The following is a 213,553-nucleotide window of genomic DNA, read 5'->3' as shown; positions in this document are numbered from 1 at the left end:
TGTGAATGTTTCCAGCAAATTAAGAATGACCAGCCTGGCCTACATTTTTGGGGAGGGCAATGTGTGCCCATATTGCAGGAGGAAAAGCTCTTGCGAGGTGGACCAAATAACAAGGCGGTTTTGTAGGGTGTATGGGAGAGAAATTGTTTGATTGGCATTGGAACGTGAACGCCTTCAAAAATCACACCTCCACATTTTGAAATGAACTTCTCCAACCAAAGAATGTACACAAATTAGGCATATATTAGGGGCCAGTGTACACAAAAATGCAAATACTTGTGAAAACAACATGGAAAAAATGCATTGTATTAGGGGAAATGACTTGCAACTAAATGTCTATTAGGCAAAATCGCGTAAACAAACATGCAGATGCAGAGAAATGTGCAGTAAAATGACAACAACTTTTTGGGAGGAGAAACTTTTTGGTCTCGTCGACTCAATCTGCCGGAGTCTGTCTCGCATGCAGGGGGAAGTCCCTAACTCACTGAGGGTTTGAAACCCATCGACCACCCTCACCTGGTTTAGCCGGCCGGTCAAAGCCGTTCTCAGCCACAGGTGAGAACTGAAAGCAGAGTGCGGACCATAGGTGGACAAACTCCCCCAGGAGCATGACGTGTCCCCTCATCAGAGAGAGAGTACCCGTCCCCTAACACACCATAGACTCCAAAAGGGACAGGACAATCCTCAGGCTCCCTTCCAACTATACAATTCTATCATAGTACCATTGGGACTGTGTTGCTAAAAGATGATGTGTTTAGCATCAGGCAGCAGAACCCACATTATATTTAGAATAGGCAGCATTTCATAGCAGAAAAAAAGATAATATGGAGCATGGAGGATGGATGGCGGTTAACAGATTGAGGTTGAATCCTGACAAGACAGAAGTACTGTTTTGGGGGGACAGAAGGTGGGCAGGTGTGGAGGACTCCCTGGTCTTGAATGGGGTAACTGTGCCCCTGAAGGACCAGGTGCGCAGCCTGGGAGTCATTTTGGACTCACAGCTGTCCATGGAGGCGCAGGTTAATTCTGTATCCAGGTACGCAGGCTGAGACGCTACCTGCCCGCAGACTGTCTCGCCAGAGTGGTGCATGCTCTGGTTATCTCCCGCTTGGACTACTGCAATGCGCTCTACGTGGGGCTACCTTTGAAGGTGACCCGGAAACTGCAATTAATCCAGAATGTGGCAGCTAGACTGGTGACTGGGAGTGGCCGCCGGGACCACATAACACCAGTCCTGAGAGATCTACATTGGCTCCCAGTACGTGTCCGAGCACAATTCAAAGTGTTGGTGCTGACCTTTAAAGCCCTAAACGGCCTCAGCCCTGTATACCTGAAGGAGCGTCTCCACCCCAATCGTTCAGCCCAGACACTGAGATCCAACGCCGAGGGCCTTCTGGCGGTTCCCTCACTGCGAGAAGCAAAGCTACAGGGAACCAGGCAGAGGGCCTTCTCGGTAGTGGCGCCCGCCCTGTGGAACGCCCTCCCATCAGAGGTCAAAGAGATAAGCAACTACTTGACATTCAGAAAATACCTGAAGGCAGCCCTGTTTAGGGATGTTTTTAATCTGTGACATTTTAATGTATTTTAATATTTGTTGGAAGGTGCACAGAGTGGCTTGGGGGACCTAGCCCGATGGGCGGGGTACAAATAAAATAATAATAATAATAATAATAATAATAATAATAATAATAATAATAATAATAATATATTCTAAAAAGTAAACATAATAAAACAAGCATCTGTAACCATATATGTTGCTGGCCAGCCATGACCTAACTAATTTTTTTTTAAAGGAAAAGTAAGAAGAAAGTACTGTATGTTGCAGCAACTGGCACCTGCCCTATGGGGCCCCACCTTGCCTACACTGACCCAGGTGCTGCTATGGGATCTGCTCACCACTCTCTTTCGCTCTCAGGCTATCCACAGAGCCCTGCAAGGATCTTTGTATTAGATCCGCAGGCCCCGATCTCTTGACAATTGGTCACTGCCTGTTATTGTGAGCTGAAATGTGTCCCTATCTGTGTGATCAAGTTAATTTCTACGCCAGAATAAATGTAACACATTTAATCTGATGCTAATAAATTGGTTATTGGATTTTCCATCTCTGAACCTCATGCGCAGAAAGCCATCAGAAACTGATCTGGAGAAGGTTAGAAAGGAATATCTTTAACAGGACTATAGCTACATTTTTTGGAAGATGCATAATAATGTTGGTGCAAACAAATATATAAACACAAGAATTCTTGGATGCCAAGATCCAAATCTGGGCCAAGTACACTTTGGTGTGAAAGAACCCCAGCGAAGATTTATAATCGGAAAATATGGAACTAAGTAAAGTGTGGAAATATAGGCTGTACAACCTTAAAATGTGCCCTTTAAAGTGAATTTCAAAATGTCCCCTTAAAAAAGGTTTCTTTCCAAAGTTTCCCACTTCACCCAGTGTAGGAAAAGACCACATGTTTGGTAAGTTAAAAATGGATTACTTACAAACTCTTCAAATGTCAGATTCATGTGATTCAGAAACGTTTACACGGGCAGTAAACACATCGCTTACTTACAAAGTGGTGATAGTTCCTAAATTATTGGTATAGCAACTCAAGAGTGGCCTGCAGTTGAGCTGACCCAACCAGCTCAAACCTCTTCACATGCTGAGCTTCTCAGGTAGACTGGAGGAGAACAAAGACTTGATTGCCTCCCAAGGTGAGGGGAAGTGGACATAGCTAAGCCTGGCAGGGCAGCTTATTCTATGGTATTAACCCCTTCGTGTATTAATAAGACTTGTGTGTGTTGGTTATATGGGACTGGTTGTCCCACACGTTGAAACCCAGGGTAGCAAAACAGTAGGTTCTTTATTGGTTTGAGATATACAGTGACCTGTGGAAACCGCTGAAGTACTATGCCCCTTGATACAGGAATGGGGAGACCCTTATTTAAAACTCCAGTCATGGAGGCTGCAATCCTTTAAATGCTCTCCTAGGAGTAAGCCCCATGGAATTTACTGGGTCTTCTGTGTAAGAAGCCATATATAGGGCTGCACTGTAAGTGACCTGGAACATTGACTGTCCATCAGCCTTATCTATCTGACAGCTTATGCTATAGTAAAATCTGTCAGTCTTTAAGGTGGCATATTTTTTTTTGTTGGTTTTGCTGCAACAAACTAAAACAGCTGCTGCTCTGGAAACTACCTGACAAGGTTGCTGTGAGGACCATGTATGCCACCTTGAACTTATTAGCAGTAGAGTGGGATATAAATGCACTAAATACATAAATATCTATGAATTGGGATGGAAATAAGGAGCAGAAATTTACCGCTTCAGGCAGGGCTGGGGAATGTCTTTAGGCTTGAGGTTTGCATTCCCTTGTGAGCATCTTTCTAGGGCCCACCTGCTAGTGGTGCTGGTGGAACCAGAGGGAAAGGTGAGCCGAGAAATGGACGGGACTCCGACCTTGGTATAGTTGGCTACCATAGCTGTCAACCTTTCCCCCCTTTTAAGGGAAATTCCCTTATTCCAAATAGGATTCCTCACAAGAAAAGGGAAAAGTTGACAGCTATGTTGGCTACATTCCAGCCACAGAAGTTTTTACACAGGCATCTCCAGGCAAGATGCATTATAATGGTTAGGGGTACATGTTCCAGCCATGTGAAAGCTGGAAGGATGTTCAGTGAATGATGTGTCCTGAAAATGGGTATATCCTAGGCAGAGTCCGGGGGCCCAGAGAGAAAGACCTGGAGGGCCGCATTCAGCAGTCGGGCCTGAAGTTCCACATCCCTGACTTAGGATCAGGACAATAAGAAGAGCAATGAATTGCTCGGGGGGGGGGGAGGGGGAGAGTCTTTTGGCCCCCTAAAAGACTAACAAATTTTGTATGATGTAAGCTTTTAATAGACTAGTGTTACTCATACATTTGATGAAGTGGACTCCAGCCCACAAAATCTTATGCCACGGTAAAATGTGTTGCTTTTCGAGGTGCTAAAGGACTCATTGTTCTTTTTATCCCTCTGGAAATAATTTCTCCAGAGAGTTTGCAACCCCAATAAAGACATCAAGGGCTTAGCTGCTTCAAGAAGAGTTAAAAAAAAAGCCACAACACTGAGGAGACTCCAAAACCTCCCCTTCTCTCCCAGTGGCAGCATTTGTTAGCTGCTTCAGCAGAATTCCAGCACTGCCTTGTCACTTTTCCCAGGCTCTCCCCTGATGGGAAGGAGTGGGGTGAAGGGCTCAAGTAGTTAACTGCAGCAGTGGGTGGAGTAGGAAAATGCTTTTCCTCTTTGTGGCTATCAGATTGAGCTAACTTTAGCATGTGTTTACGATCCTCCAATGGTGCCTGGGGTTTTAGATGGGAGGAGGGGGCTTGGGGTCTGCGAGTCCCCCCCCCTTTCCCAATAAATAACACTTTTGAGCCTGAGAGCCCAGGCTGGCACTGGGGGAAGACAGGAATGGAATGGGGCCCTGCAGTGAAAAGAACAAGTGTGTTTGGCGTAACCAGACCGCAAGAGGAGTGGAATCTCAACAAGGGGGATGACTTGCCAACCATCGAGTTTGCCCTTGTCTTCTGTAATTTTCCAAAAGGACCTTCACTGAAAGAACGCCATGGTACTGCTTTCTTTTTAAAGCACCCCTATTTTCATTTTCCCCTGCCTTCTGTTTCTTTAGGAAACCTCTCACAGTCAGTGCAGCATAATGGGTTCAGGTGCAGACATCAGGTGATTAAGGAATCAGATTGGGAACAGTAGAGGTCAAGTGATGACTCTAGGGGTGGGAACCTTTTTCAGGCTGAGGCAGGGGCATGCAGTGGGAGAGGGCATCTTCTCAAAGCCAGGGAAGCTCGCCTGGCTTTGGGATGGAAAGGTATTTATAATTGTCTGTGAGAGCACCTCATGGCCTGTGCTTGCCAGATCTCCACAATGAAGCGACTCCACAAAACGGGTGCCAAAAAAGGCTCCTCCTTTGAACAGCAAGCAACTTAACTTCAGTAGGTTGCAGTATAGTCAGGAGAGTTCCACCTTTAGATTGTAGTTACCGGTAACTAATACACATTAGTAGGGTACAGTCAGAGAAGTGAACAACCGGGATTTCAGGTCAGAATTTCATACTATATGCCATCAATCAGAATTTTCCTGATGCTGAACATGATACAGGGTAACCTATAGGCTAAAACAGTTTGCTTTATATCCCCCCAGACTGAGTAACCTGCCACTGAGAGGAGCCATAGGCTGTCTCTGCTTCCAGACTAGACTGCTTCCAGGCACAGATTGATCTGCATAAACTTATACACTTAATAAAACTTAAAGCTTATTTTGGCAACGAGTCTCCCCACATTGTGAGTCATTTTCGACCGAAGTTACATTTTATACCACCTTAACTGGATCCTGCCATTCAGACTTTCCAAAACACAGTGTTACAGGAGATTTCTTGAGTAGAGGACCAATCAGTCAGAATTTTCAACAATATGTCAAGGGCACAGAGAACAGCCTTAAGGAATTTATCACAGGATGAGTCAATTGTTACCAAACCAGCCAATAAAGGAGGAGCTGTTGTGATTTTAATTACCACAGACTACAATTCTTAAAGAAATGGGAGTGCCTAATCACCTCATCTGTCTCCTGAGAAATCTCTATGTGGGACAAGAAGCTACAGTTATAACTGGATATGGAACAACTGATTGGCTCAAAATTGGGAAAGGAGTACGACAAGGCTGTATATCGTCTCCCTGCTTATTTAACTTATATGCAAAAGGATCATCATGCAAAAGGCTGGACTGGATGAATCCCAAACTGGAATTAAGATTGCTGGAAGATATGCTGATGACACAACCTTGATGGCAGAAAGTGAGGAGAAATTAAAGAACCTTTTAATGAGGATGAAAGAGGAGAGCGCAAAATATGGTCTGAAGCTCAACATCAAAAAAAACTAAGATCATGGCCACTGGTCCCATCACTTCCTGGCAAATAGAAGAAGAAATGCAGGCAGTGAGAGATTTTACTTTCTTGGGCTCCATGATCACTGCAGATGGTGACAGCAGTCATGAAATTAAAAGATACCTGCTTCTTGGGGAAAAACAAATGACAAACCTAGATAGCATCTTAAAAAGCAGAGACATCACCTTGCCGACAAAGGTCCATATAGTTAAAGCTATGGTTTTCCCAGTAGTGATGTATGGAAGTGAGAGCTGGGCCATAAAGAAGGCTGATCACCGAAGAATTGATGCTTTTGAATTATGGTGCTGGAGGAGACTCTTGAGAGTCCCATGGACTGCAAGAAGATCAAACCTATCCATTCTTAAGGAAATCAGCCCTGAGTGCTCACTGGAAGCTAAGGCTCCAATACTTTGGCCACCTCATGAGAAGATAAGACTCCCTGGAAAAGACCCTGATGTTGGGAAAGATGGAGGGCACAAGGAGAAGGGGACAACAGTGGACGAGATGGTTGGACAGTGTTCTCGAAGCTACCAACATGAGTCTGTCCAAACTGCGGGAGGCAGTGGAAGACAGGAGTGCCTGGCGTGACCATGGGGTCACGAAGAGTCGAACACGACTAAATGACTAAACAACAACAAAAACGATTTTGAAATACAATGAAAACTTTCTGATACCACATATTACACCCCCATTACATGTGATCCTACTAACAGGATCACCAGACTTCTTAAACAGGTTGTACAGGAAGGTTTGGCTTTGAATTACATTACATCCTCACGCAGGATGGTTATTTGATTAACCAATCTCCTAGAATACCTTGTTTCTACATTTCACCTAATATTCATAAGGCGGAATTTTCCCCCACCTGGAAGACCTTTCGTCTCCAGTAGCAATTCCATTCTGGAATCTTTGGCTAAATTTTTAGATTTGTTTCTGTCACCACTCATACCTAAGATTCCATCATACATTAGGGACTCCATGGATTTGGTTCAACAAATTGAATCGGTGGTAATTCCTTCTGATTCTCTCCTCGTGACTCTGGATGTGAAATCTTTATATACCTCTATACCTCATGAGGAAGCCTGCACCTGTGTATCTGACTCTCTAGGACAACATACCTTTTCCAATCCTCCAGAACATTTTCTTATGGACCCATTAGACATAGCTTTAGAGAACAATTTCTTTAGATCTAGAGGTACCTTCTATTGTCAAGTGAAAGGTATTGCCATGGGTAGTCCCATGGCTCCTTCCATAGCCAATTTATTTATGGCTGATTTTGAGCAGCGCTTTATGTACGATCCTAATAATCCTTTTGCTTCAGATCTGGTTTTCTATAAAGGTTCATTGATGATATCTTTCTGATTTTTAAAAATGCCAATAGATTTCCTGACATTTTATTTTGGATTAATCAACTATCCCCCTCGTTTGTGTTTTCTGCCAATACTAGTTATTCATCAGTACCATTTTTGGATACTTTACACGGACCATTGGGAATTTTTTATCTGTTCCCCTATATAAAAAGGATACAGACCATGACACTTTGCTACATTTTAAATTGCATCACCCATACAATCTTAAACATAACCTACCTTTGGGCCCATTTTTGTGTAGGAAAATGAATTCCTCTACTTTGGACACATACCAACAAGCAGCAGGTGAGCTAGAAATTGCCCTGGTAAATAGAGAATATCCCTGGCATATGTTTCATAAAGCCCAGGTGAAAGCAGGTGCATGTGACAGGCAGGACCTTCTTGTACCAAGAAGTAAAATACCACAAAAATGTATTACCTGTTCTTTTGAGTTTACCCCAACGACAATGGAGGTAAGACAAATCATAAACAGATACTGGGGCACTGTATCTCACATTGCGGATTGTGATCTCCCTCCCTTGATAGGGACAGAACCTGCAATTGAAAAGATTTTCTGGTTCACAGTGATTTTAAAAGACCACGGAAAATTTATCATCTATCAGTGGGACACTAAGTGTGGAGGCTGTTTAGCCTGCAACCAGGCTATTGAAACTGCCTCTTATCATGTCCCTAACATATCCATGATTCTGAAATCAAATGGGTTCACTAACTGTGCCACCAGAAATGTGATTTATTTAATTGAATGCACTTGTCTGTTGATATACATTGGTGCCACCACCCGCCCTGTTAAGACTCGTATTTTAGAACATGGATCCCGCATTACAGGCAAAATCAGAGAGGCTCCACTGGTTGAACACTTAATTGAACAAAACCACACTTGTGATGACTTCTGCTTTTTTGTTGTAAAGAACATATCTTCAACTCACTTCACTGGTGTTAATGTGTCCAGATTACTTTCCCAGATGAAGTCCAAGTATATTTATAAGCTCAATACACTAGTTCCACTTGGATTTTAAATTCAACATTATGGATTCATGTAATTACATGCAGCTGTGCTTGTGGACTTTCTGCCACCATGTCTTTAAATTTGTGAGCCCTACCCATGTTTCCTAAGGAGGTTTAACAAACTGAAGGACATTGTCCTCTTTCTATGCTCCTCCTGATGGAAACATGCCGGTGGGGACAGGTAAGTTTCTATAGAGATTTTTTATCAGTGGAACTGGGGCATTAACTACTGTATGTATGTGCGAATAGACTAGTTATTGTCTCACCTTTATTCTTGTAGATATACCCCTGCTTTAAGTCATTTGCATACTGTCTTCTCTTGTATATTATTTACTACAACGGTATATCTTAATTATGCATTCTGAATGTATTTTTAATTTTAATTTTCCTTATTCTACTTGTTAATTCAGTGCATTTCTGTAACAATTGATTTTTGACAGCTCGATGTCTAAGCTCTCTAGCGACGAAACATCTAATTACCGGAACCATGTCTGAGCACTGAACCACTGGTATATCACAAGTGGACTCTTTATTTACTGCGTTTGCAATTGTTTAAGATAAAACCTATTTGGGAAAGAAACTACTTTTGCCATTTTTATGGGTGTTTATTGTTTGTTTACAGTTAGTTGCCTTGGTGATATTATCTTGTGCCGATTGCTTCCAGACTAGACTGCTTTCCTAATAGTTGTTCCCGTCCATACCTACACCCGAGTTATAATTATCATGAAAAACAAACAAATAGGTAATATTTGCCATTCCACCCATATAGGTCTCCAAAGCAGCTCTCATCCAATGAAGGCTCCTCCAAGCTGGCTCTCATCTGGTATCCTACTCAATCCCACACAGTGCCACATCCAGGAAACCTGTCAGCAGGTGGCAATTAAAGGGATATAATTTCTCCTCCTTGGGCCATGGATCCAAGCCTCACACATGGTTGCTCTCTCAGCCCATTCTCAAGCATAGGGGTGGGTGGACAAGCTGTGGCCCTCCAGGTGTTGTCAGACTCCAACTTCCATCAGCCTCAGCCACCACAGCCCACATTTCCACATCAGTTTGCATTTAATAAGAAAATCCTCATGAAATTTTGTCAGTGTTGTAGTGCCCGATATACAAAACTTTGCAAAACAATTTCACCTAATGCAATGCATTTTTGTATGTCCTTTTGATTGTATGTAATGTTCACTAATATATGAATTTTCATGCACACTTTACACTAAGGTATGCATTTTTGTGCACATTCCTTAGCTGGAGAACAGCACTGCAACACTTGGAGCAGTTCAAATTTCAAAGGTTGTGTTCCAGTTTCCATATTGTCTTTGACAGTGTGAATTTGCAAACTGAATCAAATCTCTCCTCCATCCCCAGTCCTTAGCCTGGGGATTCCAGGTGTTTCTGCGGGTCCTTAAAGCTGTGACAGGCCCAGTATAAATAGCCCATACCTGAAAATGGCCACCAATAAAATTTGACAGCATCTGACAGTTTACAGAAGTGAAAAAAGCATCCTTTTCTCATTACCTACTTGCAGCTTTGCTGTTGGCAGCAATAATCTCTCATTGCTCAGTATCGAATGCCTAACATTCAGCCTGAAATCCCTACTTCGGGCTGCATCAGTGAAAATGGAGTTTTAAGAGCATTTTGGAAGCTGCTGAGGACCTCTGTCCTGCACCCAAAACCTCTTCAGCTGTTGTGGTACAAGCAGGGGCTTCTACTACTGCAGTCAAAGCCCTAATAGGATCAGACTGACCATTTCACAAGAACAAAGAGCACCTGCATCATCACTAGTGTTTAATTTATATAACATTTTTCCACAGCAGCAGCAACAAAATACCTGAAGTGGTTTACAGCACATAAATACTGAACAACAGCAAACAGCAGCACCTAGCAGATATGCTATGCACGTTTCAACCCATTAACTTTTAATTTCAGTAATTCTTTCATGTGTCCATTTCCAGAAGGGGACAGCTATCTTGATTCATGCTTTGATGGCTCATACATGGCCAAATAACACAGGTGTTAAGGGACACAGCATCATTTTTATTATCCTTTCCTTCCATGACTCACCTCCTTTAGCTGTTCAGCTGGAGCATCTATCAAAGGAGCACCATGTGTCACATACTGGTGACATGGTAGGACTTCCACCAAATACTGTAGTCACACACCCCTCTCACTAGACCACACTCCCTCTGCTTCGCCCCCTCCTTGGGTGCTTTTGCCTGGTTGTTACTGTGAAAAAGGTGTTAGACAATGCAGGCATTACCTTGTAGCTTGCCTGAATGGAGATTGGCGTGTGTCTGCTTGTGCAGGGTATAGATGCCCAGCTTTTGCATCAAAGCTAAGAGTTGCACCCATTGCTGCACCCACTTTTGCCTCTGACCCCACCCACCATTTACATGGGCGGAGTCAAGGTTATGCACCAGGGAATGCTACCCTCTGGCCAAAAAGGGTTTCCTGTCTCTGCAATAGTTCCTCAGATGGTGTAATTTGAGTATGGGATTACTCTGATAATGTGCTTAATTGAATAGCCTTACATAACCATCAAGTATTAGTTTAGTGAAATGTGTTTGACGTCTCTTTGTTTGACAGTTTCTGGCTGATGGAACAGCTTTAAAGATAAGCAAGGAGCTCACCCAGAGTTTACAGGGCACTTTCTCACTTGTATTTTTAGTTCCTGCCTAATGTGATTGTATTTATATTTTCTTTGCAGGCCTATAATCAGTTTCTATCCATAACTGCAAGTCAAGAGATTACGAGCTGCCAGAGAAAGAAAGGAATTGTTCCTCTCCCCATAACTGAGCTAAAAACAGATTTGTATTTGTTTTTGTATTTGTAGGTGTGGGGTTGGGTTTGTGTTATATTACGAAAATGCTAATAAAATTTGTTTAAAAAAAACAACAACAACAGATTGTGATGCTAGCCTGTCCCTGTCTCTTTTTGCACATGCGAACTCTAAATCTAAAATGTTTCAAACAATTAAAAGTTGGTTTTGCCCACATGTGCTTAAATGTTTCGTATTTAAAACATTAAATCAAAATGCTTCACTTTTAAAACCCTAGCAAGTTCAAGGAGCTCTAATTTTGTTTTTGGATCAGAAGGCTTTTCCCCCTGAAGAGTGAGTGCAGTTAGATATGTTTCTATTTCAAATGTTGCTTCCGCACTATAGGGCTTATTTTCTGCTGACATGTACTTCTGCTATCCACTAGTAATGGGGATTAATACTGTGGTTCCACAAAGCAGTATATTTTCTGCAAAAATTCAGCAATGTCCACACCCCCGCCCAGCATCCTACAATAGGTTTACTCAGAACCAAGTCTCATTTATCAAAGTTCCTCTTTCTGCCTACACACACACATACACACACAAAGTGAAAATGCACTTAATTCTAAATCTTACAGTCACGTGTTAATATTAAGTAGGAAAATGAATACATTTTCTAGTGAGCTGTGGCTGATAAGAAATAACCACCTGAAGCTCAGCACAGGCAGCGACCGTTTTAAGCGTGGCCCATTGATCACCAATGCGTGGGTCCTTTTGGACCCAGAAGACAGTGGAACGGGGGCAGGATGGAGTGGGGCAGAATGGGGGAGGGCACACTTATGCACATTCCAGCGATGCATTAAAAAACTAAGGAGAAAGCAAAGCAGGAAGTGTTCTACCTGCAATACCTTTGTACACAGAAAGCAACTAAAGAACAAGAATATGACTATACTATTGTTGAAACTAGCACTGAGGGAGCCTTGCCGGTTAGCTCAGCTTGTGATTGGTGCTGTTAATGCCAAGGTCACAGGTTTGATCCCCCGTATGAATGCATATTCCTGCATTGCTGAAGGTTGGATTATAATTCAGCCTTTCTCAACCTTCTCATCCCTGACCACTGGTCCGGCTACCTAGGGATGATGGGAGTTGTAGGCCAAAAACATCTGGGGACCCAAGGTTGAGAAAGGCTGGATTAGATGACCCATGGAGATTCTTTCAACTCTATGAATGTGGTGGTGCTACTCCAAGACAGAAATTTCACAAATTGGAGATAGTTATAGAAAACATACAGGGGGGGGGGGAGGATGTCAAGAAAAGAATACTGAAAACTCTGCCAAAGATGATGATGGTATTGTGCCTGCCTTGAATTACTGTGACCTTGCTAACTGGCTCAACTATTGCCATGATAATTTGTGACAGCTTACCATACAACATAGACCACAGCGGGTTGTATCACATTATTTTCCCAAAGACTCAAAACACAGAAGATTTCCTCTTATGCACTACAAGAAAAGGCTAGAAAATGGTGAAAATTGTGCTGTCAATGGTTGATACATGCAACCTGAAAAGATGGGGGGGGGTGTTTGTTGGCACATCAACCCTACAAGAAACAGGTTCAAAAGACTGGGAAAACATTGGAGCAATTCTGTCTTCACATGAGAGGAATACTGACCATTTAGAAAACTATCAGACCTGAAGAGAATTGATAATAACCAGCAGAAAATTAGGCAAGGATGACAATACTGGCAACAAATCTTGGAACACTTGATTGCTTTCGTCAGAGTTCTTGGCATGCAAAACTTGACATTCTGTGTTACAACTGAAAAGTTGTACAGTGTTAGCAATGGATTTTTTTATTTTTTGAAGTTTATAGAGTATCTAGTCCTTTTTGATCCTATCATGAATGAACATTTGAGCTACAGCTCAAGAAACAATGTTTTACTACCTAGGGAAAGATATCCAAAATGAGCTTATACAGCTTCTAGCATGTGCTATAAAGCAGAACATTTTGGCACATTCAAACCCAGCCAAATACAACTCAGTTATTCTGTAATGCACACCTGATGCTAGTCATATTGAACAAATGACAATGATTGCATGTTATGTTGATGTAATCAAATAATCAGATAATGAGTCGTCATGAGAGAACATTTCTTGGGATTCGTTCCACTAAAGGATACTACAGGTGTCTTTATGCAGAATCTCTTATTGGACAGCTTGACCAAATGGTCAAAGTTATGATAATGAAAGTAGCATCAAAGGCAAATAAAATGAGATATGAGAGTGTCCTGGACATAAACCCACACACTCTTTGTGCCCGGCAATGCGCTCTAAACTTTGTAGTCAATGATGCTGCTAAGTGTTGTATGGAAGCCATCGGTTTCTTCAGTTTGGTTCAACAGATCTATAATTATTTATCTGCAATGATTCAGTGTTGGAAATTCTAACAAGCCATATATCAGACTTAGGCATAACTGTTAATCCATTGAGTGAAACAAAATGGGAGTGTCAGACTGATGCTTTGAAAGCACTGAGATACCATTTTTGTAGTATATAAGATGCTTTAATATAGATCTTTGAAGATGCAAGCCTAAAAGGTTTATCTGGAAATGCTTTCAGAAATGAAGTTAAGGCGCTTGCTGATACCATTTATTGGTTCAAGTTTGTGGTATCCCGTTTTACATCATGGTACAATATCCTTTTCGGAGTCAAACTCGTGAGCAAGCTACTACGAAATAAGGAAGCCAATTTAAATTCAGCTACAAACCAATCACAAGTCACCAAGAATTACCTTGCATCACAAGATCCAAAGCAGAAATTCAAAGGAGGTTTCTTCCATGCTGTTTTACACATGGCCATGCAATCTATTGGAGAAAGATTCCAACAGCTACAACGACACAATTCCCTTCTGGCTTCTTGTATGATATATACAGTATCAACAAAAAGTCTACTGAAGATGTACTTAAGGCCTGCAGAAATTTGGGGGGGGGGAAACTGATGCGCAATATAAACACAACCATTGATGCTGAAGATCTGTGCTGTAAACTTACAGCAATAGCTCGAAGTCTTCCAAAGTCTATGCCGCCACAAGGGGTACTTCTCTTCATACTACAACAAAAACTCCTGGATAATGTGCCTAATGTTTCTGTTGCTCTGGATCCTTCTCACACTTTGTCAGTGACAAGTGGTGAATGCAGTTTCTCAAAACTCAAACTTGTAAAACTTACATATGCTCGACAATGTTGCAAAAGACACTACGTAGTTGGCTTGGCAAGTATTTCAACTGAACATGTCCAAACATCAGCACTTGACCTGAAGGAATCAATGACAAAATTTGCAAAGGAAAAGGCACACAAATTGCGATTTGGTGCGCTAGAACATTTTTTTTTTGTATTTGAGAAAGGTATCAAAAATTGTTGTATTACATATTCTTGCAATTTAAAAATAAACTTTAGCAGTTTCAAGTTTTGTGCTTTTCATTTTCTTTCTACATCTATTTTTGAAAATCGAAGTTAGCAATTTTGGGGTTTGTATTCGGGGGTGCAAGTAGTTAGCCTTGCCTAGGGTGCAAAAAGGCCTGACATCAGGAAAGACAGTGTCAAAATGATTCTTCAACATCAACTTCGTTGGATTGGTCATGTGGTTCGGATGCCTGATTATCATCTTCCAAAGCAACTACTCTATTCCTAACTGAAGAATGGAAAGCAAAATACAGGTGAACAACAAGAGGTTTAAAGACTGTCCCAAAGCAAATATTTAAAAATGCAGTATAAGCATGGAAACCTGGGAAACACTGGCCTGTGAGCGCTTTAATTGGAGAATAGCCTTTACCAAAGGCGTCATGGACTCTGAAGAAACGAACTGAAGACGAAAGGGAAAAATGAGCCAAGAGGAAGACACGTTTGGCAAAGCCTCACCTTGATCAACTCCTGCCTGGAAACCTGTGTCCCCACTGTGGAATGACGTGTGGATACAGAATTGACCTCCACAGTCACTTATGGACACACCATTAAGACCATGTTTGTGGAAGACAATCTTGCTCCAATATGAGTGATTGCCAAAAAAGAAGAAGTGTTGTTCAGTCGTTCAGTCGTGTCCGACTCTTCGTGACCCCATGGACCAGAGCACGCCAGGCACGCCTATCCTTCACTGCCTCTCGCAGTTTGGCCAAACTCATGTTAGTAGCTTCGAGAACACTGTCCAACCATCTTATCCTCTGTCGTCCCCTTCTCCTTGTGCCCTCCATCTTTCCCAACATCAGGGTCTTTTCTAGGGAGTCTTCTCATGAGGTGGCCAAAGTACTGGAGCCTCAACTTCAGGATCTGTCCTTCTAGTGAGCACTCAGGGCTGATTTCTTTGAGAATGGATAGGTTTGATCTTCTTGCAGTCCATGGGACTCTCAAGAGTCTCCTCCAGCACCATAATTCAAAAGCATCAATTCTTCGGCGATCAGCCTTCTTTATGGTCCAGCTCTCACTTCCGTACATTACTACTGGGAAAACCATAGCTCCAATATGAGTGATTGCCAAAAAAGAAGAAGTGTAGTGTTTACTTATACAGTGCTATCAGTATGCAGGCTGCTTCCTACTCAGCAGTGGCTGGTAGGGTAGAAGGTAAAGAGGCCATCAATAGGTGGAGCCAGATTCAACAATGAGCACTGCTAAGTTATGCAAAAACAATGCTGGCTATATCAGTAGGAAAGCAGGCAGAGGCTGGTGGCAACTCAACAAACTAGCCACTTGCGCAACTCTAAAAAAAGAGGGCAAAAGACACCACAGATTGGCATAATATGTGTGTGCTAATTAATATGTATTAATGCAGATTTAGAACTAATTACTACCATTTAATAGGACTGCATCTTACCATATGGGAGGAAAAGACTTACCAGGTGACTTGCTGTGTACCTGCCTGCTCAGTCTTCTCTGCTGCTGATGTGAACACCTTCAATGGCCCTGCTGTCCCTTCTTGTCGGTTTTTTTTTCTTTTTAACCTTTACATGGGTCTTGGACTGAACAATCCTTCAATAGCATCCAGATTTGGACTGGACAGCCCCACTGTAATGTAGGACTCATGCTGACCTTCCTGCTTATCACACAGGAAAGTTTCTTCTTCACACCCTGCTGACACTCTCTTCTCCATCCTGTTGGCGCACATGGCAGTGTGTTCCCTAAAGCTGCATTTACCATCATTTGGCCAATGGTTAAAAATTAGACCCGGCAGATTGTGAAGCTTTCCCATTTAATGTATGTTGTGTGTCTGGACTCAAAACGCATAGTACAGCTAGTTTCTGGTCAGCTAAAAGCTTTATAGATCTGAGCTGACTTAATTAGGCCACAATGCATGAACTTGAGTCATTACAGCTTGCTTTGCTTTGACACAAACATACATAAGGCCTTTCCATAGGACAGGGGAGCACAGAATTTGCGTGCCCACCTTTGACAACAAAGCACTGTTTGAAGTAAGGGCCTGTTGCCAAGCAGAGAGACATAAAACAAATGGACACAACCATATAACCTTTTCCTCTCTCTGCCCCTCCCGGTAGTCTCATTACTGTAAATAATGCTGCTCCTTATTGGAAAAGGCAGTTAAATGTGGGGTGAATTCTGATAGGCGGCCATGCAGTTCTGCTGCCAAAATGAGGCAAATTACCTTGAGCTAGTGCGGCTCCCTTTCTTTCTTCTTTCTTTGCCTTCAATAACAGCCTCCAAGAAATCACTCCGGTGGCTTCTACGAAGGAAAAGTAGAGCACGACGTGATACTCTCATCATGGAATCTTAATCAGCCTCCGTCAGGGATGGTTGTGTTTCATGCTCCCCACTTCTCCAGCCATAGGGTGTTCCAGAGGCAGCTTGACAAGGAAAAATTCGATGAGGAGGAGAAAGTACTGGGGAACAGCTAGCGTGCTTTTTGTAATAAACTGCACAGATTGAGCAGGTGGGAAGCCGACAGACAGTATGGGCAGGTAGCGCTACCCACCTTGGTGCCTCCCCTCCTTGCAAAGAACAGCAGCAGCTTTCAGATTCTTGAGGGTAAATTCTAGCCAGGTACAGCTCTGAAACATTGAGGTCGTTTTCTTTCGGGCAAGATTCACACAGGGCAAAACTCTCTCCTTTACCACTGCTTGCAGCCATAGTTCCATGGCAGACACTGAATTTGCCACCACAAGATATAGTGATGGCCACAAAAGAGGGTAAGACTATCTGTGGCTAGCCAAGACTGCTACATTTTACCTCCAGTACCAGAGGCGGCATGCCTCTGAATACCAGTCGCTTGCAATCTCAAGTGAGGAGAAGGCTATCGCACTCAAGTCCTGCTTCCCAGATGCCTGTCTTGAACCCCTGGCCTACCTGGCAGCAAGTCAGTATATCAAGTCCAAACCCACACGAGCAAAGCCCAAAGGTCAGGAAACACAGTCCAGGATCAATCCAAGTAGTCAGGTCTGAAAGTCCAGAGTCTGGATACAGTCCAAAGTCAAACCCAAAGCACAGTCCCATAGAGGCCCAGGAGCATCCACGTTAAGGTCCTTCAACATGGGCAGCTGAACAGACACAGCACCTCTGCTCTGCTTCCCTTTTGTACTGTGCATGCTGGTTGCAGCACCTGGGCTTGATGAGGCATGTGACCCTCACCTGTTCTGAGCCTACTCCAGCTGAGGAATCACACATCTCCTCCCAGAGTTGGGAGCCCCACCTGGCCAGCTAGGGAGCTAGGCTGTGGGCCCTTGCCTGCCTCAGCCTCCTAGAGCGTCCCTCACGGTGCTCCCTATGCCTCACAGCCTGCCATGTTTGTGGGAACAGGGGCCCCTCTGGCTCTGGTGAAGGGTCCTGTTGCTCTGGTTTCTGTGCACTGACCTCCATCCCCTCGCCATCCTCTGCCACCCTAAGAATACTTCCTTCCCCATCCCCTGCTTGCCCCAGTGTGTCCCAGTCCCGACTATACCCCTAACCAGGTTCCTCTTCTTCTTCTTCCTCCTCCTCCTCCTCCTCCTCCTCCTCCTCCCTATCATCCTACCAGTTCATGACAAGGCCTTCTGTTGGCCATTGTGAGAACAGAATGCTGACTAGGAGGGCCTTTGGTCGCATCCAACAAACGTCTTCTTAGGTTCTTAATTCAAAGAGCTGATAATGCCCATTAAAGGCCTTTATGGTATGGAAAAGTTATATAACTGAAATATTACCTTCCACCACATGAACCTGCCTATTTGTTAAAAATATTGTTGGTGTCCCTTTTATATTGATCTGTTCAGCTAGGACTAGGAAGAAGGCTTTATTTCATAGCCCCAGTGAGGTGCTGGGTCTCTTTCTTGAGACAGCTTGACCTTGACCCCTTTATGATGAACTTCTGCCATATGCCGAGGTCATTTCTCCCTTATTGGCAAAGCCTTTGAACAATGTGTTTGTCAGTCCTGTTTTAAGCTGCCGTGCCAATGATCTTTTAAAGCCGATGCCTTTTGCTGTGTTTTTATTGAGAACGGTGCTGCATGGCACACACAGCTCCATCTTCCAGCAGAGGAAAATGGCCAGGGGCTAAGGTGCAACATCCAGCACCTGCCACTTGAGGCAGTCACCTCACTCTCTCTGCCTAATGGTAGGGGTGGCTCTGAGCTAGATAGACCAATGGTTTGACTCGGTATAGGACAGCTTCCGATGTATATGTGTATATGTCTGTGCATCTGTGTGTCTCTCTAAGCATGCAGTGCATACATATACAGTGGCACCTCTGGTTGCGAACGGGATCCGTTCCGGAGCCCTGTTCGCAACCTGAAGCGCCGTATCTGTGCATGTGCGCAGTGCAATTTGGCGCTTTTGCACATGCACAAAGCGTGATTTAGTCCCAGATTTACAGAAGCCATCTGCATTTCTGATTTGATCCCAGAATGTCCTGCTTTTCCTTAAAGGTAAAGGTACCCCTGACCGTTAGGTCCAGTCGCGGACGACTCGGGTTACGGCACTCATCTCGCTTTATTGGCTGAGGGAGCTGGCGTACAACTTCCAGGTCATATGGCCAGCATGACCAAGCCGCTTCTGGCGAACCAGAGCAGCGCACGGAAACACCATTTACCTTCCCGCCAGAGTGGTACCTATTTATCTACTTGCACTTTGACGTGCTTTCAAACTGCTAGGTTGGCAGGAGCAGGGACCGAATTACGGGAGCTCACCCCGTCACGGGGATTCAAACCGCCAACCTTCTGATTGGCAAGCCCTAGGCTCTGTGGTTTAGACCACAACGCCACCTGCGTCGCTGCTTTTCCTTAGGACATCCATATTTTCATCTAATAAATGTTGGAGCGTATGGTAGTTTGTCCCTATTTTCATTGGTGAAATGTTGGAGGGCTATGGAGTTATGCGACCTCCAAGCCAAGGAGATAAGTAACTATACAAACTTTAGAGAACATCTGAAGGCAGCCCTGCATAGGGAAGTTTTTTTAATGTTTAATGTTTTATTATGTTTTTATTTATGTTGGAAACCGTCCAGAGTGGGTGGGGAAACCCAGTCAGATGAGTGGGCTATTATTACAGTGTTGTTGTTGTTGTTGTTGATATTATTATTGCCTAGGGCTTGCCGATCAGAAGGTCGTGGTTCGAATCCCCACAACGGGGTGAGCTCCCGTTGCTTGGTCCCTGCTCCTGCCAACCTAGCAGTTTGAAAGCACGTCAAGTGCAAGTAGATAAATAGGTGGGATGGTAAATGGCGGGAAGGTAAACAGCGTTTCTGTGTGCTGCTCTGGTTCGCCAGAAGCAGCTTAGTCATGCTTGCCACATGACTCGGAAGCTGTCTGCGGACAAACACTGGCTCCCTTGGCCAGTAAAGCGAGATGAGTGCCGCAACCCCAGAGTCATCTGCGACTGGACCTAACGGTCAGGGGTCCCTTTACCTTTACCTTTATTTTCATTGGAGAAATATTGGAGGGTATGCATTTGCTCACAAGTGGAATGGCTATGGCTTAAAATGAATAAGCAAACGCATTGGACCATGTGAGTGCAAATCAGTAACAAATGTACATCCTTGTGCAAAAACTGACTGATCAGAAAGGCTGTAAGAGTTAGCCCACCCTTTCGTCCTGTTTTATTTACGAGGACCTTTTTGCTAAGCTCTGAAAAATGTAAATCACTCCCTTTGTTCTTGGATATAGAACAAACTCCTTTATACCATCTTCTCTTATGAAATTATCTTCAAAGAATTCCTCTTACTTTCTTCCTCCTCTGACACTTGGCCCCTGTTATTGTTTGAAGGCAGATTGGAATCACACGATTAAAATTGCACAGTTCTGACATCATTTTATTTTTTCATTTCCTCAGTGGAAATGTCAAGGGAAAAAAATACTCTATAATTATACTTCAGACAAGTCTATAATTACTTTCAATTAAATTTTGGCCCTTAATGTTTGAATGATTTGACCACAGTTTGAATTCCATAATCTGATAAGCTTTCCCCCCCACATTTCAAAGTTTGCTTGTACTAGAAAGTGCATGTGTGTGAAGAACTCAAAGCCTCAATACTGTTAAATGAAGTAACTGCTAAAATTAAGGGACAGGCAAATTACTTTAGCTTTCTCTGAAAGGCCTCCTCCTCCTCCTCCTCCTCCTCCTCATTATTATTATTAGTGGTAGTTGTTGTTGTTGTTGTTGCTATTGTTAAGGAACAACAGTCCATAATACTGTGCTTGTTTATTTTGTCCCACTGAGTTCTATAGGGCTTATTCCCTAGTAAGTATATATGAGTTTGTCCTAATAGAATGATCCTATCCACAAATTATGCCAATTTAGCAGGATAAGATCACTTCTGAGTTCCCATTTGCTGGCAAAGTACAGCATTAAATCAAGCAGAAAAAATAAACCCGTAGGAATATTCTTGGGCCCATGGGACACTAGTGGTAGTGTTAAATCTACAGCTGTGAAGCATAACCACAAAGGGGAAAAGTAGATTAGATGCAAGTAGATGCACTTACTTGCATCACCAAGAAGACAACAGAGAATACACATTTGCATAAAATGTTCATGTGCAAGTTGCTATGTATAGATGCAAATTTTTAAATAATTACTATAATTTAAATAGAAATATAATACGTCACACTCAATACAATACACTCAAGAAGGATCGCCCATGCCTGGTACCTATAACCACTTGAGTCATCTGGATTATAATATGTTATGAAACAGTTCTTTCATTTTTAATGCATATGGTCAGCTGCAGATGTTGAAGCTCGTGGGAGAAAATGGTCAATATTATTGTGTCTTCGGATATACATCACTTTGCAGTTTCCATGCTTGTTTACCTGGAAAGCTTATAGGATTTATAAAAGCACACAAAAGTTTTTAATGCTTGAAGTTCAGTTGTGTTTTTATATTATGTTGGAAGCTGCCCAGAATGGCTGGGGCAACCCAGTCAGATAGACAGGGTTAAATAGATAAATAAATAAAATGGACAGAGAGCAGGACCAAGCAATGCTGTAGTGATATCAGAAAAGAGGAAGGGTGGATGATACAATATTCAGGTTGTGGCTGTCTATGAGGATTGTGTATTCTAGTAGACCACTATTACAATTTCCATATTGCTCATCAGACACATCTGTTAAAGCTTTTCCACTAAGCGAAGTGTTTTTCTTTAAAAGAAAAAAAAAAAAGAGTATTTGAGTATTACAGAAAATCACCTTCAAAGGTGCAGGAAGACCTATGGTATGTGGGCAGCAGCAGGAATTTTCCCAGAGCTACATAAATACTTCCAAAAACTAAACAAGCATTCTTAACTAGCATCAGAGAACACCTTGATATCTGAATTGTTTCCTATGAGGCAGCCATCACTCCTCCCTCAGAAAAGTCTGGCAGAAAAAGCTTAAAAACAAACCCTGAAGCTAGATCATGGGTGTTTCACCCTAACTTTCTATACCTAATTGACTACTAGATCTGCTTTCTTAAACGCCAATCACTGCCATGGCTTCACTCATTGGCTAAAAACTCTGAAGGGTGGGAGCAGGCTAGCTTCTTAGCATATTGGGTTCTTCTACAAATACTAGGAGGGGGGGAGACTTTCTCTTTGTATTTTAAAATGGAGCTAGGAATCTGGGAATCATACTTCATTTCTCCCTTTCCCTGCCCTGTGGATGCCTAAGCAATGGCGCTCCTGGTGAGAGCGATCAGCTTGTTAGCAGTGACTTGAATAATGCAGATGGAGTCCAGAGAGAAAAGAAACTGATAATACTTAACCTGATAAACTGAACATAAACAGTACATGATATGAGGAGAAATAAAAAGAGAGATGGTAGAGATGGCAAAATTAACAGTGAATATTAGAGGTCGCTCTAATCAAGAAATAATAAAGGAATGGGAAAGAGTAAAAGAATACATGACCATATCTTGTTCCGGAATTGATATTCTGGCTAATTTGGAGTAAATCGTACAGGGGAAATAAAGAGAGATTTGGAAAAGATGGAATAAGGATATTGGTTGTAGCAACACGATTATAGAAGATAATGTTAGGTATTGAATAAATAAAATCACGCATGAGTGAGGGGGAGTGGAGGGGGTGGGATAAGGGGATTTAATAATTCCATTGTTTTTATTGTATGGCTGTATGTTGGTATGTGTGCTTCTGCTTTTTGTTTGTAAAGATTTGAATTCAAATAAATGTTATTTTAAAAATAGAGGTTTTGTCTTACTTAATAGGCCTTGTTCAGAGCAGAGTTAGATATTCAACAACTACTCACAGGGAAAGACTCCCTCAGAAACACAAAGCCAACCAGAACTTGTGTTACCTCAGCAAGGCTCATGTCAGGCTGACCAGGCAACACCATCCTTGGCTGGCTGACTAACAATTAACAACATTAACCATTAGGATACTAACTGAATGGTCCTTGCTACTGCAGTTCCAGCACAGCCTAACTGATCTGGTTGTTATAGATAAACCCAACCAGTTCTGCCAACCAGTTCATCTCCTTCCTTCCTCCCAAATCCATATCTGAACTCAGGTGGATACCTTGGTCTGTTTCTGTACTCCATGGAAGGCATTTAGGCTGTAGTAACCAGTCCCCTTGTTCCTTGCTATTTATTTATGCCATTTGTAGAGGGTTTGTGCTGGCTATCAGTCCACAACAGCTGGCTATGCAGGCACTTGCAAGCCAAAATGCACAGCAGTCTTCACTCTCTGCCTGGAAAAATCACAATCAATGCATTCAGTACAACAGTAACTATTTTGTGTGCTGATTGCGTTATGAAGACAGAAACCGAAATGGCAGATGAATCATTGTTTAAAAATATGATGCAAATAAAATAGGCTCCCTTGACACTTGTGTAATAACTCCAATTTCATTAAATGATCCAGACTCTAACTGCAGGGATTATTTAAATAAAAAGATTGTGTATATTTAGTAGGAAAGATCTCCTTATGAGTTTGCAAACAGGTTTTAGAGGTTTTTATTGTTTGGGATTTAAAGTGTGTGTGTGTGTGTGTGTGTGTGTGTGTGTGTGTGTGTGTTTACACAATGGCCACTTTATGCTCATCTTAATGAAGCAGTGGACAAATTGTTCCATCTTACGCTGTGTCCACACTGACACCCTCCTGCCCCAGTTAATTCCTTAATAATGTGTTCCTTTTTCTTTATTTCCTTTGTTCTCTTTCTTTCCTGTGCCTACCTAAGGGCATCTCCACAAGCTGCAGTTGCTGCTGGAAAAGACTGGCATTAAGCACCGGCGTTTCCAGCAAGCACATCAAGTACAGAACTAGAGGCACACCTATCTCGTCTCTTTTTCAGTTGAGCATGTGAAGTGCACACATCATACACGGAGGAAGGACTGCAGCTCAGTGTTAGAACATCTGCTTTGCATGCAGAAGGTCCCAGCTTCAGTCCCCCACATTTCCAGGTAGGAAGGGGGGGGGTGTCCCCTGCCTGAAACCCTGGAGGAATGCTGCCAGTCAGTGTAGGCAATACTGAGCTAGATGGGCCAATGGCCTGACTCATTATAAGGCAGCGTCCTGTGTCCCATGTGCAGATGAATTTTTAACCAGCTATCTACACAGGATGAGGAATCCTGGCCCAAGCAGGTTTCCCAGAAATAATAACAGCAATATATGCTTCCATTTCCATGCCCATATGGGAGGCATTGTTTTATAAAGTACTGTATACACACACAGCACACACAACACACACATGCATACTTCCACAAACCAAGATTTGCAGTGCATAATATAGGTAAAGGGACCCCTGACCATTAGGTCCAGTCGCGGACGACTCTGGGGTTGCGGCGCTCATCTCGCTTTACTGGCCGAGGGAGCCGGCGTACAGCTTCTGGGTCATGTGGCCAGCATGACTAAGCTGCTTCTGGCGAACCATAGCAGCGCATGGAAATGCCTTTTACCTTCCTGCAGGAGCGGTACCTATTTATCTACTTGCACTGCATGCTTTCAAACTGCTAGGTTGGCAGGAGTAGGGGCGGAGCAACGGGAGCTCACCCCATTGCGGGGATTCGAACCGCTGACCTTCTGATCGGCAAGCCCTAGGCTCTGTGGTTTAACCCACAGCGCCACCCACGTCCCTGCAGTGCATAATATAGTATAGCATTTATTACAATTCACTGGCAAGGGGTGGTGTAGTTGTTAGTAATGTATACAGTCGTACCTTGGAAGTCGAACAGAATCCGTTCCGGAAGTCCGTCCAACTTCCAAAACGTTCAAAAACCAAATTGCGGCTACTGATTGGCGTCAGGAAGCTCCTGCAGCCAATCAGAAGCCCCGTCAGATGTTCGGGTTCTAGAAGAACATTTGCGAACTGGAATAATCACTTCCGGGTTTGCGGCGTTCGGGAGCTAAAATGTCCAATCTCCAGGGCATTTGGGATCCAAAGTACGACTGTACTAAACTTTGGTTAGTGAGACCTGGATTCCTTTTGGAAATGCAAACGATCTTGCAATGAAATGTTACAATTTAAGCTGCTAGCATGAAGCTGAGACCCCATCAAAGAAAAGGAGAGAAGTATCCAGACTCTGCTTGATAACCTTCCATATACTCTGCCTTATGTGCCACAGATAATGGTGAAACTTGAAAGTCTTGTTATAACTTTATTCATTGGTCAGAAAAAGGAGAGTCAGTCAATTATCCTGGCATTTTGGGAGATGATATCATCCCGATCTGAAAAAAAAAGCCTTACAGAGCTGTTCTCCCAGTTCCATCCCCCTTCTACTATACCACTTGGTGAAGTAATTACTGTATTTTTAGTGTCACCTTTTCATTGACTTAAAACTCTTATGGGCTGTACCAGGATTAGTACTACAATAGTAATAAGGAGACACCCACTGATATCACTCCATAGAAATAGCAAACCAAAGAGAGCTTCAGTTTGGTTCTTACTGTTCCCAACGACATTCCAGGACACATTAATTCTCATTGTGATAGCATGAATAGCTTCTCTCTCCCTTATTTTTCCAGATGTTAAATATGTACACAGGAAGCTGCCTTAAGACTACTGGTCCATCTCACTCAGTGTTGTCTACACTGACTGGCAGCAGCTCTCCATGATTTCAGACATGGTGCCTCTCCCAGCCCTATTTTCTGGAGATGCCAGGGTTTGAACCAGATGCTCTATCACTGCTGCTTAGCATTGGTTATGTTCATGTATTATGCACTACTATGCTATTATCTATCACCCTGTATTGCTTATTATTATAAATTGTTTTAAATTTTCATGTTGTACAGATTATGGATACATATGTGTATTACGTTCAATGTTGTAAACCGCCCTGTGGTCTTTTGACGAAGGATGGTGTATGTGTATATATATATATATATATATATATATATATATATATATATATATATATAATAAATTGATACAGTATATTGATGTTGCTCTAGACAGGTTGCAAGAACCAGAAAGTGTCTGAAGTAAGAGCTAAATATAAAATATTGGCTACCTGGGCGAACAATTGACTGCCCGTTATTAGCAAAGCAGAGAGTTATGGGATTAATAAAATGCTTGGAAGTGGAAGTCAGGAAATCATCATGATCTCAGTGTGTAGTCATAGAGCAGGTCACGGTGATCAGAGAGACATGCAGCTTCCATTTAGGACTCGTGCATGAAACAATAATCCCTCTCCCCCACTGCCCTTGGCTAATATTTCAATGTGTTTTATAATTGCTATATATATATATATATAGAGAGAGAGAGAGAGAGAGAGAGAGAGAGATGGCATTTTGGCTGCTTTAAAAATATTGTTGCACATCACTCCAAGTGCCTCTTGAGGGACAGAGCAGGTAGGTTGTCAATTAATAAATTGTTAAGAAAAAGGCTATAAAGGCCTCAGGGTTCCAGCTCCCCTTTTATCGTATTGTATTAGGCACTAGGCAGGTTGAATTCAGCCAGCTGAACAGAGCAGCAGCCATACCTTTGAAGAGAAGGGGCATGGCAGATACCATCTTCCAGAGGCCTGAGAAAATGCAAAGTGTTAATGGCCCCCTGCTCCAGATGACGACCAGCCACATATCTGCATTGCAGAACATGTTCCTCAAGTCTCTTACAGCAATACTGTTTGGGGGGAAATGTGATTTATTTCCAGAGCAGGTTAGGTCCAATGCAGTTTGGATAGTTATCCCAAATGTAGTTGCTTTAATAACATGGACATCTTCTGAGTGGCTCTTGCGATGTCAATGGCGAGGAGAAATTTATTATGATTAATTAATTAAATTTATATAGCACCTGTCATCTAGGGCTGCCCTATGTCCAGAATTCCCCATAGTCCGGATATATGGTAAACCATGTTGGAAGTGCAGATTCTGGCGAATTCCTTTAAAAATAGCTCAAAAACTTCTTTTTCTTCAGATTTTGCAAAAGCTCAACAACTTTGGCCCCAAAACACAACTTTTGTGTCTGGATTTTCACTTTTTTTGAAATATGGCACCCCTACCTTCATCCAAAGATCTCAGGGTCGTTTACAACATAAAAACACATCTGAAAGTAGCCCTGTATAGGGAAGTTTTTAATGTTGGATGTTGCACTGCATTTGATGTTTTAATTTGCCACCCAGAGTGGTTGGGGCAACCCAGTCAGATGGGTGGCAAATAAATAAATAAACAAGTAAGTAAGTAAGTAAAAAAAACCCCCACTACTGCATGGTACTGGAGCAATGCTGGATTCACATGGAATGGGCAAAATAAATTTTAAAACACCTTTCCCTCAAAATTCCTGACAGCCATTTGTCAGGAATGCTTTGATGGTGTTTCCTGCTTGGCAGGGGGTTGGACTGGATGACCCTTGTGGTCTCTTCTAACTCTATGATTCTATGAAAATGTTGCCTCCAATTAATCAGGCAGTAGATTTTTTATTTTATTTTTAATGCACATGCTTATATATATAAAAAAACCTCAGGCGGCAGTTACCATCTTAGATGACTTCTCTGTTCTCCCACAACAATAGGAAAAGCATGCATGTTCTAAACACTAAGAAAGCATGCTTCTTGCTTCTGAAATATTGTTTATAGACAAATTTAATTGACGGATAAATTGACCAAAATTCATGATTAACTGATTAAATCTTATTTAATTGTATTTCATAACAACAGCAGCAGCAGGAGCAGGATGTGTCAGGTGGAGTTAATAGCTAGCTTCTTTGATTTACTCACTTAAAAGGGTAGGCAGCGAATATATATATATACAGTCAGTGGCATATTGCTATGCAAATAGGGTCTGATTGGATAGAGTGATTTTATGCTTGTAAGATCACCCAACAAAGCCCTGCCTGAGGTCAATCTGGGGCCAGTTTGTGTGAAAAAAGTAGTTGCACTGTACTTGGGAGACCTCTATAATATCAAAGTTCTTTAGAGAGCAAGAGGAACAGAAGGGCTTTTGCCAACAGCCCCAGGAGAATGTCCTGAAGACAACTTACAAGAAGAGAGTTGGCAGTGCCAGGGCAGAAAAGGAGCGAAAAGGATGGATCACTTAAAACGAACACAGGAGGGGGCTCCCTTCCTGTCATTCTCAATACATAAACACTCTTTTGATGCGGCTCCTTTCAAAGGGGGAAGAAAAAAGAGCCATGGAAGCAACAGTGTATGTTTATCTCAAAAATGCATCCCATAAAGATATTGTTTACAGCAAACCACATTTTTGAAATAGCAAAGAAACAACAACCTAACTCGTTTTGTCAGTGAAACAAGGCTGTAAAATGCAAAAGACACTTATTTGAAAACGAAAGAGGCATGGGCAAACCCAAACACCCTGTGTTGCAAAAAAAACAACAACAACACAACAACCCACTGTATTGTCTCCACGCCTTGTAAACCGCATTGAAATACAAGAGGCGGCCAAGCGCCATATAAATATTTCAAATGAATAAATAAATGCTGCTGCTGCTGCTGCCATATCCACAGCCCATGAAAATCACGTTTAAATTCTATGGTATGCCTGGCGGCGCTTTGCAAAATGCGCACAAGGGGGTCTCTGCCCCGGGCAGCTTACGTTGCCAGCAGCTTTCCTTCCGACTGGAAACGCCGCACCTGCCTTTGCAAATCTACCGGGCATCCTGAACTTAAGGAGAGGCAAGAGCCCGCTTCTCCAACTTCTATTCTCTTTCCCCCTTTCCCTCTCTCTCCCTCCCGCTCCCCCCTCGCAACTCCTCCTCCTCTTGATTGAAATGTGTTGTTAAACAAGATCCCACATAATCTCAGCAGAGGGTGTGTGTTTTTTCCCTTCTCTCTCTCCCCCCCCCCCCATGCTTCTCTCTCTCTCTCTCCCTCCTTCTGGGAAACTGCGATCCGTGCCATCGGCACTTGATTATTGTGCAAACTCCCTGTGCTGTTGCTCGCTCGCCTCTCCTCCCCCTTCCCTCCCTCCCTCTCTGTCTCCGGCTCTCTCAGTCTCCCTCTCCCTCTCCCTCTCTAATGCAACTTTTGCAGAAACCCCCCCTCCTCACACACGCCCCACCACCGACTGGCGGACAGACATGCTGAGCTGAGAGCTTAGGGGGATCCCTCGAGTCCCCCCTCCCCACCCCCCTGAAAAAAAATCCCCAAGTCCGGGGGGGAAAAAAACCTCCAGCCGCCCCCTCCCCCTCCCCACTTGACCTGTTCACTGTGCATCGAACCCCCCACCCATCCACCCCATTTCTCCCTTCCCTTCCCATTCCAACCCCCCCACCAAACCCCACATCTTCTGTTTTCGGCTTGCTGCCGGTGCGGCGTTTCTGTTTTTCTTTCTTTTTTTTAATGGGGGGGCTCGGTGGGTCTTCCGCCCCCCTCGACGGATTGAAAGCGGCAGATATGCAGGAGGCTGCTGGCCGCCTCGGCTGCTCGGAGAGACACAGGCTCAAGATGGCAGATTTCTATTGAGTTTAAAGGGGGGGGGGCTGAAATCCTGCTTCATTTATCTTTCGTTGCCATGAATAACAGACATCCTTGCACCGATGGCCCCGATGTACGAAGGTAAGGGCAGACTTCCTGGGTCTTTTTATTCCTCTTCCTGCTTAAACATCTCTCTCAGACCCAGGCTCCTATTTGTGGGGTGGGGGGGGGAGTGGGGGTTGTTGAAAGAAAAAAAGAGAAGGGGAAATCAAGCTAAAAGAAGGGGGGAGAGAGAGAAAAAAAAAATGATGACCACCGATTTGGCACCAGTAATTATTATATAGGAGTGCAATTGCTTGGAAAGGAGAGGTGTCACATAGCTCCCCTTTGTGTGGTGCGCGTGAAGTATATATCTATATCTGTATGTACGCATATATACTATTAAGACCAAATTGCCTGGGGTTTTTAAAGCGCTGCTTGCTGTCCCTTCTCCCCGCCCCCTTTTGCGATGGTCTCTTTGGTATTTCTCTTCCTCCGATGGCCGAGGGGGCTGCAAATGCAAAATGACCCCTTTCCCCAGCCGGTCGTGCTTTGCAAAAAAAAAAAAAAAGTCTTATTTCAGTGCCGGCTTGGAACAATGCAACTGACAAGGCTTTGCCGTGGAGTCGCCGGTGGTGTGTAGAATTTATATATATAAATATAATGCGTATAATAATATAATATAATGCGTGCCCACCCTCAAACAGAAATGTACTTTGATTTCCGAACTCTTCATCTTGAAGTCTTTTTATATATATATATATAAAAATACCCTAAAGGTGCCGCGGTGTGTATGGGTTTTTGTGTGTGCTTTTCTGCTGTTGTGCAAGGCTTTGCCAGGGACGCACCGTGCTTGCATAGTTTTTGAAAAAGCAGAACGAAACGGGAAAAGGATCCAGACAGGTATATTATCGAAATTACGTATCGGTGGATTTGCCCGTGTGTCGAGAGAGGCTTAAAAAGAAAAGAAAAAAAAGAACAGCAACAACGTATTTTCTTCCCCAAAGACGGCTGCGTAGTTCTTTCAGTTTCAAGCTAAAACAAACCGGGGTGAATGGGTGGGACTGAGGTTACGGAGAAGTGCATGAAGTTGGCTTGCCAGGCGCTTTCATTGGAATCGAAACAGAGGAAGGGTTGGTGGTTTCTCCACCCCCCCCCCCCGGTTTGGTGTTTTATTTTGCTTTCCCCCCCCCAACCAAAAAGTGGAATAAATAAATCAGTCCGGCTTCATCTGAATCACCTTGCGCTTTTTATAATTCAGCCCTTTCGCTTCGCCTTGGGGGTTGGCATTGATTAAAAAGCGTGACATAAATGGGGGGGGGGCAAAAAGGGATCCAGTTTGCTTATATTATTATTACTACTATTATCTATATTCAATAATGGCCTCGCCCGATCCTGTTCATTAGCAAAGAGCTGGGTTTCGCTGCAAAGCCCCGGCGAGTCTCGCTTGTCTCTCTCTGTTTTGTGCGTGAAGCAGTACTTTTTATTTTTATGATCATTATTATTCGTACGCGGAAAGAGGGCGATAAAAAAAAACTTACGGGAAACCAGCGTAATTGGGAGAGCCGGGTTTCCTCCGCACCCCTAACAGCCGGTTTCCTCGATGTTGCAAAGTTGCCGATCTGGAAGGCTTGATGGCATCCGGGGTGGCTAGTAGCAAAAATAAATAAAAGGGTGGGAGCCTGGATTGGAATAGTGCGACGTTTCCGTGCGTTTTGGGTTGCTGCTAATGAATTAATGTATTTATTGTTGCGTTCGCAGAATATATATGTATATACGCACATGGATAGATTTCTTTTGAAAGCAAAAACTGTATGATTGCACACACACACCCAAATTCCAGATGGCGAACATTTCAGGTCAAAAGGTAACCACTGGAGGGGGGGGAGAGAAAAAGAAAGCAGAGAAAAAATAATAATAAAGTATTCAGCTCGCTTGTCTCCATAAAGGGGGAGGCTGGGGGGGGGAGCTGCTGTTGCTGGAAGAGTCCGCCAGTCGAAAGTGGCATTTATATGATTAAAAACTGTGTGGGGGGACGCGGGGGGGGGCATAGTCTGCAGCAACTAGAACAGCCTGGCGTGTTAAAAAAAAAAAAAAAGAGGAAAAGGTTTCTCTTTAAATACCTCCCTAAAGCGCCCTCTGCTGGACCATTGGGTGGCAGCGGTCTACTCTAGGAAAGTTAGTTGCACGTGAATGGAAAAGACTGCTAGCTAGACTGTTTTGAATGGGCAGGGATGGGAGCAGGATATTTTAGATCGGCATTTTAAAAATTATTGCATATTTCGCTTTTACTCCTCCCTTTCTCCCAACAACTCAGAGTGACACACTTGAATCTCCCTCTCCCCATTTCCACCCGTTTTTGCAAAGTAAGGCTAGGCTGAGATAGAACAAGAGAGAGAGAGAGAGAGACCGAAAGTGGCCCAAGGTCACCCAGTGAGCTTCATGGCTGAGAGGTGATTTGAACCTGGGTCTCCCCTGTCCTAGTCTGACTCTCAGCTTTTATGTCACACTGGCTTTTGGATACCCTTGGTGGTGGCTCTCCGTCTGAATTACAGTGCCTTCCGTTTTTTGTCAGCTTCATAGCTATTATTTTGAGAAAGCTACAGAGAAGGACATGATTTGGCTGAATTTGGGAGGGGGGCTTGTGTGTGTGTGTGTGTGAGAGAGAGAGAGAGAGAGAGAGAGAGAGAACCTTCCTGATCTCCCTACCCTTCTCACACCAAGAATTCCAGCATTATGCATTGGATGTGGCACGGCTGGCCCTACAATTGAGCAGCTGCCTTATAAAGTACTGTAGATGCTGGTGAGCTGCATGTGGTGGCAAAATGTTGAAGTGTTGTGCCCCTTCCCTGGGGCCACTAAGCTATCTTACGGTATCATCCTAAGGTATCGTGAAGGACACTGCTTCATCGCCCATGTTAAAGCAAGAGTCAGTGCCCATCCAGGTGGCTTCTGTAGACGGAATTGAGGAGGACTTCCTGCTATCCCTCTCTTGGGTGGGCCCTGACTTTGACCCCAATCCAGAGATAGTTGAGCCCAGATCACATATGCCATGACAGTGGGTGCTTGCATGTGTGAATTGGGCATCACCACAGACAGAATATTCCTTATCTCCTCCTCCGACAACAGCACAGTCACTTGACACCCTGGTTCCTTGATGCATGCAGATCACTTGTGTTTCCTACCCATGGGGGGTGCCAGGAAAAAAGCGCCTGTGTTTTAGATGATGCAAGGAGATACAGAAGCGGCCTCTGCCATGGTCAATTCTGACATACAAGCCATCACTTGATGATGTACATGCATGTGTGAACTGGGCCCAACCAGTACAGAGAGAAAAAACCGGATGCTCGTGTATATATGAACCAGCCCTTGGTCACTCTTGAGTCACGATGAAATCTAAGGGAAGGCTAGATAATTAAGATTAGCCAAGCTTGTTTCATTGATTTCAATGAGTTTCATTCAAGAGACATTGGAAGCCTTACAACTCTAATAGACAGCAGGTTCTCCAGGTCCTTGGGCAGAGGTCTTCCCATCACCTGCTAACTAATCCCATGGAAGCTGTCACTTTGCATACGCAAATCATGTGCTTACCACTGAGCCAAAGCCCCTGCACATATTTGTCGTTGGATGTGGGCCCTTTTATCCAAATCCTGCTCTGCCATTTCCTTGCTACTCTGTTCTGGAACTGCCTGTGTTCCTTCCACAATGCTTATGGTGTGCTTGTGCTAGGACTGCTAAAAAGAGAGACTGACAATTGATGCTGGATCAGTTCACTTCTTCTACAGAAAGCATACAGAAACAAGTCCACTGGGATGAATCAGCCAGGGCCATGTCCTCAGCAAAAGTGGGCTGCAATTTAAATTTAGGAGCGGAAAATCTCCAGAAATTAGGCATGTAAATTAAGGCTGCTTTCTGCACCATGAACAAGAATTTAACCTTCAGTGTGATTCTTAAATGCTGCTCAGGAATATGCCTCTCATCTGAATATTCTTTTCAGGAAATCACATGACTAATGGGAAATACTAGACCCAGACTTGCTTTGGTTTTTAGTCTTAATTTGTGAATATTCCACATGTTAACTTAACGTAGCAGCGAACGTGGGCGTGCTACCAAATATACACCTACAGCTAACCGCATTCTGGGTGATTTTCCTCTTTTAATACATTTGTTTTCAAAAACTAAATTTGGCACATTCACACATTACATTTTCTTGGTATAAGCCTTTCAGTTTATACTAAAAAATGTTACGTGTGAAGAGACCCTTGGGAATCACAGTGTAAACCTGGGACAGGCAACCTGTGGCCCTCCGGATGTTGTTGAAATACAGTTCCCATCGTCCTTGACTAATGCCATTATGGGCTGAGGCTGAGGCTGCTTGGAGTCAACAAAATCTAGAGGTTCCCTATCCCTGGCATAGACTGTTACTGCCTTTAGAGGTTGCAGTACTAGGTCTTCACCTGAACTTCTCCAGATCATTGAGAACAAAACAAAACCTTCTGTTTGGGGCCCCCATATAAACAGTCTTAACATTAGGAAAAGGGCTTGAAAGAGAAACCCTACAGGTAGATTGTACCCAACAATTAGTATAAGAAGTACAAAACCCTCAACACTGCAGTGCTTAGTTTCCCTGAGCATAGGAGCACATAGGAGTCTTTGGATAGTTACGAAGCATTGCAATATTTTTAACGGTGATCACCTACTGGTAAATGAACCATTTCTTCTCCCTTTGCAGATTAGCTAAAAATTCATGTACTATGTGCTTTGGCCATTCTTACAGCAGCACTGTAAGGTAGGCTGGAATTATAAACTGTATGTTTGAGATGTGAGGACTGAGGTGGACAGATTGTGATCTAAGGGTGCCCAATGTGTTCATGGTTGAACTGAGCTTCGAACGGGGCATTTTCAGCTCACTCCTGTTAACCACTGTGCTTGAGGCCCTGCCAAACAACCCTCTTGGCTTAAGCCTGATCAGAAAGTCCTATAGCCCCCAGTGAAGAAACATTGCTTACTTGAAAAGGCCGGACTCTTAGGATGACACATGCCAGTCTCCCAGGTTGATATGATAACATGTTCATGTTCCCATTGTTCCCTACACTGAGAACGAAGCAGTAGAAATATTGCCCAGATTCTACCTCATCCTGCCCCCAGCTCCTCATCCTGTTCTCACATTGGCCAACTGGATGCCTGTGGCAAGCCTGCAAGCAGGACCTGAGTGCAAGTTGTGATTCTCAGGAACTGGCGTCGAACAGAGGAGGTAGAACATAGATGGCTAGTTGCCATTGATAGCTTTATCTAGCATGAATTTGTCTAGCCATGAAGTTTGTTGGCCATTACTACCCCTTGTGGGAGCATCTTTGTCCAGAGTGCTAAAATCAATGCAAAATATTAAGGTTCTTAATCTGCCTTGCATTAAAGAGGCTGGTCAATTGGACTTTGATCGCAGTGAAGGATTTATTTCCACCATCTCCTCCTCCTCCCTGTATTGCAGATCATCACATCCTTTGGAGCTGGAGCAGGAAGAGCTGTATTTTCTCATTACAGACAATGTTCTAATTACAGCGAGACTCATTGCTTCTCAGCTTACTTTCAATAACAAAAGTTTTTCAGTTCTAGCTCCTCCAAGAATCAGATGCTGCTAGGTTACTGATGTGTTGGATCAATGCTATTCTCGGCTTTTGTACATAGCAGAACTCCTAGAAGGCTGGTATCGTCACTGCAGGATGCCAGTGCTGTTAATTGGACACGTTAATGACACTGCTATTGATAAAAGGTGGATGAAATCTGGGAGAAGCCACCTTTCCCCAGCAATCTTCCGTTTACGCACGAAAGGGGCTGAGTCGCTGTTATTTTATGGGCCCATTATGCCAAACTTTTTTCTTTTTTTCTTTTTTTAAAAACAAAGTAATAATAATAAATAAATAAAAATAAAAAGGTGTCCCCCGCCCCCGAGACCATTACATTATAACTATCCAACTTCCCAAAATTTCAATACCTCTTGCAATGGTTTAACTCCTTTCCGTTTTAACAGTACAAATTATACAAATACTTTCCATATCTCCTCAAAATCATTTTTCCTGAATATTCCTCATCTTGCCTTATTAGCACATGTTAATTTATCATTAATGGCTATATCCCACACCTCTTTATACCATTCTTCCATTTTATATTCACCTTGCCCCTTGTGCTTCCTAGCTATTAATAAATTTGTGAGCAAGTCCTTCTTAGCCTGAGAAGCTTCCACCCCATCGTAAATCAATAGCAGTGCTACCTCTGGACTTTTGGTCAGCTTTAACCCAGTGATTTCTGTTATCTCCTTAAACACCCTTTGCCAAAAAAATTGTACATATTTACACCCCCACCACATGTGAACATAAGTCCTGGTTTCCTGGCATCCTCTCCAACATTACACTGAATATTCCTTGTTTATTTAATTTAATCTTACTGGTGTTAAATACCATCTCCATACTAATTTATAGTAATTTTCTTTTATCCTTATAGACAACATTTTCAAAGTTCCCATCCCCCCCAGCTTTTGACTGTTTGTCCTGTTGTCTCCCCCCCACCTCTTTTAATTGATCTAGTTGATCCTCAATTTCTACTATTTTTAAAATTCCACTGGTTTCCCATTTTATAACTATCTTTTCTTCTTTATCTCCCCCTTTTATAATCCTTTAATTGTATATTCTTTGCAGTTCTTGTTTCCCCTTAACCACTTCTTTGTCCATTGCTCCAGTTGTATAAAGTTAAACCAAGTTATTTTACTTCCTGTTGGAGCTTTTCTAATTTGTTCTTTGCTTCTCATTTTCTCCACCCATTCATTTATTTTATGTATTTTCTTCTCTTTTGAATCTTTTTCAGTTTCCTTTTTTAAAATTTACTGGGAAGTCTTCTATCATCACCACCGGAGTTTTGGGGAATTTACTGGTATCAGTTTTCCTTTATATTTCGCCCCTATCTCAATGATGTTTCTTAATAAGGGATTTTCAATATTCTGCCACCATTGCCTATTTGGTTTGATAAAAACTATATTCTCTAACTTCTCCTTCATTTCCTGTGTGTCACTCTCTAACCATTCTAACTCTTCTTCTGTTATCCCGTCTATGATATATCTTAACTGATTTGCTATATAATATAACTCTATGTTGGGGAGACCCAGGCCACCTGTATTCTGGGGTTTATGCCATCTTCTTTTATTAATTCTAGATTTCTTATCCCCATTACAAATCATACCTTGCCAACCCTTTATCTTACGTCTCCAATATCTTAATTGGTAACATTCTAAATAAAAAAATTATTCTAGGCAAAATTTTCATTTTAATTATCGCTATTCTTCCAAACCATGAAAGCTTAATTTTCTTATACCCCTCCAGCTTTTCCTTAATTTCCCTCTTTAATTTGTTAAGGTTCTCTTGTTCTAAATTTTCTAAACTGACTGTGCAGAAAGGCCTTGAAATCCCAGATAACTGCTTCCCATCATCTCTGTCTTTTGGCTATGCTGGCTGGTGCTGATGGGAACATCTGGAGAGCAAGCAGGTTGGGGAATGCAGACTTGAACTCTGCAGCTCTCCAGGGTCTCGGACAGAGCTCTCGCACCTAAACAGAGGAAACTAGTACAATATACTGAGTCACACAGTTGGTCCGTCCAGCTCAGAACTGTCTCATCTTCAGGAGCTGGTAGCAACTCCCCAGAGTCAGTGTCCCCCCCCCCAGCCCTTGCTGGAGATTCCTGTGATTGAACTTGCGACCTTTAGCATGCAAAGGAAGTGCTGTACCGCTAAGGTATGGTCCCTGCCAACAGTCTCCTGTGCAGTGACTACATAATTGCATGAGCACTGTTCCAGAGTATTTTTCATTTTCATGTATATTATATCTATTCGGAAAAAAAGATTGGTTAATGAAGAAATTACATATCTTTCTACTAACGAGTGTTGAACTAATTCGCTGATGAAGAATTCAGCGAAACAGGAGTTGTTATCCGGAAGCACTGTTCAGAGTTGGACACCAGTATTGGACGTTTGCTGATTATACAAAGCTTCACAGCTTGTTCTCCGCCAGGTAAAGTCTGGCATTGTGTTTCATTTAAGGACTTTCAGAGACTTCAGTTTTTCAGTTTTGATGTTTTGAATCATTCTATAAAGTTTTTCATATTGTATTTGTTTCTGGTCATCGTGTTGCTTTTGATATTGCTGACTTACATTTTGCAACACGGGGGTTTCTTCGATAAAAGCTTAGCCTTGCAGCCTTCTGCTGCGTGAGATGCAGTCACTTTGGTGCCATTGAACGCAATTTCATTTTTCTCCAGTTTTGGACAGGAATTGGCAACTGTCTATGGATATAGGTGGCTATACATTTGAACTGTGGAAATATGAATGAATGAGAGAAATGAGGCTGTTTTAAGAGAGGAAGATCTATACTGCAGCTTTTGGAAACAAAGGAGGATTCCTAAGTTTGCTCCATAATTGAACTTTGTACATTTCAGCTGCTAAGGAAGACTTGCCACCAGAATGTGTTCAGCTGATGTGGGGCCTGATTTTATAATCTAATAATTTGGTATTATTAGATTATACAGTTATAATTTTATAGTTTAGATTTTTTCCCTTAGTTTATGGAAATTGTATGTTGCAGTTGTTACTACTTTTGCAATAATGAAAGCTTAAATCAATTGTTATTGTAATGGGATTTGTTATTGATCCCCGCGCTGAATTTCTTTGGGTACACACCTTGCAGTAGCCAACAGTTGCAGAGGGGAAATCAGACTGGCTAAAGCTCAGAAAGAGTTCAGGTTTGCAAGAGAGGTTAAAATTATTATTTTTTTAAAATGTTTCTTCAGCTATGTCCGAAGTAAGAGGAAGAACAAGCAAGTGGTAGGTCCTCTGTGTGGGAAAAATGGAGAAATACTATTGGGTGACAGAGGAAAAGCAAAACTACTCAACACCTACCTTGCCTCTGTTTTCACCCAAAAGGAAAGTGATGCCCAACCTGGTGATAACAGAATAAATGATAACAGAATAAATAAGGCGGGAGCCGCAACCCAATACAGTGCTACCTCGGGTTACATACGCTTCAGGTTACAGACTTCGCTAACCCAGAAATCTGAAGAAGTGTGCATGCACACGAAAGCTCATACCAAGAACAAACTTAGTTGGTCTCTAAGGTGCTACTGGAAATAATTTTTTTATTTTTATTTTTGTCCAGAAATAACGCTTCAGGTTAAGAACTTTGCTTCAGGATAAGAACAGAAATTGTGCTCTGGCGGCGCAGCAGCAGCGGGAGGTCCCATTAGCTAAAGTGGTGCTTCAGGTTAAGAACAGTTTCAGGTTAGGAATGGACCTCCGGAACGAATTAAGTACGTAACCAGAGGTACCACTGTATAGGAAAAGAAGTAGTAAGGGAAGACCTAGTCACTTCAAATGAATTCATATTTCCAGGACCTGATGAGCTGCATCCAAGGGTACTAAAGGAGCTTGTGGGTGTAATTTCAGAGGCTTGGTCTATTATCTTAGAGAATTCTTGAAGAACAGGTGAGGTACCTACAGACTGGAGGCAGGCAAATATTGTCCCCATCTTCAAAAAGGGGAAAAGGAAGACCCAGGTAACTACCAACCGGTGAGCTTGACATCGATACCAGTGAAGGTTCTAGAACAGATAATTCAACAGTCGGACTGTGAGCATTTAGAAAAGGAGCATGGGTTTCTCAAAAACAAGTCATGCCAGACCAATTTGATTTCTGTTTTTGATGGAATTACAAACTTGGTGGATCAGGGAAATGCTGTGAACATACCGGTAGTGTATCTTGATTTCAGTAAGGCTTTTGACTAAATCCCCCATGATATTCTCGTCAGCAAGCTGGTAAAATGTTGGATGAACGAGTTAACTCTTAGGTAGATTTATAGTTGGTTGACTGACCAATCCCAGAGAGTACTCATTAATGGTTCCTCATCATCCTGGAAACAAGTGAGAAGTGGGGTGCCGCAGGGTTCTGTCCTGGGCCCATTGTTGTTCAATGTCTTTATAAATGACTTGGATGAAGGAATTGAGGGGATGTTCGTCAGATTTGCAGATGACATCAAATTTGCAGATGACATCAAACTGGGAGGGGGAGCTAATGACACAGAAGAAAAGACTCAGAATTCAAAATGACCTTAACAGATTGGAAAACTGGCCACAAGTTAGCAAAATAAATTTCAGTAGGGACAAATGTAAGGTTCCTCACTTAGGCAGGAAGAACCAGATGCACAAATATAGGATGGGAGACACCTGGCTTACTAGCAGTACATGTGAAAAGGATCTAGGGGTCTTGGTGGACCATAAGCTTAACATGAGTCAACAGTGTGATGCAGCAGCAAAAAAGCTAATGCTATTCTAGGCTGCATCAACAGAAGTATAGAGTCCAGATCAAGGGAAGTAATAGTACCACTCTATTCTGCCTTAGACCACACTTGGAATACTGTGTCCAATTCTGGGCAACACAATTTAAGAAGGATGTTGACAAGCTGGAACGTGTACAGAGGAGGGCAACCAATATGATCAAGGGTCTGAAAACTAAACCTTATGAGGAGTGCTTAAAGGAGCTGGGTATGTTTAGCTTGGAAAAGAGGAGACTGAGAGGAGACATGATAGTCATCTTCAAATAACTTAAGGGCTGTCATATGGAGGAGGGAGCATGTATGTTTTCTCCTGCTCTGGAGAGTAGGACTCGAACCAATGGCTTCAAGTTGCAAGAAAGGAGATTCCAACTAAACTTTCTGACAGTAGGAGCTGTTCAGCAGTGGAACAGACTCCCATGAGAGGTGGTGGACTCTCCTTCCTTGGAAGTTTTTAAACAGAGGTTGGATGGCCATCTGTCATGGATGCTTTAGCTGAGATTCCTGCATTGCAGGGGGTTGGACTAGATAACCCTTGGGTCCCTTCCAACTCTTAAGATTCTGTGATCAACCACAAACCCAGTCCCCATCAGCTTCAACACTGTGTGGGGATAATAATCCTGCCTTTCATTAAAGGGCTGCTGTAAAAGCTGTAAGCTGTGTCCAACCACGCTGTATGGTTAGTAGGGCCATTGAAATCAATGGACCTGGTTAATCAGGTCTCTTCAGTGGTTATACTCAGAATAGGACCAACATTGCGTATGTATTTGAAGCCCTTTGCACTTTTGAAATCTGCTCTGTAAATGTTAAGAACAATTACTAAAATAATATTTGTCTGTTTGTTAAATTTATAATCTGCCTGCCTACCAAATGGTGTTCTGGTTGCCTGGAGCCCATATAAAGCAGCCATGAGCCGGATGTTTAGGTAAACAGGAGCTCTCTTTACAGAGCATGGTGTTGTTACAGGGCTGCTTGGTGGATATGCAATGGATTCAGATAATCGGGCATTTCTGATAAATGGTCTTTTTTTTTTTTCCAAACGGAAGGGTATAAAACAGATGCAGCAAAAAATAAACCGGAAAGGCAAACTAAAGCTAATGGTGCATGCTTTGGATTTTTAGCTGCCTTATTCTTAATCAAGAGCTGAAAATATATTGGCATGATGCAGCAAGTGTGGGGCAAAATCCAATAGGCTTGTACTAGATGATCACAATGGCCCTTTCAAAATCAATAGGCCAGTTTTCAGTAAAACCATTTTGATTTACATCAAGTAGCACAAAGTGACCCTTTGCACATAACCTGAGAAGGGAGGGCCTCTTGCAATATTCTTCACTTACTAACTCTATACCTTGTGTTCAAAGGAAATTGTGTTCAGAGGAAATTTCCATTAGTACTGTATAGGAAAACGTTGCTACAAGGAATGGGAAGAGTGACTTGTTTTATGAAAGTGAGGAATTTTGCTGTCAAGGAAGCACTCTAGTTTTGCATATTTCAATATAGGTTTGTTTGTTTGCTTGCTTTGTTTTTCTGTATTTACATAGGCCCCCTGTGGCCATAACAACTTACTATTTGTTCTCTTCTGGGGTCTTCTGACACACACAAACACACACAAACACAAACAAACATGCATGCACGCGCACACACAACTGGGAAGGAGGGTAAGGGCCTGTTTCAGCTATCTAAATGATGGTTTCACTGAACCAGGGTTAGGGCAACAAACCAGGATTAGTACTAACCCTGGGTAAGTGGTATGTTTGCATCAACCTAGTAGCTTCCAAAATGTATTTCAAGTCAAGATTGCTTGTCAGTCACAATGCATTATGCTTCCCTGTTTTCTTTCTCACACACCCATATTGTGATGAGAAACACTTTCATTGCTGGAGTATGCAGGTGTGTTCAGCAGAAGTTGCAGCTTTTGCGCCTATTTTGGGATTCTGGCACATAAAACTTGTTCCACTAACATTACTGTGAGTCTGGAGATATTCCAGGCAGGTAAACTCTTCTAAATCCAGACGGAAGTTCGGTGAAGAAAATCTATGAATACAACCTATGAGCAAAGAGTTGTGTTTTGCTTAAGTCTCATTCATTATATAAAGAGGTTTCAGAAGAACTTGAGTTGCCTTACAAGTTTCTGGTTGCCTTTTGTCTTGGGGTGAGTTTCAGCTGTTCTTTGGTAATCCATCCAACCAACCAAAGCTTGGATTCAGCAGCCTTCCAGGCCCTGTGGGTGTGTCAGGGGATGTCTGTGTGCTTTAATCTTTGTATTAGAGACAGATTATTATATTATGTTTTAGTTTTGGCATCTCTCTCTCTCTCTCTCTCTCTCTCTCCTTTGCTTACTGCTTCTCCTTGACAACTTTTATTGCGATTTGCAGCATATTTTTAGCAACAGTAGTCAGTAGGCTTGTATGTGGGCGGCTTGTGGAATTAATACCTGTAATTTCTGTAAATTGTGCAAAGTGCCTGACATTGGCGAGATGAGAGATAGGAATGCCCCACTTCCAATACATGGTTTGACTACTGGGTATTGTAGGGTTGTGTGAGGCACAGTCTCTAAACCTGCCAAGGCCCAGGTTGGAGGTATGGGCTCCCTAGTCAAATATTTACATAGGTCAAAATGAAGGTCACGTTCAGAAAAGATAGCCAGTGTGTAGGAAGCCAGACTTAGATCCGGAAAATTCAAGTTCCTACCTTTGGCTGTACACATAACATAAGGCCCTAGTTAAATCACTGTCTGCATTCAGATGTATTTTGGACGTAATAAACCAAGACAAAAAAATAACCTTTTAGGCACGCACACAGCCCCTTTACACAAACCAGCAAGCAAACCAATAAGTCTTCCATTTATTATAGTTTCCCATATTTTTTTCTGAACTGGGAAACTATGGTTAATGGCTTTGAAACAAACCAGGATATGAAGCCAACTTAAAACCACATAAATCCTGGTTTCATCTGAAGCCGTAGTTACCTGGTTTGGACAAAATGGAAAGCTATAGTTTATGAAAGGCTCCCAAGTTTGTTCACTTGCACAGGCACACAAACAGGGAAACAAAGGGACTCCATGTGTGGCAACAGGCTATTAAGCCAAGATAGGATCATCCAAATGTGGACACTATCAGTTGAAGATGTCCACTTAACAAAGTTAAGCAAGGTCAACATTAATAGAGGCTAGAAAAGATGAAGACCAGACCCAGCAAACAGGAGTATCATAGTAAGAGATCAGGTTTACAGCTAGCCATTATATTGTACAGATGCAACCTTATTCCTGCTTCTGCCTTTATTCGTGCCTTACCTAGTCATGGGGTGTGGGACAGAGAGCCAGCTGGATACTAGAATGTGGAATAGCAAAGAGATTTAACTGATTTTTAACTAGATTTGCAGTGTCATAGTTTAAGTAAGCACTGTACCAAAAACTCGGGTGTTGGTGGTGGTGCTGTTGCATTGACCTTCTGGCTTGCCACATTCATAAACTTCAGATAGAGAAAACATGAGGAAATGCTTCTGTTGTCCGTCGGGAAGTCCCTGCGTTGCAAAACTTGATAGACGACAATAGGAAGCCACTTTCAGCTCCAAAGGAAGGGCTGTAGCTCAGGGGTAGAGCAGCTGGTTTGCACGCACAATGCCCCAAGTTCAATCCCCAGAATGTGCAGATAAGGCTGTGAGAGATCTCTATCCGTAGAGACACTACTGAGCTAGATGGACCAATGGTCTAATTCAGTATAAGTCATTTTCCCGTGTTCCTAGAAATATAATAATAGTAACCATCCTTTCAGTTCATTCAACACTAACACCAAAACATGTAGTTGCTACCCAGACAACAGGTGAATCCCTTCTAGGTATTACTCATGAAATTTACATACAGAAGATTCTCATTTAAAAGATTTAGAACTATAATTAGGAGCCTGATGCTGTAATTTAGTGAGAGGAAAGAACACATGGAAAGGTTAAGAAACTGAAGACATTTAAAGAACAGTTAATGAGGAAAGGCGACAGAATGGATAGACGAAGCTCTTTCTGACTCTGCACTGTAAAACTCAACAAAGCTCTCCATACTTACCTGAGCTCCACTGAACACAGTGTGACTTATTCTGAGTAAACATGCAGGCAGTCACTCACTCTGCGTGACAGTAAAGGGCTTAGTATGATACACATTTATTTATTTGGGAATAATCCCCACTTAACTCACAGGGAATTACTTCTGAGTAAACAAGCATAGGGCAGGCTTCAGAATATAGGGAAGATGTTTCCTTGAACTGAATCTGTACTATGAAACCTTTGTCCTATGACATTGCTCCATACGTTATGTCTCCACATTAAGACACGCAACTGGGAATCAATTCTTATGAGCCCTATGGGAGAGATACTCTGAAAAGAGTAATTGGCTGTGGAAATTTCCCGCAGCCAGTTTTCTGAAGTTTATGGTTCCTGCTTTGAGTGTCAGCCTGTCTAGTCTGCCTTTCTCCATAGTCACATAAGTAAGTATCTGACGCAAAGGCATGTATTTCTTTCTATTTTAAAAAAAGTTTGCATCCAGTTTTACGCTGCCTCTTCTCACACAACAACTTGCAACTCCTCTCAACCGCTGGTTAAAATGAAATCAGGTAGAAGCACCGATAATTAAATCGTGGTATTTGGAAATCTGGGATGGGAAGCTCTCCTAGCAGGTGAGAAGGCAGCTAAAGGATAGATTTTTTACAATAGTGGTATCTGTTTATAATATACTTACAGTAAATCCACCTCTATGCATGCCTCCTCAGAAGTAAGCCCCATTTAGTTAAATGGGGATGGTTTGTGTGTAAGATTGCAGTCAGCTTAAACACACTTTAAAGGATATAACAACCTCTTCCCACCCTCCTGAAAAATATAGAAAAATATATTTTACTAAAAGCTAAGATGAGCACAAGTAGGAATATTTGTGTGGTGCTTCAATTGTTTTGCACCAGAGTGGCTTCCTTTTTTGCTATACTGTATATGGTTTGTTTATGTGCTGTGTTTTATTGCTGGTTATGAATTTTTGGTTGCAATTGTAACCCACTTTGGGACCATCTTGTATGATGGATAGAAATATTTTAAATAAAACCAAAAATTGAATTCCTATTGTGGGTTTCATTGCATCCATACAAACTTCCATGCTGGCAAGACTAGACTGAGACTGAGGGCTTATCCAAACTTCCCTTTTTTTCACTCTTTCCAGGAACAGCCCACAATATAAAGCTCTGTGTCTGAGCGCCCTTATTTTATTTTTTTGCTTTTGAGCTTTTCCTGCGAAAACCTGCTCTTTAAATCTCAATCAGAGCAAACATCAATCAGTGGAAAACCCAAAATTTTATTTGCTTCAATTCAGCTTTAAAGAGTGTATTTTTGCATTACATGAGGTCTGAAAGCACACTTGTCAGCAGAGCCGTGAATCACATAGGGATGGATGGATGGATGGATGGATGGATGGATGGAAGGAAGGAAGGAAGAAAAGTTTTCATGATTCTGAATCCGCCCCAGCAGTGTTGCTTTGCTGCAGAAGCTCCCAAACCTCTCATTGGCAGAAACAAGAAACGAAGTCTGAATTTTCCATATGCGTTTTGTCTCTCCTAAGTGCTGGTGGGTGAAAAGAATTCCTATACAAATGTGACGCAGTACTTAGTCATGGAACAGAAAGGTGCACAAAGCATTTGTGCACACGGGAGTAATAAGGCTAAGGAAATAACTAGTTTCTGGAAAATTGCAAAGCACTTCTGACCGGGGCGAATGTTTGAAACACAATTAAAGTTCATGGCACAAAAGTGCTTTGCTGTACAGAGTTCTACTCTTGGTTAGGCAAAGCCTTTGGTTTGTTTCCCTCTTAACACTTGGGGTTTCTGAAAGTACTGTGCTCTGACAGCTGTTTGTAGGTATAGTCCCCCACCTCCCCAATTTACCTTTCCTGTCTGTTCAAGGCATCCGTAATCCTCGCTGCCTGACATCACAGTTGTTTCCGTAGCAACAGATTATGATACTGGAACAAAGGATAATGTCATACGGGAGGAGGGAATAGGTTACAGTTTTTTTGTGTGGCAGTGCATGATAATAACACTGCATCCTAATTTATTCCTGGGACGGTCAGACGGATTCCCTTTCTATTTCACTTTTCTGTTAGAAAAGAAGAAGCAACAAGACCATAAGTTTACTGTTGATATCTTCTCTTGCCAAATGTAATTGCAACTCCAAAGTTATTATGTACTACTTCTCTGGATAGTTAGTAATTCATAGGGACCTCAAATTAAGTCTCAGGACTTTGTTATTCACGAAATAACTCAGGAGCTGCACTAACATTTACTTAATTTATTGCCAGAACTACAACTGGGCAAACTGCTGTCTGAGGTATAAACTTGCCTGGCAGTTGTTTGACTTTGGGGTTGTTTCACATGGTCTTTTTTTTTTTTTTGGACGCACACAGAAAACGTTTCAGATTTACACTTGAAAACATAAAGTGTGGATGCAGTGAACATGTGGTTTGCAAACATAAGGACAGGAAGATGGGGAGCTGTGATTGGCTGCAGCTCCTTGTAGAACATACATGTTCCGTGGCAAATCTGGATTTATCTTTGGAAAACGTGCAAAATGGCCCATAAAGTCATTGCTAGCAGGTACAGCAGCGATACGATGCTGTTTCCTTTAGGAATAGTTCAGGGAATGAGTCACAGTGCCTTCTGATAGGGGCCAATACTAAAAAAACAAATTAGGAAACCCTTTATCAGGTCAGCTGAGCCCCTGATAATATTAATCTGATTGGGCTAGTAAAATAATAGACAATCACTAACCTTACTTAAGCATTGGGGTGGAAGGATAGCAAAGAGAAACTGCAGTAGATTAATTTCTCTTTTTGGCAGCTCAAACATTGCGGAATAGAAATGATTTTACTGCTGAAGAGGGAGAGTGAGAACATGCGCATAGAACTTGCTCTGTGTATCAGTCACAGTTAGAAGAAAGGCAGCCAAGGGCTGTAGCTTAGTGGCTGAGGATGTGTTTTGCATGAAAAACGGGCCCTAGTTTCAACCCTTGCCATCTACGGGTATGGCTGGGAAAGACCTTTGTCTGAAACGCTGGAGTGTCATGACACCAGAGTCCAGCAGTGACTTGAGTTGGGGTCTATAGTGTTGCCGGCTAAGGAACCAAACCAAGTTCCCAACTCCGAGCCTAATGCTGGTGAAAAGGAGACCATTGAGCTCAAGGCTGGCAGTACCACCTGGCCCAAATACCACAGCACAAGGGTCTATAGAACTCGAACCAGTGTATCTGAAGAAGTGTGCATGCACATGAAAGCTCATACCAATAACAAACTTAGTTGGTCTCTAAGGTGCTACAGGAAGGAGGACCCGCCATCACTGCACACAAACATGCCCCAAGCCCATACAGCCCAGCAGCCATTGGCTGATGGATGGGGGCGGAGTGTGCTTCCCTTTAGCTACGCAGTCCTGGGACAACTGCCGTGATGTTCTTCCTGGGAGGCAGTGGGATGCAACCTCCACAGTGCAACCGAAGCATGAATCAAGTTATTTCCACGTTCTCCGCTTGTCTGACGAAATGTGGATATCCTTTAATTCTTCATGTTGACGGGCCTTCAGTTGCATAAAGGAATTGATTAACAAAGCTGTAGGATGCGAGAGGGAACGAAGGAAGGAGAGGGAGAATGGATACAAATGTAAGCGTTTCCTCCTCTGACTTTGCGAGGAGGTAAAAGACAAATGAAGTGCCTGGAGTTAATCATACCAAAAAAAAAAGCCTCAGTAGCTTGCCATTTGTTTTCATATCATCTCGTTAATGCCTGACAATGCTAATAGTCAAATTCCTAGGATACCTATGTCATCTCTGCCCATACCAAGTAAATTACTTCTTAGCAGGGCTGTAGCAGTACATGGCACTGATGGGAACATTTGTTATAAATGACTGAGTGATGAGCAAAAGATCTCAAATTACTTCTCACTGGGCTGCTTGCACATGGACGCGTAGAGTACTAGCGTTGGGGGTGAAAACGGCCCCCTCCATTTTGCAGAGCCATTTTTTTCTCTGACGAACGAACGTGTGTGGGGCATTTTCAGAGATTTTGCTGGAAAGGACAGGGTGAAGGGGGAGAGATAAATGCATTTAGCCCTGCGTTTTTCAGGAGAGTGGCTTACCGTGATCAATACTGCACATGGAAGCAGAGGGTTACAATCCTGTTTGCGCTGGGAGGCAGGGGGAAGCTTTGCCATAGCTCCAGGTGGCTGGAGAAATTCAGAATTGTAGAATTTGCAGTGTTTGAAGGGAACGTGAGGGGCATCTCCCAACCCCCTGCCGTGCCGGACTCCTTTGCCCAATGTAGGGTTGAAGCCCATGACCCTGAGATGAAGAGTCACTGAACCACTTAAGCCGCAGCAATACAGCAACATTGAGAGCAGCCCACGTGATGGCACAGTGTCATTCTAAGTGGACCAGTCTCAATAAGAGACACCTGCCAGCAGACTATGGGTAAGGAAGGAGGTGCTGCCAGGCTGAGAATTATAGCTGTCAGCAGTGCATGCAGGGAACAGTGGCCTTCCCTTTTAATATTACCAAGCTGCTGCTATAGGGCAGGATGTGTTTGTGAATGTGAAATCCAAGCCAGTTTTCAAGAAGGTTCTGAGTTAATTACAGGCTACTCTCAGCATTTATAGTAGACTGACAGGGCCTTTAGAGTAGAGTAGAGTATATATGCGTGGAACACAATATATTAAAGTCTACATCTGTTTAAAGTGGTAAAGAACACCAACATATATACATATATAACACACTACAATGAAACAGAAAAGAATGGAAAATAGAAACACTGAGAGTGTTACTCAAAAGCCAGGGATTGTGTGTGTGTGTGTGGGGGGGTGCATCTCAGCTCTCCCACCTGGTTACGAATCTTCCATAAGATCTGGTCACAAAAGGAGTTTTAACATTCTATCCCTGTTCCCAGGGAACTCTGGGAAGAGTACGGAGTAGGGGGGTCTCCTAACAACTCTCAGCACCCTTAACAAACTACAGTTCCCAGGATTCTTTGTGTGTGTGGGGGGGAATCCATTGTTGCTTAAAACGGTAATCATCTTGCAGATATATCTCTCTACTGTGTTGTTGCTCATCTTTTTCCATTTCATCTTCTATCGTTCTCCTCCTTTGGTTCACAGTCTAAAAGACACAACAAGAAAAGGAAAAAAAGAAAGGGGGGGGGAAGCAAACAAACTCCAGCACAACTTCTTAAAGTTACAGTCCTTTTAACAACCAGCTAGGATGGAGCAATTCTTCTAGGTGATGGATGAGGGAGAAGGAGAGTCAAGGCAGCTGGCCTCTCAACAGAATTTGTCCTCTTATGGCGACAAATCTATCAAAATATACTTTTGTGGGTGAGCTGCCCTTTGCTGTGTTGTTCAGTGTAAGCAGAATATGTCAAAAAATGAAGTTAGGTTTTTCCTATTATTCACGTTTTCTCTCTCAGTCCTCAAGACTTGAAAAGACTTGAAAGTCTTGAAAATAGTACATGTGTGTGAGGGTAGATGGGTGGTGGTGGTGGTGCGTTTTGTTTTTAATTCCATTGCATTATTTGTTTAAAATATCCATTGCCTTCATTTCCATTTAAAAAAGATGTCCAAGGTGACTGGCAACTTCTTCACAACCAACAAAATCGAAATATAGTAGCACTCATAAAAACATGGGAGATGGGTCACAGCAGATGAAAAGTCAAAGGTTTACATGCAGTGAATCTATTACCTGTAGACTCATCATAGAATTTAGACAGATATGCTACCTTCTGTGTAATTACAGAAGCTGCTAATTCTCCTAGCTTCTGTGAAGTATTTGTGTTAAATCACCAAGACTATGAGAGATGGGGATTGGGTCAGGTCATTCTTAAACTTTACCCAAGACATGTATAATTGTGTTTCAGATCAAGCTTTACTTACATTCACCTTCAAACTGTCTTTATTCCCTAGCATGGCTCATTCCCAATGCTCTTGCGTGCATTAACTTCACTTTGCTCCAGCCAGTGGCACAAAGCACTCAAGATTTTGCAACCCTAATAGTTTGAATGGAGGTATATTGAATTGCCACACCCTTGCCCTCCACAGCTTTCCTTGGCTTTCTCTTCCAAAATTTCCACTTTTATTCCCAGAGCTTTGTAATCCTAAATATATTGATTTATACTACATTTAACCAAGTTGAGCTCTTTCTGTGGTGATTTGTGACACCGTGTTTGCTCAAGAAGCAATGTAGAAATATTGGCAAAACATGTCATTTTAACCACTACAACTCAGGTGCATCTTTTGATTTGCTGCGATCATTAAGGGGTCAGTGTTAACTTTGAACAGATCTTTGAACATCCCTGGATAATTTCCCTCTGATGTATTTGATGTTTTTAACCTTCCACTTAATTTGTTCACTTGCCGCATTTCATCTTTGTTATACAACTCCATGTTAATTCCTAAAAGCTCTGATTTAGTTTGATTGAGCTTGTGTCCTGACACACTTCCAAATTCTCCTAGTATGTCCATTAATCTTATCAGAGATGAACTAAGGTTTCCTTAAAAAGAAATTCGCATCATCTGCATGTGATGTGACCTTGTAATCATTCTTTGAACACCAAGTACGCTCCCTTTGGCTCTTAAAGATTCTGACACATACATGCAGGCAATCATCCATTGTAGGTTGGCAGACGTTCTGAACACCTGATTCAGTTCTGGCCCACCCGTGGGGGAAGGTGAGGCGATGGCCTCAGGCAGCAGGACCCACAGAGGCAGCAGATCCAGCCTCCAAGGAATGCATCGCCTGCTGTTGCTGCTGCGGCTGCAGTGGCAGGTGCCCCATGCTCCTTGGAGGCTGGATCTCCATGCTGCTTCTGCAGCGGCCTCTTGGTGAGTAGGAGGTGCTGCTGGTCTCCTCCCACACTTGTTCCCGATCTAGATCTTTATTCCCCCGCTCATTCCCGATGTAGATCTTCACTCACCCCTTCTTCCCTGGCCAGGGATTCACCTCAGGTGGCAAAATGTCTTTGGCCGGCCCTGACCTGACTTTTGATAGACAAGCAATTCTCTGCTCATCTGCCCACATAATTTACTGCCAGAAAGAACGCCTTTGGAGGTTCTTGGTTACCCCTATTTTCCACGGAACCATGCAATTGATTTGGCTCATGAAATTTAGAAGGGGATCGTTTAATTGAATTTTTAAATTTGTATTTTAATCTGTTATTTTAAATTGATCGTTTTTATGTTTTCTTGCTGTGATTTTAATTGATGTTAGCCGCCCTGAGCCCGGTTTTCTGGCTGGGAAGGGCGGGGTATAAATAAAATTATTATTATTATTATATTATTATTATTATTATTATTATTAAATCAGAGCTCTGCTAAGTAGGAAGGAAAGGCACCCTTGGATTGTCAATCTTTACTGAATGACACGTGAAAGACTGTTGTCAGGCAGGGCTATTATGAGACAATTGTCTCGGGTGGCAGGCGCAGAGGAGTGGCGAATTGGTGCCCCCCCCCCCGGGACTCCCTACTCACTTGCCTCACCTCCTGCCGGTCCTGCTGCTGCTGTTACCCTAAAACCTGAGGTGCTTCCTTCTCCTTGCCTCTCTTTGAGAAAGCATCAAGGTGGCCCTTCCTTAGAACAAAGCATTTTGGTTGAGGTGGCCAGGAGAGTGCAGTTGAAACCACTAAACTAAGCCACGGTTTGGCTTACTTCGGCTTAGTGTGTTGTGGTTTGCCTTCTCCCGACAAACCATGAGCCGTAGAATAAAACTTGGCTGCTGCTTGCAGTTTTTCTCGAGTGAGACAAACCATGAACCCGGGTTTGCATGGTGCAACAAGCCAAACCGTGACTTAGCTCAAAGAAGCACAGTGGTAACAAGTGCGGAAGAGGAGCAAAGTGGCCGCTGTCTCCTCTCTGACATCCCATAGACCTGCACTAAGGCAGACACCCCCAAACTTGGCACTCCAGATGTTTTGGGATTACAATTCCCATCATCCCTGATCTGTTAGCTAGGGATGATGGGAGTTGTAGTCCCAAAACATCTGGAGGGCCGAGTTTGGGGATGCCTGCACTAAGGCATGGTTTTGCTTGGCAGAGACATGGGGATCCTCTGGCCTGTTGTCCTTATTAGGCCCAGCAGGTGGCCTGTAAGGATGTTTCCTCAAACCATGCCCACCTGTCTCACTTCAGATTTTGCATATGATGTTGGCCTATAAAGATGCAGCTGTGGAGGAAAAGTCGGGAGCTTAAACGGGCAGGCAGGGCTTGCTGTCAGTGAACCCCTTTGAAGTTCATAGAATCATGCAACCATAGAATTGTAGAGTTGGAAGGGACATCAAGAGTCTTCCAGTCCAACCCCCTGCAATGCAGGAAAATCTCAACTAAAGTGTGCTGTCACCTGATATCACAGTTTTACCTGGTCATTGGCGGGTGGGTGCACCACTCACCTGTAAAAATGGCCTGTGGAGGGGTGGGTTGGTTGTGCTTCTGGCCGCCAGGCTGAAAAACGCCCCCCACCCCTGGCTTAGCATAATGTTTGTAACAGGTCAATGTGTATATATAGGATGAAGCAATGTGAATTACTGACTTGAAGCTTTGCTTGTTCATCTTGCCAAGATGTTTTAGTTTCTGGACACCTTTTGAGACCAGAGTACCCCACGGTGAAGGGTGGGATCCATCCAGTTTCTTTCCACTTATGGATCTAAAAAAACCGAGGCTTTAATTCAGACCTCAAAGGGTGATTCAGTTCCACGTTTGCCAGCAAAGGCAAATGACCTCATGGCATGAATAAGCGAGGGAAGATTAGCTGGGGAGAGAAGTAAGCTGCTACTGTATGCAAATGGCCACAGAATAATTTACCAAAGGACAGATTAGGAGGAAGCTAGGAGCGGGTGGGAGCAACAAGCAAATTATTTGTACATTAAAAAAATAAAATAAAATAATGCAGCACTTTCAATTAATCCCTGTTGTTCATTTGAGATGCAGGGTCCTCTCCCCCCCCCTTTTCTCTTTGTTTGCTTCTATCTGTGCCCTTTTCATTTGCAAGCAGGAGGGAGGGAGGGTTTAGCAAAGTAAAGAGTTAATGAAATGCTCAATGGGGGATTATAAAAGAACCAAGCACTCACAGACAATTAAGGGAAGAGAACTGAATATGCCAAGAGGGAGTGTGGCTGGGTGGCTTCATTTCATTCCCTTCCCAATAATGTTGTGAAAGGCTCTCCTATAAGGGCCAGTGCCACCAGAAGCTGAAGCTGTGTTTTCCTGTGCGTTTATATTTATTCATCCAATTTTCAGCCCGCTCACTCCCCAGTTCCAGAGGCTTAGGGTGGGCAATTGCGATGTTAAAATGCATAAAACTGCTTTCTTGCTTTCTTTCTTTTTTTGCACATATAAAAAGTAGGTTCTCGTGCAAGCTCTCCCTCATTTGCAAAAGCCAACGAAAAAAGGATTAACCTCGTTGCTCCTTAAAGATGTTGAGACTTCTCTTAATGTCACTGGGATTGCACAATCCCAGTGCATGGCATAGTTCCATGTTAAGGAGCGCTTGGTTTGCCCACATTAGGTTTCAGATCGCCCCATAAAAGCATTAGGTAAGAGGTGGTGGGGAAGAGCTCTCCCTGAAATCCTGGGCACCCCTGCAAGTCAGAGTAGACAATTCAGGACAAAATGGACCAATGGCCTGTCTTGATATATGGCAGCATCTTATGTTTTAACAGCTTCTGGCCCACAGTGTTTGTGTGTGTGTGTGTGGGGGATTAGTTTTCTCCTGGCAACGTGAGCAAAGAGGATGCTCTCATACTCCTTGGTGGGCACAAGGTTAGCCACTGTAAAAACAGAACGTGGCACTAGATTGCCCTTTTTGTGATATAGCAGGGCTCTTTTTAAGTTTATGTTTCCCAAAGTTGGAGGGCAACAGGTTGAGAAAGGCTGGGCTTGAGGAGGGTTTCCCAAACTTGGATCTTCAGCTGTTTTTGGACTACAACTCCTATCATCCCTAGCTAGCAGGACCAGTGGTCAGGGATGATGGGAACTGTAGTCCAAAAAACAGCTGGAGATCAAAGTTTGGCGAACCCTCCCCAAATTGTAGCCCCTTCCCTTGGAGCAAGCTCCTTCCAGGACAACCATTCCTTTCATCAAGTAAAGAGAGTACATCCTAGCCCTTCTGCAACCTTCTCCAGGGTCAGCTGTATTCGTGTGCTGGATGTCTTAGTGGCACCCACTAAATGGGCCGTGATGAATTAAGCAGAATGTTGGTGCAGAGGCAATAGGGAACTCTTCATATCCTACTAAAATACTTTCTAAAACAGGGGGAAAGGGAGGAGGGTATATATCTTCCTGTTCGTTGACTAATGACACATTCAGCTCATGAGGTCTGCTACTATTTCTAGAGCAACATTTTTCTGGATGAGTAATGCCACTAATTCAGCATCTAACTTTATGTATGCGCGTAATGGGTAACCAGAATGTGGAGATAAAGGGGTGTGCTTATGCTGTGGCCTGAAAAGCCACATAATTTCAAAATAATATATATATTAATGTGAATGGAGCCAGGAAAGATGCTTTTCTCAGAGAGGCAGATGGCAATGTTGCACTGATAACTGTGTTTACTCCAAGGTGGTTGGCTTCATAGCAGGGTAAAACATTGGAGACATAATTTTGTCGTTTTCATTTTTGATTTTTTAAAAAATATAATCAGTTATTGTTAGCCTCCTTGGATTTCCTTTGTGGCTATAAATAAAAAGGTAGGATATAAACATTTTAATTGAAAAGTAAATAAAAGCTGATGGCAATGTGTTCTGAGCAAGGCTGGCAAAAGAGACATTCTTTCTTCCCATCCACCCTTTTTTTTCTTCTGGAAGTTGATCTTATCTGGATTCCTCCTTCATTTTTAAACAATGAGCATTCTTCTTACCGGTAACAAGCCTGTCAGGGCTATGTTTGATGTTTTTACCAGGATAAATCCACTCCTCTTTGTTTAATTTTGCAGTCACTCTTGGTGCCTGTGGTCTCTACAAAATGGATCTGCAGCGCTGTTCATCACTCCTGGGGTCTGAACGCCGCATTGCTGAATTTTATCACTAGGAACAGGATCAAACCACAACACCTTTTAACGGTTCACAGATGAAACAACACAAGATCCAGAGTAGTGGTTTCATTGAAAGAGCATATTTTGCAAATAAGACAAGCCACTGTAGAAATTAAAAATCGGATTGTCTCTTTGACAGCAAGGATAACAGCTGCAGAGAGAGAAAACAGCCCTTGGTGTTTCTGGCTGCAGAGGTGGCTCTCTTCCTTCTGGACAGTGTTGTGGGTTTCCCAGAAAATTTAGAAAATAAAAAATTCTTTGGGAGGGGGAAGCACTGGAAAATTCTGTGTTTTGTGGAAAGTTTTATGCCATCCATCCAGTGGCGCAAGAAGGGCGGGGCCTAGGGGGCGGGGCACCCCGGGTTCCAGGGAGGGGGGTGACACTTGGCGGCCCCTCCCCAAACCAAGCCCCGCCCCCTGGCACCCGTCTGTACTGCTTTATGGATGGCCGGGGCAGCCCCATGAGCCGCCGCTTGTTCGGCAGCTTGCCCGGTCGCCGCGGGAGCAGCAGCACCGGCCTGGACGGACTGGGCATGCGCGGCATTTCTGCGCATGCTCAGTCCGTCCAATGTTGTGATGTCACACCGCCCCCGCCCCCAGGGCTGTGCCTCTGCGCTGCTGCCCCGGGCAGCTAAAAGGCTTCCTCTGCCACTGCATCCATCACTGCTTCTGGCTTTATCACTTTCTTTGGCCCTGACCACTATTACTAATCCCTTATTTCACATTGAAGTATTTCACTTGTCCTACTTGAGAAGCGGATTATCAGTAGTCCTGTGGGAAATGGACACAGATATAGTAGCGTGTTCCAGAGAGTGTATGGTTAAACTGGGCCCCAGCACTTGCACCCCTAGATCACAGGACAGGTCAGGACAAACGTGATCCATGACCTTTGCTCTGTTCCAACTTTTATGTGTAGCCGTTCAGTTCTGTTTGTCTAGTTCCACTCTAGCAGAAGCACCATGCTGCCATTAAGTAAACAAGTCCCAGGGCATTTGCAACTATCAGCAATGAGTCAGGAGTCAGTCTGCTGCACTGTTTGACCAGATGACCAGTGCTGTGCCCCGTACAGAAATTTCCACCTGGAAATGTGGCATCACGAGTCACTGTAATGACTGCCTCACTATGTTGCAGCGATAGTTGCAAGTCCCATATGATAAACTTACACAAGTGGCTGCCACATTGGAGTGAGTCATTTGTGATTTGGAGTCATCCTTGCAGTGCACTCAAAAGAATGTGTTGTTTTGCCCTGGACAATGTCCGATGTAGTTCAGTTGTTGCCACCGTTCCCCCGTAAATGCATTACGCTACTATAGGTTGGAAGCAACCGTGTATCCCCAAGTTTGTGTGCAATTGTTACTGCACTCCTTAATCAGGACAACACGTGAAAACTAAAAGCACCCTAAAACTAATGAAGACGAGGGTCATCGTTCATTGACCTCATGGACATATGGAAGGAAACCCAACTTCACAAGCATCCCTGCCGTTGTTTCCAGAGGCAGATGCAGGCACATCCATTCCAGCCTTTCCCTTCTGCCTGCATCTGTCTCATGGTTCTGCTTCTGTCTGAGCTCTGCTCGCTACCTTTTGCAGAGAGAGATCTGTGGGGTGGGGGCATGAGGAGCCATCCCGCCCTTGGCCCTCCAGATCCACCCTGTGATGGGTCTTTTTTCTATGCAATAAAAAATTCCTGTTTTGGCTTCTTGACTATTCTGGCAGTTGTTTTGTTAGCTTTTTGCCTCTTCCTTGTCCTTATTTGTTTGTTTGTTTGTCTTGTTGTTTCCCTCCTCCCTACCTGCTTGGTTGAAGTAAAATAAATAAATAAATCAGGCGGGGGGGGGGTCACACCCTAACGAAATCTGCTGCGCATGCCTGTGTTACTTCTGTATCTGAAGAAGTGTGCATGCACACGAAAGCTCATACCAAGAACAAACTCAGTTGGTCTCTAAGGTGCTACTGGAAAGAATTTTCTCTTTTGTTACTTCTGTAGTTCCTTTGCTCTCTTTTCAAGGGCAAAGCTTTTCTCTCTCTTTCTAGCTCACCAGCATGCTGTCTACTGTCCATTTGTTTTGAGTTCCTTTGTCTCTGAAAACAGGAGGCTGGACAGAGTTAATTCTGTAAAGCAGGAGCTGCTGTTCAGAATCGAGTAACAAGATGCTGTTATTGTGCATTAAGATTAAGGAATAAATGAATCCTGATTACCTGAATGGATCCAGGAAATAAAAAGAGAGCTTTATCTGCTGTTTGCATCTAAGCTGCATTTCATTGTGTCTGGGTAGCATCTGGCAATAGAGATTTCTTCTTATAGCTGGATAACGCATAGTCCATGGTAGAAATGGAATAACAACAACAACAACAACAGCAACCACCACAATAATGATGATGGTTGGTATGATAGCACAAAAGGATAGGCACAAAAAATATATACAAGTGCTGTTTATGGAGCAGAAGACTGTCTGGAGGCCTTGATCCTTTGGTCAGTTTAGCAACGTTTTCTTGGCAAAGCTCTCTATGGAGAGATTAAGAATATAAATATACCAGAAAATAGCTGCTTCTCAAGACATAGGAAAAATGAAGGATGACTATTGCTAATGGATTTCTTATGAGACCCTATCTTAGTTGTCCTGACTTACTAAAAATAATAATCATAATCCAGCATTAGAATGCACTATTCCAAATCACTATATTTTACCATTTTGTTTGGCAGGGATATTAGAATTGTGGCTGTATTAAAGAAGTTTGTGTTTACTTTTTATTCAGGCAGTTTTTTAGAATACTGCCCCTGCCCACAGACACTGGACTTTGAATAACCCCAGAATATCTGGACAAAACAAATTTCCTATTTCCACATTAGCTATCTCTTTTACAAGCAGCCAGTTCTCATGGTATATATATATATATATATATATATATATATATATATATATATATATCTATGTGTGTGTGTGTGTGTGTGTGTGTGTATATGTATGTATATATATTTATGAATATGTGTGTGTGTGTGCGTGTGCGCGTGTGCTCAATCTCAGGTGACTTGGATGTAAAATGAGACCACCTAGAGACCACCTGATTCATAAGTATTTATAGCCAAACCAGGCCAGACAGAACCAATGGACTATTTGAGGTTTGGCTGCAGTAGAACCTGAAGTGGAAGATTACATTTACGAAGATTACATTTTGTTTTGTACCCTCGAATGTTTTCCCATAAGGGGAGTAGGGACTAGCCTGAAGACCAGACACCCTGGCTGATCCTGACAGATTAAGACCTATGGATTGGTTCTCATTGGATTCTGTGTCTTGCTTTGCTTCTAACTCGTTTAAGAAATTACTGAACCTTGCCACTTAAAATATACACCTTTTTTATAAAAAGCTTCCAGGAAAAAGATATAAGCACTGGGGGAAATAACATGTCCATTGGCAGCACATAAAATTTATGAGAGTGAAAGAAGTGGTGATATGACAAAATAATCAGATCAGCTCTTGCTGGGTTAAAAATTTAGTTGTCTACAGTGAGCCCAAGACATTTTGCTGCCGGAGGCGAAGGACGAGACACATCCTTCCCGTATTCCCACATGCAGAAGCTGACTAAACTGGGGGATGCATTTTATTTTGGTACTAGCAATGGCATAGTGTTCTCTCCCTGAGGGCGGCAGCCTCGTTGTAGGGGTGTGGGACAAGCCACATGGCACACACAGCTCTGTCCTCCAACAGCCACCAGACTCAGAAGGAACAACTGCATCCCAGCATCTGCCACCTGAGGCAGTCGTATAGCTCTGCCTAATGGTAAGGGATGTGGGTGGGTCTAAACCACAGAGCCTTGGGCTTGCCGATCGGAAGGTCAGCAGTTCGAATCCCCGCGACAGGGTGAGCTCCCATTGCTCGGTCCCAGCTCCTGCCCACCTAGCAGTTCAAAAGCACGTCAAAGTGCAACTAGATAAATAGGTACTGCTCTGGCGGGAAGGTAAACAACATTTCCGTGCGCTGCTCTGGTTCGCCAGAAGCGGCTTAGTCATACTGGCCACATGACCCAGAAGCTGTCTGAGGACAAACGCCGGCTCCCTCGGCCTATAGAGCGAGATGAGTGCCACAACCCCAGAGTCGTCTGCGACTGGACCTAATGGTCAGGGGTACCTTTACCTTTACCTTTAATGGTAGGGTTGGCTCTGACAGTGAGACAAGCAGACATATTAAGACCAGTGTCCTCTCTCTCGTGTGGCTGTCAACCCAGGATTTAATCCCATCACCTGTACAGTCATACCTCGGTTCTTGAAAGTCTTGCAATTTGAACGTTTTGGCTCCCAAATGCCACAAACCCGGAAGTAAGTGTTCCGGTTTGCGAATGTTTTTTGGAAGTCGAACGGACTTCTGGATCAGATTCTATTCGAGAACCAAGGTATGACTGTAGTTGCATTGCATTGACTTACTTACTTGGCAACTGTGCTTTGGGGCTGCAAGGTTTTGAGTTCTGCTTCCTGTTAACACTAGGATCTGTTTACCAGGGGGTGTGGGGATTACAGTACCCCCCCAGTCTTTTTTTGTGTATTTTGGGTATTGAACTGAATTTATTACCACTCTTAACTGCTAGTGCAGGGCATATAGCTTTCACCACAGTTGCACAGAGAGAGTGACGTCACTCTTGGCCATCCATGGTTGATATTAATTTTAATATTATAAAGTCAGGCTTTGGAAGGCTCTGGGCTATTTCTGTCTGCATGGTATGCAGCTGATTTGCGTGCCTGCTTTTTCTTTTCCTTCCTTCCCACCCATGATTCCCCTATTCTATGAATCTATTAAGGCTCTGCTCCATTCCTCATTGGCCATTATTTTCTGTCTCTTGCTTGCTCCCCTGTCAGTTCACATTTCCTGATGTCTTTCTTAAGTCCGTTGCTTCATCTTTAGTCATTTAATTCCCTCTTGGTTTGCTTGCAAGTGTAACCAAGCCATGTTATTCGTACATGTTGAAAGTAGTTTTCTTTCTCACATACCACCAGTGACAAACCATCTTTCCCACCTGATAATAATTGCGTTTGCATCTGGCTGCCTGAGGCGGACACCCTACATTGCCTCATGGGTGGGCCAGCCCTAGTAGTAGGACAAAGGCACAGGCTATTTTTTAAAAATAAGATACATATTTCTGGTCAGCTACATGTTCTTGTCTTTCTCCTGCCATGTTAGCTGTAACACTGAGGTAATGCTATACAGTATATAGCTCTGTGAATTGCCATTTTAGAATTAAAATGTGCATTTTTAGCACTATTAAGTATAAATCAAAAGTGAAGGTGGGTCTCCCGGGTTGCAGTTTGGAGTCAGAGGAGGGTCTCAGGTCTGGACTGGTTGAAGACCACTGGCATAAAGCGCCTTCATATGGGCCCCTTGAGCAGGGGGTAAAATGGCAGCTGTAGCTTCTTAGTGTAACCTCTCTTCCTCATCCTGTGGTTGCTTGGCCAACAGTGTTGGGCTGAGAAGGTAGTAGTGTAGTGGGGGAAAGGGAGTGGGGAAGCCCAGCCAGATGGGTGGGGTATAAATAACAAATTATTATTATTATTATTATTATTATTATTATTAATGCTTTATTAAATATTCAAACCATACACATCAAATTTAAAATCAATACATACATACAATAAAAATTGACTTCATACTGCTTTTGCATTGGTTATCTTGAATTACGTAGCATTCCTGTGCTTTGTCTCCTTTCTCAAAATTTCCATTTACACCTTGAGTAATCAATTAAAGCATTTCACCAATTCTGTTAATATTCCTTCTTTCTTCAAATACATCTCCATATACATCCATTCTTCCTTCAACTTCTGCTTAGGTGTGTTCCTAATTGCTCCTGTCATTTTCGCCAAATTCAAAAATTCTACCAATTTAATCTGCCAATCCTTAATTTGGGGCATATTTTCTCCCTTCCAGTTTTGTGCTATAAGTATCCTTGCGGCTGCGATGGCATATAAAAAGATATTTCTCCTGTCTTCTGGTATGTTTTTGGGAATTACACTCAACAATAAATTCTCTGTTTTTTTTTCCCAAATGTTACTTTCAATATCTTTTTCAAATTTTCATATACATCATCATCATCATCATCATTATTATTATTATTATTATTATTATTCCAGAGACTTGTGACAATCATGTAGTACATGAGGGGCCTCTGTCATATCATTGGAAGGGGCCTTATGTGGTGTTGTCCACAGGGCTCTCCAGGATTTCAGACCATCACTCAATGCTTTGCTCTCCCCTTACAGAGAATCCATGATTGTGATCAATATACGATGTACCTGTTCCGTTAACTTGCTCTCTGCATCTGTTTTCTGTGATTTATTTTTAATTTGAGCTTTCGAAAAAAGTATCTGATGCACCTACAGTTGCTACCGCTCACGCAGAAAACAGACTTTGCTCTTACGGGTATTTTAAGCGCACACAAATTTGACATTAGCCACTGACTGGCACTAGCATATAGGCTGAGTTCAAAGTGAAAGAAAACCATTTGGGTTTGCTCCAACACCAGCCAACTGGCGAGCCTTATCATGGGACTGAGGAAGAAACTGACCTGGTGCTATGTGTAAAATGGCTTAATATGTGGAATACGAGTCGGTGTGGAAGATTCTGTTTCATGATCTTTTCCCCCTGAAACAGTTTTATGAAACCCTAGTTGCAGAATATGACCATGTGTGGGAGATACTATTCCATGACTGCCTCCCTGGAACATTTTTATGAACGCTGCACTCGTATCCCATTTTCCGCAGCCAAACTTGGGGTTTGGTCAAGAGTTTTATCCATTGCACATATAGAAGTGGATCTGCTTTTCATCCTGTCCTGTCTTTGAAAGCCTGTCTTTCCTAAACAATGTTTATTTTAATTGAAACTTTCAGGATTTGGGAGTGTGTGGATTATTATTTATTTTATCCGTACATCGGTAAGTGAAAAATGTGTTGTAGGTACGGTATTCAGGCAGACTTGCCTTTGGATTTATGAAGCCCTTGGAAATGTACTGTATGTGATTTTCAGAAAGGCTGTGTCTTTTGCTCAGCAACAATGCTTTCTCATTCTAGGAAGCTGACAAAATATCGAAGTCTCTTAATACTGCTTTTGAAAAGGCATCAGAGGTGGATTCTCTAGCCTGACAGAGACAGTTTGGCATTCCTCCTCTAAGGAGGATAAAAATAATATAGGCATTCACAAACCATTCTTATCAGAGCAAATGCTGTTTTAGTCCACAGTTTCTGCAACTCTGCATGTCACTTCCTTTGAAAACAACAAATGTTCTTACCAAGAGGGCTGCCAGTTTTGAAATAGTGTCTTTGTTTCTGCAAACTAGTCGTTTACAGAACTTTCTGTCTTCAGGGTACCCTTTTAGCACTGACTTTTACACTGATAAATGTCACCAGGCCTCTCAGCTGAAGCACAAATCTAGCCTATTAGGTCATGCCATCGCTCTGTAGACCCATTGGGTACTTACTGGGGCCTGGTACCCAGAAACACTCTGCTAATGTTTGGCATCTGGAAGGTACCATTTCACTTTTTCAGTGTCCCTAAGAAAGCCTTGCCATGGAGCACTGTGGGTAATTAAAATGGCAGCTGAGGCTGCCAGCCTCTGGTTGCAGCACTGCTGCCTTGCCATGGAGCACTGTGGGGCCCATTAAAGTAAGGGGTGCCCCACCCCACTGCTCACTTTGTCAATGGCCCTCTCAGATCTGGTGCTGCACATTGCAGGGGGAGATTGGGAGCAGCCTGACGTTACTGACCTTCTTTTTGGAGAACCCTTCTCTAGAAACCTTCCAGAGAACCCCAGGGCTTTCTAGAACATTCTGAAAACCACTGCTCTAAAACATTAACCTCTCCATCTCACTTCTAAAATGGAGATATGCTTGTTCCACAGACAATGGGGACAACAGAATACATATCTCCCCATCGTGATATCCCCATTCAGCTATGACATGCAAGTCACTCACACCTCATTTCTTGCTGCTTCTGGAGAACTTCCACAGCAGCACCAAATCAGTTGTGAACAACACACATTTTCAGCCTCCTGCCAGCTGTTACAAAGGGATGATCTAATACAGGTATTTATATATTCTTACTGGCTTTATACTTTGGAAAAAATAAACGATACCTGTACTGGCTTACTCCAATTTCTTGCCAAGCTTTGTTTGGTTTTTTATTGGCAGTGAACATCCAGGGTCTCTGGGCTTCAGCTACTTCCAATCTTTTAATGGAGAATGACTGAACCTGGAGTCTTATACACACATGCAAATCATGGACTTAGGCCATCTCCTAGGTTAAGACTGTAAAATGTTTTCAAACTGAAATTAAGCAAACTGAAAAAAACAGAAAGAAGTTATATTTCTTACCACCCATTTAGTTGTACTTATTTTAGTCTGTAAATAGTAGGAAAATGCTGTGTTAGGAACAATAAGCTTAAATAGGATGCAAAGTGTTCCTTCATTGTTATTAACTGGAATAATCATAACATTTCTTTTCACATCTATCTGTTCAAGTTGATTTGAATGGTGAAGAAGAAGCAATCATCTCTCCCCTTTCACTTACTATTTATTTTAGTGCATTTTTATTAAAGGCTCCTTCTGTTTCCTTCTCTTTGAAATGAATAGTTCCAATCCATTAATACACACACACAACACACACACACACACACACACACACACCCCCACACCCCAGCAGAAGAAGATGGCCCATCTAGTCCATCATCTTGTTCCTGATGATAGCTGAATCTCATGTCTATGAGAAGCCTGCAAGCAAGACCAGAGTGCAAGAGGATTCTCTTATCTTGTGCTTTCCAGCAACAGGTATTCAAGATTGCCTCCAATTGTGGAAGCAAACAGTAGCCATCATGGCTAATAGCAACTGATAGCCCTATCCTCCATGAATTTGTCTAATCTTCTTTCTAAGCCCTCCAAATTGGTGGTCATCAAGACCTCCTGTGGGAGCAAATTCCATACTTTGCACTTTGTCTTTCCTTTGTCTACCCTGAATCCTCCAACACACTTTCTACATCTCTTACTATGCTTGCTGTGTATTTCCAAACCACCTTTGTTTCACCCAGAAGAACAAGCTTGCCAAACTGCAGAAAATGAGAGCTTGTGACTTTTAGAGCTTCGCTGTGTGAAAAGCTGTAATTCTTACAAATGTCTAATGTGAGAGCAGTGGCATCGAGTTTAAGCTGCTTCTCTTTGTTGTGTGTGGAATACTGATGGAAACTTCCATGGGAATCAGAATATTTGAATGGATTGGGAAATGCTCTGATTACGTGGATTCATTAAGCCGTGGACTCGAGTTCACATGCCATTTTTGTGTGTGCATGGGCTTTTCTTAAATGTAGGCAGCTTCTATCAGGTGAGCATCTTCTACTTACATTCTGAAGCGGTACAATCCAAAAACAGATTTATCCATCATCTGCTGTTATGTGAAAACTAGGCAAGTGGTCCAAGGCCACTTACGGTTGTCAGTCTGGGCACTGCTCCCTAGATCACAGAAGTGTCTTACAATTTGCTCTCTTCATGAGAGACATAATAGTAGATTAGATTCCTTTGGTTTGCTCAGGATAGACAGGAATACACTCCTGAGGAAGTTGTAGGTGGGAGACAGAAGATCTTGCACAAATAACCTATTGCGTGTCGAGACCCCAAAGCCGCCCTCCCGGGAATGAAATAAAAACACCAGGACACAGAATATAAGGTTAATGTGATTGGGTAAAAATTTGGCCACAACTTTATTGGTTACAGCATGTGAGCGGTATTGGCTTAGGCATTGAGTGGACCTGACTATATCTGACTCCTGCCCGCAGAGCAGGAAGTCCAGTAAGGGTAAACCACTGATAAGGGGAGCCCCGTCGATTCAGACCAACTCGAGTTCCCCTTGGGTTCCAATGGGGTCGTGGCATGGCCCTAGCCCCGCCCCGGGCTTCGGACAAGATCCCACACCCCCGGATTCCTTTAACGGACTACCCTTAAGCTTGGAGGGGCAGGCGATGGCCCGGCCTCCCCTCCCCCAACATTAGGTCACTCAATGCCTAACCGCCACCTTACAAAGTTGTGACGATTGCTAAGTGGTAGGCGAAAACCAAATGGCCCAGCCAATCTGCCAAGTGGAAAAATTCCTACCAGGCCCCCGACAAGGGCAGGCGACCAACCGAAGTCCAAAGCAAGGCCATAGGGTGAAACCTGCCTACAGGGAAGGGAGGGAGGGTGGGAGATCCGAGGAAGCGAGCCGAAAGGAGGTCTCTTGGCTCGCGCCTCTCCTTTTGAAAGGGAGCCCCCGGCCACGCCCCCAGCCGGCTGATTGGCCAGTTGCCTGCTGACGCGGCCGGGGACTCCTCCGAGCAGCGAGGGACAAAGTCCCCCGCCCACAGGAAGTGGGGAGAGCGGCTCTGCGGTCCACCGCAACTCCTCCCCACAAGGAGGTGGAGCGGATTTGCGTGTCGAGACCCCAAAGCCGCCCTCCCGGGAATGAAATAAAAACACCAGGACACAGAATATAAGGTTAATGTGATTGGGTAAAAATTTGGCCACAACTTTATTGGTTACAGCATGTGAGCGGTATTGGCTTAGGCATTGAGTGGACCTGACTATATCTGACTCCTGCCCGCAGAGCAGGAAGTCCAGTAAGGGTAAACCACTGATAAGGGGAGCCCCGTCGATTCAGACCAACTCGAGTTCCCCTTGGGTTCCAATGGGGTCGTGGCATGGCCCTAGCCCCGCCCCGGGCTTCGGACAAGATCCCACACCCCCGGATTCCTTTAACGGACTACCCTTAAGCTTGGAGGGGCAGGCGATGGCCCGGCCTCCCCTCCCCCAACATTAGGTCACTCAATGCCTAACCGCCACAAGAGTCCCGAAAGGGGCTCGCCGCCACATACCCTCACAGCTGCAACCAATACTTCAATCCCTCCGCTATATCGGCCAGCCAGAAGTCATTTTCCTCATTCAGAAAGGTGTAAGCCATCATCTCAAAACAATGCCATCTTGCTGTAGGTATAGTGTGTAAGCCATCATCTCAAAACAATGCCATCTTGCTGTAAAGTATAGTGTGTAAGCCATCATCTCAAAACAATGCCATCTTGCTGTAAAGTATAGTGAGTAAGCCATCATCTCAAAACAATGCCATCTTGCTGTAAGGTATAGTGGGATGCAGAATCAACCGGCCACCCAGCATGTGCACCTTCTGTGCCACTGAACAATTCAAGCGTTTTTTTGGGTATGATCTGCTGCAGCTGAGGAACTACTACCAGGCCCAATGCGTCTCTCCAGAAGCTGCGATCAAATAAGAGTCATTTTGGAGAGTTCATTGACATAAAGCCCAAGTCCTTTTGATGTTTGTGAGCAAGTCCAGGCCTTTTCGACTCAGCAAATAGTTTTCACCCAGGCGCAAAACCAAAGCGTCGGTTGGGGGGGGGGCTTATGCCTCAGCCCTGGCCGTCACAATTGGCAACATCTCCTTCCACCGCATCCCAGGCCTCGAAATCCAAACAATATGGATGTGTGCAGGAAAAACCCCAGCTGGCACCACAAGCCACTGGCAATTGCCCTCACCCGGGCCCAGTGGACGATACTGCAGCCCACAATCCAGATCTCAATGCACTCTGAATCTGAAAAGGAAAGAAATAACAAGACGGAATAAGTCACAGGCCTGTTTAAATTCCGGAGCTGCCATGGATATAACCTTTGAATACATTGGATCACCATTGCCCCAGGTTTTTCATTCTGTCTGCTGTCAACCCCCAGTGGGCAGCGGTTGTAGCGGCCTCAATCCTAGAAGAGTGAGCAGCGAGTTCCCTAGCTGGAAGGCCGCATGCTTCAATGGCTCTACGCATTACACGAGTGAACTTCTGACTGGTTAGACTGGATCCATCCTCATTCACTAGGAAAGGGCCAGAACCACGGGGCCTAAGATGGAGATATCGTTTAGTATCTTTTACAGGGCAAGGGCCGCTATGCTTGATCCCTGATAGCCAGAGCAGGGCGCCCTTTCCTTTCTGGTAAGTTTTTAAGAGACGGATGTAAATAACCAGTTCTGTTAAAGAAAGCTGAATGTCGCAAAGCTGTAAGCCTCAGGATAAATAGCCTGTGTCGCCATCATGGACTACTACCCCTACTCTTAGGGCATCAAAATTGCAATCGAAAAGGCTGCTGAAAACACTCTGGAATCATATTTGGACCAACCGATGGAATTTAATTTGTTGTGTATTTTAAAGGGGAGGTCAATTGCAACAAGCCAACGCCCATCCATGCTTGGAGGTTACAATCTATGCCAACCTTCAGGTGCCACGAGAACCACAAAATCACTTACCCGGAGAGCACAAAGAAAGCTATGGTGTATGCAGATGAAGACAGTTGGACCTTGCACTTGGACCAACAGATACTCCTTATCTATCTATCTATTTGAATTAGGCATAATATGTCCTAAATTATGGTCCTTCTACCATCGCTGCTGGGAGGCTGTAGCCTGCGCCAGCCCTCAAGTACCCTGCAGATACTCCTTTTCTATCTATCTATTTGAATTAGGCATATGTCCTAAATTATGGTCCTTCTACCATCGCTGCTGGGAGGCGGTAGCCTGCGCCAGCCCTCAAGTACCCTGCAGACTCAAAAGTCCGCATAAGGATCTATAAACAGCCTTATAAAAGAAAGAAATCGTGAATAAATATGTCTGAAAAGATGATGATAAACTTAAGGCAAATCTGCCAACTGGGCGGAGCAGGAGCGACACCCTCATGAAACTCGACGACTGCTTTGCAAGGAAACCGACGACAGCTCAATTTTCAGTCCAAGGGCAAACGTGGTGATCTCTGAAGTCCTCCATCCAAAGGTGAACTGCAACTACTAGAAGAAGAAGCTTAAAAGGTGAAATTGTGTGTAATAGCAACCATACCAGCTCCATGCACACACTGGCATCTGTGAAGGAGCCCTGATCGGACCTGATAATATGGAAACGATTTTAAAATTGTCCTGCTGGAGAGATAACCCATTGTAAATATCCAGGGACTCAAGCCAAAACCCTAAGAACCACTTATCAGCCTCAGAAAGGCACACCCTCTGAAGAGGACAGAAGCCCAGATGCTAATGGCTGGCTTGGGGCCAAAACCTGACTTGCGAAGTTCAGGGGTCCCCAGAGACTGAAACCACCTAGGAATCAAATTATTATTATAGTTATTATTAGTTATCAATATAGTGATTAATATTATAGCTATTATATATATTATTGATATATTATTAATTATTATTATTATTATCATCATCAACATCTGAGTGGGGGAAATAAAGGAGGTGCTTCAATGCCAGTAGCCTGGTGGGTGATAAGGCGAGAGAACGATTTGTGGACCCATCCCTTGCAAGAGCATGCCAGCTCCCATTATTTCCCATAGCTAAAGGGGGGAGAGACAGAAACTTACTGCTCCTGTATCATCAGTTGAGACCTACTAATACAGGCTTGCAAGAGACTTGTAAATTTTGGATTGGGCACAGTCTGTGTATGCTGGGATAATGAGTTGACTAGAACTGTAGCGTTGGAAGCAGGAATATGCAGCTGCCCCACATGGGGATCAAACTTGTAACCATGGCATTATAAGCACCATTCTCTAAGCATAAGGGCTTTCAGAGGTTTCAAGAGGGAAATCTAGTTCAGTATAGTGTATACTGGCAAAGGGTCCTGGCTAATCTTAAAACAGGGACAATAGGACCAAAGGAATTGCTCACACAGACGCCAGCAAAGGTCAAAGAGCCAAGTTTAGTGAAAAATTAAGCCAAAACGAAATGCCAATTAAATCTACGGATATTCCAAGGTCCAAACCAATCATATAATTAGCCAATGAAATTATTCCAATTTAAACTGAGAGCGGTAGAGCAAATTATTCCTTTTATAAGCGACACACCGTTGAAAGTAGCTGTATTCCTTTCAAAATGGAAAGGGGCAAGAAGAGCTTAAAACAGCAAGCCTGCGCTTTGGGTTCTTGTTAATTTTATTATTATTATTATTATTATTATTATTATTATTATTATTATTATTTTACTACCACTACTACTACTACTACTATTATATTATTATTATTATTTATTTATACATTATTATTATTTATTGCTATTATTATTATTATTATTATTAAGGAACACTAGGAAATAAACACAACAGTATTTATTTATTCAAGCTCAGGTCTCTTGGCTCGCGCCTCTCCTTTTGAAAGGGAGCCCCCGGCCACGCCCCCAGCCGGCTGATTGGCCAGTTGCCTGCTGACGCGGCCGGGGACTCCTCCGAGCAGCGAGGGACAAAGTCCCCCGCCCACAGGAAGTGGGGAGAGCGGCTCTGCGGTCCACCGCAACTCCTCCCCACAAGGAGGTGGAGCGGATTTGCTAAAGTCATCAGTGCCGAATCCATGTCCAAAACATACTTTCTAGTATTTAAGAGGTCGGTAGACGTATTCATCTCCTGGGCACAAATATGAAACATTCCTGTTCCTTTTGTTCTGAAAACAATAGGCCTCAAATACAAAGCACAGGCCCACATTCATGCAAAAGTCACCTGCTCTGTACGCAGAGACACAGTGCTGTGTTTTGTACAGATTAGAATGCTTCTTCAAAGCAGCTGAGTTAATCGGTGTTTTGTTTGATATGCCAGGAGGTTCCAAGGAACTAGCATTTGGAAAGGAAGGCCAGTTCTCAATGGGCAGAGGGGGTGGACATTGCCTTCTGTTAGATGCAGACTGGGTGGGAGTTATTGTTAGCTTTGAAAGTCTACACCACCCAAACGTGGCCAAGAGGAAAACCTTGGAATAGATAGCGAGCTGTGACGCCAACTGCCTACTTGTGCTATTTGTTATAGGGTCAATTTTTAAGGAAGAGTGCAATGTAGATTGTAAGGGCATTTTCTAAGACAATGCAGAAATCAGTGTTTGAATTTATGGGTTTCTTGGATGAGGTCACAATACTTGGCATTGCTGAATTCACGTGGAACTATTTTGCACATTCCTGATTTCACATCCCAGTTCTTCTTCTTCTTCTTCTTCTTCTTCTTCTTCTTCTTCTTCTTCTTCTTCTTCTTCTTCTTCTTCTTCCAACCACTGGGACTGATATTATTGCATCCCACTTGCAACAAATTAATCATGACTTAGCTCCATTGGTTTCAATGGGAAGCAAGTTCAACTCACATAGTCTGGATCCAAGCAATTGTGGTTTGATTTTTGAAGCATAGGGTGTGACATTCCCCTCTCCCTGCATGCCATACAGATTTATTTATCTGTTTGTATAGACAATGTTAAGCATCTTTTGCACCCATAATGGAACCGGTGAGAGTTCTGTCCTTCTCTTGTTTGGTTCACTTTATTTTTGCTCTGAGGAAAATCTGTATATTTGTGTGGCCAGCATCTTGTTTACGATCTTCTGTTTACCAGAAGCTTGGAGGCCCACCTGCTTATTTACTGGTTATGTTTTTATCCAGCCCTTCCTCCAGGGAGCTTAGAGCAGGGTGTATGTTGTTATCTCCCAGCTCATTGTATCATCACAACAACATTTATGAAGTTGGTTAGGCTGAGAGAGAGAGAGAAACTTTACTCAGGGTTGCCCTGCTTCATGGCTGAGTGAGGATTTGAATATGAGACTTCTAGGGCCAGCCCAATAATTTTTCCTGCCAAAAGAGAAGTTGTAATAAGGAGTCTCGCTCTCCAAATCAAAGGTGCATAGTATCCAAATTATTAGGGCACCTAATGCAGAAAACCTCACAATTGCCTCTCCAAGGGTTTCCTACTTTACAGATGACAGTCTATCTAAAGGGCAATCAGAGGCAATCCAATTGATTATTTGAAATGGGCTTGTATTTGAAGGACTGTGTGGTCCAAGTATGGTTTAGAGGCAAATAACCCTAGGGAGGGTAAGAGGGACATTGAAACACTGTGCAGGCACACATGCCACTGTCTTTCCCTCAATGATTACCTTATATACTATTATAGTAACTGTTTCTGAATAGGCACCTATACATATAAATTGGCATTTGAAAATTTTGTGGAAATCTGGTGTCTTCTTTTGTCTCTTTTTTGCGGGTGTGTGTGTGTGTGTGTGTTGATGCCTAACTTTCCACTCTGGCTTCTTCCTGAAATGTAAAATGCAATTTGAAAAATAGCAATCGATTTGCTACCTTTTCATGACACTCAAAGGCAGCTTGCCTCAGGCACCTGCTTCACGTTGCCTAATGGTAGGGTTGGGGCGTAGGGGCTTCCCAGTTCTAGTTCAACACTCTTAACTAGGAAGCCACGCTAACTTGGTCCCAGCAAAATGAAGGAAAGAGCTCGCTGACAGGAAAGCTGACCTTTACAGCCCAGCCTGTTGCTGATACGAGTTTCCAGTGACACCTACAAAATAAAGTGTTGAATGTCACGCAACAGCCTTGCTATAAACAAAACACTTATAAAAATGCTATGAATGTTAACTGACTCAGAGACTCAGTCATGGAATTATAAAAATCTGTGCCTACACCCTGTCCTCGCAAAAGTGGTTGAGAATAAATGTGTGAGGAGCAGACAGTTACTTATACATTTGTTTTGATTTCCTGCCTGACCCATTCTGAAAACGCTTCTAACCTGTGCTTTTTTGTGGTGGAAGGGGTGAGGCACTGGCACTCATATGTTGATAAAAATGCTGTAGGTGACAGCACAAAATGACTGCCATGGGCAGCAAAAAAGTGGGGGTGCTGGTACCCCTTACTGGTGAGTACTGTCACTAAATAAATCTCTGTTTCTGAATTAATACAACACCAAATATAACTTAAAAGCTAGCCCAATTAAGAACTTACACTACATCCATAATATGATTAGGTTCCACATTTAGTGCACCCTCAAGAAGATAAAATGCTTGTTCTAGGGCAGTCACCAGGTAAACCTCCTTTGTAAACCTTCCATGAACAGCTTTCAGCCTTGCAAGATTATTTTTACTTAATCCTTGAGGACCACAAACCAGAGCCAGATGTAAAATAATGGCTATGGGACAGAGTCTGGTACAAAATGGTGGTGCAGGGGGCAGAGACAATGACCTGTTTTCACCTTGTGAACGGTACGCTAGGAAACGCTTCATACGCAAGTACACACCTACATCTCGGTTACCCCAGATCAGAAATCCTAACAGCCTAATTTAGGAGAGGAGAAAGCTTTTGTGTTATTGCTACATAATCCGCTGAGAATTTACTTTATTCTGCTGGCAGAGCCCAGTATGCTTTGTGCTCACTTCTGCTGTAATCAATAGGACACTCCTCCTTTGACCTGGAAGCTCATGGTAAAATGTATGAAGAGTATATACAAGATCAAGGCCAAGGGTTTAAACTAAGCTATTTAGAGATAAAGAAGATTTTCCACTTCATCATGGAAAGGGCCTTTGCAGTCCAAGATTATGGAAAATGGGGTATCTTTGTCTGTTCCTCTTCAAGGCCTGCCCAATATTTTGCTGCTTGAAGCAAAGGACAATATGTTGTTTCGTTTCCCCTATTCAACTAGCAGCTGAATTTCACTTCAGCACTGACACCCATTTTCCACTGCACCTGAGAGCAGCAGTGGACACACCTTCCTGGCACATGTAAGAGTCCTTTAGCACCTCTGCTCCTCTGGCCCCAACATCTGCTGCTGTGTTTACAACCTGAAGTCTTGCGTGTGTTACAACCTGTTAGGATTGCCCCAAGCCCTGGTGTGGTGGGGTTGACGATTGAAGCAATTGCAAGAAAGGTTTGGGGTTCTGTGGCAAGAATTTGCAATGTGAGAAGAAGAAGACACAGGGAGAGCTAGCAGAACTAGTACAGTGTATCTGCTCCTCAAAGCCTCTGCTGACACATCTCTTATGGAAAATAGAACTTGACTTTCCCTCGGGATGAATTCCCAGTGGGGCGTATGGGCATCAGCTGGTGCAGTTCGTACAAGTCTGTCCCATGTACTAATTAATTCTCTAAACACCCTTGCGTGACAAAGAGCTATTATAAGAATCCATTTTTTTCTTCTTCTGAAGATGGAAAACGTATTCATAAAAGTTGAGCAATGGGATGAAGTCACATACAAAATCAATGCAAACTAGGGCTCAGGCTAGAGACTAATGTTCTGGATAGCCTGCTGTTTTGAGGCATGATCAGCAGATTGTAACCAAGTTACTTGGGACCTGCATCATTCTTTTTTGAAAGATACGAATTCAATAGAAAGCGTACAATTCAATATATTCGCCTTTCTATTTAATATGGCGGTGAGGCTCCTTGAAAGTAAAGAATACACCCCTCTTGTTTGAGTAGCACCATTTTCATTAAATGCAAAAGTGACTCCTAGCTTGGGGTTAACAGAGAAGTGGTGAACGTGATATAATTGTGGTAAATAAGTAACTACATTTGAACTTAACATGATTTCCAGAAAGTGCTTCATCCCTGTTTCATAACCACAGTCCCAAGAAAGACGCATTGAGGTGTTTCTGTACTTGACTGATGGTTAGTATCAAAAGGGAGGTGATTCACACAGCAAGTTTACAGTATTTTCAATTTATGGCTGGCTTTGAAAACAGGGAAGCCGAGTGGGAAGATGTTCATGAAATACATCACAGACTCGTAAGATCTGGTGGCCAGCAGAATCAAAGAAAATAATAACTTTGCTTCAGTGCAGAAATAAACGAATCACAACGGTGTCAAAACCCATACTCAAATAAGTTTGTGTGGAGGGAAAGCCACAAACTCATTCATAATTGAACTTCAGTTTTGCAGTGCTCTTTAGAGAACCACATATGGCCCAAACAATTTCATTTTAATTGTCTGATTTGGTTGAATAGTATATTGATGATGGTTATGGAGAAACAGGAAGTGCAAGTGACAAGCTTCAAGTTACCGGTACCTTTCTTTCTCTCCCGAATGGCCAAAGGGGGTGGGGTCTCTCATATCCCTTCCATATCCAAATCCCAAAGGAGATACAAGTGTTCCTTATGTGGTGACAGCATATGTAGTCACCTCACTATGCAGGAAGAGTGAAGTGCTGCATTTAAGATTTTATGGAGAAGTGTAATAACAGGGACTGTGAGATAATTGCATCCCCCCCATCTCACTACTCTGTCTACCTGCCCTCGCATTAAAACACCTCTGCTTATACAGTCTATTTACACAGTATTGCAAACTGTTCTCTTTTTTCTACTTTTATTTAATCTGTCTATTGATCTGTTCTATTCCTCAGCACTCCAACCCCCCCCCCCCAATTTCTCCTTTCCTTCCCTCCCTCCCAGTTATCTTCTTCTGCTGATTGCATTTGTGAAAAGTACTGTACATGAACATCTTACACTCTCTTAGGAAACAACTCCTGCAGAAGCTGTTGGGTGTTTGCTTTCATGGAACCAGAACCAGGGATCCCCGCCAGTTAGCTAGTTTGCAACACGTAGCAAGTACAGTACTCAACTCGGCACACATTTCCCTATCGTTTTACAGGCTGTCCTACCCGCTCAGCCTCAGCCCCCACCCTGATTGCCCCGGGAGCCAGATAATAAGCTTTTCAGATAAAGCTGAACCTCAGAACTTCCTGAACGTTCTGTTGCCTGTCATTCCACTGCTGTTCTCCATAACCTTAGCTTTTGTTTCAGCCTTAATCTTTTGTACAGAGCTGTTTTCAAGTGTTTTAAGGGCTAAACACATTATTTAAGTAGTCGTCCCATCAGCTATGTTACTTTTCTCCCTGCTGTAGGTCCGGGCTAACCTATGTGGTGCTCTCTAGTTCTTGGACTCCAACTCCTGTTAACCTCGGCCAGCATGGGATGATGGGATCTGTTGTCCAGTAACTTCTTAAAGGCACCACATTGGCTATTCCAGCTGTAGGTGGAAGGATGAAGGGCAGTGACTACCGGTACTTTTCTAGTGAGTTTTGGGGTGAAGTAAGATTTTGAATCAGAGAGCCGGCTCTCACAGCTCTGAGCCACACTGAGGCACTTTATTGCAAAAGCTGTCCCTTCTGACCTTGCTGTGGTGTTCTAAGGTTTGCTTCACATCTGTGCCCGTCCCCATTACCCAATAGACTCCTTAATCGCAAAGTGATTGAGGAATGGTTCCTAACTTTTATCCTGCAGCATTCCTATATCTGTCCAATCTACAAAAAAAGAAAAAAACATTTAGCAGAAAATTACCGCTACTAAAAGGCAGGCAAGGAGGGAGAGGGAAACTTTTTGAATCTTGTTTTTTTTTTTTTAAAGAGAATCCCAGCGGTTTGTGACATGGGCACTAATTAGACTAAAAATGGTGCTGAAGCAGTTTGGAATTATGAAGCCCTCCATGAATTCAGCTTAAATGTTCAGTGCCGTGACGAGATCCTCAGGCAACCTCAGCAGGAATTGTTTTTCTAGAGCATTCCTAATCGCTAATGCTACCGTGTGTGTGTGCGCGCGTGTGCTGTATAACTGGGAATATGTAGATGAAGACTGGGTTTCGTTTGCAGATGTATTTATCTGGTGGGGAGAGAGGCAATTGGAATTTCTGTATGTTTCTTTCTCTGTCTCTTTAACTTTCAGGAGCAGACAGGTTTTAAAACAACAACAGATTCCTCCCTCAAGGTAAACTTGAAGGCATTTATTTCAAGTGGCTTCTGTGCATCATTGGGATGCTGAACAACTAGCCTCATGCTGTCCACAATATTTTTCAAGCAGCCAGTGTCATTCTCCTAGTCAGGGGTTTCTGTGAGTTACTGTGCGAGGTTTCATTGCCTGGTTAATGTAGAGCGTAGCCTCGCTCTCCTGCCACCCGTTAGGCCCAGTTTATAAATCACAAGTCAGTGGTACAAATGAAGAGGAAGCACTGCAGTGACTTTCAGGTTCCGTATTTAGCCACCAGCTGCAATTCCTTTTTCCTTTTCCATTCTGTGAGGCAGTGACTATAAAGCCCTCTCTGTGCTCTTCTGAATTTTATGCGGACGACGTCAATGCAGGTGTGTAAATGCAAAGCGCGCTTGCATGATGAAAAGCAGTCCCCATACACAAGAATTAGTGCCTCCACAATTAATATTTGGTCAGGGTTGGGATGAGAGAAGTCTGCAAAAGAAGGTACAAAATAAAATTTAAAAACCCTTTGAAGCTAACTCAATGAAAGAGCAGACAATTTAATGTCCCCTCCTTTTCTTTGGCAGAGCTGCTGTGTTTGTAACAGCTACTTGACATGCAGAAATTCAACGGGGTGATGTTTCCTCACAAGCTTTACCACTTGAATCATGCAGCCTATCATAGAGCTGTTAAAAAAATATATGAAAACTTCGCTAGAAATGTTATCTCTTATATGCCCCGTAGATCACTGAGGTTCATAGGACAGTTTTTCCTACTGCATATGCTCTATAGATATCAAAAGCCTACTCCACAGTAATTTGGTGTGGAATAGCATTCCTTTTGAGACACAACAGGCACCTACTATCTGTGCTTTCTAGAAACAATTGAAGGCATTACATGCATGCAGAGTTTTGTGCTATTGCCCCTGACATTGTACCTTCATTTCATGATACTTTCAGCTTACCATCCGCATGAGTAAACCTGGAAGGGGCATGTAGTGAAGTCTTGAATCATTCCTCATATTATTTATGCGTTGGAAAAATATAACCCGGTGCACTCAGGGCCTTTGTTATTGACCTTATCATCTACACACACTTTTTCATTCCCTTTGGAAAATGCTATCTGCTTTGTGTCAGTCTCTTTCAAATGTTTCCGACTCTGAGATCCAATTTTCTCCCTTATTTAGTGACATTTGTCAATGTATGAACTTTAATCAAAACGAGCTCTTCTTTCGCTAACTCCAGACAAGGGCCTTAGCTAAAACACAACCTGCTAAATCAAATTGAAGGATAGTATAATACTGCAAACTACATTAAGGAAAAGGTCAGGTGCCGTTGGTGCAAGATTCCTACCTCTTCGTCCCACAAGCTTTAGAATGGTGCACGGCAGCCGTTTCTGCTCTGGGCAAGCCAACGGGCACTTCTGCGACTGGGCTGGGCCTGCAAGGTTTGCTCATGTTGGCCAACATTTGTGTTTCCATGTCTTTGGCAACGGAGGTGCTGACTCAGTATCAAAATTACTATCAGGCGCCCTTCAGAGCAGGACCCTTACTGACGGAAGTCACAGGAGGAACCAGCAGCAGCCCATTAGAAGGTGGCTGGCTGTAGGTGTCTGATATCACAGGGGAAGGACATTTCTCTGCTTCCACCTTCCCCACAACCCACTCCCTGGCTTTTCTGATCACCGCTTCCCTCTGCCAGCTCCAACATTTACTGAGGTCCTAATTTTGCCTTCCTGCTCCTGCTCCCTGATCTCCTACCCCTTCCATGGCATCTCCACCAGGCTCATGACAGATGTTTTGGGAGTCCCAACTCCCAGCAGCCTCCAGCCAGCATGGGCAATTGTCAGGGATGATGACTGCTGGAGTCTAGCAACAACTGGAGGGCCACAGGTTCCCCACTACTAATATACTGTATATGCTATATCTGATTTACATACGCTGGTGAGTTGTGCTCAAAGTGGGTAGAATGGGGTGGAATCCCACATCTTTTCAGGTAGAGTTAAAACCATCATACCTCATCCCAGGGTACTGCATGGAGGAAAGTTATGCCAGTATTGGGAAAAGCTACTTGTCTCAGAACAGAGCTGTTTGTGGAGCTAGGTGAAAAAGCATGATGGCCTTGAAGGGAGAGGAAACTGTCTATCTAAGAACTGGCCACCTACTTGCTGCCTTCTCCTAGCTTCATAATCAGCCCCTAGCTTCAAAATCAGCTTCTAGCTTCATAATCAGGCAGTTGAGCTTTGAAACCGCCCTACTTCCTCTGCAATATTATTGTTGCTCGTGTTGCAGAGATGGAGGATAAGACACTGTAGTTTGCTTAGGGCCACTTTAAGGCTGACACAAATACAAGACTGATATCTCTTAAACATGGTCTACGTCATCAAGATGAGACCATGGGATCTTTATACACGCCTGCCTCCCTCTTTGGGGTTCTTAAATCCTCTCTTTTTCACCTTCTTTACTTTAAATAAAATAAGTGAATATTTAAAAATGGATAACACAATCCAGAACTCCATTCCACACCTAGAGGAGGTAGTGGGAGAATCTGGAAAGGAAAAGTATTTCCAGCATAGGAAATCCTCATCTCTCTGCTTCATTTAGCCTCAGAATTCAAGTCCCCTTTGCTACTGATCCACACAGCAAAGCTCACGGAGGAGGGTTTTCTTGAATTGCCTTTCCTTTCCAGCCTTGTTCCCCACCCACTCCCCTGACTTCTGTCATACGTTGTACAGTATTCAGGCATTAACTGCCCTGTTCCCTAAGTGCAACACAGCCTCAGATTTCCCCTCCCCTTTCTTCATAAGAAGAACTCTGCTTGATCAGGCAAGTGGTCCATCTTAGTCCAGAATCCTGTTCTCACAGTGGCCAACCAGATGCCTATGAGAAGCTACAAAGTGAGACCCTTCCCCTAGCCGAGCATATACTCTGCTGCAGGCTTGTGTTTGTAGCTCTTGCCAAGGAGCTCTGTCTGACCCTGCATAATAAACCTGTTCCGTTACCTTTTCTGTGGAGTCTTAAATCCAAGAGTCAAAGTTCAACAGATAGCATGCCACCATTTACACTCTTCCCCCACTGTGTGTGCAATCTGGATCATAACCATAGGTGTGCTTTTTTTAAAAAAATAAATAAATACTATTGATGATGTCTGGGAAAGCCTGGAACCAAAGTGGTAACCTGATAGGCAAAATTGTTCCTCTGTTGTGTCTGCGTAGCACCAGGAGTCATTTATTATTTATTATTGGAGAAATACTGAGGGGCTGTCGGAACGGGGGTGGTTGGGAATGTACATCAAGCTCAGAAAGGTTAATGCCAGAAAGGGAGCTATGACTGTCTCTTCCAGTGGGAAGAGAAATCATGATTGCAGCCTTAGCCAGATATGATGTTTGTGTCCTGGATGACAAGTTGAGTAATATTGCTGCAGTTCTCTGAGCTCACCATATGCCTCATGCTAAAATCCATTGCTGCAACATCATCACCCTGTGGAAAGTCAGGGGGAAAGCGAGGGGAAACTGGTATCTGAGTCACTGGAATTTCAGAGGTGCCCCCCCACTTTAAGAGTGTGTGTGTGTGTGTGTGTGTGTGTATACACACACACACACACACACACACACACACTGGATTCCATCAACTTGCTAGGAAATTACACTAAGCAGGGTTTACTCACACTGTCCTTTGTACTGGAATACACAAAGGCTTTTGCATAGCAGGTTAAAAGCATACAGTGGGTTCTTTTTCCTCCCATTCCCCCTAAGAAGGGATTGGCCCTAGCTGCATAATCTAGGTAAGTTTAAATTTGGGAACTCTGGGATAAATCGGCACACTTAGTGGGTTGGCAGTTTACACACCAGCAACCCAGAATGCTTATTCCAAAGGGACTTTCCTTGGTCCCAGCAGTTATGAATTAACTGAAAGGTGTGTATTTGCTTAATTGAGTCTTTTATTTCTTTTAAGAGTTTTGAAACGGTGAAGGACATAGGGATATAAAGGCTTGTTAGAAGGTGGCATGCATTCTCTTGATGGGCTTCCTTGGTACCAGGGTTGTGTGTTGTTGTGGAGGGATGGAAGTGGGCATATGGGACACAAACACACTTTAGCTTGGAGGCTACTTCAGCTGTTCTGTGAATGCCTTGTTGCTTTTTCTGTGTTTCGCTCCTGAAGTATTTATCTAGCCTTGGTGATTGTTTCTCCCTCTCTTTTGAACGTTGGAAAGAAGTCAAGGTTATGCTTGCTCTTAAAATTTCCGAGAGGCTGCCGGCTCAGCACATTGTCCTTTTTATCCCCGGGGTGGTGAGAGAAGGAAGAGATGTTACTTATTTATAAACCAGGTTAATTGCTATAAAATATTTAATTGACAGAAATCTAACATGCATGGTGACATTCTTATCTTTATTTAACAATATTTTCTCCTTCATACATTGTGAGTTGCTTCATGTATTTCCCTTTTCCCATGCATGTTCCAGTTTCTCACCCCACATTTAGCATTCCAGACATTTCTTCCATCTCTAAGCTACCAAACTACTTTTTTTTAAAAAAACAACAACAACCCTGAGTTCAAAAAGCATTATGAAGTTGGCAAAGAGAGTTGTTAAAAGGTAAGTATAGAGTAGTGGGGAGGAATAGGATCTTATCACTGGAGGCCTTCTGTTTATTTCCTGTATGGTCTCCGGCCTAGTCCAGGAACTTCTCTTCACCATTGTCTGTTGAGTGTATGAGGAAATTCCCGCCTAGAGATACCTTTTCTCTCATATACAGGGCTATATTTGGACAGGAATGGGGATCTTTCTGCTATGGTCTCTTCATGTCAGCTTAGGCATGAAGGTTGCGTCCTCGCCCACAACAGCCTGATAGTGCCCTGGTTCCCTCATCAGTAGAGCTGCAGACAAGGGTAACCAGGAGAGACAGCAAGAGGACCAGGAGGAAAGGCTCTGTTGCCATGGTGATGAGTACCCTTCCTCCCCTGCTAGGAAACTTGGATGTGTAAAGGGATGCCATTATGAGTAGGACAACCATCAAGTCTGTTCATAAGCTAGCCAGGAAGTGGGCCAGGGGGAAATAGCAGAGGAGAAAACCTGCAGAGAAGGAACGAGACTTAGGGTGGTTTAGGGTGATTTAGGGGGAACCTAGTGACTGAAGTCTGAAGGGGCAATTAGACATGGAGGCAATTTGGCTAGCTTCTCTCGCCTCATGAATTAATGAGTCCTGGGATTCTGTTTCACTGACTAAGGGGTTAACCTTGGCATTGCAATGGGTGCAGGTTGAGGGAATGGCATTGGATGGCTATTAAACCTTGGCCCCTGAGGAAACCCTTCCCCATACAGATTTATCTGCTGAGAAAACCCAACAGATTTGCAGCAGATCCCTGGCGGGTGCATTCTAAAGCTACATTCATACCATACATTGAACACGCTATGAAATTGGAATTGGGTGCTGAGAGTTGTTAGGAGAACCTACCCCCACCCCCCACAGAGCGACAGTTTCCAGAGTGGTTTAACAACCAATCCCATTTCACAGGGAACTCTGGAAATTGTAACTCTGTAAGGGGAATGGGACCTCCTAACAGCTCTCAGCACCTGTAAACCAACTACAGCTCCCATAATTCTTTGCGGGGAGCCATGGTTGTTTTAAAGTGGTATCATTGCCCTTTAAATGAATGTGGCCAAAGATGTGTTGTAAATTCACTCAGGGCTGCTTCCCTCAGTGCTGGCCAAGATAACCTGTGAGTGTTTGGCAGTGATGGGCAAACTGTCCTTCAGGGAAGTTGTTATGCCATTATTGATCTTTTCATTGAGAGTCCCTTAGAAGCTTCTGAAGAAGAGCAGGGTTCCTCAGGCCATAGTGTTCTAGAACAGAGTTGAGTAGAAGGTCAATCAGGATCACTGCCAGATCTCTGGAAAATTTGAAGTAGATAAGCAGCAGTTTCTGGCTCACAATTGTCTAATAATAGCAACTGCTGAGAAGATTCCCTCTACTAAAAGGAAAGCTTGGGGGCAGGGCCAGCTCAATACATTTTGCTGCCTGAGGCAAACCAGAAAATGATTATACCCCAGGGAAATTAAAGTTGGTTAAAAGTGCTGAAAACTGCTGCCCAACTGAGTCAGTATTCTGAACTTGGTGCCTGCTGGTGGACTTCAGGGTTCTAGCAAAAGAAAAGAACGAAAAAGGTATATCCCACAAGCCAGGCGTCTAGTTACCACGGTTCAGGAAGTTATTCTAAGTGGTAGACTGTGGGTGAGGTTCAACCAAGGAGGCAAGGCAGTGCAAAGATTACTGCTTCTGCAGCAGAGCTTTCCCCCATCTCCTTCCCTTGCATGCCCCTCCTCCCCATTTGGCATGTAGGGGGCCACCTTAGTGAGATGTTGAATTCCTCCTTTTGCTATTGCAGATTTTGCGGTAATAGGACCAGATTTCACTATACTGAAAGGGTGGTATGTTATTTCTTTCCTTGTCCTCTTTTAAAAACTGAAAACCTGGTATTGACTAGAAAGCAGTTTAAGTAATGAGAGCCTGACCTGCTGGTGTCCCAGGAGACCCAAAACCCGAGTCTTTCACATTGTCCTACAATATTTCCTACTCCTTCCTGCTTTTAGTAAAAAAGACTTGGGGTGGGGGGTGGGGTGGCATTTTGCTTCCAGGGTAGGTGGGTGACTTGCCAAGTATGCTGCCAGTGAGTCTCTCCAGGCACTCGCCATCTTAAATTGCCCGGAGGCACTCTATACATATTATGCAAATTTGTGTTGTGGGGCCTGGGCTCAGAATCCTCTTAAGTACCTAAAAATGGACCTGAAGTCATTTGCAAAGCAGAAGTACTACTCAAGGGTAATGCAGAGTAGTATCAAGCTTTGTGTAAGATAGCCACATGCAGAGCGGGCAAAGGTTTTCATTTCCAGCACGTATGGCATCACCAGCTATTTTTGTCTTGAGTTGACTACCTTGCTTTGCAAATGCACCTTAATTTGGATCTGACACCCCTAGCTGACCTCATCCAGGGACTCTTATGGAGAGAAAATGGGAATTGCATGTGACCTCTGCTAGGGTTTGAAGTTGAGACATCGGAGATAAAATACGAGCGCAGTATCGTTACTACTTCTCAGTTGCCAGAAGGCATTTCTGCATCGCAACAAATCTGCCTGACAAGGCTATTCTGAGTGCACTTTAACATTAATTTAACTTGTGTCATTTGCTTCATACGTTCTCCAAAGCTGTACCTTTGTATGATCTATGGATGTTTGAAGGCATCACGTTGTACGGCAGGCATGGTCTGCAATGTGGTAGAAGAAGTGAATGGGGCTGGGTGGAGAGAAGGGAGATTTCTCTCACTTTTGAGTTCTGGAAATATGGGATCCCAATGAAGTTGATTGATAGCAGGTTCAGGACTGAAAAAGCAGTTCTTCACATAATACAGTATGTATAGGTAACTTGCAACTTGCACACATTTAACTTGTGCACATTCAGCTTTACGTGCTTGACAATTAAAAATAATAATTAAAAGGGGGTGGAAAGGAGGGAGGCCTTGGGGCGGGGTGCTTTGGCAATCCCACCTGCTATTGCACCCAGTGTGTTTTGCCTATACACGAATTTGGCTTTACACGCCACCTCTGGAATGTAACCCTCTCCATGTGCTTTTCTGTACTTACATGAATGAATTTAATTGTTCCTTAATTATTATTCTAGTTAAGTTGCAATCTTGCAGCACATTTCTGTAAGCACTGTTAAATCATATATTGTCTCTTTTCCGAGTGACTTATGATTTGTCCCCCCCCCCCCATTTGCCAGATTTTTAACCACAGATGCTCTCTCTGCAGTGGCACTCTGGTTAAACTTCCGATGTCTGACATTCACACATTTTTAGCTTTTAGTTGCATAACAGAAAATATTTTTTGTTGTTGACACCTTAAATCCTGTTGACATTTTGAATCACTTTCAAACATTTTCCAAACCTATGACCTGTTATTTCATGAATTGCTTTCAGTAACCGTACCCCAGTATTTATAGAAATTATTTGGCAATCCCACTCATCATTGTAAAATATTAGCATCAATCACAGCAGGATTTAGTTTTCAAAGATTATTCAATTCCTGTGGTGTCATCTACTACCTATAAAGAATTTAAATTGGGTTTCCTCTCAATTTCAGTTTGAATTTTATCAGCCTCCATACTCCTGATTTTCACTATACCAAGCTTGGCAATTTTAAACATGCAAATAGGGAAAAGCAAAACAGAAAGAATTGGTCTATTGCTGGGACCTCCAATATGGTGTCTGTGGGCATCACAATACCCTTAGTACACCCACAACTTTCCTGCCCCTTCCAGTTGTTGTTGTTGTTGTTGTTTTAATTAGAAGGGTTTTTGGGGTGGTTTTTAAAAGTCCCCCCTAATTGTTTGGGAGAGGTTTGCAAGGTTTTGGAATGCTACATTGAGTTTTTGTTGTTTGTGGGGGTTGACTTTTTTAGGGTGTAGGACTGTAGGTGTTCTGCCTGTTGTTTTGGGAAGGAAGTTTGCAATCACATTTTTCATCTGTGAAATGTGCATTTGTGGTTCCCATAAAAGTTCCCTAGATTTTCAAATATGCTTTCAGGCCCATAAAAGGTTGGGGACCCCTAGTAAATGACTGTTAGTTCTGTATTGATAAAGTCTTTAATGTAGTTCCTAGGGAGGCAGGGTATTTGATTCCCCCCCCAAGCTCCGTTCAGGTGACACAATTCCCCAAATGCCACCTGTTGATTTTCCCTTCACTTTCAGATTTCACCTACTCTGCCTGCTAGCAAAGCAATCTCTTACAAACATGTCCATTACTTCACAAAGGAAGTTGCCTCACTGTACCAGATCAGACCAGTTGTCCTCCTAACTCAATGCTGTCTGCTCTGACAGGCAGCAGCTCTCCAACTCCTCAGGTAGAGAGGAGTTCTCCTCATAACCTGCTGTGCCAGCCGTTTTTTAACTGGAGGTGCCAGAGACTGAAACTTATTGATGCAAAGTATCTGCTCTTCCACTGAACCCAGGCCCATTCTTATACGTGTTCCACAGCTGTGCGTCCAATCTTGTAAACTGCTTTCCGCATTCTTTATGCATGGACCAGCCCAGTTTGAATTAAGCCCTAGCTTCAAGGTGGTAGAAATCAGTAGGGAACAACACCTAAAGCAGGCATCCCCAAACTCGGCCCTGCAGCTGTTTTGGGATTATAATTCCCATCATCCCTGACCACTGGTCCTGTTAGCTAGGGATGATGGGAGTTGTAGTCCCAAAACAGCTGGAGGGCCGAGTTTGGGGATGCCTGACCTAAAGCATCTAAGGTGCGGCGGGGAGGAGCAAAATAAAGAAAACCCAGAAGTCACAGTACAGTATTTAATGTTTCCATGGTTTTTCTTACATGCATGTACACTGATGTGTGTCTTATCACTTACAGCGGTTGGGCGTAAATGGAGGCACTCTAGCAATTAATAAATTACAACTCGATGACCCACTTTGAATGTAGGGACTACCTAAACTTAAACGTATTTTGTTTGGGGTGATGTCAGATGATCACAAAGATTTCTCCGTGGTGTTTTGAGTGGGGATGGTTCATTCACACGTGCGAGCAAATCGCTTGATAGGTGTGGAACATACTTGTGTGTGTGAACTCACCATCTCTTAGCACTGAATCAAGACTTTTCAATAGCTGAAAGAATGTTTTCCTGTTTAAGGGTGACAGTCCTCAGAATAAGAGTGTAGAATGAATGTTGTGTGGCATCTGTCAGATAAATAACAATGATACGCAGATTACATTACTTACATGCCAGTGAACTATGCAAATTCAGAGGAAGTCTAGCTTATTATGTGTTTTCAGTGTGACTTTCTTTGTTGAACACATTTTCTATGTTGGGCATAGGCCAACCATCGGGTGATTTCAGTTTTCATTTAGGGAATGGCAAGACATTTTGTGTGTGTTTGTGTGTGCATTCATAAAGGTCAAAATGGTCCAATTTTCAGTACGTTTATAGATAACTTGTAGCAAAGCAGTGTGTTTTAAGAACATTTGTCATAGTTATATTTTTATGCCTCACAAGTGAATTATCAAAAGAGGTCATTAACCTTTTTATTTAAAAGTAGAGGGCATCCTTCCGCAACTTGCTGTCCTCCAGACATTTTGGACTACAATTCCCATCAGGCCTAGCAATTTACCTAGCACAGTTTTCTGTAACTAATATTCTTCTTTACCCATATTTTTCAAATTACTGACTGCTAAGTATTGACAATTCTGCTCCGACAGCTTTGAGTGAAGTCAACCAATACCAAGTTACATCAGTTGTATGACTCCTGAATTCTCATGTAATTGGGATGATGAGACCAGCTGCCTGACCTATGCCTTCTAACCCATGTTTTCCCTAATGGGGCAAGTGGCTGTTTTCAGGGGGAGGGAGGGATTTACTTCCTGGAAATGCCCCAAAGAAGAAAGAGTTAAACCCCTCTCTTCACATTGCTGCAGTGTGTGTGTGTGTGTGTGTGTGTTAGGACCCACCTTTTTCTCTAGACTGTAATACGTTTTAAATTTAATATTGCATTTATAAATGGCTGTAACCCATCCTGGGGCCAAATATAACATGCCACGGGTCTTAGTTGTGTCACCCACTTTCTGGAACACTTGTCGTAAGAAACTTTTGTAAACCGCTTTGAGATTTTTTTTTGCAGTCAAGCAGGGTATAAATTTTTATGAAACAAATAAATGATCTTAAATGACTCTCACCATTAAAAGCTTATATATTTGTGGACTTTGGCTAAACATTGTGTTGTTTTTGCATTCAAAAGACTGGTCTTTTTAAAAAGGTTATTAAAAACTGAATTTTTGATGTTTTAAAACTCTTGTATGTTTTCTTGAATGCCATGGGTGTAAGAGTGACCTGTAAGTATTGTTGCGGCTAACTGTTTTAACACTTTTGTTTTCTTCTTGTGTTGCGGTGCAGGTATGGCCTCACATGTGCAAGTTTTCTCCCCTCACACCCTTCAATCAAGTGCCTTCTGTAGCGTGAAGAAACTGAAAGTGGAACCAAGTTCTAACTGGGATATGACTGGGTACGGCACACATAGCAAAGTCTACAGTCAGAGCAAGAACGTGCAGTCCTCTCAAGCCGCCGCCGCCATCAACGCCTCTCTCCAGATCCCCAACCCCAGCATCCCTTACGAGCAGACCATCATCTTCCCAGCCAGCACGGGGCACATTGTGGTGACATCCGCCAACAGCACCTCTGGTGTGGTTGCAGTATCTGGGCAAGCGTTAGGTGGACCACACAACCTGATGCGGCGAAGCACTGTGAGCCTTTTGGACACCTACCAAAAATGTGGACTTAAGCGCAAGAGTGAGGAAATCGAGAACACAAGCAGCGTGCAGATTATCGAAGAGCACCCACCAATGATTCAGAACAATGCCAGTGGGGCTACGGTAGCCACCACAACCACATCCACGGCCACATCCAAAAACAGTGGCTCCAACAGTGAAGGGGATTACCAGCTGGTGCAACATGAAGTGCTTTGTTCCATGACCAACACGTACGAAGTATTGGAATTTCTTGGCCGCGGAACCTTTGGGCAAGTGGTCAAATGCTGGAAACGTGGCACCAATGAAATTGTGGCCATCAAGATCCTTAAAAACCATCCATCTTATGCCCGGCAAGGTCAAATTGAAGTGAGCATCCTGGCCCGGTTAAGCACTGAAAGCGCAGATGATTACAACTTTGTCCGAGCCTATGAATGTTTCCAGCACAAGAACCACACCTGCCTGGTCTTTGAAATGTTAGAACAGAACCTTTATGATTTCTTAAAGCAAAACAAGTTCAGCCCATTGCCCCTTAAATACATCCGACCAATTCTGCAGCAGGTAGCCACGGCCCTAATGAAATTGAAAAGTCTGGGCTTGATTCATGCAGACCTCAAGCCAGAGAACATCATGCTGGTGGATCCATCTCGGCAGCCATACAGGGTCAAGGTCATAGACTTTGGTTCTGCGAGTCATGTGTCAAAGGCTGTGTGCTCGACTTACCTTCAATCCAGATACTACAGGTAAGTGACCTGAGTCGAATAAAAACATAAGTGGAGCCTGTGGCGCAATGGGTCAGTGCATCTGGCTGTTAACCAGAAGGTTGGTGGTTTGAGCCCAGCCAGGGATGGCTGTGTGCAGGATTCCTGCATTGCAGGGGGTTGGACTAGATGGCCCTTGGGATCCCTTCCAACTCTGCAATTGTATGGCTGTGATTCTATTCCATAAAGGCATTTGCTGTGATTACTATGAACTCGCCCTTATGACCCAAGATCAGGAGGAAACCTATTGGCCCTTTGAGTCACCTGATACCACTGACTTGGTAGATGCAATACCACTTTCTTGCCACCTGCCATGGTGGCACTATAGTGTGTCAGAGCTGGCCATTAGCTCTGTTGTCTAGCATGCTCTCCTAGGATAAGGCACATGATAAGAAGGTTGGATCCCACTGCATGTCCCCTTCCTGTTGTCTAATGCCCAGATGTTTCTTGTCACGTGAAGTTTTGCAGGCTCCTCCCTTGATAATATTGTACACGTCAAGGGCTTTTTGTTATTTTTGCTGCAGTAGATTTAACATGGTTATGCTGTTGGAGGTAATCAGCGACATAATTCTTTATTGACGTGATTTCTTATGCTGATGGATTTGATCAAAATACGCTGTGCGAGTTACCAGTGTGGCTCGTGTGTTAAATGCAACAGATGTTTTGCCTATACAGGTTAAAATGCAGGTAACATTTGGCACTTACGAAAGACTCCTTTACAGGATGCACAGAGGACTGCAAGCACATTTTGTCAGCAGCACTGCTTCTCCTTGTCTCTTAAAATGCAGATTTCAGACACTAGAGGGGGGAACCTAATCAGGGCTGGAGATGAGTTAATTTCCAGAATGTGGAAGTTTGACAGTGTAGCATTGCAGCAGCTGATGTTTATCTGTCTGTCCTTTTGTTCTGAGAAGGAAAAAACAAAAACCCTGCTTTATTTTCTTAGAAAAGGTTTATTAAATAAAACATTCAACAGTCCTATCCTTTAGGGCAGACATGTTTTTGCTGTAAATACACGAAAACTTTAAGGCTTTTAATTTGCTTGCTGGATGGAATGGGATGGGGGGAGAGAGGGAATCCACGATAATTGGAGCATTTTGCTACTGCATTACCTGTGATGCTGCAGAGCCAACCCAGGTATCCATGTAGACCTGGGATGGGCATCCATAGGCAACAGAAATGAAAAGGGTGGAAGTGTTTGGTTTTCTGAGAGGAAGGGAGTGTTTTGCAATGTGTCTAAGAAATGCCTACTGGTTACTGTGTCTTGGATTTTGAAATGATGTGTGAAGGCAGCCAGTTTTCAGATCATCAGACTCAGTTTAACTAATCCTTCTCCCTTTATGGGGAAGAAGAAAAAGAGCTAGGGTGAGTTCCCACAGTAGGGGGTTTCTGACAAAGTCATGAGGAAAATTAATATTACTGCCTCTGAGGGTGGCAGTGGAGGGGAGTGTAAGGGGGTTCTGGTGAAACAAAGCTCCATTCTCTGCCAGAGATGGATACCTTTAGGCGAGAGGCAATTTGCAACACTGAAAAAAATTGAAAACAAAATAATTTGTTTTACACTGGTTTTTGTTGCCAGGCCATTAGGAAGATGGATGGGGTAGTATTAGGAAAACATAAACTGCAAATGACTGTGATTAAAAAAATGAAACATCCCAACAACCAATCCTGTTAGATGAGAGAATGGCCGTTCACACACACACACACACACACAAATATGAATGTTGTAGCTTGAGATAGTTAAATCCCTGCTTGACAGAGTCTTGGAGAAAATGGTAACCTTGCTTCTGAAGTGGCAAAAGGCATGAACTTGCAAGGATGGATTTGTCTCTGCAGCTTCAATATCAATACCGCATGTAGTTTGCTTGGCGGTGAGGAAGGACCATTGAATATTAACCATCGCAGACAGACTCTTTGCATCGCTTGAAGTTTGTTCCCACCAATAGAGAGGCTGGCTGGCATTCAATGAGCCTTAGCATTCACCCTAAGTATTTTAATTAACAGGCGCTACCACTGTGGCATGAATGCTTGATGCCTCATTGCTAGCCCTCATTCTGGCCGTCAAGATGGTGTAATTAGAGCAGGGAGGACAAGGCAGGGCAATCATCTGGTGGTGTAGGAACAAGCTTTCCCTGCCACCTCCTCTGTCACTGTTTGGCCACTGCCAAGGGAAAGGGTCACGACTCAAATGTCCCTGTACTACGTGGCATGTTATGAACGTGAACTTTTTGCCCTCTCAAGTTACTGTACTCAAAACGTGTAGCTTGCCTGTAAGGAACTGCACCAGGATTTGCTTAAAATTAGCCATTCACATTTTTGTGCTGTGCTTGTGACAGGCTAAGGCTGTGTACGCATTGCCAGCTTAATGTGCAGTTGAGGTGGTTCTTTTTCTCAGTTTGGATCGAAGCTTTTTGGGGGGGAGAATGCATCAAAATGCAGTATTTCTCAAGAAACAACAGGATAGATACAGGATATGGATTGTGATCAACATCTTATGTATACTTCCCAAACCAGCAATGCAAGTATACTGAATGCAGAATAAAAGGGAGTGCGTACACAGCCTAAGGATCTCTCTTGGTTCCCTACCCCTGAGTTAAATGATCTTTGGTAGCAGGGATTGGGAAAATGTCGGTGCTAAGCTAGGCAGTTGTGGATTGAAAGCTTGGTGGAACCAAGAGCCTGTGCTCAGGAGCCACAGTGGGTATGCTTGATCTAGAAACCTTTACACTACTCCCAGGACAGAGGGAACCAGTGACTAAGCAGGGTGGGGCAGGTTTAGATTTAGGGGAGCAGACACAGATTTAGGGGAGCGTGACCAATTCAGTTGCACATGGGCACGGAGCCTTGGGAGCGCTGCAACTGTTATGTACAATGGAAGGCAAGAGGCAGGGGTGCCGAAATTTGGTGTAGCACAAGGTACCACTGAAATCTGACACCCCAAAGTCCGCCACTGACTGCAGGAACACTTCACAACCCAGGGAACATCCTCAGCTTGCAGTTCCAGTGGCTCACTCTGTTGAGTAGCAGGGTATAAACCTGCAGTACCTTCTGACAGAAATACTTCTCCCTAAAACCTCAGATGGATGGGTGGTATTTTCTGCAATTCTCAGTTACATGGGCTAGTGGAGCCATTTACACAGCAGTGACTGGGATTGAAGCATAATGCTGTGGAAGGACCATACCTCAGAGACTAAGTGCAACATTTGCATGCAGAAGACACTGGGTTCCATCCATCTGATTTAAAAAGGATCAGTAGGAGGTGAGATAGGAAATACCTCCATCCTGAGGCTCTGTTGCCAGTCTAGCATCCCAGGGCTAGATAGATGGACAAATAGTCTGACCTGGTATAAGGCAACTCCGTGTGTTCCTCGTGTGACCTTGTGGTGCTTAGTTTGCTCAAGCGGTTTATTTTAGAAAAAGCCTGTCTGCTTCCCTGATTTTGTTATTGAACTTACGAATATGAAGTCAAGGTCATGCAGAGTTCTTCCATGGAAAGCATTTCCATAATCCCTTTTATAAAACCAGCATCTTATTGCAACCAGATGGGTATACTGACTTTGCAGATAGGTTCTTGGTTGCAGAATGTAAGCATTGCCTCAAATGTCCCAGTTTCTTTTGTGTGTCTCAGTCCAAACAGTTTGACCACAGCATATTGTTATTTTCAGCCAAAAGCCCTTGGGGACAGGCAGAGAAGCCACTTCCTAATGAGCGTATTGTATTAATTCAGTGAAACACAAAGATTGCTTCACCTGTATGGATGGGCGAACCTGTCACTCTCTCCGTTTCTTGCTTTTCCAGTCTTAAATTCAGTTTGCCCCGCTTCTCCATCAGCTTTGTTTGTTTTTGTTGTTGGGTCCTCATGAAAATTAATGTTTCAGAGCCCATTTGTCCCAATACAATAGACACATTTTTGCAAGCAATGTTTTGCAAGCCGCTTCTGGCGAACCAGAGCAGCGCACAGAAACGGTGTTTACCTTCCCGCCGGAGCGGTACCTATTTATCTACTTGTACTTTTGACGTGCTTTCGAACTGCTAGGTGAGCAGGAGCAGGGACCAAGCAACGGGAGCTCACCCCGTCACGGGGATTCGAACCACCAACCTTCTGACCAGCAAGCCCTAGGCTCTGTGGTTTAACCCACAGTGCCACCCGCATCTAAAAACCCATAGAATTAAAGAATTATGAGTTCAGGTGAGAAAATAAGCAGCAGGAGATAATGAACTTCTAGACAAAAGTCTTTTCCTTCCTTCCTTCCTTCCTTCCTTCCTTTCTTCCTTCCTTCCTTCCTTCTGCCTCAACAAATGAAATAGCAAGAAAGCAAGCAGGATGCATGCATTCCCCACCCCCCAGGCATCAATGTCTTCCTGAAAGCACCATAAGCTCTTTATGTTTCTTGGTGATTTTCCAGTGAAGCAGGTGCGGTACCTTTCAAGCTTCAGAGCAAATGCATATTCAAGAATGTTCCTACTGAAACTGGGACTCCTGCTCCTTCCTTTCCCACTTCAATCCATTCATCTCTCTTGCCATGTGATCCTCAAAGCATACACCTTAATTTATTTTAGCCTCAGTGTGTAAAAAGGGAGCAGGGCTGGCCTTAGACATCCCCCCCCACTTAAAGCATTAGAAAGTTCAGTTGTTGCTATTTTAAAAAAGGGGGGGGGTCTGGAGCCAAAAAAGAGAAAGAAACAAAAATGTACGTGTTCTGCAATCAGCTTCCTGCAGCGACTATTTCAAGATGCTACAGTGGAAAGCCATCTCTGATTGTGGGAAGGAGGTGATGCTTCCTTTCTCCTTTTCACTGTAGTGCATAGCTAGCATACTGCCAATCTGTACTTTCAATTCTCTTTTAAGACCTGTGTTTACCGGTAATTCTTAGGGGGGACTAGGGCTCGAAGATGGAGTCTCAAACTCTGTAGTGTTCCAGGTCACCCAATAAATAAAGTAAAAACACATTATTGTTTGTTTTTTAAGGGGGGGATGGGGTAGGAGGCTAGGGGTTTGGAGCCTCTGGGCCACCCCCTAACAAGACCCTTGGCTGTATGTAAAAAGGCATTTTCTCTATATTTGGAGGTCAAGAGGCTACAGAGCGTTCGGCTGTGGTAGAAAATATGTAGTATATTTGTGGGCTCATGGCACTACACCTTGCCAAATGAGTGGAGCTGGGTTGTAAATGGAGGAGTCTGAACAAGTGCAGGTAAATGGCCTGAACAAGAGCTTCATTAATACTTAAAAAATAGAAAGGTTCAGGTTTCGGGAACTGTTCAGTCCATGATTTAGCACCTGTAAGTTTCTGCCACATTTCCTGCTCTCACTGCACTTGTGATGTTCCAAATTAACCACAGACGGGCTGGCAGAGGCTTAATGGCAGCCAACTGGGAAGGAGAAGCTGACAGGTACCGAGTGCCACCCAGAAGACCCTGTGGTTTCAGACTCAACCACCCCATTCACTGCAGTGGGGCGCAGCTCAAAGTCCCATAGAAATGAATGGAGTGTGCTCAGCTTAAGCGCTGCCATGATAGGAGATTGCCCAGGGGGCAGTGTGGTGTCGTGGTTTGGGCGTTGGACATAGAGCGTGGCTACCCAGCTTTAAACCCTACATAGCCAAAAAAGTTGGAGACCTCAGACTCGTCTGTATAGTGGGCAGAGTGATATGCACTGGGATGGTGGGAGCAGACCTTGTGTGTGTGCACATGCTCCCCCCCCCCCCCGCGAATACATGTTCAGGCAGATAAATGCCTGATAAATGCCTATATGTTCACACCAATGATACCTGGAAACTTGTTTTCAAAGAGACTGTATTTTTAGTAGTCCAAATTCTGGACTCTACATGAATTGTATTACAGAAGATAAGCAACCTTTCACTGGAAAAGGTTTAATTCTTAATTTATTTAGGGAGCTTACTGCAAGAATGCTTGAGGACTTTTTGAAAAGTGTGTCAGCTCATAATTAGTTTTTAGCAAGGAAGTACACTTGAGTACTATCCCTTTCCATTGCTTCGGTTCTAGACGCTTTTTAAAATGCAGATTATATTGCCTCCTGTGTCAGCTCTGCAGTGGTGTTTGATGAATCCAGACTCTTATCCACTTGTCTTTACATGCTCACCTTTACATGCTCCCCACTTGTCTAGGAGGAGAAATTAGCAGTTTTGTCAAACGCCAAGGGGCTGAGGGATTTTTTTAGAAAAGAGCTCAGTTTCTAGATGTGGCTTTTGGCTGTATTGCAGGATTTGCAGTTCCTTTCACCAACCACTTGTGATGTTGGTGCAGCAAATAAGAAACTAGTTAATGTGTAGGGATTTGGACCCACTGTTTCTGTTTACTCTTTAAGATGCAAATCCATTGCAAGAGTCAACCTCAGGGCATGGCAGTGTTAGGGGCTGTGAGAACAGGCCTCAGTCTTCAACTGGGAAAAAAAAGAACATAGCCCAAACCAAAACAACAACAACACCTAATACTGTCATAACTTGAAAGTCGAATGGAATCCATTCCGGAAGTCGGTTCGACTTCCAAAGCGTTCAGAAACCAAACTGTGGCTTCTGATTGGCTGCAGGAAGCTCCTGCAGGCAATCAGAAGCCCCGTCAGACGTTCAGCTTCCAAAAATAGTTCGCAAACAGGAACAGTCACTTCCGGGTTTGCGACGTTTGGGAGCCAAAACGTTTGAGAACTAAGCTGTTTGAAAACCAAGGTACGGCTGTAGATATCAAAAGGCTCAATCAAACGTTTTAACCATCTTTTTCTTTACACACATTTTCTTTCAGGTTTCCGATTTTAATGTACCAGAGCAGTGTGGCTTAGAACACACTTCCCTTTAACTCTTGTGATAATTCTAGTCTCGCTAGGCATGTCAGCCACTTAGAAACCTGTTTTCTTTGGTGGTGGTGAGGCGTGTGGTTTGAACAGTTTGTAGAGAAGCAAGCGAAACATAAATTATTGAAGGCAACCCAGTAGTCTTCCTTTGCTTTCTTCCCTTGCTTTATTACATTTTTAGCTTACTCACTTGACCTGCCCTTTCACAAAGCCAGATAACATACAGATATGTGGAGAATCTTTCCAATCGCTCTCTGCCTCCCTTCTGCTGAAGCTATCAATAAAAGCCTTGACATGACAAGCCAAGAGTGTGAAGGGAAAAGAAACACATGATTGTGTATGACCTGCTGTATGAAATGAAACGTTACAAGAGCTTCAGGAGAGGCAGGCTGTGCCTCTTTGAGCGCCTGCCTCTGTGAACCAATTAGTTTCTAAGGTGCCCCCCCCTGCGCTTTTTATCTTTTCTTTCCCCGTCAGGAAAGAGATCGGCGGCTAAATCTTCAGCAAGTAAAACACTCAAAAAGAATGTCTCCACCACAGAGTTTAAGGAGAACTAATCTCTGAAACTATATAGTATGTACTGAATTGCATGTTGCTAACTGTAGGCCAATACTGAGGTGATGACATTAATTAAGGCAGCAGTTGTATACCCACTTAGCTAAGTGGGATTTGTGTCTGAGCAGACATATATAGAAATGTGCTGTGAGCCACAAACATTTCAGTGCTACTAGGAAGTAGTGGTGGGGGAAGAAAATCCACTCAGTTCACGTTTAAAGGCAAACCTACCTAATTCGCACTTTCTGGAAAAAAACAACAAATGAACTAAACCACAGCAGTTCTTTGAAACCTGCACTACTCTGAAGTTTGCAATGCAGTTTTCCAGTCAAGTCATATGTACAAAACTGCAAATGCTAGAGTAAAATGTGCAGAAAGTGCATATATTATTGAAAACAACATATAAAGGTGCATCGGGTTAGTGTTCAAAATTCCCATTGTTCTAGGCGCATTTTGTGACAGGGAATTTCGTTAGCGCGAGCATTTTCTGAGCTCTGGGTGCAGTACAGTGCCTAAAATTTCAGGTTAAAATTGCAGAGTGGAAGGAAAGTAGGAACTTTTTCTGCCTCCCCATTTCCAGCTACTCTCTGAAGACTGGAGAAGAGGGTGTATGCAGGGGAAGGACTAGACCAAGTGAAAAAGGAACATAATATTTTGACTGCAGTTCATTCATTTTCAGCTTTGTATTCTTGTTATAAAAACGTGTGCCTGGACATTCCGTCGTTGCACCCATAACCTCGGCTTAAGGTGCCATTTAGTTTCTAGCTTTCCTGTCTCAGTTTCTAACACTGTGTTAGGGAACAGTGCTTTGCAGAAATGTGTATATTAGGCAAAAATGAATACAAACATATGTTAGGAGAAATTCATGCGAAATGCTGATGAATTTTCATGAGGACTTTTTTTAAAAGAACAAATTGGTGCAAAATGTACTTAAGATTGGAAAAGTGAGAAACCAAGAAAAACCGAAAATTGTAAGATTTGCCCATCCCTACCGGGAACCGAAAGATAGCAGGAAATTGCAGATCAACTGTGAATTTGGGGGTGAAGCTTATTAGGGTACCCAGCTGGGTGGTGGGACCTGGCACGGTTGAAGGTGCAGATGTGAGAATAGTGTAAATGGTAGATAATAAATGTATACACAGTGGATAAATATGTTCAGATATACCGTAGTCACCCCAGACTTTTAAGTCTCACTGCTCTCCTATGCATTTGTACTGTATCTTGTTTTTTTGTTGTTGTTGAGGGAAAATGGATCTTTAAGCAAACACACACACACACACAACACAGCCCTCTCTCCCACCATTCCTCTTGATTGCCCCGTTCTGTTAGCTCCTTGCTGCTGGGGGATTAAGAAGATTGAGCCAAGAAGAAAATGTCGTGTTCCACTGTGTTTCCCTGTGAAATTAACAGAGACAAATAAAAATGGAAAGGTAAACTGACACAGTCCCACATTATACAAAACTCAGAAGTGAGTGATGAAGCACAGCATTATTTCAACAAAGGAACATGTTGATGACACTGAGCCTCTATATTTATTTACTTTTAATCCTAAGAGATGCTTTCTCCTAGTCACTAAAATGTATAGTTTATTATTTCCAACAGAACACTGGTTATATTTTCTGTCAGGCTAAATGTATACTATTCAGAATGATGTTACCACCTAGTAAAGTATTCCTGAATATTTATTTAACCATCTCGGTTAGGAATAAATAATGTCCAATTGAGGTGGGCAGGGGAGAAATTCACTGCTAGTCCTAGATTTTACTCTTATACAAATGAGGCCAGAAATTTTCTCATTCATTGGTAACTTTAATGTGGCATTATTTAGAATTACCATCATTGGCTATTTATGTAGTGTATCCATACTCATAGCACTTTGCACAGAACATAATTTAAGCATTTTTTTAAAAGTCATGACATCTGGCTCCCAGTTGGATCTGTTGTGTTAACCTGTGCAGAATTGATTTCAGTTTTGTGGTCATAGGAAAGCACTATGGAAATAAAAAGAGGTAGAAACATTTTAAAAAGGGTATAGGTGCATGATGATTTCTCAGCAATCAGGTGCCTTAGGACTGAGTCCCAAAAGTATATTTTATCACTAGATTGCTCACTTCTTGATGTCTTCATATTAAAAGTGCTGAGCCAGAATGAAAGTATGCCTCCACTCACTAGCCACCTAGCATGCGTTTTCTGTTTCTTTGCCCTTTTTCTAATCTTAATTTTCTTTGCCTGACCTTTTCCCCACCTTCTTCTCTTTCTCTCCTCATAACTTACTCTGATTCATTATCAGAATTAGCATTTTTACTGAAAATGCTGATCTTTCTTTTTGTATAAGGTTGTTATATATTAATTAAGTGGGATTTGGTTAGTGGATTAGATTTCATTGTAATATTGGATTTGTGTTGCAATGTACTTCTTGAATTGCTGATTTTGTTTCGTTTTAATTTGTTGACATTTTTGTAACTACGCTTAAATATGGTATTGTATTTTGATGCAAAGGGAACACGGTGGTGCTGTGGTCTAAACCACTGAGCCTCTTGGGCTTGCTGATCAGAAGTTTGGTGCTTCAAATCTGCACGATGGGGTCTGCTCCTGTTGCTCTGTCCCAGCTTCTGCTAATCTAGCAATTCAAAAGCACACCAGTGCAAGCAGATAAATAGGTACCGCTGTGGCGGGACGGTAAACGACGTTTCCGTGCACTCTGGCTTCCATCATGGTGTCCCATTGCGCCGCAAGCGGTTTAGTCATGCCAGCCACATGACCTGGAAAGCTGTCTGTGGACAAAAGCCAGCACCCTTGGCCTGAAACGAGGTGAGCACCGTACCCCATAGTCACCTTTGACTGGACTTAACCATCCAGGGGCCCTTTACCTGTATTTTGATATTTATTTGATGCATATTGGGAACCATTTGGGCACGATCCACATTGGAAAAGTGGAAGATGAATAAACACATTACACCCTAACCTTCCTCCCATTTCCCCAGATGTCCTCATGGATTGTAATCTTCAAATAAGGGCTGTGTACATAAAAGTGAATGTGCACAGGTCAATTTTGCACAGTTGATTTCCCAGATAACACCCAGTAATTAACTCCATGATCCCAGCCTACATGCCTTGGATTTTACAAGCATTACAGTCCTGCAAAGACATCAGGAATGGGGCAGGAGCAGCAGAAGGGGGGCAGGGAGAAACAAGCCTGTACTCACTCCCTTCCATGTGTATGAATCTGATTGAAGAGCAGTGTCATCCTGGTCCATCCCACTGTGTTTAAGGTGACATGGTGGTACGAAAGCTCAGTCTGTAGTATTTGATCCATTCATATATACAAATCATCACTTGACGCTGCAAACATCAAATCGATGAACATTCATGTGTTAACACATCATGGCCTCGCCTGGTGCTTATTAAGGGTATGGAACTGTTGCTGTTGTTTGTTGTGTTTTCCTCTAATGCACTGATAGAGAAGACTGCACACATTGGCTTTATGATGATTGTGCTGTGCAAAATAGATACTTGCATCACCATTCACACATTGTTTAACATGCCATTTTCAGCCTAGGAGGATGCATATCGCTACTCCCGCAGTCCACACATATCAGCAGGGTTTGTTATCTCAGGTCATAAATCTTACTAGTATGACTGCATTTTGTTGTCTTATTTCACTTTTCTAACACACACACACACACACACACACACACACTATTGCAAAGTTTCACTGGCCAGGTTATTATTTATTGAACTGAATTGAAATGAATTGAATTTATATACCACCTTATACCCAGAGGTCTCAGGGTGGTTCACAGAAAAATAAATATTTGCTTGTTATAAATATTTGTTGTTGTAAATATTTGCTTGGGCTTCTTTGCTTTACACATAATGGGTGGCAACGATTATGGAACTGGCATAAGCTGTGCTGCAAGATTTTGCCCACCAAAAATCACTTGGCTTCCCCTACTTCCTGCTTCAGGGTGCACACTGCATGCTCCTTATTCGTTAGCAGCCTTGGGTCAAACCAAAAATTCAGGTAGCTCCCCTCCACATGACTTTTCAAAACCGTCTGTCTGTAGATCAATACAATATATCCAAAAGAGAAGTCACCAAAGAGTAATAGTACTCTTACTTTTATATCATTTGTTATGCAGCTGCCTTCGCAATAGCAGAAGGAAAGTCCCTGACTGCTTATATATTGTCTATATATTTGTTTAGTTTGCAGAATGGCAAAACAGATAGGGCTTCTGTTCACAAGCCTTTTTTTCTCCCTGTATTATGTCTGTGTCACACTGTGTTTTTGTGCGCGCACACATTTGTGTACGTGTTTACATTGAATGAGAGTCAAATGCTTGAGTAGGGTGGGTATATTCAGTTCTGCATCTCTGATCTACATATCTTGGCTAGGATTGAGAGACAAACATTTCTGGGAAGTACAAATCACTGCGGATCTGGGGCAAAGTTTGGATTCCATGGCACTTGCCTAGAATCGCAGTGACATTGGTACTCAAATTATGTCACCCCCTGACTTACTGAATTTAGCCAAATCATGCACTTTCCCCATGCCTTTCTAAAAATGGTAGGTAAAGGGTAACTCGAGCACTGGAGAAAGCCGTGGGGTATCTGTGCAACAGAGCTCTGGTTTCCATATGACAATGGATGATTATTTCTTTCTTTATATTATTTATATCGCATGCCCTTAGTACAAAATACAGTCCCAGGGAAGCAAAATTGAAATAAATGAATTGGGAACATCTGGATTCTGGCACTGACTTAAAAATTTTAATGTTGCATTTAGAAAAGAAGCTAATGACACATTTTCAAGCAAATCAGCTGCATGTCAGTCACTTTTTCTTTCTTTAGAAGTCTGGAAAATACAGGATCATGCACTCTTTCAAAACATCCAGTATAACAGATTTACTTTTAAGAAATCATTTGGATTTAAAAAAAAATTGCTCTGACTCTGATAAATGGATTTCTAAATAACTTGAATATTCCCAAATTTAGTAAATCAGATTTGGAGAAATTGTAAGTACCAATAATGCTCGATGAGTTAAGAATAACAATTAGGAATTCAAAAGATGGGAAACCACCAGGAACAGATGGACTTCTTGGATAATTTTATAAGGTATTTCTTAATGAAATAGAACAACTGTTATTGTTCATGATGCTAGTTACAGGTAGGTAGCCGTGTTGGTCTGCCATAGTCAAAACAAAATAAAATAAAAAATTCCTTCCAGTGGCACCTTAGAGACCAACTAAGTTTGTTCTTGGTATGAGCTTTCGTGTGCATGCACACTTCTTCAGATACACGAAAGCTCATACCAAGAACAAACTTAGTTGGTCTCTAAGGTGCTACTGGAAGGAATTTTTTATTTTATTTTGTTCATGATGCTATCTGTTTAAAGAAATTATCCCAATGACTTAAATAATCGCTAAAAGACTTAACAGTATCACTGGGGAATATGTGGATATAGATTAAATGAGATTTATAAAGGAGAGAAAAATGTCTGAAAATACAAAGAGATTAATTGATATAAAACATGAAATCAGTGAAAGTAAGCTACCCTGTTTCTCCTAAAATAAGACATAGCCATAAAATAAGCCATAGCAGGATTTCTATGCATTTGCGAAATATAAGCCGTTCCCCAAAAATAAGCCATACCCCGAAAATAAGCCATAGTGACGTGGTACCTCCCATTAAAACAGCCTGGAGAGGCGTGGCTATGCAGCGTGCCGATGCGACACGGTTAAAATAAGACATCCCCTGAAAATAAGCCATACTGTGTTTTGTTGAGCGAAAAAAATATAAGACGGTGTCTTATTTTAGGAGAAACACGGTACCATGTGCATTGTTATTTCTGGATCGTAGCATCATAGAATTGTAAAGTTGGAAAGGACCACTAGTTCAACCCCCTGAAATTTAGGAATCTTTTTTGCCCAATGTGGAGCTCAAACCCACAACCCTGGGAATAAGAGTCTCATGCTCTTATTGACTGACATATCCCAAAAGCATTTGACAGGGTTGAATAGGTACATCTATTTAAAACAGAATATTTTAATATGGAGGGCAAATTTAAAAGCCGGATCAAGCTTCTATATTCATTGCCTACAATGCACATATTGGCAAGCAGACAGTTAGAAGATAGGTTCTGTTTGACTAGCGGGATTAGACAGGGATGGCCCTTTTAGCACTTCTTTTGTTGGCCATACTATAGAATCTTTAGCTAGACCTATAAGAGGAAAGGTTAATACTCAAAGAACACAGTATGGGTACTGCATACGAAAATATTATTGTATAATAATGATATAGTATTGATCTCTCATCCATGAAGTTCCTATATATATATATATATATATATATATATATATATATATATATATATAATGACTGAATATGGGCATATTTTGGGATATAAATAAATCTGAATGGCTAGGGAACAACTTCACAAGCGATATATTCTGTTAACCGCCTTGATATTCTGTGAACCTCCCTGAGACCTCCAGGTATAGGGCAGTATATAAATTCAATTTATTATTATTATTATTATTATTATTATTATTATTATTAAATAACTTGTAACTTGTATACATAACAAAGATTCCACGAACAAAACAAAAGCACTGTGAGATACTTAGGGGTCTGGATAATGAATAATTTAACTGAAATAATAACAATTAATAATGAGAAACTATATAAGGAAATTGGATTTGGAATCATAGACATGGTTGTTTATATATCACAGGTGGGGGGAATGTTAGTTATCAAAATGAGTTTCTATTAATAAAGTATGTCCAGATTTTATCACCTTTAACTTCACTGTTTTCTGTTGAATGTTTAAATAATGGGTTGGGCATAACCAGAGATTTCCTAGAATGGAAAAATGCAGGATTAGACAATATATTGGCAAAATATATTAACCTTTGAAGAAGCTACAGGGTTTATGGGGGAACAAGGTCTCTTTTGTTTCAGTGCTTTCTTTGTCAAATTAGGGACACAATTGCTTCTTTGATAAGGAAGAATAAAATATTAAAAAAATAAAATAAATGCAACATGGTATTTATGTTTAATAAATATAAAGGAATTATAAGCAAATTAGACCATATAATTTTAAAAAAAGAACAAAGGGCTAGTTCTTTTGTAAGAAAATGGGAGAGGCATTGGGCAAGAAAATAATATTGATTATTGGATTTGGCTAGGGAACCACATTGCATCCTGACTGATTTCAGCTGACCTAAAGGAAAACTATTATAATTTTTAATGTCAGTTGTATCTTACACCATATAAGCTGAATCTGAAATATAAAATAGGACAAGATAAGTGTTGATGGGGGGGGAGCAGAGTAGCTTTTATGCATATAATTCAGGACTGTCTCTTTTTGGAATATGTTATGTTATTATATATCTCAAGGACCTAAGATTGCTTTGCTTTGATATTTAAAGACATACTTTCAGAAATTTGAAGGTAGCAGTTTATTTATTAACAGCTGCAAAAATAACTGCTGGTGTAAATTGGGGGGAAAGTACTGTACCATCTTCCATTCAGTGGACTGAAAAAACATGGTCCCTACTGGTAATGATTAAATGAATGTATTGTAAGAGAATACAGGTTAATCAGCCAGGTAGTTATATGGGAAAATAGGCTATGTTTTAATGTTTTGCAATAACAAATATCAAGTCAGCATACAACCATATGATGCTTTCAGTTTATGATAACCCCCCGCTGTGTGTGTGTGTGTGTGTGTGTAAAGTTCAAGTACTATTGTAATAAACTTTTTTTTAAAAAAATGCTCTGTTATTCTTTGTCTCTGCAAGCTGAATAGTTTTATCAGGAATCCATACAGCTATAAGAACTGTACAAAGCCAGCACGGTTTGTCGTCTTGGGAGAAGAGGAAGGGTCATAAATCATATTAGTACAATTGAATGTGTTGTTTGATTTCATTGTCTGACGCACAAACCTTTTGCTTTTTTATATAAGGTTTACAGAGCTTCACTAGGTAGGTTATAAAAAAATTCTGTATACAGTCGTACCTTGGAAGTCGAACGGAATCTGTTCGGCTTCCAAAACATTCGGAAACCAAAGTGCGGCTTCTGACTGGCTGCAGGAAGCTCCTGCAGTCAATTGGAAGCTGCAGAAGCCCTGTCGGACGTCCGGCTTCCAAAAGAATGTTTGAAAACCGGGAACACTCACTAGGATTAATTCTTCTGCACACCACTGCAAACTTGCACAGTCGTACCTTGGATCTCGAACGCCTTGGCTCCTGTACAATTGAAAGTTTACAGTGGTGTGTAGAAGGATTAATCCTAGGTGTGGCATGAGTTTTACACTACAGCAGTGTTTTTCAACCTTTTTTGGGCAAAGGCACACTTGTTTCATGAAAAAATCACGAGGCACACCACCATTAGAAAATGTTAAAAAATTTAACTCTGTGCCTATATTGACTATATATAAAGTAATTTCCCACGGCACACCAGGCAACATCTCGCGGCACACTAGTGTGCCGCGGAACAGTGGTTGAAAAACACTGCACTACAGCACCTTCAAGTGATCAGGTTCAGGGAGCTAATGCAGGGAAATCCAAAATAAGAGTTGGTTGAATTCATGGGAGATTCTGATGGCTATTAGCCCCAGGAGCTAAAAAGAGACTCCATGTTCAAGAACAATATGCAGTAGATTCATGGGGCAAACAACAGAGAACAGTCATCCTCTTCCTTTGCATCTGGGTAGCCATTGTTGGAGACAGAATGGTAAAGTTGATTGACCTTTAAAGTTAGGGTTCAGCAAGGCCGTTCTTATGTTCAGTAGCTATGATGAGTTGTGTATACCTTCAGTATGCTTGCTATTCCAGTCCAAATGCACAGGGATGGAGCAGTTTGTGGATCATAAGTGTGCTTCACAGTAGCCTTTTTCAGATGAAATGCAGCATTGAGTGAACATATGCAGGACGATGGGAGTTGCAGATTGCATGTCTTGACCCGCACTCATGACATCTATGTGTTCAACTGAAGGTCAGGACAGAATTTATGTTTGCCCAGTTCTGCCCACGTAAGGATTTCTTTGTGCAATCAGGAACCCTGAAGAATCAGGGTTCAACTTACGAATGTATTGCCATACAACTGCATTCTGTGCATGACAAAGGCTCTTCCCCAAGCTTTACAAGCCATTGCTTGGATACTGTCTTGTCAATATCTATAGTGGTGCAAAGCAGTAGCAAGGGTTTTGGCACTCCTACAAATTGAAGGTTGTATGCAAACTATCAAGCTGATGAACTTACCTACTTGTGCTGTTCTTATGCAGAGGAGGAAGCTTACTGCTGCAGAGCCATCATGGGAAATTATATTGCAAGAACCATTCTTTCATGAGGGAAATCATTCTTTGAGAGTGCTCTAGTAATCGGCTGTGTGTATATGTTGTAGGAAGGAGAAGGAGCAGATTTTATTTCATGTGCAATGAAATGGTCATTCACTTATGATACACACCCAAGAGAGGGGAGCAGGTTTTTGTGCTGGACGAGTAGCATTTGCAAATTGCCCATTCATCAGAAATGTGGGTCAATTCTCCACTATGTCCCTAGGCTTCATGGGCAGCCCCAGATGACCACTATAATATTGAGGACATTGGATAAAGTCCCAGAAAAAAAACAAACAGCAATGCATGTCAGATTGGTGCAGGAAAGCAGTGTGTTAGCTCAGTGTTTTTCAACCACTGTTCCGTGGCACACTAGTGTGCCGCGAGATGTTGCCTGGTGTGCCGTGGGAAAAATTGAAAAATTACTTTATATATAGTCAATATAGGCACAGAGTTAAATTTTTTAACATTTTCTAATGGTGGTGTGCCTCCTGATTTTTTTCATGAAACAAGTGTGCCTTTGCCCAAAAAAGGTTGAAAAACAGTGTGTTAGCTGTTCTGAACACCAAATGGACATGCTTTCTACCCAGCAGCAAAGCTAAAGGCGGGTTGGGGGTGGTGGTGAGTTAATTAGTAGCAGCATGTAACTTTCCTTACCATCCAGAAACAAAGTTGCCAATTTGATAATTCAAAGGAGGAGAACAAAATGGCTTGATGGCATGTGGAGGAAGGTGTTCTAGAACAACGAAATGGTTTGATGGAGTAGAAGAAGTATGGAGAGCAGCGCAAAAGGATGCGCTCACTTTTTCAGCACTTGTCAGGAGTGAAGTCCAAGCTGATTCTGAACCTCTGACTTGAGCAAGTTTAGTATTCAGATTGTGTGTGTGCCCCTACACGGATGCAGTAACTGTGACCCTCTCTATAAGAGACAGATCCCATTTCCTGGCATGTAGCTGTCGCTGGAAAAACCCCTATTTTTGCTTTTGGGGGATGCCTTGTTAGAATGTTTTTAGATGTTGTTAGTGTGAGGACAGACTACTTAGTTCAGGGGTCGGCAAGCTTTGGGGGCATGTGGCATAAGAGTTTAGGTCCAGACTACTCTTGAATGATTTCTCCTCATGAGGCCCTTCTTCTTTGCAGCTGACCAATCATTTGAAGATTCATAAGTGCTGAGTTTTGTGTGATGAAAGCCATAATGTCAACAAGTCAGCTGTGGGTGGTGACAACTGATGTTTTGGGGTATCATTATTTATCCCCCCCCCCCCTGCGAGCTTTACACAGAAACACAGCTCTCTCCCCCTACCCCACTTTTGCGGGTGGAAACTTTATTTTTAAACTTCAGATTCATATATAGTCACAAGATTCCGGGAGCTGGAACTTCAAGAGGGAGGCAAAACCACCAACTCGTATCATGAGACTAAGCAAAACCAGGCTAGTTAGGAGCCCTGTTGCTGGCAGGCATCAGATGACAATGGTGCTTTGTTTGCTGCTGACCAGTGATGTGGGGGGGTGGGAATGGTTCTGTGTTCCATTAGCAGTCCCCAGAGCCAATTGCTTCTAAATACTCCCCTTTTCATAATCTAAACATGACACAGGAGATGCCTGGGATACAAGCGTGATGATTTCTCAACTTGCCAGTGCAGGGCAAGGAAAACGGACGAGCTTGTAACCTTTAAAAGAAAAAGGAAAAGGGCAAAAGCAAATGCTGTGTACCATTATATCGAAACACAGGGCCTGATGTGCTTCTAAAGTACGTACTGGAAAGCAGACTTGTTAAATAAAAAGATTGCAAGCTGTGATTACCTACCGTAAGAGAGGCAGAATGCATAGCAAGAGCAGGATGTGGGAAATACCAGCTCATTATTACTGTGACAGGAGCAGTAACAAAATAAAACAGAAAAGGATGAATTAAGCAGGGATTCCCCATGGTGCAAGGCAATGATGAGAAATGGCTGAAATCTGTTTGTTTTGGGAGAAGCACATAACCTGAATGGGTTTGCTAAGAGCTAGGGTTCATCAAGGGTAGGGTTGCCACCCGTTCATAATTTTTATAGGCCGCTGACTTTTTCAAGAACTTTTGTCCATTAAAAGAGAGGAGGAGAAAAAAAAAACATTCTGTGCTGCAGAGTTGCCTGCTTTGTTTGTGTGAAGGCAGAATATACAAACATTAAAATTGAGCTCTCTTCTGCTTCAAAAAAACTGAATTTTGGAAAGAGGGCAAGTTCCCAGAAGGAACACAGAGTTACAGTAAATAATCTTTCAAAAACAAAACAAAACGCTACAGTACTTGTTTTCTAGAAATAGCCAGGAAATTTAAAAACATGCCCTTTTTTTGTAGAGCTATAATGAATCGTGTTATTTTTACATACATACATACACACATTGACAGAAAAACAAAACTGCCAAGTAAACTAGGAAGAGATTACAATGACCAGACATACTGATCTGTTTTTCAGCTCTATGGTTAATCATTACATTGCCTTAAAAGCGGTGAGCAGAGATTCATGATTCCACTGGTGGTATAGTAAGTGCCTTGATACCCAGACTGTCCATAATTTGCCAGGTTAAAGGGATAATGGCTTTTCACAAAATTGGTGATACCATGCCATGAAACCTGAAAGGCAGCATTGTGTATTGTTTACAGTAAAACAGAGAGAATTATAAGGAAATTAGGTAGGAGCACCTCAGAATTCTCCTTTTGTGACCGTAATGAGATTTCCCCCTTACCAAAGCAGGCCTAATAACTTCCTTCAAGTGGCTCTGGGAAGGCAGTGCTTATCGAATGAAACAAACATGGCCTGACAGCAACTCTGTGAAGAAGGGAGGGAGGCAGACAGACAGACAGACAGGCGGAGAGAGCATTATCAGACTCTCCTTCAATAGGCTTGCATAAATGACGTGTGATTCCAACCACTGCACACAGATGCATCAGTTGAATGTGTACAGAAACCTGCCAAGTGTGCGCGTATGTATGTGGTGGTGTTTTGTTTTTTTGTGGCTGTGAACTTTCTGGTATTCTGAGGGGACTTTTCTGTGCCTGCCTTAACTCACTGTAAAATGACAACGATTCGGAGAATGAATGGTTTTTGTTTTTTGTTTTGTTTTTTTAAGCAAGAGAATGAAAACAGGAACCTAATTCTGAGACTAGACACTGGCAGCTGTGTGAGGAGACGTGCCACAGGAAGGTGAATTTCCTGAACTGAGGTGGAGGTCTGGTTGTGGAAAGGAGAAGGGCAAACATGAACTAAACTTTCCCAACAAGATTTCCTATTAAGCAAAAAACGTGGTGCTTTCCAGGAAATTGAGCTACCCAGCAGCCACTCGAGCAGAAGGAGCGCTTCGGGGTGGGGGGGGGGTGGGGAAGGAGGGCGGCAGGGATCAGAATAGAATGATCTGCGCTCTGGAAAGACTTGAAGAATAACTCTCTCACTGCTCAGTATTTCCGCAGCACATTCACATCCTGCATTCTGTACCTTGGGCTGCAGCTGGATGCGCAATGCAGTGAGTGGCTTGTGTATACCTATAGGGCTGAATTCAGTCCACCCCAGGTGCAGCACCAATAGGACAAAGTTTTCTACTACTCCCTTGCTGCTGGTGAATACAGGCACCCAACTCATCATGCCCGGATGAGGAATGGGAGGTCTCTGGGCACCACCCGTATTTCTGCCTAGCCTTCCCTCTGTTAAGGAACATGAGTTTAGAGCGTTAAGTAGTAAGATGGACTGTACTGTAACAGCCTAGCACAATGTCTATGTGCACACCTAATAAAAGGGGTGGGGAAACTAGGCTCCATAATATCCTATGGGCACAAAAGTGTGCTTCAGCAAGTCAGATTTAGTGCATCTGCCTTGGTCAGACCCTACCTGGAATACTGTGTCCAATTCTGGGTGCCACAGTTTAGGAAGGATATTGACAAGCTGTAACGTGCACAGAGAAGGGTGACCAATATGATAAAGGTTCTGGAAGCCAAGCCTTATGAGGAACAGTTGAGGGAGTTGGGTATATTTTTAGCCTGGAAAAGAATTGACTGAGAGAGAGCTGATGTGATAGCCATCTTCAAATATCCAAAGTGCTGTCACAGAGAAGATGGAGCCAGCTTGTTTTCTCCTGCTCAGGAGGGCAGGACCCAAGCCAATGGATTCAAGTTACAAGAAAGGAAATTCCGACCAAACATCAGAAATAACTTTATGACAGTAAGAGCTGTTCGACAGTGGAACAACTGACTCCCTCAGAGGTTGTGTACTTTCCTTCCTAGGAGGTTTTTAAGCAGAGATTGGATAGTCATCTGTCATGGATGCTTTACTTGAGATTCCTGTATTGCTGGGAGTTGGACTAGATGACCCTTCGGGTATCTTCCAACTCTTCAGTTCTTTGATTCTATGCCCTAATGTACAGCTGCTGTTAATCAGAAGTTAATATATGTAGCTATGTGTATTCTGTGCTAAAACTTCTGCACCAAGAAAAAATGGTTTCCATTTTATTTGCACTATGCACATTAAGCAGTCTTGAAGAGACCTTGCATATCCAGCAAAATTGGGATTCTGCATGTGTGTGTGCAATTCATTTGTGGACCAGTCTGTGGTTCCATCTGTTTCTCCCACAGGATATACTTCTCTTCACAATTCGTAACGTTTTTATGCAGGTGCCCCCTGCCCAGACATCAAGGACATTAATGTGTCACTAACACATGCCTTGCAAATGTTAAGACTACTTGCTGATTAGCTAGCTCACCAACAATTAATTCCCATGAGTCACCTTTGTAGATGCAAGTGAGCATATAGATGGGATCAAAACATTACTCAAGAGTTGGGGACAGACACCTATGGGGACGCAGGTGGCGTTGTGGTCTAAACCACAGAGCCTAGGGCTTGCTGATTCGAATCCCTGCGACGGGGTGAGCTCCTGTTGCTCAGTCCCTGCTCCTGCCAACCTAGCAGTTCAAAAGCACATCAAAGTGCAAGTAGATAAATAGGTACCACTCCAGCAGGAAGGTAAACAGCGTTTCCATGTACTGCTCTGGTTCACCAGAAGCTGCTTAGTCATGCTGGCCACATGACCCGGAAGCTGTCTGCGGACAAACTTCGGCTCCCTTGGCCAGTAAAGCAAGATGGGCACGCAACCCCAGGGTCGTCGACAACTGGACCTAATGGTCAGGGGTCCTTTTACCTTTACCTTTACCTTTTACCTATGGAGAACTGGATAGATTGTAAATCACATTCTAAAGTACAGTAACACCAAGGCCACAATCCTAAGGGTGCCTTGAAATCTGTGGGGTTTAATTCAAAATAAATAGGGATAGAACTAGGTTGCCAAAGTAGTGTTTAGGATTGCAAGTTTGTGCATGATTTTTACCAAATGAGAACTGCAACACCAAGTGGCCATTTCCATGTGTGAATAGGCCCTTGAAGATACAATCCCATATGCAATGATTTTGTAGTCAGTTCACACATCTACTCGTTCAAGTGTAGATAAATCAATTGCTTTATCTGAACTTGTTCACCTGCAATAAGTCTACTCTGTTGTCTTCTGAGATACAGGCAAGAATGGGTTGAATGGATTACCAAAATTACTATTTTTCATAGTGCCATCTGGGCACTAGCTGGGAGGTTTGACCTTCAGTTCCTCTTTTTGGTTTCTCTGCCACTTAGCAAAGGCAAGGAGATTATGATGCTGAAAATGGTCTCAGGCTTACAGTTTAGTTCCTTTGTGTCAGTGCTGAAGTAAGTAATCAACAGTAATTAGCTCAATAAGGAAGATGCAAGTAATCAAATCAGTAACAGATTGCTTTCTAGATGAATTCCCTAATAAGATCTTTGTAATATGTAATGGGTTATACATATATAGTTTCTGAAACCAGTAAATACTTAGCTATAACTACATTCATAAAACCTTCCTTAGTGGTTAATAAATCAGAAGGACTTTAAGGAATTATTTTTCAAAGAAGGCTGTATTCAATGCTGGCATGACTGACAAAATTATCATCATTAGGAGTTTTTTTTTTTAATAAAAAAATGTGCACAGTACTCACAGACCTTGAGGCATGTGTACATAATTAAAATGCATGAAATGAATATAAATCATATACATGATAAATATTAAAGGTAGACTTGTAATTAATTTGACAGATTGACTCTGAACATGCACACTTGGATATCCTTATTTGTGCAAACTGTGTGGGTTAAGGAGATAAAACTGAATGGCTGTATGCAAGTCCAGATCCTTATAAGATGCTGGTCCAGAGCCCTGAGCTTCATGTCTGCACGTGAACAATGGTCCACATTCACTTCCATGGAGGGAAAAGGTTGGAGGCAGTGTCAATGGACAACTTATCCTTTTTCTGGTGAATAATAAAGAATACCTTGTGTTGATACTCCCCTCCAAGGAATAGTCAGGTGGTTACTTATGTGTTGTGTTTGCATTCCCCCAACAGTATGTTCTACTCCCAGTTACTCTTGAGGATACTCCATGACCACAGTTCAGAGATTCTGGGCTTCTTTAGATACCCTTACCGGGTGCTCCATGAATGTTGTTTGAAATTTGGTAGAAGTTCAAAGCAGTTTTTGAAGTGGCATGCTGGGTTGGTTGTTGGTTGCAAGTTCTGCTCATCTGAGAACAATGGGAAACATTTTAATTACTTTACTTTCACTCTTGAAATCTCCCTTCCAAATCCAGAACTGCATGCATGGACATAAACATTTAAAATTGACATGCAGCTGTTAGCCTGATGCACCAATGAACCCACTTTTAGGATGCCTGGGTGTAATAACTACTCCAGCACAGTGTCAATAATCTGTAATGTTTTGGCTGTGACGCAAATTGATCTAAGGCATTACACTGATGTGCTAAGATGAATCTGTTTCACCATGGCTGTAGCAGTTTCATCAGCTGAGCAGGTGTCTGGACTGGAGCAGGGCGGTTGGGGCACAAACAAGGTAGCTGCTTCAGTAGAAGCTAAAGCTTTCAGTGCTTTGTAAAAATAACTTATTTTTCTTTTCTTTTGTACTCCAACACAGGATAACAACTCAATGCATCTGATGAAACGGGCTTACGGCAAAATAAATTTTCTTAGTATTTAAGGGGTGACAAAGCTCTTTGTCATTTCTGTACTCTGTGACCCTATGCATACTTATAATAACTAAGTTCCAGTGAAAGCAACTTGCAAGCAAATTTAATTGTGAATAGGATCAGAATATAAAGAAAGTTGAGTATTTGAGGCGGGGGAACGGGGACTTGTTCCACATAGTGAAAGAACCTCACATAGGATGCTGCTTTCTGAGTATTGCTGCAGCTTGGCAGAAATTTTGCATGGGAAAAGAGTTATTGCTTCACACAGGCTTTCTTTCTTATGAATCGTCAGAAAGCTCCTGGCGAAATATCTCCCCCAAAGAAAGAATTTGCCAAGACACATTCATTAACAAAGATGCAGCTTTACCTCCAGCGACAACTCATTAGCGAAATAGGGCATGGGGGAAGTGGGAAATGGAGGGGTGGGGAGGGGAACACCCGAGCGGGAGAAATCCGTTTGCAAAATATGCAACCTACTCAGCGAAGCTTTTTTTTCCTTTTTGCAGTCCACTGTACTAAGCTGCTGAGTGGCTTTCTAATCTAATCATTTCACTTGCAATTCAAATGACTTCCCAATTAAAAATGAGCTAATAAATTCTGAAATGTAAATCAGACTCCATTACCTTTTATAATTGCAATGCCAGCTTCAGTCTTCTCTTTGCTCAAATCAGTAGGTACAGGCTTCCTTAGATCTGTGTATATAAGGGATATATGCTGCATTCATTTGCCTCCTTAATGAACTTCTCCATTATTCTATACGTCAGTCAGCCTTACAAAATTGCACTTGCTCTTGGCTGGCGGGTGCTGAGGGATAGCGAGGGTGTTCTGTGATTTGCCGTGGCACAGGTTGTAGCCCTATTCCTACCATACAGAAATGTAGGCAGCATCTTATAATTGTTTGCACGCACGTCACTTTGCAGAGCATAAAGGAAACGCCATCAACCTGTGGAAATGGCATTTGGAATTTTTATACAGGGAAACGTAGGAAGGGGCCAAGAGGAGAAGTGCATGTTGCACTTTCAGTCACCCATGCAATCACAATGTTGGCATCGCTGCCTCATACTGCCTCATACTGGAGGGGGGTGGCAAGGCTCAGGCTGCTGAGGCGGCAGCTCGTCCCTGAAATCCATGGAAGCAAGCGCTTTTGAACAGGTTTGGGAGTTTCGGTACACGTGGCACCATCACAGAGGAGGCAGGATCCCCGGTGACCACCTCAGAAGGTGGTGGTGGGGTGGCTGGACCGAGGGCAGGTGCCTGAAGTGACCCAGGAGCTCCAGGAAAAAAGCCAGTAGGAGCTAGGTCAAGAAAAGCACCTAGTCCTAGGCTGTGTACACACCTTAACATTTAGCGAATGTGGCTTCCCTCAAGGAATCTTGGGAACTGTAGTATACCCTCCTTAGGGCTAGAATTCCCAGCACCCTAGACAGTCTACAGCTCCCAGAATTCTCAGGGTGTGTGTGTGCTTTAAACGTTTCATGTGTACTCAGTCTATGTGGAAAAGGTATTGTATAAATACTGCGGTGTGTGCCAGCTCTGTTGTAGAAGTAAACTTTTTTGCTGAGTTATGGTCTTTTCTAGTGAAGGCCACGGGTTTCTGCTTTATTGATTTCCTTGATCACCTCTTAAAACAAGCACACTGGTAAAGAAAAAAAAGTGATTTATCGAAATAATATTTTAACGGACTCTGTAGGTCAGAAACTATTTTGTTTTTAGCCTACTGACTGAGATACGATTTTTAGAAGGAAAGCAAGACATTTGCCCCAGCCATGTAGAGATGTAAAAAATAAGTTCAGTTGTGGGTTTTTTTTTTGTTTTTTTGTTTTTGAAAACTATTTGCACTTCAAAAATATTTTGCATTTGCTGTTTGGAGATGAAACTCATTACCCATGTTGTTATAGGGTATTTTGAATCATTTTAAACTTTTAATAATTGGTGACTGGAACGATAAGAAGTGTTGATTGGTCACAAGAGCAGGCAAGGTAGGTAGCCGTGTTGGTCTGCCATAATCAAAACAAAACAAGAGCAGGCGAGAAACTGCGCTCAGATTTTCATTCTTTCAGTGAGTATTGTTAACTAAGCCAGTGTGGTGTAGTGGTTAAGAGCAGCAGACTCATAATCTGGGGAACCGGGTTCGTGTCTCCGCTCTTCCACATGCAGCTGCTGGGTGACCTTGGGCTAGTCACACTTCTCTGGAGTCTCTCAGCCCCACTCATCTCACAGAGTGTTTGTTGTGGGGGAGGAAGGGAAAGGAGAATGTTAGCCGCTTTGATACTCCTTCAGGTAGTGAAAAGCGGGATATCAAATCCAAACTCTTCTTCTTCTTCTTCTTCTTCTTCTTCTTCTTCTTCTTCTTCTTCTTCTTCTTCTTCTTCTTCTTCTTCTTCTTCACCACTATCAAATGGTTTACCATCCTGGGTAGATTAGCTTACAGCTATGTTATACAGTTACAGCAAAAAATAACAAAATATTTTTTAAAAAGTTTATTGCAATTTAGTAAGAGGTCCTCGGCTTTAAGCAAATTAGTATAGAGTATATTTTACCTTCCGCTCTCCTTTAAAATGTGTTTGGGGGAGGGAGTGTCGGGAAGTGAAGGTTATTGTTTTGTTTTGTTTTTGCTTTTATTATGTATTTTTTGTTTTTATCTTGTATTTTTATTCCGTGAACCACCCTATACCAAGGGCACTATCCAAATTTTTTAAAAATAAAATAATAAAACTTAATAACATGCATCCACGTACTGTACAGGAATTCCTTTTTGTTACACTTTGCTTCATTTTTCTTGGTTGCCCTTTGTAATGAATCAGGAGACATTCACGTAGCAGTGTCTCATAAACTGATCTCCAGCAGACAACTTTATTCACAAATTACTTTCAGGTGCATGCTGCTGTAGGAGAGAACCGGTGCTGTTTTATAATGCAACCACAGGTTACTTACGAACAATCAGAATGGATGATTACTACTGTATGTCAAATTTATGTTTAAACAAGAACAGGACCAGATTTTATGTGTGTGCAGTACAGCTTCCGTGGCTTTTCCTGATGGAAAAATAATCTTTCAGATAGGGCCAACTGACACATTTACTCACAACCCTTCATGATAGCTGAATAGCCAAGTTGCCAAGTTGGTGATCCAAACTGTGGAGAATAACAGCAAAATGCCTCTGTGACATGCTTTGTTCTAAACATACGAGATGTTCACAAGCCCGGCACCAACCAAATTGTTTGTTTTAGAGCGGTTTACTGGTTTGGGGGGTGGCAGGGCAGGGGGTCGTAGTTCCCGGTATATTGAATGCTTTACTTATGCCATCTATGAAATAATTTAGAGATTGGTGTTCTGTTGGTCCATAAAAGTAATTCGATTTAACTGAAAGTATGTTATGTTGTTTGGAGCAAAAAGAGTTTCCAACAGGCTGATCAGCTTTGCAGGTATGCTCACATGTAAAAGCAAGCAGAGTGGGCTAACTAGAAAGAGAAGAGTATAAGCCAGCCACTTTCATAATGACTGACTGCCTTTCCCGTAAACCTCAAAGAAATTCTAACTTTGAAATGTACATTTTCCCAGTCTCCCAGAAAACATGTGCTTTCTATTTTCAGATACTACAAAGCCGCATCAGAATTCCAAAACATAGAATTATAATAATAAATCAGAGCTAAATTTTGTCATGGTAGCTATCCGTACTGATCTATTCGCTTAAGGTGCATGTGCCCAGGGCCGCTTATATACTATTTCACACAATTGTTGTCCCCAGCAGTACCTGGTACATAAACACATTGTTAGAAAACTGCTCCAATTAAATAGTTGGAGAAAGTATCCGGCTGTTTAAAAAAACTATTCAGTGCCCTCTCGTTTTGTGGAACCAACAAAATAGCAGGGGCCTGGATTGCCCTATTTCTTTCTATCACCCAGTCCTTAAGTAAAAGTGCTCCTGTTTGATTCACTCTCAGTTCACTGATTATTTCTGGCTTTTTAAAGGAAAGCCTTGCCCGGCTCTGGAGCCTTAACAGCTTCTGCCGCTACCACCCTTGCGTGCGGTGCTGCTGTGTTGCCATGTCAACTGTGCATGTCATTTGTTTACATTTGATTTGGCAGAACACTTCATGATAAGAACCAAGGTCTCAAGTGACTTTGAACTGGGGAAGGGGGGGGAGGCAGAAAGAGGGATAAAGAGAGGAGAATGGTTGAGGTAGGAGACAGGAGCGATAGGAAAGTAGGGAACAGGTATGCTCCCCCTGATAATCAGCACAACATCCATCACCCCTTGCTTCTGTCAAGCCCATTCCTTCAGAGGTGGTGCTGTGAAGGAAAAATGATAATCTATCATAGCTGAAATTGGAGCTGCGAGGCACTGACTGATTTTGAGAAACTAGTTAAACCAAAGTTATCTGGATTTAAGCCGATATTTGACTGCAGTCATGCCGTACGTACCTTTGATTTAGGGTGGTAGATTTTGCAGAAGACAGCTCATCCTTTGCTTGAAGGGTGGTCAAAGGACATTTGAAGCTGTTGGTTATTGGAAGGGCTGTCGGGTCCAAGTCTGGTTGAAAGATAGCTTTAGAAATAATTATCATAATTTTGAATGAAATCTCACCTTAGTGGGGTGGAAACTGACCAAGTAACCCATGCTGATTAAGCGGTCTATAAACTTTTTGTAATTAAAAATAAAACAAGAGAGAGAGGATCATATTTCCCACGTGGAGCTCCATGGAAGAAATTAGCATCCTCATCACATGTAGTGTGAGGATTGTGTCTTCCTGGCTTCAGAACTTGAATGACAGTTGTAAATACCAACAAACTGAACACTGCTTCAGATAATATAGCCGCCCCACCTTTCATGTTCAAGGTGGGTTTCCAGCTTTTTGTAATTTCCCTCTTCTTCCATATAAAAAAATGATTCATTGATACACATTGACCTACATCAAAACTGAAAACAGCTGTAATGACTGGGGTAGTAATATGAGTTTTTGATGCACAAGCTCCAGCCAATTGGCACTGCTCACAAACAGATTGATCCCATTCAAGTACTACTGTGTACAAAATCTGCTTTACTAGTTATTCATAAAAGAACACCTCAGAGCACGTCTGTTTACGGAGCAGTGTAACTTGCCTCCAACACTCTCAAAGTGATAATGTTATTTCTTACCCTATATATGTGTGTGTGTGTGTGCGCGCGCGCGCATTATAATCTTTCTTTCTTTCTTTTTTATTTGCATGCCTCTTTTCCACAAAAGAAATTATGCTTGAAGCGGCTTACAACCAACCAACAAGGCTGCATTTCAAACAAACGCTACAAAGCAATTTCATAGTAACAAAGCAAAACAATAGCAAATATGTCACATTCCAATACTATAAATATAACAACATGCGGCATCTGGTAGCAAAGATAACAGTGATAATCATTCCTGTAAAGAAAGTGGCAGTGGTTCCAAAGCATATTGGCTAAAGAAAACATTAAGTTTGGGGCTAATGCTGGATGTTAAGAAAACCATATTGAGCATTTGGTCACATTAGATAGAAGAAGTTTTAGCTCCAAAATAGGTTTTGAAAAATACTTCTGTGCAGAAAAGCAAATTGATTTGACAAGCCTCAGTTATTAATTATTTCTTAATGTAACCCTCCCCCTGCCCCCCCCACAAACCCCTAACTGGAAACGATTGGTAAGGACCTCAGCTCTAAATATGCTTTTAATTATTTTAGAGTCCTCCCCTCCCATGTTTACGATCCCAGTGAGGCTAATAATTTCTACATTTCCTTTTCCCATAATGTCATCTACCTGCTCACCATGTTACTTACACTATTCTCTCTCTCTCTCTCTCTCTCCATATAGTGCAAATATATCTAGCGTTCAAGATGAAATAAATGCTCATTTCATAAAAAAACAAAGTTTTCTGATAATTTCCTTTTCTTTTAAAGTCTTTCTAAACTGCCTAATATTTTAAAATCTCTAAGCTGTAAACAAAAATACAACATACAAAACAGTGTCATAAAAACATAGAAACAAGATCAAAACAAGTGAAACGCTATTATGAAAACAGGTAAAAACCTTCTAAGAGTAGTTAACATTGGTAAAAAGCCAGATGGGTACATTTTTTTATTGCCAAGGCAATAGGACTAAAGAGGCAGTGTCATGGTGAAAGGGCAGCATATTGTTATCAAATTTTAGTGGTGTGGAGGATGAAGACGGAAAGTTCTTCTGTCTCAGTTTCCAAAATAGCATGACTTTCCTTGAGTGCTACGCACCTTAGCCTTGGAAGCAGGGAATGCCATTTACTGCTGCACTTCAGGCAGCAAAGTGTGGCCAATGGCCAGTGATGATGGAAAGGTGTAGTTCAGCCACATCGGGAGGGCCAAAAGTTACCTACACCTGTCTTAGGTGGATGTATTCCATTGCTCTCTTGCTTGAGATCCTTTCACTGGCCAAGGCTTTAACCTGGGGACCTTGTGAGGGCATAGTATGTTCTCCATGGCGGGCCTACAAACCCTCCCCGACACTGGTTCTGTTCACACATCACAGTAAGCAAAGCAAAGTGCAACCTCTGGTATGGACATAATGCTAAGCTAGGACATGCTTCCTTCCAGGATGAAGGAGGAAGGGAGGAGATTCTCAGGCCTGTCTGCGGTAAACCAGCCTCCCCACAACATGGTGCCCTCCAGCCAGTATGGCTATGCTGACTGAGGCTGACGGAAGCTGTACTCCAAAACATCTGGAGGGCACCGGGTTGGGGAAGACTGCAGCCTGCAGGCATGGTTTACAATGACCTGAGAACTGGGTCATTCTCTCACAAAGTCTGAAATGGTTGCATTTTGGAAGTGAAGTGCTGGTAACACCGAATTTGACATTTGTGACCTCCTGGTTACAGCATGTAAAATAGTAAAATTTGAGGTTTATGTTTCAAAATGTGCCAGGCCACCTGACCTGGGCTCGGTCATCTGGTCTGTCCATTGACCCTGCTCTTAAGTTCCTTTCTTCTTAGTATAAATCTGTTTGCCTCCCCCCCCCCTCTGTCAAATGTTGAAAAGCCTGGAATTGCCTCCCACTGAAAGCCTGAGGAGCTCTGCCGTTACTTAAAAAGAAGCATTTTTTATGCCAGTCTCATCTGTGACTGTTGAGCGAGGCACAGCAGAGGCATCAGAAAATGTTTTGAAAAGCGGAAACACCGGTAGCTTTCTTGCATGATTAATATCGTGCAGAGTGAATGGCTATGAGAAACAAATCCTGAATGCTGGGGAAATAAGTTCAGTACGATCACCACATGTGCCATTATTTTTTTTCCACATTCCTATCTGGCTCTTTGGTCCAAAAGACAGTCGCCTGCAGCAGCATATTTATTGGCTCTAGCAAACCTTCTGGGAAAGGGCTGTAGCTCAGTGGTGAAGCATCTGTCTTGCAGGCAGAAGGTCCCAGGTTCAACCCATGGCATCTCCAGGTAGTGCTGGAAATGTCCTTTGCTTGAAACCCTGGAGAGCTGCTGTCAGTGCGGACAGTACTGAGTTAAATGGACCCAAGATCAGACTCAGTATGAGGCAGCTTCCTGTGTTCTTATCTGGGCCACTTTCCTACAATCAAAAAACCCCAAAGTAAATGCATCTAGATGCTGTGAGAAGGCAGGGTGGGAAAGGATTCTTCGGAGAACACAGCGCACACAAATTTGTGGGAAATCCAATTTGCTGTTTGTTGTGCTTTAGCTTTCAAGAGAGGGTTTTTGTGGGGAAAGCTCTGGGGTGGGGGGTAAGAGCGCTCAGACATGGAGAGTTACAATGCCTGGAAAGCACGTGGCAAAAGGTAAGTGTGGATAAGCCCCCCACCCCCGGTTATCTCCAAGCCAGGAAAGTATGAGGCAAATTCTAGCCAGGCAAAAACATTTTAGGAGGATGCAAAGCTGGACTAATGAAGGCTGTGGCTGGGGAGAGTCTAGAGAGCCCGTTAGAGAGGCCAGGATGGGCAAATTCATCCTCTGGGTCTGAGGTTCCCCATCCGTGCTCTGCAAGAATGTGCATGGCTGCCAGAGTAAAAAAGAAAATTCATTGCTGTGATGCAAGAAGAAAATACATCACTGCATTGGGATTACTTCTCTAGGAACTAATGGACTAATTGTAATGGACTCATTGGTACAGTTTGGTAATTTTAGACCCTGAGCTTAAAGGTCTTAAAACCTGTACCCGCTTTAGATGATCATGTATAGTTCTTCACTTCAGAATGTCACAAGTCACTTCAAAATGTGGGAAGTCTGCTGCCTTTGGATTCCCCCCCCCCCATTTATGCCGATTGCAGTACAGTGGTACCTCGGGTTACATACGCTTTAGGTTACAGATGCTTCAGGTTACAGACTCTGCTAACCCAGAAATAACACTTCAGGTTAAGAACTTTGCTTCAGGATAAGAACAGAAATCGTGCTCTGGTGGCGCAGCGGCAGCGGGAGGCCCAATTAGCTAAAGTGGTGCTTCAGGTTAGGAACAGTTTCAGGTTAAGAACGGACCTCTGGAATGAATTAAGTACATAACCAGAGGTACCACTGTACTAGATGTTCTGCTTAGGACATTTTGACCTGATGACACCACTGATGGCAATTTTAAAGCTACAGTAGGTAGTCATAAGTGTGTTAACTTGGAAGCAAATTCCAGTGAATCAGTGGGATTTTCTTCTCGGTAAATGAGTTTAGGATTGAAGCCTAAATGTCAGGACTAATTTACAGTTTGGTAGGATTATACAATTGTATTTAGGGAATGAGGAAGTTAAGCTAAGAGCCTGTCATGGGAAGCTCAGTCCAATATTGAGTGTGTGTGAGTTTGGAAACTAGACACAAAAGAGATATAGTACATGTTCAGTTTGTAATTGTTCCGGGAAAACAAGGGCCTATTATTGGGTTAAGAACATGCCAAAAAAATAAAAAGTCTCTGCCTATGTAAAGATTAGATGCCGTCAGTCAGCAAGTTAACCAGCGATGAAAGCAGTTTCCAAATGCATTTCATAATACAGTACATGGAACTGCTCAACCGAATATAAAACAGAGCTAATTGAGCCAAATAGTCTCCTCTCTGGGGCACTTCCACACAACAGTTTTTTGTAGACTTGGTGCTGCTCATACATGCAAGTTTTTCACAGCATCCTCATGCATGAATTTTTTTCATGATGCCATTCTCATCAAAATATGCCAACCCGTATTTTGACCCATTTCATTTTCTCCATTGTAACATTTCCGCTTTGCTGGAAACTCAATCTGGATTAAATGGAAAAATAATACTGGATGGCATCTAATATTTCGCCTGCTGTTAATTCTGGGATATTTCCTGCCTTCTTACACATGCAGAACATAAGAAGGGCACTGCTGGATCAGGCAAATGGCCCATCTAGTCCAGCATCCTTACAGTGGCCTATGGGAAACCCTTACGTAGGGCATGAGAGCAAGAGCTGCCTCTCTTCCAGTGGCTTCCAACAAGTGGTATTCAGAAGCATACAGGGTGACATTATATGGACACTGCACAAAACTGGCATGTGTGAGCTGCATTGAGAGCACAATGGGTGCCCATGTGGGACTGCCCTCTAGCGGAGGGTCTCAAGCTGATCTGCAGGCCACTGGTGGCGCACAAGCTCCCTTCCGGTGATTCTCAGAAATACTGTGTAACAACTGAGAATATTTGCAGCTCACCCTGCAGTTCACTTCTATTTTTATTTTTCCTGACAATTGAGATGGATGCAATTTTGACCAGGGCCACATACGTATATGCAAGGCAAGATTTCCATCACTTGCCACTCTGCTGGACCTGACCTGCGGCTAAAGCTGAAAAACATAACACCTGACTTCGCAGAACTCTGCTCACAAACACAAGCCTACCCATCACATTGGAAAGGCAGGACCGTGGTTGTTAAAATATAAGTTATGTATGTGTTTTGCTTTGCAGTACAACGGTGAAAATTTTATTAAGTGCTCGACTGACACGCCCATCACTTTTCAAGTGGTATGTGGAAATAAAACGTTTAAGTACAACTACTTTTAGGAGGAGAGGAGAGTTGGGGTAGGGAAGATGGAAGTAATTTTTTTTTGGAAAACAGGTAATTTCCAGCAGCTAAAAATCAAAATGACTTCTTGCTGTTAAATTTTGTTGTTATTGTATTGATCCAGCCAGTCAAACATTGTAGTTAGATGCAGGTCTCGGTGTTTCTCATCTCTCAGCCTGACTGGATAGGGAACTGGGAAGACCGGAAGTGAAATGACATGGTGGTGGTGGGGTTTTTTACTCTGGACGCACACCACAGATACATAATGGACAGGCTGTGGCCACATTGAAGAGAGGGCCCAGATCGCTGTCACAGAATTGGGAAGAAAACAAATAAACTGAGAGAGAAAGGACTTCAGGAGGACAAAGGGGGAAACAGAGAAACTAAGAAGGGAAAGGAGAGATGTAAATGCAGATACAGTCAGACAGACAGTAGAGAAAACCAATTCTAGGTTTAAGTGCAGTGACAAAAAGAAAGAAAAAAGAAACAAACATTTCCAAAGAGAAATTGTTGCAAATGGTGTATTGTGTTTAATGCTACTAAACTCTTGAGTATGGCTGGCATTGGGTGCAGCCCCATTAACTGTAACAATTATTATTATAATTAGTTTTGATTTCTTTTAAAGGAATAAATGAAATTAATCAAAGGAGAAGAATTGCGGGGTGGGAACCACTACTAGGGAGGAAGCCCATCGACAACTAGTGAAGCTTTATGCGGATGCAACATCCGTCAGCGTGGACTATTGTTGCCTGGAAGAGAACTTACATACCAAAAATGCCAAGTGAGAAATAGCATCCCTAAGGTGTGCCAGCCTGGGAAGCAATCAAAATTCAGATCCTTCCTCATATTCTTGTATTGTCCCAGCCTGTACATCTGTTTGGTGTTACAGGCAGAACTGGGTAGTGGCATATGCTAATCAAGCTAATGTTATTTTCATATTACTTTGTAGTCAGCTATCTGGGGGCTTATCTAATACATTTCAGACACGAGGACAGGTTGAGATTGGGAGGGATGATAGATAGATCCCTGGACAGTGTATTAACTGAACAGCATGAAGTAGGCAGGCAGAAATGATGGTGTTGGAGGGAGAGAGAGGAGAGGCCAGGAAACTTGCCGCGAGAGGCTCGCCATCTTGCATGTAGTTAGCCATTAGTGACAGTAATCTGATTACAAGACCCCAGGAGCTGGAATGGTAAATGGCTACTGCAGAGGGAGCTTATTATCATGACCTCTGGAAAAAGATTGTTTTTGCTCTTAAAGATAAAACCGGAGCCGCTCCTACATCCAGCCCGAGAAATGTAATGCCGATCTCTACGTGCAGTTGCAAAGTGCTGTCAAGTGTGGGCTACCTGGCAGACACGAGCGCTTTGCTACCACGACTGCTTGATATCCCATTAAACCCGATGAAAGGACAACAGGTTACTTCATTAAATTCAGCTTATAATGACTCTGTTTACTGAGGAGTGCAAAAATGGACATTTAATAAATCAAGTTGCAAAGAAGGCCGTCTCTTTCTCCCAGAGTCAAAATAACAAGATGTCAGGGGTGCATAATTTATTATTATTATTATTTGATTCCGTTTATGCATCGCTTCCCATAATCTATCTCAAATACTTCACAGTAAAAACATCAGCAGTAAAAGCAAGTCCATATGTAAAAACAATTAAAGGCCGTTTCACGTGTAAAAGCAGATTTCAGTTCCAAGGAGTTACAGACTGGGATAAAGACCTGTACTTAAAAGGCTTGTTGAAAGAGGTCTTCAGTGGGTGCCAAAAACCCAATATAGATGTCGCCTGTCTGTCTTCTAATGCCTTCTTTAAAAACCGAAATGGGGAAGTAAGATAGGAATGTGATTGGAGCAGTTCTGAGAGGAGATGCTTCACCCTTTCCCCTCAGGTCTTTCCCCCATACCCCAAGGATTAAATTAAACTCTCCCCAGCTGATTTCCTTTCCAGGACGAAAGTTACAAGGGAAAGGGGTTAAGCAGCCACTCTCTTTTTCTGCTATTACTTGATGAGATCCACATATATTGATGGGATTCTCTATCACATGCAGACCCCTGCGGCTGCATGTCAGTGAAAAGAATAAGCCATTGGGAGATTGATTGTGCATTTTCTGGCATGGCATCAAGTCTGGCCCTCAGCTTTAATAGGTTCACTTCTTTGTTTTCATTTCCACCTGACTAGATCATAAAACAAGCAATTGGAAACACGCCCCCCCCCCCAAGTATTGTGTGAATGAATGCTCCTTGGAGTTACTGCACACCTTTGCATAGATGCGTTGAACCACATTTTACAGGAAATGGAGGGCTTGCAAGCACCCCCCTTTATTTAAATAAATTGACAGACGGTCATATGGTGATCTCAGGACTTCCGCATTTGTAGCCCGAGCAACACCCCTAAATTTATTTACAATATTTAACTGCCCTTCAACCGGAAGATTCTGTGGTGGTAGACAAACATGTGAATAAAAGTACTCACGCAACATAGGGATACAATATTTAAAAACAACAACAAACATGACCAAAGGCATACTGAAAACGTGAAACTAAGGAACAGAGATGGCAATTCTAAGTGAAATATCTAAACTGCCTGAGCAAATAGGATGGTCTTAACCTGGTGCCAAGTGTTTTGTAGTCAGTACCAGAGATGTCTTATTGGGAAAGGGATTCAAAGTCATGGAAAAATCACTGAAAAGGCCCTCTCCTGTCCAATTATACAGGGTACCTCTGTTAAACAAGGTACTTGGGGAAGAGCTTCTGTAGAAGGTCTTAAGATATGAGCACTCTAGTGGAATATATTCTCTTGTTCCTGGGAGCAGGGCATAGGTCCAGTTCAGATGCCATGGCAATCTGGTTATTGTAAACCAGTGGAGGGAACTGGGAAGGCAGACACCTTCAGCAGATTCCTAAAGCAGTGAACCACACCTTAGCCATTGGATCTGGACCAGGCAGTTGTCTCGTGATGGAATTCTTATCTAGATCTGGCTATTTTGGGACAGACCTTTGGTCCTTCTAGGCAGTGTTGCCTACTCTGAACGCCAGCATCACTGCGGGGATCTTTCCCATTCTTGCTATCCGAGAGCCTTGGAACTAGAGATGCCAGAGCTTGAATCTGGAACCTTTTGTATGCAAACAATTCTATGATTCTGTGTGCTCCGTCAGTGAATTACACACCTTCAGCATTTCATCACGTAGGAGACGAAGAGAGGCACCGTAAATAAAAGCTGGATAACGTCAATATAAAATGGCAGTTGTCAGGTGAAATAACATCTGTTCTGCACTTTATCAGCATATAAATATAAAGCTATATGTCTATTGAAGAGACTTTGTCAGCTATGTTTAGAAGGCACTTGGGTCTTCATTTCTTTTTTGGGGGGGAAGGGGGAGGGGCTTGAAAATGAAGATAAAACTCAGCTCCTTAATCCTCAGAAGTACTTCCAAACATTTAATAATGAATCCTCTCATGTAGTTCCCCGCTTCAAGAAAGAACAGGGGGGAAAGAGATATTTTTAAATCAAATTTTCTTTTCATGCACTCAGACAGTATCTTTTGCTCATTTTTGTTCGGCTCTTTTATTATTTTGTATAAACAGAAAACGAAACAAAAAACAACCTACACATAAATTGTAAGAGAGGAAATTAGAAAGGGTAAAAATTAATTTGATTCATTCTTCTTTCACTGCAGTCCTGTCTATTTTGTTCAGAGAAGTTGAGGGAGGGGGGGGGGGCAAAACTTATCCAAACTTCCACTGCATTCACTGTCCATCTGGGAAGACAAGGAAGTTCAGTGGGTCTTCGTTTGCCATTGCTCTTGATATCTCGTCTTGCCCAGCTTAAATAAACACAAGGCAAACACAGAAGGGAAGAGAGAACCAAAGGCTGCTTTTTGTTTCCGATGTTGCCTGACATATTTCTCCTGGCTTCTGAGAATATGTTGTTACCATGGATTTGTCAGCTTCAGCTTCAGGGTTGTTCAAGCTGTTGCTTTTGGTGTGCTTCTTTGGACAAAGGTGGTGACTAGCGTTGCAGATTGTTTTACATCAGGGCTAGCTAAGCAAGAAGGTGGAAGCAAGCCTGACAAATTGTCCTTTTTTTATGCGGATGTATTTGTGTTAAAAATACGGCTGCATCATGAAACCAACCGTATGCCCATTGTTCCTGTGTTTAGGGGATACTTCTAACTATTTGATGTCTTCTTGGTTCAAAATGAAGGCCTTGGGTCTCTGGGTTAGAATCATGGAATTGTAGAGTTGGAAGGGACCCTGAGGGTCATCTGGTCCAACCCCCTGCAATACAGGATTCAACCCTGTATTAAAGCCATACTCCTGGTACATTGTAGTTCCCTGACTCCCCAAGAATAGATGTCTGGAACTGACTACAAAACATTTGGCAGCAGGCTAAGAATGTTATAGGCTGCAATTTATGAAACTGCTAAAAGAAGAATGGAAATGAAACCCAGAAAGGAGAGGTCGGGAGAATTCGGCCTAAGATGTTAAAGAAAAAATGTGAAGTTGATATAAGAGTTGTTTGTGTTGTGTTTGTTTTTGTATTTGTTTTATATGTTTTATATCTTATAAAATGAATAATTTTTTTAAAAAAGAATGTTATATGCTGCTATAGGTTCCAAAAGAAAATTTGGGGTCACACGCAATGAATAAGATGTTTGACAGAGAGAATTTTAACAGATGAAGCTTTCCCCATAATTGTATTTCCATACTAGAACAAGCTTACTCTGTTTAATTTCTGCCTGTCACACAGCTGTTAAAGGCACAAGGCATCATTTGCTTTGTTCTTTTGCCTATACGTTTCACTGCAAGCTACTCCTGTTGGAAGAGAGGAAATCTTTTCAGCTGGGAAGATGCAGAAAATGTCTCCCATCCTTTCCTTCTGATTGATTAGCAACAGTGATTAAGTGACTAAGCGACCTTAGCAACAGCAGTGCCTCCATATTTGTCTAACAAACCTTAGAACTGTTGCCTCCACTCTTTGCCTTCTAACTTCCGTAATTGATTTTTTTTTTTTTTTAAAGCTACGATTCTGGGCCCTCTGCTTTCGGGAGTGAGGTGGGGGATGAAGATGAACTAGAAATTGTTCAAGGTTCTACCCCATAACAAACTTAATATCAAGAACTACTTTCAGGCGCAGTTCAAAGATTTTTGAACCAGTTCGGTGAACTTCATTGAGCACTGCTACAAATACATAAGATAATAAGATAATTGTAAGAGAGTTGGATGTGGTTCATCTCTGTCAGAAACAACAAGTCTTGTATCACGTTCAACACTAAGCCCTTTTATTACACTGTGAGCTTTAGTAGTCAGTCGCCCATTCCCTTTGATCCATGTCTGTGGAAGCCCTGACAATGCTGTGGATGCACATGCATAATAGGATAAGACTGACATACAATGTCAGTGGGGGTGGGAGTTTATTTTGACCACTGGGTGACTGACCAGCTTTTGCCAACTTGCTAGCTAAGGTTTAAGGCAGTTATAAATCTGAAATATCTAAAGAGTTCCAGATTGGCAGAGGGTGCCTCAGACCTTAGTCTATCTCACTGCCTAACCTTCCTTCAGGATTGTTGAATGGAGAACGGGGAAGGGATAAATAACTACATATGCCGTAACAGCAACAACCACCACCACCACCACCACCACCACAACAACAATATATTTATACCCCGCCCATCTGGCTGGGTTTCCCTAGCCACTCTGGGCGGCTTCCAACAAAAGATTAAAAATACATTAAGACATCAGTCATTAAAAACTTCCCTAAACAGGGTTGCCTTCAGATGTCTTCTAAAAGTCAGGTAGTTGCTTATCTCCTTGACATCTGATGGGAAGGCGTTTGGCAGCACTTGCGCCACTACCGAGAAGGCCCTCTGCCTGGTTCCCTGTAACTTCGCTTCTCGCAGTGAGGGAACCACCAGAAGACCCTCGGAGCTGGACAGTGGGGGTGGAGATGCTCAGATATACTTTAGGAAGGGCTTAAAAGGTTGGAATATTGTAATCACCAGTATTGGGTAGTTTCTGTTGTAATATGTCTGCGCGTATAAGTCTTATGAGACATAAGAAGCACCTGGTCTTGGTTTCAGCCTGAAATGTGTGCCAAAAGTAGTAACCCATACACCAGATCCATTTTCATTATTTTTCCCACCCTTCCAGATTAACAAGAGCTACGGTGCAAAATCTACCCACTGCTTTGTCAGTATGGGGTGCTGCAAATGGTTAAAACTCCCAGCCCGGCTTAATTAGCAAGTTTGTGGTAGTTTATATTCAGCTGTGAGTAAAGAGATACAGCTCTGATGCGGGGTGGAGACAGCGAGGTCGTTACAGCTCTAAAAATGACATCTGAGTATAGTAACCTTTCTGGGACAGATAACTTGTGATCAATAGCCTGCATCATTTTCACTTTGACCTTATCATAAGCCTCCCCTTAGAACGATAAAGGAAATATAATTATTCCTTGCCAGCGTGTTGTTTTCAGTAATGGGTTTAGGTGGGAGCTTCTCACATTTTAGATGCCTTTTAAAAAAAGTTGGAAAATCCTGATTATATTCATTTCTCACTGAATGACATTTTGTTAAAAATTGTGTGGCATTTGTTTGTAGAGTAAGCATAAGAAGCTGTCTTACACTGAATCAGATCATTGGTCTATTTGGCTCTGTATTGCCTGCACCAACTGGCAGCAGGTCTCCAGGATTTCAGGGAGGGAATCTCATCCTGTTCTACTCTGGAGATGCCAAGGATTAAAATTGGGATCTTCTGCATGCAAAGCATCACTATCTCATTTAATCCAGAGTAACCATGCGAAATGGGCATTTCAGTTTCCCCTTTTCTCAGACTAAGGTGGAGAAACTCTTGTGTTTCAGAGAGTGCATTTGCTGGCTTGGACTGGTAGAATATGAAAACTGGTCTGTTATGTACAAGTGATATAGAGTTTCTTTTGGCATTCTTTAAAGAAAAGTCCCATTGCTCGCATACTCCCAAGTTATGGAAACAGTTCCAGATTGCTTATTCATCCATGCATTGCAACTAGTGACAGTTAACTTCATAATAGTAATATCAAACTGGAGGCAGAGGGTATCTTTTTGAGAGAGCTGAAGGTGGTGCAATATCATCGGCACAAACACATTCACCCCATTCTTACAAACACGTTTCTTCATCTTCTGTGCTTCTGAACGCCTCAAAGCTTTGTTTTTTTTTTTAAAAAAAATTACATTTTATAATGTATATAAAACAGAGAGAACAATGATAACTGGCAAAAATTAAAAGATGAAAAACAAAACTTTTAACAAAGTCCAAGTAAGGACTATCAGCCTTATCAGATCATCAAGTATAATTCCAGATTGGCTAGACTTGCTCTGAGGGTCTTCTTCAAAATGATGGTTCTGCTGCATATGTCTCAAAGGAATTCCAAAACATATAAAACGTGTCTGGAATTTCTAGTTCTTGCTGAAATCTCTAGGTGTGCTTTTCTCCATTACAGCTATATTCCAGAATGAGCGTTACCAAGCATCCAGTCCAGTGTAAGATTTGGGCTGTTTTCCATGGAGTTGTTATTACTATGTGTGTTACCAAGATCAAATACAATGCCAATTCTTTTGACAATACATTTACATTGGTGTCATAACAAATATTCAGTAACATTAATTTTTGACAACAAACAAGTTTCCTTAGCAATACTTATCATTTCTGTCAAAATTTAATTACAAAACAATCTTGAACCGACAGCCCCACCATAAATGATAACATGTACCAATTTTGTTGCAACCTCGCCAACAATTAGGTGATATAGAAGAAAACATTTTTGGTATTTGCAAAGGAGTGTGGCCCTCAAAGTTTGTTTGACCAGAGATGATAGCACAGGAAAAAATAAGACGGTGTTCAGATGGTGCCCGTTCCATCTTCCCAGTAGTTTCTTACCTGTTCATTTTCATGTTTTATATGTGATCTTTCACATGATGTAAGAGTCACTTATGGAAATCGAGGGAAAGTTTAGCACTCATTTGCATGTGAATTGTTTTAAAGAAAAACCTATTTGCAACCATCATTGCACAGAAAATTTTGGGAGATTTTCACTAATTTTCCCATGGTTTTCATGATTATGCCACTGCCGGGAAAGAATTTTCCACCATTTAAAATATAGGACAGCATGGCAATATATCAATCAAAAAGCCACAATTCCAGAAGGCAACAGGTACTGCTGTATAAAAGGAATGTTAAAAATTGGTTCAGAAGCAGTAGCACCAGTAAAACTTGCACAATAAACCTCATATCTGAATGCAGCCCCCTTTCAAGTTTATCAATAATTATTCCAGTTACAGGTAGGTAGCCGTGTTGGTCTGCCATAGTAAATAATAATAATAATAATTAATAATAATAATAATTCCTTCCAAGTAGCACCTTAGAGACCAACTAGATTTGCATGCTCATACCAAGCTCATACCAAGAACAAACTTAGTTGGTCTCTAAGGTGCTACTGGAAGGAATTTTTTTTATTTTGTTTTCCATAATTATTGTGTTTCCACACTGTGTTATCCAGTAGGCATTGTGCAGTATTATGATTCCGCTAGATTGCACTTTCGTATTAACTTTCTTGTTAATTAATTTGTTTCTGCAGTTATCTTTCAATAGCATTTATCTTTCAGTAGCAATTTAAGCTGTCTGTCCCTTCGTCTTCTGGGAGAAAAAAAATCTTGGTTAGGGTGGCATTCGTGATTAGTGCTGCCAGTTCTCTCTCCCCCCCCCCCCAACTTGAAACCAGCTTCTTATGCGATTGGATGGGGTAGACAGGATGCAGAAACTTCTGTGCTGAAAAACAGGAGAAACCAGGATGCACCTATTAGGGCTCGTCTAGACTTTTGCTTTGTCCTACTACTTTTCCTTGGGAAAACCTACTATGTCAATTGGTTTTTTCTGCAGATGGACATTTTTTCTGATGCAGCAGTAAACAGTGGGTTTCCTTGGGGAAAGCAGTGAGACCACCAAAAATCTGACCTGACCTGTGCCTAGGAGGAATGAGACAAGCGAGAAACCTTTAGGACCTGTGCTTTCTAGGCACAGGACAAGGGGAAGTGAGGATGAACCCTTGGTCTGATTAATACACAATATTCTGTATTTTGATCAGAGAAGTGGGTGGAGATTCTGAATCAAACTGGTCAGTGCATTTGACAGTGGAAATACTAAATGTCAAAAGGGGGTTGGGAAAAGTGTAGGCATTCTACACATTAAGAAACAAAATGAGTCGCCCCCCCCCCCAGAATATATGATGTGGTCCCTAAATACAAAAACGTCACCATGGAGAAATAACTCTCCAGTCGAATCACCTGCTGTTTGAACTTGACTCAGCTTGACCTTTTGAATTTGGATTGTCACATTCTCTGTGTGTGCTTCAACAGTTTTGAATTGCTTCTCCCCAGCAACATTTCTTGTGATGCCTGCAGATGAGGTTTAAGAACTCTGTAGCAGTCACATGCATTCCCAACTGGTACTTTTTACAAAACACACATACAGGGAGAGGCAGGGGATGAGTTTGATTCCGTTTATTGCCATGGAGGAGTTTTGCTAAACAAAATGGTTGGGGAGGCAGTGTGTTAGAAACTGGTGCCAACAACCATTTATAACACGCAGTTGTGTTCACTGCACATGTTAGTAAAAATGCATACAAAACCGGGTGCCTGCTGAATGAAAAGCATAGCTCTTTGTGCTTGTGACTTTGGACTGGGTCGTTTGCATTTCTGTGGAGTGACAATTGAATTCCCTTCAGCCAGAAGAATTCCTATTAAAAAGCTGTTTCTTGACCATTTCTGTGGAATGCATCAGCCATTTGTTAAGCAGTCACATTAAGAAATGGCATTTACTGCAGGGAAAACGGAAGACAAATTTTAAACAAATCAAACTGGAAACTTTCCAAATTCTACCCTTTGCTGCTTCAAGAGATATTTAAACATAGCCTAAGGACACATACTCAAGTTCACTTAACTTAAATTAGTTACTCATCATCTTAACGTACTTTAACTATGACTTAATACTCAAGGATAGGGTAGCTGAATGGTAGTCTCCCCCCCACACACTTATTGAATGTAGGTCTGGATAAATCCTTTTGAGTACCTGAAATAAAAATTGTTGTTGTTGTTGTTGTTGTTGTTGTTGTTGTTGTTGTTGTTGTTGTTGTTGTTGTTGTTGTTAATATACTGCCCTTCATCATAAGATCTCAGGGTGGTTCACAGAATAAGAAAGTAAGTTTGTCACCCACAGAATTCTGTTCAGTTTTCTTTTTTGCCTGTCTTGGGTCTGGAAATCTTGACTGTTTCAGCAGCTGTTTTTGTTTTCCCTCAGTTCAGGGAGAAAAACAAAGGGACACTAAGGAAATTGCAGTTCTCCAGATATTTCACCAGACAAGCCTGCTTCCGTTAAAACGTCCTAAGCCAGCTTTCTGTACTTGAATTGTCAGCTGTGTTCTGCATATTACCCATAAGCCAAAGATAGAGGTTAAAGTGTGTCAGGCAGAACTGGAGGACAGATAAGAGAAGATGTGGGAACAGCAGAGCCCTGTGTTTGAACTGATTATTGTAACTGTGATATATATAGAGAGGGGGGGGGGGGAGAGAGAGAGAGAGAGAGAGAGAGAGAGAGAGAGAGAGAGAGAGTATGTCACTGAATGTTCAAAAGCTGTATACTGCCGATCCCAAATTGCACTTGAAGGATTTCTGAAATGATGGTGTTTTCAGTTGATAATGAATTCACCCTCATTCACCGCTCTCTTTGCTCGTTCATTAGATCACTCCCTTGCAACTGTTTACATTTTGAACATTAACTGGAACATACACAACAACAAAAATGTTTTGAGACAAAAGTTTAGCGCTGTTGGATATTTTTCTTGGGGGCTAGGAAGATCAGTTTGCATGAACTGCACAGTCCAGGGGAGAATTAGCTTTCATTGCATGGGCATGAATGGAACCCCATAATAGTCATTCTTCCCCTGGTGGTCAGATGCCTCCTCGGAAAGATGGAGTATGCAGCACCCCATCTATTGTGAGTCATCTTTTCAGGATTTTGCATAGGAAGGGCTTTTGTTTGCACAGTATTATTTCTCCCCCTCCCTCCCTTCCACATTATGCCGTTCCCCACACTTCAGGGGCGGAAAGAAGAGGCTCTTTGAATAGCCTCTTTTGTCCATCACATCACCCTCCCCTCTTATTCCCATTGCTTCAGCAGCACCACATCATGCTACGTTGATGGAAGAATATTGGCCCATTGTCAGACCAGTATAATTCTATGCATGTGCATTGGCTCAGAAATGAACAAATATCTCAGCTTATGTGGGTTCATGTTTGGGTTTGCAGAACCTCTCTGTTTTCTTGCTATCAAAAGACAGGGCTGGAAGCCTTGGGACCTTGGGAAATTGGGATGGCTTGAAAAACGACAAAGGAGGGTTTATCAAGTTTGGTACTTGCAAGGCCTTGAAAGCTGGCCAAGTGGTTATGGCCTTTATCTTTAAACCCAAAAGATGCTGGGAATCAACGTCCGTCAGGCACATAAACCCACTGTTATTTAGTTAGAATTGGTAGGTATGCTATTCAAGCCAATCAACAGCTCTGTTCTTTTTCTTCTTCTTACATGATCACACTTCTTTCTGTGTGTTCTAAATCCTGAGACACATTATTTATTTTGATTCCACCATTCCTCCAAGGATCTTCAGATGATGGACATTGTTCTCCTTACTGATCCTTGTCCTCAAAACAACCCTGGGAGGTACAGTAGGTTACCCTGAGAACAACAGACCCCATCTGCACCATACATTTAAGGCAGTATCCTGGCTTTCCCCAAATAATCCTGGGTACTGTAGATAGTTAAGGATGCTGAGAGTTTTTAGGAGACCCCCCCATCCCCTTCCCAGAGGTCCCTGTGGAGAGGGATTGATTGTTAAACCACTCTCAGAATTGTAGTTCTGTGTGGGGAATAGGGGTCTCTTCACAATTCTCAGTACCCTGAGTGGGGATTGCTACCTGGGCTTCCCTCATTCTAGTTCAACAGTCTAACCACTGTACCCTTTTGGCTCACTTACTGGTGCTGGTTTGGCCAACCACTTCAGCTAGGCTTAACTCTTCTTTGAAATGGAAATCTGATTTAAGAATATTGCTGAATCGGGGACCATTTGAATTGTTTCTTCGTCAGGTTTGGAAAGAAAGGTGAGCAGCTGCTGAATGATGGCTGCAAATGGTTGCATACCACATACTTTTCTGATAGGTTTATTGATAGATTAAGCAGTGCAGTTGTGATCTATATTTCCTAGGTTGTTTCTTTTTAAAGTATTTTGCTGTGTATTGCATCCCCCGAGATGCACAAGCTACTATCAGTAGTTCCGTCTGTGAAATTTCAACCCTTCCTTTCAGTAAACAACATGAAGAGGGGAAAGGGTGTGTCAGACGGGAACAACCATAACTAAAGCTTTTGTCTTGTTTCTGAGAACAGCTGTGCTGTGTCCTCCAGCTCAAGGCTTCAGTCTTTTGTGAGCTGTGTTTGTGTGCTTCCCTCTAGCTTCTCTTAAATTGAACAGGTGTTTCCCTTCCAGACTCTTGCCTACTTTATAAGGTATATATATGTATGTCTACGCTGATGCCATCATACTGCTTACAGCCTGCTAATGGAAACATGCCTATTTATTTGGACATGCCGCACTGAATAAAATGGGAGTTTATACTGCTGTACTTCTCTTCAGAGAGCGTGCCAAAATTAATAGGGGTGGTTTCGTGCAAGTGGAAACATGTGGTCAGTTAGGTTAGTAGCTGCGTTTTGTGGTACCCTCTGTGCCATATCACAGACAAATGGCAGGTGTCAATGAGAGTCAATGTTATGTAGGACCTGGAATGTTGTGCCTGGACAGAGAGAAGTCCAGATTCTTCTCCCCAGAAGAGGACCTTACCGTTTCCAAGGAACTGTTGCCCCCTAGGGGTGCAATTGGCTCCTTCCTTACTGAGTTTCAGGCATGGCCTGAAAACACACCTCTTTAAAGCAGAGCAGAGCAGTGCTGTTTGTTTGTATTAAGATCCCTGCTTCAGTTTTGTTTCATGATTTGGATTCTTTAATAGCAGGACTTCTCACTTGATTTTCTATTTTACTGTTTTATTGTGCATTTTGTTATTTCAACTGGAGAGATATGTAAACTCCTCTTAGATCTTTTTTTGATGAAGGTCAGTTAAAACATTGTAAACAAACAAACAAATATTAAGAAGCAGCACTGTCTTTTTGACTCTGGCTACTACTAGAATCTTAATAGCAGGTGTCAGAAGCAGAATGGGCCAAGGTGGAATTTTCAATCACAGGCTCTATGGCCTATTTGCTATTAAATACTCCGTGGTAATTACAGGCTCCAGAAACCACTTGGTAAAATTATACTTATCAAGGCCAAAAGTAACTGCTCTGTAACTTGCCCTCTGTTTTAAGAAGACAGAAATAACAGTGCATACTTGAGGAGTTGGGGGGAAGGCATGGTTAAATCTGCCCCTCACCTCTCTATGACACCCTCAATTACCTAACATTTTAGTTATGGAAACCAAGGGCTAGCAGTTACCATGTCAGTGAATATATAGTTGCTGCACATTATACTTAGGCTATGTAACCCAAACCTACCCCTGAATGTTGTCTGACTTCATTCCTTCCAGCTTATTGAAGTCCTCTGAGGTCTTAACCCACAGCCTCTGAATGAAAGAAAAAGGAGAGAACAGTAAATTGACCTGTGGTTAGGCTTTAGCTCTAATTCCTGACCCAGCACGGCCATTTAAGGAAGCCTGGAATGCTTATCAGGGTGTCTATAATTATGCATTGGGCCTGCAATCCTGGATATGGTTTGTCTGCTTAAAAACAAGGCCTGGTTCACACATGCATGCAGCATCTTGCTTCTGTCAATAAATGGTCCGACACAACTGCATAAAGCTGCAAAGGAACCATGTGTATCACCTCACACGCAGTTTTCTTTTTCCAGTTGAGTCAATTCACAGATTCAGCTGCCATTCATCAAGTGTACAGTCCTTCCAACTCTGTGATTCTATTTTGGAAAATTTCTCTCCAAATAAGTGTGCTTAGTGTGGAACTGTTAAGTCTATGGCTTCCTGCTCTCGGGGTGGATATGAGATGAACAACTTATTTATTATATTTGCATCTCATCGCCCACAGCAGCTCTGTTGTCAAAGAGGTTAAGGCAGTAGTTTTCAAAAGCCCACCATGGGATAACGCCTGTAGTTTAACGGCAGAGCGTATGCTTTGTGAGCAAAAGGTCCCAGATTCAATCCTTGGCATCTCCAGGTAGGGCTGAAAGGACTCCTGGCTGAAGTCCTGGAGAGATGCTTGCCATTGTTGACATTAGCAAGCTAAATGGACCAATGTTCCTATCCCATAAAAAGCTTTATGTCATACAAGGCCTTTTTACACATTCAAGGAATTTCGCCACCTGAGGACCCTTGTCTGCTGAAGAACTGCTGCGAGTCTGCTTTACAGAGGAGTATATACACAAAAACTGGGAAGCATCCGATGATATAAACAGAAAGGAGAAATGTATCTCAAAGATGCTGGCAGAAGAAAGGGAAGCTCCCAGGTGAGAGCTGGGAGGGTCTACACACTTTTGTGTGAGACACAGTTTAAGATCTACCTTGGATAGAGGGATTTGCATTTTTTCTTTTTCTTCTTTCCCTTTTTCTTTTCTTTTGTATTATTTCCTTTTTTCATTTTTATTTAGATTAACCTGTTTTTATTGTATTTGATGCTGAAAAGTTTCAATAATTTTTTTTTTTTAAGATGCTGGAAAGGATGAATATTTATTACTAAATTCTCCCAAGCTTTTGCCCCGCAAGGCCTTTGAAGTTGATGGGTTTTTTTTTTTTTTTAGCAGTCTGAAAAGAAACCAGTAAACCCCTGAATAAGGCACTTGAGCCAAAACGTATTGGGCTAATTTAATATGATCAATACTCATCCTTCCCAGTATTTTTGAGACAGGCTTCTACTTTTTTTGCTTAAAGAGGAGTATGAATTATATCCTCACTTCAAAGGGGGCAGGCCTCACTGGGACTCTGAAAGGGGATGTTTACACCTCCATATATCTAGTGCAGTGAGGACTGGATATATGGGCTGCTTCTCCCATCCCTGATGTCTGTGTGCCTCTTGAACATGCCCTCCAGTGTCTGAGTGTTCAGTTCAACTTAGAATCGTAGTCCAAGCCCCTGCAATGCAGGAATATGCAGCTGTCCCATGCGGGGGATCAAACCTGTGACCATGGTGTTATCAGCACCATGTTCTAACCAACTGAGCTATCCGTTTGTGAATAGGGGAGTCTACATCCATATGTGTAAGGCTTTCCATGTGATCAGACCCCTTGATTGCTGGTGAACCTGTGCATGGATGTGGCGCCTATTGCTACAAATGTGTAGATTGCGGGGGACAGGGCGGGGGGGCACAGTCCCACTTCCCCCTCCGTGTGTTGGAATATGCATAGAAGGGGAATCGAGAATCCCCGGATGTGCACTGGAAACACACCCATTCCGGTATGGTGTGCATTGCAAGGTGTGATTGCAGCAGCTAGCAGTGGTTTATCTGCATTCCAGGAGTATTTGTGCGCCATTAGTGGTCTTCTTTTTGAAGAACCCATGTTAAGTTTTGCAGGAACCATTGAGTTCCCTAGAATGCACTTTGAAAAGCATTGGGCTCAGAGTTGAGATGCTGTTTGACCTTTACTGTTGAGAATAGCCTTGAGCTGAAGGCAGCCAACCAGTCTTAACAGCTTGGCGAGACCCTGTTCCGTTAGGAGGAGTTTGATATGCAGAAATAGGCAGGTGACGCTTTTCACAGCACAGTGAATCAGAATCACGTGCTCATTCCTACTGATCAATGGGCTGTCAAAGGCACAGCCAGGCTTCATAAGCTGGCCACCCATGAGTTTACCTGTCCCCGTATCCAATGCTCCAAGCCCAGGGTTTCCCAAACTTTGGTCTCTGGCTGTATTTGGAATACAATTCCCACCATCCCTGACCACTTGGGATGATGGGAGTTGTAGTCCAAAAACAGCTGGAGACCCAAGTTTGGGAAACCCTCCTCTAGCCCAGCCTTTCTCAACTTGTTGGCCTCCAGATGTTGCTGCACTGCAACTCCTATCATCCCTAACTATTGGCCAATCTGATGAGAGTTGTAGTCCAACAATGTCAGGAGAGCACCAGCTTGCCAGGAAGGCTGCTCTAGGCGCAACAGTACACTGCTTTTCACAGCAACTGCACCAGCTCTGCAAAGTGGAGCCACACTGTTTCATGGACAGTATAAGAGTACAAAAGCAGAAGCGGGAGAGTGTTTCTTCTTATTAAATATTTCACTCTACAGGCTCAGCAGCTGCAATTCAACTCTGTGTGACCTATGAAATCCCAAGTCTCTGGAAAACAGGTTAAAAAGCTGAGCTGGAAGGCTGGGAAGGTGTCAAAACAAATACCATTTTCAAAGGAGAGATAAAAAACCAAGATGCCACCGCATGCAGACTGTGAATGGATTACAGGGCAGAGATGAGAAACTTGCATAGCACATAAGGTCCCATCAGGAACATGTCTTGAACCAGAGGTCCTCAGCTAATTTGCATATTTTCATTGCATGCAATTAGCATGATTGGTATATCACTTTCCTAAAGATGCCAGATGTTAAATTTTCAATTGATGAGCATGTTGCATTTGCAGTGCAATATTTTGAACTTGGTTACCATGAAAAAAAATAATTGATCCAGACTTCTGCAAGTAATATGGAGTGTTACAAAGCATACTAAATTTAAGCTTCTTATTTATTTCTTTGCTTATCATTTTTATTAAACATTTTTAGCTGTTATGTTTTCAGATACATACAGTATAATCCAGAAGAGCTGAGACAGCCTTCACCAACTGGGTACCTTCCAACGGTTTTAGACTACATCTCCCATCATCCCCAGAGAGCTTGTGCCAACTGGGGCTAATGGGAGTTGTAGTCCAAAACATCTAAAGGGCACCAGGTTGGTGAAAGCGGAGCTAAGAGCTTCCTAGGGGTGAGCGAGGGTACAAGGAAAAAGTTGGGGTTTATGGGTTTCTAATAAGAAGTTTTGGGTCATATTCAAGTGTGCTGGAGCTTGCAAGGGGGCATGTCTGCTCAACAGAGTGGCTCAGAGTTCTTTCCCAAGAGTGACATCAATGTACCAAAAGAAATTACTGGTCAGACCTCACCTGGAATACTGTGTCCAGTTCTGGGCACCACAGTTCAAGAAGGATACTGACAAGCTGGAATGTGTCCAGAAGAGGGCAACCAAAATGGTCAAAGGCCTGGAAACGATGCCTTATGAGGAACGGCTTAGGGAGCTGGGTATGCTTAGCCTGGTTGTTTTCTGCTGCTCCAGAGAAGCGGACACGGAGCAATGGATTCAAACTACAAGAAAGAAGATTCCACCTAAACATTAGGAAGAACTTCCTGACAGTGAGAGCTGTTCGGCAGTGGAATTTGCTGCCAAGGAGTGTGGTGGAGTCTCCTTCTTTGGAGGTCTTTAAGCAGAGGCTTGACAGCCATCTGTCAGGAATGCTTTGATGGTGTTTCCTGCTTGGCAGGGGGTTGGACTGGATGGCCCTTGTGGTCTCTTCCAACTCTATGATTCTATGATTCTATGAATCTGTACTGTACTTCAGCATACAGTATTATGGAATCGTCATGTTGGAAGGGATATTGGAGGCCATGTAGTCCCAACGCAAGATCAACAACGCAGGATGCAACTGCACCATCGGACTTGCGAGCTCTTACTTCAGTGGGTGGCTGCTAGTTGTGCTTTAGGTTACACCCCACAGTTCAGTTGAAATGTAGAACTGCGTGGTTAGTTCAAAAGAAAATGTGGAAGTCGCCTCACTTGCACAAAACAGAGAGGCAGAGGGAGTGTGAGTCTCATGCAGGCTCATTCTCCTATTGACAAACTGCGGTTTGCCATTACATCTTAACTACATCCCCCTTCAGTTTGGTCTTTTAATGCAGGTGATCTGCACTTAGGTTGTGCACCATTCCTTACATTCCTTTTCTGCATCGGACATTTATTGTGAAGAGGCCCTGGATACTTTATCTATTTGTAATACAGTGGTACCTTGGTTCTCAAATGCCTTGGTCCTCAAACAACTTGGAACCCAAACACTACAAACCCAGAAGCAAGTGTTCTGGTTTGCGAACTTTTTTTGAAAGCCGAACGTGCTCCGTTTTGAGTGTTACGCTTCCGATTTGAGTGTTATGCTGACAATTTGAGAGTTACGCTGACGATTTGAGTGCCACACTTGCGCTTTGAGTGCCACACTTCCATTTTGAGTGTTACGCTGAGGTCTGTCTGTTTTTGCTATTTATTTTGCGTTTTTGTGGCTTTTTTGTTTTGTTTTTGTGACTGTGTGGAACCCAGTTCAGCTACTGATTGATTGATTGATTGTGTGACTGCAGTACACTGTTTATTGCTTTCATTTTATGGATCAGTGGTCTCGTTAGATAGTAGAAGTCATGTTAAATTGCTGATTTAGGGGTTGCTTTTAAAAGTTCGGGACGGATTAATCCGTTTTGCATTACTTTCTATGGGAAAGCGCACCTTGGTTTTGGAACACTTTGGTTTTGGAATGGAGTAAGTTTGAGAACCAAGTGTTCTCTAAGTGGATGGCCAAGATAGTGGGGGGTTGCATGCAGATTTATTCCTCCCCTCGCCATTTTTCATTATGTGTATGCTTGTCCAGCTTGGAACAGGCAATAAAATACATTTCTGTGCTGGCTAGGCCCCTGCAGGTGTTATATGGTATTCTGAGGCAGGTTTAGCATTCAGAGAGGGTCTAGCTCCCCAACAGCCCAAGCTGTGGAAGGTGAAAGTCCCTGGCAGTTGCTTTTAGTGTTTCTGTGACGTGCGGGCGAAGGAGCTGGTGAGTAGGAGCAGTAATTAATTTCACTGACAGAAACACCAGACAATGAAATTACCCTGCCACAGAGCAGGGTCACTAAAGTAAATATTCTGCTGGAGACAGGTGGAATGTTGGCAGAGAGTCACATGGTGAGGGCCGACCAATGGCAAGGCGAGGCTTCTTCCGCCAGGGAATTTTGAGCAGAGCGAGGAGGAGAGCTCAGGGCCCGGCCTGCTGCTTTTGCAGCTTGAGAGGTTGAGGATGGCAGGTCCCAAACCAAAACGAAACAGCTGTTGCAAAGTTGCAAGCCCTGCTGTTATTCAGTTCCAAGGGGAAGATGGGGATGGAAGGAGCAGGGGCCCCAAGCCTCAGCAGCATGACAGGCACTTTGATCCAAATCTTCCCCAGTTGCCTGGTGCAGGAATTAGATTTGAATACAGGATATAAGGGGTGGGAACTGAGGAAGTGGGCAGCTGATTTTAGCTGCCCGTAGGTTATAACTGCTATCTAAGGCATCTGAAGATAGCTTTAGCTTCCTCTCCTCTCCCATTTTACTCATGCCAGCCTTTGTGTCCCATAAATAAAAACAATACACTGAGACGATGAGATGACACTTAAGGGGGCAAAAGCTAGTTTCAGAACATAGTTGTCAGAGCACTTGACCAAAATGAATATGCAGGTATCTATCCTGCGTATTTATTGCAGGCCTAGATGAAGCTGTTTAAATAAAATTCCAGTGCACAACATGGTGTTCAAACTTTTCACTCTTTTGTGCTCTCAAAAAACTTTACTCTTCAGCAGTGTTCTCTGTCCCTGCACTACCCAAAATTTTGTTCCTTGGTAAGAAAATAAAAGCCTGCTTTCTCATTCCTGGTTGCTGCAAATTGCAGACCTGTCCTGCACTGCTAGGAAGTGCTAAGACAGCAGACTAACTTGCAAATGGATAAACAAGACATTTTAAACTGTCAGCATGCTTTTGCGGGGGGGCAGTATGTAATATCTTTTAACATTTTTTAATACATAAATGTTACACATATATTGTGCAGGGCATTTTCACAGATAACACTAAAAGCACCTTTGACCCTCTCTTCTGCTATTTATATGCATGCTGCTAATGTGGGATGGGACGCGGGTGGCACTGTGGGTTAAACCACAGAGCCTAGGGCTTGCTGATCAGAAGGTCGGCGGTTCGAATCCCTGCGATGGGGTGAGCTCCCGTTGCTCTGTCCCAGCTCCTGCCCACCTAGCAGTTCAAAAGCACGTCAAAAGTGCAAGTAGATAAATAGCTACCGCCCCAGCAGGAAGGTAAACGGTGTTTCCGTGCACTGCTCTGGTTCGCCAGAAGCAGATTTGTCATGTTGGCCACATGACCTGGAAGCTGTATGCCGGCTCCCTCGGGAGATGAGCGCCGCAACCCCAGAGTCGGACATGACTAGACCTAATGGTCAGGGGTCCCTTTACCTTTTTACCTTTACCTAATATATAAAGACAAGAGGACCATTTGAAATTGATTCTACATTCTAGCCTGTGTAGGTTTTAATATTCACATTACAGATCTGCAAATACAAAAAAATACTTGTAGTGTCAAGAGTGAAAACCTCCTTAGTGTTTTACATAATAATTTGATCTGAACAAAGCATGCAATGCAATCAGCATACAGCAAGGCAATAATGAACAAAAGGAAACATTTATTTCCCATACACCACAACATTGCTGTTTGGAACTCATTGCCATGGAATGTGGTAAGTAATGGTCAACATTACAGGAGAGTTCCAGAAATAATCAGCTGTTCTTTTCTAATAGCCTTCTTCTGAAAAGCATAGCAATGAAGCTTTTTGCATCCCCGCTATCTGCGTGCTTGATCTGAGTTGCATGATCAGCAGAGGCATAAGATGTACTGTATCTGTTGGCAGACTGCAGAACTTCAGCCCTCAGTTGGCGGGTGAAATGTTTGAATGGCTCCCAATATTTTATACATACAAGGAATGGCTCCCCTGCATGTATAAAACTAGCACATCAAGGATGATCATACAGGTTTGCTGATTGTACAGCTCGGCTTTCACACATGCTGATCTAAGATTCTTGCCTGCTGTATTGTGTGTGTGTGTATGTGTGTGTGTGTGTGTGTGTGTGTGTGTGTGTAGGGGAGAAAGTGAAGGAGGAGTTGACACTGCACAAGATCTCCCACCTTTCAGGACAAGAGGTTTAGGACAGGGTGGAAGAAGGCATGCACAGCATAGATAGGTATCACAACAAGGCCTATAACTGGAACAAAGCCTCGTTTCCCTTGGCGTAAGCCTAATGCACTGATCCTAACATTAAAAAATGGTACAGATTTGATGTGCTCCAACCCAGAGGACTAGGCTTATAGGGAGCCTGTGTATTTTCCCAAATGCAGTAGAATACCAGACTGTGGAAATTGGTTTGCATAACTGCATTGATATGACAGGAGAACAAGTTGCTCTCAGGCTGTGTTCCCAGAGTCTGGTTGCAGAGACTTGGTTGCTAGCTTAGACCGCCTGAGCATGTGCGGTCAAATACGCCGTCAGATGAGCTTGATAACTCAGCAGTAAGTGGGTGGGGAACAGTCTCCTCCTTTGCGCCGAGAGGCGTGTCAAGCTGCAATTTCACACACACAGAAAAGGGGCTGGGGAAAAAATGCAAGTGAATCCTTTTGAAGCGAACGCTGTGCTGTGTTCATGAAAGCTGCTCTATTCCCTTCTGAGATACAAACAGTGATCAAGTGGATAGTTACAGGATGTTCGTATTGATTATTTTACATCAGAAGGATGTGTTTTCCAGGCAGTTCACAGAGGGTCTCGCTCCTATCCGTTGGGGTTGTGTATATACATCAAACCACCCAAAGTGGAAAGCTGAAAAACTGTTCTTCCAAGTAGAAACATACAGTATAAGATCTGGAGTAATGGTGCCTTTAGGCAGGTCCAGCACCAGATTTGTTTTGGTGACGGTGAGGAGAGAGAAGAGGAACTCAACCCAAGCCCTTATTAACCCACCTATGGAGCATATACGGATTGAGTCCTTTAAAAGAGGTCCCGTGGATACAAAGTACACATGTTCCACGGGGCCTCTTTTAAAAGACTCACCCTGTATATACCCAATTGCTCTTGTCCTTTTGCTTTCACCCTCAGCCCCATGGCTGCAGACAGCATCCTTTTCCATGATGAAGTTTCCCTACAAGGGTGTGAGGGAAAGCTGCTTTCTTTTATTCCTCTTAACTAGTGCCTAAAAAGAATATCCCTTGAACTGCTTTCAGCAAATCCTCTAAACTTGGATTTGTTTGCACATTTCTCCTTCCCTTCTCCTCTCATGCCTAGGGCTGAATTCATTGCATCCTGTTTAATTCAAACCATAGTTTGCTATACAACCAAACCAACAAACTGTGGTTCAAGTGATCGCTCCAGACCAAGATTGCAAACCTTATTCAAATTGTGGTTTGCAATCCTGGTATGGAAAAATCAGGCAAACCACAGTTTCCTGTTGTGGGCATGATGAAAGCAAACTGTGGTTGGATTAAAACTGAATGCCATGAATTAAGCCCCGTGCCAAAGAGGAGGAGGAGAGGATAATATGAGCAGTGCCTTTTCAGGATCTTGCAAACAGTAATTTGGAGGATCACCTGAGTACAGCCATAATTCCTAGGCTCAGTAGCTGACCGTGTGGCAGGTCATAAACTCATAGAATTGTAACATTGGAAGGGACCCCTGAGGCTTATCCAGTCCAACCCCTGCAATGCAGGAATCTTTTACCCAACGTAGGACTCAAACTCACAACCCTGAGATTAAGAGTCTTATGATCTACCAACTGAGGTATCCCAGGCATTCATACTGCTTTTGCTAAGAGCAACCAGATGTAAAGGAGGACAGGGCTTGCATATCAGCAATAGAATTTTGGTAGGTGAAACTTTCCTCGCTCCTGCATGCTTCGGCCAAAATGCCGTCTATTGCACAAATATTAAAGATAAAGAATCTCTGAAATCTTTTGCATGCACATGGTTACAGTTTGAGGAGCAGTTAAGCTGTCATGTGTGTGAACCTGGGTCTCAATAATTTCAAGCAAGACTTTCCCTTTTTGGTGAAAATGGGTTAAATATTCATCGCAAAGAAATGTAAAAGGGACTCTAGGCAGGATGGGAGGGTGGGGGGGGGGGGAGATAGAAACACTTGGCTGTCTGTCAAAGGCTTGAATGGCCTTGGAAACTGGCTGAGCTGACCTTTTTCCCCCATGGGATTTTCCTAAGGTCTAGCTTCTTGTCAACTTACTGATTGCAGGGGTGTGTGTGTGTGTGTGTGTGTGTGTGTGTTTAAAAAAAAATCTGACTTCCTGGGTTTTGAAAGATAATGAATTTAACTATGGATACTGCAGTGAAAATTGAGCAAATGCATACCTCTCCCCAATATTTACAGATTGTGGATCCTGCTGCAGCTGAGGTCTGGGAGATCTCACCATACACTGTTAAACAAAATGGGACTGCTCTTATAATGGAAGAAAATATCTGAACTGGCCTGCGGTCATTAATCTAAAGTTACACGGCTTTTCCAAAATGTATTCAAAGCAGCTTACAATAACGAACCTGAGTGCTGCATATATAGTGGAAAGGAAGGATAGCCTCCCCCCCCAAAAAATAATAATGGCGGCAGCAGAGAGAGAGAGAGAGAGAAAAACATTTAATCTCCAATAATACAAATCAGAAACAAATATTATAAATAGCTGTATATCAGCCACAAAAAACTAAAAAAAAAAACCTCTATGAGAAAATCGTAAAGGCCAGACAAAGGGAAAAAGTGCAGTAATTTATCAGTTTCTAAAAGGGGTTGTTCCTTCGTCTCAGGGCCATGCTCTTACTTATTACGCTACTTCAAATGTACATTTTATTTTTGACTTCCTTTAGGAATGTTTTCTTTTGAAATGTTTTAAGGTGTTGTTTTTTTTTAGAACTTTGCTGCGTTAAATGTGCATTCTGTACTTGACCTTCTTTGTAATGTTTCCTTTTGAAACCTTTAAGATACTATTTTTATTTCCCCGTTAATTATGTTGCTTTGAATGTATACTTATATTTACTTTCCCCCCCATTAATGTTTTTTTTCAGGATTATTGTATTATTGGATGTTTTAATGTAGGTTGTAAACCACATTGAGATTTTTTTAACTTAAAAGTATAAAGTGGCATAGAAATGAAATAGATAATAATAATAATAATAATAATAATAATAATAATAATAATAATAGTTCTGTTTCTAGCAACAGAAGTTAACACAACACCTTTTTATGGACAGGTTCTCTGTGGCTTTTGGCCAATGAAGAAGTCTCAGTTGTATCTTTTTTTGTGTAGTGTTGCAACATTAAAATTGCATCAAAGAAGTAATTTTCCTCCCGAAACTTGCTAGGCATTAACAATTCTAATAAACTTTTTTTGGGGGGGGCCTCTTTGAGAACTCTTTGTCCTTTTTTCCCTTTTAGTTATACCCATAGTCATCTGCACAATAAATGCTTTAAATACTTGCATGCACTTACTTGTCAGTCAGTCCTGTTGGGATTACTTCTGAGTAAGCGTTACTAGTAGGATTGCAACACAAGCCTTATTTTTCTATTGCAGGATGCCTGTAGAACACAAACTGTCTATTTGATGCCTGATGTTGTTGGACTTTAACTCCCATCAGACCCAACCAGCATGGCCAACGGTCAGGGATCATGGGAGTTGTAGTCCAGCGACGTCTGGAAGGTTACAGGTCCCCCACCCCTGTCCAACTCATAATGAAACAGCTATGTTTTGCAATAGCCAATGCTCTCTCTCCTGTTGTTCTTCCACAGAGCCCCTGAAATCATCCTCGGTTTACCCTTCTGTGAAGCAATTGACATGTGGTCTCTGGGGTGTGTAATTGCAGAGCTTTTCTTGGGCTGGCCACTATATCCAGGAGCTTCAGAGTATGACCAGGTTGGTATTGTTGCCTCTTTTATTTACTTGGGCAAGAGTGGTGCGTACTTTCCTCCCATAGAAATTGAGGGGAGGAGGGAATGGGGGGGGGGGAAGGCAAGAGTGACACACAATCTGGAGTTTCAGGGGGAAAACTGAGCTGCCATTGGTCATGATTCTTCATTGGCCAGAGTGTGTTGAACAAGGTGGGTGGGTTGCTTAATCTGTTTACAGTATTTTATGGCATTTATATCTCACTTTTCCACCATCATGGGACCCAAGGCAGCCCAGATATGGTTTCCTGCTGGTCACCCATCCAGTCACTGACCAACCCCAGCCCAGCTTGCCTTCATCAAGGTGGGGGTCTCATGTAACTTCAGACTACATTCTCTTATCTCCCACTGCAACACCAAGGTGCCACATGGCCCCAATTCAACAAGTAGTGCCACTCTGTACCTTTTTTAACTCTGTGGTGAGACCTCTTTATCCATTGCATTGGGAGTTAAGAGTGGAAAGCCAGCTCAGTTTTGGACCAGGAGTGCCCATAAAGACAAAGATTGTGTATGACTCTAGTCCAGGGGTCAGCAACCTTTTTCAGCTGTGGGACGGTCCACCGTCCCTCAGAACATGTGGTGGGCCAGACTATATTTTGAAGGGAAAAAAATGAACAAATTTCTGTGCCCCATAAATAACCCAGAGATGCATTTTAAATAAAAGGACACATTCTACTCATGTAAAAACATGCTGATTCCCCTTCCATCCGCGAGCCGGATTCAGAAGGCGATTGGGTTGCATCCTGCCTACGGGCCTTAGGTTGCCTACCCCTGCTCTAGTCCTTTTCTGTCTCCATGTGTCTTTATGTTCCTCCTTCCTCTTTGCTCTTCCTTACTATCTTGAAATGACCTTACCTGTACTTTTAACTCCTGAGACTACTTTTTAATTGTTCATCTGTAGTGTTTTGGTAGTACTGTGCCTTTAAGGGCTGACCGCCTAGGTTGATCTGTCAAGCAAGAGTCTTAACTTCCAGGTGGCTAGGAAGCTCTGTAGATGGGTGTCTGGTCAAACAGTGAGCAAAGCAGGCATCCTTACTCCACTGTAACAGCAAGTATCAATGCAGGTTTATTTGTTATCTACACTGCAGTATCAGTTGCCTCTTGTTGCCACTGAGGACATGTTCTGAGGCAGAGGTGGAGAACCTGTGGCCCTCCAGGCATGGCTAGACTCCATCTTCCATCAGCCCCAGCCCATATGGTCAGGGATGATGGGAATTGTAGTCCAAGAACCTCAGGAAGGCTGCAAGTTCTCCATTCCCATTCTAAGGATTGAGAAGCAAGTGAGCGCTCATTCACGTTAACACTCCTATTGCTTCATTGCCGTAGGAGAGGCAGCAGCCGAGGTCCAAGTCAAAGGGCAGGAACATCCTTGGGCTAGGTTGTTTTCTAGGAGCCCACCGTAGCACAGCGATGGGAAAAAACTTTGCCTGCAAAAAGTTTGCTTCTTGTCAAGTAGCTGTTGAGCTTCTCAGAAAAAAAAGTTGGTGAGCCTGTTACTGGCATTATCGCCTGTTTTGTTCCAGTGCCTTTAGCAGTGGTACAACACAAAGGCATTAAGCAGATAAAGTCTTGCCCATCGCTTCTCTCCATACTGCAGAGCATTTTGCCTGCTTAATTTTCTGTTTATCGGGCTGCTGCTTAAAGAAACAGGAGCAAGGCCAGAAAAAATGGTGGCAACCTTACCTTTTGCTCAACCATCCATTGAATGCCAAATATCTGCGACTATAATCAGCACAAAAGTCTATGTAGCCAAAATCTAGTTTTTTTCAAAATTTGGAGCTGCCTTTCCCAATTCCCCAGTTTCACTGCCACGGTCTTTTGAGAATTTCTCTAGAGGCGACATTCGGAAGATGGTTGGTGCAGAGCCCCAGTTCACCTCCTTGCTTCTGCTCAGGAAATTTATTTGTTTGTTTGTTTGACAATGATGAAATAATAATATAAAAAATAAAAATGGCAGCTTAAACCAGTAGACAGTATTATGATAATTGGCACAGGCTCTAAAAATATTAGAACCAATCAAGTAACAGTCAAAAGAAAATAAAACACGTTTGCAGTATAACATAGGTTCATGTTTTAAAACCATTACGAGGCAAGCAGACAGAAGAGTTTTAATGGGCAAGGCACAAATTCAGCAAATGTGCTCCAGTCTAGCAAAGAAGAGCCTTCCATGGAAACAGATTTCTGCTCGTATAGCTAATACTGTAGGTGCTTAGGAAGGTGCTTTGTACCAGGTTGGATTACAGATCCAGCACAGTACTGTCCACTTTGACAGGCAGCAGCTCTCCAGAATCTCAGTCTGCTCCTTTTTTAAAACCAGGGACTCCAGGGATTTATTCCTGGGACCTGCTGCACCCAGAGGATGCACTTTACCTCAGCTTCTTTGTCTAGGGGTATAGACGATTATTCTTATGCCTTCCTATCCACATTGGTGATGCTCACCTGAACCCCACTGAAGTGGTTGGGTACATCGGAACATACAGACCTAAACTTCTTTCATTTGGAAAAAGATGGCGGAGGGGACGCAACCCGGCCTTCGTGCCATCTCGCTCAAACAAGCCCTCCTGAAATTAACATCTGAGGATCAAAGCCAAAGTTGTAAAAGGCTCTTTGGCAAATAAAGAATGCCCGCAAGGCATACACACATTCTTATACTCTCACTGCTCCCCCTTTATCTTTGCAGTTTATGGATAAAGCAACGTATGTCCGCAGGCTTCAAAGGCTAAAGGAGGAGTGCGGTGGAGTTTAACTGCAGAAGGAAAGATAATTGTATAGCACCTAGTTATTTAGCCTCTTAATACATCATAAATATTATTAATGGTTAAAGTTTGTGGGCCCTTGCCTTCCTTTTCAGTCCTTGGTTTGAGCCAAATTTTCCATGCCCTCAGTCCCATTTCCTCCCCTTATTTCTTTCGCTGTTGTAGATACCTAGAGACCCCCCTTCCCCTATTCTAGCCCCCAACCAAGAAATCCTACCACAGATCCCGGCAAGATAAATCTGGGCTTCTTTCTTATCCTTCTCTTACAGATCCGATACATTTCGCAGACGCAGGGCTTGCCAGCTGAGTATTTACTGAGCGCAGGGACGAAGACTACAAGATTTTTTCAACAGAGATACAGATTCGCCATATCCGCTGTGGAGGCTAAAGGTAAAGATGTTGCTTCTCAGCTTCCTTCATCGGGCCCTGCCTCTTGTAACGCCGAAACATTATTGAGGCCTGTGGGCATTAAGGCGGGCAGATATGCAGTTGCTGCAACAACGTGATGTGGCTTTTGGGTGGCTTTTCAAATTAATGCCTCGGGTCTTCAAAACGTTTGCAAATTCATAGAAAGGGCTCCGTGAAGTAGGCTGGACTCCTCCTCACGTCCCTGCTGGGATTGTTTTGGGAGAGGATGTTGTCTCTTTGCATAAGAACATCAGAAGAGTCATGCCGGATCAAAGCAAAAGCCCCTTTAATACATCATCCTGTTTCAAACACAGACCAATCATCAAGAAACTAATTCTATACACCACCACGTTGCTCTTACGATAAATATAAATATAGTGAGGGGAAAGGCTGTGGTTGCCATTTGTTAAGTATGATAGCACCCGCCCCGCCCCGCCCCCCAAAGAAAGCCAGGTGGGGCTCCCAAGTCTAGGGTGACCAAAGATCTATTTCTTGCATCCGTTCTGTTAGTAGCATGACCCTGTTCCCCACCCCCCACAAATAACGTAAAAAAGCTTTACACAAGCATTGAATAGGGGAAGGATGCCACCATTTCCCTCTACAACCGTGTGTTACCGAGTCTGCAGCTCACATCTGGTGAAAATTTAGAAGCGGTCTCGAAACGCATGGATTCACTTCAATTCCTGTGCAATTTCATGTGAGATGGACAATATGTAAACAGCCAATATGCTACTTGGAGCTCGGCCGAAAGGGGTGGAAGGTTTTGTGGTGCCTACCTGGAGTAGCAATGAAGGTTAAATAGAGTTCAGAGCAGATGCAGGTAACTTACTTTTTCTTGATTCTGAACAGACCACCGGATGATCATGAGGCAGAGACGGGGATCAAGTCAAAAGAAGCAAGAAAGTATATTTTCAATTGTTTTGGATGATATGGCACAGGTAAGAATGTTGGTGAAATATTCAGGGTAATATCCAGCCAAATAACCCACCACAGGATAACAATGTGTGCTCTATTCTCGTGCAAACTCCGTTGGAGAATTTTTGGTGCTATATTCTTAATTAATATGGGGACACACCCCTGTGGGGCTGCTCAGTTTGTTGCTGCTGCACTCACTGGTCATATTCCTCAGCCATGCCTTTGGCGCCATGTGAAGAAGAAGAAGAAGAAGAAGAAGAAGAAGAGTTGGATTTGATATCCCGCTTTTCACTACCCGAAGGAGTCTCAAAGCGGCTAACATTCTCCTTTCCCTTCCTCCCCCACAACAAACACTCTGTGAGATGAGTGGGGCTGAGAGACTTCAAAGAAGTGTGACTAGCCCAAGGTCACCCAGCAGCTGCATGTGGAGGAGCGGAGACGCGAACCCGGTTCCCCAGATTACGAGTCTACCGCTCATAACCACTACACCACATGTGCCTTATGTGTGTACATCGCAGTACATGTAAGGGCCCTCCATGCATTTGTCATAACCTGTGGAGCAGGCATAGGCAAACTCGACCATCCAGATGTTTTGGGACTACAACTCCCATCATCCCTAGATAACAGGACCAGTGGTCAGGGGTGATGGGAGTTGTATTCCCGAAACATCTGGAGGGCCGAGTTTGCCTATGCCTGCTGTGAAGCAACTTGCACAAAGGGAGACTATCTGCATGCTAGCTTTGCCTGCATAGTTGAGGACTCTGCGAGTCTTTGATCTTTCACAGGCTGTTCCCCTGATCCTGCCATGCATGTGTAGGCATCAGGCTGGGTGTGATTTCCCTAGGCCCAGGGCTTCCAGAAATGTAGTTTTGGTACTGATTCAGTTTTTCCTTTCAGGTGAATATGACAACAGACTTGGAAGGCAGCGATATGTTGGTTGAAAAGGCAGACCGGCGGGAGTTCATAGATCTCTTAAAGAAGATGTTGACGATAGACGCGGATAAGAGGATAACACCGATTGAAACCCTCAACCACCCATTTGTCACCATGACGCACTTGCTGGACTTCCCCCATAGCACCCAGTAAGCTCCTTTCTCTCTACTTTGGGTTGAAGGTCTCGGAGCAGTTTCTGCTCAAATGCGCTTTGAATTTGAATCGCAGCCAAGCAGAGTGAATACCAACAAAACGTGGATGCCAGGAAAACCGTTATCATGGCAAGAATGTTTTGATGATAAGTGTGACTGCCATCTCCTGATCCTGACAAGGCCTAAACTGAGTTGCTTTAACAGCTATGGGCCAGTGAGACATTATTCAGGAATGAGCAATTTGTTCCGGTGGCTTGTTCACCTGTTCCTTACCTTCTGCAGGTGGTAGGATTAATTTTCATGCAATAACTCTGTGGGAGGATAAGGTAGGCAGAAGTTTCACTTCTATGAACGGAAAACAGAGACACTGTATGTACTTTTGTAATTCAAGAAAACCTTTAATAAAAACTTTTTTTTAAAGGAAAGGCCACATCCACACCATACATTTTTAAAACACTATGGTGCCACTTCTATTTTAACTATTTATTATTATTTTATATTAAATGTATAAACTTAATAAATTCATTCAAAGATCTCAGGGAGGTTCACAAGATGAAAATACAGGATAAAACCACAAATTAATAGCACAAAAAACAAAAATGAAACAATAACCTCCCCTCCTACACACACATTTAAAAGGCTGTATAATATTAATCAGTGCAAGGCCTGGTTAAAGAGGGACGTTTTCGCTTGGTGCCTAAAGATGTATAATTAATGCGCCAGGCGAACCTTTTTAACAGTCATGGCTTCTGCCAAATAGTTCTGGGAGTTGTAGATCATTATATGACTGCTTACAATGGTTAGGAGGCTCTTATTCCCTTCAGAGAGCTACAGTTCTCAGAGTTATTGAACAATCATTCCCTCTTCAAGGGGAACTCTGGGAATTGTCCCTCTGTGAAGGAAATATAGGAATCTCCTAACAACTCTCGGCACCCTTAACAAACTGCAGTTCCCAGAATATTTTGCGGGGAAGCCGTGACTATTTGAAGTACAGTGGTACCTCTGGTTAAGAACTTAATTCATTCCGTAGGTCCGTTCTTAACCTGAAACTGTTCTTAACCTGAGGTACCACTTTAGCTAATGGGGCCTCCTGCCGCTGTGCCACCGCCGTGCAATTTCTGTTCTCATCCTGAAGCAAAGTTCTTAACCCAAGGTACTATTTCTGGGTTAGCAGAGTCTGTAACCTGAAGCATTTGTAACCCAAAGCGTTTGTAACCCGAGGTACCACAGTAGTTTAATAGCACTCTAAATGTAGGGTGCGAATGTGGCCAAAGTTGGTGAGGGAAGTAATGGAAACACTTTCTTTCCTGAGGGTCGAAACAAAATAGAAAATTCTTTCCAGTAGCACCTTAGAGACCAACTGAGTTTGTTCTTGGTATGAGCTTTCGTGTGCATGCACACTTCTTCAGATACACTGAAACAGAAGTCACCAGATCCTTAAATATAGTGAGGGAGTGGGGAGGGGTATTACTCAGAAGGGTGGTGGGAATGGGTGATCAGCTGATAGGTGTGGAAAACCTGTTGACGACTCTTAACAGCTGCAAGGATCTGGTGACTTCTGTTTCAGTGTATCTGAAGAAGTGTGCATGCACACGAAAGCTCATACCAAGAACAAACTCAGTTGGTCTCTAAGGTGCTACTGGAAAGAATTTTCTATTTTGTTTCGACTATGGCAGACCAACACGGCTACCCACCTGTTTCCTGAGGTGGAAAGCACTTCTGAAAATGGCAGCCACAAGCCTTATTATCACACTTCTGTAATGTGAAGCGCAACTTGTGCTGCTGTGATGTCATGGTGCTTTGCATTTCCTTGCCATTGCCCCACAACATTTGGCTACGAGCTCCATTTTTATACCACAAGACAAGATAAGCTGTATTAAACATGACAGAGGTCAGGAGGGTGGCAAGACACGGGACTCTTACTTTCAGCAGCAGCTGGGTGTTTTCAGGTAACCTGTAGTTACACGCTAAGAGGTGTTTGAATGAGCATTTGTCAGGAGCTATTGATCTCTCTGGAATCTTTCCACATAGTGGGAAGCTGGACTTACTGACCCCAGAGAATATATTTCTTGCAGTAGAGCTGCTTTGCACGACTAAGGGAATGTGCTCATGCATAACATCCAAACTGTTGTAAAGTTGCATTCCTTTTTATTTTATTTGATCCTTACAAATGAAGGGGCAGAAAATTGTAAGGAGTGTCCATTGAGTCTGCTTGCTACAGGGATCCTGTGAGTAGCAGGGACTCAGCTCTGGAACTGCTCTCTGTAGTGTGTTTCGGAGCGAGGGCTTCTCCTGTTCCTAGCATTCCTAGAATATTCAAGTTCTCTTATTTCCTAGAAAGAAGTCATGTCTACCAAACAATTTAAGTTTGTAGTGTATGTACATCAGTGATGAAATGGGAAGTATCCCTTTGGCTTTCTTGCTTCTTCATGCCCTCTTTCTCATAAACAGTGTCAAGTCCTGTTTCCAGAACATGGAGATTTGCAAGCGGCGGGTGAACATGTATGACACAGTGAATCAGAGCAAGACCCCATTCATTACCCACGTGGCCCCAAGCACATCAACCAACCTTACCATGACCTTCAACAACCAGCTCAATACAGTTCATAACCAGGTGAGGAGAACCATCATAATGCAGTCTCTCTCTCTCTCTCTCTCTCTCTCTCTCTCTCTCTCTCTCTCTCTCTCTCTGTGTGTGTGTGTGCAGGCTTGACCAACTCTCTTTGATACTTTTCAACACACAAAGACTTCACCAGATTCTTGATTAACTCTTATCAGTGGAAAGGGATCTGTATATTCCCCACTCTGTGTGATCCCAAGATTTTGGCATTTGGTGCAAAATAAAGGCACTTGCAGTTTACAGGAAGGGCGATAGGTGAGCAAAGGGACCCACAATAAATCCCTGGCTGCTCTACCTAAATGAAAGCCCTCTCTGCCCAAGAGAGCTTCTCTCAGTCTGAGTAAACAGACCAATCAATTGACTCACTATAACACCGTTTTAACAGTCCATAATCTCATGAGGAGAGTCTGATAGACTTCCTTCTTTGTCATTCCACCTCTACAGGTGGAGGAGAAGGAAATATCCTTTTGAGGGACAAGACATGTTTGCATATATATTTTTCTTCCCACTCACCCTCAGCAGATGTTCTTGGTTTTAAAGACTCCAATTTTTTGAACACAATACGTGTTTCTTGAAAAAATTATATATATATATATATATATATATATATATATATATATATATATATGTGTGTGTGTGTGTGTGTGTGTGTGTGTGTGTGTGTGTTTTAAATCTGGTATCCAGGTAGCGCCATACATGTCAGAGGGCAGAAACACCAAAAATTCACCCAGTATCTAGTAACTGCATATGCCTGCAAATATCCTGCTGTCACCCACGTCTAATATAAGGCCCTTACAGAGTCATGTAATCCACAAGCCTCATTCAGAAAGTGGAAAACAGCCGGTGTGCCGAGCAGGTAACTCATCAAAGTGAGCCAGGCCACCAACTGCTGATCAAGTCATTCACACATATTATAGGATTAAGGATTTAAACGCATAAAAATGTTTAGCAATTTTCCAGTCTTCCTTTTCATAGGCAGAAGCATATATGCACCATTCTGTACTTGCACGACAACAGTGCGCTTACCCTCCTGCATTCTTTCTCGTATACGGACACGCAAGAAATGCAGGCTGCATTCTTTTGCCCGATTACGCGAGATGAAGTCTTAATGAACATAGTGGTACTTTCTTCAGAGTGGACGTGTATCGAATTGGGACTGGTAGACCCTTCCCTTCCCCCACAAACACACACACACACATTGCAGGGGATGCTGGCTGGGACACATTCCTGACCTTGATGCTACCAGCTGCTTTTGGGGGGCTGCAGGCTCAGTGCTCCCCAGTTGTTGTTGTTGTTGCTGCTGCTGTTGTATTCTGGTCATTTCTCAATCATAAGCAGAACAGTGGTGCATGCAATGGCTAAAGAAGAGTCTTCATCCTTACACATCCTTAGCTTCCACCTTTTTACTTGTACCCTCTTCCCCTCTTTCTGCTGCCCTTCTTTATGTTGCTTGCCTTTCCTTTTTGCAACTTGTTGGCTTGTCTTATTTATATTACCTTCCATTATTATTATTATTATTATTATTATTATTATTATTATTATTATCTTTTTTCCAACATTGCCATCTCCTTCATATTATGTTTTTATTTCATTTTAAATCTCACCACTCCTTTAGGCCACCACCCTGGCTCCCACCTCCACCACCAGTGCCACTATTTCCTTAGCCAACCCTGAAGTCTCCATACTAAACTACCAATCTGCACTCTACCAGCCCTCGGCAGCCTCCATGGCCGCGGTGGCCCAGAGGAGCGTCCCCCTGCAGACGGGGACGGCGCAGATATGTGCTCGCCCCGACCCCTTCCAGCAAGCCCTCATCGTGTGTCCTCCAGGCTTCCAAGGTAAGAGACGCTGCTTATCTGCTACAAACCTGCCATTCCCTTGTCTCATTTGAAGCGTTTCTGCTTATCGGGCCAGTGCATTTCTCTGGGATGCTCCTAGCATTGACAAAAGAGATATGCTTGGCAGGCAGAAATGAGAAATGAAACCCAGGTAGAACTTAAGAAGAACCTGCTAGCCGAGACCAAAGACCCATCTAGTCCAGCCACCCAGATGCTCGTGGGAAACCCGCAAGCAGGACCAGAGGACAAGAGCGCTCTCCCCTCCTGTGGCTTCCAGCAACTGGCGTTCAGAAACATCCCTGCCTCTGTGGAGGCAGCATCAACCAGGGAGGGGCCACCGTTCAGAAGAAGAGCACCTGTGTTGCATTCAGGGCCACCCAGGCTGAGTCCTTAGGAGCCCCAGTAAAAAGATGGAAAGGCCTTTTCCTGAGACCTTGAGGAGCCACAGGCAAGCAGGGTAGTTGATCTTGGGCTGGACAGATTAGCCGGTCTGACCTGGTATAGTCTGAACTGGAGCTTCATGGCGGAGTATTTTAGTACAGTGGTACCTTGGTTCTCGAACTTAATCCGTTCTGGGAGTCCGTTCGACTCCCAAAACCATTTGAAAACCAAGGCTCGGCTTCCGATTGGCTGCAGGACCTTCCTGCACTCAAGCGGAAGCCGCGGCGGACGTTCGGCTTCCGAAAAACGTTCGCAAACCAGAACACTTCCGGGTTTGCGGCATTCGGGAGCCGATTTGTTTGACAAGTAAGCCGTTCAGGAACCAAGGTACCACTGTATTTTAATAATACTCAAGAAGTCTGTGGGAGACAAAATGTATCTCCTGAAGCGGTAGCATAAATATGCTCCTGGTGACGCAGCTGCACGAGAAAGCAAGACTTCCTTGGCCCTTTGCAGCTTCCGAAATTTCGTTGGTGAAAGCCACGCAGAGCATGTTGTAGTAGTTTAGTAGCTGGAGTGCTGTGAGGCTTGGGTTAAAGTAATGCTTGGTTGATTGCCAACCTGGTCCGCTCGGTGCCCTTACGGGTATGGTGTCTGGAATGAGTCTCTATTGGAATGTTAACTAACTCCATTTTCCTGGCTAGTAACGCGACTGAGAAATAATCCTCCTGCAGCATTGGGCATTGCTGCTGCTGCTGCTAAGCTATTCTTTGTCCCCATTAGGGGAAACCACATGCATTTTTGGCACACCCATAAAGGAGCAGAATAACTGCCTGTTTCCTCAGGTCAGGAAGGATGGAGCTTGGATGAGAGCTTAGACTGGAGGCCTACATAAGAGCTGGAAGCTCTACCGTTCCTGGCTTTCAGTCAGGCCCTGATTCCAATAGGTATTTTCATGTGCTTCCTCCTCTGCCGAGTAGCCTCATGGGCAGCTAACTGGCCCCTTCTGAAGCCCGTGCCTGTCTCACCGTACCTTCTGCTCTTGTGTTCCTGGGAGAAACGGTGGGTGGGTGTGCACATGAGAAATGTCCAGGGACCTAGGTAGTTGGTGTGGGGACCTCTAGTCCTGGAGAAAAGGGATGTCCAGATTCGATGGCTCCTCCGGATCATGGGCAGGGTGGAGATCTTCTGGAGGGCTCTGCTCCTCTTGCCCCTCACCTGTGGAATGAGATCTGGGCAGGGTTGAAACCCTGCAAGTTCCGGGACAAAGCCATCAGGTTAGAAAAGCATGACTCAGTAAATCAAAGCTTTGCCTAAGACAGACAATTCCCCTGACCCATCAGTATAGCTGCACCCAATGCACTGCTGTGTGATGCGATCCTAACCTATGGCAAATGTGTTGAACGAGGGTGCAGTTTGATGTGCATGGGTTGGGTTGCAACGCACTACAACCATGGTCCGTTTTTTGGGAGGGGGTTTGCTTGGTGGGATTTGGGACGGGGAAACTGAAGGAAAAGACCAGTTTCTTCTACCCAGGAGCTGTCCCTGCCTTCGCACACATCTGGGTTCTGCTGCCGTCTGGCAGCCTGTGCTGCTGCCACCTGGCTCCTTCTCTCTCTCTCTCTCCCTCTGTCTCATTTTTATCCAAAGATATTAAAGTTCTTTGCAGATATTGATGTCTCGGCGCGCTGCTGTGCAGCAGACGTTTTATCCTTTTTATGCGGGGTTAAAATAACATAAAAGAGCTCGAGGGTGAAATCCTGAAAAGTCCTCTGAGTCTTATTTACAAAAGCTACAAAGGGCATTTTGACTATTTTGGGCAAATTTTTATCCTCAATTATTTCTTCAGCTCAAAAGGCAGGACGGCAGAAAGGATGACAGGCTGCTGGAGTCTTAATTTCTCCCCTTGTGTGTAGCAACAGGCGGCGCTTCCTCCGGAGACGGAGATGTCTCTTTTTCAGCTGTGGCATTCAGACAGCCTGTATTGGGAAGCTATTGGGAAGTGGCACCAAAATAGATGTATTGACTCCACTTAATTTCTGCTCCACCCCATCCCAATGGCTCAAGGACAGTAGCAACCATTCAAAGCAACACAAAACATAAACAGATAAAAACAACAACAACACAGGCACAGAATTTCTTCTCTTTTTTCTCAAGGGAATGGAAACGCGCCTTCTTTTTTTGTTGTTCCTTCTGCCTTGTTTTGCTGTTGTTTTTTCTTATCCAGACCCTGTGTCTTGAATGTTCCGGTGTTGTCGTTTGGGGTTAAAACTTATCTTCCTGTTGGTTTTTGGAGTTTTAAAAGTTTTAATTATTTAAATTTGTTTCTGTTGAAGTCAAGCCACCATGCCCACTTCCCAGTGGTCCATTCAAAAGTGTGTGAGTTATATGTCCCGGACTGGGGCAGAGAGAAGGGTGTTCGGTGATTTTTGGGGAGGAGACAAGAAGTTGGACTTACTGATTCCAGCAGCACTCTTTTTGGTAACTGCACACAGTGATGTCTGCGGGTGGGCGTGGTTTGGGTAAACTGGCCTTGCAGGCCAAATTGGACCCCTTCGTGGGTCAGTCTTGGCCCACAGGTTCCCAACCCTTGGTGTACAACTAGGTACCACACTTCTCCAACCCACCCAAAAAAACATGTAGTTCTGCCTTTGCCGACCTGGTACATTCCATATGTTTTAGGCTGCCAATACTGATGGAAATTGTAGTCCAAATCTCCCGGATGGTATCAGGTTGGTGATGCCTGATGTTCCACGGGTGGGATGACAGCTGCTACCCCAGCTCTGAAGACCCCACTGCAGCTGCTTGCTGGAGAGGCAAGGAGCTTTTTCAGGTTGTGTGTTAGCATTTACACTGAAGCTAGCTGGCCTCTTCAGTATGTGATGGAAAGCTCAGTGAATCACTTGGCTTTTCCTCTGTTACCGTCAAAACCATTGGCTTTCCTCTGCTGCTGTCATTGCGGTTTCAGTGTCGACCTGAAAGGGCAAAGCGACCGCCGGTGGTTCCTATATCACAGTTCAAGATCAACCAAGAGAGTTTGAATGCTCACAAAGTGTTTCGATATCATTTGACTCAGTTATATCCTTATCGCTATGCTCTTTTCAGCCTTCCGAATGCAGCTTATTTGCTCTGAGTTGGCAGGTCCTCATTTCTGTTTATTTAATTTAATTTATCACAGGGATTTATGCCTCACCCTCCCAACAGCTTCCCAGGGTGACTTAGAAAAAGTTAAAACCACTAAGCCTTTGTAAGGTTGGGTATGACTCATTTTTATGAGCGTATGGTGTATGAAATGTGTTATTGCGTATACTAAATTACAGTAAGGCAGATTAAAACAGCAACATTAAAACAGTCGGCAGAAGTAGCATAAAAGGAGTCTGCAGATGTAAAAGCAGCATAAAATAAATTCACAGTGGATTTTAAGCAGTCCAGGAAAAGAAGAACGTGTTTCCCTGGCTCCCAAAAGATGTCAAGGCAGGCCCAAGGCAAGTTTCCCTGGGGAGAGCATTCCACAGTAAGGGTGCCACCACCAAGCAGGAACCGCCTGTCCCGCCTCAAATGGTGAGGGAAGCCCAAAAGGATCTGAGTTGAAGAGCCCCCTTAATTGGATTGAGGTATAGTCTACATTCACAGGATTGTAGAGCCTGATTTTCAGAGATGCTAAAAACTGGCCTAGTGGGTCCATCTTTGCTTATCATTGGCTAGGCCACAACTGGAATTGAATGCCCAGTCTAGGTTGGCATATTATTATAACCGTGTATAGGCATTGCGGCCCCTTCATGGATCACTGCCTTGTCGTGGCGAAGGGGCTTGAATTACTCAGGGAAGCTATGAGCTATGCCGTGCAGGGCCACCCAAAATGGACAGGTCATAGTGGAGAGTTTGGACCAAACGTGATCCACCTGGAGGAGGAACTGGCAACCCACTCCAGTATCCCTGCCAAGAAAACTCCATGGACAAAGACAACAGGCATATAAAAGATATGACGCTGGAAGATGAGCCCCTCAGGTCGGAAGGCGTCCAACATGCTACTGGGGAAGAGCGGAGGACAAGTACAAGTAGATTCAGAGCTGATGAAGCGGCTGGGCCAAAGCCGAAAGGACGCTCAGTTGTGGATATGCCTGGAAGCGAAAGGAAAGTCCAATGCTGTAAAGAAAAGTATTGCATAGGAACCTGGAATGTAAGAACCATGAACCTTGGTAAGCTGGATGTGGTCAAAAATGAGATGGCAAGAATAAACATTGACATCCTAGGCATCAGTGAACTAAAATGGACGGGAATGGGCGAATTCAGTTCAGATGACTATCATATCTACTACTGCGGGCAGGAATCCCGTAAAAGAAATGGAGTGGCCCTCATAGTCAACAAAAGAGTGGCGAAAGCTGTACGGGGATGCAATTTCAAAAATGATAGATTGATCTCGATACGAATCCAAGGCAGTCCTTTTAACATCACAGTAATCCAAGTTTATGCACCAACTTCCAGTGCTGAAGAAACTGAAATTGACCAATTCGATGAAGACTTACAACACCTTATAGAAATGACACCAAAGAAGGATGTTCTTCTCATTATAGGGGATTGGAATGCTAAAGTAGGGAGTCAAGAGATAAAAGGAACAACTGGCAAGTTTGGCCTTGGAGTTCAAAATGAAGCAGGGCAAAGGCTAATAGAGTTCTGTCAGGAGAACAAGCTGGTCATCACAAACACTCTTTTCCAACAACACAAGAGACGACTCTACACATGGACATCACCAGATGGGCGACATCGAAATCAGATTGATTATATTCTCTGCAGCCAAAGATGGAGAAGCTCTATACACTCAGCAAAAACAAGACCTGGAGCTGACTGTGGCTCTGATCATCAGCTTCTTATAGCAAAATTCCAGCTTAAACTGAAGAAAGTAGGAAAAACCACTGGGCCAGTAAGATACAATCTAAATCAAATTCCTTATGAATACACAGTTGAAGTGAAAAACAGGTTTAAGGACTTAGATTTGGTGGATAGAGTGCCTGAAGAACTGTGGATGGAGGCTCGTAACACTATACAGGAGGCAGCAATGAAAACCATCCCAATGAAAAAGAAATGCAAGAAAGCAAAGTGGCTGTCCAATGAGGCCTTAAAAATAGCGGGGGAGAGAAGGCAAGCAAAATGCGAGGGAGATAGTGAAAGATACAGGAAATTGAATGCAGATTTCCAAAGAATAGCAAGGAGAGACAAGAGGGCCTTTCTAAACGAGCAATGCAAAGAAATAGAGGAAAATAACAGAATGGGAAAAACCAGAGATCTGTTCAAGAAAATTGGAGATATGAAAGGAACATTTCGTACAAAGATTACCACAATTAAGGACAAAAGTGGAAAGGACCTAACAGAAGCAGAAGACATCAAGAAGAGGTGGCAAGAATACACAGAGGAACTATACCAGAAAGATATAGAGGTCTCATACACCCCAGGTAGTGTGGTTGCTGACCTTGAGCCAGACATCCAGGAGAGTGAAGTCAAATGGGCCTTAGAAAGCCTTGCTAACAACAAGGTCAGTGGAAGTGATGATATTCCAGCTGAACTATTTAAAATCCTAAAAGATGATGCTGTTAAGGTGCTACACTCAATATGCCAACAAGTTTGGAAAACTCAGCAGTGGCCAGAGGATTGGAGAAGATCAGTTTACATCCCAATCCCAAAGAAGGGCAGTGCCAAAGAATGCTCTAACTACCGCACAATTGCACTCATTTCACACGCTAGCAAGGTTATGCTTAAAATTCTACAAGGCAGGCTTAAGCAGTACGTGGACCGAAAACTCCCAGAAGTGCAAGCTGGATTTCGAAGGGGCAGAGGAACCAGAGACCAAATTGCAAACATGCGCTGGATTATGGAGAAAGCTAGAGAGTTCCAGAAAAACATCTACTTCTGCTTCATTGACTACGCAAAAGCATTTGACTGTGTCGACCACAGCAAACTATGGAAAGTTCTTAAAGAAATGGGAGTGCCTGATCACCTCATCCGTCTCCTGAGAAATCTGTATGTGGGACAAGAAGCTACAGTTAGAACTGGATATGGAATAACTGATTGGTTCAAAATTGGGAAAGGAGTACGACAAGGCTGTATATTGTCTCCCTGCTTATTTAACTTATATGCAGAATTCATCATGCGAAAGGCTGGGCTGGATGAATCCCAAACCGGAATTAAGATTGCCGGAAAAAATATCAACAACCTCAGATATGCTGATGATACAACCTTGATGGCAGAAAGTGAGGAGGAATTGAAGAACCTTTTAATGAGGGTGAAAGAGGAAAGCGCAAAATATGGTCTGAAGCTCAACATCAAAAAAACTAAGATCATGGCCACTGGTCCCATCACCTCCTGGCAAATAGAAGGGGAAGAAATGGAGGCAGTGAGAGATTTCACTTTCTTGGGTTCCATGATCACTGCAGATGGTGACAGCAGTCACGAAATTAGAAGACGCCTGCTTCTTGGGAGAAAAGCAATGACAAACCTAGACAGCATCTTAAAAAGCAAAGACATCACCTTGCCGACAAAGGTCCGTATAGTTAAAGCTATGGTTTTCCCAGTAGTAATGTACGGAAGTGAGAGCTGGACCATCGAGAAGGCTGATCGCCGAAGAATTGATGCTTTTGAATTATGGTGCTGGAGGAGACTCTTGAGAGTCCCATGGACTGCAAGAAGATCAAACCTATCCATTCTCAAGGAAATCGGCCCTGAGTGCTCACTAGAAGGACAGATCCTGAAGTTGAGGCTCCAGTACTTTGGCCACCTCATGAGAAGAGAAGACTCCCTGGAAAAGACACTGATGTTGGGAAAGATGGAGGGCACAAGGAGAAGGGGACGACAAAGGATGAGATGGTTGGACAGTATTCTCGAAGCTACTAACATGAGTTTGGCCAAACTGCGGGAGGCGGTGAAGGATAGGCGTGCCTGGCGTGCTCTGGTCCATGGGGTCACGAAGAGTCGGACACGACTGAACGACTGAACAACAACAACAACAAGGCATTGCGGAGAACTCTGTGGAGAGCAATAAGGTGGAATAATACAAAGGAGAAACTCCTTCCTTCCTAAGAAAAAGCTAGCTAGTGGAAAATCAAATTTCTCCTGAAATAAATTGATAGATATGAGCTGTGGTGGTGATGATGCTAGAATTACAGTTTCGGGCTTTATGAAATCTAAAGCTAGTAATTTCCTTTCTAATGATTATTTGCCTGAGGTACTGCTGGAAATAGCAGAGCCAGCCTTCAAAAAAAAAAAAAGTCCTAGAGGGGTGAGTGAGGTATTCTTTTTCTCCCTTGTATTTGTAGCACCCATATATTAATCTATGTGGAGGGTCTGTGGGCCCTATGTTCGGGTGGGGAAGCATTATATTTCAGTTCTTTTATTGTATGCATGTTTAGTGAAATACATTACGTTGACCTGGGCTTCTGTATGTGCTTTGTATTTCTATTTGTATTGAATCGTTCTGGCCTACGGTTCTGAGTGATAACAGTTTATTCACCAAAGAAAAACAGGAGTAATCTACCTCAGCCAGCGCATGGAATGTGAGAAGAGTCAAGTTCAAATGGCAGGTTTGGGTCAATCTTAAGTCCATTTGGCCACAGAGGAGAGTTGCTCAGGAGAGTTTAAGGTGCTTTTTTCCTAGAAAAGCAACTGATGATGGCTAACACCTTTTATCTTTTATTTTCATTGCACAGGGTTACAGACGTCCCCTTCAAAGCATGCTGGGTATTCAGTCCGGATGGAGAATGCTGTTCCAATAGTCACTCAGGCTCCTGGGGCTCAGCCCCTTCAGATCCAGCCAGGACTTTTAGCACAGGTAAATTTTAATAGAATCGTAGAATTGTTTAAGGGACCCCGAGGGTCATCTGGTCCAACCCCCTGCAATGCAGGAATCTCAACTAGATCGTACATGATAGATGGTCACCCAACCTCTGCTTAAAAACCTCCAAGGATGGAGAGTCCACCATCTTCTGAGGAAGTCCGTTCCACTGTCAAACAGCTCTTACTGTAAGCTGTCAGCCATAATGCAAAGAAAAGGATGCAGAGAGCAACTGTTTTTCAGTTTATTAATTAGGAGAGTACCACTTGTGTGTGGATACTAATTTGGATTTTGACTATTAAAGAGTTCATGATTCTGCAGTGTTTTTTTTTTACCCACCAGCTTTTAATTCCCTAGTCTAGAGTTTCTCACTAATGCAGATTCCCCAAAGCTGTCACTATTGACCCCCTGGGATCAGGGTGAATAAAAAAACCCAGGGGTCAGACAAAGGTCAAAAAGGGCTAGGGGTGGGATTTTTTTTTTTTTTTTTTACAAAGTATAGTGTGAATACTTTAATTAAAAACTTATGAGTGTGAGACATAAAATAAAAGGCATAGGAAAATACAGGGAGCACCTTCCTTGGCAGTGAGGAACACCTGCATTTAATAAGATGATTCCACAACACAACGGTATTCCTTTTTTGCACATTTAATGATTCCTACTCATGGTGATTGCTGATTCAAAAATGTTGAGTATATGTTGATATTTCTTGACCTTGTTTCATTTAGATTCCTATGCATTTGGGCTGGAGTCAATGACAAATTTGTATATTCATTAAGTGGTCTATGAACTCAGTCTAATGGTGCCTGAGAACACCATGCAGTTTCACAGAATTTGCTATCTCTCCCATTTTTTAAAATCCACTTGTCCCAAAGACAAAAATAAAATAGACATTGAGGATGAACGATCTGTTCTACATCTTCTCTTCATTATGTTAGGGAAATAAAGTCTAAATATTAATAATGACATCACTGAACAGGGTGCACTAGGAATATAGCAGAGGTCATTTTAGGTCAGGTGCACCAAAGGTCTGAGTCTTTATAAGGCAGCTCCACACAGGTTGGGGGGGGGCATTCGACCACAGCTGTCAAGCATTTACAGGCTATGCTGCCAGACACTTAGGCTGCATGAACACCTTACATTTAAAGAATCCCAGGGATTATAGTTTACCTTTCACAGAGCTACAGTTCCCAGCACCCATAGCAAACTATAGTTCCCAGGATGCATCCTTGGGGACTTTGGCCATCCCATTATATGAGCCCCCCTTGTATTCCAGACTAATTCAATTTGAATCAGTGCTTCAGAGTGAATGTCGTTGTCTATGCCAGAGCATTCCAGTGTTCTCAGGCATCAGCAGACTCCAAAATCCTGCCAGAGCGTTGCCTTGCCTGGATAGCATTCCAGTGAGTGTTAGTTCAGTCCTTTTTCCTTTTGCCTGCTGCCAGCCCAGCTTATCTGGGAAAGGCAGTATGGAAAAGAACTTGAAGCTTGCCTGATTTCCTTTTCATTAACTAAGTGGTGCCTCCTGTTCCCATGAAGAGTCTTTGTTAAGCAGCTGCCTCTTTGACATGAATGGAGTCCACGCCATCCTTTTCCAAGTGGTACACTCAAGGGGAATGGGGGGTGGTGGGGTGGCGGGATGGACAGACAGACCTACCCCTCTCATTTAAAAAATAAAATAAATGGGAGCAATTCAAAAGGACGAACAAGAAAGAAGGAGGGTTTGTTTCCTCCCAAAGCTTAAAAAAAAGTAAGTGAATTTTGCAAATGTAAATATGTAAAATATTTGGACAGAAGCACCGTGTGAAATGGTATGGCTGTGAGCGTGTGCAGTTTCAAAACTCAGACCCCCAAACATATTCCAGACTTCTCAGTTGGCCTTAGTACAACTGGCAATCCCAGCAGACAGATTCAAAACATGGGGCTGATCCGAACGCTAAGGCAGTAGTGGAGACTGTCCGTAGAATACTTGTACCACTTAAACAGTGGCTAGAGATTGAAGTGTGAGCACAGCCTGGGATTTTTACATTCTGCAGGAGCCCCAAAAAACAAAACACCAAATCCTGCACTTTCATAAAGGGCCACTCCCATGATTAGTTGTGACAGGTGACAGAAGGGTAGTTGTACAGCAACGTCTGATGAGCCATAGGTTCCCCACCCTGAACTTTTCGAAGGAAACAGGTAGTCCCAAGCAAGGATCTAGAGTTTCAAAACATCACTGCAATAAACAATTAATATAGAGGGTCAAAGGAATAAATTCCACGTAACACATGAAACTATCAGGTAACAGCCAGCCTCAACCTGGTGCCTCCCAGGTGTTTTGGACTTCAACTTCCAGCATGAGCCAATGTCCAGAAATGATGGGAATTTTTGGCCAATATATCTGAAGGGTCACCAAGTTGGGAAAAGGGCTTCCGGCCCACAGGCTGTGACTTCTATGGATGCTGAAGCCCTCACAGCTCTCAATTTAGAAACTGACCTCTTTGAAGAACATTTCTAGGTTGCCACCTTCTTTCCTAGCTTGAGATGCTGTGCATTTAAGAGCTACATGACAAACAATAATTCAAAAGGTGCAGCTGTCCACAGTGTAAAAATGCCACAAGGTCGAAAGCTGTGCCTGTTGAGTTTTTGGCACGTGGCTTTCCCCCTCTGAGAGGAGGGGGGGGGAAATAGCAACCCTGCTTTAAGGTCCTGATACTGAGAAATATTTACGTCCCACATCACTGGAAGGGTAAGGCTGATGGGCTGAAGCTGGTATATTATCTTCAGAGATGTTGATTGCAGGAAATGTGATATGCAAGTCAGATGAAGTGTGTTGCATGCAACTCCTGGAGCAGGCGGTGAAAAATCAGTCATCACATCCAACCTTTTAGGATTTGTTTTTACCCACATGAGGCAACTATATCAGTTTGCCTGACTGTACAGGTGAGAGACGGCTCTGGTTGCACTCTTTGTAAGCATAGCTGCAGCTTCTTAAAAGAGATATGACCTATTAAGGTAGGACCCCCATGATTCCTGGTCAGGGCTTGTCCTTTTGGTGGGGAGGGGAATCAGATTTTGCATTAGAGAACCTGAATTTCTTCCTTAAAAATTGGAAAAGAAATGCACAAACACACACACACACAGAGAGAGAGAGAGAGAGAGAGAGAGAGAGAGAGAGAGAGATCACAAGATCAGGGTTTTTCATGAGGATGTAGGCTAATGCCAGCTCAATACATTTTGGCAGTCACAGATGGTATGGTAAGGCAGAGACACTTACCTGACCTCCCAGCAGGTGAATCATGGCTACTTAACAAGTGGGGGGGGGGAATGAGGTGGTAGGGAGGGCAGCATAATGCAAACACACCAGCAGCAGTGCCAACTTCATTCAGCCAGTGTGTTTGAACGTTGCGGACCTCACTGCTGCTTCACCCCTCCTGGTAAGTAGAAGCAACTCATCTGCCAGGAGGTCAGGTAAACATCTGCACCCTACCATGCTGCCCACAATGGCATTTTGCTGCCTGAGGCAGAGCAAGCAATGCCTCCCCTCCCTGTGAGGGTGCTTCGTACCCAAGACCACCCAAGTTATTTTGGTACCTGAGGGAGAAAGTCACTGGCAGTAAAAGCATAATAATAAAAACAAATGAATAACAATGTGCTTCCCTTTCATGGTGCCCGGAGTCAGCTACCTGAGGTGGTCACCATACTTTGCCTAATGTTAGGACTGACCATTGGATAGAAACGCATAGGCAACCATGCAGACTATACACCAGGGGTGAGGACCGTGTGGCCCTCTAAATGTTGTTGAACTCCCACTCCCATCAGCCTAAGCCAGCAAACACAAGGGCCAGGGCTGATGGGAGTTGTAGTCTAATAACATCCAAAGGGCCACATGTTTCCCATCTCTGCTCTACATATTCACTCAGAAGCAAGTCCTGCTGACTTTAAGGGAAGTTGACTTCCAGGTCAGTGTATGTAGGATCAGGCTGAACCCATTGGGGCTAATTCCTGAGTAAGCATGCATAGGATCAAGTCTTTATGTGGCTATCTGAGGACAAAATGAGTGCTTAGCCATGGAAATGGATGGTGCCCCAGCCAAACCAGTGGTCTGGATTCTCCCAGTTAACCTTTTCCATGCAAATGGCTTGGAAAAAAGCCTACTCCCAATTCTTGAACACCTGAAACAAATTATTCAATATTTTTGAGCGTTAAATCCAAAGTGCTTTTGTGCAGAATTTAGGCCTTCGGAGTGTTGAGTGCTCACAGCTGTGGGTATTAAGCTGCCACCCTTGGTTTCCAGGAGCAAGCAAATCTTTTAGCACATGCATTTCTTAAATCTGTTCTCAGAAGGGATTAAGTTGTCCTGCCGTGTCATGCAGGGGGAATCTGAATGTGACCTACTTGTAAAATATAATATGACTCCAAAATTGAGTCATTTGAGCAAGATGACACTTGCGCATGTCTTAGGTGACAGTCTGTGCAGAATTATGCTTACATGGCAGTGTGGCTGCTCACATGGAACAAGCCTTGGCACCGCCTAGCACCAGTTTAGAAATACCAAAAGAAAAGAGGACCCTTTTGATGGAACCGAACATTTCACAATTCGAACACTTTCTTGACAATATAGTGCCTATATTACTTCAAAAGTCCCCACAACATTTTAAAGTCACTTATGTCAAATGGCGCATGGGTATTGGTTGGCATCCATCTGACTTGGGAGACAATGGAAGTATGCGCCTTCTGGGGGTGAAGTCAAACTGTGACATCTCAAGAGTATGATCCTATGAAGGATCACTCGGTCACTCAGGAGTGATCCACGGTCAGAGGCAGAAACGCTTCTGAATACCAGTTGCTGGAAACCACAGGAGGGGAGAGTGCTCTTGTCCTCGGGTCCGGCTTGTTGGCTTCCCATGGGCATCTGAGCTGCCACTGTGCCACAGGGTTTTGGACTAGCTGGGCCATTGGCCAGATCTAGCTCCCTTTGAACTCAGTTGGACTTCTGAGTAAAAGTGTATGGCTGCCTGTGCAAGCCTGCTAGGGTGAATAGCTGCAATTTTGTGCACATTTACCTGGGAGTAAGTCCTGTTGGAGGGACACAGGTGGCGCTGTGGGTTAAACCACAGAGCCTAGGGCTTGCCAATCAGAAGGTCGGCAGTTTGAATCCCCACGACGGGGGTTCCCTGCTCCTGCCAACCTAGCAGTTCGAAAGGACGTCAAAGTGCAAGTAGATAAATAGGTACCGCTCTGGTGGGAAGGTAGACAGCGTTTCTGTGCACTGGTCTGGTTCGCCAGAAGCGGCTTAGTCATGCTGGCCACATGACCCGGAAGCTGTGCGCCGGCTCCCTCGGCCAATAAAGCGAGATGAGCGCCACAACGCCAGAGTTGTCCCTTTACCTTTACCTTTACATCCTATTGGGTTCAGTGAAGCTTATTCCCTAGTAAGTGTGCATGTGAAATCCAGTGCTGTATATAGTTTCCCAAACGTAAGCCCCATTGAACACAGTCTTTAACGTTGGAGTGCAACCCTAAACACCCTTGCAGCCTGATTATTTGCATATTTACTCAGAAGCTAAGTTCAATAGAGCTTACTTCCAAAATAAGTCTGCTTAGCATTGCAGCCCCTACAAGAGAGTAAGTCCCATTGCCTAGGCTTATGCTGCTTCCACTGCAACAGATAAGAAACGTGCATTTGTACTTGAGCTTTTAATACCAGCAATTTTGTTTTCACAGCTGTCTTTGAAAAGACCTTGGTTTAAAGTTGGGTTGACGTCCTATCAACTTTACAGCATGCTGCTCTTTGCCTTGTCCAAAACTGACTGAGCTACGCTTGTTGCCTTTGAATTAGTTACATGGGATTTTTTTCTGCCAACTTATATTGAATCTGTTCTGTGTGGTAGTTTGTAACATGCCTCTAAAAAAAGTACGGGTTGGCACTGAATTTTGTGATCATTGTGTTCTACAGCAAGCTTGGCCTAGCGGTACTCAGCAGATCCTGCTCCCCCCAGCTTGGCAACAGCTGACTGGGGTAGCCGCCCACACCTCAGTCCAGCATGCAACTGTAATTCCGGAGACCATGGCAGGGACCCAGCCCCTGGCAGATTGGAGGTAAGCAGGAAGGAAAACTTGTGTCTGTCTGTAAGGTTCCAACTTTGTGAGAGCCTCAGTATCTGTGATCCCACCTTCATTGCCTAATGGCTCCATGAGCTAAGCACATAACTCCCGGGTGCTTGTTTCGTATTCACGGTAGTGAATGGCAGGATGTGGTGATGTTTACCCAACCTCCTGACAGTGGAGTCGCTGCTGCTTACAAAGAGGGAGGGGGCAATGCAGTGAGGACGTTGGCACTGTGCAAACACACCAGCAGGAGCCAGTATGTTGTTCTTTCTGGCGTGCTTGCACAGTGTCAACCTCCCTGCCACTTTTTCCTACCACTCTCCCTCCTCATAACCAACAGTGACTCCACTGCAGGAAGGTCGGCTAAGTGCCACCACCCCACCTTTTGTTACTGTGTATGTATAACATTTTAAATATAAACAGCAGAAGCTGTTTCCCTTTAAAAAAAAAACTGCTTTGAAAATTGCAAGATTCACTCCAGGGTGTTCTAGGCCAAAGACCATAACCTTGTGTGAAAAAGTCATCCCTGGTCAAAAAGAACTACTACCTCGAACTCTTCTGATTTCTTCCCTACTTTTTGTCCCAGGGAACCGAATGAAAGTTAATTCTACACTAGCCCTTTCCCCCCCAAAATTTTTGCTCTCTTTTTATGTAGCGACCAAGTGACAAACTTGGCGGTTTTGTTTTATTGCAATGTTTTCAGGAGTGTCTTGTATCTCTTCAGGCCTAATTTTTGGCAAATGTTTTTGCAACAATAACACAGGTGTGGCACCAACTTGCCTGGGCAAGACCTGCAAACAGAAAACGTTTAATTAAAGGCACACGAGCCCTTAAAAGCCTTAGTAGTGCTTTGCTTGCCCGCCTCTGCTCAACATTGACTATGCCACAACTAGAGTCATATGTCCAGTGTGTTGCCATATTTTGGGAATAATGCTGAGATGTTGGGACGTAATTCATTGGAGATTAATGGAGTGGTGGAATGTGAAGAGAATGAGTCTATTGTTTAAGAAAAAGAAAAAGCAATTAGAAGAAATTGGTAATCAATCCTTCATGTGGGTACAGAAACTGACGCTGGGGCAGTTAAGATAGGCTATTCAAGAGGTTCTTATCACAAATCCTCCAGCTGCAGTCAGCCAGTAGCCATAAAGTAGGCAGGACCTGCAAAGAGGAAGCTTTTAATTAATGTCGCTGGGGATCTTTGCTGAGTGGAACTTAACTTGTGAATAATCATAATAGGAGGATATTAGTAATGGGCAAGGAAGCTACTGGATAATATAGTACTATATTAAGAGCTTGAGCGGAACTTCCATTTTAATTACGCTTTCAGCTAACTGCAGAAAAGCAGTGCTTCAGGTAAGCAACCTAAGGAACGTGGTGCTTACTTGGAAAGCTTGAGCATGACAGCCATCAACCTGTTGCTACCTTAACATGCTGTAAGCCAAGTCTTGAATATGGGAATAGATGCAAATGATCAGCTCTCATGGGCTAGGGTCAACATGCACATGAACTCTTAAAAAAAGAAGAAGAAATGAAATGAAAAGGTTATTTCTCACAAGTCACACACTGTGGGATGCATTACTATATTAAACAAACCGTTTAATACAGTTCTGCAGACAAAACATTAAGATGGCTGGCACTGCCTCTCCTACCCGGCACCCAACTGATCTTTGCAAGAGGCTAAGAATAAGACATTAATAAAAGCCACCGTTTCTCCTGGAGTGCTTCCTGAGCCTCTATGCTTGTAGCAAAGTGACTTCTCAGAAAGAGCAACTGGCAGCAGCCCTTTTATGATCTTTGAGCTTCCTCTTGCTTGCTTCCCCCATTAAATGCTTCTTAAAAGCTGTATAGGGACGACTCTCCTCTGTATGTCGGCACACACTGCAGAAGCTCTCTGCAGTTTTGTTCTTAGATCGCTAACTGCTTCCATGGAATCGCGGAGGGAAGTTGATACTTATTTATTGCCCTCTTTGAAGCTTTTGTGCCGAGGCGAATAATGGAAGCTTGCAACTTGCAGCAGGCAGATGGGATTCTGGTGGAGTTCCGCCCCTCCCCTGGTATCCCTCCCACGTTGCTGTCTTCCCTCTGCTCTATCCATTGTCAGAAATAGTCCTTGCCCTTCTAATGCGAATGGGCATCAAAGGAACTATGGCAGTGTAAGAGACCATGTCAGTGGGGCCATCGGGGCAGAACTTCGGGGGAGATGTCCAGGGACCCACGCAGCAGAATGAGCAGGATGGGCCCCATATACATCTGGGCTGCCATGCCACACGTTTCAGTAAGTGAAAGAAAACGTGTTGCCGTCTAAAGAGCCTGTAAGTCGCTTCCCATAAGGCTGTTTAGAATCTAAACTTACTTACCCACAGCACTGAGCAGTGCCTCTTACTGAAAAGAATACAACCCTGTGGCTAAACCTCATGTGAGCCATTGGTCAAGTCAATACAGTCGTACCTTGGATCCTGAACGCCTTGCAAGTCGAGCATTTTGGCTCCCGAACGCCGCAAAACCGGAAGTTGCTGTTCCAGTTTGCAAACTATTTTTGAAAGCCGAACGTCTGACGGGGCTTCTGCAGCTTTCGATTGGCTACAGGAGCTTCCTGCAGCCAATCAGAAGCTGCACTTTGGTTTCTGAACATTTTGGAAGTCAAATGGACTCCCGGGACGGATTCTGTTCGACTTCCAAGGTACGACTATTTCTAAAAAAGCCTGATGCCAGCGCTGAAATACCTTACATTGAGCTTTTTGGGATGCTGTTGTGTTTGTCATTCGTTCATGAGCGTTCTTCTCGAAATGTGCAAAACGCCTCTCTCTCCGCTTTTCTCGCAGGAGCACACACGCTCACGGAAGCCACTACAATCCCATCATGCAACAGCCGGCACTATTAGCAAGTCACGTCACCCTTCCAGCAGCCCAGCCCTTAAATGTGGGTGTCGCTCACGTCATGAGGCAACAGCCAACCAGCACCACATCCTCTCGGAAGAATAAGCAACACCAGTCATCAGCAAGGTATGCACCAGAAAGGCGGGGAGGATATAAAGGAGGGAGACAAGGAAGGTATCTTCTGTTCGCTGCACTGCCTTGTGGTTAAGGTGAGAGACTAGGTCAGGGATGGGAGACCTTGGGTCCTCCAGATGTTGCTGCGACTCCCTAACTCCCATCAGCTCCAGCCAGCATGATCAATGGTCAGGATTGGTTGGAGTTGTAGTCCAGCAACATCTGGAGGGACACAGATTCCTTATCCCTGGACTAGATAAGGAAAGGGACTGCTGACCCTCCTAAATCCATCTGCTTCCTCTTCCCTCAGTAAAGGCACCCTACACACCACCCTGCTGCACATCAGGCTGCCTTTACCAAAACATGGAGATAAATGTGCTGTGGGAACGGGGTTGAGTGGGTGTTATTGGTTTGCTCTTGTTTGTGTTGTGTGTGTGTGTGTGTTTTCACCTTGCATTTTTGTGTTGTGCACCTGGAATCTACAGATGGAGGGCAGTATACAAATAAAATTAAGAGGTGGCGCTGCCCTGGGATGACCCTTTAGGCTGCTGTAATTCTTACTTATGGACGAAGCAATAGGCCTGAGAGGGAATTGTCAAAGGCTGCAAAGTAAATTCGTGGATTTGCAAAAAAAATAAATTTATTTATTTTTAATTTTAAAAACCAGCTTGCTCAATAGGACCCCAAGGTTTGCAGATGTAGGGGGGGAAATTGTGGGGGTGTGTGAACAGGGTGTAAAATAACAAAACCCAAGCAGCCCAATGGACTAGGCATGGTCAGTAGCCCCAGAATGCTTAGACTCTGTTGTTGGGGAGAAGGAAATGGGGGCAAGGCAGAAGAAAATGGAGTGCAAGGGACGATGGTGTGGTGTCTGGGAGGAACACTGAAGAGGAGCAGCCTGCCCCCAGGTATTTTGTTTCAGATCCCACTTGCTCCAGTTACAGTTTCTGATGTGCCACCATTTTTCGAATGGCCACAGAGGGACAGGGGACTGACAAGAGTGCAAATGGTGCATCAGCATTTCCGTAGAATTCCTCCAATGGGACTTGAGTATTAAGTATTAGCATACTCCACATGCACTGAAGAAGGTTCTGCTCTGTTTCCCATGAGGAAGTTTGAAAGCCACTCCAACAGAAACCTATGCAATTGGACCTGTTTAAACCCATTAAAGTGATGTCTTGGCAAAATAGGAGAATATTGAACCACTTTTAAAGGCCTGTTATTTCTGCTTCAGCGAATGAGTGTGCTTGTGTGTGTTTGTGTGTGTGTGTATACACATATACACAGACATGTACACAGATCAAGTTAAATACAGAAAGTGTGATGGCAGAGGATGACTTATGCCTTATGTTTGAGATGATCATATCATTCATAAGAAGCAGACGCGTCAATGGATTATACAAACTACTGCAGATTAACGACACTTGGAAGTTACCAGTATCTTGCAATTTCAAGGGTATTCTGATAATGCTCTCTAAATATTTGTTTTCCTTTCTCTCCTTGTTTAAACTGGGGATATAAACTCAAACGCTACTAGGGACGCAGGTGGCTCTGAGGTCTAAACCACTGAGCCTCTTGGGCTTGCTGATTGGAAGGTTGGCAGTTCGAATCTGCACTATGGGATGAGCTCCTGTTGCTCTGTCCCTGCTTCTGCCAACCTAGCAGTTTGAAAGCACACCAGCGCAAGTAGATAAATAGGTGCCGCTGCGGCAGGAAGGTAAATGGTGTTTCTGTGCACTCTGGTTTCCGTCACGGTGTCCCTTTGCACCAGAAGCGGTTTAGTCATGCTGGTCACGTGACCTGGAAAGCTGTCTGTGGACAAATGCCGGCTCCTTCGACCTGAAAGCGAGATGAGCGCTGCACCCCATAGTCGTCTTTGACTGGCCTTAACCGTCCAGGGGTCCTTTACCTTTACTTTACCTTGCTGCTAGGAATAGGCTTCTGAGAAGATGGGATTTTAGTCACATTCCAACAAACAGAAGCCTTTACCCACACTATGAAATACCCCCTGGATACCTTCAGTCTTATATGTGGGGAAATGAGATCGTTCACCCAGTTAACACATCCATTCCTATTGTGATTGCTTTGTGGCATGACACCATTTTGCTGTGCACTTCCCCTCTCCTGTGCTGGAGAGAACCTCTAGTTTTTAAAAATAAGATAAAATAAAATATGAGTATATGAAAGCATTGCAGTCTCACTGCATTAAGACTGTCTTGCCTCAACTTCAAAATTATGCCCCCTTCTATTATAGATGAAATATCACGATTGCCAGTGAATTGTGAGAATACTCTGTCTCTGTCTTTATATGGTTGGCCTATGTTTTTTGACTGAATGGGTGAGAAAGGTCTCAGTTTTTCCTCTGTCCCAGCCTATAACAGGGATAGGGAACCTCTAGTATCCCCAGCCAGCATAGCCAGTGGCCAAGGATGATAGAGGTTGTAGTCCAGGTGTGAGGACTACTGTAATTCCCATCATTCCTAGCAAGCGTGGCCAATGACCAGGGAAAAGGTAGGAGTTGCTGTCCAACGACAACTGGAGAGTCACAGGTTCCTCATCCCTGTTCTATAGCTTCTTTGGGAGGAAGGGTAGGAATGGATATGTAATCAATCAATCAATAGGCCTGCCCATTCCCTGAGGTCCAGTAATGAACCTTGCTTCAGGTTTCGTTACCATCAGAGATGTGATTGTTCTCCACTATTAATAATCTATGCTGTGTGTAAATGCAGCCTGTATCTTATTTTTGGTGCTGCATTTATTGGATTATTATATAGATTGTGTGTTTTTAACACACTAGTTTACAGTGCTTATGGTTTTATTGCTTCGGGAACTCCTTGTTGAAATGTGGATTATAAACACTTGACATTAAATTAATGCATTAAGTTGTGCTTGTGACAGGTGACTGCTGGGTGCAAGGATAATACTTTAGACTGGAAGGGTGGCTGTTGTTATTTCCCACAAATGCAAAATCCGTAAAAGGAGAAATTGTGAGAGAGTTGGCCAGATCCCTTAGTTTGGCTCTCTGCACTGCAAAACACAAGCCAGGTTCTGCCCTGTGACACAGCAGATATAACTGCCTGGGCAAAATGTCTGGGCACGTATTAAAACCACTCCCAAGACTGAATGAAACTCCTCCCAAGTGGGTGTTGAGGCACATTGTCATGGCAGATGTTTGAACCATTTGCATGACTACACTGTGCTTCTTTTGTGGGTGGAATGTAATCGACGTATCTGTCAAAACATTGCTTTTAATGAACACTAAAATCCCTCTTAATAGCATGGGAAAGAGAGGAGTTGAAATGGATCTGCACTTTGCAGATCACAGAAGTGTGCATTTCTGCTCTGCCCTGGCCAAGGCCAGAGGACCTGTAATGAATTTACGGCCAGTCCCTGTCTCCGTACAAATCTGCTGCTTTAAATCCTTCTCCTTTCTCTGCTGCCCTTGTTTTGTTTACTTTGGGTGCATTCCAGCCTTCTGTGCCCACGTGAAATGGAGAGCAGAGGCTGCAAAGGCCTGGTTAGTTAATGAAAAGGGGAACATGCTCTCCTAGCACATTTCAGGCTACCAAAGCACACCCCTTCCTACATATCTGTAGTGTTTACACAGGGAAGTGGGAGAGGAGTCCTGCGGCCTCCACTTTGCATTATTGTAACCCAATGAGTGATATGCTTCTTTTGAGAGAAGAATGCTCTGTATTTCTCATTGGTATTCAACAAGCACCATGAATGCTACTGTGCAGTCATTTGTTATGCAAAGGACTCAGTGCAGTGTGATATGTCCATAATTCCCTCCCTTTGATACATTCCAGCTACTCCCTTTGTTCACTCTCAGACCGAACTGAAAATTCAAACAAAGCCTGGCTGCAGAGTGTTTCCTCCAGAACCAAAACTTGACTTGCTTTGAACACTTGTAATGTTTTGCTGTTAGAGGGACCAATAACAACAATAATAGCAGTAATGCCTGGGATCTCTGGCCTATGCAACTGTGAGCAATTGCCAGTATTAATCATCATCATTGTTATTTATTAAATTTATATACCCCCCCCCCTTCATCCGAAGACCACAGGGCGGTTTGCAACATAAAAATGCAAAACGAGAACACAAAATACATAAGAAAACAAACACAAACCAATAACTTCCCTCCCACAAACACATATTTAAAAAGCCGTAGAATGTTAATCATCCAAATACTTGGTTTAAGAGAAATGTTTCCCCTGGCGCCTAAAGATATAATGAATGAATGCGCCAACCGAAACTTCCAGGGGAGAGCATTCCACAAGCAGGGAGTCACTGCAGAAGAGGCCTGTTCTCATGTTGCCATCCTCCAGACTTCTCATGGAGGAGGCACATGAAGAACAGCCTCAGAGGATTATCCCGGGATCCAGGTAGGTTTCATATGGAGAGAGGAGGTCCTTGAGGCGTTTTAGGATTTTTAGGTCAAAACCAGCACTATGAGTTGGCGCAATATGCTCAAACTCTCTTGCCCCGCTGAGCAACCAGGCTGCTGAATTCTACACTACCTGAAGCTTCCAGAGGCAGCCCTATGTATATCATGCACTGCAGTAACCTAGAGGTTACCAGAGCAGAGTTAGGTTATCCCTGTCCAGATAAAGGCACAGCTGGGCCACCAGCTGAAGTGGATGAAAGGCACTCCATGCCGCTGAGGCCACCTGAGCCTCAAGTGACAGCAAAGGATCCAGAAGAACCCCAAAGCTACGTGCCCGCTCCTTCAGAGAGAGTGTAACACCATCAAGAGCAGGCGACCTCCCATCCATCCGATCTAGGGAACCACCCACAAACAGGGCCTCTGTCTTATCTGGATTGACCTTCAGTTTGCTGGCTCTCATCCAGTCCATTACCCAGGCAAGACAACAGTCCATCACATCCACTGCCTCACCTGCAGATGCAACGTGAGCTGGGTGGGCCAGTGGCCTAACTCTGTATATAGAGATTTCTGTGTTTCTTAATGCATGGAACTGTGCTGTGAGGAAATGTACATAACCTAGAAGTGGAGGAAAGATGTTGCAGCAGTGGGATTATATGCATGTAAATGTCTCTTCGGCTCTTTTCAGAAATATATCCAACTTCGAGGTGTCCTCGTCTCAGACGGTCAGCTCCCCACAGCGGTCTAAGCGAGTAAAGGAGAACACCCCCCCTCGCTGCGCCATGGTGCACAACAGCCCTGCCTGCAGCACCTCTGTCACCTGTGGGTGGGGTGATGGGGCTTCCAGTACCACACGGGAGCGGCAGCGGCAGACGATTGTCATCCCCGACACACCCAGCCCCGCCGTCAGCGTTATCACGATCAGCAGTGACACGGACGAGGAGGAAGAGCAGAAGCATGCACCCACCAGGTGAGGAGGCACAGGGCGTGTTCGCTGGAGCGTGGGTACATGGTCCTCATGCATGGGGGCGCCTGAACGTGCAGGCCTGTGCAAGAGAGAGGAAGTGAGAGGTTTAGAACTCTGGTCTGTCAGACCATGGCTACATTCACATCACACATTGGAATCAATTTAAACAGCCATTTAAAGTGCTTTAAACAGTCATGGCTTCCCCCAGAGAATTCTGGGAGCTGTAGTTCTTTGAGCCTGCCGAGAGCTCTTAGACAGCCCCAGAGCTACAATTCCCAGAGTGGTTTAACAAGCAATCACTCTGCACAGGGAACTCTTTGAGAATTGTAGCTCTTAAAATTGTTTTAAAGGTGGAAATTTTCATAGTTAGGCAGGGCTCCTGGACCCAGAGCAAATTCACTGATGTGTGCTAGCTGTGAAAGGCCCATTATGTTCCTGCTCTTTACAAAACACATTTCATAGGTTAACCATACATCTAGTGAAACATGTCAAATGCTAAAACTATTTTTTTTAATTTTTTTATTTAATGTGTGGGGTTTTTCACTCCACTGTTCAGCCCAAAAAGATCCTAGATCTGCTTACAGTTATTAGCAATAAGATTGGCTCTATTTTCAGATTAACCATCTAAAAGACATGACACAAAAGGAAAAGGGATTAGGAGGGAAGGCATGAAGAATGAATGTCAGACACTAGTTCTTAGCCAACTCAGGCATTTACAAGCATGGGCGTAGCCAGGATTTTTGTTAGGGGGGCAGAACCTCAGTTAGCTATGGATTTTCATTGGTTTTGAGGGGGCCAACTGCCCCTCCCTGCTCCACCTTGGCTATGCCCATGTTTACAAAGACTTTATAACTTCCCAGTGAGGTGGGAAGATAGCTCCCTGCAGTTTCTCCGGCTGTTGGATGGGGCCAGGGTAATTTCCCTCTTGTCACGATGGTCTTCCTGGGAGAAGAAATTCACATTTTCATATCAGAATGGGGAAAGGCACTAAATGCAATAGAAATTGGTGGCCAAGATTAAGTCTGTAACGAATGAGTTCAGATTAAATGTATTGATCTTGTTCCAGGCACTGAGGCTCCCCTGCACACAGGCACTTCCCTACCCAACACTGCCTCCCCATTCATTTCAATGGAACAGGCCAACCTTGAGTATCTATTCTTTCTATGTGTTCCGGTCAATGTTGGGTAGTGGCTGAAGTATTTTGGACTTGGAGCAAGAAGACCTGAGTTCAAAACTGTCTCTCACTCTAACCTGCCTCACAGGGTTGTTGTGAGAGCAAGTGTGGTGGGGGATTGATTCATGGAGGAAGGATGAAATGAAATGTGAGATACTAATAAACAAACGAATGCAGAATTGGATTCGATGAAATTCTCATGCATCCAATTCATATTCATAACAGCACACAAAAGTCACTGGATTAGTGCAGTGATGCATTGCTTTTTATAAGGCTGTGGTTTTGGTGTGTGTCTCTAATTGGTTACAGATAGTCCTCTGTTTCATGCATTTGGGGTGCCTCAGAATCATGATGTATGAACAAACAACCATGTTATGGAAAGTTCCATTAGTCTGAAAGTTCCATTATTCTGAAAAACTAACACTCTGAAACCCTAATTATTTATGTTCAGTAAACATTTAGCCATGTCAGCATTCTGAAGGCTCTACAGTTTAGGTTAGGCTGTGTATGCATAGAGGCAATGCACAGTGCTGCTTGGTGGCTGTGAAACCTATTCAGAGATAATTAGGGATTAGTTCTTTCTCTCCCCTCCCCTCCCCCTCCCCAATTTGCTCCAGAAATAACCCAAAGTCACTGTATTAATATCCTGGACATACTTTGAGTGCCTGGAAAATTAATTCAGTCTCCAGATGGGATCCAGATCAGGCCTTTAGGCCCTGGCTTGCAACAATGTCAAGCATGCCAAACGTCGCTACAGGGACAGGGAAATCTTAATTTTGGGTTTCATAATGATGATGCTCATATGGTTACGTTTGTTCCATATCAAAAGCAATCTATTATAAATAAGGATGCAGACAAATGCCACACAATATGGGAAGAATTTCTCACATTGAATTAACAACGTAGATGCACAATATCTAGTCCTGCTCCAAGATTTTCTGAATTCAGTGTCTTTTCTTGGATGGCAACCCTAAAGTGTACTTATTAGGAAGTAAGCCCCATTGAATTTAGTGGGACACGCTTCCAGTTATGCAGGCATAGAATCAAGCTATAAATGAAAACGGCCCAGTTCACAAGTTATGGTAAAGCATAGTTAATGCTTTACTGTAAATGCAAAGATTGATCCTGCTTTGCTGCTCCCCAGTGTGATCCCTAGCTTAGTGTTATGTCTGAAGTGGAGGTCGTTGTTTGTTTCACTCAGACAAACCATGGTTGTTAAGCAAAGAACAAACCTTGGCTTTGGGCCTTGGTTTGTTTGAAGTGAATTAACCCATGACCCCCAGTTTGCATGAAATGCTAAGTGAGGGATGGTGGTTTGTTGCTCCCACTTGCACTCGGGGAGGAGCAAAGCAAGAGTAATCTGCACGTGCATGGTAAACCATGGTTTGCCGTGACATAAGAATGAGACACGTGGAGCATTTTTAAAAGGTTAAGAAAAACGACTTCTTCGCTAACTGTGCAACCCAATCATATTTATTTGAAGTAAATCCCATTATAGTCAGTACAGTTTATTCTCAGCTAAATGTGCGCCAGATTATATGTACACTTACTTGTGAATAGGTCCATTGAGCACACTGGAACTTACTCCAAACTAAACATACAGGATTGTGCTGAAGAGGCTGAATTTCGATCCGCTATTTTTATGCATGCATTTTGCGTAACAGTTTTTAAATCAATAGGTGTTTTACACTTGCTGTCAGTTCTCATGATATGAGCAACAGCAAGGAATGCAATAAGAAACCCAGGGGCCTTCGAGTGTAACGTAATGAAAGAGTGCCACCTCATGGAGACAATGGATAAGTGTGTAAAACTGAAGATCATATATACTGTGGAATTTATATTAGATGAATTTTTAAATTTAGCCAAGTGCATAGTTCGGTTTCTTGCCCAAATAAATGACCCCGGGGATCAACAGGCGCTGGCTGTTCAAGTGATATTATCACAGCACCACATCCCTAATGTGTGACTAGGCTTTCAGTTCAGAGGTTTTCACCAGTATGCTGTGCTTGAAAACTCTGTATGTTATTTCTTCAGAAGAGAAAGCTTAGCATAACTTAGAAGCGAAATAGAAAAGTTGAGTGGAGGATTACAGCAGTCTTATAAAAAGGACAGCAAGGTCTTCAACGATAATTTCCTCACGATCTCTTAGAATGGATAAGTGAGCACAGTTAAGGATAGAGCCTTCCCTGCCCTTTCAGGAGATGTGTGGAAGGGCAACTCTTGACTTTCGTTTATTTACGTCACGAATCTCTACCCTGCTTATTAACCCGAACCAGGACACACACACACCCCAGGCAGTGAACACAAGCATCAAATTACAACAAAGCAAAAATAGAATTCCATCTAGAATTCCACGAAATTCAATTAAGAGTTTTAACCAATATACACAGCCTATAAAACAACAGCCCCCAAGACTATAGCCTCGCTAACGCAGAGCCCAAGCAATTCTCTGAATAAATTTGGTGTTTATATGCAGAGCTTCAATAGCTTCCTTGCAAGGGTTCCTTCCCCGACGTTGGATGAGAGACAAGGAACACGAGAAAGGTCCTGTTGTTTTATCTCTGCAAATTCAGGAAAGGGGCTGGCATGGGAAAGCAAATCCACTCTGTCAGGGTGGACTGTTGGTTTGGGCCTTTGGGTTACTTCTGACAGCTGCAAATAGCTAACAGCTCCCTCTAGAACAGGGTTTCCCCAACTTGGGTCTCGAGCTGTTTTTGAACTACAACTCCCATCATCTCTTAACACTGGTTCTGGTAGCTAGGGATGATGGACCTGTCCAATGTGTTGACAGTGTTTGGATTTTTAACTACTGTTCCTCTACTGTGGACAATCGCAACCTTTTTCTCTTGTTAACCCCAGGAGCGCTGAGAGTGCCCTCTTTAATGTAATGACATTTCTAGATTTACAGTGGTTCTGTACTCAATTCTCCCAACCCATGTGGGAACTGCAGTTACTACTACTACTACTACTACTACTACTACTATTACCCTACCCTTCATCCTAAGGTCCCAGAATGAGTTACAACAATAAACACACAATGGTTAAAAACAGTTTTAAACAACTTAAAATTACAGTTTGCCATGTGAGCCCCCCTTCCTTGGGGTTCCTTAAGCCCTGCGTCCTGAGGAAATGCAGATGCCAGGGAACCCAGGCCAGGGAGCACATGAAGGGACCATCAAAGGTCTCAGGTAATTATTGGGGCTATCTAGGCCTAATTAAGAAAGCCCCATGTGCCGTGAGGGAAGGCAGAAACCTCCCCCTCCTTCCCTGAGGCTACTTAAGGCCTGTGTTCCCTGAGGGATGGCAGAACCCAGGAAGTCCAGGCTACGGAATTGCTGCCTTCAGCTCCTGAAGTCAGCCTGAGGTTATTTAGCGCTACTCATTAACATTTTTAATTGTGAACTGCCTTGGCAAAAAATAAAAAAAAGGCAGAATATAAATGCAACAAGCAACTAACTAAAAGTTCAACAAAAATGCCGCTTCCCTTGAACTAGCTTTTTATTTTTATTTTTAAACCACACTAAGCCTTTTAGTAGCAGCAGCAAAAGGCATGGAGGGAATATGAAAATTTAGCGCTGAAGAGCTTCGGGGAAAACCCCGTTTGGATTCTTTACAGTGTTTGCCTCCCCGTGAGATGGCTTCCGCCAACATACCTAATTGCCAAGTTCTTTATATACACGATCTGTTTCTTGTCGTCATTTTACAAAAATTGCAGTTGCTATAACAACGTAATGCAATTGGCAAAACATCGCTGCTGTTTTCCATAGTCAGGTCTGTGTGTGTTTCTTTCAGAAGATGAGCCATTTGAGCAAATTTCTGCACAGTAGCCTACTCTCTAAAGTAGGTGGAAATGTGGAAGGTGTTCTGTGGGAAATTCTCAGTGTCATTCGGCACGAAGTGTAGTGTGAATCCAAAAAGGCCGGTGCATTTTGTGTCACAAACTTCCAGCACGACACAAGGGATGTTGATGCTAGTTTCTCATAATTTCTTTCACATCGTTGCAGGCAGATTAGCTTGAATAACTGCTTAGCCTTTCTGAGTTCACAGTAACCTAGGGAGAGGGGCAACACAGTGAACGTAGAAGCAAAAAATGAGGGATGATGCATCATATCCAGACACACTCAATTTAAATCAGCTAAACAATCAACATTTGTTCCAGTAGAACCTTAGAGACCAACTAAGTTTGTTATTGGTATGAGCTTTCGTGTGCATGCACACTTCTTTAGATACACTGAAATGCACACAAAAGCTCATACCAATAACAAACTTATTTGATCTCTAAGGTGCTACTGGAAGGAATTGTTTTATTTTGTTTCGACTATGGCGGACCAACACAGCTACCTACCTGTAAACAACATTTGGTTTAAGTGCGGGGTAGCCAATGTCCTGCCCTCCAGATGTTGACCTCCCGCTCCCATCCGCCCCAGTCAGTGTGGGATCATGGGAGTTGTAGTCCAACAGCATTTGGAGGGCACCACATTGATTACCTCAGCTCTAGATGTACAGGTATTCGCATTTTGAGAGTCATTAGGTTAAAAGCTGGGGTGTGTGTGTGTGTTTCACAAGTCTTCAAAATAAAGAGGATGTAATAAATGTTAAGTTACGCCATTGAAAGGACAGCCTGAGTTTGCATTTATGCACTGGCGCAAGCGGAAGCCTAACGCGAGAAGGGCCTCGTTTTGTTTTGCAGCCCCCTGTCTAAGCAAAGGAAAAATGTCATCAGCTGTGTAACTGTGCATGACTCCCCCTACTCTGATTCCTCTGGCAACAATAGCCCCTATGCAGTGCAGCACCGAGGAGGGAACAACAATGGAAACAGCTACGACACGAAGGGAGCACTGGAAACGCATTGCAATGGCAACCCCCGGACGATCATCGTGCCGCCACTGAAAACGCAGGCCAGCGAGGTGTTAGTAGAATGTGATAACTTGGTACCAGGTAGGTTGGCGACATCTCTCACTGTAAAGCAAAGGCCTTAGAATAGGAGTTCCCACTTCATTCAGTAGTTCCACAGTGAGTCTGTGGATTTGCGGTTGAAGATGGGAGATGGTAAATCCACTGGATTAAATATTCATATTGTTTTTTAATTGTCCTTTTGTTGCTGCTTTTATCCCTTCTGTCATATTTTATTACATTGCAATTTCAATTCCGTTGCAATGAAAGAAGCAAGAACGATACAATTTAAAATCATACAGCATGTAGCACAGCACACTACAAGTGTTGCAACAGGCAGAAATACCTTTAATTGCTCCACCAAGATCCTCAGCAATTTTCAAGTGGGGGGGAAACAGTTGTGAACCACTATCCTAGAGAGGAATCCCTTCTGCTTCAGGATCTGTCTTCCATGCTTTCAAATTCCAGCTTGGCCATTATTAGCAGGTTTGCTGCATTTCGTTCATGTCATACATCAGGGATGGGGAACCTGCGGTCCTTCAGGTGTTGTTGTTGTTGTTGTTGTTGTTGTTGTTGTTGTTGTTGTTGTTCCTAATACTATTTAGAATTTAAATAATTTATATGTCAGTCTCTGTTCAGACATATCACAGAGGTCTACTAAACAAGTAAAAATAAGATACAATAACAATACATTAAATCCCTCTGTAAAAACCAACAAGAACAATGTCCAACAGTCTTGCATGGACTCCAATTTTCATTAGCCCAGGCATGGTCCATGGTCATTGGTGATCGGGGTTTGAGTCCAACAACATCTGGGAGGCCACAGGTTTCCTATCTTGGTGGTACAGAAATATTTCATTTTATACAGAACAAGGGACTTTTCAGGGGTTTTTTTGTGGGGGGAGTGAGTCCCTAGCAGTTATTTCATGCCCAGCAGACTCCACCGCAGACATCCTAGAAGGGAGCTCGCAAACGCTTTGCTTCTCCTTGCTCCTAATTTGCAGATGTGAGAGGCTAAACTGTGGTTTGGCTTAGCAGTGCATAGTGTTCTAAGTTCTCTCCATATGATCCGCAAGCTGTACCCAACATTTGTTCTTGGCTACAGCTCATGTTTAGTGAGGAGAGATCTCAGCCATGAGTTCCTGATGACACGGTGTGGTAAGTCAAACCTTGGTTTAGCTTGCCACTGTGCAGCAGCAAAAAGTCCTGGAGAGGAGCATAGTGGCTACAGGCTCCTCTCTGGGAGTTTGCATGCTCTTGTGGTTAGTGTGTTGCTCTCGTGGTTAGTGTGTTGTGTGAACCAGCTCAGTGTGTCAGATACAAGGCATGGCCTTGGGAGAGAGTTGCCCCTCAGGTCTTGAATGGCCTTAAGATAAAGGCCTCTGATGACTATTAGGCATGCATGACACCATAAATGCATGCTCTTTCCCCTGCTGCAGTCACCGCCAGTCACCACTCGTCCTCCTACAAGTCGAAGTCCTCCAGCATCGTGACCTCCACCAGCGGTCACTCTTCAGGGAGCTCGTCTGGAGCCATTGCCTATAGGCAGCAGCGGCCAGGACCACACTTCCAGCAGCAGCAGCCTCTTAATCTCAGCCAGGTAAGCAAAGAGAGAGTGGAGAGAGAGCAGGCAGGCAGGCAGGAGACTCCTGCAAAATCTTTCCAAGACTGCCCAAGAAGTGGCACGGCCCCCAGGAGACAGCATATTTTCATTCAGACCAGCTTTCGCAGATTTCTTTGTGCTAATCTGGCTTCAAGTGCAGGGATTCTTTATTAACTTGAAGCATTTTCACCATGCTCTTTAGCTAAGAAAGTGTTCCCAGAGTGGCGTTTTTAAAAACAAAACAAAACCCAAAACAAAGGAGGAAGACTTTTCTTGCTCTCAGGCTTACTTTCTGAGAAGGCATGGCATGCAAGGAAAAAAGGGGTGGTGAGGGTGGAGGAAGAAAGAAACCAGTCACTCGTAATTAAAATGACTATTACAACAACTGGGTGGGAGGGAAACAGTTTAGGTAGCTCGACAGAATTGCTGCTGCTACTTGAGAGTTTCTCAGCAGACGAGGTAGGAAGGCCTTGCATTCCTTCTCCACCTCCCTTGTTCTTCAGTCTGAAGTTGCCGCTTTTTGCATTACCCAAGAGTTAGGAAGTAAGGTTGGGAACAGAGCTAATATATCTTTTTAAAAGATGTTCATAAAAGTGAGTGCCAAGTTCAGATGCCTGCAACCATAGGTGAGGCCCAGAAATCTTACTGGCTGCTGGCAAGGGGGTTGGATGGGGCACAGGTAGAATGACACGGGTGACAGATCCACCTCCCAAGAAGAGCATCTTGCCATCTTGAACGCCGGGGCCTCTCCTTAGACAATTTCAGGGTGCTCGTGCGTCCCAGCTAGGAATTGAGCACTCATACAGGTATTTCAGATATTCCTTGCAGGAATGGGACCAGTGAATGGTTGCAGCATTGCAGGAAATGCAGTTTGCCAGACAGGAGAGAGATTGCCACTGTCAAATAAGCCAGAAATGCAGAAAATGTGCATGACGGAAAGGGATAGAAAATAGTTTGAGATTTAAGACTCCTGAGAGCATGCTGTTTTGAGAACTGTGGCGATTAAAACCTCACCCTCGTTTTGCTGGCGCTCCTCTCCAAACAGGCCCAGCAGCACATCACGACGGATCGCACAGGGAGTCACCGGCGGCAGCAAGCCTACATCACTCCGACAATTGCTCAGGCACCCTATTCCTTCCCACACAACAGCCCCAGCCACGGTACGGTCCACCCCCACCTGGCCGCAGCTGCAGCTGCTCACCTCCCCACGCAGCCTCATCTCTACACATACACTGCGCCGGCGGCTCTGGGCTCTACGGGGACGGTGGCCCACTTGGTGGCTTCCCAGGGGTCGGCCCGCCACACTGTCCAGCACACCACGTACCCAGCCAGCATCGTCCACCAGGTTCCCGTCAGCATGGGCCCTCGCGTCCTTCCATCGCCCACGATCCACCCAAGCCAGTATCAGGCTCAGTTTGCCCACCAGACCTATATCAGCGCGTCTCCAGCCTCTGTCTACACTGGGTACCCCTTGAGCCCCACCAAGGTCAACCAGTACCCTTACATCTAAAACGCTGGGATGAGAGGGCGGCAGATGGGGAAACGACGGCGGCACACGCTGAGAGGGAGACGTGGCTGCTTTTGTTCCGAAGGACATCGCAGGCGAGCAAACAATGCAATGGGAGGCTCAAACGAAACTTGAACAGAGGAGACTTTGAGGAGGCGGAAACGAGAGTTGAGTCGATGCCAGTCCTGCGCTTTTTATTTAAAAAAGGAAAAAGAACAGAAAAAAGATAAAATGAAAAACAAAAACAAAACAAAAAAAACCATTCTGCACCAAACTACGTAGTGGGAGAAGTGGAAGGGGCCATCATTGTCTGGTCCTGTTTTTGGATAACTTCCCCAGTAGAACTTTTACAGATTATTTTCATCTGACTACGTTTAGGAATTTGCTGTTCGAAACCTCCTAATACAAAGTTTCATAGGTGTTTGGGTATATATATATTTTTAAATTAAAACCAAGAAGCATACAAATTTAGGGATTTATCCAGAATTTCAAAAGGGTTATCGCTTTTGTCATTTGCACTGGTTGCTGTAACCCAAAATAAAGGAACAATGAAAAGTGTGGTGTGCTTTCTGTTGGGAGGGGGCGAGCATAGGATGAGAGGTGCTTGGACTGTTCCAGCTCTCTCATTCTCAGGCTCGGGAGCAGGGGAAGTTTAGAGAAAAACACACACACACACACACACACGCTAAGCAGAAAACACTATTGGGTGAAATCGGGGGCAATAGAGACACCTGTTCTTACTCTAAGCACCCTGGATAAATCCCTGAGAATTGTTGTTCTTAAAAGAAAAGCGTATTTAATAATGTACAATAGAATCTCATCTTCTTTACTTTGGAATATTTCTTTCTTTCTTTCTTTCCTTTTGGGTAACCCTTCACCGTTTGCAGTCCAATCCTAACGTTCCCTGCTCCAGCAGATAAATGCATACGTTGGGACTGTCCTTGGTAGCTAACCCATCGCAGCGCCACATAGCATGGTGCCACACAAACGTTGCCGTGACATTGCCGTCCCGTATTGTGAGCAGATAACACAAACCCAAATGTTTAGGATTGGGCTGTTAGTGTAGAAGTAGTTCTAGCTTGACCTTGGTAGAATGTAGCACTATATGACACATAACACCCTTTTTTCTACTTTGTGTTAAATTCCAATGATACCAATAGACTATTCCTCAATGTGATTGCACAAAAAAGTGATATAACATAGGCATGTAACAAATGTGATTGTCCAGGTATATATGTGTGTGTGTGTGAGTGTGAGAGAGTGTGTGAATGTGCGCATGGGCGCACTGATGCTGCCTTCTCTTGTGGTGTGGTCCTCAGCACAGCCATTGCAAACTGTCACAGTCTTAGTTTTACATCATTCCCTTGTAGTGCCTTACCAAACTACAGTTGCAGTTTTAAGGGTTTACTTCCACTGGTACGCCTAGAAACTGACTGAGGCTGGTTGGAAATTAATCTCAATTCTTTTTTCTTCTTTTGACTGTTCTTTGTTGTTGCTTTCCTTCTTCTAGACTTTTTGATTCTTCTTCTTATTATTATTTTCATCTTTATTGGGTAAGTTGCAAAGGTCGAGGGAGAGAGGCGGCGTGGAATTTGACTGGAGCGAGGTGGAAATGGGAATTTGAAAGGACCCAGACTGGCTCTTAGGCCCAAAAGCAGCTTTCCAAATAGTTCCGTTTTGTTGGTGGAGTTACAGATTGAACTTTATGTCAGGATGCTTAGTTCTGCCACCCGGCCAATTCTTTGCAGCTTAGTATTCTTACTAAAGCATAAACAGAAGAAGAGGGTGGGTGAGTGGGGGCAGGCTTGCTTTGGATCAGAAACACGTAGTACCTCATGTTAAATTCTTATGTCTGGACAGGGGAGGTGGGGGGAGATGATTAGCTGGGACAGACTGTATATATATTTTCACTTGAATGCTTTCAGTGGGGGCGGCGGCGAAGAAATAAGAGAATTGGGAGGACATGTTTCTAGAGCATCAGACTCAGGTTTGCTCCAGAAGTTGCTTTTTTTCTGGAGAAGTGCTTGCACTGGCACTTAGGCAGCTGGGCAAAGCCACTGGGACTACCTTGGACTGGGTTACACAACCTTAGCAGGAGGCCTGAGCCCAATGCCCGTCAGTAGGGGGTCGATCTCTTCTAGGCAGTGTGTTCTGAAGGTCCGTTGCCTATGAAATACTGGAGCTAAGCCTGACTTGGAGACACAGGGATGAAACACATCGTGGCTCACATGGTGCTTTCTTCATTCCCCACCACCATCTCATTCGTATAGTGGATATTTTATTTTAATCACTGTTCAGGTTTGCTATCTGGACTCTGTATCCTCAGCTCCGAATAATCTAAACACTCTTCTTTTTTAAAACAAACAAACAAACAAAACTGATTTCCAAAGAGAAGAAGAAGAAGAGTTTGGATTTGATATCCCGCTTTTTACTACCCGAAGGAGTCTCAAAGCGGCTAACATTCTCCTTTCCCTTCCTCCCCACAACAAACACTCTGTGAGGTGAGTGGGGCTGAGAGACTTCAGAGAAGTGTGACTAGCCCAAGGTCACCCAGCAGCTGCATGTGGAGGAGTGCAGACACGAACCCGGTTCCCCAGATTACGAGTCTGCCGCTCTTAACCACTACACCAAACTGGTGTAGTGGTTAAGAGCCGCTCTTAACCACTACACCAAACTGGTGTACCATGAAGCAAAGTTTAGAAGGTTAGAGGGAAACCGTAAAACGCTACACCAATGCAAGTGGGTGCTTCTGCTGTGTCAGTGCTTAGTATTATTGTTGTTGTTGTTGTTGTTGTTGTTGTTTGTTCCCTGTGGAGATGTACTTGTATCGGTGGTCTGAGGCCTGTCTGCCTGCATAGCCACTCAGGACCGCTACAGCTGTATTTGTGACTTCAGACAGAGTGTTTAGGCAATATGGTAAGATGTTGGGATATGGCAGGTCAGTTAGCTGAGAGAAGAGGGAGGGATCCCGGGAGTGGTAAAGGCGAAAAGGTTTCTCAAGAGGTAAGTTGGCAAGAAAGACAAGCACAGTTGTAATATCTTGAAGCGGGCACTTGTGTTTTGCCTGGAGGGAGTGAGGAAGAGCTCACACCATGAATACTTGGTTTGACACAGTTGTTTTCCTACGGCAAAACCCTCAAATTAACCCTCTTTTTTTCTCTTTTAAAACTAAGCACCATTTGGTTTTCTTGTTTTCTTCCTTCCTCCCCCTAAACATAATAATGTAAATCCTAGTCTGATCTTTCATTGGTTCATGCACCTTACGTTTTCACATTCTGGAGAAAACTTTTTCCAGTTCCTATCCCATTAAATAATTCTCCCCAACTTCTCAGTGTAACACGTTTCATTCCTCCCCTATCCTATCATATCTAGAGTGGAAGCTTCATGCTGCTTGTGTCATTGAGAGGAAGAATTTTGTTATGTTGTTGTAGTATGATTGTTATTAATTTTAATGTGTTATAATTATGTTTTACTCTTGTTTTACTCTTGCACATGCATTCCTGCATCTTTGTATTATTATTATTATTATTATTATTATTATTATTATTATTATTATTCTCTCTTAATAGGGGATTGGTTGTTATTTAAGTAGGGTTCCCCCCCCCCTGTGTCAGTGGCATCAGAATGCTTGTTACACATGTAAGATTCGCAGGGAAAGGAAGGAACAGGGAAACTGGTTGAGAAACTAATCTAGATCACATGAAGGAAGAAGCAGGATTATAGACCCAGTTCAGTTGTAACAGGAAACCATGGTTTCCTGCTAAGTGAATGAGCTATGGCAAGTGCTAGGCTCTCAAGTTTCCCCCTTCTCACTGTTTTTTCCACACAAGCAAGGAGTTGCTCAGAAGCATTCCTGTTTTAAGCTAACCACAATTCTCTATCATGCCTGAACTCTGGAAGCTGTGGTTTGTTGAAACTTTGGTCAGTGAGAACAAGCCAGGATCTAAAACCATGGTTTGATTTTGGCCTGTTCTTGCTAACTGTAGTTTAAACAAGCTTCAGTTCCCTGAGTTTTAACACAGCAAGGAACTGTGGGTAGGTTAAAATCTGAAACATGCATCTAAATCTCCTTTTCTGGTGCATGAAAGAGAAGAAGGAAAGGAGAGTGTGTGTGTGACCCCAAGGCTTGCTGCACCTCACTCACATAGCAGGAAATCATTTTTTCCCCCTATTATGTCTGAACGGTGCCATATTGTGACTGTTAAACAATGGCATACCATTGCAGTTTCTGTTACCTTTATGTTATATCCTCACATTTCAGAAGTGTGTTATTTTAGGCACAAGCCAAACAAATACTTCCAGCTTCAGAACTGGATTTAAGAAGGATACTGGAAACATGTGGACTGACCTTGCATTATAGGAATTGATGTTTGATGCGTTGCTCTGATATCAAAGAGGTTAATAAGCAAGGTTTTATTACCGGATTGAAAGTGGTGGGGATGTTAAGACTCTGGATTTAATGGTCTCAGGCCCGACCCACCCATTAGGTGGAGTGAAGCAGCTGCCTCAGGTGGCAAAATCCCCTGAGGCGGCATCCCGGTGAGTACTCTGCCTGCCCACTACTTCTGCCAGAGGCAGGGCAGGTAGCACAGCTGCTGCGGAAGCAGTTCCTTTTTTGCCTCAAGTGATGAGACGCGCTGGCTCTGAATGGTCTTGTGGGGCCTCGTCTTGAGATGGTAGCATGTGTTAAGGTCACTTATTTTATACAGTCGTACCTTGGATCTCAAATGCCTTTTTGAACGATTTTCGGAAGCCGAACGTCTGGCGCAGCTTCCGATTGGCTGTAGGAGCTTCCTGCAGCCAATCAGAAGCCACACTTCGGTTTCTGAACGTTTTGGAAGTTGAACGGACTTCCGGAAGAGATTCCATTCAACTTCCAATGTACGACTGTAATGTGATAAGGCTTGCTGCATTTCGGGGCCTTCCTGCTCATTCTGTGAGTGGGATCCTAGACTTCTGCCCCAAAGTCCTTTTGTGGCTACACCACTCAGAGGATGCTTTTACATTCCTGTAATAAACATAAGGTGTGAGTATTTGTATTTAAGCTTTCCACTTTTAAGAATTCAGTGGGCAGGTTCTGCAGTGTCACCCAAGTGTGATGATATTTATGGTGCCAGTTAAAGAAAGTGCATGGTTCAGTGACTGGAGCTGTTGAATGTTGAAAACTGAAAAACTCAGAAACTGAGTCTAAGGTATGGTTGTCTGTTCTGTCCTTGATCATTGCTCAAGATTAAAAGCTTGATTGTGTGGCAAAAATAGTTTGCATACCCTCCTTCCCTAAGGACCTAATGCTTTCTCTTCATAATTAATTCTTATTGGTACTTGTGATGTTTTAAAGTTTTGCTAGTTGTACACAAAGATGGTATTTATATTTTTAAGAACCTCCATCCTTATTCTCCTTTTTAACACTCAACTGAGAATGTTGATTCTCTTCTACAACATGGTGGGTTTTTTTTGCAGAGCATGTTCTTCAAGAGCACCATTACACCATACTTGATTAATACATCTCCATTGGTTTATCAGGAATGCAAGTGATTGACTGGTTTGTGGCAAGAAAGGATTGGTTTTAATTACATAGACTGAAATGTTTTAGTTGTGTATTTTGCTTTGTTTTTTATATTTGTGCACGCATCTCTCTTTTTCAGTATAAAATGGTTCAGATTTTGTACAACAGGAGACTGAAGGGCTTCAGATGTAGTGGCAACAAATTCATAGACTGTGCAGATGTGTGTTTTTCTCAAGATAGGTTGGGAAAAGGACTGACTGTAAATCCCAGCTTGGTCAGAGGGTGGATTAGTTTAGAGGCCAGAGTGAATGAGGAAGTAGCTAAATCAAGCATCCAGAGATGAAATTGACGGTTGCAGTGCTAAGGGAGAACTGTGAGTTTCTTCTACAGGCAGAGATGCAAACAGTGCTTTTCTGAACCTTTTAAAAAAACAAAAAACCAACAACACACAATCATAGTAAGGTGCTGGTATTTTTATTTTTATTTTATTTTTGGTTTGCCGGAGTCAACTGGAAAGAAGGGAGTGAGAAGGAAATATTGCTGCTTGGGGCATGCCCTTTGGAGGCTTTTTGTGGATCCATGAAGTCACCTGGTTAAAACCCATGAGAGGAAGTGACTGTTTAATAACAGTGGTGTAACAGTACAAGCATCTAGGTGAAATCATGGCTGAAATCCTAGATACACTTCTGTGGAAGAAAGTCCCACTGAACTCCATGGGGCTTTCTTCCGTGCAGGGGTATATAGGAGTGCATAGTAAAATTGCAGTACCTCAGAGAAGAAATTGGTTTAATGTAGTGTGAACTTTGGAAGGAAGCAGCCTGTAAAATGGAGTAGGTTGCTGCCCTCTAAAAGTGTACATGTTAACACAGTGATATAATAAGCTTTTAGCCATAGCAGTTTCCCCACGTAGGAAGGAGGCAGAGATTATTTTTATTTTGCGATTCCTAACAGTTTGTACTATTCCAAATGACAGCATGCAATGAAGGAACCACTTGCTTAATGAATGAAAGCAATCCTATACATGTCTACTCAGAAGCAGTAAATTCCTTTAAGTTCAATAGGACTTATTCCCAAATAAGTGGGTATAGGAGTGCAACCTAAATGCCATTGTTTTGAACTTCTTCCAGTTTCATTGAATTTGGCCCTGCACTTAACACGATGGCTAATAGTTTCATCTTCCCACCCTCCCCTTCTTACTAGCTCACAGGCCAATGAAGGAATGCTCATGTCTCCCATCCATTGTTTTCTGTATTCTTAAGGGACTATACCTCAGAATTTGGCTTGAAATAAATTATGGTTGACCAAACTTGAAGGAAAATTTAAACCCATGCCTTTCTTTAACCAAAGAAAAAAATAATTAAAAATATGAATAAATATGTACCTTAGAGTATGTCTCTGCCCATTCAAGATTCCCCGGGCACAATTGACTTTTTGGACAAGACATGCTACGGAATACCATTTTTTCTTTCTGTTCTTCCACGTTTGCCACACTTTTTAAAAATTTATTTAACACATTGCATTTGAAGAAGTTTGCTTGGGAGAATTCGGTCCTATTCGCTGCTGCTGTGCAAACCTTAACTGTGACCCTCATCCACTAGGTGAAGTTTCATGCCAGTGCTGGTAAACATAATCCATCTCTAGAGATGACCCCTATTTGGAGCTGTGGGTCACCAGCAAGGCACCAGCTTCATAAATGCTGGTGTGGGGCAGGTGGCATTCTCTGGCGCTTCCTGTGTCTGGTTTTTGTTCGGCTCCTGCACGCTCTTGGTCTTTGCGCCTTCGGCGGGAGAAAGAGAGGACTAGGCACTCTTGAGCCACAGTTCCAGTTCTCACTGTCTTACTGTCGTCTTATCTTACTGTATAAAACGCCTGGTACATAAGCTAAGACTTTCTTGACCCAGAAGTGTCAATCAGATAGAGCAAGGTACCCCACATCCAACTCTGTACTATAGTGACATTATATTATGCGTTGTTGAGTTCCAGGTCACTTATGCAATATTTTCCGTCAGGCAAAGCTGATTTCTGCTGCTCTAGTACTGGGACATGGTGAGAGATCATTGGGAAATGGCCCTTCTGGGTATGCTGCTCTGTTCTACCATCGCACTCGGTGGCTGGACCGTGTTGTAGCTTTTCTTTAAATCATTGTCGTCGTAAGGGTTGGATTCGTATCAGTCAGCTGAAGAATTTAGCTTCCTTCTGCAGATACATTCCCCTGTTCTTACTCGGTGGTGTGGGGGAATTTTTATGTATTTGCAGGGTCTTAGGCGCCTGTGAATTTTGCAGGATTTGCCAAGCTGGGCCAGTGGAAGAATAATAATACCACTGAATGTAAACAAACAAAACGGAAAAAAGCTCTTATAGCAGAAGGAATCATATATGTAGCAAGTGTGTCATTTTGAGTGGGCAATTAGCAGAAGTTGTCAGGAGCCTCCGATAGCTTGTTTTTTCTGAATATAGCAAATAAGAGTGAAACTCTCGTTTCTTATGTACGGGTTAGTATTGTCCTTCCAGTTTTAGCAGTGCTGCTATACCAGACATTTGTGTGCATATTAAGAAAAGGAAAGGTGTATATTAATCTTTTGCTTAATGTAGTTAAACTAAGAAAGGCAATACTAAAATCATTTTTTTCCCAAATGTGATGTTTTTACTGCACTGATAGTAATTGTGGCATCTCTAGTCTAACTCTTCAGCTATAGGGGAAGTTCCATGCCAGTTCGCACAAATATCTGTGTGTGAATGGTACCCACAGGTCTCTCCTTCCTTCCTTCCTTCCTTCCTTCCTTCCTTCCTTCCTTCCTTCCTTTCTGAAAGCAAATGAAATGTCTCACTTTCAGGACAAAGCTAAGAACTTAACTAAAGATGCTGGGGTGGAGCTAACAATAACAGAGAACTTTTTAAAAAGCCAGTACATTTTGAGGAAATTTGAAATACTTTGGTCTGGAATTTCTATTAGAAAATATATGCATTTGCCATCCATCTTTATTATTATTTTTTACACTACTTTTTGTATTTTTACTTTTTGCTTCTTTGCTATGGTTCTAGAGTAGACTCTGTGTCTTGACGTTTCTAACTTTCTAGAGCTCACTGACTCCATTGGAAGCAAACCCACCTGATCAGGATTCTGGATCCCAGTTGGTTCAACAAGGATTCCAGAATTTTGATCAACACTTTGTTTTATAAATAAAGAAGGATTAAAATATTTCTCTTACAAAAAAAAACTGTGACCTAATGGCAATAATTACCTCAAACGTGGGCATTCATCTTGGTTTTAGCCTTTAAAATAAAAACAAACAAACATGTAGCCAGCTTGAATTTGGGATTAAATATATATATTAAAATGCCCACCCTGGTCATTGTTGCTTTGAGTGATTCTTTAAAAATAAAACGATGAAACCAAGGATTAAATTACTCTTTTATGTATTTTAATTAATTGTGATATTGAAATGCACATGTAATTATATATGTTCATAGCTACTGTAAAGTGCTTCGACCTTCTTGAAGATATGTAATGAATCACATTTTAAACCAATATGAACTGAACAACCGACTGTGGCTACTAAACATTTTCTGGTTGCATTTTATAGTTACGATGTTTTATAGTTTACATTGAAACTGGTACTTTCTAACTAAATGTTCTGTTTTAATTATACCTTCAGAATCTCAACACTGCTGTCCCTTTAACATTTTAATTTTTTGCGCTCTCTCTCTCTCTCTCTTTTTAAGTAGAACCGTGTCTTCAATGTGTACATTCCGTTCTGAGATATAACATAGTTAGGTAGAAGGTCAGACCAGATAATTCCAAAGTTAAGAGGAGCAAATCACTCCGTACATATTAGCAAGTAAAGCCCAACGAATGACCTATTTATTTTTTAATTAAGAAGAAGAAAATAATAATAATAATTGAAGCTCTTGGGGACGAATCAGGAAGCACAATAAATTCCCAGCTAGCTCTTTCCTTTAGGCTCCCCTCTTAAACACACTAACAAAGGAGTAAGCCCCAACAAACGCATTGTGACTTGCTTCTGAGTAAAGCATGGGATTATAACCGCTGAAATCTTAACCTGAACAGACATAACTATCGTGAGAACCAAGTATTCAAAGCAAGCAGCGTACAGTATTGTGTAGCGAGTGGCTTGGAGCTCGTGCACACACAGATGGGTAATGCTGCGGGCTTGCCAACTTTATAATCATGGGAAGCAGAACTGTCTGCTTAGAATTACCTTGTAAAAATGGCAATCATGGATCACAGGTGCATTATGCATTTACCTGTCCCTGAAATTTTTTGGAAGCCCTGCACTTGGAAATCTTATAACGCAGGACTAGCTACCAGCACATGTCTCACAGGTGGAAAACCTGTGATTAAGTCCTCAAGTACTGAGACAACTAATCCTTGGATTGTTTTGAGAAACAATGACAGGCAGTGCTGTATAATTCTGTAATCATGCAGTCTTATCTCATTTCTCATTTGGAACCCCCTAAGCTAAATATGAAGAACTTGACCAGTACCTTGTAAATTTAATTTGCCTATTAGCCAATGACAGTTTATCGGATGCTGTTTTGTTTTCATATTATCAGTTGTCGCGAATTACGTGTTTGGACACAAACGGTCTTTTGCTTTCATTTTCTCGTGGAGTCCTACTTATGTTTGTTTGACGTGTTAGGATTTCTTTTTCTTACTGTCCAAATAACCAGTGAATGGAAACGTTCTGCTGGGCAAAGAGGTGTTTTTAGACAATAAATATACAGGAACTGGCACAAAAATGACTTTCTCCAAACAGCTGGGCTTCATTGTGGAGCTGACAATCTCAGCAAAGTTCCTAACATTTGTTCAGCACTGGCAGATTAAGGAGTTACAAGGAAAAGACGAGAAACAGATTGTTTTTAGGTCCTTGTCAAAATCTGTGCTCCCACTGGATTCAGGGGGAGCCCCCCCGGCCCCTTCAGCCAATTTAAAGCCATGGTTTCCACAGTATAGCTCACATTACCAAAGTGAATTTGGCATGTGGCTGTGCCGCCATTTTGAAAGCCTAATGGGAAGCCTGTTAGGATTTTAGGCCTCAAGAAAACTGGAAGAGGTTGGGATTCCCTAGCCCTTGGGCACGGTTAACAACAAATAACACTTTTACCGCCCTTAGTATCCACTCGTTTCACCTTTTATATCAACGCTAGTCATGGAAATATCACCATACCCCACTGAAAGGGCTATAGATTGTCTTTCCAAACCCTGGGCTTGGAGTCTGTAAAGCACAAAGGAGTTTTTAACATAGCCGTCTCCTCAGAAAGGGAAATGCAGCCTTCCCTGCTTTCACTTTGGGGTGGTTGCAAGCAGCGCTTCTCTCTTTCCTCTATACATGTTGGGATTCCCCCTCCCCCCCTTTCTGAGGTGGCATTTCCCTCGTCTGTTCCACAGCACGGCTATCTGAGGTGCAGAAAACACCTCCTCATCCCTTGTGCTTTACCAGCGAAGTTAAAAATATAAAGCTAGGCATTTCCCAGTGCCAAATTTTTACACAGACAGAATTGGAATGTATAATCTGAAAATTCTATACCAAAATCAGTATTTTTTTCTTTCTTTCAAAAGAGCGGGAAATAATAGCTTTATTAGAAAGGGGAGGAAAACAGGAGATAGATTGGCCATTAGAGTCTTTTTTGTGGTAGTTAAAATAAAAATTGGGGAAGGTATTTGTGAATATATGGACTTAACCCATAGTTGAAGGGATGTTTTATGCCTCTTAATTTCCCATAAACCCAGTATACTTTGAATTGAATGAAAAACACATACTACAAGAAAATTGTTTTTTTTTAAGGGTTAGGCAAAATTATTGAAATATATTCCAATGCAGAAAGAAAAGACACCTCCCCACCCTTTCACCTGATTTATATTTGTAAGGCTTTTTCTTTTTCTAGATACAGTATCATCTCAGTTCAAAAAACCCATGAAACCCCTGGTTGGTTGTATTCTTTCACTGTACGGTTCTGTATTGAGTGTTAATCCATGTTAAAACTTTGTGAAAATTATTGTGTGCAACCGTATTTTATTGTGTATTGTTTCTTTTCTTTTCTTTCCTTTTCTGTGAATTGTCCCCTTTGTTTCCTTTCTTTCCTCCCACTTTTGTTATTTTTTTGTTTTGTTTTCTTCTGGTAATGTCTTTGGGGGGGGGGGGGGAACCCAGAAAAGAAACTGACGTGTTGTAGAACTATATGTAACCTATTCCTTAGTCTCATATTATAGGTATGTTATAAGAATGGATATTTTACTTGGCTTTAGAATGTTTTACAAGAAAACTAATTCTTAACCAATCAAGTTCTTGCTACTAAAAAAAAAAGAAAAAAATGCTTGTGTTTCTCATCATGACGTTGTGTGCTTCTAATTAATAATCATTTTCGTTGTAGAAAAATGGAGTGAATTTATATTAGACTTGAAAACTAATAATAGCATTGTAAATTTATGAGATGATTTTAACAGAAAAAAAGCATTATAGAAGAATATAGTTATTTTAATTGTAATATTACTAACTGTAGGGTGAGAAAGGGGCCCCCGTTGTGGTGAACTATGTTATAGCTTGTTATTCACAGTTTCTTTTTGATCATTTTTTCGGTCTCTGAGGTGAAACGAGTTATTAATCAGAATTTGTAAACTCACATATGCATATTGTATATGTGTAGAAATGTAATCACACTTTGTCTTGGAATTACATTAAACTGTTTTAAGTCACTGCATCGTCTGCTAGTCTTTTAACTGGCATGGGTGTGATCGCTATCCTATACGTATCTGAGTAAGTTTTATTGAGTTTAATGGGACTAACCTCCAGGTAAGTGAGAACAGGATTGCAGCCTTAGGCTTGCCTTTAGTTTCTTCTAAAAGTTTTGGAAACAGCATGTGATGAAGCTTGAGCCTGTGTTAGGTACAATTTTTAATATCTTTCCTGCCCGATAGGATGGTTGCCTTTTCTGAGAAGCAGAAAATGTTGGAGATCGTAGAGAAGTCAGTCGCTTGCAATAGATACGTGATACCTTATTTTCTCATTTCCCATTTTGTTTGGTGTCCTAGTCAGTTATGATTGATTGTTTGGGAATGATAAATGATTTTCTATGTATTCTGTCTGTCTTTCCTCTATCCACTGGGATTCTTAATTTCAATATTTAGTTTATTCTACCCCCTCTCCCTTTTATAGCCAAAATTGGCCTCCCAAAGCACCTACAATTAATACAAGTAATATTAGGAATATGTGGGTGGAGGCTGTCTGTTGTGAACTCTGATCATTGGTGATAAGGCTCAGACTTATCCCGTCTTTCAGTTAGAAAACAAATTGAAACACACAAAAAGTCCTTTCACTGACCTTCCATTTGCTTGACCCTGGCAGTAAAGTGGTAGTGTACATTACCTGGGGAAGATAAGATCAAACCAAATGCCTATCAAGCCCGGCATCTTGTTCTCACAAAGCCCAGCCAGATGCCCATGGGAAGCCTGTAAGAGTAACCTGAGTGCAAGAGCACATTCACAACTTGTGGTTTCCAACAACTGGTATTCAGATACGTACTGGCTCTGACAGTGGAGGCAGAACGTAGCCATCCTAGCTAGTAGCCATTGAGAGACTTATTCTGCATGAAATGGTCCATGGCGTGTTTTATAGCTGCCCAAGTCGTTGGCCATCGCTGCATCATATGGAAGGGAATTTCACAGCTTCGCTACTGCTCTGTATGAAGTATGGTATATTCTTTTGTCTGTCCCAAATCTTCCAACATTCAGCTTCCATTTGATGACCCCAGGTTTTTGTATTGTGAGGCAGAGAGCAAAATTTTCTCTCTGCTCGCTTCCTAGAGGCCATGAGTAGTTTTGCACAACCCTTACCATGTCTCCCCGTTAGTCACCTTTTCTCTAAACTAAAATCCCTCATCTGTGGGGCTGCAGGTTTCCCATAATCAGCAGGTGAATGTGTGGCGGCTCCTTTAGCAGGCTAGCAGGAACCACATAGAGGGTAGAATCTGTCTTGTCCTCTTAATGTCAGCCTGTTCCATTGCAATAAAGCGGGCAGCCATTATAACCAATTCATTAAGAACATTAACAATTAGGCAGCAGGCAACAATCAGTATTCCTTTGGCGGGGGGGGGGGGCAATAGAATGCCAGGTGCCCATTACAATCCTGACTCCTCTGCAGGGGAAGCAAAGAAACTTGACCATCTTTAATGTTGCATGTTTTTAAGATCGGTCAGTATAATGAGTATTTTTCTTTTAATAAAATAAAAAATAAAAAATATCCTTCCAGTAGCACCTTAGAGACCAACTAAGTTTGTTCTTGGTATGAGCTTTCGTGTGCATGCACACTTCTTCATATTCTTTTAAAAGCGAGTACTGTATCTTGAAAGTATCGTTTATCTCTTTTAGTCCTCCTGAATATGGCTTTGCACCAAAGCATGGTGGGCATTTTGAATCTTAAAACATTTGGTTTTTCAATATTTGATCATTATTTTTCCTCTCCCTGCCCCCAAGTCCCCTCGCCCCCAGCTTATCTCTCTTTTGGTGTGGCGTTCTTTCCCTGTCTGTCTGATGTTATAAGGCAGCTTCCTATGTCTCTATATTTCTCCACTATAAAGAGAATGGCAACAGACCTGGGGGCTCATGGAAGAAACACATGGTGCTGTTCCCCCTGCCCCCCCCACATATGATCCCAGTTTCCAGGAAGAGTGTAATCATGGAATCACAGAATTGTCGAGTTGGAAGGGGACCCTGAGGGTCATCTAATCCAACCCACTGCAATGCAGGAATCTCAACTAAAGCATCCAAAGCAGATAGCCATACATCTGCTTTAAAACCTCCAGGGAAGGAGGGTCCACCACCTTCTGAGGGAGTCCATTCCACTGTCAAAACAGCTGTTGCCATCAGAAAGTACTTCCTGATGTTTAGTTGGAATCTCCTTTTTTGGAATTTGAATCCATTGGGTTGGGTCCTAGCCTCTGGAGCAGGAAAACACATGCTTGCTCCATCTTCCGTGTGTCAGCCCTTGAGATATTTGAAGATAGCTATCCTATCTCCCCTCGGTCTCCTCTTTTGTCCATGCTAAACATACCCAGCTCCCTCATCCATTCCTCACTAATCACTAGCACGTTGAAGCTCTGCAACAGAAAGCAGCACAGGAAGCTGCTTATACAGAGTCAGACGCATTGGTTCATCTAGCCCAGTAGTGCCCACACTGTCTGGCAGCAGCTCCCCAGGGTTTAAGACAGGGCTCTCTGCCTGGAGCTGCAAGGCCTTGAACCTGGGAGCTGCAGCATGCAAAACACAGGCTCTACCACTGAACTCGTTGCACATGGCCTGGGCTTTTGTTATTTTTATTTCTTAAACTTAAATTGGATTATTAAAAGTTCAACTGCAATATGTTTCTAAGGTGAGTTTTTTTTTTTGCTGTAATTTGTGTTTTACACATTTATCTTTGTACTTGTAATGCTGAAACATCTAAAATGCTTTTAAATTCTGTGACATTTGTGTGAAAGCCTTAAGTAAGTTAAGCTAAATTCAGTTTAAGGCAGCAAAACCTGTATCTTGAAACTGAATTGTGCTTGATCACATCTAACCATTGTGTGACAGGCAGAAATTCACCAGGTGTATATTTTGTTGGTATGGAAGTACTGCCGTTTCTGACATTTTGCACCAAGATGTCCCTTTGTTAAGCACATTTCCACTTCAGTATTCTGCACTGTCCTCCACCATCCAGCAGAGGATGCTAATCATCTGTTTCCTTAAGCGATGGGTAGACCATACTAAAGCTTCGATCCATTTTTAAACTCATGCACACTCCTGTTCATCGTAACGTCTTCTGCTGTGGCAATAAAGGGATGCAAATTTTGCCCTTCCATCTCTTCATGTGGAATGTTGTATAAATGTGGAATATAAATGAAATCTGGTGGATTTTTTTGAAACACTAAAAAGATAGGAACACAATTATGAACGCTTTAAAAGCTGTTTGTGAGTGAAGAGGAGGAAAGCTGGACCATTAATAATCTGCTGTGTGGATTAGGTTGTTGTAAATTTGAGTTTATTGATATGCTAGGATCATAAACTACCATTTGATCCTGGCCCGTTACAACAAACCATCGTTTAAATCAAGCGAGGGAAACGTGTGGCCCTTCAAATATTGTTGGACTACAACTCCCATAATCCCTGACCATAGGCCACACTAACTGGCCTCCATCTCTCATAAGCCTCTGTCAAGAAGGCCAACAGGGATCATTCAGCAACATCTCGTAGCCCACAGGTTTTCCATTCCTGGTTTAAACTAACCAGAGTTTCCCAGCAGTGACCCCAGTAGCTCACTGTAAGCTAGTACAGTGTTTTGAGGATTGGGGTGCTAAGCAATGGCATTCTGCATTGGCAGTAGCTTCTGGACCATTTTCAAAGGTATCCGTATGTAGAGTGTGTTGTAATAGTCTATACTAGAGGCTAGCTGCGCATGGATAGCAGAGCCCAGACTGTTTCAGCTGTAGCCAGCCAAAGCTTGGCCTAGGCATTCTTCACCACTGAAGCTACATGGGGCCTCCAGTGGTACCTCGGCAGCAAGGAACACCCTCATGCTATGGACCTTCTCTTTCAGGATGAGTGCTACCACATAAGGACTGGGAATTTCCACAGTTTCTAGACTTGGGGAACTGCTGAGCCATAGCACCTCCATTTTCTAAGGAGTCGGCATCCATTTACTGGTTCTCACCCAACCCGTTGCTCATTCCAGATGCTTTTCCAGCACCTGTACAGCCTCCACTGATTCAGATGGAATGGGGAAACACAGCTGGGTATCACCTGCATATTGTTGCAACTCCGCTCCTAATCCCAGAATGATGCCTCCCAGTGGTTTCTCATAGATGTTGAATGGCTTGGGGAGCAAGTCGGAACCCTGTGGGACCCAACAGGTAGGTCCAAACAGCAGCCTGCCAATACTATTCTAGTGAGCCAGCAAATATGACTGCAACCACTGCAAAATAGAAGCCAGCTTCCAGGGGAATTGGGGCCCCCAATAAAATATTTGAGGATGCTGCCCCCCAAAGTTGATGGGCATTAACATTCAAATGGTGTGTGTGCACTGCATAATGTGTTCAATTATGCAGGCCCCCCAATATTTTATTCAAGTTGGCACCCCTGCACTGCAATGCAACTGGGAGGAACTTTCCCATGGGCGAGTGTGCCCAGCACCCTAAACTGAATTGGTTCCACCGCCACCTCAGCTTACAACCCTCCCAGGGTGACAGCTATCTGAAGGAGAGTCTAAATTGATCTCATCCTATGGGCAGGTTGATAGAAGAATTCCGCCCCCCCATTCCACATGAGGCAAGGGCATTGTCTCTCTTGTCTTTTCAGAACCTGTTGAAAACCTTCCCCTTTCAACAGGTCTCTTCACTGGAGATCATTATCCCAGTCTGCATCTGTATTGGAGCTATTCTTTTAAGTGGAATCATTTTAAAATGTCTGTGTGGTGTGTATGCATGTAATTGTTTTGTATAGGGAACTGTTTTTTTGGTTTTACTCCTTTCTATAGAATCATAGGATTTTTAGAGTTGGAAGGGACCCTTGAGGATCTTCTAGTCCACCCCCTGCAATGCAGGAATCATGCATTTGTTGTATCATCAGATATTTTGTGGTGGCAACCCACTCTGGGACCTTATGGTGAAATGAGGATGGTGAAAAATCTAACAAAATAAACATTGTGTCAAGCTCTCAGGGCACAAATCATATAAGATTTCCCATGATGTGGAAAAGGATATAAACTTGAAAAAGGGGGGGGGGGTTGCCCAAACTATTATGTTGGGGGCGGTCCTGCAATGGGCAGTGCTGGCAACTGATAGCGAGGGGTCGGATGCTTGAGAAATGAACACTGCTCTGTAAATATGTATTTAATAAATACTACTCTAAAGTCAGCAGCCTAGCAAGTGGATTGTCTCCAGAGCATTGTGATCCATTAACATCCAGTAAGAGAAGTGATGGATTTTTGCCTGACAGGACCGCCCTGAGATCTATGGGTAAAGGTAAAGGTACCCCTGACCGTTAGGTCCAGTTGCGGACGACTCTGGGGTTGCGGCGCTCATCTCGCTTTACTGGCCAAGGGAGCCGGCGTTTGTCCGCAGACAGCTTCCGGGTCATGTGGCCATCATGACTAAGCTGCTTCTGGTGAACCAGAGCAGCGCACGGAAACGCCGTTTACCTTTCCACCGGAGCGGTACCTATTTATCTACTTGCACTTTGATGTGCTTTCGAACTGCTAGGTGGGCAGGAGCTGGGACCGAACAACGGGAGCTCACCCCGTCACAGGGATTTGAACTGCCGACCTTCCGATCAGTAAGCCCTAGGCTCAGTGGTTTAGACCACAGCACCACCCGCGTCCCGTTAAAGGTATGGGTAGAGGGCGTTATACAAATTTAATAAATAAAACACAAACAAAATGTAACCTCAGATCAAAGAGTTAGGGAATAAATAGCTCAGTCTATTTACCTTGGCCTTTTCGTGTAATTACATCCATCTCCTCTCACCAACACATTTGGGCACGGGCAGGGGGGATTGTCATATGTGAGGCTGATCACATATTTTGTATTTGATTTTGAAGAGACGGGTCTCTCTGCCCTCTCTACAGGGCAGGCCAGCCTGCAGATGCTCAAAATAAGCTGTGCACACATGGATAGCGGTGCTGCTGCTGTTGCCAGGCAACCACTCTGAGCAACGGGATGAATGAAGAAATACATATATTTCTGGGTTAAGTGACTTGATCGCTTTGCCAGTTTAGCTGCTCTTTTCACTTCTGCTCCCTCGGTCTCTCCATCCTGGGAAGCAAGGGGCCCTGCCTATTTATGTGGCACTTTGCATGCCTGTATGCGGGAGCCCATGAAGACTTTCACGTCTAGGTTATCTTGCTCACAGTGATGCCAGTGAACAGCATAGTCCTGTAGCCTGGTGTCTCCTGAGCATTGTGATCCATTAACATCCAGTAAGAGAAGTGATGGATTTTTGCCTCATTATCTTGGGGAGCCATTTAGGAGGCTAATGTGTCTTGTGATTAGGGAGCTTTCCCTGGTGCTTAGATTAGAGGCAACTCTGCACAATTTAATCCATCACTCCTTGTTATGCAAACCAGTCCTTGCTGTTTGTTGGCTCCCTTTGACCCTCAGTATAATAGAATTCATTCAATATTTAGGCCCAGCACTTAGCTATACTTGAGGAAAGAGTGGGGGACAAGTTACATAGGAAGCCTTATGTTAAAACTATGGGTTCCCATATTTGCTGTGATTGACAGCTGCTCTCCCAGGATTCAGGAGGAAGCTTTTCCAGTCCTGGGCTGTTTACATTCGTATGTATTGTACAGTATTTGTGTTTGTATTTACATGCATTGAAGAACAATACATTTGGCCTGCTACCTGACGCCACCAGTGGCAAGCATTGATCCTCATGCTGTTGGTTAGTGGTCCAGAGGAAGCAGCAAGATCAGCAACGAATGAGACAAAAATCACCAATAATAGTTCCATATCCTAGCCCTAGTTAGTACCTCCTTCCTCAATATACTTTCCCTCTTACTTTGTATTTTCGATTACCATGACTGCTGGAAGCAATGCCCAGAAATGCTCAGAAACCGGCACCTTGATGGAAAAAATGCTGCATCAGATGATGATGTTATGCTTTGAACACAAGTCGTGCAACATGCATTTGCTAGTGGTGCAAGTTATAGGACAGAAATGTTATGCCACTATAAAGGTAAAGGTAAAGGGACCCCTGACCATTAGGTCCAGTCGTGTTTGACTCTGGAGTTGCGGCGCTCATCTCACTTTATTGGCCGAGGGAGCCGGCGTACAGCTTCCGGGTCATGTGGCCAGCATAACAAAGCCACTTCTGGCAAACCAGCAGTGCACGGAAACGCCGTTTACCTTCCCGCTGGAGCTGTACCTATTTATCTACTTGCACTTTGACGTGCTTTTGAACTGCTAGGTGGGCAGGAGCTGGGACTGAGCAACGGGAGCTCACCCCATCGCAGGGATTCGAACTGCCGACCTTCTGATCAGCAAGCCCTAGGCTCTGTGGTTTAACCCACAGCGCCATCCACGTCCTGCTATGCCACTATAGTTTACTGTTAAAACAAAAATCTATCTTTATATATAATAGTAAAGTATTTCATTTATGAACTGCTTACCATGCTTTCACAGTAGAATAAAAAAAGAAACAATTGTGTGTGTGCATGTGTTTGTGTAAATAGTAAATAATGGTGTGTGTGTGTGTGTGTGCAGGGCCGTCTCGTCATAGGAGCTGGGTGGCGCAGGGCGCCAGGCCCCCCAGGGGTGCCCCCGCGAGCCCGCCGGCATACCGGGCGCCCCCTCCCCAACCCGCCCCCGCGGGTGGGCGGGTGCTCGCGCGCCAGTGGGCAAGTTACAAGCCGGCTGCCCTCCGGAGCCCCAGCTGGAGCGCTGGGATGGGCGCGCAAAGCCCCGCGCCGCTCCAGCGCCACGCCCCTCATCCCCCGCTCGCCCACCTCCCTCCCGCGCTGGCCGCCCCTCGGGGGATGAGGGGTGTGGCGCTGGAGTGGCGTGGGGCTTTGCGCGCCCTTCCCAGCGCTCCAGCTGGGGCTCCGGAGGGCAGCCGGCTTGCAGCGCCACACCCCTCATCCCCCACTCGCCCACCCCCCCTCCCGAGGGGCGGCCAGCGCGGGAGGGAGGTGGGCGGAGAGGCGGCCCACCGGGGACGCCGAGGGATCGTCGCACCAGGGCGCCCGATCCCCTTAAGACGGCCCTATGTGTGTGTAAAACAATTGCATATAAAGCAATGAATCCAATACAGAGACAGACTCCCCAAGGCTTGTTGAATATACAGTATATAGATGTAGTGTGAAACATTTATGGCTAGCCTAATATATAGATGCAGTTGTGATACTTTTCTTGATTTTACAGTTACAGTCTATCTTTTGTAAACCACTTTGAGGGTCCCCCCCCCTTTTTACAAGGAAAAGTGATGTGTAATTATATATAACATTTATTGATCTTTGTATTTTTACAAAGCAGAGAGTTCACGTGGATTTCCTGGATCCGAAAACCAACACTTTAGTCGCTGCAAAACAGCAGCTCTCAAAAGCATAGATGAGACCAGAGGTGAGGAACCTTTTCTAAACCCGGGAGTTGCATTTCCTTCTGGGCAGCCTTCCAGGGACCCCATAGGCAAGGTCAAAGGCAGAAGTGGGTATAGCAACAAATGTAAATATTAGACTAGTTCTGCACACACTAGCACACCCTCCTCTTTCTTCCATCCAGGCAAGCAAGAAGGCTTATCAGTGTTTGAAGACACATTCTAGTCAGGCAAAAACACTCAAGAAGGATGCAAATCAAGGCAAGTGAGTGGCATGGCCTGGGGAGGTAGGTGTGGCTAAGGAGGGAGTCTGGCCCCGGGGAGACTCATGAAGGCTGCATGGAAAGGCCTGGAGGGGCTGCATTTGTCCCTTGAACCTGAGGTTCCCCAGCCTAGCTATAGAATGAAAGGTGGATTCTGCTCCCCAAAACAAGATGCCTCACATTCCTATAAACACATAGGAAACCAGAGATTCAGTGTAACAGAATTCCCAGACTGCAACCCGAGACCAGCATGTTGCTGCAGCATTGCGACAGCTGGCCCATGTATTCCTGTCTGACCTTGGTGTTTAATAATTGCTGCGGCCAGGGCCGCCGCCGGTCACATTCTCAGAGTAATTTTGGGAGCAGCCAACAATGCAAGTAAGCACCAGCAAAAAATGTCTGAAAGGGGAGATAAAAGGCGAGTTCTCCACTGCTCCAAAGAAAGACCACTCTGCCTGGTGTAAAGTCTTGAAGATCTTCTATTCATGGCATCCTGTGGACCTGAAAACAGCCGGGGAGAGTGGAATCCACAGCAGCAGTGACCCCAGACTGTTCAGCCGTTCTATGAATACGCTGCTTCTGTTAAAATGAAATACCACCTGTCAAAAATGCATCTCTGTGCATGGATCTCTAGGTCAGGTGTTCCCAAACTCTGTCCCTGCCCCACCACCATAGACCACTTGAAAAGCGCTGAGGGCCTTGGCAGACCACTAAATGATCCCCCCCCCCGTCTGTTGTGGCAATTGTAATGTGCTGGGCTAGATACTATTTTACCCCTCCTTACCTGGTGTCTCTCAGCAATACCACAAATATTGACACTGCCCAGGCTGTCGAAGAAGAAAGGACACTTCTGCTTCAAAAGGAATTAAAAACTGGAAAACAGTGGGGGAAGGAGGGTGTAAGCAGGGGATGATACCATGGCTTGGCCACACTCACAACATACATTTAAGGCACTATGACAGGCTTCCTCAAACTCGTCCCTCCAGATGTTTTTGGTTTACACCTCCCATGGTCCCTAGCCAGCAGGACCAGTTGTCAGGGATGATGGGAACTGTAGTCTCAAAACATCTTGCCGAGTTTGAGGAAGCCTGCACTATGGTGTCACTTTAAACCATGGGTAGGCAAACTAAGGCCCAGGGGCCAGATGCGGCCCAATCGTCTTCTAAATCTGGCCCGCGGACGGTCCGGAAATCAGCGTGTTTTTACATGAGTAGAATGTCTCCTTTTATTTAAAATACATCTCTGGGTTATTTGTGGGACCTCCCTGTTTTTACATGAGTAGAATGTGTGCTTTTATTTAAAATGCATCTCTGGGTTATTTGTGGGGCATAGGAATTCATTCATATTTTCCTTTAAAACATAGTCTGAGGGACAGTGGACCAGCCCCCTGCTGAAAAAGTTTGCTGACCCCTGCTTTAAACAGTCATGGTTTCCCTCCATCCCTCCAAAGAATCCTGGGAGCTCTCACTTGTTAAGGGTGCTGGGAGTTGTTATGAGACCCCTATTCCCCCCCCCCCACAGAGCTACAGTTCCCTGGGTAGAGAGATTGTTTATTAAACCACCCTGAGAATTGCAGATCTTTGAGGGGAATAGGGGTTGCCTCACAATTCTCAGCACACTCAAGAAACTACCATAATTCTTTGGGAGGGAGCCATAACTGTTTGAGGTCATAGTGCTTCAGATGTACTGTGTTTGCCAAGCTCTCACTTGTCTGACTTGCTCTGGGCCTTGCCACGCATGCACAAGGGTTGGAAGGCCCACCAGAACTGGCTTCAGTCTTGAGAATGCCGGCTCCCTCCCTTCTGTGGGTAGGGCTGGGTAGAAGACTTTGAAAGAGATAATGCTGGTTGCTTTGCTAGCCGTGGGGGGAACAGCACACAGTGCAAAGCATCTTCTTCAAAGACACACCACAGACCACCAGCATGAAGCTCATGGACCACTCGTCGTCCATGAACCACAGTTTGGGAATCTCTGCTCTAGGTAATAATAGAGAGGCATGGGGAGACGAGAGGAAAAAAGTAGGTTGCAGATTCCTTCGCACTATTTATGCCGCTGGGGTCTCAGATTTGGCAACTAGAAAGGCAAAAATAGGATACCATAAAACTGAACTGGCAGTCTAATTTGAGAAATACCTCCTCCTCACTTTCTGCATATTTATATATTCATAATTTATGGATGCCTCAAAGTGTTTCTAAAGTCTCAGATCGTGTTTAAAAAATTATTGCCCACAGACAGAGCCTCTGGAGTGGAAGCTATTTTCTGCGTGTCGGGGCTCATTCAAGTAAATACATTTTCACTCAGCAAAAAACGAGGGATTTCTTGCTTCTCCTGTGGTTGCTCTTCCACCAGGGGCAGGATTTGGTAATATGGCGCCCTGAGTGAGGGCGGCATTTGGTGCCACCCACCACAAATATTTCTTATTTTCACAATAATTCCTTTCGGTACAGCAGCTTTATTAACAGCTTTTCCCAGTAGGTACCCAAACAAATATAGGTTGCTGTCATTGTTATGCACCCCCAACCTCCAGCACCACCTAAATACAGCGCAGCTTTCACTCTTGCATCCAATTTAAGCTGCAGCCCTTTTCTTCGAAACCAACAAAACTTTATAGCAGGGGTGGCCAACTCCCAAGAGACTGCGATCTACTCACAGAGTTAAAAACTGGCAGTGATCTACCCCCTTTTTATGGGGTTCAGGTCAAAGTTGTTGAGCTTTTTTCAGGAAGGAGGAAGGCCCATTTTGGGTGGGTTTGGGTCAAAGTTGTTGAGTTTTTTCAGAGAGGAGGTAAAATTTTGAGCTTTTTTTTTTAGGGGAGCCACAGTTGTTCAGCTTCTTTGGGGGAGCCAGTGATCTACCTGTTGGACATGCCTGCTTTACAGCATAACTTGGTGGTGGGCAACCTTTTTGGAGTCAGGGACCACGTCCCCATGAAGAAAAGTGGGTTGTGGGACATGGGGGTAGCCAGGATTTATTTTAGGGCGGCAGGTTTTATATTGGGGGAGCAGAACTGAGTTATTTGCAATGCAGTTGGTCAGTTAATTAAGTATTTTTATTTATTTATTTATTTATTTACTTAATGGGGGGGCAGTTGCCCCCCCCCCAGCTACGCCCATGTTGTGGAACGTACATCACTGACAGCAAAATTTCTTCCCTCCTCTGTCTCCCCTTTCTTCATCCATCATGATCCATTCATACTTTTCACTTCCCAAGCTCAGTCCGTATCACTGTGCAGTCCTTGTAGGGCCTTGTAAGTGTCACAGGCAGATGTGAAGTAAGACAAGCGCCAGCGTGGAATAATGGCTAGGATGCTGACCCCAGTGTCATAGGTGCTGTGCTCCACACTGGCCACCATTGCCCCAACATACCCCCCCCCCCCCAATTTAACCACTTTTGGTCCCTACCCATGTTGCAGCTCATGCTGGGGCTTGGATCCTCAGGACCCCTTCCAACTCTCTGATTCTGTTACCTACGATCAACTGGGCAAGAGCAACAGAAGATTCCTTTGGCTACTGGGATGCCTTCCCAGGGACCATAGGATTGCAGGGTTATAAGTGAGTAATAATAAAAACATGAATGAATGTTGGTAAGTGGCTGTAAGGTCTATGGAATAAATGTTGTTGTTGTTGTTGTTGTTGTTTCTTATTTGTATACTGCCCTACGCTGCTAGATTTCAGGGCGGTTCACAACATAAAATCACAATGCAAAAATACAGAAAATTAATAATAATAATATATTTACAAGGTACCTTCAAAGCACAGGTTTAAGTAAATTCAGCATATTTCAATTTATATAACTGATTAAGAACAATGGATATAAACGACACAACTCTCCTAGAATTAGTTACTCAGAGGGATGTATATCTAATAGGACTACTGTCATCAATTATAAATTGCCTAAATATGTGCTAGGTGCATGATAGGACTGTAGTAATATATTATGTTCGCTTAGGTTGTCTTTGACTGGAGACATACGGAAGGGGCAGTGAAGACAATGCTGTCTTGGAAAAGACAGCGGCAGGGTTTACATTATTTGTAATAAATTGATCAAAGTGAATTATATTTATAAAGACTTGGTTGAAGTATGTTTGATTGGTATAACTCTACAAAACCGCACTATTATTATTATAAATATTTTTTTAAAAGGTAATAAAAGAAATCAAAGATTGCTACCTGGAGCGAATAAAGCAAAGTCAGTGGCTGTGATCCAACACTCAGATTGCTTAAGGCTGCAATCCCAACACACACTTACCTGGGAATAAGACCCATTCCGCTCAAAAGGGTATATACCTCAGAGCCGAGCAGGGATTGCGCTGCAAATTCGATTGACTTTAACGGAATTTAAGAGGACTGGCTAATCTGTGCAGGACTGCAATAAGGGCTGGATTTTGGTTCATTAGTGGAAGCAGTTAGGTGGTGGAGAAGGTTAAGGCTTAATCAAAGGAGGAAGTTAATTAGTTAGTTTTATTTTGCCTTTCAGGAAACAAACTCTCCCAAGTCAGTTTACAAGAACAACAAACAATATCTATAATCAGGATCCCTTCTACACAGGGTCTTTCTGCGGCTTGGGCGCAGGGGGAGTTGACAGGGAAAGTCCAGTCGTGCTTTGCTTACATTCACACTATTTTAACATTCACTTTGTCAGGAAAAAAACACACCCCAGAACTATAGTTTGTTAAAAGTCCTGAGAATTATTAGGACACCCCCACGTAGCTAGAATTCCCAGCACCCTTAACAAACTACAGTTCCCAGGATTCCTTGGGGGGGGGAGGCATGGCTGTTTAAAGCGGTATGGTACTGCTTTTAATGTATAGAGCAGATGAGGCCTTACATAATTCCTTCCTAAACAAAAATGTTTGTAGCAGGCACCAAGAAGAGTACAGTGAAGGCGCCCCTTGATGTCAAGGCAGGGAGTTCCAAAGTGTGCCTGCTGACGCATTAAAATACTTTTTTTTCCTTACAAATGCAAAATGAGCACTTGTGTGGCACCTTAAGCCATGCCAGTTCCGCAGATTGAAGCAATTGGGTGGGCATATATGGGGCTATTGTTTCAATAAAGACACAGCAACAAGCATTTGCTCTTGCATTAAGTCTGGGATCTGCCTGGATGCCAGAGACGATCCCCTTCCTGATTTTGCTAGGATTATTTCAATGCTGCTATAAAGTAGCGTGGGCCACCAGCAAGAGCTTTTCCTGTGCTGTATTTCTCATTTTGGCAATTCCTGGGCTAAGTATGTTTTTTGGGGGTGAGGGGGAGTGGTGGTGGCAGC

General features: G+C 43.2%; 1 protein-coding gene across 1 annotated transcript; it reads left to right on the top strand.

Moving 5' to 3' along the window:
- The first annotated feature begins 29,934 nt into the window (after positions 1-29,934).
- Positions 29,935-187,994, top strand: HIPK2 (homeodomain interacting protein kinase 2). Its single transcript, XM_033162035.1, is given in 17 exon segments — positions 29,935-29,986; positions 86,254-87,346; positions 145,845-145,968; positions 149,026-149,097; positions 149,099-149,154; positions 150,014-150,083; positions 150,085-150,102; positions 150,977-151,161; positions 153,616-153,778; positions 155,400-155,622; positions 163,701-163,822; positions 169,767-169,909; positions 172,741-172,920; positions 177,981-178,262; positions 184,124-184,371; positions 185,766-185,926; positions 186,975-187,994. Coding segments are annotated over 17 exon segments (3,642 nt in total). The 5' UTR covers positions 29,935-29,949; the 3' UTR covers positions 187,440-187,994.
- Positions 187,995-213,553: the final 25,559 nt, after the last annotated feature.

This window comes from Lacerta agilis, chromosome 10 (assembly GCF_009819535.1).
Source record: "Lacerta agilis isolate rLacAgi1 chromosome 10, rLacAgi1.pri, whole genome shotgun sequence".
Lineage (NCBI taxonomy): Eukaryota > Metazoa > Chordata > Lepidosauria > Squamata > Lacertidae > Lacerta > Lacerta agilis.
This window is presented reverse-complemented; position numbering and strand designations above follow the sequence as displayed.